Source organism: Chamaea fasciata, unplaced genomic scaffold (assembly GCF_029207755.1).
Source record: "Chamaea fasciata isolate MVZ Bird 193981 ecotype frontalis unplaced genomic scaffold, bChaFas1.0.hap1 SCAF_58, whole genome shotgun sequence".
Lineage (NCBI taxonomy): Eukaryota > Metazoa > Chordata > Aves > Passeriformes > Sylviidae > Chamaea > Chamaea fasciata.
In genome coordinates, this window is record NW_027094143.1 from 617,056 (window position 1) to 904,035 (window position 286,980).

A 286,980-nucleotide genomic window follows, 5' to 3' on the forward strand; every position below is an offset into this window, starting at 1 on the left:
CAGCCTGCCTCAGAAAGGACCCACCCGGATTGGGTTGAGGTTCTGGTAAAAGAGATAGGCCAAATGCTGAAAGAGTACATTTCCCCAGCTCATGAAAAACCCTCCCCCTGCCCCGAGAAGGCAGAGACTGATGGTGCAGCAGTGGAACCCACAGATGTTACAACTGTCCAAGTTCCAGCTGAACCACAAGGGCAGCCACAGCCAGCAGCAGTTGCCCCTGTGGAAACAAGGAAGTGTAAAGTGAAATAGTCAGATCCTGATATTAAGGGTAAGAAAGGAGAGTCCTCACAGTCCACAGAAGAGCCACAGGTTGAGATCATCACTGAGTCCCTGACATATGAAAGTCTACGTAATCTGCAAAAAGATACTGTACGACGAGGACGTGAGGCTTATACAGCCTGGCTACTTCGAGTCTGAGACCTTATGGGTACAGGTGTGCAACTGAATAGTGCTGAAGCAAGAAATTTGAGACCCTTGACCCAGGACTCAGGTATAAATCAGGTATTTGTAAGAGAGCAAAGGCCCCTTCCCCTTTGGGAACGACTTCTAATGAGTGTGAGAGAGAGATTTGTCCACAGAGACAGAATGCAAGAGCACAACAATAGAATGCGATAGAAGACCCTTGAGGAAGAAATCCAACAGTTGAGAGAAGTGGCAGTATTGGAAGTACTTTTTGGGAAGACCGGACAGCATGATAATGACCCCGACAAAGTTAAATGCACAGGGCACATGTTGTGGAATCTGGCAACTCATGGACCATCCCAATACGCCACATTCATCGCAACAATTAATGCCGAGGATAACCGAGAGACAGTGAGTTCTGTTGCCAACAAGCTCAGAAATTATGAAAGTATGATCAATAGTCCAATGCAAGCTCATGTCTCTGCGGTAGTGAAAGAACTCAAAGAGGAGATGAGGGAAATGAGAGAAGAGATGAGAAGGAACAGTTCCCATGTAGCACCGGTGCAAGTCACAAGCCCCAGAATCAGAGCCCAACATTCCCCAGCGAGAGAGAGAGGGTACACCCCTCGAGCTGACCTGTGGTTTTATCTGCGAGACCATGAGAAAGACATGAGAGCGTGGCATGGGAAACCTACTTCTGTCCTGGCAGCACGGGTACGTGAGCTCAAGGAGAGAAACGCTAACAGAGGGAGTTCCACTAGAATGAAGGTAGCCTCAGCCTCCCATGAGCAAGCTGCCAGGTATTACGGAGGTGGGAATGCTGTGTCAGATTCCCTCGAAAGAACCTCTACCATGTACGTCCAAGAAGAGAATAATAACCAGTGCTAGAGGGGCCCTGCCTCTAGCCAGGAAGAGGCACAAGAAAATCGAGTTTTTTAAACTGTGTGAATTCGATGGCCTGGCACATCAGAGCCACAAAAATATGAAGCTTTAGTAGATACTAAGTCGCAGTGTACTCTAATGCCATCAAGACATGTGAGGGCAGAACCGATTTCCATTGCCGGGGTGACGGGGGAATCACAGGAACTGACTCTGGTTAAAGCCGAAGTGAGCCTAACCGAGAAAGAGTGGCAGAAACTTCCGATTGTGACCGGCCCAAAGGCTCCATGTATTCTGGGCATAGACTTCCTCAAGAATGGATATTATAAAGACCCTAAAAGACTCAGATGGGCTTTTGAAATAGCTGCTGTGAAGACAGAGAACATTAAGCAGTTGAACACCTTGCCGGGACTATCAGAGAACCCATCTGCAGTGAGACTCCTGAAGGTAGAAGAACAACAAGTACCTGTTGCCACCTCGACAGTGCACCGTAGGCAGTATCAAACAAATCGGGACGCCGTGATCCCCATCCACAAGATGATCCGTGAGCTGGAGAGCCAAGAAGTGGTCAACAAAACCCACTCACCCTTCAACAGCCCCATCTGGCCTGTGCGCAAGTCTGATGGAGAATGGAGACTGACTGTGGACTATCGTGCATTGAATGAAGTGACTCCACCGCTGAGCGCTGCTGTGCCGGACATGCTGGAACTTCAGTACGAGCTAGAGTCCAAGGCAGCGAGGTGGTATGCCACTATTGACATTGCCAATGCATTTTTCTCCATTCCTCTGGCTGCAGAATGCAGGCCTCAGTTTGCTTTCACCTGGAGAGGCGTGCAGTACACCTGGAACCGGCTGCCCCAGGGGTGAAAACACAGCCCCACCATCTGCCATAGGCTGATCCAGGCTGCACTGGAAAAAAGTGAAGCTCCGGAACATCTACAGTACATCGATGACATCATTGTGTGGAGAAAGACTGCAGCTGAAGTGTTCGAGAAAAGAGAGAGGATCATCCAGATTTTGCTGAAAGCCGGGTTTGCCATCAAGAAGAGCAAAGTCAAGAGACCTGCCAGAGAGATCCAGTTCCTGGGAGTAAAGTGGCAAGATGGACGGCAGCAGATCCCCACTGAGGTCATTGATAAGATCACAGCAATGTCTCCACCGACCAGCAAAAAAGAAACACAAGCTTTCCTAGGAGCCATAGGTTTTTGGAGGATGCACATTCCTGAGTACAGTCAGATCGTGAGCCCTCTCTACCTGGTTACCCGCAAAAAAAAAAATTTCCACTGGGGCCCTGAACAGCAACAAGCCTTTGCCCAAATCAAGCAAAAGATTGCTCATGCAGTAGCCCTTGGCCCAGTCAGGATGGGACCAAATGTGAAGAATGTGCTTTATTCTGCAGTCAGGAACAACGGTTTGTCCTGGAGCCTTTGGCAGAAGGTGCCAGGGGAGACCCGAGGCCGACCACTGAGATTCTGGAGTCGAAGTTACAGAGGATCTGAAGCCAACTACACTCCCACAGAGAAGGAGATCTTGGCCGCCTATAAAAGAGTTCAAGCCGCCTCAGAAGTGATTGGCACAGAAGCACAACTCCTCTTGGCACCCCGACTACCAGTGCTGGGGTAGATGTTTAAAGGAAAGGCTCCCTCCACGCACCATGCCACCGATGCCACATGGAGCAAATAGACTGCCCTCATCACACAGCGTGCCCGTATTGGAAACCCAAATCGCCCTGAGATTTTGGAGATAATTACAAACTGGCCAAAAGGAGAAAACTTCGGTTTCACGGACGAAGAGGAGCAGGTACAAGTAACACGAGCTGAAGAAGCTCCTCCATACAACCAACTGCCAGCAAAAGAAACACACTACGCTCTTCACTGACGGTTCCTGTCGCATCGTGGGAATGAACCGTAAGTGGAAAGCAGCTGTATGGAGCCCCACACGACAGGTTGCAGAAGCCACTGAAAGAGAAGGGGGATCAAGTCAGCTTGCTGAACTCAAAGCTGTTCAATTAGCCCTTGACATTGCTGAAAGAAAGAAGTGGCCAAAGCTCTACCTCTACACTGATTCGTGGATGGTAGCCAATGCTCTGTAGGGCTGGCTGGAAAAGTGAAAAAAGGCCAACTGGCAGCGTAGAGGAAAACCAATCTAGGCTGCTGATGAATAGAAAGACGTTGCCACTCATGTAGAAAAGCTGCCTGTGAAAGTCCGCCATGTAGATGCCCATGTTCCCAAGAGTCGGGCTAATGAGGAACACCAAAACAACAAGCAGGTAGATCAGGCTGCCAAGATAGAAGTGTCAAAGATAGATTTAGATTGGCAACACAAAGGAGAGTTGTTCCTAGCCCGATGGGCCCATGATGCCTCGGGTCATCAGGGCAGAGATGCCACCTATAAGTGGGCCCGAGACCGAGGAGTGGATTTAACCATAGACAATATTTCTCAGGTTATCCATAACTGTGAGACATGTGCTGCAATCAAGCAAGCCAAGCGGGTGAAGCCCTTATAGTATGGTGGGCGGTGGTCCAAATATAAATATGGAGAAGCCTGGCAGATTGACTACATCACCCTTCCCCAAACCCGCCAGGGCAAGCATTATGTGCTAACCATAGTAGAAGCCACCACTGGATGGTTGGAGACCTACCCTGTGCCTCATGCTACTGCCCGGAACACCATCCTGGGCCTAGAAAAACAAGTCCTGTAGAGACATGGCACCCCTGAGAGAATCGAGTCAGACAATGAAACTCATTTCAAGAATAGTCTTATAAGCACCTGGGCTAGAGAACATGGCATTGAGTGGGTGTACCATATTCCTTATCATGCACCAGTGGCCGGAAAAGTTGAACGGTGCAATGGCCTGCTTAAAACTACCTTGAAAGCACTAAGTGGAAGAACCTTTAAGAACTGAGATACTAATTTAGCAAAGGCCACCTGGTTGGTGAACACTCGAGGTTCCACCAACCGAGCAAGTCCTGCCCAATCTGAGCCCTTGCAAAAGACAAACAGAGATAAGGTTCCAGTAGTACACATGAGAGGTATGCTGAGAAAAACTGTTTGGATTAATCCTGCCTCCAGCAAAGACAATCCCATCCGTGGGGTTGTCTTCGCTCAGAGACTAGGTTGCACCTGGTAGGTGATGCAAAAGGATAGAGAAACCCGATGCATACCTCAAGAGAACCTTGTTTTGGAGTGAACTATCCATGACAATGTAGCTGCATCCATATTTGCATATATATATATATGTATTTTTAATAGTTAAAACTCAATGTAATATGTTTGTATGGGAAAAAAATTCGGGGTGGATAATGTTGAGGGTTGAGTTTGTTCCTTCTTTCTCTAGGGAATTTTTTCCCCACGGGTTGCCAAAGGCACCAGGTGTTAGATACTTGAGAGTGCTTAGCTGAAACAAAGAGATAGACAAAAGGTGGAAAGAAGAGATAACGCAAGTAAAAGACACAGCTTGAGGCAGCTGCGTGCTTTTCTGCTTCCGGCGTTCGGGAGACGCGTGTCGGCCGCTCCTCGAAGATCTCAGCCGCCGCAAAGCACGCCGAGGAGAAGCTGGGCGCTTTCTGCCTCGCCTTCGAGCTTCTTCGGCGCTGCTCCTCTTGCTGCAGCGTGACCCTGCACCCCCTGCGCTGCCGGGACATCCTGCCCCTGCCTGCCGGGACACCCTGCCATCCCAGCGACCAGCCCGGGACTTTTCCACTGTTCCAGCTTGGTGCTCTGAAGATCCTGCAAGGACACCGAAACCAAACTGCCCTGGGTTTTGTGAAACAAAGCCCTCAAAGTTCTTAGTACTGTTGTCGTTTGTCATTAATGCTGTAGTTGTTTGGTGGGGAGAGAGTTTTTTTGTGTTTGTTTGCTTTGTATTACATACTAGTAAAGAACTGCTATTCCTATTTCCCAAATCTTTGCCAAAAAGCCTCTGATTATAATTTTACCTAGCAGATACCTGTCTTCCTAAACCGAGACACATAGGATTGTCCAAAAGTGTCCCCATTGCACATTGCGAGGAATCCTGGTCTTCATTCTGCTGGTTTAGTTTGATGTTTCCATATTCTTCTAAAAAAGAATCATTGCTTTCTGTCCAGTGCCTGCATTCACAGCTGTCTGGCTTTTACCTTTTCTTCAGCTGCCTCTTCTCCACACAAGTGCCCTTGTCTACTTAACTCTTTCTTTTATGGCACCTGTTCAATAGCTGGAGTTAAACTTCTTGCCCTACTCTGAATTTCTAATTTCCCATTTGAGGATGAGGCAATCACCGCTGACTTCCCAGAGGGCACTCCTTCGCTTAGTTATCCAGCTCTTAGCAGTTTGAAAGGGACAGAGAAATGGAAGGAAATAGCTTTGGTTCATAAATATTTTTGCATTAATAATAATTAAAGTTAAGATCAATGACTGTAGTACAGATGACTACCAATAGTGCTTTATAGCCCCTTTGGGAACTGAAATTATGTGAAATAATTCCAAATAGCCTCCCTCGAATGGTTATTCTGTGAGCAGCAGTAGCTCTGTTTTAAGGCTGACGTGGTGTCAGGAGGTCTCTGGGCATGCCAGGAGTTTCAGGTTGCTCACTTTTCTGTTATTTTTGCCCATCTCCAAGTGTTTCCATTCTACATTTGGTCTTCCTGAAAATATCTGTGTGTCTTCCTTCATTTGGACATTGCAAAGCATGACTGCTTTTGTGGAGGACTTTTCACCCTTTCCCAGTCTTGTGCCTTTTGTTTCTTTTGGATGTAAATCCAAGCAAGCTGCAAATCTTTTATTTCTTCTTGGGATTTAGCAGTGGTGTCAGCGAGTACAAAAAAGAGTTCAACATGTTTTATTGTTACCAAAAGCATTTCCAGGAGTGGGAATGAGGGATAGGAATCCATGGCACAGGGATGGTGGATCCCTGCTTATCTCTGCAGTATTTTAGAGTGTGTTTCAGTGTATCCCTGAACCTCTTTTGCAAATATTGTTAAAAAGGCAGTGCTTCCCAAAGCAAGAAATGAACCCAGGAAAAAAAAATCTCACAGTCTTATCACAGCATGCTTTTTCTTTCTTATAAAACCAACATAATCAAAACAAAAACCAATTAACCAAAACCAAACCAAACAAAAAACCTCAGAAACTAACCAAGCAAAAAAAAAAAAACCTCAAAGCCCCCAAAAAACTAAAACAAAACCAAAAATGTGTTGTATGAACTTTCTGATGACTCCATGTCAATTCATACCCAAATAGCTAAGTTGCAAGAACTCACTAGTCATTTGCAGCAAGACACAGGCTTGGCTTTAACAGATTGGCTAAGATCTTTCAGGTGAGGGCCTTGGATAACCTCCCTACTGCAACATGTAATCAATATTGTGATTGTTATTTTACTGCTTGTCCTTTTTGTACCTTGCTTTTTTTGCTGCTTGCAACAGATGATGTATCGCGTAGCAGAAACAGTAACTACTCGACACACTGCGTTTGTTGCACAAAATAAAAAAGAGGGAATTGTTGAAGAATGGTTAGCAGTGCAAGGCCACGGATCATTAGAGGCCTTATGGCCCGATACCAAGTGCTAGCAGCCTACGTGCTGCTGAGACAAGCTGTCCTTGGGACAGCAGTAAGCACGGACACAGGCCAAAGATAAAAGAACTTGTGGTTAATAGAGCATAGCAGTAAGCACGTATACAAAGTTTTCAGCATGCCAAGAAGAGGAACATTCTCACGCTTGATATAGCCAATCAAGTATAGATGAGTAGTGTATGCTAACCAACTATAATTTGACAAGTATGCTGAACGCTTCGGGCAAAAGTATAAGAACGGATGTTATGAGCAATAAAGTTGAACAATGCTTTACCAATCATATTGGTTGATTGCATTCTTCCCTCACCGAAATGCTCCGCAGTGCAGCACATCCTGCGTAGGAGACGGTCCTGGTGTCCCAGAGGGAATTGTGCGTGGCTTTGCGGACAGTGGTGCAGATGGAGCCCAGGTCGCTGAGGGCCAGGTTGAGCAGGAGGAAGAACATGGGGCTGTGCAGGTGGTGGCCGCAGGCTACGGCGCTGGTGACCAGGCCGTGGCCCAGGAGGGCAGCCAGGGAGATGCCCAGGAAGAGGCAGAAGTGCAGGAGCTGCAGCTGCCGCGTGTCTGCCAGCGCCAGCGGGAGGAAGTGGCTGATGGAGCTGCTGTTGGACATTTGCTGTGGCTGCATATGGGGACGTGTTCATGGATAAAGGACAGTGACAAGTCAGGACTGGCTGCTTTGAGCCAAACCCGTGCCATTCCCTGTAGCCTGTCCTGCTGGTGTTGGTGTCTTTGGGGCGGACCCTGACTGCCGACACAACAGCAACACATTCGCTTAAGAGCTGGACTAGGTCAGTGCAAAAGATGGCGGCCAGGGCTGAGGGAGCCACACACAAGATGGCGGCCAGGGCTGGAGAACCACACACAAGATGGCGGCTGGGGCCGGGCTGCCAGGGCGGCTGATCTCACTAGGAGGCGCAGCCTCAGCCCTCTGGCTGCCATCCTGCGTGGGGCAGGCTGAGCCCCCCTGCAGTGTCTGTTGGAATGGACATTAACGGACACCCGGGAAAAGGACACGGTCTGGCACCTTTGCTCTGTGCACACAAACACAGACCAGCCAGTTTGGAACGCCAACTGGCAGTACTTTGATGTCAAGGCAATTCAAATAGGGGAAAATAGAACAAAACTCCAGGCATTGAACGTTTTAAAATAAAAACTTCTTTTTTTTTTTTTTTTTTTTTTTGAAAGAGGGCTAAAAGCACTTCTTGTGCACATGGACTCCAATTAGCATCAAGCAGCATCACAAGTGGTTTCGTCCAGGCAGGAGTCACAGTGAATGTGAGGTGATGAAAACGGAGATGGGATCTGCTTGAGGCGGATGGTGCAGCGGCTGCTCACCTGCGACGTGTATCCCTCAGGGTACCCATTTCTTTAGAACACTATGAAGACTAGAGGGAATTGAAAGTCCACTGCAGTTTAGGTTGTTCTTCACGAGATTGTTCAAGTCGAGCACAGCCATTCTGTTCAGCAGACACACGGGCAGGGGCTTCTTGGAGCGCTGCTCTGGCACCCATTCTTTGGAGGAGGGGATTGCAGGAAAGAAGAAAAGAAGCTCATCAACTACTGAAGAGGAAGAGTCACTGACAGGAAGCAGTGGGTTAAGAAATGTGAGGGGAAAAAAGGCAGAAAACATGAGGTGACAAGTGTGAGAAATGGGAGTGGAAAAAGGAGGGAAGTGTGAGGGAGGAAAAGGGAAGGAAACCTGAGTGGGAAAGGCTGAGAAAACTGAGGGGAAAATGGTGAAGACGTGAGTGAAAATAGGAGAGGAAGGTGAGAGGAGGAAAAGGCAGGACATATGACGGGAAAATTCTAAGAAACATAATCAGGGAAGGCTGAAAAACATAGAGGAAAAAATGGAGGGAAATGTGAGGGGAAGAGAGTGAGAAAATTACTGGCAGAGAAAGAGAAACAGGCAGCAAATGTGAGGGGAACATTGTGAGAATCCTGAGGGGAAAAGAGGGAGAAACCAGAGGGCAGAAAAAGGCAGAAAACATTAGGGGGGAAAAAAGGGTGGGAAGTTGGATGGGAAAAGTGACAGAAAACAGGAGTGAAAAAAGAGCACAAAATGCTAGAGGAAAAGTATAAGCAACATGAGGGGGAAAGAATGATGAACGTGAGGGGAAAAGTGGGAGAAATGGGAGAGGGAAAGCCTGGGAAACACGAGGGCAAAAGTGAGAAACATGAGGAGACAACTTGGAGAAAAATGACTGAGGAAAGGAGAAAAGCATGAGGAGAGAAAAGGGCAGGGTAAGTGAGGGGAAAATTGTGAGAATCGTGCGAGAACAAAAAAGCAGGAAAAAGCGGGAAGCTGGGGAAGTGCGAGAGGCAAAGTGTGAGGAAAGGGAGCTGAAAAGGGTGGGGAAAAGAAGTAAAACTTGGGAGGCAAACATGACAGGAAAACTGTGAGACTCGAGAGGGGGAAGGAGTGGAAATGTGAGAGGGAAAAGAACAGGAAAGGTGAAGGGAGAAAAGGAGCGAAGGCAGGATTGGCATGACAGCTGAAATGATTCCTAACACATTCCCCCATGCATTTGCCCATTTATTGCACTAGCCCAGGGCTTCTCTGTATGTCCGTCTCCCCCTGTGCCTTGATTCCTGTTTGGAAGCAGCAGAAGTGCAGGATGTGCCCACCAGCAGGAGCTGCTCCAGGCTGGGAAGGGGCCAGGTGGTGCTGATTTCCAGAGGCTTCTGTGTCCCAGGTGAGGCCAGGGCAGGAGTGGGTTGAAAGGTGCTGCTGCTGCTCCTCTGTGCCAGAGAGCCCTGGCTGGGCAGGGCACGGCGCCCACTGCACTGCGGGCTCTTTCTCCTGCCACAGCTGGGCACACCTGGCAACAAATCATGATGACTTGTGGGGAAACCAAGGGCTTTGTGGAGGCTGCATTGCTCTGCACACACCCGGGCCACCTGCAGCACAGAGCTTTGGCCCCCGGAAATGTAAACCCGAGGGGAACAGCTGGAAAAGGTTTCGTTTTCACCTTTCAATAGAAGCAACTAAAATCAAAGTTACCAAGAAGGGCTCCGATCCCTGGTGCCAGCTCGGTGTGAGAAAGGAGGCATGACTTTATTTCAGTGCTGGGTGCGTGGGGAATCACTTTCCTAACACGTGCTCAGCCAGAAATCCCACCTACTCATTTGTAACCATGGAAATAAGACCTACTCATTACTTTGCTGAAACTCACAGGCTAAACATTCCCTCAAATTAGTTGACATATTTAAACCACTTCTCAGAAGTTACTGACAGGAGAGTAGGGCTCTCTTGAGAGTCTCGGGTGGTCATTTGGGGAACATCCCATTCCTGCAATTCTCCTCTGATGCCCAAGAGCCTCCTACAACCACTCTTTTCCCCCTGAATTCATTCCAGCTACATTCTTAGGAAGACTACTCTATTCTCAAGGCTAAGGTAGCCACTTGCACACATCAATCACTGCACTGGGGGAATAGAGGGCTCAACACTCTGTTAATGCAAAGGGAATTCACAATTTGTTACAGTTCAACATTTTCTCAAAACCTGCCTTCTCTGGGAATTGCTCACAAGCATGTCCTCAATGCACCTTGAAAATGTTTTTGCTGACTGAAGCCAGAGTGTGTCTTTCCTTCAGCAATTCAGAAGAAAAACACAAACTGCCTACTGAAACCCTTCTGCTCCCTTCCAAATCAGTTCACTGCTCAAGCACGAGCCACAGGCTCATGCCCGATTCCCTCAGTGAGATAGGAGGTAATATTTTGCTGCAGCTGCAGGGTTATTAGAAGAAGGAACGAAAGCTGTTGGTTCTTGGGGTTGTTATTTAGGGTTTGGATTGGTTCTAGTTGATTTGTTGGGTGTTGCTGTGAGCTGGGAGAGGGGCCAGCGTGAAGACCAAACCAAAAGGGAAGTAGGAGAAGAGGGGAGGGAACAGAAAAGGAGGCGGTGGGGACAGAATACATGTTTCCTATTTCCCGGCCAAAGGGAAAGGGGACACGGTTCGCCCTGGGCTGGGAAAGGCCATAAATAGCAGCATTTTCTGTGTGTGTGTTGTGTGTGTGTTTGGCTCTTGGGAGAGGGAGATACACACCCAGCTCAGGTGAATCCTTCCTAAGAAACAGTTCTCTTTGGCTTTGATGACTTTGTCTCCCCATTTAATTTCATCTAAGAGTTGGCTCCTTTCTAACACCCCTCTCCCAGCAGCTCAGGGCTGCATTGCACAGTGCTTGCTGTGTGCCAGAGAGCTCAAAGCAGGCTGGCCTGGTGCCCCGGAATATTTCTGCAGAACACTCTGCATTTCACCCCTTTGCTCTGGCTCAGTGCACAACTCCAGCACTGCAGGCGCTTCCTCCCAGAGCCGTGTGAGGCCCCGGCTCCTGCAGATGTGACCTGACAAGCTGTCCCTGCCTGCCGCTGGCCTCGCTTCCCCCGGCAGAAACGCCGTGCCTGAAGGAGGCTGCCCTGTGCAGGAGCCTGCGGAGCAGCCCGGCTCCCTCCCCTGTGCCCAGAGCGCTGCACACACTGCTCGCCTTGGCCAGGAGTTAGAGGGCAGCCGGCACAAGGGTGGCAATCCTCAGCCAGGCCTGCAGCCCTCGGCTGTGGTTTGCCTTTCTCTGCTCCTGTGCACGCTCCGGACGGCCGATGCCACCGGTCTGTGCTGTGCCCAGCACGGCCACGCTTCCCCTCGGGAGAGCCTTCCCCACTTTCCAACTGTACCAAAGAAGCCATCAATGTCACTCTCCACCTCTAAGAAAAAACTGACACTTCAGAAGAAAATGTTGAGCTTTCTCAGAGGCTCAGAAGGAGGACAATCTTTGAAACGAGTTGAGGTTTCACAAACTTTATTTCCAATCCTATGCTACAATCCTACTCCACTGTCCTAGCTGCAATCCTACTCTGCAGTCCTATTCTACAATCCTTCTCTATAGTGGTGTTGGAGAAAACAGTTGTCTGATTCCTGTCTCCTCCTTCCACTCTTTCACTGAAGTGATCAGTGGCACCAGGCTGGACACAGGCTTGGCTGATGTTATAAATGAATGCTGCACAAAGAAAAAAAGAAACCAAGAATGAACCATTACTTTGCAAGCTAAGAGCCTCAAAGGCAGGGCAATATTTTTCAAAGGAAAAGGAGATTGAATCAGAGTAGGTCGAAGGAGCAACAGTGGGGCCACATTGGCACAGCTTGCTGCAAGAGCTGCTAAGTGCCCCAGGCCTGGAAATATCTCAGGTCTGAGCATCCTGATCTCTTGAAAGAGGTCCCTGGTCATATTGCAGGGCACGCGGAGCAGATGAGCTTTACAGGCCCCTGCCAGCCCAGCCCAGTCTAGGATTCCTGACTGTTCTCATTTGAACAGCACCAAGAGTGGAGGTGAAGAGGAGGAGGCTCCCCTGATGCCTGGCCGTTCAGTGCAGGAGGAGCCCGTCCCTGGGACACTGTTTCCCCTGCAGCCCCTTGGCATTTTACCTGCAGCAGCTCCTTGGCAGACCAGCGCCGCTCCTCGTCTCTCTGCAGGCAGCAGCTCAGGAAGTCACGCAGCAAAGGTGAGCAGAGCTTGGGCTGCTGCAGCTTTGGGATCCCTTTGGTGGCTTTCAGGAGTCGAGCCTGGAGAAAAAGGAAAGATGAGTTTCTCACCTGCTTCTTTCACGTCTGGAACTGCTCTCCCAGATGCCATGGTTGAAGCTGCACTCTGCAGTGGCACTTTCTGCCGTGGCACAGAGGCAGAGATGACTTTCCTGGACCAACAAAACACCTATAGCCCAATGCAGCCACAGCTTTTCCAGCATCCAGCAGATCTTGCCTTGGCAGCTGATTTCATTGACTGACCTTGTTAGTGAAAACAATAGCAGCAAAAGCAGGTTTCCTTCTCTGAGGATTCACCTGAGCAGCTTGACAGGCTAGTTGGAAGAGGGACTTTGCTCTACTAACTCACTCTACTATTTCCAAAGATAATTACATGAAAAGCATCTCTGCAGCACTTGTTGGTCCCTTAAGCACAGCTGCCATCAAACCAAAGGCATCAAGCTTTTTCCTGGGTTCTTGAAAACAATGGGAATTGCAAGCAAAGAAAGGAAATCCCTCAGTTATTCCTCAGGTAAGGAAACAAGCATTTGGAATCCCATCTTCCACACAGACACATGAAGATGCATGCACAAATGTCTTGGGACGAAAATGCCTCTTTGGGCACACAGGAAACACGTGCACCTCCGTCTCTCATCAGACTGCAAATTTCAGCTTCCCTTAGGCAGCAAAAGGAAAATTTTGGTGGTCAAAGCAGAAGAGGGAGAAACACCATCCATGTGGTAGCCCTCTGCTCATTTGGATCCTCAAGTCAATGCATTAATGGTATGGCCATCCTAGAAAGTGCCAGGAAACAAAGGGGTGGGTTTGGCAGGCTCTCCACATGGCCAGGCTTCATCTTGGTGACATGGAGGTGGCGGCTTGGGTTAGGAAAGAAAGACGGTCACTAAGTGTTTCAGCACCACCGCACAAGAAGCACAACAGACTCTGTGGCCTTCACAGCCTCTTGTCAAGGTTTCAGGCAAATTTCCTTGTGAGAAGAACGGGGGTGCACTTCTTCTCTCCAAACCACTGTTTTATAAACTTTCTTGGGTTTGGGTTACTTTCCTTCATTTCAGGAAAGATAACACCACTTCTAAGATGCTTGTTTGCTGCTATTAGGGACGTCTACAAAGCCAAAAGAGCTGGAACGACTTCTAAGCCAAAGCCAAATGTTGCCTGAGAAGGGAGATTGTTTGCCTGGGCTAAGGCTTGAGTTCCCCCACGGATGCAACCAAAACCCCAGCAGATGCTGATGTGCTGCCGGGACATTTTCAGAAAGGGACTGTGGTGGAAGTAGTTCCAGCGGATGGCAATGGCATTTTGTCCAATGGCACACAGAACGTGGGATGGGGGAGAAAGACAGCGGGATCAGAGAGTATTTACACCTTACCATGGCAGAATTTTCCTCCCAGTCAGGAGCTTCTCCTTCCACCATTTCAATGACCACGATTCCCAAAGACCATATGTCCACTTTGGGGCCATAGGGTTCACCGTTCACTTCAGGTGCCATCCACTGAAGAGTCCCGACCACCGATCTCCGTCTACTCTGCTCAGGGGTGAGTTGAGCAGAGAGGCCAAAATCAGCTGGGGAGAAAGCAAACGACCGTTTTTATTTGAATCCTGTGCAATTAGGAAAGCACGCAAAAGAATTTCCCAGTAGAAGTTTGAGAATGTGCTCTTGAATCTCCTGGACAACTGTCCCTGCTCTGTTTCCTCAGGACTTTAGCCAAGGAAATATGGTGCTGGCTGCTTCAAAAATCCCCACATTTTTTACACGGCCTCCAGCAGTGTCTTTTCTTCCCCTGAAGCTTTAGACTTGTAGTCCCCTCCCTCTGGAAGGGACACACACAGAGCAATGCCACTGTGCACTGCTCGATCCTTGCCATAGGTCTGTGCACGTTGCCACCATGTGGTCAGCTCACAACAGGCTCCCTGCACTGCCACCAGCACCATTTTGGGGGGGCTGGCACTCACTCAAAAGCAGCCCCACAGCCCACATATCCCTGGAACGCTGCATCTGCCCAAGAATATACTGACCCAGCTTGACAGAGCCATCCGTTTTGAGGAGAATGTTGAGGCTCTTCAAATCTCTGTGCATCACGTGGTTGGAATGGAGAAAATGCAGTCCTTGCAGGCACTGAGAGAGAAACCAGAAACAGGAGGGCAAAAATCAGTGATGTGATTTCATCACACAAGAAAGGAAACAGCTCTCCAAGATTCCCTCTGCAGGGGAATGAGGAGTAATGGCAGAACACAGTGCCATTGAGGGCAAGAGCTCGCTGCTCCAACACAGGCAGAGCAGCACCTTTCTAAAGAAAGGCATGTCAGCTTGCCAAAGAGCAACAGCAACTGCTGGTGTAGACTCTGCCCTGCAAACCAGCCAGGATGACTGCTGCTGCAGTGGATGTGCTCAGAAGTACAGAGCATTCTGGCTGCACTGCTAACCTTTCCAGCTGAGGACTCAGAGAAATGAGTCTCTCTTTCTTCTTTGCTGTTCCTTTCAAATGCTACCACCACCACCACCTTTGCTTTTACAGGCAAGGAATGCAGTGCCAACAGGCCAAAGTTTAGAGAGGCAAGATGGAGAAGAGCAAATACAAGAGCCAGAGTGAGAATGCAACAGCAGGAGAGAAGAGGACAGGAACAGAGTCCAGTGAGTGCAGGGGCACTGGCAGGCAGTTCACTTGAGAGGCTCTTGCTTGCCCAGAGCATATCAGCAACACAGAAACAAAGCCTGGCTCACGGAATCACTCCTGTTCTGAGCCCCTTTCCCAGACAATCCTGCCCAAGCTCTGGGAAGCACAGCTGGGATCCCCGACTGACCTCCCGACTGATGATGGCAATCTCATCTTCTCTCAGGCGAGTCTTTTGGATTGTGTCATAAAGACTGCCTCCATCCATGTACTCCATCACCAGCCACAGTTCTTCATGCACAAGGTAGCTGAAAGAAGGAAACAAGGCCATGCAGATGAACATGCATTCGCTGGTTCCTTTGCTTGATTCTTGTTTTTGGGTCCCTTTGTGACAAGGACAGAATTAAAAGAATTAAAGACATTCCCTCCAGGCTGTGGGTTGTTTGCAGTCTGTGCAGTCTCAAGGAGAACAGCACATCTGTGAAAAAGGAGATGTCTCTGATGGCCAGCAAACAAAAAGTGCAGTTTAGTAACAACCAAGATGAAAAACCTGTCACCGTGATATTTCTGGAAATAAGCACCTAGTGTTCCTGGTATGGAGAGCCATGGAAAAGAGGGGCAACAATCCAAGGGAAATCCTCTCTAGCATGCTTCATCAGCATTGAAGAAACCTTAAAAAATCCATCCTGAGACAACATGGAGGCAGTGAGCTTACAGGGTACTGACTTCTTGTGGTAGAGTTGATGCAGGTTTTTGAACAATTTTTCAACTATGTGTTGGAAAGGCAGGGATGACTCATGGAGACAAACTGCACTCTCTTCCCATCCATTGGAGATGAGTAGAGAAATAATAATGAAGCAATAATTACCAGCTTTCTTTTCTGCCAGTGTCCAAAGTGGGGTTTTAACTTTGCATGCTTTTACTATGTAAACAAACCTTCATGGGATGAGACCACGACCACTCACCCGTCTAAATAATGGACGAGATGGGGACTCATATTCCTCTTCATGACCGTGATTTCAGTAACAATATCCTCCATCTCGCTCGGTCCCCGAAGATAGATTTTCTTGATGGCCACCTAGAATGAGATTGAAAATCAGTAACTTTAGAAGCTGGTGGAATGAGACCAAAACACACATGGGGAGAGAGATTTTGCAATGACACCACCAAGCCGTGCCAAAGTGCCTTGTAATTAGACAAAGGAGTAATTAGGAACTGACATTCCTACAGCTCATTTCTCTGCTCCTTTGGGGGCCAGTTCCAGGACACGTGGCCACTGACCACATTTTGCCTTGTCCACTTGTTAAAAATGGTGTGTCAATTATCATCCCCAAAGCTCTGAGCACACTCTCTGTCTGTCTGTACTTCAGAGGAAGAAATGCGTGCCTTGGTACTCTGTGGATACATCTCGGGCTATAGGCAGAGCTTGGGGCTTTTAGGGACGCCTTGCAGATCTCTCCCTACGTGCAGTTCCCAAGTGCAGCACTGCAGGTGGCTAAGGAACTGCCAGGAACATTCAGATGTATTTGTTGGCAGCCAGAAATGGGAATTCAGGACTCTGAAGCCGTAGCCCCAGAGAGCAGTGAGATGCTCCAAGGCACCACCTTTGTTGGAGCAATTGAGAGCCAGGGAGAGCGTCCTTCTCTGAAAGGAACCGCTGCCCTCCTTGCCTTCCTTCTGGCAGCTGAGCAGGACAAAGACTGTCCCAAATGCAGCTGGCTGGCTGGCACCCGTCTGTGCTTCTTGTGCCTTTGCAGCACAGCTCTAGCCACAGCTGCAGCCACAGCTGACACGAGAGAGGAAAGCCCTGGAGAGCAGCAGAATCTGCAGGGGCTCTTGACATTTACCTGTCTTCCTGTGGCAGTGTCGATGGCTCTGCAAACCTCTCCAAAAGCCCTAGAAACAAAACAGCAGCAAAGAAAGGAGAAGCCATTTAGACGTTGGAGTGAAAGGCAGTCCAGACAGGAGATGTCTGCTGGAAATGCCTCCAACCTGCAGCATGCAGGAGGGCTCTGCCAGAAGGCAGATGATGCATTTTCCTCTCCAGTGCATGGGCACTGGGCCTGTTTCTGAAGCATTGGGGTTTAGTGCCTCAGCTCAAAAGGCCAGGTGATTCTTTCATCTTGGATTTCAGTTTCTAAACTGGGCGGTTTTTGTCCTCAGCACAGACTATTTCCTTCAGCAAACTCTTGGGAAGAAATGCTCCTGAGAAGTGTTATCTGACTGCTATGATAGGGGGTAGGTTGCTGTTTCTGGTAATGAAATCCAAGTACCTTTGATAATGCCTTCTTACCACACAAATTCTGGCTGGTACTGAGAGATGGGGCAGACTAACCCCAGTGTCTGAATGTGTTTGCAGTTTGCCTGACTTCACACTTGATAGATATTCCAGCAGCAAATCGCCTGCCCCATGGTTGTGTAGAAGCAACTGTGGTTGGACTCACCCTCTGCCAACAATTTCCTTTTCGGTGTATTTCCTCCGGGGATTTTCTGTGCTCACCATTTGCCCTGAGGGAAACAAAATGCAAGATGCTCACTTGAAAGCCGACATCCCACCATCCAAGAGATACAAAAGGCAGCCCCACTGGGGCTCTAGAGTCTGGGCTTCTGAGTCCTTTGTGGCCAGCTGGGTAACAACAACAACAACAACAATTGCAACAAGACAGGCAGCTCTGCAGTACAAGCAGGCCAGCACAGAGAATGATTTTCTACAGTCCTTTGAAGAGATCTCTTGAAAGGAAACAAAGCACAGGGAGATGCATTCCCAGGAGAGGAGGGCATCTTCCCCACCTTGCAGCACTTTACCAAAAGAATGCCTTTCCCTTTGTAAACCCAAGCAGCTCATGCTCTAACCAATCCCAAGGGGCCTTCAGCAGCAGGACCCTCACCCTTGATGAGCAGGCTGAGCTGGAAGACGCCCTTGCCCGTGGCCCACGTGAAGAACCACACTGCTTCTCCTCCCCCTGACAGCAGGGATCAGTCCCTGCCATTGCACTCGCCCTCTCAGCCCCGCACACGTGCCCACCTTCCCGCAGCGGGCAAGGGCAGCAGGGACAGCAGTGCTCCTCAGGTGCCGGCGGGACACGGACAGCTGCCCAGAGGAGATGCTGACCCTCTGTGAGCCCAGCCCAGGCCATGCAGGAGCCGGCCCAGAGCAGGGGCTGCTGCCTCGGGGCAGCTCCGCGCTGCAGCGGCCGGCCGGCAGCGGGACTCTCCCAGCTAAGGAAGGCTCCAGCCTCGGCACTCACACCAGCCCTCAGGGCCAGGGCAGCCACCGCCACAAAGCTGCCAAAGCCCAGGCACCAGCACTGACAAGCAATGGCAAGAAGGCACGGCCACACCCAGCCCCTTCCAAGCTGGTGCCCCCACTGAGGACACGGCAGGATTGGCTTGGAGAGCAGACACACCCAGGTGCACATCAGTGCCCTTTTGTGCCAACAGGTGACGGGAGACAGAGAGTCAGCTGGGCTCTCTTCTCAGCCCCACTAGGTCTCATCTGAGGGCACAGGACCGGCAGCTGCTCTGGGCAAGAAGCAGCTTCAATGACTTGTGCTGTAGAATCACAAAGGGCACCCAAGTGAGGAGGATCATTGGGTCCAGCTATGCTGACGCGTGCTCACAATACACTGTCCCTCAGAGAAGAAAGACACAAGACGTACTCATGAACCCCAGGAAGTCATCCTCATCATACTCCATCTCCTGTTGCTGAGCAGCAGCTTTGTCAGTGCTGGAGATGAAGGAACTGCCCAGGCTCCAGTGCTCAGCTGGGGCAGGCCAGGCCCCTTCAGGTGACACTGCTGCTGCAGCAGCTTCAATAGAAGAGCCTGTGGAGATCTGAGACAACAAAAGAGTTTGTGTCAGAAAAGTGGCTGGCAGAGATTAGCCCCAGATCCCATTTTAAATGCAAGCCCTTAGGAAGGTGCTGTCAGCCAGTGACTGGGAGCTGCTGTCAGGCTCAGCTTTTTCACCTTTCTGCCCACAATTCACATTAATTCAGCCATTTCTTTCTGCTTCCCTGCCCACCTCTGCTTCCATTTTACCAAAAGAACAACCTGGCAACCAAGGCACCAAAATCCCTGTCTTCAAACAGCAACTCCACGTCCCCAGTGTGTCTCTGAAATGCTCCCGGGTAAGCACAGCCAAGAAGCTCCCGGGGACAAACTGCCCCAAAGAGCTTGTGTTGTCACATCAAGACTTTTGGTGCCTGTGGGTACTTGGCACGTCTGTGGAGAGGGACAGGTGTCCCCAGACCACAGCGTCCCCTACGTATCCACCAAGGCTGAGCACAGTGCCTTTGGCATGCTCCCTCCTCTGCAGACAGGGAACCTTCCTGCTCCAGGCTGGCCCCTATCAGAATCCCAGCAAGCTGGGGCCTAAACACGGCAGCTCAAAGCCCATTTTCCAGCTGTCACTGGCTGAGGGGAATGGCTAGGTCTGGCAGGACTGCAGCACTCAGCATCCTCAGCCACCAACAGCAAGAGCTGGCTGCTCAGAAACTTGCAGCTCTGCCTCGCACTAAAGACAGCACCCTCCAGAAGAGGCACTTACTGGCTGGGAAAGTTCCGGCTGTGGTGTGACCACAGCTGGAGCCTTGTGGTCATTTGGCTCCTCTTCGGCTTCTTGTCCAGGAGCAGAGGAAACCGGAGGGGAGTCTGTTCTTCCTTCAGTGATCTGTGGACAGACAGGAGCGTGAGACACAGGCTCATTTAGAACCTTCTTTCTCTTCAGCTCTAGAACCAGCTCTACTAAGCACAAATCATCAACTTGGAGAGCAAGGGGATTCTAAGTCCCTCAGACTAAATTCTAATGGGTTGATTCAACTGGGCACTGCAAATTGCTCTGAATTAGACAATCCCCCCTGGCTACTATCAGGAAGCAACGTTCTCTCAGCAAAACTGGGCTTTTAGTTCTTTTAAAGCTCTGGAATGGAAAATTAGGAAATAGGCAGTGATGCCTTTGCTCTTGCTGCTGCAGACATGGAAATGGATTTTCTTGCAGCCTACTCAGCTGGCCCTCTACACTCTACTGCCACAGGCCAAGCTCACAGCTTGCTGCACAATTCTTAAACGCCAGGAACATCAAATGTGCCTTTCTTACTCACCTCAGGATCAGCACCTCTGAATACCCGGCTCAGGTGACCTGCAGTGGGCAAGGGAAAATGAAGCAGATGCTTTGAGAAAACTGGAGACAACCACAGCATTTTTAGAAGATTTTCCAAGAAGGCCTCCCAGTCTACATTTTCAAAGTTGTCCTGCTTGACCCAGCAAATAGAGGAAATGACAGACTCTGCTGACACAGACTCTCCCACGGAGGGAATGCAACCCCTGCAGGTTCCCTTGCAAATGCTGCCCGCACAGCCCTGGCTACACACACCCCCTTTTGAGCTGAACATGTTGACAGGAGCTTTACCCAAGCGGCATCCCAATGGCCTTTCTGTTTCCAAATCAATTCAGTCACTAAGAAAGAGCAGGAAGACCAAAAACCAGGTTAGGTGACACTCAGGGAAAACCTCTACTTACCTGCCAGGTGAGTCAGGAAATAGCAGGAATAAGTAACTCCATAAACAGTGAAAACTGCAGCGGCGAGTTGCCCAATCATTGTGGCAACTGCTGTGCAAGTTTGCAGAGTGCGCTCTAACGCTAGCTAAAAGGAGTCTCCTGTCAGTCAGCAGCTGCCCACTGACAAAAGCCTCAAGCACAGGACCAAGTTCCTGCACTGAGCAAGCCCAAGAGCTGCTCTGACACCCCTGAGGCCTTCCGTGCACCAAGGCAACCTTGCGATGTCACCATGACCACGTGGCAACCGTGCCCTGACATCACAAAGCAAACGCTCTGCCTTGATCTGGATGGATGGAGGAGGGCACGTGGACGCGACTACTGAGGACACATTGCAGACGCTAGAATTAAGGGCTGTCCTTTGGATCATTATGAATTGGCCTGGTCAGGGTGTAAATGTTGTCACAGACTCATTATACGTAGTAGGGGTAGTGCTGCGGATTGAGGATGCATTGATAAAGGATATAAAGAATGACAGGTTATGGGAACTTTTGAGACAGCTGAGGCAAGCTGTTTGGCTGCGCTCAGCTCCTTTTGCAATTTTGCATATTTGAAGCCACAAATGGTCAGAAGGTTTGGGTCAGGGTAATGCCATAACTGATCAGTTGGTTTCTGTTGCAGTACCACAAGACAGATTTCAGCAGGCACGTATTGCTCATGAGACTTTTCAGCAGAATGCGCGAGGCCTAAAGAAACAGTTTCGCATATCTCTGAATGATGCCCGTGGTATTGTCAGATCCTGTCCTCTCTGTAGTCAGCATGGGCCTGGACTAGGGATGGGAGTAAACCCACGGGGCCTTGGAGCCAATCAGATCTGGCAAATGGATGTAACTCACGTATCCTCCTTTGGTAGATTGAAATATGTGCATGTTACAATTGATCCTTTCAGTAAATTTATTTGGGCTTCAGCGCAGCCGGGAAAGAAAGCTCTCCACGTGGTACGACACCTAACTACTTGCTTTGCGGTGATGGGGGTGCCAGAACAGATTAAGACAGACAATGGCCCTGCATATGTGAGCAGCAGGATCCAAAGGTTCTTACAGAAGTGGGGTGTGACACACATCACAGGTATCCCACATTCACCAACAGGTCAGGCGATTGTGGAGCGAGCCCACCAAACACTCAAGGATTATCTGTTAAAATAGAAGGAGGAGGTGGATGTGCAGACCATGCTATCAAAAACACTATTTGTATTAAACTATCTGTGTGTAATGGGGGACCACTCGGAGCCCCCTGCGGTCATCCACTCAGGGGGAGTAAAGGAGGAAGCAACTAAGCCATTGTTTAAAGTCATGTACCGAGATCCCACAACTGGAGTATGGGAAGGTCCCGCAGAGGTTCAGTACATGGGTAGAGGTTATGTTTGTGTTCTTACCCCCACAGGGCCCCAATGGATACCTAGTAAATGGATCCGTCCTGCTAATGACCCTGCAAGAGTGACATCGATACTGGACAGCCAGGGTTAGAGGCGGTACACTTAATTGAAGACTTAAGGGCAAGAGAAAACCTACAACTGCTCTGGCAGTTTGACAAGGCAGTACAGAGATATCACTCCATGTCAATTCATACCCAAATAGCTAAGTTGCAAGAACTCACTAGTCATTTGCAGCAAGACACAGGCTTGGCTTTAACAGATTGGCTACGATCTTTCGGGCTAGGGCCTTGGATAACCTCCCTACTGCAACATGTAATCAATATTGTGATTGTTATTTTACTGCTTGTCCTTTTTGTACCTTGCTTTTTTCGCTGCTTGCAACAGATGATGTATCGCATAGCAGAAACAGTAACTACTCGACACACTGCGTTTGTTGCACAAAATAAAAAAGAGGGAATTGTTGAAGAATGGTTAGCAGTGCAAGGCCACGGATCATTAGAGGCCTTATGGCCCGATACCAAGTGCTAGCAGCCTACGTGCTGCTGAGACAAGCTGTCCTTGGGACAGCAGTAAGCACGGACACAGGCCAAAGATAAAAGAACTTGTGGTGAATAGAGCATAGCAGTAAGCACGTATACAAAGTTTTCAGCATGCCAAGAGGAGGAACCTTCTCACGCTTGATATAGCCAATCAAGTATAGATGAGTAGTGTATGCTAACCAACTATAATTTGACAAGTATGCTGAACGCTTCGGGCAAAAGTATAAGAACGGATAGTATGAGCAATAAAGTTGAACAATGCTTTACCAATCATATTGGTTGATTGCATTCTTCCCTCACCGAAATGCTCCGCAGTGCAGCACATCCTGCGTAGGAGATGGTCCTGGTGTTCCAGAGGGAATTGTGCGTGGCTTTGCGGACAGTGGTGCAGATGGAGCCCAGGTCGCTGAGGGCCAGGTTGAGCAGGAGGAAGAACATGGGGCTGTGCAGGTGGTGGCCGCAGGCTACGGCGCTGGTGACCAGGCCGTGGCCCAGGAGCGCAGCCAGGGAGATGCCCAGGAAGAGGCAGAAGTGCAGGAGCTGCAGCTGCCGCGTGTCTGCCAACGCCAGCGGGAGGAAGTGGCTGATGGAGCTGCTGTTGGACATTTGCTGTGGCTGCATATGGGGACATGTTCATGGATAAAGGACAGTGACAAGTCAGGACTGGCTGCTTTGAGCCAAACCCGTGCCATTCCCTGTAGCCTGTCCTGCTGGTGTTGGTGTCTTTGGGGCGGACCCTGACTGCCGACACAACAGCAACACATTCGCTTAAGAGCTGGACTAGGTCAGGGCAAAAGATGGCGGCCAGGGCTGAGGGAGCCACACACAAGATGGCGGCCAGGGCTGGAGAACCACACACAAGATGGCGGCTGGGGCCGGGCTGCCAGGGCGGCTGATCTCACTAGGAGGCGCAGCCTCAGCCCTCTGGCTGCCATCCTGCATGGGGCAGGCTGAGCCCCCCTGCAGTGTCTGTTGGAATGGACATTAACGGACACCCGGGAAAAGGACACGGTCTGGCACCTTTGCTCTGTGCACACAAACACAGACCAGCCAGTTTGGAACGCCAACTGGCAGTACTTTGATGTCAAGGCAATTCAAATAGGGGAAAATAGAACGAAACTCCAGGCATTGAACATTTTAAAATAAAAACATCTTCTTTTTTTTTTTTTTTTTTTTTTTTTGAAAGAGGGCTAAAAGCACTTCTTGTGCACATGGACGCCAGTTAGCATCAAGCAGCATCACAAGTGGTTTCGTCCAGGCAGGAGTCACAGTGAGTGTGAGGTGATGAAAATGGAGATGGGATCTGCTTGAGGCGGATGGTGCAGCGGCTGCTCACCTGCGACGTGTATCCCTCAGGGTACTCATTTCTTTAGAACACTATGAAGAATAGAGGGAATTGAAAGTCCACTGCAGTTTAGGTTGTTCTTCACGAGATTGTTCAAGTTGAGCACAGCCATTCTGTTCAGCAGACACACGGGCAGGGGCTTCTTGGAGCGCTGCTCTGGCACCCATTCTTTGGAGGAGGGGATTGCAGGAAAGAAGAAAAGAAGCTCATCAACTACTGAAGAGGAAGAGTCACTGACAGGAAGCAGTGGGTTAAGAAATGTGAGGGGAAAAAAGGCAGAAAACATGAGGTGACAAGTGTGAGAAATGGGAGTGGAAAAAGGAGGGAAGTGTGAGGGAGGAAAAGGGAAGGAAACCTGAGTGGGAAAGGCTGAGAAAACTGAGGGGAAAATGGTGAAGACGTGAGTGAAAATAGGAGAGGAAGGTGAGAGGAGGAAAAGGCAGGACATATGACGGGAAAATTCTAAGAAACATAATCAGGGAAGGCTGAAAAACATAGAGGAAAAAATGGAGGGAAATGTGAGGGGAAGAGAGTGAGAAAATTACTGGCAGAGAAAGAGAAACAGGCAGCAAATGTGAGGGGAACATTGTGAGAATCCTGAGGGGAAAAGAGGGAGAAACCAGAGGGCAGAAAAAGGCAGAAAACATTAGGGGGGAAAAAAGGGTGGGAAGTTGGATGGGAAAAGTGACAGAAAACAGGAGTGAAAAAAGAGCACAAAATGCTAGAGGAAAAGTATAAGCAACATGAGGGGGAAAGAATGATGAACGTGAGGGGAAAAGTGGGAGAAATGGGAGAGGGAAAGCCTGGGAAACACGAGGGCAAAAGTGAGAAACATGAGGAGACAACTTGGAGAAAAATGACTGAGGAAAGGAGAAAAGCATGAGGAGAGAAAAGGGCAGGGTAAGTGAGGGGAAAATTGTGAGAATCATGCGAGAACAAAAAAGCAGGAAAAAGCGGGAAGCTGGGGAAGTGCGAGAGGCAAAGTGTGAGGAAAGGGAGCTGAAAAGGGTGGGGAAAAGAAGTAAAACTTGGGAGGCAAACATGACAGGAAAACTGTGAGACTCGAGAGGGGGAAGGAGTGGAAATGTGAGAGGGAAAAGAACAGGAAAGGTGAAGGGAGAAAAGGAGCGAAGGCAGGATTGGCATGACAGCTGAAATGATTCCTAACACATTCCCCCATGCATTTGCCCATTTATTGCACTAGCCCAGGGCTTCTCTGTATGTCCGTCTCCCCCTGTGCCTTGATTCCTGTTTGGAAGCAGCAGAAGTGCAGGATGTGCCCACCAGCAGGAGCTGCTCCAGGCTGGGAAGGGGCCAGGTGGTGCTGATTTCCAGAGGCTTCTGTGTCCCAGGTGAGGCCAGGGCAGGAGTGGGTTGAAAGGTGCTGCTGCTGCTCCTCTGTGCCAGAGAGCCCTGGCTGGGCAGGGCCCGGCGCCCACTGCACTGCGGGCTCTTTCTCCTGCCACAGCTGGGCACACCTGGCAACAAATCATGACGACTTGTGGGGAAACCAAGGGCTTTGTGGAGGCTGCATTGCTCTGCACACACCCGGGCCACCTGCAGCACAGAGCTTTGGCCCCCGGAAATGTAAACCCGAGGGGAACAGCTGGAAAAGGTTTCATTTTCACCTTTCAATAGAAGCAACTAAAATCAAAGTTACCAAGAAGGGCTCTGATCCCTGGTGCCAGCTCGGTGTGAGAAAGGAGGCATGACTTTATTTCAGTGCTGGGTGCGTGGGGAATCACTTTCCTAACACGTGCTCAGCCAGAAATCCCACCTACTCATTTGTAACCATGGAAATAAGACCTACTCATTACTTTGCTGAAACTCACAGGCTAAACATTCCCTCAAATTAGTTGACATATTTAAACCACTTCTCAGAAGTTACTGACAGGAGAGTAGGGCTCTCTTGAGAGTCTCGGGTGGTCATTTGGGGAACATCCCATTCCTGCAATTCTCCTCTGATGCCCAAGAGCCTCCTACAACCACTCTTTTCCCCCTGAATTCATTCCAGCTACATTCTTAGGAAGACTACTCTATTCTCAAGGCTAAGGTAGCCACTTGCACACATCAATCACTGCACTGGGGGAATAGAGGGCTCAACACTCTGTTAATGCAAAGGGAATTCACAATTTGTTACAGTTCAACATTTTCTCAAAACCTGCCTTCTCTGGGAATTGCTCACAAGCATGTCCTCAATGCACCTTGAAAATGTTTTTGCTGACTGAAGCCAGAGTGTGTCTTTCCTTCAGCAATTCAGAAGAAAAACACAAACTGCCTACTGAAACCCTTCTGCTCCCTTCCAAATCAGTTCACTGCTCAAGCACGAGCCACAGGCTCATGCCCGATTCCCTCAGTGAGATAGGAGGTAATATTTTGCTGCAGCTGCAGGGTTATTAGAAGAAGGAACGAAAGCTGTTGGTTCTTGGGGTTGTTATTTAGGGTTTGGATTGGTTCTAGTTGATTTGTTGGGTGTTGCTGTGAGCTGGGAGAGGGGCCAGCGTGAAGACCAAACCAAAAGGGAAGTAGGAGAAGAGGGGAGGGAACAGAAAAGGAGGCGGTGGGGACAGAATACAAGTTTCCTATTTCCCGGCCAAAGGGAAAGGGGACACGGTTCGCCCTGGGCTGGGAAAGGCCATAAATAGCAGCATTTTCTGTGTGTGTGTTGTGTGTGTGTTTGGCTCTTGGGAGAGGGAGATACACACCCAGCTCCGGTGAATCCTTCCTAAGAAACAGTTCTCTTTGGCTTTGATGACTTTGTCTCCCCATTTAATTTCATCTAAGAGTTGGCTCCTTTCTAACACCCCTCTCCCAGCAGCTCAGGGCTGCATTGCACAGTGCTTGCTGTGTGCCAGAGAGCTCAAAGCAGGCTGGCCTGGTGCCCCGGAATATTTCTGCAGAACACTCTGCATTTCACCCCTTTGCTCTGGCTCAGTGCACAACTCCAGCACTGCAGGCGCTTCCTCCCAGAGCCGTGTGAGGCCCCGGCTCCTGCAGATGTGACCTGACAAGCTGTCCCTGCCTGCCGCTGGCCTCGCTTCCCCCGGCAGAAACGCCGTGCCTGAAGGAGGCTGCCCTGTGCAGGAGCCTGCGGAGCAGCCCGGCTCCCTCCCCTGTGCCCAGAGCGCTGCACACACTGCTCGCCTTGGCCAGGAGTTAGAGGGCAGCCGGCACAAGGGTGGCAATCCTCAGCCAGGCCTGCAGCCCTCGGCTGTGGTTTGCCTTTCTCTGCTCCTGTGCACGCTCCGGACGGCCGATGCCACCGGTCTGTGCTGTGCCCAGCACGGCCACGCTTCCCCTCGGGAGAGCCTTCCCCACTTTCCAACTGTACCAAAGAAGCCATCAATGTCACTCTCCACCTCTAAGAAAAAACTGACACTTCAGAAGAAAATGTTGAGCTTTCTCAGAGGCTCAGAAGGAGGACAATCTTTGAAACGAGTTGAGGTTTCACAAACTTTATTTCCAATCCTATGCTACAATCCTACTCCACTGTCCTAGCTGCAATCCTACTCTGCAGTCCTATTCTACAATCCTTCTCTATAGTGGTGTTGGAGAAAACAGTTGTCTGATTCCTGTCTCCTCCTTCCACTCTTTCACTGAAGTGATCAGTGGCACCAGGCTGGACACAGGCTTGGCTGATGTTATAAATGGATGCTGCACAAAGAAAAAAAGAAACCAAGAATGAACCATTACTTTGCAAGCTAAGAGCCTCAAAGGCAGGGCAATATTTTTCAAAGGAAAAGGAGATTGAATCAGAGTAGGTCGAAGGAGCAACAGTGGGGCCACATTGGCACAGCTTGCTGCAAGAGCTGCTAAGTGCCCCAGGCCTGGAAATATCTCAGGTCTGAGCATCCTGATCTCTTGAAAGAGGTCCCTGGTCATATTGCAGGGCACGCGGAGCAGATGAGCTTTACAGGCCCCTGCCAGCCCAGCCCAGTCTAGGATTCCTGACTGTTCTCATTTGAACAGCACCAAGAGTGGAGGTGAAGAGGAGGAGGCTCCCCTGATGCCTGGCCGTTCAGTGCAGGAGGAGCCCGTCCCTGGGACACTGTTTCCCCTGCAGCCCCTTGGCATTTTACCTGCAGCAGCTCCTTGGCAGACCAGCGCCGCTCCTCGTCTCTCTGCAGGCAGCAGCTCAGGAAGTCACGCAGCAAAGGTGAGCAGAGCTTGGGCTGCTGCAGCTTTGGGATCCCTTTGGTGGCTTTCAGGAGTCGAGCCTGGAGAAAAAGGAAAGATGAGTTTCTCACCTGCTTCTTTCACGTCTGGAACTGCTCTCCCAGATGCCACGGTTGAAGCTGCACTCTGCAGTGGCACTTTCTGCCGTGGCACAGAGGCAGAGATGACTTTCCTGGACCAACAAAACACCTATAGCCCAATGCAGCCACAGCTTTTCCAGCATCCAGCAGATCTTGCCTTGGCAGCTGATTTCATTGACTGACCTTGTTAGTGAAAACAATAGCAGCAAAAGCAGGTTTCCTTCTCTGAGGATTCACCTGAGCAGCTTGACAGGCTAGTTGGAAGAGGGACTTTGCTCTACTAACTCACTCTACTATTTCCAAAGATAATTACATGAAAAGCATCTCTGCAGCACTTGTTGGTCCCTTAAGCACAGCTGCCATCAAACCAAAGGCATCAAGCTTTTTCCTGGGTTCTTGAAAACAATGGGAATTGCAAGCAAAGAAAGGAAATCCCTCAGTTATTCCTCAGGTAAGGAAACAAGCATTTGGAATCCCATCTTCCACACAGACACATGAAGATGCATGCACAAATGTCTTGGGACGAAAATGCCTCTTTGGGCACACAGGAAACACGTGCACCTCCGTCTCTCATCAGACTGCAAATTTCAGCTTCCCTTAGGCAGCAAAAGGAAAATTTTGGTGGTCAAAGCAGAAGAGGGAGAAACACCATCCATGTGGTAGCCCTCTGCTCATTTGGATCCTCAAGTCAATGCATTAATGGTATGGCCATCCTAGAAAGTGCCAGGAAACAAAGGGGTGGGTTTGGCAGGCTCTCCACATGGCCAGGCTTCATCTTGGTGACATGGAGGTGGCGGCTTGGGTTAGGAAAGAAAGACGGTCACTAAGTGTTTCAGCACCACCGCACAAGAAGCACAACAGACTCTGTGGCCTTCACAGCCTCTTGTCAAGGTTTCAGGCAAATTTCCTTGTGAGAAGAACGGGGGTGCACTTCTTCTCTCCAAACCACTGTTTTATAAACTTTCTTGGGTTTGGGTTACTTTCCTTCATTTCAGGAAAGATAACACCACTTCTAAGATGCTTGTTTGCTGCTATTAGGGACGTCTACAAAGCCAAAAGAGCTGGAACGACTTCTAAGCCAAAGCCAAATGTTGCCTGAGAAGGGAGATTGTTTGCCTGGGCTAAGGCTTGAGTTCCCCCACGGATGCAACCAAAACCCCAGCAGATGCTGATGTGCTGCCGGGACATTTTCAGAAAGGGACTGTGGTGGAAGTAGTTCCAGCGGATGGCAATGGCATTTTGTCCAATGGCACACAGAACGTGGGATGGGGGAGAAAGACAGCGGGATCAGAGAGTATTTACACCTTACCATGGCAGAATTTTCCTCCCAGTCAGGAGCTTCTCCTTCCACCATTTCAATGACCACGATTCCCAAAGACCATATGTCCACTTTGGGGCCATAGGGTTCACCGTTCACTTCAGGTGCCATCCACTGAAGAGTCCCGACCACCGATCTCCGTCTACTCTGCTCAGGGGTGAGTTGAGCAGAGAGGCCAAAATCAGCTGGGGAGAAAGCAAACGACCGTTTTTATTTGAATCCTGTGCAATTAGGAAAGCACGCAAAAGAATTTCCCAGTAGAAGTTTGAGAATGTGCTCTTGAATCTCCTGGACAACTGTCCCTGCTCTGTTTCCTCAGGACTTTAGCCAAGGAAATATGGCATTGGCTGCTTCAAAAATCCCCACATTTTTTACACGGCCTCCAGCAGTGTCTTTTCTTCCCCTGAAGCTTTAGACTTGTAGTCCCCTCCCTCTGGAAGGGACACACACAGAGCAATGCCACTGTGCACTGCTCGATCCTTGCCATAGGTCTGTGCACGTTGCCACCGCGTGGTCAGCTCACAACAGGCTCCCTGCACTGCCACCAGCACCATTTTGGGGGGGCTGGCACTCACTCAAAAGCAGCCCCACAGCCCACATATCCCTGGAACGCTGCATCTGCCCAAGAATATACTGACCCAGCTTGACAGAGCCATCCGTTTTGAGGAGAATGTTGAGGCTCTTCAAATCTCTGTGCATCACGTGGTTGGAATGGAGAAAATGCAGTCCTTGCAGGCACTGAGAGAGAAACCAGAAACAGGAGGGCAAAAATCAGTGATGTGATTTCATCACACAAGAAAGGAAACAGCTCTCCAAGATTCCCTCTGCAGGGGAATGAGGAGTAATGGCAGAACACAGTGCCATTGAGGGCAAGAGCTCGCTGCTCCAACACAGGCAGAGCAGCACCTTTCTAAAGAAAGGCATGTCAGCTTGCCAAAGAGCAACAGCAACTGCTGGTGTAGACTCTGCCCTGCAAACCAGCCAGGATGACTGCTGCTGCAGTGGATGTGCTCAGAAGTACAGAGCATTCTGGCTGCACTGCTAACCTTTCCAGCTGAGGACTCAGAGAAATGAGTCTCTCTTTCTTCTTTGCTGTTCCTTTCAAATGCTACCACCACCACCACCTTTGCTTTTACAGGCAAGGAATGCAGTGCCAACAGGCCAAAGTTTAGAGAGGCAAGATGGAGAAGAGCAAATACAAGAGCCAGAGTGAGAATGCAACAGCAGGAGAGAAGAGGACAGGAACAGAGTCCAGTGAGTGCAGGGGCACTGGCAGGCAGTTCACTTGAGAGGCTCTTGCTTGCCCAGAGCATATCAGCAACACAGAAACAAAGCCTGGCTCACGGAATCACTCCTGTTCTGAGCCCCTTTCCCAGACAATCCTGCCCAAGCTCTGGGAAGCACAGCTGGGATCCCCGACTGACCTCCCGACTGATGATGGCAATCTCATCTTCTCTCAGGCGAGTCTTTTGGATTGTGTCATAAAGACTGCCTCCATCCATGTACTCCATCACCAGCCACAGTTCTTCATGCACAAGGTAGCTGAAAGAAGGAAACAAGGCCATGCAGATGAACATGCATTCGTTGGTTCCTTTGCTTGATTCTTGTTTTTGGGTCCCTTTGTGACAAGGACAGAATTAAAAGAATTAAAGACATTCCCTCCAGGCTGTGGGTTGTTTGCAGTCTGTGCAGTCTCAAGGAGAACAGCACATCTGTGAAAAAGGAGATGTCTCTGATGGCCAGCAAACAAAAAGTGCAGTTTAGTAACAACCAAGATGAAAAACCTGTCACCGTGATATTTCTGGAAATAAGCACCTAGTGTTCCTGGTATGGAGAGCCATGGAAAAGAGGGGCAACAATCCAAGGGAAATCCTCTCTAGCATGCTTCATCAGCATTGAAGAAACCTTAAAAAATCCATCCTGAGACAACATGGAGGCAGTGAGCTTACAGGGTACTGACTTCTTGTGGTAGAGTTGATGCAGGTTTTTGAACAATTTTTCAACTATGTGTTGGAAAGGCAGGGATGACTCATGGAGACAAACTGCACTCTCTTCCCATCCATTGGAGATGAGTAGAGAAATAATAATGAAGCAATAATTACCAGCTTTCTTTTCTGCCAGTGTCCAAAGTGGGGTTTTAACTTTGCATGCTTTTACTATGTAAACAAACCTTCATGGGATGAGACCACGACCACTCACCCGTCTAAATAATGGACGAGATGGGGACTCATATTCCTCTTCATGACCGTGATTTCAGTAACAATATCCTCCATCTCGCTCGGTCCCCGAAGATAGATTTTCTTGATGGCCACCTAGAATGAGATTGAAAATCAGTAACTTTAGAAGCTGGTGGAATGAGACCAAAACACACATGGGGAGAGAGATTTTGCAATGACACCACCAAGCCGTGCCAAAGTGCCTTGTAATTAGACAAAGGAGTAATTAGGAACTGACATTCCTACAGCTCATTTCTCTGCTCCTTTGGGGGCCAGTTCCAGGACACGTGGCCACTGACCACATTTTGCCTTGTCCACTTGTTAAAAATGGTGTGTCAATTATCATCCCCAAAGCTCTGAGCACACTCTCTGTCTGTCTGTACTTCAGAGGAAGAAATGCGTGCCTTGGTACTCTGTGGATACATCTCGGGCTATAGGCAGAGCTTGGGGCTTTTAGGGACGCCTTGCAGATCTCTCCCTACGTGCAGTTCCCAAGTGCAGCACTGCAGGTGGCTAAGGAACTGCCAGGAACATTCAGATGTATTTGTTGGCAGCCAGAAATGGGAATTCAGGACTCTGAAGCCGTAGCCCCAGAGAGCAGTGAGATGCTCCAAGGCACCACCTTTGTTGGAGCAATTGAGAGCCAGGGAGAGCGTCCTTCTCTGAAAGGAACCGCTGCCCTCCTTGCCTTCCTTCTGGCAGCTGAGCAGGACAAAGACTGTCCCAAATGCAGCTGGCTGGCTGGCACCCGTCTGTGCTTCTTGTGCCTTTGCAGCACAGCTCTAGCCACAGCTGCAGCCACAGCTGACACGAGAGAGGAAAGCCCTGGAGAGCAGCAGAATCTGCAGGGGCTCTTGACATTTACCTGTCTTCCTGTGGCAGTGTCGATGGCTCTGCAAACCTCTCCAAAAGCCCTAGAAACAAAACAGCAGCAAAGAAAGGAGAAGCCATTTAGACGTTGGAGTGAAAGGCAGTCCAGACAGGAGATGTCTGCTGGAAATGCCTCCAACCTGCAGCATGCAGGAGGGCTCTGCCAGAAGGCAGATGATGCATTTTCCTCTCCAGTGCATGGGCACTGGGCCTGTTTCTGAAGCATTGGGGTTTAGTGCCTCAGCTCAAAAGGCCAGGTGATTCTTTCATCTTGGATTTCAGTTTCTAAACTGGGCGGTTTTTGTCCTCAGCACAGACTATTTCCTTCAGCAAACTCTTGGGAAGAAATGCTCCTGAGAAGTGTTATCTGACTGCTATGATAGGGGGTAGGTTGCTGTTTCTGGTAATGAAATCCAAGTACCTTTGATAATGCCTTCTTACCACACAAATTCTGGCTGGTACTGAGAGATGGGGCAGACTAACCCCAGTGTCTGAATGTGTTTGCAGTTTGCCTGACTTCACACTTGATAGATATTCCAGCAGCAAATCGCCTGCCCCATGGTTGTGTAGAAGCAACTGTGGTTGGACTCACCCTCTGCCAACAATTTCCTTTTCGGTGTATTTCCTCCGGGGATTTTCTGTGCTCACCATTTGCCCTGAGGGAAACAAAATGCAAGATGCTCACTTGAAAGCCGACATCCCACCATCCAAGAGATACAAAAGGCAGCCCCACTGGGGCTCTAGAGTCTGGGCTTCTGAGTCCTTTGTGGCCAGCTGGGTAACAACAACAACAACAACAATTGCAACAAGACAGGCAGCTCTGCAGTACAAGCAGGCCAGCACAGAGAATGATTTTCTACAGTCCTTTGAAGAGATCTCTTGAAAGGAAACAAAGCACAGGGAGATGCATTCCCAGGAGAGGAGGGCATCTTCCCCACCTTGCAGCACTTTACCAAAAGAATGCCTTTCCCTTTGTAAACCCAAGCAGCTCATGCTCTAACCAATCCCAAGGGGCCTTCAGCAGCAGGACCCTCACCCTTGATGAGCAGGCTGAGCTGGAAGACGCCCTTGCCCGTGGCCCACGTGAAGAACCACACTGCTTCTCCTCCCCCTGACAGCAGGGATCAGTCCCTGCCATTGCACTCGCCCTCTCAGCCCCGCACACGTGCCCAGCTTCCCGCAGCGGGCAAGGGCAGCAGGGACAGCAGTGCTCCTCAGGTGCCGGCGGGACACGGACAGCTGCCCAGAGGAGATGCTGACCCTCTGTGAGCCCAGCCCAGGCCATGCAGGAGCCGGCCCAGAGCAGGGGCTGCTGCCTCGGGGCAGCTCCGCGCTGCAGCGGCCGGCCGGCAGCGGGACTCTCCCAGCTAAGGAAGGCTCCAGCCTCGGCGCTCACACCAGCCCTCAGGGCCAGGGCAGCCACCGCCACAAAGCTGCCAAAGCCCAGGCACCAGCACTGACAAGCAATGGCAAGAAGGCACGGCCACACCCAGCCCCTTCCAAGCTGGTGCCCCCACTGAGGACACGGCAGGATTGGCTTGGAGAGCAGACACACCCAGGTGCACATCAGTGCCCTTTTGTGCCAACAGGTGACGGGAGACAGAGAGTCAGCTGGGCTCTCTTCTCAGCCCCACTAGGTCTTATCTGAGGGCACAGGACCGGCAGCTGCTCTGGGCAAGAAGCAGCTTCAATGACTTGTGCTGTAGAATCACAAAGGGCACCCAAGTGAGGAGGATCATTGGGTCCAGCTATGCTGACGCGTGCTCACAATACACTGTCCCTCAGAGAAGAAAGACACAAGACGTACTCATGAACCCCAGGAAGTCATCCTCATCATACTCCATCTCCTGTTGCTGAGCAGCAGCTTTGTCAGTGCTGGAGATGAAGGAACTGCCCAGGCTCCAGTGCTCAGCTGGGGCAGGCCAGGCCCCTTCAGGTGACACTGCTGCTGCAGCAGCTTCAATAGAAGAGCCTGTGGAGATCTGAGACAACAAAAGAGTTTGTGTCAGAAAAGTGGCTGGCAGAGATTAGCCCCAGATCCCATTTTAAATGCAAGCCCTTAGGAAGGTGCTGTCAGCCAGTGACTGGGAGCTGCTGTCAGGCTCAGCTTTTTCACCTTTCTGCCCACAATTCACATTAATTCAGCCATTTCTTTCTGCTTCCCTGCCCACCTCTGCTTCCATTTTACCAAAAGAACAACCTGGCAACCAAGGCACCAAAATCCCTGTCTTCAAACAGCAACTCCACGTCCCCAGTGTGTCTCTGAAATGCTCCCGGGTAAGCACAGCCAAGAAGCTCCCGGGGACAAACTGCCCCAAAGAGCTTGTGTTGTCACATCAAGACTTTTGGTGCCTGTGGGTACTTGGCACGTCTGTGGAGAGGGACAGGTGTCCCCAGACCACAGCGTCCCCTACGTATCCACCAAGGCTGAGCACAGTGCCTTTGGCATGCTCCCTCCTCTGCAGACAGGGAACCTTCCTGCTCCAGGCTGGCCCCTATCAGAATCCCAGCAAGCTGGGGCCTAAACACGGCAGCTCAAAGCCCATTTTCCAGCTGTCACTGGCTGAGGGGAATGGCTAGGTCTGGCAGGACTGCAGCACTCAGCATCCTCAGCCACCAACAGCAAGAGCTGGCTGCTCAGAAACTTGCAGCTCTGCCTCGCACTAAAGACAGCACCCTCCAGAAGAGGCACTTACTGGCTGGGAAAGTTCCGGCTGTGGTGTGACCACAGCTGGAGCCTTGTGGTCATTTGGCTCCTCTTCGGCTTCTTGTCCAGGAGCAGAGGAAACCGGAGGGGAGTCTGTTCTTCCTTCAGTGATCTGTGGACAGACAGGAGCGTGAGACACAGGCTCATTTAGAACCTTCTTTCTCTTCAGCTCTAGAACCAGCTCTACTAAGCACAAATCATCAACTTGGAGAGCAAGGGGATTCTAAGTCCCTCAGACTAAATTCTAATGGGTTGATTCAACTGGGCACTGCAAATTGCTCTGAATTAGACAATCCCCCCTGGCTACTATCAGGAAGCAACGTTCTCTCAGCAAAACTGGGCTTTTAGTTCTTTTAAAGCTCTGGAATGGAAAATTAGGAAATAGGCAGTGATGCCTTTGCTCTTGCTGCTGCAGACATGGAAATGGATTTTCTTGCAGCCTACTCAGCTGGCCCTCTACACTCTACTGCCACAGGCCAAGCTCACAGCTTGCTGCACAATTCTTAAACGCCAGGAACATCAAATGTGCCTTTCTTACTCACCTCAGGATCAGCACCTCTGAATACCCGGCTCAGGTGACCTGCAGTGGGCAAGGGAAAATGAAGCAGATGCTTTGAGAAAACTGGAGACAACCACAGCATTTTTAGAAGATTTTCCAAGAAGGCCTCCCAGTCTACATTTTCAAAGTTGTCCTGCTTGACCCAGCAAATAGAGGAAATGACAGACTCTGCTGACACAGACTCTCCCACGGAGGGAATGCAACCCCTGCAGGTTCCCTTGCAAATGCTGCCCGCACAGCCCTGGCTACACACACCCCCTTTTGAGCTGAACATGTTGACAGGAGCTTTACCCAAGCGGCATCCCAATGGCCTTTCTGTTTCCAAATCAATTCAGTCACTAAGAAAGAGCAGGAAGACCAAAAACCAGGTTAGGTGACACTCAGGGAAAACCTCTACTTACCTGCCAGGTGAGTCAGGAAATAGCAGGAATAAGTAACTCCATAAACAGTGAAAACTGCAGCGGCGAGTTGCCCAATCATTGTGGCAACTGCTGTGCAAGTTTGCAGAGTGCGCTCTAACGCTAGCTAAAAGGAGTCTCCTGTCAGTCAGCAGCTGCCCACTGACAAAAGCCTCAAGCACAGGACCAAGTTCCTGCACTGAGCAAGCCCAAGAGCTGCTCTGACACCCCTGAGGCCTTCCGTGCACCAAGGCAACCTTGCGATGTCACCATGACCACGTGGCAACCGTGCCCTGACATCACAAAGCAAACGCTCTGCCTTGATCTGGATGGATGGAGGAGGGCACGTGGACGCGACTACTGAGGACACATTGCAGACGCTAGAATTAAGGGCTGTCCTTTGGATCATTATGAATTGGCCTGGTCAGGGTGTAAATGTTGTCACAGACTCATTATACGTAGTAGGGGTAGTGCTGCGGATTGAGGATGCATTGATAAAGGATATAAAGAATGACAGGTTATGGGAACTTTTGAGACAGCTGAGGCAAGCTGTTCGGCTGCGCTCAGCTCCTTTTGCAATTTTGCATATTTGAAGCCACAAATGGTCAGAAGGTTTGGGTCAGGGTAATGCCATAACTGATCAGTTGGTTTCTGTTGCAGTACCACAAGACAGATTTCAGCAGGCACGTATTGCTCATGAGACTTTTCAGCAGAATGCGCGAGGCCTAAAGAAACAGTTTCGCATATCTCTGAATGATGCCCGTGGTATTGTCAGATCCTGTCCTCTCTGTAGTCAGCATGGGCCTGGACTAGGGATGGGAGTAAACCCACGGGGCCTTGGAGCCAATCAGATCTGGCAAATGGATGTAACTCACGTATCCTCCTTTGGTAGATTGAAATATGTGCATGTTACAATTGATCCTTTCAGTAAATTTATTTGGGCTTCAGCGCAGCCGGGAAAGAAAGCTCTCCACGTGGTACGACACCTAACTGCTTGCTTTGCGGTGATGGGGGTGCCAGAACAGATTAAGACAGACAATGGCCCTGCATATGTGAGCAGCAGGATCCAAAGGTTCTTACAGAAGTGGGGTGTGACACACATCACAGGTATCCCACATTCACCAACAGGTCAGGCGATTGTGGAGCGAGCCCACCAAACACTCAAGGATTATCTGTTAAAATAGAAGGAGGAGGTGGATGTGCAGACCATGCTATCAAAAACACTATTTGTATTAAACTATCTGTGTGTAATGGGGGACCACTCGGAGCCCCCTGCGGTCATCCACTCAGGGGGAGTAAAGGAGGAAGCAACTAAGCCATTGTTTAAAGTCATGTACCGAGATCCCAAAACTGGAGTATGGGAAGGTCCCGCAGAGGTTCAGTACATGGGTAGAGGTTATGTTTGTGTTCTTACCCCCACAGGGCCCCAATGGATACCTAGTAAATGGATCCGTCCTGCTAATGACCCTGCAAGAGTGACATCGATACTGGACAGCCAGGGTTAGAGGCGGTACACTTAATTGAAGACTTAAGGGCAAGAGAAAACCTACAACTGCTCTGGCAGTTTGACAAGGCAGTACAGAGATATCACTCCATGTCAATTCATACCCAAATAGCTAAGTTGCAAGAACTCACTAGTCATTTGCAGCAAGACACAGGCTTGGCTTTAACAGATTGGCTACGATCTTTCGGGCTAGGGCCTTGGATAACCTCCCTACTGCAACATGTAATCAATATTGTGATTGTTATTTTACTGCTTGTCCTTTTTGTACCTTGCTTTTTTCGCTGCTTGCAACAGATGATGTATCGCATAGCAGAAACAGTAACTACTCGACACACTGCGTTTGTTGCACAAAATAAAAAAGAGGGAATTGTTGAAGAATGGTTAGCAGTGCAAGGCCACGGATCATTAGAGGCCTTATGGCCCGATACCAAGTGCTAGCAGCCTACGCGCTGCTGAGACAAGCTGTCCTTGGGACAGCAGTAAGCACGGACACAGGCCAAAGATAAAAGAACTTGTGGTGAATAGAGCATAGCAGTAAGCACGTATACAAAGTTTTCAGCATGCCAAGAGGAGGAACCTTCTCACGCTTGATATAGCCAATCAAGTATAGATGAGTAGTGTATGCTAACCAACTATAATTTGACAAGTATGCTGAACGCTTCGGGCAAAAGTATAAGAACGGATAGTATGAGCAATAAAGTTGAACAATGCTTTACCAATCATATTGGTTGATTGCATTCTTCCCTCACCGAAATGCTCCGCAGTGCAGCACATCCTGCGTAGGAGATGGTCCTGGTGTTCCAGAGGGAATTGTGCGTGGCTTTGCGGACAGTGGTGCAGATGGAGCCCAGGTCGCTGAGGGCCAGGTTGAGCAGGAGGAAGAACATGGGGCTGTGCAGGTGGTGGCCGCAGGCTACGGCGCTGGTGACCAGGCCGTGGCCCAGGAGCGCAGCCAGGGAGATGCCCAGGAAGAGGCAGAAGTGCAGGAGCTGCAGCTGCCGCGTGTCTGCCAACGCCAGCGGGAGGAAGTGGCTGATGGAGCTGCTGTTGGACATTTGCTGTGGCTGCATATGGGGACATGTTCATGGATAAAGGACAGTGACAAGTCAGGACTGGCTGCTTTGAGCCAAACCCGTGCCATTCCCTGTAGCCTGTCCTGCTGGTGTTGGTGTCTTTGGGGCGGACCCTGACTGCCGACACAACAGCAACACATTCGCTTAAGAGCTGGACTAGGTCAGTGCAAAAGATGGCGGCCAGGGCTGAGGGAGCCACACACAAGATGGCGGCCAGGGCTGGAGAGCCACACACAAGATGGCGGCTGGGGCCGGGCTGCCAGGGCGGCTGATCTCACTAGGAGGCGCAGCCTCAGCCCTCTGGCTGCCATCCTGCATGGGGCAGGCTGAGCCCCCCTGCAGTGTCTGTTGGAATGGACATTAACGGACACCCGGGAAAAGGACACGGTCTGGCACCTTTGCTCTGTGCACACAAACACAGACCAGCCAGTTTGGAACGCCAACTGGCAGTACTTTGATGTCAAGGCAATTCAAATAGGGGAAAATAGAACGAAACTCCAGGCATTGAACATTTTAAAATAAAAACATCTTCTTTTTTTTTTTTTTTTTTTTTTTTTTGAAAGAGGGCTAAAAGCACTTCTTGTGCACATGGACGCCAGTTAGCATCAAGCAGCATCACAAGTGGTTTCGTCCAGGCAGGAGTCACAGTGAGTGTGAGGTGATGAAAACGGAGATGGGATCTGCTTGAGGCGGATGGTGCAGCGGCTGCTCACCTGCGACGTGTATCCCTCAGGGTACTCATTTCTTTAGAACACTATGAAGAATAGAGGGAATTGAAAGTCCACTGCAGTTTAGGTTGTTCTTCACGAGATTGTTCAAGTTGAGCACAGCCATTCTGTTCAGCAGACACACGGGCAGGGGCTTCTTGGAGCGCTGCTCTGGCACCCATTCTTTGGAGGAGGGGATTGCAGGAAAGAAGAAAAGAAGCTCATCAACTACTGAAGAGGAAGAGTCACTGACAGGAAGCAGTGGGTTAAGAAATGTGAGGGGAAAAAAGGCAGAAAACATGAGGTGACAAGTGTGAGAAATGGGAGTGGAAAAAGGAGGGAAGTGTGAGGGAGGAAAAGGGAAGGAAACCTGAGTGGGAAAGGCTGAGAAAACTGAGGGGAAAATGGTGAAGACGTGAGTGAAAATAGGAGAGGAAGGTGAGAGGAGGAAAAGGCAGGACATATGACGGGAAAATTCTAAGAAACATAATCAGGGAAGGCTGAAAAACATAGAGGAAAAAATGGAGGGAAATGTGAGGGGAAGAGAGCGAGAAAATTACTGGCAGAGAAAGAGAAACAGGCAGCAAATGTGAGGGGAACATTGTGAGAATCCTGAGGGGAAAAGAGGGAGAAACCAGAGGGCAGAAAAAGGCAGAAAACATTAGGGGGGAAAAAAGGGTGGGAAGTTGGATGGGAAAAGTGACAGAAAACAGGAGTGAAAAAAGAGCACAAAATGCTAGAGGAAAAGTATAAGCAACATGAGGGGGAAAGAATGATGAACGTGAGGGGAAAAGTGGGAGAAATGGGAGAGGGAAAGCCTGGGAAACACGAGGGCAAAAGTGAGAAACATGAGGAGACAACTTGGAGAAAAATGACTGAGGAAAGGAGAAAAGCATGAGGAGAGAAAAGGGCAGGGTAAGTGAGGGGAAAATTGTGAGAATCATGCGAGAACAAAAAAGCAGGAAAAAGCGGGAAGCTGGGGAAGTGCGAGAGGCAAAGTGTGAGGAAAGGGAGCTGAAAAGGGTGGGGAAAAGAAGTAAAACTTGGGAGGCAAACATGACAGGAAAACTGTGAGACTCGAGAGGGGGAAGGAGTGGAAATGTGAGAGGGAAAAGAACAGGAAAGGTGAAGGGAGAAAAGGAGCGAAGGCAGGATTGGCATGACAGCTGAAATGATTCCTAACACATTCCCCCATGCATTTGCCCATTTATTGCACTAGCCCAGGGCTTCTCTGTATGTCCGTCTCCCCCTGTGCCTTGATTCCTGTTTGGAAGCAGCAGAAGTGCAGGATGTGCCCACCAGCAGGAGCTGCTCCAGGCTGGGAAGGGGCCAGGTGGTGCTGATTTCCAGAGGCTTCTGTGTCCCAGGTGAGGCCAGGGCAGGAGTGGGTTGAAAGGTGCTGCTGCTGCTCCTCTGTGCCAGAGAGCCCTGGCTGGGCAGGGCCCGGCGCCCACTGCACTGCGGGCTCTTTCTCCTGCCACAGCTGGGCACACCTGGCAACAAATCATGACGACTTGTGGGGAAACCAAGGGCTTTGTGGAGGCTGCATTGCTCTGCACACACCCGGGCCACCTGCAGCACAGAGCTTTGGCCCCCGGAAATGTAAACCCGAGGGGAACAGCTGGAAAAGGTTTCGTTTTCACCTTTCAATAGAAGCAACTAAAATCAAAGTTACCAAGAAGGGCTCCGATCCCTGGTGCCAGCTCGGTGTGAGAAAGGAGGCATGACTTTATTTCAGTGCTGGGTGCGTGGGGAATCACTTTCCTAACACGTGCTCAGCCAGAAATCCCACCTACTCATTTGTAACCATGGAAATAAGACCTACTCATTACTTTGCTGAAACTCACAGGCTAAACATTCCCTCAAATTAGTTGACATATTTAAACCACTTCTCAGAAGTTACTGACAGGAGAGTAGGGCTCTCTTGAGAGTCTCGGGTGGTCATTTGGGGAACATCCCATTCCTGCAATTCTCCTCTGATGCCCAAGAGCCTCCTACAACCACTCTTTTCCCCCTGAATTCATTCCAGCTACATTCTTAGGAAGACTACTCTATTCTCAAGGCTAAGGTAGCCACTTGCACACATCAATCACTGCACTGGGGGAATAGAGGGCTCAACACTCTGTTAATGCAAAGGGAATTCACAATTTGTTACAGTTCAACATTTTCTCAAAACCTGCCTTCTCTGGGAATTGCTCACAAGCATGTCCTCAATGCACCTTGAAAATGTTTTTGCTGACTGAAGCCAGAGTGTGTCTTTCCTTCAGCAATTCAGAAGAAAAACACAAACTGCCTACTGAAACCCTTCTGCTCCCTTCCAAATCAGTTCACTGCTCAAGCACGAGCCACAGGCTCATGCCCGATTCCCTCAGTGAGATAGGAGGTAATATTTTGCTGCAGCTGCAGGGTTATTAGAAGAAGGAACGAAAGCTGTTGGTTCTTGGGGTTGTTATTTAGGGTTTGGATTGGTTCTAGTTGATTTGTTGGGTGTTGCTGTGAGCTGGGAGAGGGGCCAGCGTGAAGACCAAACCAAAAGGGAAGTAGGAGAAGAGGGGAGGGAACAGAAAAGGAGGCGGTGGGGACAGAATACAAGTTTCCTATTTCCCGGCCAAAGGGAAAGGGGACACGGTTCGCCCTGGGCTGGGAAAGGCCATAAATAGCAGCATTTTCTGTGTGTGTGTTGTGTGTGTGTTTGGCTCTTGGGAGAGGGAGATACACACCCAGCTCAGGTGAATCCTTCCTAAGAAACAGTTCTCTTTGGCTTTGATGACTTTGTCTCCCCATTTAATTTCATCTAAGAGTTGGCTCCTTTCTAACACCCCTCTCCCAGCAGCTCAGGGCTGCATTGCACAGTGCTTGCTGTGTGCCAGAGAGCTCAAAGCAGGCTGGCCTGGTGCCCCGGAATATTTCTGCAGAACACTCTGCATTTCACCCCTTTGCTCTGGCTCAGTGCACAACTCCAGCACTGCAGGCGCTTCCTCCCAGAGCCGTGTGAGGCCCCGGCTCCTGCAGATGTGACCTGACAAGCTGTCCCTGCCTGCCGCTGGCCTCGCTTCCCCCGGCAGAAACGCCGTGCCTGAAGGAGGCTGCCCTGTGCAGGAGCCTGCGGAGCAGCCCGGCTCCCTCCCCTGTGCCCAGAGCGCTGCACACACTGCTCGCCTTGGCCAGGAGTTAGAGGGCAGCCGGCACAAGGGTGGCAATCCTCAGCCAGGCCTGCAGCCCTCGGCTGTGGTTTGCCTTTCTCTGCTCCTGTGCACGCTCCGGACGGCCGATGCCACCGGTCTGTGCTGTGCCCAGCACGGCCACGCTTCCCCTCGGGAGAGCCTTCCCCACTTTCCAACTGTACCAAAGAAGCCATCAATGTCACTCTCCACCTCTAAGAAAAAACTGACACTTCAGAAGAAAATGTTGAGCTTTCTCAGAGGCTCAGAAGGAGGACAATCTTTGAAACGAGTTGAGGTTTCACAAACTTTATTTCCAATCCTATGCTACAATCCTACTCCACTGTCCTAGCTGCAATCCTACTCTGCAGTCCTATTCTACAATCCTTCTCTATAGTGGTGTTGGAGAAAACAGTTGTCTGATTCCTGTCTCCTCCTTCCACTCTTTCACTGAAGTGATCAGTGGCACCAGGCTGGACACAGGCTTGGCTGATGTTATAAATGGATGCTGCACAAAGAAAAAAAGAAACCAAGAATGAACCATTACTTTGCAAGCTAAGAGCCTCAAAGGCAGGGCAATATTTTTCAAAGGAAAAGGAGATTGAATCAGAGTAGGTCGAAGGAGCAACAGTGGGGCCACATTGGCACAGCTTGCTGCAAGAGCTGCTAAGTGCCCCAGGCCTGGAAATATCTCAGGTCTGAGCATCCTGATCTCTTGAAAGAGGTCCCTGGTCATATTGCAGGGCACGCGGAGCAGATGAGCTTTACAGGCCCCTGCCAGCCCAGCCCAGTCTAGGATTCCTGACTGTTCTCATTTGAACAGCACCAAGAGTGGAGGTGAAGAGGAGGAGGCTCCCCTGATGCCTGGCCGTTCAGTGCAGGAGGAGCCCGTCCCTGGGACACTGTTTCCCCTGCAGCCCCTTGGCATTTTACCTGCAGCAGCTCCTTGGCAGACCAGCGCCGCTCCTCGTCTCTCTGCAGGCAGCAGCTCAGGAAGTCACGCAGCAAAGGTGAGCAGAGCTTGGGCTGCTGCAGCTTTGGGATCCCTTTGGTGGCTTTCAGGAGTCGAGCCTGGAGAAAAAGGAAAGATGAGTTTCTCACCTGCTTCTTTCACGTCTGGAACTGCTCTCCCAGATGCCACGGTTGAAGCTGCACTCTGCAGTGGCACTTTCTGCCGTGGCACAGAGGCAGAGATGACTTTCCTGGACCAACAAAACACCTATAGCCCAATGCAGCCACAGCTTTTCCAGCATCCAGCAGATCTTGCCTTGGCAGCTGATTTCATTGACTGACCTTGTTAGTGAAAACAATAGCAGCAAAAGCAGGTTTCCTTCTCTGAGGATTCACCTGAGCAGCTTGACAGGCTAGTTGGAAGAGGGACTTTGCTCTACTAACTCACTCTACTATTTCCAAAGATAATTACATGAAAAGCATCTCTGCAGCACTTGTTGGTCCCTTAAGCACAGCTGCCATCAAACCAAAGGCATCAAGCTTTTTCCTGGGTTCTTGAAAACAATGGGAATTGCAAGCAAAGAAAGGAAATCCCTCAGTTATTCCTCAGGTAAGGAAACAAGCATTTGGAATCCCATCTTCCACACAGACACATGAAGATGCATGCACAAATGTCTTGGGACGAAAATGCCTCTTTGGGCACACAGGAAACACGTGCACCTCCGTCTCTCATCAGACTGCAAATTTCAGCTTCCCTTAGGCAGCAAAAGGAAAATTTTGGTGGTCAAAGCAGAAGAGGGAGAAACACCATCCATGTGGTAGCCCTCTGCTCATTTGGATCCTCAAGTCAATGCATTAATGGTATGGCCATCCTAGAAAGTGCCAGGAAACAAAGGGGTGGGTTTGGCAGGCTCTCCACATGGCCAGGCTTCATCTTGGTGACATGGAGGTGGCGGCTTGGGTTAGGAAAGAAAGACGGTCACTAAGTGTTTCAGCACCACCGCACAAGAAGCACAACAGACTCTGTGGCCTTCACAGCCTCTTGTCAAGGTTTCAGGCAAATTTCCTTGTGAGAAGAACGGGGGTGCACTTCTTCTCTCCAAACCACTGTTTTATAAACTTTCTTGGGTTTGGGTTACTTTCCTTCATTTCAGGAAAGATAACACCACTTCTAAGATGCTTGTTTGCTGCTATTAGGGACGTCTACAAAGCCAAAAGAGCTGGAACGACTTCTAAGCCAAAGCCAAATGTTGCCTGAGAAGGGAGATTGTTTGCCTGGGCTAAGGCTTGAGTTCCCCCACGGATGCAACCAAAACCCCAGCAGATGCTGATGTGCTGCCGGGACATTTTCAGAAAGGGACTGTGGTGGAAGTAGTTCCAGCGGATGGCAATGGCATTTTGTCCAATGGCACACAGAACGTGGGATGGGGGAGAAAGACAGCGGGATCAGAGAGTATTTACACCTTACCATGGCAGAATTTTCCTCCCAGTCAGGAGCTTCTCCTTCCACCATTTCAATGACCACGATTCCCAAAGACCATATGTCCACTTTGGGGCCATAGGGTTCACCGTTCACTTCAGGTGCCATCCACTGAAGAGTCCCGACCACCGATCTCCGTCTACTCTGCTCAGGGGTGAGTTGAGCAGAGAGGCCAAAATCAGCTGGGGAGAAAGCAAACGACCGTTTTTATTTGAATCCTGTGCAATTAGGAAAGCACGCAAAAGAATTTCCCAGTAGAAGTTTGAGAATGTGCTCTTGAATCTCCTGGACAACTGTCCCTGCTCTGTTTCCTCAGGACTTTAGCCAAGGAAATATGGCATTGGCTGCTTCAAAAATCCCCACATTTTTTACACGGCCTCCAGCAGTGTCTTTTCTTCCCCTGAAGCTTTAGACTTGTAGTCCCCTCCCTCTGGAAGGGACACACACAGAGCAATGCCACTGTGCACTGCTCGATCCTTGCCATAGGTCTGTGCACGTTGCCACCGCGTGGTCAGCTCACAACAGGCTCCCTGCACTGCCACCAGCACCATTTTGGGGGGGCTGGCACTCACTCAAAAGCAGCCCCACAGCCCACATATCCCTGGAACGCTGCATCTGCCCAAGAATATACTGACCCAGCTTGACAGAGCCATCCGTTTTGAGGAGAATGTTGAGGCTCTTCAAATCTCTGTGCATCACGTGGTTGGAATGGAGAAAATGCAGTCCTTGCAGGCACTGAGAGAGAAACCAGAAACAGGAGGGCAAAAATCAGTGATGTGATTTCATCACACAAGAAAGGAAACAGCTCTCCAAGATTCCCTCTGCAGGGGAATGAGGAGTAATGGCAGAACACAGTGCCATTGAGGGCAAGAGCTCGCTGCTCCAACACAGGCAGAGCAGCACCTTTCTAAAGAAAGGCATGTCAGCTTGCCAAAGAGCAACAGCAACTGCTGGTGTAGACTCTGCCCTGCAAACCAGCCAGGATGACTGCTGCTGCAGTGGATGTGCTCAGAAGTACAGAGCATTCTGGCTGCACTGCTAACCTTTCCAGCTGAGGACTCAGAGAAATGAGTCTCTCTTTCTTCTTTGCTGTTCCTTTCAAATGCTACCACCACCACCACCTTTGCTTTTACAGGCAAGGAATGCAGTGCCAACAGGCCAAAGTTTAGAGAGGCAAGATGGAGAAGAGCAAATACAAGAGCCAGAGTGAGAATGCAACAGCAGGAGAGAAGAGGACAGGAACAGAGTCCAGTGAGTGCAGGGGCACTGGCAGGCAGTTCACTTGAGAGGCTCTTGCTTGCCCAGAGCATATCAGCAACACAGAAACAAAGCCTGGCTCACGGAATCACTCCTGTTCTGAGCCCCTTTCCCAGACAATCCTGCCCAAGCTCTGGGAAGCACAGCTGGGATCCCCGACTGACCTCCCGACTGATGATGGCAATCTCATCTTCTCTCAGGCGAGTCTTTTGGATTGTGTCATAAAGACTGCCTCCATCCATGTACTCCATCACCAGCCACAGTTCTTCATGCACAAGGTAGCTGAAAGAAGGAAACAAGGCCATGCAGATGAACATGCATTCGTTGGTTCCTTTGCTTGATTCTTGTTTTTGGGTCCCTTTGTGACAAGGACAGAATTAAAAGAATTAAAGACATTCCCTCCAGGCTGTGGGTTGTTTGCAGTCTGTGCAGTCTCAAGGAGAACAGCACATCTGTGAAAAAGGAGATGTCTCTGATGGCCAGCAAACAAAAAGTGCAGTTTAGTAACAACCAAGATGAAAAACCTGTCACCGTGATATTTCTGGAAATAAGCACCTAGTGTTCCTGGTATGGAGAGCCATGGAAAAGAGGGGCAACAATCCAAGGGAAATCCTCTCTAGCATGCTTCATCAGCATTGAAGAAACCTTAAAAAATCCATCCTGAGACAACATGGAGGCAGTGAGCTTACAGGGTACTGACTTCTTGTGGTAGAGTTGATGCAGGTTTTTGAACAATTTTTCAACTATGTGTTGGAAAGGCAGGGATGACTCATGGAGACAAACTGCACTCTCTTCCCATCCATTGGAGATGAGTAGAGAAATAATAATGAAGCAATAATTACCAGCTTTCTTTTCTGCCAGTGTCCAAAGTGGGGTTTTAACTTTGCATGCTTTTACTATGTAAACAAACCTTCATGGGATGAGACCACGACCACTCACCCGTCTAAATAATGGACGAGATGGGGACTCATATTCCTCTTCATGACCGTGATTTCAGTAACAATATCCTCCATCTCGCTCGGTCCCCGAAGATAGATTTTCTTGATGGCCACCTAGAATGAGATTGAAAATCAGTAACTTTAGAAGCTGGTGGAATGAGACCAAAACACACATGGGGAGAGAGATTTTGCAATGACACCACCAAGCCGTGCCAAAGTGCCTTGTAATTAGACAAAGGAGTAATTAGGAACTGACATTCCTACAGCTCATTTCTCTGCTCCTTTGGGGGCCAGTTCCAGGACACGTGGCCACTGACCACATTTTGCCTTGTCCACTTGTTAAAAATGGTGTGTCAATTATCATCCCCAAAGCTCTGAGCACACTCTCTGTCTGTCTGTACTTCAGAGGAAGAAATGCGTGCCTTGGTACTCTGTGGATACATCTCGGGCTATAGGCAGAGCTTGGGGCTTTTAGGGACGCCTTGCAGATCTCTCCCTACGTGCAGTTCCCAAGTGCAGCACTGCAGGTGGCTAAGGAACTGCCAGGAACATTCAGATGTATTTGTTGGCAGCCAGAAATGGGAATTCAGGACTCTGAAGCCGTAGCCCCAGAGAGCAGTGAGATGCTCCAAGGCACCACCTTTGTTGGAGCAATTGAGAGCCAGGGAGAGCGTCCTTCTCTGAAAGGAACCGCTGCCCTCCTTGCCTTCCTTCTGGCAGCTGAGCAGGACAAAGACTGTCCCAAATGCAGCTGGCTGGCTGGCACCCGTCTGTGCTTCTTGTGCCTTTGCAGCACAGCTCTAGCCACAGCTGCAGCCACAGCTGACACGAGAGAGGAAAGCCCTGGAGAGCAGCAGAATCTGCAGGGGCTCTTGACATTTACCTGTCTTCCTGTGGCAGTGTCGATGGCTCTGCAAACCTCTCCAAAAGCCCTAGAAACAAAACAGCAGCAAAGAAAGGAGAAGCCATTTAGACGTTGGAGTGAAAGGCAGTCCAGACAGGAGATGTCTGCTGGAAATGCCTCCAACCTGCAGCATGCAGGAGGGCTCTGCCAGAAGGCAGATGATGCATTTTCCTCTCCAGTGCATGGGCACTGGGCCTGTTTCTGAAGCATTGGGGTTTAGTGCCTCAGCTCAAAAGGCCAGGTGATTCTTTCATCTTGGATTTCAGTTTCTAAACTGGGCGGTTTTTGTCCTCAGCACAGACTATTTCCTTCAGCAAACTCTTGGGAAGAAATGCTCCTGAGAAGTGTTATCTGACTGCTATGATAGGGGGTAGGTTGCTGTTTCTGGTAATGAAATCCAAGTACCTTTGATAATGCCTTCTTACCACACAAATTCTGGCTGGTACTGAGAGATGGGGCAGACTAACCCCAGTGTCTGAATGTGTTTGCAGTTTGCCTGACTTCACACTTGATAGATATTCCAGCAGCAAATCGCCTGCCCCATGGTTGTGTAGAAGCAACTGTGGTTGGACTCACCCTCTGCCAACAATTTCCTTTTCGGTGTATTTCCTCCGGGGATTTTCTGTGCTCACCATTTGCCCTGAGGGAAACAAAATGCAAGATGCTCACTTGAAAGCCGACATCCCACCATCCAAGAGATACAAAAGGCAGCCCCACTGGGGCTCTAGAGTCTGGGCTTCTGAGTCCTTTGTGGCCAGCTGGGTAACAACAACAACAACAACAATTGCAACAAGACAGGCAGCTCTGCAGTACAAGCAGGCCAGCACAGAGAATGATTTTCTACAGTCCTTTGAAGAGATCTCTTGAAAGGAAACAAAGCACAGGGAGATGCATTCCCAGGAGAGGAGGGCATCTTCCCCACCTTGCAGCACTTTACCAAAAGAATGCCTTTCCCTTTGTAAACCCAAGCAGCTCATGCTCTAACCAATCCCAAGGGGCCTTCAGCAGCAGGACCCTCACCCTTGATGAGCAGGCTGAGCTGGAAGACGCCCTTGCCCGTGGCCCACGTGAAGAACCACACTGCTTCTCCTCCCCCTGACAGCAGGGATCAGTCCCTGCCATTGCACTCGCCCTCTCAGCCCCGCACACGTGCCCAGCTTCCCGCAGCGGGCAAGGGCAGCAGGGACAGCAGTGCTCCTCAGGTGCCGGCGGGACACGGACAGCTGCCCAGAGGAGATGCTGACCCTCTGTGAGCCCAGCCCAGGCCATGCAGGAGCCGGCCCAGAGCAGGGGCTGCTGCCTCGGGGCAGCTTCGCGCTGCAGCGGCCGGCCGGCAGCGGGACTCTCCCAGCTAAGGAAGGCTCCAGCCTCGGCGCTCACACCAGCCCTCAGGGCCAGGGCAGCCACCGCCACAAAGCTGCCAAAGCCCAGGCACCAGCACTGACAAGCAATGGCAAGAAGGCACGGCCACACCCAGCCCCTTCCAAGCTGGTGCCCCCACTGAGGACACGGCAGGATTGGCTTGGAGAGCAGACACACCCAGGTGCACATCAGTGCCCTTTTGTGCCAACAGGTGACGGGAGACAGAGAGTCAGCTGGGCTCTCTTCTCAGCCCCACTAGGTCTTATCTGAGGGCACAGGACCGGCAGCTGCTCTGGGCAAGAAGCAGCTTCAATGACTTGTGCTGTAGAATCACAAAGGGCACCCAAGTGAGGAGGATCATTGGGTCCAGCTATGCTGACGCGTGCTCACAATACACTGTCCCTCAGAGAAGAAAGACACAAGACGTACTCATGAACCCCAGGAAGTCATCCTCATCATACTCCATCTCCTGTTGCTGAGCAGCAGCTTTGTCAGTGCTGGAGATGAAGGAACTGCCCAGGCTCCAGTGCTCAGCTGGGGCAGGCCAGGCCCCTTCAGGTGACACTGCTGCTGCAGCAGCTTCAATAGAAGAGCCTGTGGAGATCTGAGACAACAAAAGAGTTTGTGTCAGAAAAGTGGCTGGCAGAGATTAGCCCCAGATCCCATTTTAAATGCAAGCCCTTAGGAAGGTGCTGTCAGCCAGTGACTGGGAGCTGCTGTCAGGCTCAGCTTTTTCACCTTTCTGCCCACAATTCACATTAATTCAGCCATTTCTTTCTGCTTCCCTGCCCACCTCTGCTTCCATTTTACCAAAAGAACAACCTGGCAACCAAGGCACCAAAATCCCTGTCTTCAAACAGCAACTCCACGTCCCCAGTGTGTCTCTGAAATGCTCCCGGGTAAGCACAGCCAAGAAGCTCCCGGGGACAAACTGCCCCAAAGAGCTTGTGTTGTCACATCAAGACTTTTGGTGCCTGTGGGTACTTGGCACGTCTGTGGAGAGGGACAGGTGTCCCCAGACCACAGCGTCCCCTACGTATCCACCAAGGCTGAGCACAGTGCCTTTGGCATGCTCCCTCCTCTGCAGACAGGGAACCTTCCTGCTCCAGGCTGGCCCCTATCAGAATCCCAGCAAGCTGGGGCCTAAACACGGCAGCTCAAAGCCCATTTTCCAGCTGTCACTGGCTGAGGGGAATGGCTAGGTCTGGCAGGACTGCAGCACTCAGCATCCTCAGCCACCAACAGCAAGAGCTGGCTGCTCAGAAACTTGCAGCTCTGCCTCGCACTAAAGACAGCACCCTCCAGAAGAGGCACTTACTGGCTGGGAAAGTTCCGGCTGTGGTGTGACCACAGCTGGAGCCTTGTGGTCATTTGGCTCCTCTTCGGCTTCTTGTCCAGGAGCAGAGGAAACCGGAGGGGAGTCTGTTCTTCCTTCAGTGATCTGTGGACAGACAGGAGCGTGAGACACAGGCTCATTTAGAACCTTCTTTCTCTTCAGCTCTAGAACCAGCTCTACTAAGCACAAATCATCAACTTGGAGAGCAAGGGGATTCTAAGTCCCTCAGACTAAATTCTAATGGGTTGATTCAACTGGGCACTGCAAATTGCTCTGAATTAGACAATCCCCCCTGGCTACTATCAGGAAGCAACGTTCTCTCAGCAAAACTGGGCTTTTAGTTCTTTTAAAGCTCTGGAATGGAAAATTAGGAAATAGGCAGTGATGCCTTTGCTCTTGCTGCTGCAGACATGGAAATGGATTTTCTTGCAGCCTACTCAGCTGGCCCTCTACACTCTACTGCCACAGGCCAAGCTCACAGCTTGCTGCACAATTCTTAAACGCCAGGAACATCAAATGTGCCTTTCTTACTCACCTCAGGATCAGCACCTCTGAATACCCGGCTCAGGTGACCTGCAGTGGGCAAGGGAAAATGAAGCAGATGCTTTGAGAAAACTGGAGACAACCACAGCATTTTTAGAAGATTTTCCAAGAAGGCCTCCCAGTCTACATTTTCAAAGTTGTCCTGCTTGACCCAGCAAATAGAGGAAATGACAGACTCTGCTGACACAGACTCTCCCACGGAGGGAATGCAACCCCTGCAGGTTCCCTTGCAAATGCTGCCCGCACAGCCCTGGCTACACACACCCCCTTTTGAGCTGAACATGTTGACAGGAGCTTTACCCAAGCGGCATCCCAATGGCCTTTCTGTTTCCAAATCAATTCAGTCACTAAGAAAGAGCAGGAAGACCAAAAACCAGGTTAGGTGACACTCAGGGAAAACCTCTACTTACCTGCCAGGTGAGTCAGGAAATAGCAGGAATAAGTAACTCCATAAACAGTGAAAACTGCAGCGGCGAGTTGCCCAATCATTGTGGCAACTGCTGTGCAAGTTTGCAGAGTGCGCTCTAACGCTAGCTAAAAGGAGTCTCCTGTCAGTCAGCAGCTGCCCACTGACAAAAGCCTCAAGCACAGGACCAAGTTCCTGCACTGAGCAAGCCCAAGAGCTGCTCTGACACCCCTGAGGCCTTCCGTGCACCAAGGCAACCTTGCGATGTCACCATGACCACGTGGCAACCGTGCCCTGACATCACAAAGCAAACGCTCTGCCTTGATCTGGATGGATGGAGGAGGGCACGTGGACGCGACTACTGAGGACACATTGCAGACGCTAGAATTAAGGGCTGTCCTTTGGATCATTATGAATTGGCCTGGTCAGGGTGTAAATGTTGTCACAGACTCATTATACGTAGTAGGGGTAGTGCTGCGGATTGAGGATGCATTGATAAAGGATATAAAGAATGACAGGTTATGGGAACTTTTGAGACAGCTGAGGCAAGCTGTTTGGCTGCGCTCAGCTCCTTTTGCAATTTTGCATATTTGAAGCCACAAATGGTCAGAAGGTTTGGGTCAGGGTAATGCCATAACTGATCAGTTGGTTTCTGTTGCAGTACCACAAGACAGATTTCAGCAGGCACGTATTGCTCATGAGACTTTTCAGCAGAATGCGCGAGGCCTAAAGAAACAGTTTCGCATATCTCTGAATGATGCCCGTGGTATTGTCAGATCCTGTCCTCTCTGTAGTCAGCATGGGCCTGGACTAGGGATGGGAGTAAACCCACGGGGCCTTGGAGCCAATCAGATCTGGCAAATGGATGTAACTCACGTATCCTCCTTTGGTAGATTGAAATATGTGCATGTTACAATTGATCCTTTCAGTAAATTTATTTGGGCTTCAGCGCAGCCGGGAAAGAAAGCTCTCCACGTGGTACGACACCTAACTACTTGCTTTGCGGTGATGGGGGTGCCAGAACAGATTAAGACAGACAATGGCCCTGCATATGTGAGCAGCAGGATCCAAAGGTTCTTACAGAAGTGGGGTGTGACACACATCACAGGTATCCCACATTCACCAACAGGTCAGGCGATTGTGGAGCGAGCCCACCAAACACTCAAGGATTATCTGTTAAAATAGAAGGAGGAGGTGGATGTGCAGACCATGCTATCAAAAACACTATTTGTATTAAACTATCTGTGTGTAATGGGGGACCACTCGGAGCCCCCTGCGGTCATCCACTCAGGGGGAGTAAAGGAGGAAGCAACTAAGCCATTGTTTAAAGTCATGTACCGAGATCCCAAAACTGGAGTATGGGAAGGTCCCGCAGAGGTTCAGTACATGGGTAGAGGTTATGTTTGTGTTCTTACCCCCACAGGGCCCCAATGGATACCTAGTAAATGGATCCGTCCTGCTAATGACCCTGCAAGAGTGACATCGATACTGGACAGCCAGGGTTAGAGGCGGTACACTTAATTGAAGACTTAAGGGCAAGAGAAAACCTACAACTGCTCTGGCAGTTTGACAAGGCAGTACAGAGATATCACTCCATGTCAATTCATACCCAAATAGCTAAGTTGCAAGAACTCACTAGTCATTTGCAGCAAGACACAGGCTTGGCTTTAACAGATTGGCTACGATCTTTCGGGCTAGGGCCTTGGATAACCTCCCTACTGCAACATGTAATCAATATTGTGATTGTTATTTTACTGCTTGTCCTTTTTGTACCTTGCTTTTTTCGCTGCTTGCAACAGATGATGTATCGCATAGCAGAAACAGTAACTACTCGACACACTGCGTTTGTTGCACAAAATAAAAAAGAGGGAATTGTTGAAGAATGGTTAGCAGTGCAAGGCCACGGATCATTAGAGGCCTTATGGCCCGATACCAAGTGCTAGCAGCCTACGTGCTGCTGAGACAAGCTGTCCTTGGGACAGCAGTAAGCACGGACACAGGCCAAAGATAAAAGAACTTGTGGTGAATAGAGCATAGCAGTAAGCACGTATACAAAGTTTTCAGCATGCCAAGAGGAGGAACCTTCTCACGCTTGATATAGCCAATCAAGTATAGATGAGTAGTGTATGCTAACCAACTATAATTTGACAAGTATGCTGAACGCTTCGGGCAAAAGTATAAGAACGGATAGTATGAGCAATAAAGTTGAACAATGCTTTACCAATCATATTGGTTGATTGCATTCTTCCCTCACCGAAATGCTCCGCAGTGCAGCACATCCTGCGTAGGAGATGGTCCTGGTGTTCCAGAGGGAATTGTGCGTGGCTTTGCGGACAGTGGTGCAGATGGAGCCCAGGTCGCTGAGGGCCAGGTTGAGCAGGAGGAAGAACATGGGGCTGTGCAGGTGGTGGCCGCAGGCTACGGCGCTGGTGACCAGGCCGTGGCCCAGGAGCGCAGCCAGGGAGATGCCCAGGAAGAGGCAGAAGTGCAGGAGCTGCAGCTGCCGCGTGTCTGCCAACGCCAGCGGGAGGAAGTGGCTGATGGAGCTGCTGTTGGACATTTGCTGTGGCTGCATATGGGGACATGTTCATGGATAAAGGACAGTGACAAGTCAGGACTGGCTGCTTTGAGCCAAACCCGTGCCATTCCCTGTAGCCTGTCCTGCTGGTGTTGGTGTCTTTGGGGCGGACCCTGACTGCCGACACAACAGCAACACATTCGCTTAAGAGCTGGACTAGGTCAGTGCAAAAGATGGCGGCCAGGGCTGAGGGAGCCACACACAAGATGGCGGCCAGGGCTGGAGAACCACACACAAGATGGCGGCTGGGGCCGGGCTGCCAGGGCGGCTGATCTCACTAGGAGGCGCAGCCTCAGCCCTCTGGCTGCCATCCTGCGTGGGGCAGGCTGAGCCCCCCTGCAGTGTCTGTTGGAATGGACATTAACGGACACCCGGGAAAAGGACACGGTCTGGCACCTTTGCTCTGTGCACACAAACACAGACCAGCCAGTTTGGAACGCCAACTGGCAGTACTTTGATGTCAAGGCAATTCAAATAGGGGAAAATAGAACGAAACTCCAGGCATTGAACATTTTAAAATAAAAACATCTTCTTTTTTTTTTTTTTTTTTTTTTTTTTTGAAAGAGGGCTAAAAGCACTTCTTGTGCACATGGACGCCAGTTAGCATCAAGCAGCATCACAAGTGGTTTTGTCCAGGCAGGAGTCACAGTGAGTGTGAGGTGATGAAAACGGAGATGGGATCTGCTTGAGGCGGATGGTGCAGCGGCTGCTCACCTGCGACGTGTATCCCTCAGGGTACTCATTTCTTTAGAACACTATGAAGAATAGAGGGAATTGAAAGTCCACTGCAGTTTAGGTTGTTCTTCACGAGATTGTTCAAGTTGAGCACAGCCATTCTGTTCAGCAGACACACGGGCAGGGGCTTCTTGGAGCGCTGCTCTGGCACCCATTCTTTGGAGGAGGGGATTGCAGGAAAGAAGAAAAGAAGCTCATCAACTACTGAAGAGGAAGAGTCACTGACAGGAAGCAGTGGGTTAAGAAATGTGAGGGGAAAAAAGGCAGAAAACATGAGGTGACAAGTGTGAGAAATGGGAGTGGAAAAAGGAGGGAAGTGTGAGGGAGGAAAAGGGAAGGAAACCTGAGTGGGAAAGGCTGAGAAAACTGAGGGGAAAATGGTGAAGACGTGAGTGAAAATAGGAGAGGAAAGTGAGAGGAGGAAAAGGCAGGACATATGACGGGAAAATTCTAAGAAACATAATCAGGGAAGGCTGAAAAACATAGAGGAAAAAATGGAGGGAAATGTGAGGGGAAGAGAGTGAGAAAATTACTGGCAGAGAAAGAGAAACAGGCAGCAAATGTGAGGGGAACATTGTGAGAATCCTGAGGGGAAAAGAGGGAGAAACCAGAGGGCAGAAAAAGGCAGAAAACATTAGGGGGGAAAAAAGGGTGGGAAGTTGGATGGGAAAAGTGACAGAAAACAGGAGTGAAAAAAGAGCACAAAATGCTAGAGGAAAAGTATAAGCAACATGAGGGGGAAAGAATGATGAACGTGAGGGGAAAAGTGGGAGAAATGGGAGAGGGAAAGCCTGGGAAACACGAGGGCAAAAGTGAGAAACATGAGGAGACAACTTGGAGAAAAATGACTGAGGAAAGGAGAAAAGCATGAGGAGAGAAAAGGGCAGGGTAAGTGAGGGGGAAATTGTGAGAATCGTGAGAGAACAAAAAAGCAGGAAAAAGCGGGAAGCTGGGGAAGTGTGAGAGGCAAAGTGTGAGGAAAGGGAGCTGAAAAGGGTGGGGAAAAGAAGTAAAACTTGGGAGGCAAACATGACAGGAAAACTGTGAGACTCGAGAGGGGGAAGGAGTGGAAATGTGAGAGGGAAAAGAACAGGAAAGGTGAAGGGAGAAAAGGAGCGAAGGCAGGATTGGCATGACAGCTGAAATGATTCCTAACACATTCCCCCATGCATTTGCCCATTTATTGCACTAGCCCAGGGCTTCTCTGTATGTCCGTCTCCCCCTGTGCCTTGATTCCTGTTTGGAAGCAGCAGAAGTGCAGGATGTGCCCACCAGCAGGAGCTGCTCCAGGCTGGGAAGGGGCCAGGTGGTGCTGATTTCCAGAGGCTTCTGTGTCCCAGGTGAGGCCAGGGCAGGAGTGGGTTGAAAGGTGCTGCTGCTGCTCCTCTGTGCCAGAGAGCCCTGGCTGGGCAGGGCCCGGCGCCCACTGCACTGCGGGCTCTTTCTCCTGCCACAGCTGGGCACACCTGGCAACAAATCATGACGACTTGTGGGGAAACCAAGGGCTTTGTGGAGGCTGCATTGCTCTGCACACACCCGGGCCACCTGCAGCACAGAGCTTTGGCCCCCGGAAATGTAAACCCGAGGGGAACAGCTGGAAAAGGTTTCGTTTTCACCTTTCAATAGAAGCAACTAAAATCAAAGTTACCAAGAAGGGCTCCGATCCCTGGTGCCAGCTCGGTGTGAGAAAGGAGGCATGACTTTATTTCAGTGCTGGGTGCGTGGGGAATCACTTTCCTAACACGTGCTCAGCCAGAAATCCCACCTACTCATTTGTAACCATGGAAATAAGACCTACTCATTACTTTGCTGAAACTCACAGGCTAAACATTCCCTCAAATTAGTTGACATATTTAAACCACTTCTCAGAAGTTACTGACAGGAGAGTAGGGCTCTCTTGAGAGTCTCGGGTGGTCATTTGGGGAACATCCCATTCCTGCAATTCTCCTCTGATGCCCAAGAGCCTCCTACAACCACTCTTTTCCCCCTGAATTCATTCCAGCTACATTCTTAGGAAGACTACTCTATTCTCAAGGCTAAGGTAGCCACTTGCACACATCAATCACTGCACTGGGGGAATAGAGGGCTCAACACTCTGTTAATGCAAAGGGAATTCACAATTTGTTACAGTTCAACATTTTCTCAAAACCTGCCTTCTCTGGGAATTGCTCACAAGCATGTCCTCAATGCACCTTGAAAATGTTTTTGCTGACTGAAGCCAGAGTGTGTCTTTCCTTCAGCAATTCAGAAGAAAAACACAAACTGCCTACTGAAACCCTTCTGCTCCCTTCCAAATCAGTTCACTGCTCAAGCACGAGCCACAGGCTCATGCCCGATTCCCTCAGTGAGATAGGAGGTAATATTTTGCTGCAGCTGCAGGGTTATTAGAAGAAGGAACGAAAGCTGTTGGTTCTTGGGGTTGTTATTTAGGGTTTGGATTGGTTCTAGTTGATTTGTTGGGTGTTGCTGTGAGCTGGGAGAGGGGCCAGCGTGAAGACCAAACCAAAAGGGAAGTAGGAGAAGAGGGGAGGGAACAGAAAAGGAGGCGGTGGGGACAGAATACAAGTTTCCTATTTCCCGGCCAAAGGGAAAGGGGACACGGTTCGCCCTGGGCTGGGAAAGGCCATAAATAGCAGCATTTTCTGTGTGTGTGTTGTGTGTGTGTTTGGCTCTTGGGAGAGGGAGATACACACCCAGCTCCGGTGAATCCTTCCTAAGAAACAGTTCTCTTTGGCTTTGATGACTTTGTCTCCCCATTTAATTTCATCTAAGAGTTGGCTCCTTTCTAACACCCCTCTCCCAGCAGCTCAGGGCTGCATTGCACAGTGCTTGCTGTGTGCCAGAGAGCTCAAAGCAGGCTGGCCTGGTGCCCCGGAATATTTCTGCAGAACACTCTGCATTTCACCCCTTTGCTCTGGCTCAGTGCACAACTCCAGCACTGCAGGCGCTTCCTCCCAGAGCCGTGTGAGGCCCCGGCTCCTGCAGATGTGACCTGACAAGCTGTCCCTGCCTGCCGCTGGCCTCGCTTCCCCCGGCAGAAACGCCGTGCCTGAAGGAGGCTGCCCTGTGCAGGAGCCTGCGGAGCAGCCCGGCTCCCTCCCCTGTGCCCAGAGCGCTGCACACACTGCTCGCCTTGGCCAGGAGTTAGAGGGCAGCCGGCACAAGGGTGGCAATCCTCAGCCAGGCCTGCAGCCCTCGGCTGTGGTTTGCCTTTCTCTGCTCCTGTGCACGCTCCGGACGGCCGATGCCACCGGTCTGTGCTGTGCCCAGCACGGCCACGCTTCCCCTCGGGAGAGCCTTCCCCACTTTCCAACTGTACCAAAGAAGCCATCAATGTCACTCTCCACCTCTAAGAAAAAACTGACACTTCAGAAGAAAATGTTGAGCTTTCTCAGAGGCTCAGAAGGAGGACAATCTTTGAAACGAGTTGAGGTTTCACAAACTTTATTTCCAATCCTATGCTACAATCCTACTCCACTGTCCTAGCTGCAATCCTACTCTGCAGTCCTATTCTACAATCCTTCTCTATAGTGGTGTTGGAGAAAACAGTTGTCTGATTCCTGTCTCCTCCTTCCACTCTTTCACTGAAGTGATCAGTGGCACCAGGCTGGACACAGGCTTGGCTGATGTTATAAATGGATGCTGCACAAAGAAAAAAAGAAACCAAGAATGAACCATTACTTTGCAAGCTAAGAGCCTCAAAGGCAGGGCAATATTTTTCAAAGGAAAAGGAGATTGAATCAGAGTAGGTCGAAGGAGCAACAGTGGGGCCACATTGGCACAGCTTGCTGCAAGAGCTGCTAAGTGCCCCAGGCCTGGAAATATCTCAGGTCTGAGCATCCTGATCTCTTGAAAGAGGTCCCTGGTCATATTGCAGGGCACGCGGAGCAGATGAGCTTTACAGGCCCCTGCCAGCCCAGCCCAGTCTAGGATTCCTGACTGTTCTCATTTGAACAGCACCAAGAGTGGAGGTGAAGAGGAGGAGGCTCCCCTGATGCCTGGCCGTTCAGTGCAGGAGGAGCCCGTCCCTGGGACACTGTTTCCCCTGCAGCCCCTTGGCATTTTACCTGCAGCAGCTCCTTGGCAGACCAGCGCCGCTCCTCGTCTCTCTGCAGGCAGCAGCTCAGGAAGTCACGCAGCAAAGGTGAGCAGAGCTTGGGCTGCTGCAGCTTTGGGATCCCTTTGGTGGCTTTCAGGAGTCGAGCCTGGAGAAAAAGGAAAGATGAGTTTCTCACCTGCTTCTTTCACGTCTGGAACTGCTCTCCCAGATGCCACGGTTGAAGCTGCACTCTGCAGTGGCACTTTCTGCCGTGGCACAGAGGCAGAGATGACTTTCCTGGACCAACAAAACACCTATAGCCCAATGCAGCCACAGCTTTTCCAGCATCCAGCAGATCTTGCCTTGGCAGCTGATTTCATTGACTGACCTTGTTAGTGAAAACAATAGCAGCAAAAGCAGGTTTCCTTCTCTGAGGATTCACCTGAGCAGCTTGACAGGCTAGTTGGAAGAGGGACTTTGCTCTACTAACTCACTCTACTATTTCCAAAGATAATTACATGAAAAGCATCTCTGCAGCACTTGTTGGTCCCTTAAGCACAGCTGCCATCAAACCAAAGGCATCAAGCTTTTTCCTGGGTTCTTGAAAACAATGGGAATTGCAAGCAAAGAAAGGAAATCCCTCAGTTATTCCTCAGGTAAGGAAACAAGCATTTGGAATCCCATCTTCCACACAGACACATGAAGATGCATGCACAAATGTCTTGGGACGAAAATGCCTCTTTGGGCACACAGGAAACACGTGCACCTCCGTCTCTCATCAGACTGCAAATTTCAGCTTCCCTTAGGCAGCAAAAGGAAAATTTTGGTGGTCAAAGCAGAAGAGGGAGAAACACCATCCATGTGGTAGCCCTCTGCTCATTTGGATCCTCAAGTCAATGCATTAATGGTATGGCCATCCTAGAAAGTGCCAGGAAACAAAGGGGTGGGTTTGGCAGGCTCTCCACATGGCCAGGCTTCATCTTGGTGACATGGAGGTGGCGGCTTGGGTTAGGAAAGAAAGACGGTCACTAAGTGTTTCAGCACCACCGCACAAGAAGCACAACAGACTCTGTGGCCTTCACAGCCTCTTGTCAAGGTTTCAGGCAAATTTCCTTGTGAGAAGAACGGGGGTGCACTTCTTCTCTCCAAACCACTGTTTTATAAACTTTCTTGGGTTTGGGTTACTTTCCTTCATTTCAGGAAAGATAACACCACTTCTAAGATGCTTGTTTGCTGCTATTAGGGACGTCTACAAAGCCAAAAGAGCTGGAACGACTTCTAAGCCAAAGCCAAATGTTGCCTGAGAAGGGAGATTGTTTGCCTGGGCTAAGGCTTGAGTTCCCCCACGGATGCAACCAAAACCCCAGCAGATGCTGATGTGCTGCCGGGACATTTTCAGAAAGGGACTGTGGTGGAAGTAGTTCCAGCGGATGGCAATGGCATTTTGTCCAATGGCACACAGAACGTGGGATGGGGGAGAAAGACAGCGGGATCAGAGAGTATTTACACCTTACCATGGCAGAATTTTCCTCCCAGTCAGGAGCTTCTCCTTCCACCATTTCAATGACCACGATTCCCAAAGACCATATGTCCACTTTGGGGCCATAGGGTTCACCGTTCACTTCAGGTGCCATCCACTGAAGAGTCCCGACCACCGATCTCCGTCTACTCTGCTCAGGGGTGAGTTGAGCAGAGAGGCCAAAATCAGCTGGGGAGAAAGCAAACGACCGTTTTTATTTGAATCCTGTGCAATTAGGAAAGCACGCAAAAGAATTTCCCAGTAGAAGTTTGAGAATGTGCTCTTGAATCTCCTGGACAACTGTCCCTGCTCTGTTTCCTCAGGACTTTAGCCAAGGAAATATGGCATTGGCTGCTTCAAAAATCCCCACATTTTTTACACGGCCTCCAGCAGTGTCTTTTCTTCCCCTGAAGCTTTAGACTTGTAGTCCCCTCCCTCTGGAAGGGACACACACAGAGCAATGCCACTGTGCACTGCTCGATCCTTGCCATAGGTCTGTGCACGTTGCCACCGCGTGGTCAGCTCACAACAGGCTCCCTGCACTGCCACCAGCACCATTTTGGGGGGGCTGGCACTCACTCAAAAGCAGCCCCACAGCCCACATATCCCTGGAACGCTGCATCTGCCCAAGAATATACTGACCCAGCTTGACAGAGCCATCCGTTTTGAGGAGAATGTTGAGGCTCTTCAAATCTCTGTGCATCACGTGGTTGGAATGGAGAAAATGCAGTCCTTGCAGGCACTGAGAGAGAAACCAGAAACAGGAGGGCAAAAATCAGTGATGTGATTTCATCACACAAGAAAGGAAACAGCTCTCCAAGATTCCCTCTGCAGGGGAATGAGGAGTAATGGCAGAACACAGTGCCATTGAGGGCAAGAGCTCGCTGCTCCAACACAGGCAGAGCAGCACCTTTCTAAAGAAAGGCATGTCAGCTTGCCAAAGAGCAACAGCAACTGCTGGTGTAGACTCTGCCCTGCAAACCAGCCAGGATGACTGCTGCTGCAGTGGATGTGCTCAGAAGTACAGAGCATTCTGGCTGCACTGCTAACCTTTCCAGCTGAGGACTCAGAGAAATGAGTCTCTCTTTCTTCTTTGCTGTTCCTTTCAAATGCTACCACCACCACCACCTTTGCTTTTACAGGCAAGGAATGCAGTGCCAACAGGCCAAAGTTTAGAGAGGCAAGATGGAGAAGAGCAAATACAAGAGCCAGAGTGAGAATGCAACAGCAGGAGAGAAGAGGACAGGAACAGAGTCCAGTGAGTGCAGGGGCACTGGCAGGCAGTTCACTTGAGAGGCTCTTGCTTGCCCAGAGCATATCAGCAACACAGAAACAAAGCCTGGCTCACGGAATCACTCCTGTTCTGAGCCCCTTTCCCAGACAATCCTGCCCAAGCTCTGGGAAGCACAGCTGGGATCCCCGACTGACCTCCCGACTGATGATGGCAATCTCATCTTCTCTCAGGCGAGTCTTTTGGATTGTGTCATAAAGACTGCCTCCATCCATGTACTCCATCACCAGCCACAGTTCTTCATGCACAAGGTAGCTGAAAGAAGGAAACAAGGCCATGCAGATGAACATGCATTCGTTGGTTCCTTTGCTTGATTCTTGTTTTTGGGTCCCTTTGTGACAAGGACAGAATTAAAAGAATTAAAGACATTCCCTCCAGGCTGTGGGTTGTTTGCAGTCTGTGCAGTCTCAAGGAGAACAGCACATCTGTGAAAAAGGAGATGTCTCTGATGGCCAGCAAACAAAAAGTGCAGTTTAGTAACAACCAAGATGAAAAACCTGTCACCGTGATATTTCTGGAAATAAGCACCTAGTGTTCCTGGTATGGAGAGCCATGGAAAAGAGGGGCAACAATCCAAGGGAAATCCTCTCTAGCATGCTTCATCAGCATTGAAGAAACCTTAAAAAATCCATCCTGAGACAACATGGAGGCAGTGAGCTTACAGGGTACTGACTTCTTGTGGTAGAGTTGATGCAGGTTTTTGAACAATTTTTCAACTATGTGTTGGAAAGGCAGGGATGACTCATGGAGACAAACTGCACTCTCTTCCCATCCATTGGAGATGAGTAGAGAAATAATAATGAAGCAATAATTACCAGCTTTCTTTTCTGCCAGTGTCCAAAGTGGGGTTTTAACTTTGCATGCTTTTACTATGTAAACAAACCTTCATGGGATGAGACCACGACCACTCACCCGTCTAAATAATGGACGAGATGGGGACTCATATTCCTCTTCATGACCGTGATTTCAGTAACAATATCCTCCATCTCGCTCGGTCCCCGAAGATAGATTTTCTTGATGGCCACCTAGAATGAGATTGAAAATCAGTAACTTTAGAAGCTGGTGGAATGAGACCAAAACACACATGGGGAGAGAGATTTTGCAATGACACCACCAAGCCGTGCCAAAGTGCCTTGTAATTAGACAAAGGAGTAATTAGGAACTGACATTCCTACAGCTCATTTCTCTGCTCCTTTGGGGGCCAGTTCCAGGACACGTGGCCACTGACCACATTTTGCCTTGTCCACTTGTTAAAAATGGTGTGTCAATTATCATCCCCAAAGCTCTGAGCACACTCTCTGTCTGTCTGTACTTCAGAGGAAGAAATGCGTGCCTTGGTACTCTGTGGATACATCTCGGGCTATAGGCAGAGCTTGGGGCTTTTAGGGACGCCTTGCAGATCTCTCCCTACGTGCAGTTCCCAAGTGCAGCACTGCAGGTGGCTAAGGAACTGCCAGGAACATTCAGATGTATTTGTTGGCAGCCAGAAATGGGAATTCAGGACTCTGAAGCCGTAGCCCCAGAGAGCAGTGAGATGCTCCAAGGCACCACCTTTGTTGGAGCAATTGAGAGCCAGGGAGAGCGTCCTTCTCTGAAAGGAACCGCTGCCCTCCTTGCCTTCCTTCTGGCAGCTGAGCAGGACAAAGACTGTCCCAAATGCAGCTGGCTGGCTGGCACCCGTCTGTGCTTCTTGTGCCTTTGCAGCACAGCTCTAGCCACAGCTGCAGCCACAGCTGACACGAGAGAGGAAAGCCCTGGAGAGCAGCAGAATCTGCAGGGGCTCTTGACATTTACCTGTCTTCCTGTGGCAGTGTCGATGGCTCTGCAAACCTCTCCAAAAGCCCTAGAAACAAAACAGCAGCAAAGAAAGGAGAAGCCATTTAGACGTTGGAGTGAAAGGCAGTCCAGACAGGAGATGTCTGCTGGAAATGCCTCCAACCTGCAGCATGCAGGAGGGCTCTGCCAGAAGGCAGATGATGCATTTTCCTCTCCAGTGCATGGGCACTGGGCCTGTTTCTGAAGCATTGGGGTTTAGTGCCTCAGCTCAAAAGGCCAGGTGATTCTTTCATCTTGGATTTCAGTTTCTAAACTGGGCGGTTTTTGTCCTCAGCACAGACTATTTCCTTCAGCAAACTCTTGGGAAGAAATGCTCCTGAGAAGTGTTATCTGACTGCTATGATAGGGGGTAGGTTGCTGTTTCTGGTAATGAAATCCAAGTACCTTTGATAATGCCTTCTTACCACACAAATTCTGGCTGGTACTGAGAGATGGGGCAGACTAACCCCAGTGTCTGAATGTGTTTGCAGTTTGCCTGACTTCACACTTGATAGATATTCCAGCAGCAAATCGCCTGCCCCATGGTTGTGTAGAAGCAACTGTGGTTGGACTCACCCTCTGCCAACAATTTCCTTTTCGGTGTATTTCCTCCGGGGATTTTCTGTGCTCACCATTTGCCCTGAGGGAAACAAAATGCAAGATGCTCACTTGAAAGCCGACATCCCACCATCCAAGAGATACAAAAGGCAGCCCCACTGGGGCTCTAGAGTCTGGGCTTCTGAGTCCTTTGTGGCCAGCTGGGTAACAACAACAACAACAACAATTGCAACAAGACAGGCAGCTCTGCAGTACAAGCAGGCCAGCACAGAGAATGATTTTCTACAGTCCTTTGAAGAGATCTCTTGAAAGGAAACAAAGCACAGGGAGATGCATTCCCAGGAGAGGAGGGCATCTTCCCCACCTTGCAGCACTTTACCAAAAGAATGCCTTTCCCTTTGTAAACCCAAGCAGCTCATGCTCTAACCAATCCCAAGGGGCCTTCAGCAGCAGGACCCTCACCCTTGATGAGCAGGCTGAGCTGGAAGACGCCCTTGCCCGTGGCCCACGTGAAGAACCACACTGCTTCTCCTCCCCCTGACAGCAGGGATCAGTCCCTGCCATTGCACTCGCCCTCTCAGCCCCGCACACGTGCCCACCTTCCCGCAGCGGGCAAGGGCAGCAGGGACAGCAGTGCTCCTCAGGTGCCGGCGGGACACGGACAGCTGCCCAGAGGAGATGCTGACCCTCTGTGAGCCCAGCCCAGGCCATGCAGGAGCCGGCCCAGAGCAGGGGCTGCTGCCTCGGGGCAGCTCCGCGCTGCAGCGGCCGGCCGGCAGCGGGACTCTCCCAGCTAAGGAAGGCTCCAGCCTCGGCGCTCACACCAGCCCTCAGGGCCAGGGCAGCCACCGCCACAAAGCTACCAAAGCCCAGGCACCAGCACTGACAAGCAATGGCAAGAAGGCACGGCCACACCCAGCCCCTTCCAAGCTGGTGCCCCCACTGAGGACACGGCAGGATTGGCTTGGAGAGCAGACACACCCAGGTGCACATCAGTGCCCTTTTGTGCCAACAGGTGACGGGAGACAGAGAGTCAGCTGGGCTCTCTTCTCAGCCCCACTAGGTCTTATCTGAGGGCACAGGACCGGCAGCTGCTCTGGGCAAGAAGCAGCTTCAATGACTTGTGCTGTAGAATCACAAAGGGCACCCAAGTGAGGAGGATCATTGGGTCCAGCTATGCTGACGCGTGCTCACAATACACTGTCCCTCAGAGAAGAAAGACACAAGACGTACTCATGAACCCCAGGAAGTCATCCTCATCATACTCCATCTCCTGTTGCTGAGCAGCAGCTTTGTCAGTGCTGGAGATGAAGGAACTGCCCAGGCTCCAGTGCTCAGCTGGGGCAGGCCAGGCCCCTTCAGGTGACACTGCTGCTGCAGCAGCTTCAATAGAAGAGCCTGTGGAGATCTGAGACAACAAAAGAGTTTGTGTCAGAAAAGTGGCTGGCAGAGATTAGCCCCAGATCCCATTTTAAATGCAAGCCCTTAGGAAGGTGCTGTCAGCCAGTGACTGGGAGCTGCTGTCAGGCTCAGCTTTTTCACCTTTCTGCCCACAATTCACATTAATTCAGCCATTTCTTTCTGCTTCCCTGCCCACCTCTGCTTCCATTTTACCAAAAGAACAACCTGGCAACCAAGGCACCAAAATCCCTGTCTTCAAACAGCAACTCCACGTCCCCAGTGTGTCTCTGAAATGCTCCCGGGTAAGCACAGCCAAGAAGCTCCCGGGGACAAACTGCCCCAAAGAGCTTGTGTTGTCACATCAAGACTTTTGGTGCCTGTGGGTACTTGGCACGTCTGTGGAGAGGGACAGGTGTCCCCAGACCACAGCGTCCCCTACGTATCCACCAAGGCTGAGCACAGTGCCTTTGGCATGCTCCCTCCTCTGCAGACAGGGAACCTTCCTGCTCCAGGCTGGCCCCTATCAGAATCCCAGCAAGCTGGGGCCTAAACACGGCAGCTCAAAGCCCATTTTCCAGCTGTCACTGGCTGAGGGGAATGGCTAGGTCTGGCAGGACTGCAGCACTCAGCATCCTCAGCCACCAACAGCAAGAGCTGGCTGCTCAGAAACTTGCAGCTCTGCCTCGCACTAAAGACAGCACCCTCCAGAAGAGGCACTTACTGGCTGGGAAAGTTCCGGCTGTGGTGTGACCACAGCTGGAGCCTTGTGGTCATTTGGCTCCTCTTCGGCTTCTTGTCCAGGAGCAGAGGAAACCGGAGGGGAGTCTGTTCTTCCTTCAGTGATCTGTGGACAGACAGGAGCGTGAGACACAGGCTCATTTAGAACCTTCTTTCTCTTCAGCTCTAGAACCAGCTCTACTAAGCACAAATCATCAACTTGGAGAGCAAGGGGATTCTAAGTCCCTCAGACTAAATTCTAATGGGTTGATTCAACTGGGCACTGCAAATTGCTCTGAATTAGACAATCCCCCCTGGCTACTATCAGGAAGCAACGTTCTCTCAGCAAAACTGGGCTTTTAGTTCTTTTAAAGCTCTGGAATGGAAAATTAGGAAATAGGCAGTGATGCCTTTGCTCTTGCTGCTGCAGACATGGAAATGGATTTTCTTGCAGCCTACTCAGCTGGCCCTCTACACTCTACTGCCACAGGCCAAGCTCACAGCTTGCTGCACAATTCTTAAACGCCAGGAACATCAAATGTGCCTTTCTTACTCACCTCAGGATCAGCACCTCTGAATACCCGGCTCAGGTGACCTGCAGTGGGCAAGGGAAAATGAAGCAGATGCTTTGAGAAAACTGGAGACAACCACAGCATTTTTAGAAGATTTTCCAAGAAGGCCTCCCAGTCTACATTTTCAAAGTTGTCCTGCTTGACCCAGCAAATAGAGGAAATGACAGACTCTGCTGACACAGACTCTCCCACGGAGGGAATGCAACCCCTGCAGGTTCCCTTGCAAATGCTGCCCGCACAGCCCTGGCTACACACACCCCCTTTTGAGCTGAACATGTTGACAGGAGCTTTACCCAAGCGGCATCCCAATGGCCTTTCTGTTTCCAAATCAATTCAGTCACTAAGAAAGAGCAGGAAGACCAAAAACCAGGTTAGGTGACACTCAGGGAAAACCTCTACTTACCTGCCAGGTGAGTCAGGAAATAGCAGGAATAAGTAACTCCATAAACAGTGAAAACTGCAGCGGCGAGTTGCCCAATCATTGTGGCAACTGCTGTGCAAGTTTGCAGAGTGCGCTCTAACGCTAGCTAAAAGGAGTCTCCTGTCAGTCAGCAGCTGCCCACTGACAAAAGCCTCAAGCACAGGACCAAGTTCCTGCACTGAGCAAGCCCAAGAGCTGCTCTGACACCCCTGAGGCCTTCCGTGCACCAAGGCAACCTTGCGATGTCACCATGACCACGTGGCAACCGTGCCCTGACATCACAAAGCAAACGCTCTGCCTTGATCTGGATGGATGGAGGAGGGCACGTGGACGCGACTACTGAGGACACATTGCAGACGCTAGAATTAAGGGCTGTCCTTTGGATCATTATGAATTGGCCTGGTCAGGGTGTAAATGTTGTCACAGACTCATTATACGTAGTAGGGGTAGTGCTGCGGATTGAGGATGCATTGATAAAGGATATAAAGAATGACAGGTTATGGGAACTTTTGAGACAGCTGAGGCAAGCTGTTTGGCTGCGCTCAGCTCCTTTTGCAATTTTGCATATTTGAAGCCACAAATGGTCAGAAGGTTTGGGTCAGGGTAATGCCATAACTGATCAGTTGGTTTCTGTTGCAGTACCACAAGACAGATTTCAGCAGGCACGTATTGCTCATGAGACTTTTCAGCAGAATGCGCGAGGCCTAAAGAAACAGTTTCGCATATCTCTGAATGATGCCCGTGGTATTGTCAGATCCTGTCCTCTCTGTAGTCAGCATGGGCCTGGACTAGGGATGGGAGTAAACCCACGGGGCCTTGGAGCCAATCAGATCTGGCAAATGGATGTAACTCACGTATCCTCCTTTGGTAGATTGAAATATGTGCATGTTACAATTGATCCTTTCAGTAAATTTATTTGGGCTTCAGCGCAGCCGGGAAAGAAAGCTCTCCACGTGGTACGACACCTAACTACTTGCTTTGCGGTGATGGGGGTGCCAGAACAGATTAAGACAGACAATGGCCCTGCATATGTGAGCAGCAGGATCCAAAGGTTCTTACAGAAGTGGGGTGTGACACACATCACAGGTATCCCACATTCACCAACAGGTCAGGCGATTGTGGAGCGAGCCCACCAAACACTCAAGGATTATCTGTTAAAATAGAAGGAGGAGGTGGATGTGCAGACCATGCTATCAAAAACACTATTTGTATTAAACTATCTGTGTGTAATGGGGGACCACTCGGAGCCCCCTGCGGTCATCCACTCAGGGGGAGTAAAGGAGGAAGCAACTAAGCCATTGTTTAAAGTCATGTACCGAGATCCCAAAACTGGAGTATGGGAAGGTCCCGCAGAGGTTCAGTACATGGGTAGAGGTTATGTTTGTGTTCTTACCCCCACAGGGCCCCAATGGATACCTAGTAAATGGATCCGTCCTGCTAATGACCCTGCAAGAGTGACATCGATACTGGACAGCCAGGGTTAGAGGCGGTACACTTAATTGAAGACTTAAGGGCAAGAGAAAACCTACAACTGCTCTGGCAGTTTGACAAGGCAGTACAGAGATATCACTCCATGTCAATTCATACCCAAATAGCTAAGTTGCAAGAACTCACTAGTCATTTGCAGCAAGACACAGGCTTGGCTTTAACAGATTGGCTACGATCTTTCGGGCTAGGGCCTTGGATAACCTCCCTACTGCAACATGTAATCAATATTGTGATTGTTATTTTACTGCTTGTCCTTTTTGTACCTTGCTTTTTTCGCTGCTTGCAACAGATGATGTATCGCATAGCAGAAACAGTAACTACTCGACACACTGCGTTTGTTGCACAAAATAAAAAAGAGGGAATTGTTGAAGAATGGTTAGCAGTGCAAGGCCACGGATCATTAGAGGCCTTATGGCCCGATACCAAGTGCTAGCAGCCTACGTGCTGCTGAGACAAGCTGTCCTTGGGACAGCAGTAAGCACGGACACAGGCCAAAGATAAAAGAACTTGTGGTGAATAGAGCATAGCAGTAAGCACGTATACAAAGTTTTCAGCATGCCAAGAGGAGGAACCTTCTCACGCTTGATATAGCCAATCAAGTATAGATGAGTAGTGTATGCTAACCAACTATAATTTGACAAGTATGCTGAACGCTTCGGGCAAAAGTATAAGAACGGATAGTATGAGCAATAAAGTTGAACAATGCTTTACCAATCATATTGGTTGATTGCATTCTTCCCTCACCGAAATGCTCCGCAGTGCAGCACATCCTGCGTAGGAGATGGTCCTGGTGTTCCAGAGGGAATTGTGCGTGGCTTTGCGGACAGTGGTGCAGATGGAGCCCAGGTCGCTGAGGGCCAGGTTGAGCAGGAGGAAGAACATGGGGCTGTGCAGGTGGTGGCCGCAGGCTACGGCGCTGGTGACCAGGCCGTGGCCCAGGAGCGCAGCCAGGGAGATGCCCAGGAAGAGGCAGAAGTGCAGGAGCTGCAGCTGCCGCGTGTCTGCCAACGCCAGCGGGAGGAAGTGGCTGATGGAGCTGCTGTTGGACATTTGCTGTGGCTGCATATGGGGACATGTTCATGGATAAAGGACAGTGACAAGTCAGGACTGGCTGCTTTGAGCCAAACCCGTGCCATTCCCTGTAGCCTGTCCTGCTGGTGTTGGTGTCTTTGGGGCGGACCCTGACTGCCGACACAACAGCAACACATTCGCTTAAGAGCTGGACTAGGTCAGTGCAAAAGATGGCGGCCAGGGCTGAGGGAGCCACACACAAGATGGCGGCCAGGGCTGGAGAACCACACACAAGATGGCGGCTGGGGCCGGGCTGCCAGGGCGGCTGATCTCACTAGGAGGCGCAGCCTCAGCCCTCTGGCTGCCATCCTGTGTGGGGCAGGCTGAGCCCCCCTGCAGTGTCTGTTGGAATGGACATTAACGGACACCCGGGAAAAGGACACGGTCTGGCACCTTTGCTCTGTGCACACAAACACAGACCAGCCAGTTTGGAACGCCAACTGGCAGTACTTTGATGTCAAGGCAATTCAAATAGGGGAAAATAGAACGAAACTCCAGGCATTGAACATTTTAAAATAAAAACATCTTCTTTTTTTTTTTTTTTTTTTTTTTTTTTGAAAGAGGGCTAAAAGCACTTCTTGTGCACATGGACGCCAGTTAGCATCAAGCAGCATCACAAGTGGTTTTGTCCAGGCAGGAGTCACAGTGAGTGTGAGGTGATGAAAACGGAGATGGGATCTGCTTGAGGCGGATGGTGCAGCGGCTGCTCACCTGCGACGTGTATCCCTCAGGGTACTCATTTCTTTAGAACACTATGAAGAATAGAGGGAATTGAAAGTCCACTGCAGTTTAGGTTGTTCTTCACGAGATTGTTCAAGTTGAGCACAGCCATTCTGTTCAGCAGACACACGGGCAGGGGCTTCTTGGAGCGCTGCTCTGGCACCCATTCTTTGGAGGAGGGGATTGCAGGAAAGAAGAAAAGAAGCTCATCAACTACTGAAGAGGAAGAGTCACTGACAGGAAGCAGTGGGTTAAGAAATGTGAGGGGAAAAAAGGCAGAAAACATGAGGTGACAAGTGTGAGAAATGGGAGTGGAAAAAGGAGGGAAGTGTGAGGGAGGAAAAGGGAAGGAAACCTGAGTGGGAAAGGCTGAGAAAACTGAGGGGAAAATGGTGAAGACGTGAGTGAAAATAGGAGAGGAAGGTGAGAGGAGGAAAAGGCAGGACATATGACGGGAAAATTCTAAGAAACATAATCAGGGAAGGCTGAAAAACATAGAGGAAAAAATGGAGGGAAATGTGAGGGGAAGAGAGTGAGAAAATTACTGGCAGAGAAAGAGAAACAGGCAGCAAATGTGAGGGGAACATTGTGAGAATCCTGAGGGGAAAAGAGGGAGAAACCAGAGGGCAGAAAAAGGCAGAAAACATTAGGGGGGAAAAAAGGGTGGGAAGTTGGATGGGAAAAGTGACAGAAAACAGGAGTGAAAAAAGAGCACAAAATGCTAGAGGAAAAGTATAAGCAACATGAGGGGGAAAGAATGATGAACGTGAGGGGAAAAGTGGGAGAAATGGGAGAGGGAAAGCCTGGGAAACACGAGGGCAAAAGTGAGAAACATGAGGAGACAACTTGGAGAAAAATGACTGAGGAAAGGAGAAAAGCATGAGGAGAGAAAAGGGCAGGGTAAGTGAGGGGAAAATTGTGAGAATCATGCGAGAACAAAAAAGCAGGAAAAAGCGGGAAGCTGGGGAAGTGCGAGAGGCAAAGTGTGAGGAAAGGGAGCTGAAAAGGGTGGGGAAAAGAAGTAAAACTTGGGAGGCAAACATGACAGGAAAACTGTGAGACTCGAGAGGGGGAAGGAGTGGAAATGTGAGAGGGAAAAGAACAGGAAAGGTGAAGGGAGAAAAGGAGCGAAGGCAGGATTGGCATGACAGCTGAAATGATTCCTAACACATTCCCCCATGCATTTGCCCATTTATTGCACTAGCCCAGGGCTTCTCTGTATGTCCGTCTCCCCCTGTGCCTTGATTCCTGTTTGGAAGCAGCAGAAGTGCAGGATGTGCCCACCAGCAGGAGCTGCTCCAGGCTGGGAAGGGGCCAGGTGGTGCTGATTTCCAGAGGCTTCTGTGTCCCAGGTGAGGCCAGGGCAGGAGTGGGTTGAAAGGTGCTGCTGCTGCTCCTCTGTGCCAGAGAGCCCTGGCTGGGCAGGGCCCGGCGCCCACTGCACTGCGGGCTCTTTCTCCTGCCACAGCTGGGCACACCTGGCAACAAATCATGATGACTTGTGGGGAAACCAAGGGCTTTGTGGAGGCTGCATTGCTCTGCACACACCCGGGCCACCTGCAGCACAGAGCTTTGGCCCCCGGAAATGTAAACCCGAGGGGAACAGCTGGAAAAGGTTTCATTTTCACCTTTCAATAGAAGCAACTAAAATCAAAGTTACCAAGAAGGGCTCCGATCCCTGGTGCCAGCTCGGTGTGAGAAAGGAGGCATGACTTTATTTCAGTGCTGGGTGCGTGGGGAATCACTTTCCTAACACGTGCTCAGCCAGAAATCCCACCTACTCATTTGTAACCATGGAAATAAGACCTACTCATTACTTTGCTGAAACTCACAGGCTAAACATTCCCTCAAATTAGTTGACATATTTAAACCACTTCTCAGAAGTTACTGACAGGAGAGTAGGGCTCTCTTGAGAGTCTCGGGTGGTCATTTGGGGAACATCCCATTCCTGCAATTCTCCTCTGATGCCCAAGAGCCTCCTACAACCACTCTTTTCCCCCTGAATTCATTCCAGCTACATTCTTAGGAAGACTACTCTATTCTCAAGGCTAAGGTAGCCACTTGCACACATCAATCACTGCACTGGGGGAATAGAGGGCTCAACACTCTGTTAATGCAAAGGGAATTCACAATTTGTTACAGTTCAACATTTTCTCAAAACCTGCCTTCTCTGGGAATTGCTCACAAGCATGTCCTCAATGCACCTTGAAAATGTTTTTGCTGACTGAAGCCAGAGTGTGTCTTTCCTTCAGCAATTCAGAAGAAAAACACAAACTGCCTACTGAAACCCTTCTGCTCCCTTCCAAATCAGTTCACTGCTCAAGCACGAGCCACAGGCTCATGCCCGATTCCCTCAGTGAGATAGGAGGTAATATTTTGCTGCAGCTGCAGGGTTATTAGAAGAAGGAACGAAAGCTGTTGGTTCTTGGGGTTGTTATTTAGGGTTTGGATTGGTTCTAGTTGATTTGTTGGGTGTTGCTGTGAGCTGGGAGAGGGGCCAGCGTGAAGACCAAACCAAAAGGGAAGTAGGAGAAGAGGGGAGGGAACAGAAAAGGAGGCGGTGGGGACAGAATACAAGTTTCCTATTTCCCGGCCAAAGGGAAAGGGGACACGGTTCGCCCTGGGCTGGGAAAGGCCATAAATAGCAGCATTTTCTGTGTGTGTGTTGTGTGTGTGTTTGGCTCTTGGGAGAGGGAGATACACACCCAGCTCCGGTGAATCCTTCCTAAGAAACAGTTCTCTTTGGCTTTGATGACTTTGTCTCCCCATTTAATTTCATCTAAGAGTTGGCTCCTTTCTAACACCCCTCTCCCAGCAGCTCAGGGCTGCATTGCACAGTGCTTGCTGTGTGCCAGAGAGCTCAAAGCAGGCTGGCCTGGTGCCCCGGAATATTTCTGCAGAACACTCTGCATTTCACCCCTTTGCTCTGGCTCAGTGCACAACTCCAGCACTGCAGGCGCTTCCTCCCAGAGCCGTGTGAGGCCCCGGCTCCTGCAGATGTGACCTGACAAGCTGTCCCTGCCTGCCGCTGGCCTCGCTTCCCCCGGCAGAAACGCCGTGCCTGAAGGAGGCTGCCCTGTGCAGGAGCCTGCGGAGCAGCCCGGCTCCCTCCCCTGTGCCCAGAGCGCTGCACACACTGCTCGCCTTGGCCAGGAGTTAGAGGGCAGCCGGCACAAGGGTGGCAATCCTCAGCCAGGCCTGCAGCCCTCGGCTGTGGTTTGCCTTTCTCTGCTCCTGTGCACGCTCCGGACGGCCGATGCCACCGGTCTGTGCTGTGCCCAGCACGGCCACGCTTCCCCTCGGGAGAGCCTTCCCCACTTTCCAACTGTACCAAAGAAGCCATCAATGTCACTCTCCACCTCTAAGAAAAAACTGACACTTCAGAAGAAAATGTTGAGCTTTCTCAGAGGCTCAGAAGGAGGACAATCTTTGAAACGAGTTGAGGTTTCACAAACTTTATTTCCAATCCTATGCTACAATCCTACTCCACTGTCCTAGCTGCAATCCTACTCTGCAGTCCTATTCTACAATCCTTCTCTATAGTGGTGTTGGAGAAAACAGTTGTCTGATTCCTGTCTCCTCCTTCCACTCTTTCACTGAAGTGATCAGTGGCACCAGGCTGGACACAGGCTTGGCTGATGTTATAAATGGATGCTGCACAAAGAAAAAAAGAAACCAAGAATGAACCATTACTTTGCAAGCTAAGAGCCTCAAAGGCAGGGCAATATTTTTCAAAGGAAAAGGAGATTGAATCAGAGTAGGTCGAAGGAGCAACAGTGGGGCCACATTGGCACAGCTTGCTGCAAGAGCTGCTAAGTGCCCCAGGCCTGGAAATATCTCAGGTCTGAGCATCCTGATCTCTTGAAAGAGGTCCCTGGTCATATTGCAGGGCACGCGGAGCAGATGAGCTTTACAGGCCCCTGCCAGCCCAGCCCAGTCTAGGATTCCTGACTGTTCTCATTTGAACAGCACCAAGAGTGGAGGTGAAGAGGAGGAGGCTCCCCTGATGCCTGGCCGTTCAGTGCAGGAGGAGCCCGTCCCTGGGACACTGTTTCCCCTGCAGCCCCTTGGCATTTTACCTGCAGCAGCTCCTTGGCAGACCAGCGCCGCTCCTCGTCTCTCTGCAGGCAGCAGCTCAGGAAGTCACGCAGCAAAGGTGAGCAGAGCTTGGGCTGCTGCAGCTTTGGGATCCCTTTGGTGGCTTTCAGGAGTCGAGCCTGGAGAAAAAGGAAAGATGAGTTTCTCACCTGCTTCTTTCACGTCTGGAACTGCTCTCCCAGATGCCACGGTTGAAGCTGCACTCTGCAGTGGCACTTTCTGCCGTGGCACAGAGGCAGAGATGACTTTCCTGGACCAACAAAACACCTATAGCCCAATGCAGCCACAGCTTTTCCAGCATCCAGCAGATCTTGCCTTGGCAGCTGATTTCATTGACTGACCTTGTTAGTGAAAACAATAGCAGCAAAAGCAGGTTTCCTTCTCTGAGGATTCACCTGAGCAGCTTGACAGGCTAGTTGGAAGAGGGACTTTGCTCTACTAACTCACTCTACTATTTCCAAAGATAATTACATGAAAAGCATCTCTGCAGCACTTGTTGGTCCCTTAAGCACAGCTGCCATCAAACCAAAGGCATCAAGCTTTTTCCTGGGTTCTTGAAAACAATGGGAATTGCAAGCAAAGAAAGGAAATCCCTCAGTTATTCCTCAGGTAAGGAAACAAGCATTTGGAATCCCATCTTCCACACAGACACATGAAGATGCATGCACAAATGTCTTGGGACGAAAATGCCTCTTTGGGCACACAGGAAACACGTGCACCTCCGTCTCTCATCAGACTGCAAATTTCAGCTTCCCTTAGGCAGCAAAAGGAAAATTTTGGTGGTCAAAGCAGAAGAGGGAGAAACACCATCCATGTGGTAGCCCTCTGCTCATTTGGATCCTCAAGTCAATGCATTAATGGTATGGCCATCCTAGAAAGTGCCAGGAAACAAAGGGGTGGGTTTGGCAGGCTCTCCACATGGCCAGGCTTCATCTTGGTGACATGGAGGTGGCGGCTTGGGTTAGGAAAGAAAGACGGTCACTAAGTGTTTCAGCACCACCGCACAAGAAGCACAACAGACTCTGTGGCCTTCACAGCCTCTTGTCAAGGTTTCAGGCAAATTTCCTTGTGAGAAGAACGGGGGTGCACTTCTTCTCTCCAAACCACTGTTTTATAAACTTTCTTGGGTTTGGGTTACTTTCCTTCATTTCAGGAAAGATAACACCACTTCTAAGATGCTTGTTTGCTGCTATTAGGGACGTCTACAAAGCCAAAAGAGCTGGAACGACTTCTAAGCCAAAGCCAAATGTTGCCTGAGAAGGGAGATTGTTTGCCTGGGCTAAGGCTTGAGTTCCCCCACGGATGCAACCAAAACCCCAGCAGATGCTGATGTGCTGCCGGGACATTTTCAGAAAGGGACTGTGGTGGAAGTAGTTCCAGCGGATGGCAATGGCATTTTGTCCAATGGCACACAGAACGTGGGATGGGGGAGAAAGACAGCGGGATCAGAGAGTATTTACACCTTACCATGGCAGAATTTTCCTCCCAGTCAGGAGCTTCTCCTTCCACCATTTCAATGACCACGATTCCCAAAGACCATATGTCCACTTTGGGGCCATAGGGTTCACCGTTCACTTCAGGTGCCATCCACTGAAGAGTCCCGACCACCGATCTCCGTCTACTCTGCTCAGGGGTGAGTTGAGCAGAGAGGCCAAAATCAGCTGGGGAGAAAGCAAACGACCGTTTTTATTTGAATCCTGTGCAATTAGGAAAGCACGCAAAAGAATTTCCCAGTAGAAGTTTGAGAATGTGCTCTTGAATCTCCTGGACAACTGTCCCTGCTCTGTTTCCTCAGGACTTTAGCCAAGGAAATATGGCATTGGCTGCTTCAAAAATCCCCACATTTTTTACACGGCCTCCAGCAGTGTCTTTTCTTCCCCTGAAGCTTTAGACTTGTAGTCCCCTCCCTCTGGAAGGGACACACACAGAGCAATGCCACTGTGCACTGCTCGATCCTTGCCATAGGTCTGTGCACGTTGCCACCGCGTGGTCAGCTCACAACAGGCTCCCTGCACTGCCACCAGCACCATTTTGGGGGGGCTGGCACTCACTCAAAAGCAGCCCCACAGCCCACATATCCCTGGAACGCTGCATCTGCCCAAGAATATACTGACCCAGCTTGACAGAGCCATCCGTTTTGAGGAGAATGTTGAGGCTCTTCAAATCTCTGTGCATCACGTGGTTGGAATGGAGAAAATGCAGTCCTTGCAGGCACTGAGAGAGAAACCAGAAACAGGAGGGCAAAAATCAGTGATGTGATTTCATCACACAAGAAAGGAAACAGCTCTCCAAGATTCCCTCTCCAGGGGAATGAGGAGTAATGGCAGAACACAGTGCCATTGAGGGCAAGAGCTCGCTGCTCCAACACAGGCAGAGCAGCACCTTTCTAAAGAAAGGCATGTCAGCTTGCCAAAGAGCAACAGCAACTGCTGGTGTAGACTCTGCCCTGCAAACCAGCCAGGATGACTGCTGCTGCAGTGGATGTGCTCAGAAGTACAGAGCATTCTGGCTGCACTGCTAACCTTTCCAGCTGAGGACTCAGAGAAATGAGTCTCTCTTTCTTCTTTGCTGTTCCTTTCAAATGCTACCACCACCACCACCTTTGCTTTTACAGGCAAGGAATGCAGTGCCAACAGGCCAAAGTTTAGAGAGGCAAGATGGAGAAGAGCAAATACAAGAGCCAGAGTGAGAATGCAACAGCAGGAGAGAAGAGGACAGGAACAGAGTCCAGTGAGTGCAGGGGCACTGGCAGGCAGTTCACTTGAGAGGCTCTTGCTTGCCCAGAGCATATCAGCAACACAGAAACAAAGCCTGGCTCACGGAATCACTCCTGTTCTGAGCCCCTTTCCCAGACAATCCTGCCCAAGCTCTGGGAAGCACAGCTGGGATCCCCGACTGACCTCCCGACTGATGATGGCAATCTCATCTTCTCTCAGGCGAGTCTTTTGGATTGTGTCATAAAGACTGCCTCCATCCATGTACTCCATCACCAGCCACAGTTCTTCATGCACAAGGTAGCTGAAAGAAGGAAACAAGGCCATGCAGATGAACATGCATTCGTTGGTTCCTTTGCTTGATTCTTGTTTTTGGGTCCCTTTGTGACAAGGACAGAATTAAAAGAATTAAAGACATTCCCTCCAGGCTGTGGGTTGTTTGCAGTCTGTGCAGTCTCAAGGAGAACAGCACATCTGTGAAAAAGGAGATGTCTCTGATGGCCAGCAAACAAAAAGTGCAGTTTAGTAACAACCAAGATGAAAAACCTGTCACCGTGATATTTCTGGAAATAAGCACCTAGTGTTCCTGGTATGGAGAGCCATGGAAAAGAGGGGCAACAATCCAAGGGAAATCCTCTCTAGCATGCTTCATCAGCATTGAAGAAACCTTAAAAAATCCATCCTGAGACAACATGGAGGCAGTGAGCTTACAGGGTACTGACTTCTTGTGGTAGAGTTGATGCAGGTTTTTGAACAATTTTTCAACTATGTGTTGGAAAGGCAGGGATGACTCATGGAGACAAACTGCACTCTCTTCCCATCCATTGGAGATGAGTAGAGAAATAATAATGAAGCAATAATTACCAGCTTTCTTTTCTGCCAGTGTCCAAAGTGGGGTTTTAACTTTGCATGCTTTTACTATGTAAACAAACCTTCATGGGATGAGACCACGACCACTCACCCGTCTAAATAATGGACGAGATGGGGACTCATATTCCTCTTCATGACCGTGATTTCAGTAACAATATCCTCCATCTCGCTCGGTCCCCGAAGATAGATTTTCTTGATGGCCACCTAGAATGAGATTGAAAATCAGTAACTTTAGAAGCTGGTGGAATGAGACCAAAACACACATGGGGAGAGAGATTTTGCAATGACACCACCAAGCCGTGCCAAAGTGCCTTGTAATTAGACAAAGGAGTAATTAGGAACTGACATTCCTACAGCTCATTTCTCTGCTCCTTTGGGGGCCAGTTCCAGGACACGTGGCCACTGACCACATTTTGCCTTGTCCACTTGTTAAAAATGGTGTGTCAATTATCATCCCCAAAGCTCTGAGCACACTCTCTGTCTGTCTGTACTTCAGAGGAAGAAATGCGTGCCTTGGTACTCTGTGGATACATCTCGGGCTATAGGCAGAGCTTGGGGCTTTTAGGGACGCCTTGCAGATCTCTCCCTACGTGCAGTTCCCAAGTGCAGCACTGCAGGTGGCTAAGGAACTGCCAGGAACATTCAGATGTATTTGTTGGCAGCCAGAAATGGGAATTCAGGACTCTGAAGCCGTAGCCCCAGAGAGCAGTGAGATGCTCCAAGGCACCACCTTTGTTGGAGCAATTGAGAGCCAGGGAGAGCGTCCTTCTCTGAAAGGAACCGCTGCCCTCCTTGCCTTCCTTCTGGCAGCTGAGCAGGACAAAGACTGTCCCAAATGCAGCTGGCTGGCTGGCACCCGTCTGTGCTTCTTGTGCCTTTGCAGCACAGCTCTAGCCACAGCTGCAGCCACAGCTGACACGAGAGAGGAAAGCCCTGGAGAGCAGCAGAATCTGCAGGGGCTCTTGACATTTACCTGTCTTCCTGTGGCAGTGTCGATGGCTCTGCAAACCTCTCCAAAAGCCCTAGAAACAAAACAGCAGCAAAGAAAGGAGAAGCCATTTAGACGTTGGAGTGAAAGGCAGTCCAGACAGGAGATGTCTGCTGGAAATGCCTCCAACCTGCAGCATGCAGGAGGGCTCTGCCAGAAGGCAGATGATGCATTTTCCTCTCCAGTGCATGGGCACTGGGCCTGTTTCTGAAGCATTGGGGTTTAGTGCCTCAGCTCAAAAGGCCAGGTGATTCTTTCATCTTGGATTTCAGTTTCTAAACTGGGCGGTTTTTGTCCTCAGCACAGACTATTTCCTTCAGCAAACTCTTGGGAAGAAATGCTCCTGAGAAGTGTTATCTGACTGCTATGATAGGGGGTAGGTTGCTGTTTCTGGTAATGAAATCCAAGTACCTTTGATAATGCCTTCTTACCACACAAATTCTGGCTGGTACTGAGAGATGGGGCAGACTAACCCCAGTGTCTGAATGTGTTTGCAGTTTGCCTGACTTCACACTTGATAGATATTCCAGCAGCAAATCGCCTGCCCCATGGTTGTGTAGAAGCAACTGTGGTTGGACTCACCCTCTGCCAACAATTTCCTTTTCGGTGTATTTCCTCCGGGGATTTTCTGTGCTCACCATTTGCCCTGAGGGAAACAAAATGCAAGATGCTCACTTGAAAGCCGACATCCCACCATCCAAGAGATACAAAAGGCAGCCCCACTGGGGCTCTAGAGTCTGGGCTTCTGAGTCCTTTGTGGCCAGCTGGGTAACAACAACAACAACAACAATTGCAACAAGACAGGCAGCTCTGCAGTACAAGCAGGCCAGCACAGAGAATGATTTTCTACAGTCCTTTGAAGAGATCTCTTGAAAGGAAACAAAGCACAGGGAGATGCATTCCCAGGAGAGGAGGGCATCTTCCCCACCTTGCAGCACTTTACCAAAAGAATGCCTTTCCCTTTGTAAACCCAAGCAGCTCATGCTCTAACCAATCCCAAGGGGCCTTCAGCAGCAGGACCCTCACCCTTGATGAGCAGGCTGAGCTGGAAGACGCCCTTGCCCGTGGCCCACGTGAAGAACCACACTGCTTCTCCTCCCCCTGACAGCAGGGATCAGTCCCTGCCATTGCACTCGCCCTCTCAGCCCCGCACACGTGCCCACCTTCCCGCAGCGGGCAAGGGCAGCAGGGACAGCAGTGCTCCTCAGGTGCCGGCGGGACACGGACAGCTGCCCAGAGGAGATGCTGACCCTCTGTGAGCCCAGCCCAGGCCATGCAGGAGCCGGCCCAGAGCAGGGGCTGCTGCCTCGGGGCAGCTCCGCGCTGCAGCGGCCGGCCGGCAGCGGGACTCTCCCAGCTAAGGAAGGCTCCAGCCTCGGCACTCACACCAGCCCTCAGGGCCAGGGCAGCCACCGCCACAAAGCTGCCAAAGCCCAGGCACCAGCACTGACAAGCAATGGCAAGAAGGCACGGCCACACCCAGCCCCTTCCAAGCTGGTGCCCCCACTGAGGACACGGCAGGATTGGCTTGGAGAGCAGACACACCCAGGTGCACATCAGTGCCCTTTTGTGCCAACAGGTGACGGGAGACAGAGAGTCAGCTGGGCTCTCTTCTCAGCCCCACTAGGTCTTATCTGAGGGCACAGGACCGGCAGCTGCTCTGGGCAAGAAGCAGCTTCAATGACTTGTGCTGTAGAATCACAAAGGGCACCCAAGTGAGGAGGATCATTGGGTCCAGCTATGCTGACGCGTGCTCACAATACACTGTCCCTCAGAGAAGAAAGACACAAGACGTACTCATGAACCCCAGGAAGTCATCCTCATCATACTCCATCTCCTGTTGCTGAGCAGCAGCTTTGTCAGTGCTGGAGATGAAGGAACTGCCCAGGCTCCAGTGCTCAGCTGGGGCAGGCCAGGCCCCTTCAGGTGACACTGCTGCTGCAGCAGCTTCAATAGAAGAGCCTGTGGAGATCTGAGACAACAAAAGAGTTTGTGTCAGAAAAGTGGCTGGCAGAGATTAGCCCCAGATCCCATTTTAAATGCAAGCCCTTAGGAAGGTGCTGTCAGCCAGTGACTGGGAGCTGCTGTCAGGCTCAGCTTTTTCACCTTTCTGCCCACAATTCACATTAATTCAGCCATTTCTTTCTGCTTCCCTGCCCACCTCTGCTTCCATTTTACCAAAAGAACAACCTGGCAACCAAGGCACCAAAATCCCTGTCTTCAAACAGCAACTCCACGTCCCCAGTGTGTCTCTGAAATGCTCCCGGGTAAGCACAGCCAAGAAGCTCCCGGGGACAAACTGCCCCAAAGAGCTTGTGTTGTCACATCAAGACTTTTGGTGCCTGTGGGTACTTGGCACGTCTGTGGAGAGGGACAGGTGTCCCCAGACCACAGCGTCCCCTACGTATCCACCAAGGCTGAGCACAGTGCCTTTGGCATGCTCCCTCCTCTGCAGACAGGGAACCTTCCTGCTCCAGGCTGGCCCCTATCAGAATCCCAGCAAGCTGGGGCCTAAACACGGCAGCTCAAAGCCCATTTTCCAGCTGTCACTGGCTGAGGGGAATGGCTAGGTCTGGCAGGACTGCAGCACTCAGCATCCTCAGCCACCAACAGCAAGAGCTGGCTGCTCAGAAACTTGCAGCTCTGCCTCGCACTAAAGACAGCACCCTCCAGAAGAGGCACTTACTGGCTGGGAAAGTTCCGGCTGTGGTGTGACCACAGCTGGAGCCTTGTGGTCATTTGGCTCCTCTTCGGCTTCTTGTCCAGGAGCAGAGGAAACCGGAGGGGAGTCTGTTCTTCCTTCAGTGATCTGTGGACAGACAGGAGCGTGAGACACAGGCTCATTTAGAACCTTCTTTCTCTTCAGCTCTAGAACCAGCTCTACTAAGCACAAATCATCAACTTGGAGAGCAAGGGGATTCTAAGTCCCTCAGACTAAATTCTAATGGGTTGATTCAACTGGGCACTGCAAATTGCTCTGAATTAGACAATCCCCCCTGGCTACTATCAGGAAGCAACGTTCTCTCAGCAAAACTGGGCTTTTAGTTCTTTTAAAGCTCTGGAATGGAAAATTAGGAAATAGGCAGTGATGCCTTTGCTCTTGCTGCTGCAGACATGGAAATGGATTTTCTTGCAGCCTACTCAGCTGGCCCTCTACACTCTACTGCCACAGGCCAAGCTCACAGCTTGCTGCACAATTCTTAAACGCCAGGAACATCAAATGTGCCTTTCTTACTCACCTCAGGATCAGCACCTCTGAATACCCGGCTCAGGTGACCTGCAGTGGGCAAGGGAAAATGAAGCAGATGCTTTGAGAAAACTGGAGACAACCACAGCATTTTTAGAAGATTTTCCAAGAAGGCCTCCCAGTCTACATTTTCAAAGTTGTCCTGCTTGACCCAGCAAATAGAGGAAATGACAGACTCTGCTGACACAGACTCTCCCACGGAGGGAATGCAACCCCTGCAGGTTCCCTTGCAAATGCTGCCCGCACAGCCCTGGCTTCACACAGCCCCTTTTGAGCTGAACGTGTTGACAGCACCTTTACCCAAGTGGCATCCAAAAGGTCTTTCTGTTTCCAAATTAACTCAGTCCCCAAGAAAGAGCAGGAAGACATACAAAAGGCAGGTTAGGTGACACCCAGGGAAAACCTCTACTTACGTGCCAGGTGAGTCAGGAAATAGGTGGAATATCCAACTCCATAAACGGAGCAAACTACAGCAGCCAGTTGCCCAATCATTGTGGCAACTGCTGTGTAAGTTTGCCAACTGTTCTCCAACACTATCAAAAAGCAAGTCTCCTGTCAGTGTGCACGTGCCCACTGACAGACGCCTCAAGGTGCAGGACGCTCCTGCACTGAGCAAGCCCAAGAGCTGCTCTGACACCCCTGAGGCCTTCCGTGCACCAAGGCAACCTTGCGATGTCACCATGACCACGTGGCAACCGTGCCCTGACATCACAAAGCAAACGCTCTGCCTTGGTCTGTGAGTTGATACAGATGGAGAGACTGATGTTTGTGTAGGCCTAGGCTGCATTTTTACCTCTTTCCCTCCCTCAGCTGCCTGTTTCAGCTCTTGTTTCTCCCCCTGTGCCCCCTGTGTCCCCTGTTGCTGTGCCGGGTCCCAGCTGGCGGCCGGGCCGGGCGGAGCAGCAGTTCCAGCCCCGGCTGTCCCTGGAGCGCTGGGAGCTGCCGGTGGCCCCAGGCACTGTCCCCTGAGCCAGTGCCATCTGCTGTCCTTGTCCAGGGGTGCTGCTCTGCAGGGGAGGAAGCAAGAACAGAGTGAAAGGCTTTGAAGATGGGGCGGCGGGAATCCCTCTGCTTAGATTTCTGTTTAAAGATATATGGACTGTAGCATAGAGAGGAATAATTACATGGATATTTAGATATGCGGGTTGCTTATTGTATAGGAATATATCTGTATATATCTTGGTATATTTATAAATGTATTCTCCCTATATATGTGTCTGTATATATGCATACATCTTTGTAATAACATATGTTTATATGGATGTAAGTATATGTATATGTAAGTATGCTGTTCGATGTGTGTTTTAATTCTATTTCCTATGAATACAGTTGTGTAGGTATTTCTGTTTATGCAGTTGGAGTTATATGACTCTTTAAATAGGTATATTGGTATTCCTAGAAGTAAATATATCCAGTTTTCTATTTACATCTGTGTATTGACTTCTGTATTTTGAGGTGGGTGTATCTGGGTGTATCTTTCTATTTAAACATGTATGGAGATGTATAGTTGTGTCATTGTATCGATTGAGATCTTTGTAGACGACTGTTTAGACAGAAATACTGATATTTTTGTATCCCTAGATGGGCTTTAGGCTTGCAGTAATATCTAATAAATTAAGTTGCTAAACACCTAATTGATCTTTGTGTCTAGTGAGTTGTTGTAGATGTTGGCAATAAATTAAGGTTTTCTTAACTGAAGTGGATATTTCTATATTTTTTATATAGCATTGTTGTAAAAATTTAAAAAATCCCTTTTTTAACTTAAATTGAGATATATAGTTAAATTAAATACATAGTTGTATAGTGTCAGCGTCGGTGAAGCAATTTGTAATAAATGACATTTTTCATGTGAAATCACTTCTGGTGTATTTGTCGATCAGCAGCGCAGCTGTAGGAATCTGCAAGAAAATACAATTGTCAACTGCGATGGGTGTTTTGTGATTTGTGCTGTCCAGAGCAATGAGCAGTTGTAAATACTGGAGGATTTTGGCCATGGAAATCTCCATCCATGCCCAGCACATGCCCCACTTGCACTCAGGCTGGCCAAGGCAGGTGCAGATTTGGGATGGCAGCAGAGCCACACGTTGGCTGAGAACTCGCTGCAAAGGCAGCTGAGAAAACTCCGGGATTCCACGGAGCATCCAGCTCCAACCAGAGCCACCCAGGGAGAACAAATCCACCCACCATGCCATGGGCAGCTCTTCAGGAAGCGCTCCAAGTGTCCCTCTGAAGGTCATCCTGGAGCCCAGGAGCCAACAGGGATCCTGAGCCAGCTCCGTTGCCTTTGGCAGCACTTTGCAAGTGAGCTGCAGCAAGGGGGAGGCCGCAGGGACTGTGAGTGCTGCAGGCTGGGGATGAAGGAAGGGCCATGGACACTTGGGCTGACATGCTCAGAAATCCACAAGGATGGTGAAGAACTGGGAAGCAACAAGTTCTCACAGCCACAACAGTGATGGAAGCCCTTGGTGTGAAGTTCCCTGGGGGAACTCCCAGGGGAGTTGCTGCTAGGATCAGCAGCAGCAGAAACCAGCAGGATCTGCTCCTTTTCCTGGCTCTGTGTGCAGGGCACAGGCTGTGATGGCCCCTGCCCCACAAAGCCCTTGCCCATGGAGGCTGCAGGCTCAAAGCAATCCCATTGCAGAGAGAGGCTTTGCAGTTGAAGTCCACTGCCCTTGTGTTTCGGGCTGGAATGGCTCTCATGCCGAAGCACAGCAGGTAACCAGGGCTTTGGGAGGCAGAGACTTTAGAGGGAAAGAGAGGTCAGGCACTCACATGCCTGAAACTCCTTCAGCTCTCTTCTTTTGTAGAATGAGAAAGAAGCAAGCTGGGGAGAGGCACATGCAGTCCTTTGAAAAAACACAGTGTCTAACAAGTCCTGTGGCAGAAGAAAAATGGGTAACAACCTTGCCTTGTTTTCATAGCCTGCATCTTCTGCAGAGGAGACAATGGGATGGGCAGGAGGAAGGGGAGGGGTGGAATGACTGTGTTAACCCAGTCTGCCTTGCTGTGTCCTGCTATACTTTGTAGCAGTGAACATTAGAGGTAATGCCAAATTCCTATTTAGCACCATGACACGCTGCTGCTTCATTGCAAAACTGCCTCAGTGTTGTTATAAATACATACTAAGTGTTTGGCTTTTTACAAATATGAAAATGAATCTTAGATGTGTTATGGTAGAAAGTTATGCGATAGTAATATACCCTCTTGTAGTAGTGGGATAAACACAGTTTTTAGGCTATAGCAGATGCTTTTTGTAACTAGCTCAAAAAATAAAAATAAAAGAACCAAAACTAAAAAACAAACAAACAAACAAAACAAATGGGAGAAGCAATTAAGAAATTCCTCACAGCATCTCATGTGGATAGACATAACAGCAAGGACACCTAGGACTCCAACAAGAAGAATTTATTGCCTTGGTTATCAAGAGATTTGCGACTTTGTGGAGCCACAAAAACTTTATGTGCAGGAAAGAATGGTGGGGGAGAAAAGTTGCAATTAAGCAGAAACACCTAAAGTCAAAAGGAATGTTTAAATCGCGGATGAAATGTATGAATATGCCATACCTATGGTATTTAAAGGTCCTTTGTTGGCAAGCCGTGCCTTGAGTGGAAACACCAGGCACCCAGATGTCTGTCATTTTGCTTTTCTTATGCCTCTTCTTGTCTTATTGTTTATTATTAAACTTTTAAAATTTTAACAAAAAATGAACTGTGTTTTTCACAGAGAAAGTCAGCTGAATTTCTTGTTAGTTACATTAGATGTGGTGAGAAACAGTGACAGTGATTCAAACAGGTTTTCTAACCTCATCATCCAAAGGGAATTTAGTGTTCCCTTTTCTTCATTGTATGCACAACAGTTTGGAGTTGTTCTGGATTCTTCAAGGGGGTATCCACAACCGACCAAAAAAGAAAAGGGGGATTATTGCATTCATTCTCTTTTAACACCTATTTGCACTAAGCTGTAGCTTCAGCTTAGTAAGGAAAAGGAGAGATTGTCTTTAGTCATGCAGTGTGGAATCAATGGTGTAGAACAGCAACCATCCCAGCTGTAAGAACAGCGTGTTCTTGCTCTTAACAGGACATTGTGGATAAAAAAGCACCACAATGCTCATGATTCACGTCTTAGGTAAAACCAGAATGGTTCATGGTGTCAAACTAGCAGGTGATAGAAATAACAAATGTCCCTGGGCTGGGGCAGAAGCAGAAGTTTCCCTCTCTTCCCCCATTTCCTGAGGTACTTGAGAGCTACATACTTCCCAGAGTGCCCAATACCCAAAATTCCTCCTTAACATACAACCCCCTTTAAACTTTGAATTTTTATGGAATTTATGGGGTTTCCCCAATGTTTCTTTCATCTTTCAACATCCATTTTCATTTATCAGCAAACCCACCGTTTGTTTGTGAAGGCAAACATCTTCTTTTCCATTCATCAATCAGTGGGATCCTTCCCATTGTTTCTTTTCTCTCTCAGTGCTGGTTTCATCCAGCAGCAGACCCAGAGTTTGTTTGTAAAGACAAACCTGTCATTCCTCCCAGAAGTGTCAATGTAAAGATAAATGTCAATCTTTAGAAAGCTGATGAGTTATTTTCTGATTGGGACAGAGTGTGAATAGTAGAAAAATTCATTTTTTTCTTTGTGACATCTGAGACTGACCAAGCCAACAATTATGAGGGAGAGGTTGTCACCCTACATAAAAGCTGCTGGATTTCTAGTTTCTCTATCAAAATAAAACCAGCCAAAACCCATGCTACCAAACACAATAAAAAGGCCCACAAACAAATTGATCAAATAAGATAATTAGCAAAACTTTAAACAAGCAAACAAAAAGTTTTAATATCTATTGAATATGTAAAACAGCAATCCTTAAAAACACAGCCATTGAAAAGAGAAGGGTGTGTGCTTTCCGGTGAGGCACCCCAGCTGAAACGTTTGCTCTTATGTCTCCTAATTGTCTGTCTTTAATTTTTATTCAACTCATAAACATTTGAAAAGAGAGTGGAGCTCGTTTTTCACACAGTGGAAATGAATTCCCTCCTGTCCTGGCAGTCCCTGATGAACACTCCCACTCCGGTTTCCCTGTAGATCCTTCAAACACTGCAAGTTTTCTCTTCTCCAAAGTCATTTTGTTCTTGAGTTCTTTGCTCCAAAAGGTTCTTGCCATATTATTCAAACCCTTGAAAAAGCTATTTTTTTTGAACTGTGAAAAGCTCCAGTCTGCTATCAAATTTCATCACCTTACACCAAAAACTACCTGAATCCTGTGTGCACATCAATTGCTTTCTGATTAAAAAGATGTTCTTCTTCAATAAAATGTGCTTTTAACGAGGCAAAACCACGTTAAAAAACTTCTGGATTGAAGCCAGAGGATTTATTTACCTCTTCAAGGTGTAGAAAGCAAAGGGCTGAGTTTTACCGGAGATGTTGAACAACACGTTCACTTTCCAGCGACTCTGGCATGAATTTGAGAAGGAACCACAGAAGAAAAAAAAAAAAAGTCAAAACAACTTCTCACAACACACAGGTATCATGTTGGGAATCAGCTGCAAACTCCTCTTGGACATAAAACGCTTCATTTCCCTTGATCTGTGTCTTTTCAGAGATGTGTCAGAAGAGAACTGTGTTATTAAATGGATCACGTTCAACTGCTCTGAAGTGGTTTTGATTCCTGGAAACCCGAGCATCTCCGTTTGCTACAGCTGCTGTGAAAAACACAGGCTCGAATGACAGGGCTTGGTTAGGAAAGGAGTTGTGCAACAAATTGGGAAGTTTCAGGGACCAGCTCAAGGATTTCAGTGACAAACTCGAGGGGTTTTGTACAAAACTCGAGGGTTTCTGTGACAAAGTTGAGGATTGCAGTGACAAACTCGAGGATTTCTATTGCGAACTCCAAGATTTCTATGACAAACTCGAGGATTTTTATGACAAACTCCAGGATCTCTATGACAAACTCGAGAATTTCTAGGACAAACTCGAGGATTTTTGGTAAGAAACTCGAGGATTTCTGTGACAAACCCCAAGGTTTCAGTGCCACTTGAGGGAGCTCAAAGATAATTGACCTCGCAGAGCCACCTGGAGTTTCCTAATTCCAGGGAAACAATTTCTATCCACAGATAAAACGCATCACTTTGGAAAGCTAAAGCTAAACGGAGCCTGGGGTTGTCTTTTTCTTGTTCTGTGTAACACCAGGCTCTTTATCAGAGAGGAAGAAATCTCAGCCACGTATCCGGAATATTTACCAGGAGAAAAGGACGGTTTTCCATTTGCTGATTCCCAAGATTTGCCTTTCTCCCCTGTCACCTTCACCTTGGCTGTGACCTTGCTGTGCCCGTGATGTTCCTGTGAGTTCAGGCACATGCATTGCAGGGGAGTGTTTATGTGCCAAATAAATACAGTGGATCGCTCTTAAACTCAGCTTTAGGATGTTTATTACAGATGGAGTTGCTGCCTCTCTGTAAATCAGAGCACTTAAAGTGCCATATGATCCCACAAAGGCTGTGTTTAGCAGCAGCAAATGCAGGAAAAGCTGTGTACAGGACTTTAGAGGGGCCATAAAATCCTGCCCTCCTTGCAGTGCAGGTGCAGGCAGCACGGAGGGCAGTAAAAACTCCCAGGAGACAAGGATGAGTCTCGGGGTTCAGCTCCTCAGAGTTATTGTCCAGCCCGGCCTTGGACACTGCCAGGGATGGACACCCCAGGATGGACACCCCGTGCCAGGACCAAGGCTGGTGCACATCAGGCACCCAAACAAGCCCCAGCAGCTGCAGCCTCGGCGGGTTTAATCCCAACCATCCAACATTCCCGAGCCGGCAGCACGGCAGTGCTGACCTCTAGTGAGAGGTCCCTGGAAAAGGGAGGATTTCTTGGGATAAAGTTCCCTTCCCAAAGCCTCCAAAAGCAACACCAGAACCCACAACAACCAAAAAGCACGGATGACAGTGTCCAACGAAAGGTTTTCTTTAAAAACCACCCCAAATTCACAAGGAAAGCGTCCAATCAAAGCCTCAGGGCTGGTACCGAGGAGCCCAGAAAGGACCAGGACAGCTCAGGGGGACAGGGAGCTCCCAAACTGCTCCGTTGGGTCCCCTCATTGTCCTCCAGAATCCAGAACTTTCACCCAAAATGTCCCTCGGGAAGATGAGAATTTTCCAGGCACCTCAAAAAAATCTCCACTGCACAAAAATCTCTTTTAAAACCAAGCTTTGAGATTGGGAGTTCTGCTTAGATTGAAACAATGAAATTCAGGATATTCTACATCAAATGCAACATTTTTGATTCTAACGGACTCCTCTCCCTGCAGCCAAACAAACGTCAAAGGCTCCTGAGCTTTTTGTGGCACACCAGGATTCCCTGGAGCCATCCCAGGAACATTTCCTGGAGTATCCCAGGAATATTCCCCATTCCTGGGGCTCCACAAACCTCCTGCCCCTTTACAGCAAGCTCAGCTCGGGTCAGAGATAATTGATCCAATTACCTCCAGGAGGAATTAAAGCAAAGCAAAGCGCACTCTGCAGGAGCCCTGGGAAGTCCCTGTTCAGCAAGGAACTTCCCACCGAAATGATGGGAAAAGGATGAGTTCCAGCATGGAATTCAAGGCTTTTCCCTCCGGAAGCAAAATCCAGTCCTTGCATTAACTCTTTTTATTGGTTTTCAGTCACTAAGTCTTAAAAAATAAATCGGTTTTCACATTGTTCAGGCTTGGAGAGGTTAGTGCTGTTCCTGAGCTGGGATAAATTCCTGAGGCTGAGCACTTTTTGTACTTCTGGAACTGGAGATTCCTCTGCAATATTCCCTGGGGAGCTTCTCCTCACCTTTTCCTCCCCCAGGGTTTTTTTTTTTTTTTTGTGTTTGTTTGCTTTGTAATACACACTAGTAAAGAACTACTATTCCTATTTCCCAAATCTTTGCCTAAGAGCCTCTGATTGTAAATTTATAATTGAAAAAAGAAAAAAAAAAGGGGTTGAGGGGGGGTTTACACTCTCCATCCTAAAGGAAACTGCAGTTGTTGTTGGTTTTTTTTTTTTTATTACCTGGCAGATACCTGTCTTCCCAAACCAAGACAGATTTTGGTACCCAATGTGGGGCTTGAGGGCACTGAGAAAAAGGAAGAGAAATAGCGGTTCTTAACTAACCTAGTACTTTCTTTTCTGTGCGTTGGATATAAAAACCTCATTAAGCAGCATCATGTGGTCTAACTTACCCTAGTTTGGATCGCATGTGATTGTGGCTGTATTCCTTCCATTTGCAGGCCCTTATCTAAACATGGGCCCTATAACTAAGGCTACTGTGACTGTCATCCAGTTTATTTTATAGCTTAATAAAGTGAAGAACTCATGGATTTTTAATTTCCTCTGGAAGGCAGGCACATGGATTCAGGGCTATTTTACACTAACTGTGTGTTTTTGGAGTTACTTTAACAATAGTACCTACTGTGAGGAAATGACACCGAGAGAGTTTTTTTCCCAACCCTTTACCCATCTCTTTGGGTCTGCCTCACCAGTTTTTGAAGAGTTTAAATCCTCTTTGAATGCTAATGATATCATACAATGGCTGGTGCTGCTAATATGCGTATTCTATTTAGCATTCAGAGATAAGGGAAGATTGACCTGGATAACCACCCTGATACCTACCCCACAGAATAGGGATGATACCCCAGAGCCTGACTCTGCCCCACAGCCTGCCTCAGAAAGGACCCACCCGGATTGGGTTGAAGTTCTGGTAAAAGAGATGGGCCAGATGCTGAGGGAGTACATTTCCCCAGCTCATGAAAAACTCTCCCCCTGCCCCGAGAAGGCGGAGACTGATGGTGCAGCAGTGGAACCCACAGATGTTACAACTGTCCAAGTTCCAGCTGAACCACAAGGGCAGCCACAGCCAGCAGCAGTCGCCCCTGTGGAAACAAGGAAGTGTAAAGTGAAATCGTCAGATCCTGGTATTAAGGATAAGAAAGGAGGGTCCTCACAGTCCACAGAAGAGCCACAGGTTGAGATCATCACTGAGTCCCTGACGTATGAAAGTCTACGTAATCTGCAAAAAGATATTGTACGACGAGGACGTGAGGCTTATACAGCCTGGTTACTTCGAGTCTGGGACCTTATGGGTACAAGTGTACAACTGGATAGTGCTGAAGCAAGGAATTTGGGACCCTTGACCCAGGACTCAGGTATAAATCAGGTATTTGTTAGAGAACAAAAGCCCCTTTCCCTTTGGAAACGACTTCTAATAAGTGTGAGAGAGAGATTTGTCCACAGAGACAAAATGCAAGAGCACAACCATAAAATGCGATGGAAGACCCTAGAAGAAGAAATCCAACAGTTGAGAGAAGTGGCAGTGTTAGAAGTACTTTTTAAAAAGACCAGACAGCATGATAATAACCCCAACAAGATTAGATGCACAGGGCACATGTAGAATCTAGCAACTCATGGACCATCTCAATACGCCACATTCATCGCAACAATTAATGCCGAGGATAACCGAAAGACAGTAGGTTCTGTTGCCAACAAGCCCGGAAATTATGAAAGTATGATCAGTGGCCCAATGCAGGCTCATGTCTCTGCAGTGATGAAAGAACTCGAAGAAGAGATGAAAAAAATAAGAGAGGAGATGAGAAGAAACAGTTCCCATGTAGCACCGGTGTGAGTCACAAGCCCCAAAATTAGAGCCCAACATTCCCCAGCGAGAGAGAGAGGGCACACCCCTCGAGCTGACCTGTGGTTTTATCTGCGGGACCACGAGGAGGACATGGGAGCGTGGCATGGGAAACCTACTTCTGTCCTGGCAGCACGGGTACGTGAGCTCAAGGAGAGAAACGCTAACAGAGGGAGTTCCACTAGAATGAAAGTAGCCTCAGCCTCCCATGAGCAAGCTGCCAAGTATTACGGAAGTGAGAATGCTGTGTCAGATTCCCTCGAAGGAACCTCTACCATGTATGTCCAAGAAGAGAATAATAACCAGTGCTAAAGGAGCCTTGCCTCTAGCCAGGAAGAGGCACGAGAAAATCGAGTTTTTTGGACTGTGTAAATTCGGTTGCCTAGCACATCAGAACCACAAAAATATGAAACTTTAGTAAATACTAGGTCGCAGTGTATTCTAATGCCATCGGGACATGTGAGGGAAGAACCGATTTCCATTGCCGAGGTGACGAGAGGATCACAAAAATTGACTCTGATTGAAGCCAAAGTGAGCCTGACCAGGAAAAAGTGTCAGAAACTTCCGATTGTGACCGGCCCAGAGGCTCCGTGTATTCTGGGCATAGACTTCCTCAAGAATGGATATTATAAAGACCATAAAAGACTCAGATAAGCTTTTGGAATAGCTGCTGTGGAGACAGAGAACATTAAGCAGTTGAACACCTTGCCGAGACTATCAGAGAACCCATCTGCAGTGGGACTCCTGAAGGTAAAAGAACAACAAGTACTTGTTGCCACCTCGACGGTGCACCATCAGCAGTATCAGACAAATCAAAACGCCGTGATCCCCATCCACAAAATGATCCGTGAGCTGGAGAGCCAAGAGGTGGTCAGCAAAACCCACTCACCCTTCAACAGCTCCATCTGGCCTGTGCGCAAGTCTGATGGAGAATGGAGACTGACTGCGGACTATCGTACATTGAATGAAGTGACTCCACCGCTGAGCGCTGCTGTGCCGGACATGCTGGAACTTCAGTACGAGCTAGAGTCCAAGGCAGCGAGGTGGTATGCCACTATTGACATCGCCAATGCATTTTTCTCCATTCCTCTGGCTGCAGAATGCAGGCCTCAGTTTGCTTTCACCTGGAGGGGCGTGCAGTACACCTGGAACCGGCTGCCCCAGGGGTGGAAACACAGCCCCACCATCTGCCATGGGCTGATCCAGGCTGCACTGGAGAAGGGTGAGGCTCCGGAACATCTACAGTACATCGATGACATCATTGTGTGGGGAAAGACTGCAGCTGAAGTGTTCGAGAAAGGAGAGAGGATCATCCAGATTCTGCTAAAAGCCGGGTTTGCCATCAAAAAAAGCAAAGTCAAAGAACCTGCCAGACAGATCCAGTCCCTAGGAGTAAAGTGGCAAGATGGACGGCGGCAGATCCCCACTGAGGTCGTTGATAAGATCACAGCAATGTCCCCACCGACCAGCAAATAAGAAACACAAGCTTTCCTAAGAGCCATAAGTTTTTAGAAGATGCACATTCCTGAGTACAGTCAGATCGTGAGCCCTCTCTACCTGGTTACCCACAAAAAAAACCAATTTCCACTAAGGCCCTGAACAGCAACACGCCTTTGCCCAGATCAAGCAGAAGATTGCTCATGCAGTAGCCCTTGGCCCAGTCAGAACAAGACCAGATGTGAAAAATGTGCTTTACTCTGCAGCCGGAAACAACAGTTTGTCCTGGAGCCTTTAGCAAAAAGTGCCTAAAAGACCCGAGGCCGACCACTGAGATTCTGAAGTCGAAGTTACAGAGGATCTGAAGCTAACTACACTCCCACAAAGAAAGAGATCTTGGCCGCCTATGAAAGAGTTCAAGCTGCCTCAAAAGTGATTGACACAAAAGCACAACTTCTCTTGGCACCCCGACTACCAGTGCTGGGGTGGATGTTTAAAGGAAAGGCTCCCTCCACCCACCATGCCACCGACGCCACATAAAGCAAATGGATTGCCCTCATCACACAGCGTGCCCGTATTAGAAACCCAAATCGCCCTAGGATTATAGAGATAATTACAAACTAGCCAGAAAAAGAAAACTTTAGTCTCACGGATGAAGAAAAGCAAGAACAAGTGACACGGGCTGAAGAAGCTCCTCCGTACAACCAACTGCCGGCAAAAGAAACACACTACGCTCTTTTCACTGACGGTTCCTGTCGCATTGTAAGAATGAACCATAAGTAAAAAGCAGCCATATAGAGCCCCACACGACAAGTTGCAGAAGCCACTGAAGGAGAAAAGAAATCAAGTCAGCTTGCTGAACTCCAAGCTGTTCAATTATCCCTTAACATCGCTGAAAAAAAAAAAGTAGCCAAAGCTCTACCTCTACACTGATTCGTAAATAGTAGCCAATGCTCTGTGGGGCTGGCTGGAAAAGTAGAAAAAGGCCAACTGGCAGCGTCAGAAAAAACCAATCTGAGCTGCTGATGAATAGAAAGACGTTGCCACTCGTGTAGAGAAGCTGCCTGTGAAAGTCTGCCATGTAGATGCCCATGTTCCCAAGAGTCGGGCTAATGAGGAACACCAAAACAACAAGCAGGTAGATCAGGCTGCCAAAATAGAAGTGTCAAAGATAGATTTAGATTAGCAACACAAAAGAAAGTTGTTCCTAGCTCGACGGGCCCATGATGCCTCGAGTCATCAGGGCAGAGATGCCACCTACAAGTGGGCCCGAAACCGAGGGGTGGATTTAACCATGGACAGTATTTCTCAGGTTATCCATGACTGTGAGACATGTGCTGCAATCAAGCAAGCCAAGCCAGTGAAGCCCTTATGGTGTGGTAAACAGTAGTCCAAATATAAATATAAAGAAGCCTGGCAAATTGACTACATCACCCTTCCCCAAACCCGCCAGGGCAAGTGCTATGTGCTAACCATAGTGAAAGCCACCACTAGATAGTTAAAGACCTACCCTGTGCCTCATGCTACTGCCCGGAACACCATCCTGGGCCTGGAAAAACCAGTCCTGTAGAGACATGGCACCCCTGAGAGAATCGAGTCGGACAATGAGACCCATTTCAAGAATAGTCTTATAAGCACCTGGGCTAGAAAACATAGCATCAAGTAAGTGTACCATATTCCTTATCGTGTACCAGCGGCCAGAAAAGTTGAACAGTGCAATGGCCTGCTTAAAACTACCTTGAAGGCACTGGGTAGGAGAGCCTTCAAGAATTGAGATATTAATTTAGCAAAAGCCACCTGGTCGGTGAACACTCGAGGTTCCACCAACCGAGCAGGTCCTGCCCAATCTGAGCCCTTGCAAACGACAAAAAAAAATAAAGTTCCAGTGGTACACATGAGAAGTATGCTGAGAAAAACTGTTTGGATTAATCCTGCCTCCAGCAAAGACAATCCCATCCGTGAGGTTGTCTTCGCTCAGGGACCAGGTTGCACCTAGTGAGTGATGCAAAAAGATAGAGAGACCCAATGTATACCTCAAATGGACCTTGTTTTGAAGTGAACTACCCATGACAATGTAACTGTATCCATATTTGCATACATATTTATATATATGTATTTTAACAGTTAAAACTCAATGTAATATGTTCGTATGGAAAAAAAATTCGGGATGGATAATGTTGGGGGTTAGGTTTGTTCCTTCTTTCTCTAAAGAATTTTTTCCCCATAAGTTACCAAAGAAACCAAGCGTTGGATACTTAAGAGTACTTAACCAAAACAAAGAGGTGGACAAAGTTGGAAGAAGGAGAAAATGCAAGTAAAAGACAAAGCTTGAGACAGCTGCCAGCTCTTCTTTTTCCGGCGTTCAGGGAGGGAGAGAACGGCTGTTGCTGGCTGGAGGAGTTTCACTGTGGCCAAAGGGATCCAGTCCTGGGAAATCTACTATCACCGGTTCAGCCTGAATCCTGAGTTTTCCCTGCCACCTGCGGGAGCTGGTCCAGACACGGCCTCGCCTTCGGCTTCTTCGGCGCTGCTCCTCTTGCTGCAGCGTGACCCTGCACCCCCTGCGCTGCCGGGACATCCTGTCCCTGCCTGCCGGGACACCCTGCCATCCCAGCGACCAGCCCGGGACTTTTCCACTGTTTCAGCTTGGTGCTCTGAGGATCCTGCAGGGACACCGAAACCAAACTGCCCTGGGTTTTGTGAAACAAAGCCCTCAAGGTTCTTAGTACTGTTTTCGTTTGTCATTAATCCTGTAGTTGTTTGGTGGGGGTTTTTTTTGTGTTTGCTTGCTTTGTAATACATACTAGTAAAGAACTGCTATTCCTATTTCCCAAATCTTTGCCTAAGAGCCTCTGATTTTAAATTTATAATTGAAAAAGAAAAAAAAGGGGTGAAGGGGGGGTTTACACTCTCCATCCCAAAGGAAACTGCAGTTGTTGTTTTTTTTTATTACCTAGCAAATACCTGTCTTCCCAAACCAAGACAGACTGTGAGATTTTTTTTTCCCGGGTTCATTTCTTGCTTTGGGAAGCACTGCCTTTTTAACAATATTTGCAAAAGAGGTTCAGGGATACACTGAAACACACTCTAAAATACTACAGAGATAAGCAGGGATCCACCATCCCTGTGCCCTGGATTCCTGTCCCTCATTCCCACTCCTGGAAATGCTTTTGATAACAATAAAACATGTTGAACTTTTTTTTGTACTTGCTGACACCACTGCCAAATCCCAATAAGAAATAAAAGATTTGCAGCTTGCTTGGATTTACATCCAAAAGAAACAAAAGGCACAAGACTGGGAAAGGGTGAAAAGTCCTCCACAAAAGCAGTCATGCTTTGCAATGTCCAAATGAAGGAAGACACACAAATATTTTTGGGAAGACCGAATGTAGAATGGAAACACTTGGAGATGGGCAAAAATAACGGAAAAGTGAGCAACCTGAAACTCCTGGCATGCCCAGAGACCTCCTGACACCACGCCAGCTTTAAAACAGAGCTACTGCTGCTCACAGAATAACCATTCGAGGGAGGCTATTTTGAATTATTTCACATAATTTCAGTTCCCAAAGGGGCTATAAAGCACTATTGGTAGTCATCTGTACTACAGTCATTGACCTTAACTTTAATTATCATTAATGCAAAAATATTTATGAACCAAAGCTACTCCCTTCCATTTCTCTGTCCCTTTCAAACTGCTAAGAGCTGGATAACTAAGCGAAGGAGTGCCCTCTGGGAAGTCAGCGGTGATTGCCTCATCCTCAAATGGGAAATTGGAAATTCAGAGTAGGGCAAGAAGTTTAACTCCAGCTATTGAACAGGTGCCATAAAAGAAAGAGTTAAGTAGACAAGGGCACTTGTGTGGAGAAGAGGCAGCTGAAGAAAAGGTAAAAACCAGACAGCTGTGAATGCAGGCACTGGACAGAAAGCAATGATTCTTTTTTAGAAGAATATGGAAACATCAAACTAAACCAGCAGAATGAAGACCAGGATTCCTCGCAATGTGCAATGGGGACACTTTTGGACAATCCTATGTCCCAGGTGCACAGTTAGGGACTCTTCCAGAGCCAAAAGACTAGACTGGAAATCCCCTTAACTGGATTTAGCACACGCCTGCAGCTTCATTGTGTTCAGAGGAACACTCACCGTAAAGGTAAAATCCCCAGGAAGCCACACACAGCACACTGTGGAACAAGCAATTTCCTCTTAACCCATTTTAGTTCCTTCGCCAAGACCCAAAACCAGAAGAATGCCAGCAACGTGGATTTTTCCCCTGATATACCTAATCTTTCTATCAATTAAATGTATTCCCAAATCTTTTCATGGACGGGTTTTAATTATTACTTCTACCACTTAAAAAAATAGTCTCAAAAATTTGCTTAAAAATCGCTGAAGCAAGGCACCGTTCAAATGAAGGATACAATTAAATGGGGCTATTGATAAAAATTTTCTCCATATTCAGAATTTTCTCTGTGGTTTACATGCATTAGCAAAAGCAGTATCAACTGTTCCCTGCCAGAGTAGTTGAGCATCTTCCTGCTACTAATTCAGCACACATATTTCAGTCACTACCCAGGAAATGCAGTGATTAGGCAGCTTTCCAGTAAACAGTCCTTAAAACAGTTCATAAAAATTCCATTTAGAAAAAGGTTGGTTTCCTGCTCGAGAATTTGAAAAGATATTGCAATTACTGCTTAGGGATATATTTCAAGTCCGCCAAGTGAGTTAAATTCCATTTCCACACACGCTATCATAGCGTTTTCAGGTTAAAATGCCATAAAGTAGTTCTTACGTACTGATAAGATGCAATTAATTTGGGTGCTGCTTTTTTATAAACACACACTTAGAAAATCCTAAAAACTTGCAATGAAAAAAGTGAAAATACCCATAAAACAGGCCACAAAAGGCAGATTCTCAAGTAGAAATCTAGCGGCATTGTCTGAATCACAACTTGCCCGGATCAAAAACTGCTCCTAGTAATGGAGAGAAAACAGCATCACAATCTATATATTCTTTTGACATCCCACCTGAGGTAAGACCCCTAGTTCAAAGGTCCCAGAATACCCAGAAACAGTCAGTTTTATGGGTTACAAGGAAATCAAAGAAATACTCAAATTTTGGCACAGTAATTCCTAAACTTAGAGCATCAGTTTGTTATCCATAAATGGAAAGCATTTAGCTTGTTTTAACAACTTCCTAAAAAAAACAAGATTCAATTGCAACATTTATTATCTAAAAGTGTTCTGGTCAAAATAAAAATGAAACTCAAAATTATGAACCCTTTTGATGATAATAGCTGATACTTATTAAGCAATAAACTCTTGCTCTCTCCTGTTTTTATTTCCTCAAAAAAGCAACATAAACTAAAACAATGTAATCTCATGTGTTCAGGCTCCATATTTGTTGTTTTGAGAAAAGGCTTTATAACAGCTTCATTGAAGGCTCTTTAAGAAACTAAATCTTTCTAGTTTAATAGAGTGACAAGGTGTATATGAGGGCATCAAATGAAAAGGAAAATGAGCTGTCACAATAAAGTACTACTGAAAGCCTTAGCACAAACTGCATGACAAGCTAAAAGAAAAAGAATTATTTTCTTCCTTTTGCTTTAACCAAAGTCCTAACACTTTGGACCTGCAAACCACTGCCATTTTAGAGCCAATCTGTATTTTAAGTGGATGTAACTAGCCCTCGCAAACGTAGCAAAAATTGAAATGTTCTCAAATTGGTCTTTGCATGTGCACTAATCCATCCACACCACATCAGATCTATCTTGTAGTTGATAATATTTTACATGCTTACAATAATTACTGTAATTCAGAACCTTGACACCCATTTTCCTAAGATAAATCAACGTAACAAAAATTATTCAACCTCCCTTTTCTTCTAAGGGTAAATGCAAAGCAGTTTGAAGCTCACTGTAGGTTGAAATTTTAATCCAAGGGCTGATGGTCTGCAACATGATTACAGTCTTTCCAATGTCAAAAGTTAACAGAGAAGTGGAGTCTATTTCAAATGACTGGCTCTAAACATCTCAGAATTACATTAGATAAATTACACTTCACACATATTTACAACAAGGTTTTTGCATTATTAGGCACCGGTCTGAAATACTTGGCAGTTTCACAGTGAGACACTATTCCTGTTGATGCATTTGGATGAGGTCCTTACCCTTCTACCATCACAGTCAGGGATCTGCCACTGGCATAAAATTCCAGATGGAAAATGCCAGCAATCCTAACTACTTCACAAAACAACAGGTAAGGAGGCAAATTGATTAATATGCTGTTCTTATCCCCTTTCAACTGACAGAAGTTTTGCATGCTTAAAAAAAACAAATCGGTTTTCCCATGACATCATTCGGCTTGAATACTAACGCTTTTCCTTAATGCAGCTACATGCACATGAATGTACAACTTGTCTTTTCACAGAAGCAACGCCCAACTTTATATGTTTTTCATTACTCTGTTTCCCCTGATTCTAAGATCCTTTCTGATTTTTATGCCATTTCCCTGTCTTAATTCTTCAGTGTTGTTAAATGCAGTGCCCCTCTCCATTCTGTGAAGATAGAGTGATTTACAGCAGCTGAAAATCAGGGGATTGTCCAGTAATTACAGCTTTTTTCCGTAAAGTAGTAGTATTGGATTCATTAACAGTGTTTGGATTCATTAAGAATTAAAGTTTATTTCACTCAACAACAAGTACAAAGTTGGGTCAAGCTCCCTTGTTAGGCTTTGACACTTCCTTCAGGAAGACTACAATTCAGCCCAGGGTTTCATTTTCTGTTTGGCTGCTTGTAAAATAGAAGGCATCTTGAAAATGATACTTCTATTTAGGGCTCTTACTATGGACCTTACAGGCACTGTAAATGTGGAGTGGCTTTGTCTTAAACAGCCTAATCCTGCCCATTCCACAGAACAGACATTTGGAGTACAACGACGATGGGAGCATGAAAACGCAGCATTAACAACTTCTTCATTGCAAAGAGTAAGCACAATCCAAGTCTGGCTATTTCCTTGGTAAGACCATTAGAAATGAGGCAGGGAAAGTGAATGTTTTGGGCTTGCAAGCCATTTTCCTTGAGCTGGGACATCTGCTGACTGCAAGGGGTTTCAGTTTGGAACTGAAGGCATGCTTTTTACACCACTGCCATTAGACAGATTCTATCTGAAACCCTACTTCAAAATTAAAACAGCAGGCAAGTGGGTAAATAGGAGCAAAAATTGAAATTTTCAGTACTTGCTCACACCTTATTTTCAGATATTCTCCAAAATAGGGAGCAGCACCAGTGAAAAGCACGTTTGCATCAACAGGGCCTGGATGGACTATCCCAGGTGATACAACCACTAACCCACAGATGACGTCAGAGGTTTCACAGCACAGTGTTTAAAATTCAAGCAGCAGAAGCCCTTCCACCAGAATTTCACCCTGCTTTGGGAACAGATCTTCTGTCTGTATCATTAATTTCTTTGTTTTCCAATTGAGTTGCCGTGCAGCAAGTATTGCAGCATCACTAAAGAAACAGAGCTGGAGCACAGAGCAGCTCAACTGAGTGAACTTGCAGCTCAAACCATCAGAAACACCAAGAACAAAAAAGGCTGGGCCAGCTTTCTCAGCAGCCTGCTTGTGGCACTCAGACCTGAAATTACTCACTGCAAGTGTTCTCTCTAGGGTCTGACAGGACTGACATATATTGGAATATATATAACAAAATGATAAGGCAGCTTCAAAGAGTGACTCACAGAAAACCGGTGCTGGAGCACTCAGAATTCATAAGGGACTTTAACCACAGTCACAACCCTCAGTTGTTTGGTTTGCCTCCTTTATTCCTTTACTCTTGGGCTTTTCTTCCAGCTTTCTACCAACTGTGATATAAAACCATACTAATTAATCCAAATAAACACATGTGCTATGTATTTCTTTCAAGATGGGATAACTACATACTCATCATTCCTGAAAACAAGCCCACAGTAACCAAAAGCGGTCAAAGCAGCACTGTTGTTATAAATTATAGCCCACAGCCACGGGTGTTCCTTGATGGAAGAAGAAGAAATATCAACCCAACCTCCTGGTCTGCTATGAGAACACTTGTTATAAATCATGTTTTTCCAGTGTTCTATTTCAACTGCATAGATCAGTATCCAATAGAGAGCTCCTTAAGTCACAGACAAACCCACAAAAACTGCTTAAGACCAACATTCCACAAAAACATGACAAAAAACTTCAAAGCAACCCTACAGTAGAGAAGATGCGGATTTAATAGGAGCTTAACATTAAGAATCCCATCCTCAAAATAATGCAAATTGATTTTAAAGTGGATTCAGGTTTTTAAATATTAAGAGCATAAAATTGAAGAATTAATTGAATTTACTGTCGGTTCAACATTGCTAATGTAAATGATAGATAACTGTATCGGGTCATTCTTGACTAAATGAAGCGCTATCTACCATTATTACACGACTAAAGGCTTTTAAAAATTCTGTTGTTAAATGCAATCAACTTTAAATTAAACTATGTGCATTCAGTCAGTGTCTTAAGCAATGATGAGGCAGAGATACCTTAAGGTGGTAGTAGGGATTTAGACCTCCACAACTTCTGATGTAAAATTTAAATAAGTTAGAATTTGAAAAAGCAAATTAACCTGTACTGCATTTTGCCCACAAAGCTCTTCCTTCCATTTTGATTTACCACTGGTCTCCACTCATTAGATCAAAGTTCACAAAGTATTTTTGAGACCAACCAGCACTTTCAGCCCAATTGAAAAGTCACTGAAGGCAATGAAAATTACTTCTGTCAGCTTCAGTAAGGTCTTCTACAATCTCAGTACTCAGAAGCTACAAGGAGTAGGACTGAGAGGGTCTGACCAACTTTGCTGAGGATATCACTTGGCAATCAAACATCATTGGAAAATATCAGAGATTACTATTTATATTGCTTCAGCACAGCCACTGCTGTTCTGAGATTACCTGCTGCACAATGGAAAAAGCAAAAAAAAGGATGTGAAAATACATATACCGACACCTGACTTATACACATCAGTATTCATCAATTAAAAGAGCCTGTGATGACTTCTCCAAACTGTCACTGGGGAATGACAAGCAACAGTCATTTCAGCCAAACTGGTACTCACATATCCTCTTGGCTGTGGGAATTCTGGGTCACACCCATTTCTTTTACCATTTTTTCCTGCAATGTAACTGAAAGTGACATTGACATTTGTCCCTTGGAAAAGTTACTGTTATCCTCCTTGTTGACAGGATTATTCTACTGCCTGATGTTTTGTTTATTTTCTAAGCAATTGCCAATCATACTGTCTGTGCCTGTCATCAGTCTACACGTTGACTGGTATCTACGCATCACACTGGAAGATCAGAATCCTTAAAAGACACTTTCCTTCTCAACTCTTGAAAAGATATTCCCAACACCGCCAGTAGAATCTGAAGATGCCAGCTATTAGGAGACAGAATTGACCACAATTTAGTCAAAGTGCACCATCACACCTCCTACTAAGAAGATTTTAAGAACTGGAAAGTCTGTTCTTGTGGGAAATCCGCGGCGGAAGAAATGTTCACTCAATATGAGTGATCGGCAAATCTCGTTTATTGATAATTCATACAATGCTTTTATAATAACACTAATAAGCTCATGCATATTTCAAAAGTTAAGCTCAGGATTGGTGCTCAGACTAAAAGTCAGCTACGCCTCTTTCTACATTTCTTTGTGGTTACACAGTTTGAGTAAGTTTTTGTTTTACCGTGCTTCTCCCTCATATCTTTCAGCTACAAGGTCTTGTTATCGTATCCCAGCTGTGCTCAAGGACATGCGAAGCTTGCTGCCTTGCTGGTTCTCATGAGAGTGCCTGTGTGCTCAGCAAAGCTCCCTCATGTCTACGTGACCTTTTGCAGCTAGCCAGTTATCAATCACACTCTCCACACAGAAACTTTCTCCCTCAGAAATGCCCAAGATGAAGGAGAAAGGCATGCGTGGCATTGTGTTTGTTTCCAGCTGTCATCGCTGCGTAGCCCTAATCTTGGCATTCAGGTGGCCTGAGACGCTTTGAAGATGGTGTATTTAAACGATTATAACTCAACAACATTGTTTTCAGTCTTATTCTCATAACTGAAGTCTCCTTTATGTGTTACTGCACACTGGCTTACTTGAGACAAGCAACCAGGTTATCTGGGTGGGTTGGTTTTGGTTTTGGTTTGCTTGGTTTGGTTTTTTTTGTCAGAACCTTAAACTGTAGGTCTCTGGCAAGTCTTGTTCCGTTCTGCAAGCAAAACATGTTTTGTGCAAAAAAAAATAGGAGCAGGAGTCTGCCAGCTCCAGCTAGGAAGTAGTGAGCCTGGGTTCAGGGAAGTATTGGATCTCTTGGTTCATTTTAGGAGATAATGTCAAATCATTGTGGGGAAGGGTTAATCTAAAGAGTTACTAAACAAAGCAAGGCCTGACACACTTGCATCTATTACAAACAGGAATGACGGCACTGAGTTTGGTGGGTCTGTTTATCAGAAGGTTACTAATAAGGTTGAGACATCAGTCAATCTTGCATGGACTGCTGGCAGTAACAACACACGTTTTGGTATTGCTGGAGAGTACCAAATGGATGAGAAGACTTCCGTTGTGGTAAGAATTTTGTTACAGAAATGAGTATTTCAAGCTCCCCTAAATACTGAAAATTTGTAATGAAGCAGTTGCCTGAACTAGTTACTGAGGAAGTATGGTAGATTGTGAACTGTGGCTTCTGTTGTGGTTCAAATTTAAATTGGGACCTCACACATCGTACTTGTGAACTTATGGAGGAAAAGAAATCTTAAATATAATTTTGTCCATAGTGAAATAGTCTGACTAGTGTGCTTGGAATAGCATGCTACTGTGCTGAAAAATGTCTTTTAAAAGACAATGAAAGTGTCCTTTGAATTCTTAAATCCATAATGTAAAACCATATTATAATTACAATGGTGGGAGTTTACCTGAGCTTACAGCCTTCTCCTAACAGTAAGTTAACCGTTGAAAGTTAGCTGACGTGTGTGTTTTAAGACCAAGAACTGAAGTAGCAAGCATTTATGTTTCAAAACAACAATTAGTTCCAGGACCACTGAACCAAAATTGAAAATGAGAAATACTGTTGTTAAGAGCTCAAAACTTAGTAATGCAAAAAGGGGATTGCATATTCATGTATTTCTTGCTCATTAGAAGAAAAAAGAAAATCACTCCTGAGTGATGTGAACAAGACAGGCTCTGAGGGACTGCAGTAAGTAGCTCTTTAAAAGATATAAAGACATAATAGAGGAGGCAGTGAAAAACAGCATGGCATTCTCTGAAGGCAGAATTCGCACCATTTGCTTAAGCTGAAAACTCCTGAGAAAAGGAAAAGATTGGAACATGCTTCTAAGAGAGGTTGGTCTCCAAGTAGCTCAAGAGTGTTAATGCATAGGCCACCTTCTCAGGGGACTGGGATACTTCTGTATGAATACTTACACAGTTTATAAATACTGTGATTTTTTTTTTCCTATAGGCTAAAGTGAACAATGCCAGCCTCATTGGAATTGGTTACACTCATGCCCTTCGACCTGGTACGCAGTTCTCACTGGTAACAGCAAATGGTGTTAAGTACTACACTACGGTTTAATTCACTGTCATCTTAAGAACAGACTAGATGAACAAAGGAGCTAGAAGTCTACGCAGACTCAGAGAACTAAAGGATGTCTATGGATGCAAGTTCCTGTGGCAACTAAGCCACATTAGTGAGGTCAAGGACCTGAGGAAGAGCACTGTACTGGGATGTCAGTGCATGATGGTTCTCGTGACTTGCTTTTGTAGGTGTAAAGCTGACCCTCTCGGGCTTGATTGATGGCAAGAATTTCAGTGCTGGAGGTCACAAAATTGAGCTGGGATTTGAGCTGGAAGCCTAACACAGCTTTAAGTAAAACAACTGGTGGTGCTCTGGAAGATGAAGGAAAAGTGTACCTGGTGCATTTCAGCCTTAATATTACTCAAAAATTTGAAGAAGTGTGAACTTTCTACTCTGCCCAAGAATGACTTTAACCCACTGCTGAAGTCCAGAGTGTGCCAGCACAACAAAGGAAGACACTTGAAGGCATGCATGGAAGTTGTGATGTTTGTGCCACATTTCAGTTTCCTGTATTTTAAATCTGTTCCAAAAAAACCAAAAGAAAATCCAACCTCTCCCCATTATTGTATTGCATTTTGCATGTCCTATACTTCACAGCCTTTTATAAAAGGAGGTCTCTGTGTTGTAGTGGAAATTTGGGGTTAGAACAGAATGAAATAAATTGGTCACAGTCAGAACACAAGGTTGGTGTGTGTTGACTCTCACCAAGGTTCCATCCAGCTGGGGTTTTTGGTCTTTTTTTCATCTTTTCATGCAACTTTAAGCATGGTTAATAGATAATCTGCAAATGCTTTGTTACACGATACCTGTACACTGAAGATTTCCTTCTTTGGTTTCTAGGCTAACATTCTTACACCTCTCATGTTTTAGAGACCTGCACAGTGAAAGCAGCTTTTTCCATTATAGTGTTATTGAGCGCATCAACAAGAGCAAACCAAAAGTTTACATGTTTTAGATAATTTTGTTCCCATACAGGAAACAAGTATTAGGTAAGTACAACCATTACACTTAAAGAAAAAAAGTGCAAATCAGCAAAGTTAAGCAATTAAGTTCACAGTTCATTAGGAAGGTGACATCTACCAGTGACTGGGTATACCTTGTCCATTGTTCATTAGAAAGCCCAAAATGCAGCAAAACAGCCACAGGCGATGCCCAAGGGAAGACGTATCAGGACAGAGATCTGCTGTCTTAAGGCACAATTAAGAACATTCTCCAAGCAGTTAGAACAGGCATTCCCTAGTGTATCTTTGTGAAAAAGTGTCTGAGAAGTGGATACTAAAAGCTAAGCCATATGTATCACATAAGCAGTTGGTGACAGTAGAAGGCAGTTGATATTCCCTTCTCAGAGGCAGCAGCTTTTCACAGTTGGCTTCCCAAAGCAGCATGGCTTCAGAGGCAACCAGAGTGATTCTACATCTGGGTTTGTTCTGGATTGTTTGTTTCTTCTACCTGAAGCTGCAGCCAGCTCCAGTCTAGAGCCGAAAGAATAAATGAAATTCAACACCAGGCTACAGTTGAGCTTTTTCTAAAATAAAGGTAAAGTGTGCTAAGAGTTATAAAAAATTTACTGGGAACAAGTTGGTCAATTTCATGATGAGCCACGTGACTGCTGTCAAGGAAACAACCTATTTGCACTCTCCAGTATTTTACTCTCTCTTCAATATTCTGCATTGTTAAATTAAGGATCCCTGACACCCGCTCATCCCAAATTTGTGTGCAGTTTTGCAGTAGTTTTGTACAACAGCCAAGTGCTTTGCCCCATCCTTTACTGTTTAGCGCAGCAAGTTCCCAGCATGTGGCTCCCAGTTTTGGCAAGCAGAGTAAGTCAGGCGGCAGATTATGAGGGAACCGGTGCTTCCTATCTCTGTGCATCTCCTACTCTCCCCCTTGGCCATGAGTAAAATGCAGATTTCATTTAGCTGTGTTAGTGGTGGCAAAGTTGCACATTCAGAACTTCGAAGCCAGGCACTTCCTTAGTCCATTTACAGAAGAGTGAATACATTACCAAGAAACTCTGCTCTTGATCCTTCATTGTGTCACGCATCACATTTTCTAGTTGGCTACAAAGTTCCCGAGATTCCAGCAGCAGCTCCTCACTGAAAGGGGCAATTATTACACTATTAATTTCTGTGGCAGTTTAAAGAGATGCTGCCTCTGTCATCAAGAAATACTTCTGGCAGATACGCTGCAGAACACTGAAGTTAGTCAGGTCATAGGCTTGTAATTCATACTGCAACTTGAAAAGTTGGTGGCAGCCCCTGATTTACTAAATGGGGGAAAGGAAATGTATTCCAAGATGGAACTGGGTTCTTATTAGGTGGAACCACTGTTGCTAGAGGAAAAGCTGAGTAGCCTATAAACTTAAGGATGGGGCAACAGGCAAAGAAACAAACCAAGGTCTTTCATTCCAAGTGGTAACCCAGTTCATTTAAGCAAGCCGGAACTACGCATGCAGCAGTCTCAATGACACAGCTCAGCTACTGTGACCTTACATGACAATACTTCAACAGTTCTTGCTGGCAGTGTACTTCCAAGTGAGCCCAACCATCTCAGATTAAAGGAAGAAAACCAAAAAACCACTTTTGTTACTGAGGCTGGGGGAAGTGAAGCCATACATGATACCCAATTTTCATATGGAAGATCTGAAAGCCCCAGGAAGTCTTAACTACCAAGTAAACTAAGGCTGCTGACAACGCAAGCTGAACACAAAGTGTAAAATATGAGAAACCCTGTGGGCCATTATTTCACAAAGCAGGAAGACTAGCTTTGTAGTGGTGGCATTAGCAGCCAAAGAACTCCAGACTTTGCCTCACCTTTTTCTTACAGATTCTGATAAATTGAATGTTCCAGAAGGGACTTGCAGCAGCAGTTGACCTGAGCTACCAAGACGGGATGTGTTCACGCTCTCTGGACTGCCAGTAACAGGACCACGCACTTTACTCTGAAGAAAACACAGAATATTCAGAGTGCAATTGTTCCCACTAGTTTTCAGCAGCCGGGAATATGAGACAACCTGGAACTTGGCTTTCATACTGATTCAAAAGAAAGAAAAGAACCATAGGATACACTCAATTTACTATTGTTTCAGTAGCCTGTGCTACAAACCATATTCTCAGGTTAAAGGGGAGCTCTTAATTTACTTACACAAGCAATTTTCAGTAGGTTCCACAGTTCTTTCTGTCGTTTCTCCTGAAGCCTAACAACTGTTTCCTCATCTTCACTCATCAGATTCATCACTTTCTCCACTCTGGGGAACAATTCCAATGCCTTCTGTTTGCAAACTACAGTTTTACTATTAAAAAAATAAAAACTAATCAGATCACACATGGGCCACTGCAGTAGGAGAACAGTTCTGAAGTTAATGATTTTCTGTTAACACTGCAAGATCTCAAGAGCCATATGCAATGAGTTTTAAACCTTCTCTTGCTGGAAGAGAAAATACCTTCTCTCAACTCTGAATAAAATGTGCAAAGCTCACCTGAGCTGAGCATAAATGACTCAAACTTCTTTTTCAAAGGTCTGGATTGCCTGTAGAAGCAGTCGTACTATTTCCTGGCTGTCACCGCCTGTCCTCTGATCTGGAATGAGAGCCAATATTACACAGAAAGGTCGGTTTATAGGACAGAGTGAGAAGATTCTTAGCGGCTCATTTCCACTACTGCTTTAATCCTGAAACAGCCAAAGTTCAGGATATGCAAGTTTGAGTGGGATGAATTACACTGAATTTTAGCCACCTTCTTCAAAATTTAAAGAACTTGAAAAGGAGAGTTGGGACTGGATCAAAGGAACAGTCGTGTCTTTCATCCTTTCTACCCAGAAAGGTTGTTTGTTGCTTGTGGCAACAGCCTGCTCTGAGAAGAGCTCCAGAGGAGTTTCGAGAACAGCTCACAAAGCACCAAGAAAGGAAGGCTGGCCTAGTGTGAAACTGACTCCCTGACTTCCCTCTCGAGAAAAGGCAATCCAGGACAGCCCATGTGCTGCTAGTGTCTGGGCAGGCCTAGAAGTCAGCTAGTTTTCTCAATGATCGTTACTACACCTCCAAAGTTACACACAAAGCAAGCTGACCTCGAGCTAAAGCGTCTTTTACCTCTTGGCTTCTCTCTGAGTCTTCAGTACAGCTCTCTGGCTTGTTCTTCTCTAGAAGAAAAAAGCAGGAAAGAAAAGGATTTCCAAAGAACCAAAACATGCAACAAATAGTTTGAGAACTCAAATCTTTTCTATACCTGTCTGCCATTTCAGAACAATGACAGATGAGTCAAAAAACATCTTTAGTGTTAAAGTGCTCCCAGTCCCCCACAATTTGGGTGGAAGAAACAGCCCTTTCACTGTCCTCTAGTGAGTAAGCTTAGCCAGAAACACTCCTGCATCTGAAGCTCAAGGTAGTTCAACTCACAAATCCTCCAGTGTTCCTCCTTGTTTACGACCTAGCGGGCTTCTCTGCAGGTCCACGATGTCTGTCTGCAGGGCCATCATCCTCTTCACTACCTGCTCCACATCATCTTCCTGAAAGCAGGGTAGAACATAAGCAACACAACAGTCTCATACCTAGAGACACTACCACACACACTCACACTGGTTCTTCCTTTCTCATTCTTAATTCTAAACAAACCAACAAGATGCAAACAGCAGCCTTGGCCAAAGACAAACGAGTCGTTTCAATTCAAGGAAATTCCAAGACGTTTCTGGGGCTTCGCCAAGATCTCCCGTTTCCCCCTAACCCTTACAACAGAACGAGCTTCATGTAGTACTAATAATGCACAAAAATTGTGCCACATAAACCAAGGCAATGTGAAATCTGACATCAGGGCAGATACAAGGGGTTTCTATTTAAGGCAGGGACAATGAAGCTAAAGGGGGAGGAGGGGAGAGATAACAAAAACAAACCTCTTTATGACTAGCAGTTAGATTTAGAAACATACCCTCCCACAAAGTTCCACAGCTTGCTCCATCCCTTTCCAGACAAACAGCAGCTTCTCAGAAGCTACAGGAATCAAAGAAGAGTGACTGGCTTTCTCAGGTTCACAGAGAAAGAGGCAGGTGTTTTTGTGAGGATAAGAGTCATGAAAAGACCCGTTTTCCAGATGCTATACTCACTAATTCCAAACTCAATCTGCTCTTTATACTTTTCCAGGTCAATTTGGATGCTTGTTTTAAAGAAGTCCAGCTTTGCTTTCAGCTGCTGAGAAAGGGAGGCCATAGAATTCTTCATCTTCCAGAGGGTACTATTGTAACGCAACAGATTCATCCTGCAAGGACAAGAAGGTCCTATTAGCCTCTGAAAGTAGAAATCCACCAGGCTTTCATTTACATCCAAAACAGATACTTGAGACAGCGGTGAGGACAAATGCAGTTGTGCCAAAGGGCTAACTCTCCACATTTCATGAATTGCATACAGCTCCAATCACGGGCTTCCCCATTCCAACAGGGTCCAATTTCTGTCTTCCCTTCCACCAGCGCACAAAGACAGAGATAAGTATTGTGGAGAAACGGCCACCGTACATGGCTGCTCGCTGCCCCTGCTGAAGCCGATTACAGTCCTCTTTCAGCATCCGCATCGTGTGCCAGATCTGACCCCACACTTTCCGCAACTGGAAAAAGTGGAGATTCTTCTTTGGATCCTGAACTGAAAACAAAGGAGGTGGGAGAAAGGGAAATGGACATATCAGCGTGAAGCAGGAATACTGTGTTATCACAAAACAGACCAAAACATTGCTCCTTTGAGGGGCATGTTACTGCCTGCAAAGCCTAGAGCTGGATAACCCCTGTGCAGCTCCCCTAGCATGTCATAATCAAACACCTCCCTTTTTTAGTTATTCTGATAAACTGAATGAATGACAGTCCATTTTACCGCTTCTTCAGTCCCAATACGCAAAAGCTCCCTCTACTCTTTGTGCACGATACAGACCACAAAACACAGACGCCCCTCTCAACACTGACCCCGGCCCGCCCTTCATATTCATGCCAGAGGAGTCCTTACGGATGCAGCCAACACTTTCTGGATGAGGACGCAAGGCCACCTGAGCCTCAGGAAATTTTCTTGTTATCAAAGAGGAAGAGAAGGTCTGTGTCTGTTGCTGCAGTATCATTCACCTGCAGAAGACAAAAGACCCAACCAGGTTTTCTTGGGAAGAGAAAGCCTTGGCAACACCACAAACAGAAGAGTCCTCCTCAACCAAACACAGAGCACCAAAGGCAACAGGCTGCCTACGCTACAGTGGCTGTTAGGTCTGTGAGGTTACCATGACAAAAGCATGCCACAACAGCAGGGAGTGCTGTGATCCCAAAGCGAGTGCAGTGACTTCTGATTCACTCAAACTCAAGAAAGGAAATACCGAGACTCACCTTGCCATCAGCTGTATGTTTAGTGACCAACTTCTGAGAAAACAATTCAAGTCCTGCTTCCTGCACTAGTTCCTGGTCCTGTTCTGGAATTCCTGTATCTGACTGAATCCTGGCCTTCACACTCTGCAGAGTCTCTTCCTCTGTCACAGGGTAGGTGTGCACAGTTCCCGTAACCATGTTCAAAACGTGAAGCAACTACCAGAAGAGTAGCGTGGCATGAGAAAGGCTGAAGATACATTGGTCATCTTAGAGCAGAGATTGAGGGACCGAAAAAATGACCACCAAGAAACTGTTCAAAGCACTTGGCAGAATCAAGAAGTCACTTTACAGCTACTTCCTAACATTATGGCAAAGTTCTTGTCCTCCATCAAGTGGAAGAGAGTTAAATATGGCAGTTAAACATGGCAGTTAAATACCTGTAGAATCCTCTCTCAGAATATGGAACCAAGCATGCACAGAAGCTCTTCACTACTCCCAACAAGCTCAGGGAGTATTTGTCCTCAAAGAAGCAAGAGGAAAGCACCTGTCACTAACGGTCAGGAGACAGTTCTATGAGTTTCTGCCTCACTCTTCCTCCGAAGTCTAGGATTCAGAGGCTCAGGAAACTGCTCTCTGGAAAACTTTTTAGGCTAATAGAGACATATTGCTTACCTTCAAGTTCAAAATGCCATCCAATGCTTTGAAACACCCATTGGGTCCATAGGTAGGATCTGTACCTCTCTGACGTGGGTGCCACATTAACATGAGTTGCGGCCATTTCTCCAGCCTCCCAGACAAAACACTGAGCAACAAAAACCAGGAGATCAGAAAAGGTAAAAGTGCATTTGCAGTAACGATACGGCCTGTTCTGTGTGGGAGGACTGACAAAACTGCCCCCCTCCTTCTCCCTCCAGCACTCCACCTCTCCCCATCACAAACGCAGCGTTTAGAAGGCAGAAACCAAGACTACACAAGTCTGACAAGCGACAGTAGTACTGCCTGTGTCACGCACTCAGTGTATTCACAGATTAACACAGTAAGGCATACAACACAAACTTGGTCCTTTTGCAGAAGAATCAGTTTATCTCAGCACAGCAATTTCTAGTACTCACCTGTTTAGATTGTTGGGGCAGGGCAAACTGCTAGAAAACTTGACTTCTCCGGATAAGTCTTCTGAAACAACAATATCCAGCTCACTCTTCTGACGCACTTTTGCATGCTTAATGTGAGCGAGTACAATGGTGAAAAAATTGCCCGCCTTTCCCAGCCTGCATGCTAGTAGGCTCTTAAAAGCTACTCTTGACATATAATACAGATGCCACTTTGGTTTCTGTTACCTGCCCTGCGGGAGTCAGCCCTTATCCCATAGAGCAAGTCTCAGGAATGCTGAACTTGCTCAGGTGAGTCAAGCCCCTGTGAAAGGGGTCACTTTCCAAAAGGGCAAGAAACATAGGGATATTATCCTCAGAATCAAGGGACCACACTTCTGCTTCCTGTAAACAGGAAAGTCACATCATGCCCACTTACCACCCAGCCACGGTTCACTCACCATTGCACTGGCTGCCAGTTGGGTAGGAATGGTCGGAAGCCTGTAATGCACTCAAAGGCAAGCGTGCCAAAGCTCCAGGAATCCACTGTCACCCTATACTTCTGCTGTTCCAGCAGCTCTGGAGCCTGATACAGTTTACACGCGTGAGACAAAGCCAGATGGCTTTGGCCAGAAAGCTCTCAGCTTTCTCTGTCCCTTAACATCTCATTAACATTTGTACAAATAATTAAAGACATTATTGAACGCTGCCTCTCACGGGCTTTAAGACCCTCCTGGAGTGAGTAGCATAGGTTACTGGCACTCCTGCTTATTTATAACAGATGCAGGTAGCACAAAACCCAGTCTCAGCAAAACCCAGTGTCAGCAAAAAAGCAGTCACCTTTGCTAGCTTCAGCACCACAAATGCACCCCATACCGTGCAAGTACCTAATCCCAGCCCAAAGCTTGGTAACAGTTAATTCTATCCCACTAGAAAGCAGTAGCTGCTCTTCTAGCTGAATTCCTTTCTTACCAAGTACTGCAGAGTCCCAACAAAGGATGTGCACAGGCTCCCCTGATCCAACTCCTTAGCATAACCAAGGTCAATGATTTTGTGTATTAACTGAAACACACAACAGAGAATAAGAATGCCAGACTGAAGTCCTGTTAAAAGCACATCATACAGCAGAAAGAAAAGGTCTGGCTCTTCAAAGCTATGCAGGAAAGGTGCCAGTGAAGAGATAGAAGCAGAAATGGGAGGCTACTGTAGATTTCTAAAATCACAAAGAATTTGAAGGTGTTGGAGCACACTTAGCAGTTACGCCTCTAGCTCCTTCCGATCTTTGGTCAATCAGGACAGTCTGCTTCTTTCCTTAATAGTTGAAAGTCAAAATGTCAGGTGTTAACAGACGTCTAATACAACGTCTCACCTCAGCTGCACACAGAATACTATGTGACAGTGACCTGAGACGGGTGTTATCCTGGGCTGAGTGCTCTTGCAGAGGGACCATGTAACTACATGAAGCACATGCAGGTTCCTTGTAAGTTTACTTGTCTGTGCAGGTAGAGACGTCTGCTTCCTGCTTACCCTTTGCTCTCCTTGCTGCAGCACAATGTTCTCTGGCTTCAAGTCTCTATGGATGATCCTGTTCTCATGAAGGTATCTGAGAGCAGAAGCTGAGACAGAAAAAGCCAGTTGTTAGAGCTAAGTAACAGTACCTAGCATGAGCTCAGTAAGTTCTTTACCGAGCTTCCCAGGAAGAAATTCTAAGCAGGCAGCTCAACTCAGATCTAAGTAGTTTCACTGAACAAAGCTTTCTTTGAAAGCGTCTTAGCTACCGGAATCTTGTTTCTAACAGTTTTAAGAACTTCAAGCCTTCTCTGCAGATAACAACAAAGATCACCAGTGATACCAACAATTAGCAAGTTAAAACATTGCCACTGTGGGATTCAGAACACAAGCCTGCATAGCTGTAATAATGAGCCACAGCTGCGGGGAGTAAGGATACTATAACACAGGGTTACAGCAGAAACCAACCGACTGGACAGCGGTTCAGATCATTCACTTCGGCTTTGGGAACGCTGCTGATTTAGCTCAGATGCAATTGAAGTTAATGTCTACTTGGGAATCGCTTGTACCACTTTTTTTTTTTAAAAGGCTCACTATGCAGTGTTTCCTAAGAGGTGAAAAATGACTTGAAAGTATATAAAAAGTGTACTGTGAAATCCATGGACCAATACAAGTCACTGAGAGATGCTCCGAATTTTAAGGATTTTATCGTCAAGATGTGACCTAAAGATAAAGCATGGAGTAATTAAGGTTCTCGGAAGATGTTCTTGTGAATCTTTTCAGTCTGACTTGCAACTTAAGTCCCTTCTTTTTGCAGCCTAATGATGAGAAATCGCATCCTAAATTATCCTGCTGTACTTCTGGTTCTGCTTCAGAAACTGGACTATTTATACCTTTTGCTTTGAACAAATTTTAAAACAAACAAACAAACAAACAGACAAATAAAAAAGCCCCAATGACAAAACTACTAAAAACCCAGAGTCTTTCTCCATATTAGCCCTGAATCCAAATTTATGACTCATCTATCATACTCCAGTTTCACCAGCTGTTATTCAGCTGCCTTCTTTGGCTTTATATAAACAGAGTCTGAGCTCATGATTTCTGGAAGTAGTAGTTTTTTCAAATAATTGAGTTAGCTTTCTGCATATAACATAGATGATAAAAAGGTGATAGTGTGGGCAACGCTGCCTGAATATTATTTCAAGTATTTGGAACTTCAGGGCAATCCTAGAGACTGGAAATTAAAATCTATCTTCTTGCCTGTATCTTGTGCCTGCTACTTTATCTTGCTCCCAGCTCTTGGTTTGTATAGGAGGTATTATATTTTAAAAGGAAGAGAGAAAATGGACTTGTGGTGCAGGACTTGTTCAAAGCAGGCAGGGTCCACCACATCTACATTACACCTTACAATCTTCCACCAGGGATCAATGAAGGTTCTCTCTGAAGAGTACTGATAGACGAGTCAGACTATGTAAATCGATTTGGAGAAAGCGGAAACTCTTCTTGGTGGATTGAACAGGGCTTTGAAGTGTAAAGCTGCTGAAGAGGTTAGAGGGAATAATGTATAGTTGTGACTGCATAGAAGTGACATAGAGAAAGATGCTGCAACAAATAAATGAGACTATCAGAAAAAAGCTAGCCTGCCAGACCATTGCCACAACTCTGCCTTTTTAGCAAAAGCGTATGATACTAGTAAAAACTAAAGGCTTAGTTGGGAAGGATCGGTAGAAATATTGAAAATAAGTCCTCACCTATCATCAAGCAAAGTCATTTTGCCTACACATTCTCTACACAAGAGAGAATCTTCACTCTCACCCAAAGTAGCAGTCTACAAGAAATGCAGATCCTCTTAAACCACTGTTAACACAAACTGACCCTTCAGCAGACCCTCTGCAAGAGATCTCTTAAGTAGGTGTCAGTAATCAGAATCTCAATTAACACATTTAAATCACCATTACACTGCATCATCAGGTAAGCCCATCTCTCTAATAGTGCACATGGTACTACTGTTGGCATCCTACAATTTAGGGAAAAAGTACTTGGAATTTACTTCTGTATTATTCCCCAGGAAGCACTCTCTCAGTTTCCTCCAGATGTAAATGAGTGTGCTTTAGCTTACAAGTTTCTAAGTTTATCAAGTAAAAGCACATCTGGATCCAGCCTGGCAGTTTCCCTAGGAAGACCAGGACAGTTAGACCAGACAGCTGAGAAGTGATGGGTTGAAAAAATGTATAAAAAGAATTCTCATCATTTAAAACTTTCATTTAAAGTTACACCTTGAACTGCATTCACGCTGTAAACTTCCTTTGTTCAACATCCTATTTTTTGTCTCTACAGATAATTTGATCTTTAGAGCTGATGTGAAAAACACTCCGAATGGAAGGCAAGCTCCCATGTCTCCTTGTGCTGGTAGGAGCAATCATGACTGCCCAGTGCCAGGTAAGAGGCTAATTCATCAAATAATTCTCTTGCCATCTTCCTGTATTTTCAGCAGCATTTCTTTGCCATTGGCTGCAGCTGTCTGCATCAGACAGAATGAGAATCTGCTTAGCTCACTACAAATCAGAGGAAGAAAAATGTTACAAAGTAGTCTATCATTGTGGATGTGTTATGTGTTATCCTGGCCCGTTTTCATTTCAAGACTTGCAAGTAAACAAGTCTTCTCCGGGTATTCCTGGTGTATCTGTTCACTGTCACCTTTCACTGTTAATAAGAACTCCATTGTAGCCAGCCTTCCGTTTTCTATGGTCATCATCTTCATCACTATTCTCACTTAAAACTGCACGTCAGTGGTTCCCTTGTCCCCTCACTTTAAGCCTCACACCACACACAGCTTGAGTAAATGCTACACAATTCCAGAACGTTTACTCCCTTTCTCAAAAAATTGCTATCCCACCTTTCCTCCTTCTTATCTTCTTTCTCTTGTGGCCTAATCAAAGAAGCTTTCTAAATTGGTTTCCTCCATTAAACTGTATCCAAAATATTTCATTTAACTGGCTGCAAGAGACATATCTCTTAAAGATAATCAAGCTACAAAGTCTCATGGGGAAACTGCATGTCAGTGAGCAAAAGTAACTGCTTGTTGACTGTACCTACCTTGGAAATTATTTGCTTGAACCTCCTTCAAATAGCAGAAAGCTGGCAAGCTTCAGTTAGCATTTGCAACGCCCCAAGAACACATAATGACTTCACACACAATGTGAGTACAGCATATCCCAAATTCACCTCACTCAGATGACAAGCAATCACCTGGTAATCTGTGGAACAAAATGATTTACAATTCTTAGGAACCCATCCTGAGGTACTAGAGGCACATTTCACTGTATTGTCTGACAAGAGGGCAGACAATTCCTCAGAGCTCCTGATTTACATGCCCTTAAGAAAAGGACTGACTCTTTGAAGGTACTTGTTCTCTCATCTTTTTTAAGAGAGCAGTTACTCACAGAATTAACCTTCTTTGCTTGCAGGGCTTACACATGCGTTTCAAACGAGGAGCCAGATCTAGAGGTAAGCCAGGCTAACTAAAACCATGTTAGCTGGAGCATTATGAACATGGGAGGGGAAAGCAAATCATGCTGAGGAAACAGAGCCTGAGAGCTTTTGGTCATGGTTATGTGGATGAGAGATTCAGAAGGCAAAATACCAGCGCGTTAATACCATCCACAACAAAGTTTTCCCCTCCCTCTGCTCTTCTTGAAAGAAAGAGAGACGAGTCAATAGTGGAACAGCACATTTGGCAGCACAGCAGCGAGAGAGATGGGACCGTTGTGGTCGGAGAAGGAAAAAGGGCAACCCATTAGAAAGATGCTCCCATCACAGATGCTTTTCTCCTGGAAATAGAAGGGAGTCCTTTTGCTCAGCCAGGTCTTTTCCCTGAACTAAAAGAGGATTTCCCTTCTCCGATTACAGCCATTTGCACAGATAATTCATCTGCAGAAATTTACCAATACAGGGGGACCTGGCTGAGGCTTTCAGGGAGCAGAATCGAATACTGTGGGTGTGACAGTGGTCGGAGTCACTGCCACACTGTGCCTGTCAGAGGTAAGTATGACAAAGAAAAAGTAAATGGTGAGAGCTTGTCCATCTAATCATCCACTGTCAGGGCCAGAGTTACTGCACAGAAAATTTGTCTGGGAATAGAAGAGGATAGAAAAGAAAATACCAGTATACACAGTCATGGGCGGGACTAAGTGGGAGTGGGCATGGAGCTGAGAAAGTCTGACAGAATATGTGAAGAGAATGAAACAGAGAAAAAAATTGAAGCGCTACACAAAAAGGCTGTAAGCACATGGCAATAACAGGTGGGTAGGGAAAAACAGAACAGGCTAAAAGAGACTGACAGGAAAATGAAAGGTGTGTCTACATTTCCAGCTTCTTGCTTCTGTGAAATCTAACAGTATTTCCTGGCTTTTGCTTATTCCACAGCCTGCACCAGAAATAAATGCTACAATGGGGGCCAGTGTTCACAGGCATATTATTCCCCACAGCTCTTCATCTGCCAGTGCCACCAAGGTTTCTCAGGGAAGCAGTGTGAAATAGGTGAGTATACCGCATCAACTGCTGTGAACACAGCTATTGGGGTTAGCTGTGCAGTACACAAGGATGAGATACCCAGAAGCTCCTGCTGTAGGCTAGGCTCTCTAGTAAGTTGTCTTTTTTTATTCTAAAGCTAATACTACAAAGAACTTTTAAGCACATCTTGGTTGTTCTAGGTGCCTCTTAATAAAACTCTAAATTTTGTAACTGAAGACCTTCATACACACTTACAGACTGCCTGACAGGGCATTTTCACTGACTTACTAGACAAGACATTTGAGAGCCAAGTTTAAACAGAGCAGAGACTGGGGAAACTGTCAGGGAAAAGAATTGGTATGCTTTCCTTAGATTTTCACATCTTACCTTGTTTTCAGATACTGAAGTTAAATGCTACAAAGACACTGGAGTAACATATAGGGGTATCTGGAGCACGGCAGAGAGTGGAACTGAATGTTTAAATTGGAATAGCAATGGCCTGGTGGACTGGTTCTCTCCACAAGCAGAGAAGCTTCTGCAGCACGGAAAGTGCGTCTCCTAGCCTGGGAAGCGAGAAAGCGCCTGTTCTCTGCGCCAAGTGCAGTCAGCGGTTCAACGCTGCAGGCAGGCTGGGAACAGCGCTAGGTGCCGTTTCTGAGCTCTCCACAAGCAGAGAAGCTTCTGCGGCACGGAAAGTGCGTCTCCTAGCCTGGGAAGCGAGAAAGCGCCTGTTCGCCGCGACTAGTAACTAATAACTAGGACTAGTTCCATTGACGCATGCCACACGAGTTTCTTCACCTTACATAGCTTTCATTTCTACTTATGAATGCAATTGACTTTCCCTGCTGTTACTAGTTTTCCTCAGATTTTTAGTCCAGAGGGACTTTTATCCAAAAGGTCCAGGGACAAATAAGCACCAGAGTTTAACTTAACTGTGTTTTCATTCATTTCCACTGTGCTTAAAATTCAAGACTTAAATAAAACTGAAAACACTCCTTCTGCAGTATCCTATACGTAGAATTTGAAAGTTTAAGTAAACTTTAGCATTCCAAGTAACAAGAATTTCCTGTGATCCCCATTTTAATGATGGAGAAGTGGAGCCTCCTCACAATTTCACAGGAGAGCTGGCAAAACCAGGAATGGGTGTCATAATTTCGATCTTTAACCACAGGCATATATTATTTGCTAGATAATATTTTTCTTACGTTGTCTCTGAATTCTGCACATCGTACCGCTCAATGCTGTTCTGATTAGTAAGACGAGCTGCTTTTCAACCTACTTTGTAACTCTATTTGCCTGAGCTCCCTCCTCTTACTGCATTCTTATGGTGCAAATGGTGTAAGTCGTTAACTTTCTATTACTGTATTCTGTCTCAGTTGTGCTTTTGATGATTACTTGCATTGTGCACTGGGAACGTGTGGGCACGAGGAACTGTGTGGTCTCCGTACTATGGCTGCCTCTGCTTACTGACATCTCTTGACAGACAGTTTTTCTGGCTGGAAGCTTTGATTCTCAAATAATATGCTAATAGTTAATTATGCTGTCTTCTGATTGTGATGGAACGTGAACAACTGTATTAATAACTAAAATGGGCTTTTTCTTCTCCATGTGTAGTGGTTTGGAAGCAAAACAAATGAGAGGCTCCAAGTCAGAGATACAATTTAATAGGAAAAAAAAAAGGAAAGAAAGTAAACTAAAATAGATGCAATAATACAAAAGACCACTGACAGAGTCAGAATACAACCTGAGCGGAGTGATGGAAGCAGTCCAGATGAGGTGGTCTTCCTGAAGCAGTGATCCTGTAGAAAGGTCTGGTAGCTCGGGTCCTCTGGGAATCCAGTGGGTAAGCGCCCCTCTGGTGTTCAGAGTCTCAGCTTATATCCAGGCTGGAATGCTTGGTTCCTCCCTCTGGGCGGAGCATCTCACAATGGGATGGTGAGTCATGTGATAAGGCCTGATGGGCCCATTAACAGGAGGTAGTCCAGGAGGGGGTTATCTGTGAGCTGTGCAGCAAAGGTGCTGATGGGCCCATTAACAGAAGATAAGCCAGAGTGGAGGAGGCAGGGAGCACTGCCTCACCTGGTTTCAGCAGTTCATGAAGATGGTGATAGAATATACTTCAACCCAGGACAAAATTTTAAAGCCCCAAAATCCCCTAAATTCACCCCAAAATTTCCACCCAAAATCCCAAAAATTCACCCCAAAATTCCCACTAAAAATTGGGATTTTTAGAGCCCCAAAATCCCTAAAAATTCACCCCAAAATTTCCCCCCAAAATGCCAAAAATCACCCCAAAATTCCCACTAAAAATAGGAACTTTTAGAGCCCCAAAATCCCCCAAAATTCACCCAAAATGCCCCAAAAATGACCCCAAAGATTCCCACTAAAAATCGGGATTTCAGAGCCCCAAAATCCCAGAACATGACCCCAAAATCCCGACTGAAAACTGAGATGTTTTTAAGCCCCCAAATCCCCCAAATTCACCCCAAAATTCCCACCCAAAATCCCCCAAAATTCCCATTAAAATTGAAATTTTTAGAGCCCAAAAATCCCCAGAATTCACTCCAAAATTTCCTGCTTAAAGTGGGAATTTTTAAAGCCCCAAAATCCCAAAAATTCACCCCCCACAACTGAGATTTTTAAAGCCCCAAAATCCCCCAAATTCACCCCAAAATTCCCACCTAAAATCCCTCAAAAAACCCCAAAATTCCCACTAAAAATTGGAATTTTTAAAGCCCCCAAATCGCCTAAAGTCACCAAAAATTTGGAATTTTTAAAGCCCCAAAATCCCCTAAATTCACCCCAAAATTTCCACCCAAAATCCCAAAAATTTACTCCAAAATTCCCCCCCAAAACTGAGATTTTTAAAGCCCAAAAATCCCCTAAATTCACCCCAAAATTTCCACCCAAAATCCCTAAAAATGACCCCAAAATTTCCACTGAAAACTGAAATTTTTTAAGCCTCAAAATCCCTCAAATTTACCCCAAAATTCCCCCCAAAAATTGGGATTTTTAGAGCCCCAAAAGTCCCAAAAATTCACCCAAAAATTGGAATTTTTAAAGCCCCAAAATCCCCAAAATTCACCCCAAAATTTCCACCCAAAATTCCAAAAATTTACTCCAAAATTCCCACTAAAAATTTGGATTTTTAAAGCCCCTAAATCCCCCAAAATTTACCCCAAAATTCCCTCAAAAATTGGGATTTTCAGAGCCCCAAAATCCCTAAAAATTCACCCCAAAATTCCCACCCCAAATCCCCCCAAAAAACCCCAAAATCCCCTCTAAAAATTGGAACTTTTAGAGCCCCAAAATCCCCCAAAACTCACCCATAATGCCCCAAAAACGACCCCAAAAATTCCCATTAAAAATCGGGATTTCAGAGCCCCAAAATCCCAGAAAATGACCCGAAAATCCCGACTGAAAAATGGGATTTTTAGAAGCCTCAAAATCCCCCAAATTCACCCCAAAATTTCCACCCAAAATGCCAAAAATCACCCCAAAATTCCCCCTCCAAATTTGGAATTTTTAGAGCCCCAAAAATCCCAAAAATTCACCCCAGAATTTCCACCCAATATCCCAAAAAATGACCCCAAAATTTCCACTGAAAACTGAAATTTTTTAAGCCTCAAAATCCCTCAAATTTACCCCAAAATTCACCCCCAAAATTGGGATTTTTAGAGCCCCAAGAATCCCAAAAATTCACCCAAAAATTCGAATTTTTGAAGCCTCAAAATCCCCAAAATTCACCCCAAAATTTCCACCCAAAATCCCAAAAATTTACTCCAAAAATTCCCACTAAAAATTTGGATTTTTAAAGCACCCAAATACCCAACATTCACCCCAAAATTTCCCTCAAAAATTGGGATTTTCAGAGCCCCCAAATCCCTCCAAAAAACCCCAAAATCCCCACTAAAAATTGGAACATTTAGAGCCCCAAAATCCCCCAAAAGTCACCCAAAATGACCCCAAAATGACCCCAAAAATTCCCATTAAAAATCAGGATTTCAGAGCCCCCAAATCCCAAAAAATGACCCCAAAATTCCGACTGAAAAATGGGATTTTTAGAAGCCCCAAAATCCCCCAAGTTCACCCCAAAATTCCCACCCAAAATCCCCCCATTAAAACCCAAAATTCCCACTAAAAATTGGGATTTTCAGAGCCCCAAAATCCCCAAAAATTCACCCAAAATGCCCCAAAAATGACCCCAAAAATTCCCACTAAAAATCGAGATTTCAGAGCCCCAAAATCCCAAAAAATGACCCCAAAATCCCGACTGAAAACTAAGATTTTTTAATCCCCAAAATCCCTTAAATTCACCCCAAAAATCCCACTCAGATTTCCCACTAAAATTGAGATTTTTTAGAGCCCCAAAAATCCCCAAAATTCACCCCAAAATTTCCTGCTGAAAGTGGGAATTTTTAAAGCCCCAAAATCCCCAAAATTCCCCCCAAAATTCCCACCTACAATCCCTCAAAAAAACCCCAAAATTCCCACCAAAAATTGCAATTTTTAGAGCCCCAAAAATCCCAAAAATTCACCCAGAATTTGGAATTTTTAGAGCCCCAAAATCCCCTAAATTCACCCCAAAACTTCCACCCAAAATCCCCTAAATTCACCCCAAAATTCCCACTAAAAATTGGAACTTTTAGAGCCCCAAAATCCCCCAAAATTCACCCAAAATGCCCCAAAAATGACCCCAAAAATTCCCATTAAAAATCGGGATTTCAGAGCCCCAAAATCCCAAAAAATGACCCAAATTTTCGCCCCAAAAATCAGGATTTCAGAGCCCCAAAATCCCAAAAAATGACCCCAAAATTCTGATTGAAAAATGGGATTTTTGAAGCCCCAAAATTACCCAAATTCACCCCAAAATTCCCACCCAAAATCCCCCAAAATTCTCACTAAAATTGAGATTTTTGGAGGCCCCAAATCCCCAAAAATGACCCCAAAATTCCCACTAAAAATTGGAATTTTTAGGAGCCCCAAAATCCCCAAAATTCACCCAAAAATTGGAATTTTTGAAGTCCCAAAACCCCCCAAATTCACCCCAAAATTCCCACTAAAAATTTGTATTTTTAAAGCCCCAAAATCCCCCAAATTCACCCAAAATTCCGACTGAAAATTGGGATTCTTGATGCCCCAAAATCCCCAAAATTCTCCCCAAAAATCCCAAAAAACCCCCAAACCCCCTCCCAGTACAAACCAGTACAAACCAGTAAAGAAAAACCCCAAACCAGTATAAACCAGTACAAACCAGTCACCCCAAATCCCTTCCCAGTTCATCCCACTTCATCCCAGTGACCCCTAAACCCTGTCCCAGTACAAACCAGTAAGGAAAACCCCCAAACCAGTACAAACCAGTATAACCCATAACGGGATACACCGAGGCGCAGAGCGGCACCACGGGGCATGACGGGATACACCGAGGCGCAAAGCGGCGCCGTGGGGCATGACGGGATACACCGAGGCGCAAAGCGGCGCGGAGCATGATGGGATACACCGAGGCGCAAAGCGGCGCCGGGGGAATGACGGGATACACCGAGGCGCAGAGCGGCACCGCAGGGCATGACGGGATACACCAAGGCGCAAAGCGCCTCAGGGCATGACGGGATACACCGAGGCGCAAAGAAGCGCGGGGCCCGATGGGATACACCGAGGCGCAAAGCGGCGCCGCGGGGAATGACGGGATACACCGAGGCCCCAAATGACCCCAAAATGGTCCCGAATTTCCCCCCAAAAAAATCTGCCCCAAATTTCCCCAAAAATCCCCAAAATTCCCCTCAAATTTCCCAAAAAAATCTAAAAAAATTCCCAAAATTTCCTCAAAAGTCCCAAAAAATTACCAAATTTTACCAAAATCCCCCCCAAAATTCCCAAAATTTCTTCAAAAATCCCCCAAAATTCTTCAAAATTCCTCAAATATCTCTCCCAAAATTGTCCCCAAATCCCCCCAAAATCGACCAAAATTCTCCCAAAAACAGCCCACAAAAATTCCCAAAATTTCCTCAAAAATTCCCCAAATTTTACCAAAATCCAAAAAAAATTCCCAAAATTTTGTCAAAAATCCCCCCAAATTCCCCAAAATTTTCAAAATTTTTTCAGAAATCTTCCAAATTCTCCAAAATTTCACCAAAATCTAAAAAAATCCCAAAATTTCTACAAAAATTGCAAAAATCCCCCCAAATTTCTCAAAATTGCCCTCCCAAATTTCTCAAAATTTCCCTCCCAAATCACCCAAAATTTCCCTCTGAAATCACCCAAAATTTCTCCCGATATGACCCAAAATGGTCCAAAAATTCCCAGGATTTCACCATTCCTTCTCCAAATTCCTCCGAATCCCCCGAATTTCCCCCTGAAATTCCCAAATTTTCCCAAAATTCCCCCAAATAACCCCGAAATTTCCGGAAAAAAAAGCCAAATTTCCCCCAAAAAGTCCCAATTTTTTTCCCAAATTCCTCCCAAAATCCCCCAAAATTTCCCCCCAAATCCCCTGAATTTTCCCAAAATCCCCAAAATTCCCCCAATTTTTTCCAAATTACCCGAAATTTCCCCCAAACTCTCCCAAATTGCCCCAAAAATTCCCCCAAATTTGCCCCGAAATGACCCCAAATCCTCAAAATTCTCCCAAAATTCCTTCAAAACTCCCCAAAATGCCCCCAAATTTTCCCAAAATCTGCCAAATTCTCTCCCTGCAGAGCGCCCATTGGTGGCCCTTGAGGTCGGAAAGTTTTGGGGGAAAAACCCCGAAATTTGGGGAAATTTGGGGTGAAAATTTGAGAATTTGGGGGAAAATTGGGATTTTTGGGGTCGTTTTTAGGGGAATTCTGGGGGGGAAATGGAGGATTTGGGAAATCTGGGAGAAAATTTTGGGGAAATTTTGGGAGATTTGGGGTGAAAATTGGGAATTTGGGGATTTTGGGGGGAATTTTTAGGGGATTTTGCGGGAAAATCGGGAAAATTTTGGGATTTTTTGATGGTTTGGGGTCGTTTTTAGGGGGATTTTTGGGGAAAATTTGGGGGAAAAGCCCCAAAATTTGGGAAAAGTGGGAAAAAAATTGGGAACATTTGGGGGGATTTGAAAGATTTGGGAATTTTTGTGGAAAATTTTGGGGAATTTTGGGGGAATTTTTTGAGGATTCTGTGGGAAACTTTCGGAATATTAAAAAAAATTGGGAAAAATGGGGAAAAATGGGGAAAAACTGGGAAAAAATTGGGAAAAATGGGGAAAAATTGGGGAAAATGGGGAAAAATTGGGAAAAATTGGGAAATTTTGGGAATTCTGGGGGAAAATTTTGGGAATTTTTTCGAGGAAAAAAATTGGAATTTTTTGGGGGGGAAATTTGGAGTTTTTGGGAAATTTGGGGATTTTTGTGGGAATTTTGAGGGATCCCCCCTCTGCCCCATAGATCCCGAATCCCAAACCCCGCCCCACAGATCCCATCCCCGCCCCCCAGATGGCTCCTGCCCCACAGATTGTCCCGCCCCCGTCTCTGCCCCACAGGAGCCGCTGGAGCCGCCCCACAGGATCCGGCGCCCCCCGAGTGACCTCCTGAGCAACCCCTGCCACGGTGAGCCCCACGGCTGAGCCCTGACCCACGGATCTGTGACTCACGGCTGAGCCCTGACCCACAGAGCCCGGACCCACAGAGCCCTGACCCACAGATCTCTGACCCACGGCTGAGCCCGGACCCACAGAGACCTGACCCACGGATCTCTGACCCACGGCTGAGCCCTGACCCACAGAGCCTGGACCCATAGATCTGTGACCCACAGAGCCCTGACCCATAGAACTGTGACCCACGGCTGAGCCCTGACCCACAGAGCCCTGACCCACGGCTGCGCCCTGACCCACAGAGCCCTGACCCACCGAGCCCTGACCCACGGATCTGTGACCCACAGATCCCTGCCCCACAGACCCCTACCCCACAGATCCCTGCCCCACAGATCCCTGTCCCACAGATCCCTACCCCACAGATCCCGGACCCACAGATCCCTGTCCCACAGATCCCTGCCCCACAGAGCCCTGACCCATAGATCTGTGACCCACAGAGCCCTGACCCACAGAGCTCTGATCCACAGATCCATGACCCACGGCTGAGCCCTGCCCCACAGATCTCTGCCCCACAGATCCCTGCCTTGCTAGGGGCCGGGGCTCAGGCCTTGCCCTTTTGGATTCATGGAACACATCCAGGTTTGCTCAGCACCAGAGACACCTTTGCCTTGTCTGTCCCCACCTGTCATCAGTGCCTGCAGTGATGGAACCTGGGGACACTTTCTCCATTGGGTCTCTCTGTGTGTCCCATTAAAACTGCAAAAAACTTCAGTGTTTTAATTTACCTTTGAGTTCTTGAGAAGTTTTTGGAACACTCTTTCAGGGACAGAGTTGAATGGAAACACCAAATCCACGGGAGGGTCATTCAAGTCCTTGTGCTGTTTCTGTGCTGCTGAGCTGGGCCGGGCTCCTGGCACAGAGGCAGCTCCTGGCAACAAAGGAAACTTTTAGAAAGACATTTCCCCTGAGGAGAAATCCTCCTTCAGATGGGTCACCTGTATTATTTGAAATGTAGACTCAGAGTGAAAGTTTACAGTGGCATAACAACCTTTTCTGTTCCTTTCTCATTAATGGTTAACCCTCTCCTTTTTGTTTGCTTTGGTTCATTTTGCTTTTAACAGTAGAGAACATCATTCTTACATGGAATATTAGGTTTTGCACTTAGGCTAATTGATATCTACGCCTATAGAACCCATACCTATGGAATATTAAGTTTTAAATACAATACGTACGTTTCATGAGCAAAAAACCACGCTGAACTAAACAAGTGTCCCCCAGCCCCTCCAGGATCCCCAACTGTTCCCTCAGCGCCCATTCGCCCGCCCCCAAAGCGTCCCCGGATCCCTTGAACGCTCCGACCCCACAGATTCCCCTTAGAGCGACTTCAGGGAATTCATCTCCAATCATCCCCCCTGGCCTCGGAGCCCCTCGGAACACGGTTCTGCGCTTAAAAACTCCTGCCCCGCCCCGCGCCCTAGAGAGCTCGGTTACAGCTCCCCAAGCTCCCCGCAAGTGCTCCCGAGCCGTACACGTTCCCCCCGAGGACCTCAAATCGCGGCTCGGACACAAAAGTGTCCCCAAAGCGCCTTCCCGGAGCCCCAGACGCCGCGTTCGAGCCACTTCCGGGACTACAGCTCCCAGCATGCTCCGCGGCGCACTCGGAGCGCTACTCCAGCCGTGACTCCATCTCCCATCATGCCCCGCGCCCCGCCGACAGCCGTTGGAGCTGCGCCTCCACCTCCCGTGATGCTCCGCGGCGCCGTTCAACCCTGTTCTCCCCGCGCCTACAACTCCCATCATCCCCCGCGCCCCAGAGAGTCGCCTCAGAGCCCCCCAGGTGCCCGCCCGGACCCCGAAGGGCCCCGGATTCCCCTCCCTGACCTCCAAGTGCCCCCCTGGACCCCGAGTTGTCCGACAGAATCCCTAAGTGCCCCTCCAAGTGTCCACCCGCTTCCCAAATGTGTCCTCCAGACCCTCAAGTTCTCTCCAAATTCCCTGCCCCAAATGTGCCCCAGAAATGTCTCCATGAACCCCAAAGTTGCCCCTTTTACCCTGTCTGAGAAAATGCTAAAGAAGATGACAAAAGGACTAAAAATAGAGCAAATCAGCATGAAGAAGAAGAATTCAATAGCCAGTAGTGGTCAAGCAATTCATGAAGGGAAGTGTGTTACTTAGAACCAATGACCAATAACTTTCTTCGTTGCTAAAAATATATTGATTTTTTAATGTCAATATAAAAATTAGCTAATAAAATATAGAAAAATGTTATTATAAAACTGAAAAATAAATTTCTAATTTTATTATTTACATAAGTTTGTTTTTATAAAAAAATGCTGAATTTTCTTTGATGTTTTGGGAGCGCAGTCCAAGGTGGGTGATGTCACACGTGGTGAGGTTGGGTGAGAAGCAGGTTGTCCAAACAGGGTCAGCCTGCAAGGGGCTCATTCTTCGCTGTGCTCAGAACTCCTAAGGAGACATTCAGCACCAAGATCACCTAAAGAACGCTTCAGTCAACTCTTCAATGAAATGAAAAATAAAAAAAATACTCCTGCAATTAAAAAACCAAAAATCACGAGGTGCGCTTTGATATCTTCCTCCTTAAGAGAATTCCGAACTGATTCCAAGCAGCTGCACAAGCCATGGAGACTTGAAGACAACTGAAGGAAGACCAAGATCTCCGCAGGGATTTCGGTGGTTTTTTATCAGGTGGATTTGGGGCTGAGTCCAGGAGCCCCGAGGAACAGACCCCTGAGGAACACCACTGGTGACCGGCTGCCAGCTGGATGCAGCGCCATTCCCCACCACCCTCTGCCTTTGCCTCCCCAGCAAAGAGTGCTCCTGTCCAAGCCGTGGGCCGCCAGCTTTCCCAGGAGTGTGCTGTGGGAGACAGTGTCAAAGGCCTTGCTGAAGTCCAAACAGACAACATCCAAAGCCTGTCCCACATCCACCACGCAGGTCGCCTGTTCATAGAAGAGGCAGGTTGGTCAAACAACACCTGCCCCTCCTAAACCCGTGCTGGCTGGCTCTGATCCCCGGGCCGTCCTGTAGGTGCTGCATGATGACACTCAATATAAACTGCTCCGTGACCTTACCGGGTACTGAGGTCAGGCTAACTGGCCTCTAATTACCAGTTCCTCCTTCCCACCCTTTGTGTGAATGGCTGTCACATTGGCCAGTTTCCGGTCCTCCGGAACCTCACCAGTGAGCCAGGACTGTTGGTAAATGATGGAGAGCGGCTTCACAAGCTCATCTGCCAGCTCCCTCATCACCCTGTGGTGGATCCCACTTGGGCCCACAGATCTGTGAACATCCATTTGGCTCAGCAGTTCTCTGGCTGCCTCCTCCTGGATAACAGGGGCACCATTCTATTCCCTGACACCATCTACCAGCCCAGGAGGGCAGCTGTCCTGAGGACAAGCCATATTCCCACTAAAGACTGAGGCAAAGAAGGCGTTAAGCACTTCTGCCATCTCCTCATCTGCACTTCCTAAGTTCCCTCCCACATCCAGCAGAGAACAAAGGTCGGTTTTTAGCCTTCCTTTTGCCATTAATATATTTGTAAAACCATTTTTTATTTTCCTTCACAAACTTGCTGCCGTTGGTAGGACATTTAGTGACAGAAGCTGCAGCTCATTCTCCAGGAAGGGTTCTTGGAAAGAGCAGACAGGACTGTGGAGAAGATTCTGGGACAGCTGAAACAGCTTTTAAAAAATGAAACAAAAATGGAAAGAACCAATCCAAGATGGTTTTCTCTATTTATTTCTATGCTCCCCTTTTCCATTTTGCACTACTTCTCCATCCCATTAACTACAAATGGATCTCACCTCTAAGATCCATGACTTGGCAAGTTTTAGACGCTGTAAAACACCATGAGCTACACACAATTTGCCTACCCCCGTTTTTCTTGGAAAGCAATGCTGGAGACGCAAGTGCAGTGCTTGGGCCAGGTACGAATTCTGCATTCAAGGAATGTTCTCTGACAGTGTGTGACCCTCAGCAGGGACAATACACAGCAGCAGCCAAGGGGATTGCTCTGCCACAGTGCAGGAGTCAAGGCTCTGGGTCTTGGCTCAACGGGGCAAAGTTCCCGCGTTTGGAAGGCTCAGGGGCTGCCCCCGGGGCGCACGGGGCTCGGCGTGGGGCTGAGCGGGCGACGGACAAACGGCCCCGGGGAAAAACGGCCCCGGGGCTTCAGTTGCAGCGGCAGCAGCGGCAGCAGCGGCAGCAGCGGCAGCAGCGGCAGCAGCGGCAGCAGCGGCAGCAGTGGCAGCAGCAGCAGCAGCAGCAGCAGCAGCAGCAGCAGCAGCAGCAGCAGCAGCAGCAGCAAAAAAAAAAGCTCCTCTTGCGACTCCCTCCTGCTTCTCCTCTCCCTCTCCTGCAGTCCCACACCCGCTCCCAGTCTCCCTGTCCCGGTGTCCCCCTCCTCTCCCAGTGTCCCTCTCCCCTGCAGGGCCGGGCCATGCCCCCGGCCCGCCCCCGGCCCCGGGCGGGGCTGCCCCGTCCCCGCCCCCGCCCCCGGGCCTCCCACCGCGCTCTCGCCTCCGCCCGCCTCTGGCTGTCCTGGCGATGGCGGTGCTGGGCGGGGATCGGTGCCTGGGCCAGGGACAGTATCGCCGCGCTTTGCCTCCGCCTGTTCCGAGCCCGGCCCCGGCCCCTCCCGGGCCCCGCGGACACACGCGGCGCGGCCGCTCCCGCCGCCTGCGCTGCGCCTTCCCCGGCCCGAGCTCCGCCGCTGGCCAGCGCGGCCGCCGGCCCCGAGCCGCCAGTGTCGCCTTCCCAGGAGCGAACGCCTGGGGATGCCCGGCCTGGGGTGGTTGAGGGGCGCTCAGGGGCCGTTCCTGGCCCCAGGCCGAGCGCTGACAGCCGCGTCTCTCCGGCAGGGAAGGCGCAGCAGGGCCTCCAGGAGCAGTACCGGCTGGGTTCGCTGCTGGGGCGCGGCGGCTTCGGAACTGTCTTCGCGGCGACGCGGCTTTCGGATGGCGCCCCGGTGAGCGGCGGGTGCAGGAGGAGGAGGAGAAGGGCGGAGGAGGAGGAAGAGGATGGGGCTGGGCAGGGCGGGCGGTGAGCTCAGCCCGCTGCTCCCCTTGCCTTGCAGGTGGCCATCAAAAGGGTGCCACGGAACCGCGTCCGGCACTGGGGAGAGCTGGTGAGTGAGCGGGGGCCAGCGGGAGAAGCCGGGGCGTGCCAGGCGGGGACGAGCCGAGGCCCGGCAGGGTGGAATCCGCCAGGACGCCTCAAGGGAGAGCGGGCGTGCGGCCACTGGAGGGTGCAGAACATCCCGGGCAGGGTGAGCGCTTCCCCACCCCTGGCAGGGCCTCAGCCCCACTGACGGCATCGTGGTCCTCCCACAGCCCAACGGCACCAGCGCACCGCTGGAGATCGTGCTGCTGGACAGGGTCTCCACTGGCTTCCCTGGTGTGGTCCAGCTGCTGGAGTGGGTGGAGCTCTCCAACAACATCGTGATGGTGCTGGAGCGCCCGGAGCGGTGTCAGGACCTCCAGCATTTCATTCGGGCACGGAGGTTCCTGTCCGAGGAGGTGGCACGGGAGCTGTTCCGCCAGGTCCTGGAAGCCGTGCGGCACTGCACCAGCTGCGGGGTCCTGCACAGGGACATCAAACCCCAGAACATCTTGGTTGACCTGGCTACCGGGCAGGCCAAATTGATTGACTTTGGCTGTGGCACCTACCTGCAAAAGACAGCATACACTCAATTTGCAGGTGAGCCCACGCAGGAGTGTGCTCCCGGTCCCAGCATCTCATGGCCCAGCCTGGGTGTGGCAGCAGGGACTCTCCCTTTTGCTGCCAGACACGGCACTGAGTCTTCAGCCAGGTGGCTTTTGAGCAGGGGTGTGTGGGGGGCCAGCTTCCAGCCCTGCTGGCAGCCTTTGCCAGCCACTCTGCCCAGGACTGGCGCTGGGGTTGGGGCAGGCAGCTCGACAAAAACACCTGTGGGTGAGAGTAGCAGAGAAGCGGGGGCTAGAAGCAGTGCAGCAGCCAGTTTGGTGTGCAGGCAAGAGTGGGCTTGGGCTGCTCTGCCTGCCTTATTTGCCCTGGCTTCATAATGTTTTTTGGGGCAATGCAGGCAGGGAGGATGAGGGCATGGTTTTTCCCCGGCGCCGAGTGGGTTTTTCCTTTGGATGTCATGGCCAGGCCTTGCCACGGCTTCCGCTGCCCCCTTCCGACACTAGTGGCTTTTTTTCCAACCCTGAGTTTGTAAACAAGTCACTGGTGCTGGTGAGAGAGCAGCAGGTCACCCCACGTGCCACTGGTGCAGCCCCCGCATGCCCAGGGATGCTGGGGCCAGGCTCTGGGAGCAGCAGCATCGCCCTGATGAACTCCATCTGTATTCCATAGGAACACCATCCTACAGCCCCCCGGAATGGACCCACTGTGGCTGGTACTATGGCGAGCCAGCTACCATCTGGTCCCTGGGCATCCTGCTGCACCAGATGGTCTGTGGAAGACACCCTTTCAGGAGGGGTCAGAAGATCAGCTGGGACCATCAGCTCTCCCTGCCACAATGGCTCTCTCAAGGTGGAGGCTCATCTCTGGGCACAGGGGGAATACCAGTGCTGGGAGACAGCAGTTGGCTTGTGAGCATCCTGCTTTGGCAGCTGCTGAGGAGGTGGCACATGTCCTGCTCTCCTGATCTCCTCCAAAACAGGGAATTGGTGGGAAAGTTTAGGCCCAGCTCTGAGCACATGCAGCATGGCCTGGGCATGGGAATAGTGGGACAGGAGCTTTCTCCAACTGACTGGCGGCTTCTGGTTTCTCTCCCCAGATTGCCAAGATCTGATCAGGTGGTGTTTATCAGTGCACTCCTTGGACAGGCCCTCATTAGAAGACCTGTTCTGTGATCCTTGGATGCAGGATACTCATCTGCCCTAGAAGAAGGGAGAGAGCCACAGGCACACTTCGATGCAGGGCCCTGGTAAGTTCCAGCTGCACACATGCCTTGGCGATCAGAAGCAGAGCAAGCCAGACTTTTTGTCCTGCCTGTGTCACTGCGCAGGGCTCATGGGATGGGCACAGGCAGCCCTCGTGCTGGAGCCGAGCTGCTCTGCCCAGCACTGGTGGCTGCCATCCAGGCTGGTTTTGCTTGTCCTGGTTCACTGACAGCTGGGGCCCTGGGCAGAGCCCTGAGAGCCTGGTCTCACCCCCAGGGAACAAGAAGGAGCCCCTGGAGAAGCTGGACAAGGTGCAGCTGCTGCTGCTGGAGACAGCGAGGACAACATCAAGGATGAAAACCTCTTCTGGGACCTGGCCACCACAAAGGTGAAGATGATTGACTTCGATTCTGGCATCTTCTTCAAAGCCAGGCTCCACAGCCAATTTGCAGATGAGTCCACACACAGGGGGATGCTCCCAGATTTGGGCATTGCCTGTCCAGGAACCACAGGTTCCTCCCTTTGCTGGGGCAGGTCCAACTGATTGTTCAGTGGGCTGCCAAGCTGCTTTTTGGCAGGGCTGGGGGCACAGGCTGGGGTGGTTACGAAATGGGAGTTGGCTCCTGGCCCTGCCAACAGCCCCCACCACCCACCGTGCCCTGGGCTGGGGCTGGGGCAGCCAGCCCGACACAAACAAACCCCCAAGGTGGGAGCAGAGGTGGGACTCCAGAGCCTGTCCATGGGCTGCTTTGCCTTGCAGGCAAGGAAGGGCTTGGGCTGCTCCACTGCCCTTGTTTGCTTTGGGATCACCATTATTTTGGGGGGCAGTGCAGGGGGGAAGAGTGAAAGCATGGGCTTCCCTCACTGGTGGGTGGGTTTTTCCCAAGCATGTCGGAATTGGCCCTTCCTCAAGTCCCTGACAGAGATCACATCTTTTACCTTTTCCCTTGTTTCCCCTTTTTGTCTGTTAATTGGTTGTTTGTTTTTCTAAAGGAAGTGTTCTAGGTGGTGTCCAGTCTGGATTGGGAAGTGCTTGGGACCAGCTGTGGCGTGGATGGGCCGCGCCCTAGGAGAAGGCTGAGGACGTGGTTTGGGAGCAGCTTTTCTTCCAGCGGCGGATGGCGTGAGGTGGGTCCCCGTCTTCTTGGCACAGGTGGGGTAAGAGCTTTTGGGAGATGGCAGCCAGCACAGGAGCATCTTGCTCTGGGCAGCTGCTGAGGGCTGGATGCGCCGTGGCTGGCTGCAGGCTGGGCACACGTCCTGCCAGCAATGATGGGCAGCTTTGGGCCCAGCCCTGAGCACGGCCAGCGTGGCCTGGGCACCGCGGGCGGCTGGGACAAGGGCACAGGAGCCTTCAGCTGACGGGCGGTTTCTGGTTTCTGTCCTTGCAGCCGGGCTCTGCGGGTGCTGAGGCTGCTCTGGGCTCTGCCAGGGCGCTGCTGGGCTCAGCACCGGGCCGGGATCAGCCAAAGAAGAAACGGTGTGCCCTGCAGCAGAGACTTGCCTTGAGCATTTTGGCAATGCGGCTCAAGTTTGCAGAGTGTACATCTCCAAGAGAAAACATGATACCGCCCAAAAAATAAACTTCTTCAATACCTTCTGAAACGAAAACAATCTGGGATGGCCCCAAATGACATTTTTAAGCTTGCTCAAGCTGTAGCTCAGCTCTTCTCTGAACAGTTCTGTCCTCCACCTGCCTTTTCCTTCACAATGCTCTCTATTTTTCCCCAGTGAGTTCCCAGCCCATGCCAGTCTCCATCACACTGTTGCCTTCCTTGGTGCCCCTCAGCATGAGGAAGACTGAGTCCCAGGCTTAGGGACTGGCTCTGGCTGAAGAGTAGCAATGTCTCAGAGGCCCAGAGACATTTTAGTGTCATTCAGAGCTGCTCTCCAGCCCTCAGCTCTCCTCACTGCTGAGTTCCCACTCCCTTTTTGTCGTCCTTCCAGCAGGATGACCAAGGGGCTCTTGGATGTCTCTGTATCCATGCACAGAAGGCTCTGTCTGCGCCAGGGTTTCCATAATGTCTTTGTACCCATGGGTATGGAATGAACACAGAGAGGGAAAGTGTCAGGCACGGTGCTTGTGCACTCCTTCCTTTCTATACAAGACACATCCATGCACACCTCACATACAGATGTATTAAAAGGATAGGGATGGATAGAGATTTTCCACAGAGCTCTAACTTTGGCTCACTTGTAAGCCGGAAGCCAGGGGATTTTTTCCCAGCTTTGTGTGAGTAGGTGTCTAAGAGCTGAGGAGAGCAGCATTTAGAAGCAGTTTCAGGATTTCTAGGCAGGAAATGGAGCTGACAACCATCAGTGTAACTCGCTGTATTCATTGGGATGGGCTGCTGGTTCTTTAGGAATATGGCACAATGGAGAGACAAGACTTGGAACAATCCCAGCTCTCTGTGGATTTGTGCAAAGGGAGAGCAGCAGGAAAACTTTGTGTCTGCTTTGGGGGACACAAGGTCCACGGAGCTGGGGTGGCAGAGGGAAACGCGGGCTGGTGGCAGGTGAAGTCCTGTTTCATGAGATCCCAGAGTGGCACAGGACAAAGCTAAAAGCACCCACCACCCCACTGATGAAATCCTTGGGCTGCTACACACAGTATAGGAAAAACTGCTGTCACACAATCCATTGGGATTTAAAACTTTCATTTGCAACACTTTTGCTCCAAGTTTCAAACTGCCAAAGTTTTACACTCAAGATGCAGTCGTGCACAATCCGTCTTTCAATTTCCTATTGCTTTAAGTTTAAATTTACTTCATATTAGGAAATAATTCCAACATCTGCAAAAGAATGCAGCTGATGAATCCTTGCCACGAGCACATTTACAAAGCAACTGAGTTCTCATTTCAAAACATCACTTACATCTTTTTAATCCACACTTATGGAAGACTTTTAACTACACAGTTTTGGGGCAGTTTTTATCTTTTGTATTTTTTCCGGTTTTCTCTTTTCTCTTTTTTTTTCATCCTTTTTTTTTTTTTTTAACAGAAAACACATCCTAAAGAATGTGTTTCCTTTGTTTCCTGTTCCTGTATGGAGCAGCTCCCTTCCCGCTGGCCCTGCAGGGCTGAGGCTTTTCCCCGTTGCTGGGCACAGACTGATGGAGCAGCACTGCTGAACACGGGGACACACAGAGGGAGCAGAAGCAGCTGCCTGTGTCCACCTGCAGCTCCAAGGCCCAAATTGGTTCCCCCCTGTCCCAGCTGTTGGGGGGTCACACTTTTATTGGGGTCCCTCATCTATTCAGTCCCCACCCTCCCCGGGCTGCTGGGAGTCCCAGGAACCCAAAAAGCTCCCCCCTCTTCTGTCTCCCCACTTACGGGTACTGGGACTGACTGGGCTCATACTGGGAGTGACCGGTGTTATAAATGCATATTATAAACTTGGCTTTTTGCAAGATGTGTTCTATATGGTTAAGAATATTGTGTAATGATATAATTTTTTTTAGTTCTGCTATTAGTAAAGAAAATTAGGCATAGAGGTACTAGATGATATAGTATGCTTAAACTGTCTGTTTGGTCGGGATAACATCTAGTGAACATGTAAAGGAGACTCTGCTATTGAGATACCAACTATCAGCATCTACCATCTGAAGAAAGTATGGACCAAGGCCCAAGCTGGAGGTGATAATGAAGACACAGCCAAGAAACACGCATGCCCTAAAACGGCGGACCCAAGGAGGGACCATGCAAAACAGTTCCCGGAATATGGAAACTAGTTTATGGAAAAATATGAACATTCAACAGGTTGATACAATGGAAATGGTATTTAAAGAATGACTCTGATACAGCAGTGTGGACTTGGCTAAATGCCAAGTCAAGCGGCCAAACGTACTTAGCTTTTTTTTTAATCTCCTAACTGACTCATTTTCTATTAAACCTGTTTCTGAAAATTTACATAGAAAGTGAACATTGTTTTTCACAGACTGGGCTCATACTGGGACTGACCGGGCTCATACTGGGAGCAGCCACTGCCGGCACCGGGACCCCCCAAAAACACCTCCCGGGGAGCGCCCGATGTCCCCCCGAGGGGCATCTGCTGCTCGGCTTTGGAGCCCCGCGAGCTCCAAACATCCCCCCAACAAACCCCAAACCCAGGGACCCCCCGGGATATTTGGGGCGAGCTCCCCCTCCCCGCCCCCTGCGGGATGGGGGCGATGATCCCGGCGGTGCCGCCAGTTCAGGGAGCGCTGGAGCCGCCGCTCCCTCCGCTCGTCTTCTCCTCCCGCTCCTGCCGCCGCCGCGCCTCTTCCTCCCTCCCTCCTCCTCCTCCCCCGGGCCCGGGCCCGGCCTGGGAGGGCGGGGCCAAGGAAAGGGCGGGAACTGGGACGGGAAAGGGGCGGGGTCAAGGGAACGCGCGGTCCTAAAACCGCCCGGTTTCGCCTAAAATCGCCAATTGTGCCGAAAATCCACCGTAAATCCACCGGGTTTAGCTTCAAATCATCCAAATGGGCCAAAAATCTCCGGGAATGGGACCAAGACCGAGACAAGATCAGCACCGGAACCCGCAGCAACACCAAAGCTGAGACCGTCACCGCAACTGAGACCGGCCCCGCACAGACACCGGCACTGGGACCAACATCGAGACCGAGACCAAAACCGGCACCAGAACTGGTACCGGGACCAACCAAGACTGAGACCACGACCGACACTGCGACTGGCACCGGGAGCGCTTCGGAACCGGCACCGGGAAGGCTCCAGGACCGCGGCCAGAACCGAGACCGGCAGCGCTCCGGGACAGACCGAGACCGGCACCGGAACCAGCACCGACACTGGCGCTGATCCGAGACCGAGACCGAGCCCGAAACCGGGACGGGGATCGGACCCGGAATCACTCCGGGATCGCTCCGGGACCGCCGCGCTCGCTCCGGGGAGTTTTGGCCGCGCCTCCGGGCGGGACTGGGCGGGACCCAGCTGGGAGACTCGGAGCTTCCCAAGGCTGAAAATGACTCCTTTAGTTTTTCGAATTTGTCTCCCTTAGTATTTTACACAGACCAATCTGATTGGTGACAAAAAGACAAACCTCATCAATCACACTGGTCAGACCAGAGGGACATCAAGAAGAAGTCTCTCCTAGGAAAAGGAATGAAAAACAATGCTACAGTTTTTAGAAAAACACTCCTCTTGTTTACAGAAAATTCCCTGAGAAAAGAATTTCACAAAACCAAAAGATCTCAGGCACGAAAGCAGGGCTACAATCTCTCTTGGCTTTTGCAGTACAAAGAGAGGGAGAAGAAAAAATAATTAAGGTCTAATCAAAAGGATAATCGGCAAGGTGACTTCCCAACACGGAACACACGGAATGTGGGTCACCGGGGCTCTGCCCAGTGTGGCTCCTCCAGTGGGGGCTGGAGCTGGAGCAGAGCTCGAAGCTCTTTCTGCACCGGGGGCACTGGCAGGGCTTTCCTGATGCTGCCTTGGTTGGTGTTGGGTCAAGGCTGAGCTCTGTGAGAAGCTCTTCCCACACTGGGGACACTCTTGGGGCCTCTCCCCAGTGTGGATGCGCCGGTGGATGATGAGGTTGGGGTTGTGCCTGAAGCCCTTCCCGCAGTCAGGGCAGCGGAAGGGCCTCTCCTCTGTGTGTGTCTGCTGGTGTTCAAGGAGCTTGCTGCTGACCCGAAACCCCTTTCCACACTGGCAACACTTGTAGGGCCTCTCCCCAGTGTGGATTTTTAGGTGCAAGCTCAGGCTGGCTCTGTGGCTGAAGCCCTTCCCACATTCCCCACACTTGTACGGCCTTTCCCCAGTGTGGATGTTCTGGTGCTGGATCAGGTTGATTTTCTGGCTGAAGCTCTTCCCACATTCCCCACACTTGTAGGGCCGTTCCCCGGTGTGGGTCCTTTGGTGGAGGATCAGGTGGGAGCTCCGCCTGAAGCTCATCCCACATTCCCCACACTTGTAGGGCCTTTTCCCAGTGTGGATTCTATGGTGAAAGATCAGCCTGGACCTCAGACTGAAGCTCTTCCCACATTCCCCACACTCATAGGGTCTCTCTCCGGTGTGGATGCTTTGGTGGCTGATCAGACTTGAACTCTGGATGAAACTCTTCCCACATTCCCTACACTCATAGGGCCTCTCCCCAGTGTAGATCTTTTGGTGTAGCCTCAGGTTAGCTCTCTGCCTGAAGCCCTTCCCACATTCCCCACACGTGTACGGCCTTTCCCCAGTGTGGATGTTCTGATGTTCAGTCAGGGTGGCTCTCTCTGTGAAGCTCTTCCCACATTCCCCACACTCGTAGGGTCGTTCCCCTGTGTGGAACATCTGGTGGCAGAGTAGGCTGGACCTCTGGCTGAAGCTCATCCCACATTCCCCACACTCGTAGGGCTTCTCCCCAGTGTGGATCCTTTGGTGGAAGTTCAGGTTGGCTCTGTACCTGAAGCCCTTCCCACACTCCCCACACTTGTACGGCCTTTCCCCAGTGTGGATGTTCTGGTGCTGGATCAGGTTGATTCTCTGGCTGAAGCTCTTCCCACATTCCCCACGCTCGTAGGGCCGTTCACCTGTGTGAATGCTTTGGTGGCAGATCAGGCTGTTGGCCTGGCTGAAGCTCTTCCCACACTCGGAGCACTTGTGGGGCTTCTCCCCATCACGAAGCTGCTCATGGACCACCAGCTCTGAGCTCTGGCTCCATCTCCGGCCGCCTTCCCGGCCCGGCCTGGCTCTTTCCTCCTCACATCCTCGCCAGCTGCGTTTGCAGCCCCTCCTCCTCAGGGACCTTCGGCCCTTTTCCTCTCCGTTGCATTCCTGCGCCGTGGAGCCGCTCAAAACGGCCTCTGCCACGAGCTTCTGCCGCGGGGATTTGTTCTCCCTGCTCTCCATGCTCGGCTCCTTGTCTGGGGGAGGAAGGACAAGGACAGGATGGGATTTGCCTCCGTGTCACAGGGAAGGGGAAGGAGATCCCCCGTCTGTTCGGTGCCTGCCCTCCCCGGGCTGCGGCGAGTCCCAGGAACCCTTAAAGCTCCCCCCTCTTCTGTCTCCCCACCTACGGATACTGGGAGTGACTGGGCTTACACCGGGAGCAGCCACTTCCAGCACCGCGACTCCCGAACCCTCTTCCCGGCCATCCCGCCCCTCCAGCCCCTAACGGGGTCCCGGCAATCCCAGAGGTCCCCCCCCCCTCTCAGGGTCCCCGCTTTGCGGTTCTGGGCTCTCCTCTCTCTGGGCTCCCGCTCAGGGAAGCGGCGGCTCTCCCGGGCTCCCCAAACCCGGTGTTCCCCCGCCACCGCCGGGGCTCTGCCGACACCGGGACACCCCAAAAACACCTCCCGGGGAGCCCCCGATGATCCCCCCGAGGGGCATCTGCTGCTCGGCTTTGGAGCCCTGCGAGCTCCAAACATCCCCCCAACAAACCCCAAACCCAGGGACCCCCCGGGATATTTGGGGCGAGCTCCCCCTCCCCGGCCACCTGCGGGATGGGGGCGATGATCCCGGCGGTGCCGCCAGTTCAGGGAGCGCTGGAGCCGCCGCTCCCTCCGCTCGTCTTCTCCTCCCGCTCCTGCCGCCGCTGCGCCTCTTCCTCCCTCCCTCCTCCTCCTCCCCCGGGCCCGGGCCCGGCCTGGGAGGGCGGGGCCAAGGAAAGGGCGGGAACTGGGACGGGAAAGGGGCGGGGTCAGGGACAGGGCGGGAATCGTGAGGGGAAAGAGTCGGGGCGAAGGCGACGCGCGGTCCTAAAACCACCCGGGTTCGCTTAAAATCACCAAAATGCGCCTAAATTTCTCCAAAAGGGCCTAAAATCCACCCTAACACGGATCAGGTTTGGCCTCAAATCACCCTAAGAGGCCTGCAATCCCCACAAAGTGGCCTAAAATCACCCAAAGGGCACTAAAAGCCACCCTATAGCCACAGGGTTCGGTCTAAAATCAGCCCGTTGGGGATAAAATCATCTAAAGGGGTCTAAAACCAACCAATGTCGTCTAAAATTGCCCAGACTGGTTTAAATCCACACAAAATGGCAAAAAATCCCCTTAAAACTCCTAAAAAGGGCGTCAAATCAACCCTGAAAAGACCTGGTTTGGCTTAAAATCAATGAAATGTACCTAAAGCCCACCCTAAAACCCACCAGATTTGGCCTAAAATCATCCAAAGGGGCCGAAAATCCACCCTAAACCTGCCCAGTTTGGCCTAAAATTACCCAAACCCGCCTAAAATCTCCGGGACTGGGACCGAGAGCGGGACCGAGAGCGGCAGCGGAACCAGCCCCGAGACTGGCACCGCCCAGGGACGGGGACTGAGAACGAGATTGGCGCCGGGAGCGCTCCGGGACCAAGACCGGCACCGGGACCGGCACCGGGACCGGCACCGCCCGGAGACCGGGACTGAGACCGGCAAAAAATGGCTCGAACCGCACCAAAAACGCCCCTGAAGAGACCAAAAATGCCCGAAAAGTGACAGAACATGGCCACAAAATGGCCCCCAAATGACCCAAAACTGACTAGAAATGCCACTGAAATTACAAAATACGGCTGAAAATGACCCAAAGCGTGACCAAAAATGACCCAAGAGTGACAGAAAATTGCCCAAAATGCCGCAGGATGGGGGAGAGCCCGGAGACACAGAATTCCCAAAAAATTAAAAAAAAAAATCCCCCCAAAATTGCATACAAAAGGAAAACTATAGAAAAAAAACAAACTGAAAAAAGCCTCAAAATAGCTCAAAAAAGAAAAAAACCCAGAAAATGCCTGCAAAAATTCCAGTAATATTCCCAAAATTTCCCAGACTACCCAGAATTTACCAAATTCCAAAAAATGTCCAAAAATTTCCCTAAACACCAACAAAAATCACCCAGAAAATAAAAGAAAAAAAAAACACAAAAAACCCAAACCCTTAAAATGTCCAGAAATATTTTAACCCCCCCCAAACTCCCCAAAGATTCTCCAAAATTATCTAAAAATCCCCCAACTCCTCAGATTTCTCAAAATTCCCAACATATTCCCCAAAGCCCGCAAACAGCAACAGAAAACACTCTAAAAATGCAAAAACACCACCCCAAAAGTCCTAAAACTACCTCAAAAATCCCCTCAAAATACACAAGACGTCCCCCAAAATGAAAAAAAATCCCTCCGAAATTCCCAAAAATCCCACGACCCCCTAGAACTGCCAAAATCCTTGAAAATTCACAGAAATTCCTACACTTGCTCTCAATGAAGTTGTGCAGCAGGCAGGACTTGCCCGTGCCGTGCTGCCACTCACCGAGAACTTGAAGAGGATATCTAGGAAAAAGAATTCCCCAAATTCCCAAGTTAGGACCCAAAATTACCCAAAATTCCCACGCTTGGACAGGAAATTCCACAAGTTCCTACGTTTGGACCCAAAATTCCCCAAAATTCCCCAAAATTCCTAACAGAGGCCCCAAAATTCAAAAAAAAAAAAATCCCAATAGAGCACCCAAAATTGCCCAATTTGGACCCCAAATTTCCACGAATTAGCTGTACAGAGCCAAAAATTCACAAAAATTTCCTTTATGGGCCCCAAAACTCCACTATGGAGATGCCAAGACTCCCCCAGACCCCCTCACATCCCATGCAGAGAACCCCAGATCCCCTATAGGGTCCCCCAGGCGCCCCCGGACCCTCTATCGAGCCCCTACATATCCCCTCAGACCCCCCTGGGGACCTCCAGACCCCCCCAGACCCCCCAAATCCCCCACAGGGACCCACAGACACCCCCAGACCTCTCCGGACCCGCTACAGGCTCCCGCTGACCCCTAGAGATCCCCTACAGACCCCCCAACCCTCCAAAACGCCACAGAGACCCCCCAAATCCCCCACAGACACCCAGACCCCATTTAGGGACGCCCGGACCCCCTTTACGGACCCCGCTGGACCCTCTACAGAGCCCCAGACCCCGACAGAGCCCCGAGACCCGCCCAGCCCCCTTTAGGGATCCCCAGACCGCCCCAAAGCCCCTACAGACCGCCCCAAATCTCCTGCAGATCCCCCACCAAATCCTCTAAGGAGACTTCCAGGTCCTCTCAGACCCCTATAGATCCCCTATGGATCCCCTATAGATCCCCTATAGACCCCCATTCCCCCACCGCAGGTCTCGGACACGCCGGAGCCGGCTCGGGGGACCGGGAACAACCATGGCGGCGCCCGGGAGAGCCACCTCTGGGTCGTCTCGCATGCGCCGGACGGAACGCGCCAGCAGATGGGCGGGGCCCAAGGGAAAAGAGGCGTGGCCAATGAAGGGCGGGGAACGAATGGAACGAGGCGGAGTCAGAGACAGGGCGGGAACTGGGAGGGGAAAGGGGCGGGGTCCAGGAAACGGCGGGAATTCTGAGGGGGAATGGGCGGGGTCAAGGGAACGCGCGGTCCTAAAAGGGCCCGGTTTGGCTTAAAATCACCCAAAAGACCCTAAAATCTCCGGCACCGAGACCGAGACCAGCACCAGAAACGACACCAGCACCAAGACCGAGACTGAATCCGGAACCGAGACCGGCACCGCTCCGGGACCCGCACTGTGGGACCGACACCGAAACCGGCACCAGAACTGGTACCGGAACCAAGACTGACACCGACACCGACACTGGGACCGGCGCCGGGAGCGCTTCGGAACCGGCACCGGCACCAGGACTGCTCCAGGACTGCGGCCAGAACCCAGACCGGGAGCGCTCCGGGATCGAGACCGAGACCGGCACCGGAACCAGCACCGAGACTGGCACCGCTCCGGGACCAAGACTGGGATTGGCACTGGGAGCACTCCGGGACCAAAAACGGCACCGGCACCGCTCCGACACCGAGACTGAGACCAGGACTGAAACTGGAACCGGCACTGGCACCGAGACTGGCACCGCTCCGGGATCGAGATCGGCACCGCGACCGGAATCAGCACCGGGAGCGCTCCGGGACCGAGACTGAGACCGAGGCCGAAACAGGGACCGGGATCGGACCCGGAATCGCTCCGGGATCGGCTCCAGGGTCGCTCCGGGACCGCCGCGTTCGCTCCGGGGAGTTTTGGCCGCGCCCCCGGGCGGGACTGGGAGGGACGGGGAGGTTGCCCTGGGCTGGGCGGGACCGCCTCGGTTCGCATCGTTCCGAGGCGGCCACCCCGGTCCAGATGATCCCAGTCTCTATGGTTCTGATCCAGATGGTCCAGCCTGTGAAATCCCAGTCCATGTGATCCCAGTCTATAAAATCCCAGTCCATGTGATCAAGAACTCTCCAAATGTGATTTACTATCAAACCACATCCCACCCACCCAGCCCCACACAATCCCGATCCCAACATCCGCCCACAAAAATATCCCCAAACCAACTGTACCATTTAGAGTTGTAACCCGTTCATTCTTATCCCATCCCCACTCACGTGGACCACCATGATACCCTGAGGTTGCCAGGTTCAGGTGACGACTTCTGGGATGTGATTCTTGAGTACTGGTATATCTAACAGTGGCTTCAGACCACGGCCACTCAGCTGCCTCATGGCCATGGGAGTGTGGCAGGATACAGAGAAGTATTAATAATGTTAACATGGTTATTTTGTTTTCATGTCACTTGAAGTGTCCCCTCGGAGTTCTCCTGCAATAGCAAAACCAGAAAAATCTGCCACCTAAGGGCAGAACATTAAAACGATGGAATTATCCAGCGGGTATTTATCCAATGTTCTTTTCCTAAGGCATCAGATGCTATCCACGCAACTTTATTCAGAGAAGTTTTCAACACAAGTGGTACTTCTCCCACCGTAGGGAGGTCTACCAAAACAGGGTGTCCCGGGTCATGAACTGGATTTTCGGGATCATTTGGTCCTCTTTGTGAGGAGATTAAGCTCAGAGGATTTGGGCAAAAAGCAGTAATTTTGGGGCACCCATTTACCCCCCATCTTTCATTTTCACTTTGCACAGCTTTATGCAACCGGCCATCCCAGCCTCCCTCTTGTGGTTTCAGAAGTTGTTTTAAAAGACCGTTAGTCCTTTCTACAATTCCGTTAGCTTGAGGGTAATAGGGAGTGTGAAAAGTCCATTTTATCCCTTCACCTTTTGCCCATTCCTGTACTACTTTAGCAGTAAAGTGTGACCCATTATCAGATTGAATTTCCTGTGGTTTTGGGAAAGTCCCGAACCATATCTGCAATGCTTTAACAGTGTTTTCCCCTGTAGCCCTTTTAAATGCCTCGGCTTGAACTGATCCAGATGTAATCTCAACCCCCACTAACACAAAATGTTTACCTCCTGATTGCTTAAAGGGACCTATGTAATCTACCTGCCATGCATCCCATAAGCCTTTACCTGTCCTCAAGTGTAGTGGGTCATCCTCTAAAGGATGTCTTTCTAGCCGTTTGCGACACTGCTCACAGGCTGAAATGCAGGTGTTACACATTTCTCTGGTAACGGGACATGCCCGGGCATGAGCTTCCTTGTATAAATCTTTTGTACCTGTGTGTTGTCGTTTTACATGCAGCCATTCTAATAAGTGCTCCCAATCTTCAGTGATTTCATCCTTTTTCAGAGGACTTAATTTTGCTAATTCATCAACTCTGTTATTCCATTCTCCTGCTGGATTATCATCTGTCTGGCGAGAGGCTACCCACCCTACAGCAAAATTCCCTTGACTTGCAATTTGTAAAATTTCTTGCCACTTTTCTTTCTGCCACACTGGAATTCTGTTAACTTCCCAATCATTCTGTTGCCAGAAAGGCAGCCATTCAGTGCAGCCCTTATATACAGCATAGGAGTCAGTGTAAATACAGACAAGAGAGGTGTTTTGTGCCTCCCTCTGGAAAACACTCCAAACAGCTCTAAGTTCCCCAATTTGGGCACTGCCTTCCCCTTCTGTAATGATCCGCTCTCCAGAAGAAGTGTGCAAAGCTACAGCTCTGTATTTCCACACTTTTCCTTCACGCTTAGCTGAGGCCTCAGTAAACCATGAATGTGCTGTTTGCTCAGGGGAGAAGGGAGGGGCTATTTTAAGAACTGAGGCAGGTTTGTCTTGGCTGCTGTTCAGATTCTCTGTGTCTTGTATTGGTAAATTTTTCACAGCGCCTTCAGTAATTGAAAAGATGTTATTATAATGCTCTATTTGTGCATACCATTTCCTTACTGAGGCTCGTTGTGCTACCCCTTCAGGAGGTGGAGTCCCTGTGATCACTATTTTAATGACTTTAAAGGGACCTCTCAACACAATTGGTTGTTTTCTTGTGATTTTTTCTACTTCTATGAGAGTTTGGGTAACAACAAATAAGCCTTTCTCCCAAGTTGTATATCTTTTTTCAGCATCTTTCAAGCCACGGGAGTAGAAGCTAACAGGTCTGATTGGGCCTTCAGGACCCCTTTGCCATATATGTACTGACAATCCTGAGGTAGCAAATCCCCATTCTACCTGAAAAGGATCTGCTGGGTGGATAGGGCCTAGGGCCTGATGAGCTGTGGCTTCAAAAATCAACAATTGTAATGCTTCTTCCTGAGAAGGGCTCCAGTCCCATTTTACTCCCTTTCTCAACAAATCATCAAGAGGTCTGGCAATAATTGAAAAATCTGGAATGTGTTTTCTCCAAAATACCAATAGTCCTAGAGCTTGTTGGAGTTCTTTTCTAGATTCAGGCATCTTGATTTGATCTAAAGAAGTTAGGGTGTCTGGTGGGATGCATGTCATACCTCCTTTCCACCAGATGCCTCAAAATTTCACTTCTTGAGAAGGTTTTTGTATTTTTTCTGAGGGGATCTGCAAACCAAGGCTTTCTAAGTGGGAAATTATTTTCTGTTGAACATCCTCCACTACTTCTTTTTCTTCCCCTCCCACTAAAATATCATCTATGGATTGGTAAACAGCTACAGTGTCAGGTTTAGATAGTTCTTCTAATTCTTGGGCTAAAGCAGGGTGGGCTAAAGTGGGGGAGTGTCTCTACCCTTGGGGCAGATGTGTGAAGGTATATTGCTGTCCCTCCCATGTAAAGGCAAAACGGTCCCTATCTTCTCGTTGTATGGGTATCATGAAAAAGATGTCTTTAACATCTATTGTTGCCATAATAGAGTGAGCTTTTTCCTGAATTGATATTATTAATTCAGCTATATTTGGGACCGCTGCTGTAAGAGGGTCTGTGTTGGCATTAAGCCGTCTGTAATCAACTGTCAGTCTCCACTTTCCATTGGGTTTTTTAACTGGCCAGATTGGTGAGTTAAAAGCGCTGTGAGTGTTAACAATTACTCCTTGATCTTTCAATTCCTGAATGACTGGCTTGATGCCATCTTTAGCACCAGAGGGTAAAGGATATTGTTTCACAGAAGTGATTTTGCTGAACGGTAGGGAAGGAGCTGTTTGTAGCAGCCTGATGTTAAGGCTGGGAGCTCCGAAAGACCAGAGAAAGCCTTCTGAGTCTTCCCATTGTCTCCCAGCAAGTATATCCATCCCTAACAAACTGTCAGGAATGTTTCCAATGACCATTTGGACAGCTATTGGGTTGTCTTCTCCGGGCAGTGGGCGTTTTACTAGAGCCATACTCATAGACTCTGTAGTTCCTAGGACATTTAAAACACAACATCGTTTTTTGCTGGGAACAAGCCCACACTTTTGGGCGTGTGTGATTTTCAATGCACTGATTTGGGCCCCTGTGTCCACAACAAAAGTTATTAATATTTGTTTGGGGCCAACTATTGCTGTAATCAATATGTCCCCTGTTCTCGGGTCCTTTCTGAGCTTCCTCAAAAACATCCAGTCTCCGTTTCTTCGCTCACTATCAAGAAACGGAGTTTCTAGTTTAAAGGAGGTTGGTGTGTTTCACTTCCCTGAAGCGGGGAGAGAGCATGCTGTGTCTCATTGCTTAAAACCTGTGTTGGGGAATGTTGTGGCTGGTTGCTCAAGGCTTGTGGAAGAGGAGGTGCACTGGGTTGTTGGTTGGATGATTCCAACACAATAGGTTTGGGACAGGGCCAATTGGAAATTATTTTAGCCAATTTATCATACGGCAATTTATCCATTACTTCTCGTGGAACTCCCCTTTCCAGCCCTAGCAACCACAGCTGCTGCTGGTTAGAAATTTGTTTTCCCTTTTCTGGTTTTTCATTAGGAGAAGCAATGTGCCTGACTCCTCTGGGTTTTTCTGGTTTGTCCTCTGAGTACTTCACTGGTCCATATTTTCTACTGTAACTTATTAACTCCTCTGCTACCTCACTCCATGTCCAAAGTTTATGACTGCTGTTAGATTGTGTGCTAGGAGTTGTAAAAGGTGAGGAGTCAGTGGAACCAGTTTGATCTCTTGTATGGCCAAGAAATCTTTCAAGTCTATCTACCGGAGCGATAGATGCTATTGTTTTTTGAAGAAGAATTGCTGTTGGTTTAAGAGACTCTGGCAGACCTCGAATTAAAGGGGTCATAATCTCAGGTTTGACAGGCTGTTGCATTGGCGACTCACAGCCAGAGATTAATTTTCTTTCCTGTATCATTTGCAAGCATGCAGCTTTGTGTATGTTTTCTAGGAGTTGGTCTGAGGTGCCGACTATTGCCAGAGGGTCGCCCGTCTCTAGGGGGTTTAACCCCCCTGCCCAGTGAGCTGCACGCTGTGTCAGGGACCATGGAGCACGCATATTTCCTGTTGTTAAGAAAACTCCATGTCCCCAGTAGCCACTTGCTTCTTGTTCACTTCATTTAATTTGGTCGCCCCCTGTGAGGGAAACTCTGAAAACATACTCCGTCTCTGATTCACTAGGGAGGCGGGAGTATTCTTTCTTTAATTTAGCTAATTCAGTGGCTGTGTATGGTATTTCTTTGGTGGTTATGTGGGGATCATGATCCTCTTCATTTATATAATTATATTCTGTTTTGATGAGAGGTCTCAAGTTGGAGCAACAGTGTTCCCCACAATTTTGCATGTGTACTAATTCTTTCTGAGGGTATATTTGTTTCATGTTGTATGTCGCCTTTCCTTCTATTTCTGTGGGTAAATCTGCAGATTTTAAATTTTTGCTTCGCTCTTCTGCAAGAGAAATCTGCAGCAAATAAATCTGATTTCTTTCCTGTTCTAATTGCTTTTGCAAAGCTTCTACCAAATTCTGCAGGGATTCTATGACTGCTTTTTCTTCACTCACCCGCTCAAAATGGGTTTCTATGGCTGCCGAAAGACAGGCCCCCAAAACTGAGCAAAGAATGGTTTTATTTCTGCCCAGTTTGTATCTAGCATCATGTTGCAAAGAATATATTCTATCTACAATGTTTTCAAAGTTAAACCAATTATTCTGTGCCCACCTTTCTCCGTCTGGAGAAGGTCTAGCACTATGTTTTGCTAGCAAAGCATAAAATGCATTCTTATCTTTTTCACTAATTTTGTGCAGGGACCAAAACCACTCTCAGGGAGGTATGCTTCAAGTTACACCAAAGGCACAGCTAAAACTGTGTTTCCCTTCGCTTCCCTGGAATGGGCGAGGAGACCAAAACTGCCTGGGAGGTTCACTTTAGTTACAAATGGTTGTCTCCTCAACTAAACCAAGCAGCCCAAAACACACACAAAAAAAAAAAAAAAAAAAAAAAAAAAAAAAAAAAAAAACCAACCCAAAAAAAACTAACTACAGTCCCATCTTTTGCACAATGAGATCCTTTTGTGAAATCCTGATGACAGGGAGTGCTATTCGCCTGGGTGTATACAGTTGGCGGGAATTTTCCCTGACCCCCCTTGCTTTCTAACAGCGCTCACCGAAGTGGCGTGCTAGGTGCGGCTGAGATGAGGGTCCTTCCCCTGTTACAAACTATATAAAACCCGCAACCCCTCTGTCCATCAAGATCCTGTCCGTGACGCCCATTTCATGTCAGGGTCCACAAATATATGCAGGGAACCTGATGGTTTGTTTTAGGGATCTCAGAGCGCAAAAGACACAGCGGGGGACAACTCAGTTTACTCCATCAAAAATGCACCTTTATTTAGTGCCAACAAATGCCATAGTGGGGAGAGAAATAAAAAATAGTAGGAAAGAGAGAGAAAGAGGGGAAGGGGATTATAGCTGTGAACGTGGAGGGTCGAGTCTTCGACGCCTAACGATGCCTATAGACGCGATCTTCTCCAGTGGGGTGATCACAAAAGTGAGCGGGGGTCTCCAGAGGTTCTATAGGTTGGTCAAGGCGGGAAGCAAAGCAAGGGGCACAGAGCCAAAGCAGGAACCAGCTGTGTAAAGGCTGAGTGCTCAGGAACAAGCTGCAAACCGTACCTCCAGTACGGACAGCCCAGTTTGGACAGGCAGCCTTGGCTCAGTCCACTGTGACCAGTTCCATTGTTCTTGCACTCCGCTCTCATGGAGATGCATACCAGTCCTCCGAGACTTGGCAAGCGTTCCACCTCAGCCAGGCCAGGGGCTGCTTTCAGAGCCTGGGGTCTCAGTCCTCAATCATTGGAGACAGTCGTGAGGCATATCACATCCTTGGACAGACTCTGACAGCTTCCTGTCATGGGCAGAGTGGGAGCTCCAGGCAAAAGCTTCATTTCTTCACTGGAGAAACTCCTGCTGAGTCATGAGGTGGAGAAATGACACCCAACAGACACCATGGATCCTCAAACCCGTCCAGGATGCCTGACTTTTCAAATTCCATCTAAGAGAGGAGACTGGGAGTGGCTGGATCCAATCCTAGTCCCAGACTTTGTCAAAGGTTTACGTGTAAAAGACTGGACAGGTGGAATTGAACTGCAATGCAATTTGTCCCCCAGGATTACCGATTCAATACCAGATATATTTCCATAAATACAGCTATGACTGATTCTGATCAGGATTAGACAGAAAGATTTATTTACACAACAGAGCAAATAGAAAAAAGAGAGTTATTTACTCCACAGTATAGGAGCTGTAACAATTATATAGAATATAGTGCTCTAGGAAGCAATTTTGAAGTAAACAGGGCCTTGTTGGACTTGTTTGAGCCCATTCCAGGCAGAGCCTCCTGCTCCATGAGGAACTGCCTTTCCTGTGCCATGACCAGGGCAGGTCCCACTGCAGGAAAAGCCCCAGGCCAGCCCCAACACAGTGAAGGGCTCGGGCACAAGTGCAGAGTGCCGTGCTGGGAGCTGTGCCAGGGAGAGCCTGAGGCACCAAAGGCACCTTGGCAGCAGCAGCTGCTTTCAGGCCATGGCCAGAAGCCTCCCTTGGCAGCCCGGCCTGCTGGCCCCCACTGCACAGCTGCTGCTTCAGGGCTCATTTCTGCCTGGGCTCTGCCCCAGCCCGCAGAGTGACACCTCAGCCCTGACTCTGGCACAGCCGCTGTGCCTGAGCCCTGCAAAGCCTCAAGGTCACCTGCGCCTCCCTGGCTCTGGCAGCCCCTGGGGCAGGGGGGGAAAGGCCAGAGAAGGGGCTGGCTTTGGCTGCTGGATGTGGGCTCCAGCAGAGACAAGGAGGAGTCAAGGGAGTGGATGGAGTCCAGCCAGCAGCCCCTTCTCCCCATGCAATCCTGGAATGGTTGGGATGGGAAGAGCTCTGCAGTGCTCATCTCATCCAAACGCCTGCGATGAGCAGGGACATCTTTCACCAGATCAGGTTGTTCAGAGCCCTGTCCCAGCTGGACTTGAATGTTTCCAGGAAGGGGGCATTGACCAGCTCTCTGGGAAAGCCTGTCCTGGTGGATCACCAGCCCCATGCTCAGAAATTTCTTCCTTATCTCTCCGCATCTGAACCTCCCTTCCTTCAGTTTAAAACCAGCACCCTTTGTCCTGTTGGGACAGGCCCTCCTAAAACCTTTGTCCACCCTTGCATTCCCAATGAGCCAGGTTTCCGTGGCAATTGCCGGGACAGGTGACCCAGGTGTGCTGTCCCAGTGAGGGTTGCCATGGAACCAGTGCCCAGCACTGCCCCTTTTTGCCTGGCTGAGCTGCCTTTGGCCCTGGCAGCGGCGTTTGCTGCTGGTTCCGCGGCGCCTGAGCAGCCGGCGCGGCACAGGGCAGGTGGCCGTGGCACAGCCCCCAGCAAGGGATCCCCTCTGGCTCTGGCCACTGACACCAGCCCTGGGCAAGGGGCCCAGGCACTGGGCTCAGGCCAGTGTCCATGGCCACAGCCCCTTGCCATGGCCCCGGGCAGCTTGGGATGATGATCCAGCCTCCCTCCTGGCCCAGGCCTGGGCTGCAGCGCCCTTCCCCACAGCCTGTGTGCACAGAAGCACTTCCAGGGCTCTCTGCATTTCCCTTGCCCTCACTCTTGCCTCACTCACACCCCTCCCAACAACCCACCTGGAGCTTTGACTTGCAAGGAGTTCAAAGCTTGTCTGTCCTTGAGGAGTTGGTCTAATTCTGCCTCCAGCCGACTCTAAATTTTTGTTTATTGTACATCTTCGTTGATTTCTAAAACATTCCTTGCATGGTTCTGCCTTGGGGAAGGGGAACCTCCTTGGTGACACCTTGGGCTTGCCACAAATTGAGGAGATTGTTTGGAACTTAGGAGTTTTTGATTGCTAAGAAAGGAAGAAAACCTCTCTTTGTCTGAGTGAACCCAGTTCTCTGAGCAAAGCAGGTCCCAGGTGAGTGAGGAGAGGCAGGATGGGGTTAGGGAATGTGGAGCATGGTTGTCCAAAGTGGATCAGAGCTCAAGGCACAGCTCCTCTGACCAGGCCAGACTTCCTTAGGAGAGACCCTGGATCAGTATCAGTCACTTGAATGCTGCAATGACCTCTGCTCTCAAGAGAAAAATACCCCCTTTGAAAAGAAGAGTGTTGATTCCTTCGACGCTCTTTGAAATATTTCTCCATAACTCTAGGAAAAAAGACTTCCTAAGGAACTGCACCAGGCCAGAAGGAAATCAAGGCACAGCCGTGGTTTGTCAGGACTTGCTTTCTCCTAATGAGCCCAGTGATACATTTGGTGCTGAGCCCTGGAACCTCAGGGCCTGAGAAGAGATTGCACAAACCTTTCCAGGAGTCAGAGTCAGCGGAAAAACCCAAAGTGTCTGGAAGCATTAAAGGGTCACCCTGAGGTCCATCCCCGACACAGGTTCCTCATGGAGTCCTTGGAGGAGAGAATTGGAGGCCAGGATTGCACCAAAACCTCTCAGAGACTCAGTGTGGGAAGGAAAAACCCAAAGTACCTTAAACACCCTGAGTATCTCAAAGCATGAATGAGCCCCACTGAGTGTCAGTGCACAGCTCTCAAGGGACTCCTTAAAGCAGATAATTGGGGCCATGATTGCACAAACCTCTCAGAGACTCAGTGTCAAAAAGAAGTGCTTAAATGATCCCGATTACCTTGAAGCATGAATGAGCTCCACCGAGTGTTGTTACTGAGTAAAAATCTCAAGGGACTGATTAGAGCAAATAATTGGAGGCCACGAGTGCACAAACCTCTCAGACTCAGTGTCAAAAAAAAGTCCTTGAATAAACCTTGAGTAGCCGGAATTACTGATGAGCCCCACTGAGTGCTTTTACTGATTGAGAATCTCAAAGGACTTGTTACAGTAGATAATTTGGGCAACAATGGCACAAACCTTTCACAAAGTCAGTTTTAAAAGGGAAGCATCAAGTACCTTTAAAAACCTGAAGTGCTTTGAAGCATTAATGAGTGCACTGAGTGTCATTACTGACAAAGCCTCTCAAGGGACTAATTAAAGCAGATAACTGGAGGCCGTGATTGCACAAACCTCTCTGAGACTCCAAGGCAAAAGCAAAGCCCTAAGTCCTTTGAAAAGTCTGCAGTCCCTGGGAGCATTAAGGAGCCCCCAGGGCCATTCCTGACCAAGGCTCCCCAGGGACTCCTTCCAGCACATCCTTGAGGCCACTGGGATGGGAGGGGGATGCTGAGGGCAGGACAAGGGGCTGACAGTGCCCAGCCTTGCCGGGGCTGTGCCAGGAGGCCCCAGGGCCTCAGGACAAGGTGACTCCTCACGGCCCTTGGTGGCACAGAGGCTGCTGTGGCCCAGGGCACCAAGACTTGGCTTCTCTTTGTCCCCACGTGTCATCACTGCCTGCACTTCTCTGCTCTGCCTGGGGCCTGGGGACACTTTCTCTGTCGTGTCCCTCAGCGGGACCCAGTAAAACTTCAAGAAACTTTGGAGCTGGATTCTGACTTTGAATTCTTGAGAGGTTTCTCCAGCTCCCTCTCAGGGACTGATGTTCAGGGCCCCAGCACAAGTCTGGAGAGGGTCACTCAAGCCCTTGTGCCGTGTCTGTGCTGCTGAGCTGGGCCGGGCTCCTGGCACAGAGGCAGCTCCTGGCAAGGGCAGCGCTGCAGAGAGACAGCTCTGCCCAGGAGCAGCTCCTGTGCCCAGCCCAGCAGGGCTGGGGCACTGCCTGCAGCCACCCCGGGCACAGCACACAGGCACAGAGGGCTTCAACTCAGCCTGGGCTGGCAGCACAGAGCAGAGCTCACTGAGGGCTCACTGGGGGAGGAATCCTCGCAGCGTTAGGAAGAGTCACTCCCAGGCTGGGGGAAGAGAAGCTGCAGCTCCTGCAGGGATCTCCTGAAGCTGGCACATCCCACAGCTTTAAGGCCCTTCCAGGAGGACTCTCAGCGTGGCTGCAGAGCAGGCATGTGGCCCTAGGGCAGGGCTGGGTGTCCCTGCTGCAGCACCCGAGGCACAGCACAGGGCAGCTACCTGTTGCCGGGCTCTGCTGCAGGGCTGAGCAGCCGGGGCTGCAGCCAGGGGTGCCCAGGGCTGTCGTGCAGAGCAGGGTCCTGCAGCCCAGGGCGCTGCGCTGGGCCAGGGACTCTGCTGCCTGCCAGGGACAGCTCTCAGCTGGCCCGGGGAGCTGCTGCCAGCGCTGGGGAGAAGCTGTGGGGGGAAGGAGCCGCCCTGAGCAGGGCAGGTGCTGCTGCTGAGAGGGGCTGTGTGGGGCAGGGCTGCTCCCAGCTCCAGACCAGCCTGGGCAGAGCTCCGGAGGACACTTGCCAAAGGAAGCTAAGCCTGGTATTGCTGCAAAGACCAGGAGCTTTCCTGAGAGTGTTTTCAATTTCCTGCTTGGAGAAGGATGGGAAAGTTGGGGTGATGACAAAAACATTTTTGCTTTTTATGCATTTTTCATTTATTCGTACCTCTGTTAACTACTATTATGTAGTTATAAAACTATCATCTTTAATCAACTCTATTCAACTACTATGACTCTATGCAACTACTTTTATATACTTGTATTACTATAATCTTTAATTAACTCTACAACATTTCCTACCCTTTATCTTAGATTTTAGAACAATAAGCTTCAAAATATATTCCTGAAATACTGCCCAGTCTTATTGTCAGGAAGTGGACCTACAAGATGAACATTTTGTTTTTAAACCAGAGTGTGAGCAGTCAGAAAAAAAAGTGGCACAAAGAAGCCCTTGGACCTACTCCAATGGGTTGACCCAGAGGTTTGTAGCTGTGGATACTGAATTTCCTATTCGATGTTTCTGTTAAATATCCCAATTAATCAACCTCTAATCAATTGTTGAAATCAGGGGCTGGGTGTTCCTCATTCCCACTGAGACACCTGGAAGTTTCCACTAAAGGTCTGGTTTTTACTTCACTGTTGTAACGCTGTTGCAAGGGGTTTTTTTCTCTTCTGATTATAGGCAAAAGAGGATGAGTGAAGCAGAACAGGAATTGTAATCACAGAACCACAGAACATTCTGAGTTGAAAGGGACACCTAGGAGCATCAGAGTCATGTTTAATCATGTACAGAGACTCCTGATTTGTAACTTTGGGTGGTCAGTCTCTCTGCTGGGAGCCTCCTAAAGGGCCTTCAGCCACTCCTCAGCCCTCAGCAGCAGCAGCAGCATCCCCTTTGCAGGGCCCAGCAGGGCTCTCCTGAGCTGCCCTTGCCCAGCTGCAGACAGACCCTGCCCCAGGCCGGGCCCTGCAGACAGGCAGGTTTCTGTAGGGCTGGGCCCAGGGCGCAGAGGGTGGGATGGGCTCTGTGAGCACTGGCAGGGACAAGGCTCCTCTCAGGAGGGAAATGTCCAGGCCCAGGGAGAGGCTCAGGGAAGGAGAGGGGGCTGAACAGAGCAGTGCTGGGGGCAGGAGGGCACTGTGGGTGTGTGGGAGGTGCTGTGCACAGCTGGGCACGGGAACACTGTCCTGAGTGCCTGGCTGTGTCTGCCCTGCCCTCCCAGGCACAGCCCCACAACATCTTCTCTTGGTTCTGCCCTCCCCTGATACTGTCACTGTCATCTGGTGCTCTCAGGGAGGCTCTGGCATTTGCAGCAGCTGAGCCAGGCACTGCCCTTGGGATTCTTGCCAGGCAGCTGTGTCCATGGGAATGGGGTGTCCGAGCTTCCCTGTGAGCTGTGTGGCTGTGGGCAAAGCAGTCCATGGGAAAGGGGAATGAGCTGAGCCCCCTCCCTGAGACCCCATCATGGGCACACCCGGGGATCTCCTTGCTGCGTCCTTCCAAGCTCTGAGCTGCCCTCCTGCCTGCAGATCTGTGCCAGAGCCTCTGGCAGTTCCCTGAATGTGCCACGGGGAAGTGCAGAGATGCCGCAGCTGAGAAAATGCTGTTGGGTGTGCCAAGGGAGCTGTGAGTGTCCTTGGCAGAAGGGGGTGCTGAGGACCTTGCCCAGAGACCTTTGGAGAGGGTGAGACATTCAGGGATCCCTCTGCTCTGGGCAAGGTCAGGTGCAGCAGAAATGCTGGGGATTTCTGACCTCAGTATACCAGGAATGATGTGTGGGCAGGAAAATAATGCCTATAATTCCTTCCTGTTCTCCATGCCCTTTAGAAGTGGGAGTGAAGATGGCAACAAGCCTTTCTGCATTAGGAGTGATTCCACTGACAAATCCTGAATATCCAGGCTTGTCCCTCTGCCACATGGCCAAAAACCCAGGGCAGCGGGGCAGGGACGGCTCCTGGAGAGCCCCCATGCACAGGCCTGGCTGCTCCTGGCACACTCAGACAGCACAACTGGAGCTCAGGCAGGGACCTGGGTGAAGGTTTTCCCAGAGCAGGAACAAGGGTGGGTGAATCACAGTGGGACAGTCCACAGGTAATGACCCATGTTTGGCTCAAAGCAGCCTGTCCTGACTTGTCACTGTCCTTTATCCGTGAACATGTCCCCATGTGCGGCCACAGCAAATGTCCAACAGCAGCTCCATCAGCCACTTCCTCCCGCTGGCGTTGGCAGACACGCGGCACCTGCAGCTCCTGCACTTCTGCCTCTTCCGGGGCATCTCCCTGGCTGCCCTCCTGGGCAACGGCCTCATCATCAGCGCCATAGCTTGCGACCACCACCTGCACAGCCCCATGTTCTTCTTCCTGCTCAACCTGGCCCTCAGCGACCTGCACCACTGTCCCCAAAGCCATGCACAATTCCCTCTGGGACACCAGGACCATCTCCTACACGGGAGGTGCTGCACGGCTCTTTTTCTTTCTGTTCTTCATGTCAGCAGAGTATTTGCTCCTGACCATCATGTGCTATGACCGCTCTGTGTCCATCTGCAGACCCCTGCACTACGGGACCCTCCTGGGCAGCAGAGCTTGTGCCCACATGGCAGCAGCTGCCGGGGCCAGTGCCTTTCTCAATGCTCTCATGCACACGGCCAATACATTTTCCCTGCCCCTGTGCCATGGCAATGCGCTGGGCCAGTTCTTCCATGAGGTTCACCAGATCCTCAAGCTCTCCTAGTCCAACTACTGCTTCAGGGAGTTTGGGTTCATTGGTTTTTCCATCTCTTTAGGATTACGTTGTTTTGTTTTCATTGTTTTCTCCTCTGTGCAGATCATCAGGGCCGTGCTGAGGATCCCCTCTGAGCAGGGACGGCACAAAGCCTTCTCCACCTGCCGCCATCACCTGGCCGTGGTCTCCCTGTTCCTCAGCACTGTCATGTTTGCTCACCTGAAGCCCCCCTCCATCTCCTCCCCATGCCCGGATCTGGCCCTGTCAGTTCTGTTCTTGCTGGTGCCTCCAGCCGTGAACCGCCTCCTCTGCAGCCTGAGGAAGCAGGAGCTCGAGGCTGCAGTGTGGAAGACTGATGCCTGGATGGTTTCACAAACATTAAACTGATGGCCAGTTTCTCAAAATCACTTGTCATAAAAGTCATTTTTGATACCTCTTGTTGCTTTACTTTGGAGGTTCTTTTCCTTTGTTTTACTTTTGTAATATTGTCCACAAAGCAGTGTCACTGTTTGTGCCATTTCTCATTTTGTTTGTCTCCACCTTCCCTGTGGCCACAGACTGTGTCAATGAGGGGCTGCACTCCTGGTGGCTTTAAAGGAACCCAAGGATCTGGCAGGCAAGTTTTCTGCAGAGATCCCCCTTTGGTTCTCTTCTCTGGATGAGAGCTGGGGGCAGATCAGTGCTGGCACAGCAGCTGTGCCCAGGAGCAGCAGCCCTTGGTGTTGGCAGCGCTGCTCCCGTGGCCCTGCCCCGCTGCCCTCCTGGCCCTGGTGTTGCTGTAGGGCCGGAGTGCTCTCGGCGCCGGGCACAGGGCTGGGGCTGGCAGTGCCGGGGCTGCAGCAGGGACAGGCCATGGGCTCCGCTGGGGCAGCGCTGACGCCTCAGGGCAGGGCCTCGCTGCTCCAGGCTCCTTGCCCAGGCTCTCTCCAGAACACGCCCAGGCCCAATGCTGTGCACGGAAAAGCCCCGTGAGCAGCCCCAGGGTGGCCGTGGGCAGGCTGGGGGCAAACAGCGCGGCTGGGGCTCTGCAGGGTCCCTGGGGGAGATGGGAAGGAGCAGCAGAGCAGGGGCTGATCCATCCCCACTGTGCTGGACACCCCCGGGCAGCGTCCCAGAGCGTCCTCATGCACCTGCCAACAACATCCCCCCTCTGCAGCCCTGGCCTCTCTCCCAGCTCACACGGGGGCCGCATCCTTGCAGGCACAGACACGGCAGCTCTGGCTCAGGAGCCCCTGTTTGCAGTGCCCAGAGCAGGCCTGAGCACCCCCATGGTGTTGGTGTGGGGAGATGAACCTGAGGGAGCACAAATGCCATCAGCCCCTGGGGCCAGGAAGGGCTGGGGGACAGGAGGGAAACCACTCAACTTTGTTGAGGCCCCTGTAGTCAGCCAGAAAGTTTGTTCCCATCAGCTGGGAGTTTCCTGTGCCACTGCTGACTTACTAAAATATGGATATTGATCTACTATCGATACCCAACTGTGACAGACAGAAGACTCTCTAACAGTTTAGAGTTAGAAAGGGTATGCTCAATGCAACGCCAGGCAGTTGTGTGCGATCACTCCCTAAAATGCACTGCCAAGTTACAAATTCAAATACTAATACATATTTACAGCACTAATACTAATACATATTATACTAATACTAATATATATTTATTTAGTATCCAAAATACTAATACATATTTATAGCACTAAAACCTCCCATTCTCTGCTTCATATTATAATTAGCTAAAAAGCTATTAAGCGTGTGTAGTTTGTTCTTTGAATTGGGTCAGTGGTCCTTTATATGGGGAGGGGGCGTAAAAAAAGGAAGTAAGTGGAGTCTTCCACATTGTAAACTTTCAACCTTTACAATGGATATCAAGATAAATGATAACTGGTCAAACTCCTGTTTCCTTTCTCGGTGACTGTTGAATGGGTTTTAGGATGCTCGAGGATTTACAATTGTCTCTGTTCCTAAATCTATTTATCAGTTTCTTCTGTTTCTCATTATAAACACAGCTAAACAAACACAAAAATGACAAGCAATTAGTTATTTAGATCCAGGATCGTTATCCTTGATCGGAATCCTTTCATCTAACCATTAACTTCTAATTCTTTCCAGCACGGCTTATCTAGCTACCTACTTTAACTAATTCTGGCAAAGCTTATCTTTAGCTAAAACATTAACTTTTCTCAAATCCTTACCTCCTTTGAAATCCATCTCTCAGCTCTCCCTTGATTTCCCCGTGGTCTGTTGCAATTCATTGGGAGATCTTTTTTCCTAGAGTTACGGAGAAATATTTCAAAGGGCTTCTAATAAACGCACATTCCTGTTTTCAAGGGTGTATTTTTCTCTTGAGAGCAGAGGTGATTGCAGCATTCAGTGACTCATATTGACCCAGGGACTCTCCTAAGCAGGCAGGTCTGGCCTGCTCAGAGAAGCTGTGCCTTGAGCTCTGACCCAGTGGACAACCTTGCTCCACATTCCCCAACTCCATCCTGCCTCTCCTCACTCACGTGGGACCTGCTTTGCTCGGAGAACTGGGTGCACTCAGGCAACGAGGGGTTTCCTTTCTTTTATTTTAGCAATCTAAAACCCCTGAGCTTCCCCATGGAAAACAGACAATCTCCTTGTAATGGATACATAGTATTAAATTCGTGGATTAAAATTGTATGTATTAAAACTTTGCAGTGGAATGTAAAAAACCCCTGAATTCCTGGAAAGAGTTCCAGGGCATCTCTTCGCATACCACAGTCTTTTCACAGTCCAAAGGTGTTACCTCGACATCTGCCAGAGAGGTAACCGGGAAACGGCCCATTAAGCATGGGCTGGCCACATCTTCACAGCTCATCAGGAGATCCGATACCAATCTGGGCAGAAACCTTCTGACAGAAGATTCGGAGACTTTTCATTCAGACGTCTTCTCAATTTCTCAGGAAACTCTTTCAGATATCCCTTGCGGACACCAGACATTTCAATGATTATGTTATGTACATGATGTCATGTTCTTCGGGTTCTTTGTTACCGTCTTGTTTTCGCCTCAGGGTAGAAAAATGGTATAAAACACCTCCCCTGAGACCCCGAATTTGTGGGCAGTACTCCAGAGAAGCACCCTTTGCTGCTCCCGGGTTGTCCACCCAACATTCGATCGATGTTGTCCTGATTTATCGTGGCGTTTCCCGAAATTGCTTTTCAAATTTGTTAAATAAATCTTTGATTTTGAAAATTGGCTCTGATCATTTATAACATCCTCAGGTGTGTGCCAAGCCCAGGGTGCCACCAAGGAAGTTCCCCTTTCCCAAGGCAGAACCACGCAAGGAATGTTTTAGACGCACAGGAAGTTCTAAAATAAACACAAATCCAGAGCCTGGGCTCTCTCACTGTTCCCGGCTCCTGCACAGTCCCTCTCTCAGTCCCTTGGCCCCCCGGAATCCCCTCTGGGGCTCAGAGAACAGCCGGCAATGGAAGCTTGCCCTGAAAAGGCACCATTGTGGTGCTCCCCAGCCAGGCCAGAAATGGAATTTTGTTCCTTTAGCCTGGGTGCAGAGACCCCCCGGGGCCTTTTCTGCACAGAGTTCCAGCCCCCAGCGTTTGCTGAAGGCGCTCTCTGCACATGTCACACTGCCAGGGCCCTGTCCTTGCTGTCACCTGCTGTGGCTGGGCCCAAAGAGAGCTCCTGCGCTTGCATTTCCAGCTGCCGTGCAATCAAAGCTGAGGGATCTGGAGCTGCCTGAATGCAAAAACTGAAATACGAGCTTCTCTCGAAGGGGAAATCTCCCCCTCCTGTGCTAACCCATGGCAATGCTGGCAAATGCACCAGCCACGGCCAGAATTCAGATTTCACTGCTAAACTTCCTTATATCCAGGGATAGTTCCCATGGGAATATTGTCAGGACAAGTCTGGCTGGCAGTGGTTTCACAAGGGTCACTTCCCATCTGTCCCCAAAACTCTAGGGAAGGCTTTGTGCTTTCCTTCCAATGGGAAAAAACCCCTGTCCTGCTTCTCCAGGTGCCCATGGCTGAGATTGGGATTCCACCTCCAAAAATTCCCTCTATCCAAAGCCTGCTCCCAGACAAAATCTGCCATTAATGACAAGTCTGGGTGACCTTGGCCTGGTGAGTCTCTCACCTGCCTTCCAAACCCTGGGGCTCTGTACTTTCCTTCCTACGGAAAAGAACTGTCCTTCTTGTCCAGGTGCCCATGGCCAGAATTGGGATTCCACCTCCAACATTGCCTCTTGTGAGAGACTGGAGGAGATTGTTGGCTGGAAACATTTCGTGTGAGGGGGAGGAAGGGGCAGAGCCAGCCTTACCCTGCCCTGAACCCCAGCACTTCTCAAAGCATTGACTTGACCCTGTAACCCAAGTCCCCCAGAGCCTCTATCCCAGCCCAGCAGTGTCTGCCAATCCCTGGCACACCAAAGGCAATGCTCCACACCCACCTCTGCAGCCCCCAGCCCAGCTCCTGAGTGACCAGATGACCCAAAGTCCCATCTGGGGGAGGGGCCCAGGAAGACCAAGGGGTATTTTAGGCTGACCACAAGGCAAGCACACACGTTGACCCTAGCTCCTCTTGGAATTTCTGTCTGAACACTGCTGGAATCCAGGAGCTGGTAGCAGTGTGTGTTCTTCTCTCTATCTCTCTATATTTTATTTGTCTTTCTCTCTTTCTGTGTCTTCCTCTTCTAATTCCCTCTTCTTGCAAATTTTGCTTAACTTAAAATTGAGCAGGCTTCCAGTTTGTGAAGCTGAATGGGCCAAGTTAACGCTTTGAGCAGTGTTTTTTTGTTGACTGAATGTCATAGTAAAGCTTTTGCTCAAGTTTCTCTGATTTTCTAAAGTTGCCAGTAAAGGCTGTTTTGTTGTTTTAAACTTCTGAGAATCTCTTGTTGGTACTTCTCCATTGTTTCCAACTCAGAGTACACAAGCAATTGTAATTCCTTTGCAATGTCTCTCGGAGAGAGTTGTTTGGGGGTTGGGGCTCAGGGCTTCTCTGTCCTGCTTGGCACAGCCCAGGCAGGGCTTTCACAGCCACATCCCACGCTCCGTTTCCCACCTGGACCCGCTGGTGCCTCTGAGTTCTGCTTGCCCAGCCCCAGGGACGCTCTCCTTGTCTGCCCATTCCCCCACGGTCTCTGGGCAGGGGTGGCCTCAGTGGGAGCTGTGACACCCTCCCTCAGACACTTGGAGGCTGCTGCTGGGTTGGACTTCTCCAGAGGCTTGTTCAGCCTTCAGCTCTTCAGTTCAGGAATTCAGTGGCCCAGGGCTCCATCAACATTCAGAACACGTTAACAGGCCAAGCCTCTGGGAATAATTTGATTTAAGTTTTCAAATTTTTCTGGTTAATTGGCCAGATTTTAGAACTGTCCTCCAAGTGAATGTATAATATTTTAAAGGACACTGAGAAAAGATTTTTATGGTCCTGTTTAGAGGTTTTATTCCCTATTAATACACTGATATGTGCAATCTCCAATTGGCATTGAATCCAAGTGAGACACAGACTTTAAAGAATTAAGGATTTTAGAGAGGTTAAGATTTTAGTTAGAGATAAGCTTTGTAGGAATTAATTAAAGTTTGCTAAAAATTAAAAGTTTGTGGTTAGTTAAGGGAAACCAGATTTGAATTAACTTTCCCAGGCCTCAATAACTGATTGCTTGTCAACTTTATGTTTTGCTTAGCTGGGTTTGTAATGAAGAACAGAGAACCTGATAAATAGATTTAGGAGCACAAGACGATTACAGAAACTCCCTATTCAGAAACCCATTGAAAGTCATGCACCTGGAGAAATGGGAGTCCTACCAGAGCTCATTTGTCACATTTGCATTGAAAAGGTAGAAAGTTCAGAGCAAGGACGACTCATCTTACTTTCTTATTTTAAGCCCCCCTCCCCCTGAAAAGGAGCACCGACCCATTTCAAAGGCCAAACTAGCATGCTTAATTGTTTTTTGGCTAGTTACCATACTAAGCGGAGACTGGGATTGGGGGGGGGGGGGGGGGCTCTGAGTACGCATTTGTGTTTTGGTTATTCAACATCTTTGTAAATAAAAGGACTCTGTGATTGTCTGTAAATTGCGGTGTGTATTTGGGAGCCACCCCGCATGCCGCCCGGTGCTGCAACAGACATACACTTTCTAACTTTAAACTGTTAGAAAGTTTTTGTCCCCCTCAGTTGGATATCAGTATTAGCTCGATATTCATATTTTTTTAATAAATCACAAGTACCTTCTAATTCACTTTGAATAGCTATGAAAATCAAGGCCCTTCCTGACTGACAATCAATCAGACTGTCCCTACCCCCACCCCACCATTTCCCCCATCCAAGCCCTGGGACTCAGAGCAGCCTTGTGCAAATCTGAGTTCCTTCCACCCCAGGCTGCACCTGCAGCTTTCAGCTCCTTGGCTCCAATTCCCACCTGCTTTCCTTGGAGGAGCTGCCTGAGACACAGAGGGATGTTCATTTCTTGTCAGCACACAAACCCAGGGGAAGGCACAGCTGCGTAAAATGCAAAAGTCATTTCTCTGCTGGGTATTAACATCCACTTTCCACAGCAGACACTCTCAGACCAATGGAAAAGACCTCCTGTGCCCAGCACAGATCCCAAGGTCTCCCCAAAGCCTCCCTGCCCCGATTCTGGCCAGATTTGTTTTTTGCACACGCTGAAGACAGGAGCTCCCTCCATGCCTAGAGGAAGGAAAAGAGAACAAGTGGATGAAGAGCTCTCCTGTGCAGAGCCAAGGTGCAAGTGCCACCGGAGTGGGAACCACAACTCACCAGGTTTGTGTCCTTTGGGGCTCCAGGACTGGTGAGACTCAGAGGCACAGAAAGGTTTCTTGCCAACAAACAGAAGTTGAACACCATACAGTTTAATAAGCATCCCAGCTCTTCCCTCAGCTCTCTGTGATGTCCCAGCAGCATCTGACATGTCCACCATCCCCAAGGGCTTTCCATGCAGGAAGAGTTTTTGACAAAGACATACGAAAAGGAAATTCTGTGATAGATTTAAACACACTTAAGATGTTGACTGATACGATACTTCTGTGAACTTCAGAGAGATTGGGTAACTCCCTGAAGATCAAAGCATGAAACCAGTCAGTTGAGAGGCACTTGAATGACCAGAGAGTGTCTGGAGGAGGAAATCAGGGAGACTCGGGAAGGACATAGATCCAGCTGGTCTAGTAAAGAAATGTCCTTAGTCATGGCAATTTAAACAGGAGAGCTAGAAACACCAGAAGGAATAGGTGAAGAAAATAATAAACGGAATCTTTTGGACACAACTAGAGAAGAGCAGTATTTCTTGTTATGCCATCAGTAGAAGAATATAGTAGATCCAGGAAATTTCTGGTGGGAAAACTTTGCCATTTCCTCAACTACTCAAACGACCCAGATAATAAAAATATGCTTGTATATTATGAAATGCACAAGTACGAAAACCTGTGCCCCTTTCCAGGCAGACATCAGCTGTGTGTGCATGAACAGGCGGTGCCACTTGTGCCCTGAGGTGCCGAGCTGGGATTGGCATCTCTCAGACAACAGCTGTAGCGGGAGCAGCGCACCTTGCAAGGTGCATGTCCCGGAGAGCCCCAGAGGGCTCCTGTCCCATAAACATCTGCTCTGCTCCAGGCTGAAACAGGGACCAGCATGGTGCCAGGATCATCAGAGAACAGGATGAGTGCTGGAATTCAATCCCCTGCCCATCCCGCAGCAGCCCTGCCTTTCCCTTCCCAAGCCCTGGTCTCCAGCACAGCCATGGAGGCTCTTTGGGCTCTGGACTTTTCCTGCAGCCACCAAGGGCAGCTGAGCTGTGCCTTTGGCACAGTCAGCCCTGCCCAGCGCAGGCGATGCCCAGCAATTCCTCGCGTGTGCCTGGCCTTGCTGTCAGCCCCGGCAGCAGCCGCGTGGCCCCTTTGTGCCGCCCTGGGCCAGCCACGGTGCCACAGCCCCCGCGCGGGACAGGAGCACTGCGGGGGGGAACGGCCCCTGTGCCGTGGTGCCCACAGCAGCCTTGGGGCTCTGTGCCCCATGGCCTCCCTGCTGGGCAGCCTCTGCCAGCTCCTGCACAGCCCGTGGCCCCTGTGGGCCCGCACAGACAGCCCTGCCCCAGGCTCTGCCGGGCTCTGGGCCAGCAGAGAGGCCGGGCAGGGCTGGCCATGGCCAGGAACAGGCCCTGAGCCCCACGGGAGGATGGAGCTGGGCCAGTGCCAAACTGCCCCGCAAACCTGGGCTGAGCAGCCGGGGCTGGCAATGCCTGGGGACAGAGGCTGGCATGGGTGACAAATGTCCTGGCCCCCTCCCTGCTCTGTCCGTGCCACCAAGGGCACAGAGCAGCCTCCTCTGTGGGGCACTTGCCTGTTTTCAATGCCTTCCACAGGCGCTGGCCCTGCCCCACAAGGGCTGGCCTGAGTCCTGCCCCTGCACGCTCACACAGGCTGAGATGGACACTGATGGTTTCTGGGTCAGGCTCTCTCAGCCCAGCCCAGCTCCCTGCAAGCTCTGCCAGCTGCCCTGAGCTCTCTGCAGCACCAGGGGTCTCTCCCCAGCACAGCCCAGCCACCTCTGGCCCCACAGCTCTGCTCAGGGCAGGCGGCTCTGGGCAGGGGCCCCACGGCCTCAGCCCCTCGCAAGGGCACAGCAGCAGCTGCAGCTCAGAGAGGACTCAGCCCCAGCCATGGGGAAGGTGCTGGGCCAAGGCAGAAGAGGCTTCCTGTGTGCCCTGCTCCCCTGTCCCTGAGGTCCTGAGAGCTCTGCAGCCCCTGCTGCCATCCCATCTGCCCAGGCCAGCACAACAGCGCCAGCCTTGGGGCCCTGCAGAGCTGCTCCTGCTCCAGGCCCAGGGCCCATCCCCAAGCTGGGGCAGCCAGAAAGCTGTGCCCATTTCTGTTCATTCCTGCTCTGATGAGGATGGATCTTCAGCCCCTTGCAGGCTGATGATGAATTTTCCTACTGCAGGGGCCTCTTCTTTCGTGAGCTCTTCAGTTCAGGAATTCAGTGAGAAAGGCTCATCAATATTTGTTCAAAACGCTCAAACAAGAAAAGCCCCTGGAAAAATTTTAAGCTTTCAATTCTTCTGTGGTCAATTATAGAGATTTCAGAAGTGTATTCAAAGTGAATATAATGTATAGAAAACAAGGCAGAGAGAACTGTTTTGACCTGTTTCATGATCCTGTTTGTAGACTGATATCAGCAATGGCCAAATGATATTGACCCCCAACACATTCTAATGCAGTCTGAATAGATATGAAAAATCAAGACCCTTCATGGCTCACAATCAATCCGACTTTGTCCCACCCCCTCCCCACCATTTCCCTCATCCAGCCCCTGGCACTCCTACGGATCAGGAATGGTGTGGCCAGCAGGACCAGGGCAGTGGTTCTTCCCCTGTGCTCGGCACTGGTTGGGCAGCACCTCGAGTGCTGCGCCCAGTTCTGGGCCCCCCAATTTAGGAAGGACATGGAGGGGCTGGAGCGTGTCCAGAGAAGGGCAACAAGGGTGCTGAGGGTTCTGGAGCACAAGTCCTGTGAGGAGTAGCTGAGGGATCTGGGGCTGTTCATCCTGGAGAAGACGAGGCTCAGGGGAGACAAGGTGGTGTCAGGGCACAGGTTGGACTTGATGATGTCCAAGGTCTTTTCCAACCTTGCTGATTCCGTGATTCTCTGAAACCAGCCTTGCAGCAGTTGCAGGATGAGGCCTGGGCCTCCTCTCCAGAAGGTGCAGCAGCCCAGGTCCCTCAGCTTCTCCTCACAGCCCCAAAGCCCATCCTGTCAGTCCTGCAGAGCCTCTGCAGCTCCTCCTCATGGCCCAGAACAGGGAGCCCCACAGCCAGACACACCAGCCCACACGTGCCCCCCTGGCCTGTGGTGCCTCTGGCAAGGGAGCAGCACAAGGCACTGCAGGAGCCTGCAGACAATTCCTGAAGCACTTGGAGGATGATCCTGCACCCCAAGGGATGTTCCCATGATGCCAACTCAGGAAGTGAAATGGGGAGTGGGCCCAGAGAGGAAAGGGCAACCAGGGATGGGCTGTTTGCTGGGGAGAGAGCAGGGATGGGCAATAGGGAGAAATTTGTACCAGGAAAAGAAAGCCAGGGTGAACCAAAGGAAATGCTCAGGGCAATTTGGGGATGGCTGCCAGGCAGCGCTTGGCTCTGAGCAACAACATCTGCAGTGGCACAGGAAACTCCCAGCTGATGGGAACAAACTTTCTGGCTGACTTCAGAGGCCACGACAGAACTGAGTGGTTTCCCTCCTGTCCCCCAGCCCTTCCTGGCCCCAGGGGCTGATGGCATTTGTGCTCCCTCAGGTTCATCTCCCCACACCAACACCATGGGGGTGCTCAGGCCTGCTCTGGGCACTGCAAACAGGGGCTCCTGAGCCAGAGCTGCCGTGTCTGTGCCTGCAAGGATGCGGCCCCCGTGTGAGCTGGGAGAGAGGCCAGGGCTGCAGAGGGGGGATGTTGTTGGCAGGTGCATGAGGACGCTCTGGGACGCTGCCCGGGGGTGTCCAGCACAGTGGGGATGGATCAGCCCCGGCTCTGCTGCTCCTTCCCGTCTCCCCCAGGGACCCTGCAGAGCCCCAGCCGGGCTGTTTGCCCCCAGCCTGCCCACGGCCACCCTGGGGCTGCTCACGGGGCTTTTCCGTGCACAGCATTGGGCCTGGGCGTGTTCTGGAGAGAGCCTGGGCAAGGAGCCTGGAGCAGCGAGGCCCTGCCCTGAGGCGTCAGCGCTGCCCCAGCGGAGCCCATGGCCTGTCCCTGCTGCAGCCCCGGCACTGCCAGCCCCAGCCCTGTGCCCGGCGCCGAGAGCACTCCGGCCCTACAGCAACACCAGGGCCAGGAGGGCAGCGGGGCAGGGCCACGGGAGCAGCGCTGCCAACACCAAGGGCTGCTGCTCCTGGGCACAGCTGCTGTTCCAGCACTGATCTGCCCCCAGCTCTCATCCAGAGAAGAGAACCAAAGGGGGATCTCTGCAGAAAACTTGCCTGCCAGATCCTTGGGTTCCTTTAAAGCCACCAGGAGTGCAGCCCCTCATTGACACAGTCTGTGGCCACAGGGAAGGTGGAGACAAACAAAATGAGAAATGGCACAAACAGTGACACTGCTTTGTGGACAATATTACAAAAGTAAAACAAAGGAAAAGAACCTCCAAAGTAAAGCAACAAGAGCTATCAAAAATGACTTTTATGACAAGTGATTTTGAGAAACTGGCCAGCAGTTTAATGTTTGTGAAACCATCCAGCCATCAGTCTTCCACACTGCAGCCTCGAGCTCCTGCTTCCTCAGGCTGCAGATGAGGGGGTTCACGGCTGGAGGCACCAGCGAGAACAGAACTGACAGGGCCAGATCCGGGGATGGGGAGGAGATGGAGGGGGGCTTCAGGTGAGCAAACATGGCAGTGCTGAGGAACAGGGAGACCACGGCCAGGTGATGGCGGCAGGTGGAGAAGGCTTTGTGCCGTCCCTGCTCAGAGGGGATCCTCAGCACAGCCCTGATGATCTGCACATAGGAGAAAGGACACAAACCTGGTGAGTTGTGGTTCCCACTCCGGTGGCACTTGCACCTTGGCTCTGCACAGGAGAGCTCTTCATCCACTTGTTCTCTTTTCCTTCCTCTAGGCATGGAGGGAGCTCCTGTCTTCAGCGTGTGCAAAAAACAAATCTGGCCAGAATCGGGGCAGGGAGGCTTTGGGGAGACCTTGGGATCTGTGCTGGGCACAGGAGGTCTTTTCCATTGGTCTGAGAGTGTCTGCTGTGGAAAGTGGATGTTAATACCCAGCAGAGAAATGACTTTTGCATTTTACGCAGCTGTGCCTTCCCCTGGGTTTGTGTGCTGACAAGAAATGAACATCCCTCTGTGTCTCAGGCAGCTCCTCCAAGGAAAGCAGGTGGGAATTGGAGCCAAGGAGCTGAAAGCTGCAGGTGCAGCCTGGGGTGGAAGGAGCTCAGATTTGCACAAGGCTGCTCTGAGTCCCAGGGCTTGGATGGGGGAAATGGTGGGGTGGGGGTAGGGACAGAGTCTGATTGATTGTCAGTCAGGAAGGGCCTTGATTTTCATAGCTATTCAAAGTGAATTAGAAGGTACTTGTGATTTATTAAAAAAATATGAATATCGAGCTAATACTGATATCCAACTGAGGGGGACAAAAACTTTCTAACAGTTTAAAGTTAGAAAGTGTATGTCTGTTGCAGCACCGGGCGGCATGCGGGGTGGCTCCCAAATACACACCGCAATTTACAGACAATCACAGAGTCCTTTTATTTACAAAGATGTTGAATACCCAAAACACAAATGCGTACTCAGAGCCCCCCCCCCCCATCCCATCCCATTCTCCGCTTAGTATGGTAACTAGCCAAAAAACAATTAAGCATGCTAGTTTGGCCTTTGAAATGGGTCGGTGCTCCTTTTCAAGGGATGGGGGGCTCAAAATAAGAAAGTAAGATGAGTCGTCCTTGCTCTGAACTTTCTACCTTTTCAATGCAAATGTGACAAATGAGCTCTGGTAGGACTCCCATTTCTCCAGGTGCATGACTTTCAATGGGTTTCTGAATAGGGAGTTTCTGTAATCATCTTGTGCTCCTAAATCAGGTTCTCTGTTCTTCATTACAAACCCAGCTAAGCAAAACATAAAGTTGACAAGCAATCAGTTATTGAGGCCTGGGAAAGTTAATTCAAATCTGGTTTCCCTTAACTAACCACAAACTTTTAATTTTTAGCAAACTTTAATTAATTCCTACAAAGCTTATCTCTAACTAAAATCTTAACCTCTCTAAAATCCTTAATTCTTTAAAGTCAATGTCTCACTTGGATTCAATGCCAATTGGAGATTGCACATATCAGTGTATTAATAGGGAATAAAACCTCTAAACAGGACCATAAAAATCTTTTCTCAGTGTCCTTTAAAATATTATACATTCACTTGGAGGACAGTTCTAAAATCTGTCCAATTAACCAGAAAAATTTGAAAACTTAAATCAAATGATTCCCAGAGGCTTGGCCTGTTAACGTGTTCTGAATGTTGATGGAGCCCTGGGCCACTGAATTCCTGAACTGAAGAGCTGAAGGCTGAACAAGCCTCTGGAGAAGTCCAACCCAGCAGCAGCCTCCAAGTGTCTGAGGGAGGGTGTCACAGCTCCCACTGAGGCCACCCCTGCCCAGAGACCCTGGGGGAATGGGCAGACAAGGAGAGCGTCCCTGGGGCTGGGCAAGCAGAACTCAGAGGCACCAGCGGGTCCAGGTGGGAAACGGAGTGTGGGATGTGGCTGTGAAAGCCCTGCCTGGGCTGTGCCAAGCAGGACAGAGAAGCCCTGAGCCCCAACCCCCAAACAACTCTCTCCGTGAGACATTGCAAAGGAATTACAATTGTTTGTGTACTCTGAGTTGGAAACAATGGAGAAGTACCGACAAGAGATTCTCAGAAGCTTAAAACAACAAAACAGCCTTTACTGGCAACTTTAGAAAATCAGAGAAACTTGAGCAAAAGCTTTACTATGACATTCAGTCAACAAAAAAACACTGCTCAAAGCGTTAACTTGGCCCATTCAACTTCACAAACTGGAAGCCTGCTCAATTTTAAGTTAAGCAAAATTTGCAAGAAGAGGGAATTAGAAGAGGAAGACACAGAAAGAGAGAAAGACAAATAAAATATAGAGAGATAGAGAGAAGAACACACCCTGCTACCAGCTCCTGGATTCCAGCAGTGTTCAGACAGAAATTCCAAGAGGAGCTAGGGTCAACGTGTGTGCTTGCCTTGTGGTCAGCCTAAAATACCCCTTGGTCTTCCTGGGCCCCTCCCCCAGATGGGACTTTGGGTCATCTGGTCACTCAGGAGCTGGGCTGGGGGCTGCAGAGGTGGGTGTGGAGCATTGCCTTTGGTGTGCCAGGGATTGGCAGACACTGCTGGGCTGGGATAGAGGCTCTGGGGGATTTGGGTTACAGGGTCAATGCTTTGAGAAGTGCTGGGGTTCAGGGCAGGGTAAGGCTGGCTCTGCCCCTTCCTCCCCCTCACACAAAATGTTTACAGCCAACAATCTCCTCCAGTCTCTCACAAGAGGCAATGTTGGAGGTGGAATCCCAATTCTGGCCGTGGGCACCTGGACAAGGACAGTTCTTTTCCGTAGGAAGGAAAATACAGAGCCCCAGGGTTTGGAAGGCAGGTGAGAGACTCACCAGGCCAAGGTCACCCAGACTTGTCATTAATGGCAGATTTTGTCTGGGAGCAGGCTTTGGATAGAGGGAATTTTTGGAGGTGGAATCCCAATCTCAGCCATGGGCACCTGGAGAAGCAGGACAGGGTTTTTTTTTCCCATTGGAAGGAAAGCACAAAGCCTTCCCTAGAGTTTTGGGGACAGATGGGAAGTGACCTTTGTGAAACCACTGCCAGCCAGACTTGTCCTGACAATATTCCCATGGGAACTATCCCTGGATATAAGGAAGTTTAGCAGTGAAATCTGAATTCTGGCCGTGGCTGGTGCATTTGCCAGCATTGCCATGGGTTAGCACAGGAGGGGGAGATTTCCCCTTCGAGAGAAGCTCGTATTTCAGTTTTTGCATTCAGGCAGCTCCAGATCCCTCAGCTTTGGTTGCACGGCAGCTGGAAATGCAAGCGCAGGAGCTCTCTTTGGGCCCAGCCACAGCAGGTGACAGCAAGGACAGGGCCCTGGCAGTGTGACATGTGCAGAGAGCGCCTTCAGCAAACGCTGGGGGCTGGAACTCTGTGCAGAAAAGGCCCCGGGGGTCTCTGCACCCAGGCTAAAGGAACAAAGTTCCATTTCTGGCCTGGCTGGGGAGCACCACAATGGTGCCTTTTCAGGGCAAGCTTCCATTGCCGGCTGTTCTCTGAGCCCCAGAGGGGATTCCGGGGGGCCAAGGGGCTGAGGGAGGGACTGTGCAGGAGCCGGGAACAGTGAGAGAGCCCAGGCTCTGGATTTGTGTTTATTTTAGAACTTCCTGTGTGTCTAAAACATTCCTTGCATGGTTCTGCCTTGGGAAAGGGGAACTTCCTTGGTGGCACCCTGGGCTTGGCACACACCTGAGGATGTTATAAATGATCAGAGCCAATTTTCAAAATCAAAGATTTATTTAACAAATTTGAAAAGCAATTTCGGGAAACGCCACGATAAATCAGGACAACATCGATCGAATGTTGGGTGGACAACCCGGGAGCAGCAAAGGGTGCTTCTCCGGAGTACTGCCCACAAATTCGGGGTCTCAGGGGAGGTGTTTTAGACCATTTTTCTACCCTGAGGCGAAAACAAGACGGTAACAAAGAACCCGAAGAACATGACATCATGTACATAACATAATCATTGAAATGTCTGGTGTCCGCAAGGGATATCTGAAAGAGTTTCCTGAGAAATTGAGAAGACGTCTGAATGAAAAGTCTCCGAATCTTCTGTCAGAAGGTTTCTGCCCAGATTGGTATCGGATCTCCTGATGAGCTGTGAAGATGTGGTCAGCCCATGCTTAATGGGCCGTTTCCCGGTTACCTCTCTGGCAGATGTCGAGGTAACACCTTTGGACTGTGAAAAGACTGTGGTATGCGAAGAGATGCCCTGGAACTCTTTCCAGGAATTCAGGGGTTTTTTACATTCCACTGCAAAGTTTTAATACACACAGTTTTAATCCACGAATTTAATACTATGTATCCATTACAAGGAGATTGTCTGTTTTCCATGGGGAAGCTCAGGGGTTTTAGATTGCTAAAATAAAAGAAAGGAAACCCCTCGTTGCCTGAGTGCACCCAGTTCTCCGAGCAAAGCAGGTCCCACGTGAGCGAGGAGAGGCAGGATGGAGTTGGGGAATGTGGAGCAAGGTTGTCCACTGGGTCAGAGCTCAAGGCACAGCTTCTCTGAGCAGGCCAGACCTGCCTGCTTAGGAGAGTCCCTGGGTCAATATGAGTCACTGAATGCTGCAATCACCTCTGCTCTCAAGAGAAAAATACACCCTTGAAAACAGGAATGTGCGTTTATTAGAAGCCCTTTGAAATATTTCTCCGTAACTCTAGGAAAAAAGATCTCCCAATGAATTGCAACAGACCACGGGGAAATCAAGGGAGAGCTGAGAGATGGATTTCAAAGGAGGTAAGGATTTGAGAAAAGTTAATGTTTTAGCTAAAGATAAGCTTTGCCAGAATTAGTTAAAGTAGGTAGATACATAAGCTGTGCTGGAAAGAATTAGAAGTTAATGGTTAGATGAAAGGATTCCGATCAAGGATAACGGTCCTGGATCTAAATAACTAATTGCTTGTCATTTTTGTGTTTGTTTAGCTGTGTTTATAATGAGAAACAGAAGAAACTGATAAATAGATTTAGGAACCCAGACGATTGTAAATCCTCGAGCATCCTAAAACCCATTCAACAGTCATGGTGAAAGGAAACAGGAGTTTGACCAGTTATCATTTATCTTGATATCCATTGTGAAGGTTGAAAGTTTACAATGAGGAAGACTCCACTTGCTTCCTTTTTTTATGCCCCCTCCCCATATAAAGGACCACTGACCCAATTCAAAGAACAAACTACACATGCTTAATAGCTTTTTAGCTAATTATAATATGAAGCAGAGAATGGGAGGTTTTAGTGCTATAAATATGTATTAGTATTTTGGATATTAAATAAATATATATTAGTATTAGTATGATATGTATTAGCATTAGTGCTATAAATATGTATTAGTATTTGAATTTGTAACTTGGCAGTGCATTTTAGGGAGTGATCGCACACAACTGCCTGGCGTTGCATTGAGCATACACTTTCTAACTCTAAACTGTTAGAGAGTCTTCTGTCTGTCACAGTTGGGTATCGATAGTAGATCAATATCCATATTTTAGTAAGTCAGCAGTGGCACAGGAAACTCCCAGCTGATGGGAACAAACTTTCTGGCTGACTTCAGAGGCCACGACAGAACTGAGTGGTTTCCCTCCTGCCCCCAGCCCTTCCTGGCCCCAGGGGCTGATGGCATTTGTGCTCCCTCAGGTTCATCTCCCCACACCAACACCATGGGGGTGCTCAGGCCTGCTCTGGGCACTGCAAACAGGGGCTCCTGAGCCAGAGCTGCCGTGTCTGTGCCTGCAAGGATGCGGCCCCCGTGTGAGCTGGGAGAGAGGCCAGGGCTGCAGAGGGGGGATGTTGTTGGCAGGGGCATGAGGACGCTCTGGGACGCTGCCCGGGGGTGTCCAGCACAGTGGGGATGGATCAGCCCCGGCTCTGCTGCTCCTTCCCGTCTCCCCCAGGGACCCTGCAGAGCCCCAGCCGTGCTGTTTGCCCCCAGCCTGCCCACGGCCACCCTGGGGCTGCTCACGGGGCTTTTCCGTGCACAGCATTGGGCCTGGGCGTGTTCTGGAGAGAGCCTGGGCAAGGAGCCTGGAGCAGCGAGGCCCTGCCCTGAGGCGTCAGCGCTGCCCCAGCGGAGCCCATGGCCTGTCCCTGCTGCAGCCCCGGCACTGCCAGCCCCAGCCCTGTGCCCGGCGCCGAGAGCACTCCGGCCCTACAGCAACACCAGGGCCAGGAGGGCAGCGGGGCAGGGCCACGGGAGCAGCGCTGCCAACACCAAGGGCTGCTGCTCCTGGGCACAGCTGCTGTGCCAGCACTGATCTGCCCCCAGCTCTCATCCAGAGAAGAGACCAAAGGGGGATCTCTGCAGAAAACTTGCCTGCCAGATCCTTGGGTTCCTTTAAAGCCACCAGGAGTGCAGCCCCTCATTGACACAGTCTGTGGCCACAGGGAAGGTGGAGAGAAACAAAATGAGAAATGGCACAAACAGTGACACTGCTTTGTGGACAATATTATAAAAGTAAAACAAAGGAAAAGAACCTCCAAAGTAAAGCAACAAGAGGTATCAAAAATGACTTTTATGACAAGTGATTTTGAGAAACTGGCCAGCAGTTTAATGTTTGTGAAACCATCCAGCCATCAGTCTTCCACACTGCAGCCTCGAGCTCCTGCTTCCTCAGGCTGTAGATGAGGGGGTGCACGGCTGGAGGCACCAGCGAGAACAGAACTGACAGGGCCAGATCCGGGGATGGGGAGGAGATTGGGGGGGGCTTCAGGTGAGCAAACATGACAGTGCTGAGGAACAGGGAGACCACAGCCAGGTGATGGCGGCAGGTGGAAAAGACTTTGTGACGTCATCCCTGCTCAGACGGGATCCTCAGCACGGCCCTGAAGATCTGCACAGAGGAGAAAACCATGAAAACAAAACAACCAAATACCAAAGAGGCACTAACAGCCAAAAGTTCTTTTCTTACCTGGCGGGTTGGAGGCTGGGGGCTGCTGCTCCCTGGGGAGCTGCTGGAAGCTGCAGGGCTGGATCCTGAGCACCTCCCGGTCGAGCGGGGGCAGCTGCCCCCCGTAGAGCTCCAGGAAGCGGCTGGGGGCCCCCTCCTGTCCGTGCAGCCACAGCCGCTCCCCGTGGAAGCCGAGGAAGTGGCAGGGCGGGATCCGCAGCACCTCCCGCGGGGCGGGCAGTGGCCGCTGCCCATAGAGCTCCTGGAAGCGGCTCGGCCCCTCCCGCCGGGCCGGTCCCGGCCGCTCCCTGTGCAGCAGGTGGAAGCCGCAGGGCGGGCGCCAGGCGAGCGGCGGCCGTTCCCTGGGCGGCTGCTGGAAGCGGCCGGGCCGGGGACAGCGCAGCTCCCGGCCATCCGGCAGCACCCGCTCCCTGTGCAGCAGAAGGAAGCCGCGGGGCGGGCGCCCGGGCGGCAGCGGCGGCCGCTCCCTGGGCAGCGGCTTGAAGCCGCAGGGCGGGCGCCTGCGCCCCTCCCGCCCCGCCGCCGGCCGCTGCCTGTTGGCCGCGCTCCGGCGCCTGATGCGGAGCAGGAGGTCGGGGCGGTCGCGGCGAAACCAGGGGTTCCTGTAGTGGAGCCAGGCGCCGGCATCGCCCGGCGCGGCTGCGCCAACCCAGCCCGGCCCCTTGCGGAAGCCGTAGCGGTTCAGCTGGCGCAGGAAGCTGCGAAACTGCGTGGCCCGGAAGGTGTGCGGGGCCGGCCCCTGGGAGCCGCCCGGGCCGAGCAGCTCCCGCTCCAAGAGGGAGCGGTCGATGAGCAGCCCCCGCGCCTGGCTGTCCCAGCGCACGGAGCGGACGCGGGGGCTGTTTGCCAGGCGCCACAGCTTGGCGGGGAAGGTGCCGGCGCTGAGCCCGGCGGGCAGCGGCAGCTCCGCCATGGCGTCCATCGCCGACTGTGGCCACAACGACCGGAGACCAACGGCCGCGGCTCGGTTCGGCTCGGCTCGGTTCGGCTCGGCTCGGCTCGGCTCGGCTCGGCTCGGCTCGGCTCGGTTCGGCTCGGTTCGGCTCGGTTCGGGTCGGCACGGGAAGCCCCTGGGCAGGGTGGGCTCTGGGAGCTGTGGTGGACTCTGTCCCCATGCTGCATCCTGTGCCTGGGTCACCGTCGGTGACGGAGGAAAAGGCCATTGCTTTGTCTTGGCTGGGGAAAGGATGAAAAGGGGACATTAGAAAGCATTCTTTTGGTCACCTTTTCAGCAGACTAACTGTTTTTTTCTCGCCATCTCTGCCTGTTTTTTGCCGAGTTGGAACATTTCTCATGATTCGCTGTCAGCAACAGCAGCAGGAAGGGGCAGTGATTTTGTCAGCATTGTCATCAAAACGCTAGTGCTGCCCCATGGATGGATGTTGCTTTATGCAAGGGATGAAAGGCCTTCACTTGTAGGGAGCTCACGCCGGTGTCTTCCCAAATGGCGTTGCCATTTTCTTTCCTCAGGAATCGCTTCTTCTGTTTTTCCCCCCATCTGGGGAGATTTCCAATGCAAATGCCTCCTGCAGCCAGCTCTTGCCAATGCAGACTGACCAAGGAGATCTTGCAGTGGACAGAGACTCCCTAGAGCTGGTGTGGAGAGGTGAAGGGGGAAGGTTTGTCCTTTAGTCTTGAAGTCTTGTTGGGGAGCTGATTGTGCTTGGGGGGACTGACAAAAATGATGTGTCCTGAAAAACCACAGAGACTTTGGGGTTGTCATGTTGGGGCAGAAATTTCTGTCTGAGAACTTTTTGAAAAGTTTCAATTAACCTTTTTTTTTTTTTTTTTTTTTCTTTTTTTCTTTTTCCCTGCAGAGATCCTTTTCCATACCTTTTGGGGAACTTCCCTCTGCTGGTCACCCAGGTCAGGCCATTTCCCAAGGTTCCTTCCCAAAGTGAGGAGTAGCCCGTGGCCTCCACTCTCCACTGGAACCAAAGGAAGCACAGAGCTTGCTGTTGTGGGAGAAGAGCTTCTCTTTCCTTTCCCTTTGGAGCAGGTTGGTATGTGCTCATTTGATAAAGGGAGGTTTAAACTCTGGAGGTGTTGCATTTCAAACTGCTCCAGCCTCGAGCTCTAGTGTGGGTATCCTTGGACAAAAGACCTCCCTGCGTGAGCTCCCAGTGGGCTGGTTCAGTAAGGAAGTTGATATTTCAGGCTTGTGACTGCTGAAAGCAGTTGGTGTCTGGAGGTGTCCGGAGCTGAGAGCGACTACTTTTCTCGCCTGGCTGCAGAAAAGGTAGTTGGAAAGTGGGGATTGCACTTGCAGAGATGGCAATCAGGGGTGTTTTCCAAGAAATGGGCTGGCAGAGAGGCAGGTCTTGTGCTCAACTGGCTGTGTGTTTGTTTTGGTGGTGGGGAGATGTTGTAATGAATCAGCCGAGACTCCATATCCTTCATGCAGATAAAGCCAATTCTTTATTCACATCGCTTCTTTTGTCCAGTTTTCAGGGACCTCATGCACCACACCCGTTGGCGGGTAGTTTCCTTACTGCCTCATTTATTGGTCAGAAGGTCATTTGTGTGTATATGCTAAGTTTCAGGTTGTTTCCATTTTTCCTTGGTGGGTTCTGATGGAACAGAGCTAATATTTATGCAGATGCACTTGTTTTTCTCCCTAAGAATAGGCTGTTGTGTGAACAAACTTCTCTTTCTCTAAACAGTTTTCAACTGGGAGCTTGCAGGCTATTGCTAGCTGCTTAGCTAAAATAGCATGGCCTCATCCATATTCCATAAGACCTTTCTTTAATAACATTTTTTACCTGTCTGCAACAGGGAGAGTCACAGACAGACACAGACACCAGCTGAAGCAACAGTGTCATTTACTATCATGCAGGAGTGCAAAGACAAATCAGAAAAGAAGAAGGTAAGCAATGCACCTTATCACTGGTACAAAATGTTGCGTCTAGTGGTTAAGAAAGATACATCAGCAGACACCCTTTTTACTTTATCCTTCATCCAGATCCACTCATCAGGTGGGGAAAGCTGTCCCAGCAAAGCTCGGGAAAGTCACTGCGAGGAACTAGGAAATCCTACACTGCCTCCCCCTTTCTTGGCCACCAGGCTTCTGACTGCACTGTGAGAGTAGCCCAGCTTTGACAGTGCTGAACGAGCAATCTGACAGACCTTCTGGGGCAGGAGATCTGATTTCCTTCTCCTCTTGGTTTTCTCCCTGAGCCTGTCCAGGGCTCAAGGAGGAAGCAAGGCCAGATGTGGCCTTGTCTGGTTTCTTCATGCTGAAAGGTAAAGACGTGTTTCACCAATGAATGAATGCATAGATCCTAATGATAGTAACGCTTGGTTAAGGAGCAGATCCATTGAAAGTTTGGTTGGAAGGGTCATCCAGAGGGCAGATTTAGCTCAGGGCCTGTTGTTCAGGCCTTAGTCCTTCAGTATTTTGTGGTGCAAATCAATGCCCTGGAAAGCTGGAAACAAATGAGTCCCTCTTGAGCACGTTTCAGAGCGGGAGCAGGATTAGCCCTGCAAGGCCGGGCTAGGGCCAAGAGCAGAGGGCCAGCAGGCTGCATTTGCCCAGAGGCAGCCGTCCAGACCAAGAAGGCCACTGGTGCCCAGGGCCGGAGGTGCCCGAGGCTGCCTCCCCGCTGTGCAGCTCTGCAGAGCCCGTGGAGCGCAGGGTCCCGGGCAGCCAGGGCGGCCTGGCTGCCTTGGAGCACGAGGGGTGTCCCAGAATGCTGCGGTCCTTGGCTTTTTAACTGTTGCTCAGAGTCTTGTCATTAGTCCACACTGTCTGACATGTTTTCCTTTCCTCTGGCATATTGAAGAGAGCTTTTTGAGAAAAGTGGCTGATGTATCTTCTGCTGGTGCTGGTGCTTTTGTCTGCAGGTCAGGGCAGGTGGTTTGAACCAAGGACGGAGTCCGCAGTTAACACTGCAGTTTTGCCAAGCCAAGAAAACCATTCACAACTGGGTGACCGATGCTGAGCAGCTTTGCTAGGTTTTGGAAAGTTATCACCTTAAAAAACCCAACAAATGTTCCTCCATGAGGGTACCAGCAGTGTACCAAAGATCCCAACATTTTCCACCTCTTTTCTGTGTCTTTGGTGTTTCCAAGTTCCCCATTCCCCAGCAGGAATGAAAGCATGTATGATAATGTGAGTGATTTGAGAGCTCTGTGTTGTGCCCTGCCACATCAGCGTTGATGACAGGCTGGACATGGACAGGTGTGTCGAGATCAATTCATCCCAGTTCTGTGCCAACAGCAGCCCCAAGATGCCGAGAAGAACAAGGACGGTGGGTGGGTGTGCACGCACAGCCCTGTGGGCTGACTGCTGTGTGGGCAGAAGGTTCTCAACAGCAGTACATCTTCACTCCCCCAAGTGGGAAGAATATATCAAATCTATATGAAATGAAAATATTTATGAAATTGCACTCAATGGTACGTATTTATATGTATCATACATGTAATTTATAACATATAATGCTGCATATTATATATTTTTGTATGCTATAATCAACAGAATATACCAAATATAGAGTTGATCTTTTCCTAAGCTATTGCCTGTGGGTCCTAGAGGCCATCTCCTAGTGTTCCTACATTTGTGCCTTCTGGTACTCGTTCTTATAGCAGCAACTCCCCTGGGAGTTCCTCCAGGGAACTTCACAGCAAGGGCTTCCATCACTGTCGTGGCTGTGGGAACTTGTTGCTTGCCAGTTCTCCCCCAGAATCCTTGTGGATTCTGGAGCATGTCAGCACAGGTGTCCATGGCCCTTCCTTCATCCCCAGCCTGCAGCACTCACAGCCCCTGCGGCCTCCCCCTTGCTGCAGCTCATTTGCAAAGTGCTGCCAAAGGCAGCGGAGCTGGCTCAGGATCCCTGTTGGCTCCTGGGCTCCAGGACGACCTTCAGAGGGACACTTGGAGCGCTTCCTGAAGAGCTGCCCGTGGCATGGCGAGTGGATTTGTCCTCCCAGGGTTCCTCTGGTTGGAGCTGGATGCTCCATGGAATCCCGGAGTTTTCTCAGCAGCCTTTGCAGCCAGTTCTCAGCCAAGGTGTGGCTCTGCTGCCATCCCAAATCTGCACCTGCCTTGGCCCGCCTGAGTGCAAGTGGGGCATGTGCTGGGCATGGATGGAGATTTCCATGGCCAAAATCCTCCAGTATATAAAACTGCTCATTGCTCTGGACAGCACAAATCACAAAACACCCATCGCAGTTGACAATTGTAATTTCTTGCAGATTCCTACAGCTGCGCTGCTGATCAACAAATACACTAGAACTGATTTCACATGGAAAATGTCATTTATTACAAATTGCTACACCTGCGCTGACAATACAGAACTATGTTGATGTCAATTTGAGTCTTAAAAAAGGAATTAATTAGATTTTTACAACAATGCTATGTAAAAATATACATATATCCACTTCAGTTAAGAAAACTTAATTTATTGTCAACATCTACAACCACTCACTAGACATAAAGATCAATTAGGTGTTTAGCAACTTAATTTATTACATATTACTGCAAGCCTAAAGCCCATCTAGGAATACAAAAATATCAGTATTTCTATCTAAACAGTCGTCTACAAAGATCTCAATCGATACAATGACACAACTATACATCTCCAAACATGTTTAAATAGAAAGATACACCCAGATACAGCCACCTCAAAAAACAGAAATCAATACACAGATGTAAATAGAAAACTAGATATATTTACATCTAGGAATACCAATATACCTATTTAAAGAGCCATATAACTCCAACTGCATAAACAGAAATACCTACACAACTGTATTCATAGGAAATAGAATTAAAACACACATAGAACAGCATACTTACATATACATATACTTACATCCATATATACATATGTTATTACAAAGATGTATGCATATATACAGACACATATATAGGTAGAATACATTTATAAATATACCAAGATATATACAGATATATTCCTATACAATAAGCAACCCGCATATCTAAATATCCATGTAATTATTCCTCTCTATGCTACAGTCCATATATCTTTAAACAGAAATCTAAGCAGAGGGATTCCCGCCGCCCCATCTTCAAAGCCTTTCACTCTGTTCTTGCTTCCTCCCCTGCAGAGCAGCACCCCTGGACAAGGACAGCAGATGGCACTGGCTCAGGGGACAGTGCCTGGGGCCACCGGCAGCTCCCAGCGCTCCAGGGACAGCCGGGGCTGGAACTGCTGCTCCGCCCGGCCCGGCCGCCAGCTGGGACCCAGCACAGCAACAGGGGACACAGGGGGCACAGGGGGAGAAACAAGAGCTGAAACAGGCAGCTGAGGGAGGGAAAGAGGTAAAAATGCAGCCTAGGCCTACACAAACATCAGTCTCTCCATCTGTATCAACTCACAGATCAAGGCAGAGCGTTTGCTTTGTGATGTCAGGGCACGGTTGCCACGTGGTCATGGTGACATCGCAAGGTTGCCTTGGTGCACGGAAGGCCTCAGGGGTGTCAGAGCAGCTCTTGAGCTTGCTCAGTGCAGGAGCGTCCTGCACCTTGAGGCGTCTGTCAGTGGGCACGTGCACACTGACAGGAGACTTGCTTTTTGATAGTGTTGGAGAACAGTTGGCAAACTTGCACAGTAGTCGCCACAATGATTGGGCAACTGGCTGCTGTAGTTTGCTCCGTTTATGGAGTTGGATATTCCACCTATTTCCTGACTCACCTGGCACGTAAGTAGAGGTTTTCCCTGGGTGTCACCTAACCTGCCTTTTGTATGTCTTCCTGCTCTTTCTTGGGGACTGAGTTAATTTGGAAACAGAAAGACCTTTTGGATGCCACTTGGGTAAAGGTGCTGTCAACACGTTCAGCTCAAAAGGGGCTGTGTGTAGCCAGGGCTGTGCGGGCAGCATTTGCAAGGGAACCTGCAGGGGTTGCGTTCCCTCCGTGGGAGAGTCTGTGTCAGCAGAGTCTGTCATTTCCTCTATTTGCTGGGTCAAGCAGGACAACTTTGAAAATGTAGACTGGGAGGCCTTCTTGGAAAATCTTCTAAAAATGCTGTGGTTGTCTCCAGTTTTCTCAAAGCATCTGCTTCATTTTCCCTTGCCCACTGCAGGTCACCTGAGCCGGGTATTCAGAGGTGCTGATCCTGAGGTGAGTAAGAAAGGCACATTTGATTTTCCTGGCGTTTAAGAATTGTGCAGCAAGCTGTGAGCTTGGCCTGTGGCAGTAGAGTGTAGAGGGCCAGCTGAGTAGGCTGCAAGAAAATCCATTTCCATGTCTACAGCAGCAAGAGCAAAGGCATCACTGCCTATTTCCTAATTTTCCATTCCAGAGCTTTAAAAGAACTAAAAGCCCAGTTTTGCTGAGAGAACGTTGCTTCCTGATAGTAGCCAGGGGGGATTGTCTAATTCAGAGCAATTTGCAGTGCCCAGTTGAATCAGCCCATTAGAATTTAGTCTGAGGGACTTAGAATCCCCTTGCTCTCCAAGTTGATGATTTGTGCTTAGTAGAGCTGGTTCTAGAGCTGAAGAGAAAGAAGGTTCTAAATGAGCCTGTGTCTCACGCTCCTGTCTGTCCACAGATCACTGAAGGAAGAACAGACTCCCCTCCGGTTTCCTCTGCTCCTGGACAAGAAGCCGAAGAGGAGCCAAATGACCACAAGGCTCCAGCTGTGGTCACACCACAGCCGGAACTTTCTCAGCCAGTAAGTGCCACTTCTGGAGGGTGCTGTCTTTAGTGCGAGGCAGAGCTGCAAGTTTCTGAGCAGCCAGCTCTTGCTGTTGGTGGCTGAGGATGATAAGTGCTGCAGTCCTGCCAGACCTAGCCATTCCCCTCAGCCAGTGACAGCTGGAAAATGGGCTTTGAGCTGCCGTGTTTAGGCCCCAGCTTGCTGGGATTCTGATAGGGGCCAGCCTGGAGCAGGAAGGTTCCCTGTCTGCAGAGGAGGGAGCATGTCAAAGGCACTGTGCTCAGCCTTGGTGGATACGTAGGGGACGCTGTGGCCTGGGGACACCTGTCCCTCTCCACAGACGTGCCAAGTACCCACAGGCACCAAAAGTCTTGATGTGACAACACAAGCTCTTTGGGGCAGTTTGTCCCCGGGAGCTTCTTGGCTGTGCTTACCCGGGAGCATTTCAGAGACACACTGGGGACGTGGAGTTTCTGCTTCAAGTCAGGGATTTTGGTGCCTTGGTTGCCAGGTTGTTCTTTTGGTAAAATGGAAGCAGAGGTGGGCAGGGAAGCAGAAAGAAGTGGCTGAATTAATGTGAATTGTGGGCAGAAAGGTGAAAAAGCTGAGCCTGACAGCAGCTCCCAGACACTGGCTGACAGCACCGTCCTAAGGGCTTGCATTTGAAATGGGATCTGGGGCTAATCTCTGCCAGCCACTTTTCTGACACAAACTCTTTTGTTGTCTCAGATCTCCACAGGCTCTTCTATTGAAGCTGTTGCAGCAGCAGTGTCACCTGAAGGGGCCTGGCCTGGCCCAGCTGAGCACTGGAGCCTGGGCAGTTCCTTCATCTCCAGCACTGACAAAGCTGCTGCTCAGCAACAGGAGATGGAGTATGATGAGGATGACTTCCTGGGGTTCATGAGTACGTCTTGTGTCTTTCTTCTCTGAGGGACAGTGTATTGTGAGCACGCGTCAGCATAGCTGGACCCAATGATCCTCCTCACTTGGGTGCCCTTTGTGATTCTACAGCACAAGTCATTGAAGCTGCTTCTTGCCCAGAGCAGCTGCCGGTCCTGTGCCCTCAGATGAGACCTGGTGGGGCTGAGAAGAGAGCCCAGCTGACTCTCTGTCTCCCGTCACCTGTTGGCACAAAAGGGCACTGATGTGCACCTGGGTGTGTCTGCTCTCCAAGCCAATCCTGCCGTGTCCTCAGTGGGGGCACCAGCTTGGAAGGGGCTGGGTGTGGCCGTGCCTTCTTGCCATTGCTTGTCAGTGCTGGTGCCTGGGCTTTGGCAGCTTTGTGGCGGTGGCTGCCCTGGCCCTGAGGGCTGGTGTGAGTGCCGAGGCTGGAGCCTTCCTTAGCTGGGAGAGTCCCGCTGCCGGCCGGCCGCTGCAGCGCGGAGCTGCCCCGAGGCAGCAGCCCCTGCTCTGGGCCGGCTCCTGCACGGCCTGGGCTGGGCTCACAGAGGGTCAGCATCTCCTCTGGGCAGCTGTCCGTGTCCCGCCGGCACCTGAGGAGCACTGCTGTCCCTGCTGCCCTTGCCCGCTGCGGGAAGGTGGGCACGTGTGCGGGGCTGAGAGGGCGAGTGCAATGGCAGGGACTGATCCCTGCTGTCAGGGGGAGGAGAAGCAGTGTGGTTCTTCACGTGGGCCACGGGCAAGGGCGTCTTCCAGCTCAGCCTGCTCATCAAGGGTGAGGGTCCTGCTGCTGAAGGCCCCTTGGGATTGGTTAGAGCATGAGCTGCTTGGGTTTACAAAGGGAAAGGCATTCTTTTGGCAAACTGCTGCAAGGTGGAGAAGATGCCCTCCTCTCCTGGGAATGCATCTCCCTGTGCTTTGTTTCCTTTCAAGAGATCTCTTCAAAGGACTGTAGAAAATCATTCTCTGTGCTGGCCTGCTTGTACTGCAGAGCTGCCTGTCTTCTTGCAATTGTTGTTGTTGTTGTTGTTACCCAGCTGGCCACAAAGGACTCAGAAGGCCAGACTGTACAGCCCCAGCAGGGCTGCCTTTTGTATCTCTTGGATAGTGGGATGTCTGCTTTCAAGTGAGCATTTTGCATTTTGTTTCCCTCAGGGCAAATGGTGAGCACAGAAAATCCCCGGAGGAAATACACCGAAAAGGAAATTGTTGGCAGAGGGTGAGTCCAACCACAGTTGCTTCTACACAATCATGGGGCAGGCGATTTGCTGCTGGAATATCTATCAAGTGTGAAGTCAGGCAAACTGCAAACATATTCAGACACTGGGGTTAGTCTGCCCCATCTCTCAGTACCAGCCAGAATTTGTGTGGTAAGAAGGCATTATCAAAGGCACTTGGATTTCATTACCAGAAACAGCAACCTACCCCCTATCATAGCAGTCAGATAACACTTCTCAGGAGCATTTCTTCCCAAGAGTTTGCTGAAGGAAATAGTTTGTGCTGAGGACAAAAACCGCCCAGTTTAGAAACTGAAATCCAAGATGAAAGAATCACCTGGCCTTTGGAGCTGAGCCACTAAACCCCAATGCTTCAGAAACAGGCCCAGTGCCCATGCACTGGAGAGGAAAATGCATCATCTGCCTTCTGGCAGAGCCCTCCTGCATGCTGCAGGTTGGAGGCATTTCCAGCAGACATCTCCTGTCTGAGCTGGCTTTCACTCCAACGTCTAAATGGCTTCTCCTTTCTTTGCTGCTGTTTTGTTTCTAGGGCTTTTGGAGAGGTTTGCAGAGCCATCGACACTGCCACAGGAAGACAGGTAAATGTCAAGAGCCCCTGCAGATTCTGCTGCTCTCCAGGGCTTTCCTCTCTCGTGTCAGCTGTGGCTGCAGCTGTGGCTAGAGCTGTGCTGCAAAGGCATAAGAAGCACAGACGGGTGCCAGCCAGCCAGCTGCATTTGGGACAGTCTTTGTCCTGCTCAGCTGCCAGAAGGAAGGCAAGGAGGGCAGCGGTTCCTTTCAGAGAAGGATGCTCTCCCTGGCTCTCAATTGCTCCAACAAAGGGGCATCTCACTGCTCTCTGGGGCTACGGCTTCAGAGCCCTGAATTCCCATTTCTGGCTGCCAACAAATACATCTGAATGTTCCTGGCAGTTCCTTAGCCACCTGCAGTGCTGCACTTGGGAACTGCACGTAGGGAGAGATCTGCAAGGCGTCCCTAAAAGCCCCAAGCTCTGCCTATAGCCCGAGATGTATCCACAGAGTACCAAGGCACGCATTTCTTCCTCTGAAGTACAGACAGACAGAGAGTGTGCTCAGAGCTTTGGGGATGATAATTGACACACCATTTTTAACAAGTGGACAAGGCAAAATGTGGTCAGTGGCCACGTGTCCTGGAACTGGCCCCCAAAGGAGCAGAGAAATGAGCTGTAGGAATGTCAGTTCCTAATTACTCCTTTGTCTAATTACAAGGCACTTTGGCACGGCTTGGTGGTGTCATTGCAAAATCTCTCTCCCCATGTGTGTTTTGGTCTCATTCCACCAGCTTCTAAAGTTACTGATTTTCAATCTCATTCTAGGTGGCCATCAAGAAAATCTATCTTCGGGGACCGAGCGAGATGGAGGATATTGTTACTGAAATCACGGTCATGAAGAGGAATATGAGTCCCCATCTTGTCCATTATTTAGACGGGTGAGTGGTCGTGGTCTCATCCCATGAAGGTTTGTTTACATAGTAAAAGCATGCAAGGTTAAAACCCCACTTTGGACACTGGCAGAAAAGAAAGCTGGTAATTATTGCTTCATTATTATTTCTCTACTCATCTCCAATGGATGGGAAGAGAGTGCAGTTTGTCTCCATGAGTCATCCCTGCCTTTCCAACACATAGTTGAAAAATTGTTCAAAAACCTGCATCAACTCTACCACAAGAAGTCAGTACCCTGTAAGCTCACTGCCTCCATGTTGTCTCAGGATGGATTTTTTAAGGTTTCTTCAATGCTGATGAAGCATGCTAGAGAGGATTTCCCTTGGATTGTTGCCCCTCTTTTCCATGGCTGTCCATACCAGGAACACTAGGTGCTTATTTCCAGAAATATCACGGTGACAGGTTTTTCATCTTGGTTGTTACTAAACTGCACTTTTTGTTTGCTGGCCATCAGAGACATCTCCTTTTTCACAGATGTGCTGTTCTCCTTGAGACTGCACAGACTGCAAACAACCCACAGCCTGGAGGGAATGTCTTTAATTCTTTTAATTCTGTCCTTGTCACAAAGGGACCCAAAAACAAGAATCAAGCAAAGGAACCAACGAATGCATGTTCATCTGCATGGCCTTGTTTCCTTCTTTCAGCTACCTTGTGCATGAAGAACTGTGGCTGGTGATGGAGTACATGGATGGAGGCAGTCTTTATGACACAATCCAAAAGACTCGCCTGAGAGAAGATGAGATTGCCATCATCAGTCGGGAGGTCAGTCGGGGATCCCAGCTGTGCTTCCCAGAGCTTGGGCAGGATTGTCTGGGAAAGGGGCTCAGAACAGGAGTGATTCCGTGAGCCAGGCTTTGTTTCTGTGTTGCTGATATGCTCTGGGCAAGCAAGAGCCTCTCAAGTGAACTGCCTGCCAGTGCCCCTGCACTCACTGGACTCTGTTCCTGTCCTCTTCTCTCCTGCTGTTGCATTCTCACTCTGGCTCTTGTATTTGCTCTTCTCCATCTTGCCTCTCTAAACTTTGGCCTGTTGGCACTGCATTCCTTGCCTGTAAAAGCAAAGGTGGTGGTGGTGGTAGCATTTGAAAGGAACAGCAAAGAAGAAAGACAGACTCATTTCTCTGAGTCTTCAGCTGGAAAGGTTAGCAGTGCAGTCAGAATGCTCTGTACTTCTGAGCACATGCACTGCAGCAGCAGTCATCCTGGCTGGTTTGCAGGGCAGAGTCTACACCAGCAGTTCCTGTTGCTCTTTGGCAAGCTGACATGCCTTTCTTTAGAAAGGTGCTGCTCTGCCTGTGTTGGAGCAGCGAGCTCTTCCCCTCAGTGGCACTGTGTTCTGCCATTACTCCTCATTCCCCTGGAGAGGGAATCTTGGAGAGCTCTTTCCTTTCTTGTGTGATGAAATCACATCACTGATTTTTGCCCTCCTGTTTCTGGTTTCTCTCTCAGTGCCTGCAAGGACTGCATTTTCTCCATTCCAACCACGTGATACACCGAGATGTGAAGAGCCTCAACATCCTCCTCAAAACGGATGGCTCTGTCAAGCTGGGTCAGTATTTTCTTGGTCAGGTGCAGCATTCCAGGGATATGTGGGCTGTGGGGCTGCTTTTGAGTGAGTGCCAGCCCCCCCAAAACGGTGCTGGTGGCAGTGCAGGGAGCCTGTTGTGAGCTGACCACATGGTGGCAACGTGCACAGACCTATGGCAAGGATCGAGCAGTGCACAGTGGCATTGCTCTGTGCGTGTCCCTTCCAGAGGGAGGGAGCTACATGTCTAAAGTTTGAAAAGACACTGCTGGAGGCCGTGTAAAAAATGTGGGGATTTTTGAAGCAGCCAGCACCATATTTCCTTGGCTAAAGTCCTGAGGAAACAGAGCAGGGACAGTTGTCCAGGAGATTCAAGAGCACATTCTCAAACTTCTACCGGGAAATTCTTTTGCGTGCTTTCCTAATTGCACAGGATTCAAATAAAAACGGTCGTTTGCTTTCTCCCCAGCTGATTTTGGCCTCTCTGCTCAACTCACCCCTGAGCAGAGTAGACGGAGATCGGTGGTCGGGACTCTTCAGTGGATGGCACCTGAAGTGAACGGTGAACCCTATGGCCCCAAAGTGGACATATGGTCTTTGGGAATCGTGGTCATTGAAATGGTGGAAGGAGAAGCTCCTGACTGGGAGGAAAATTCTGCCATGGTAAGGTGTAAATACTCTCTGATCCCGCTGTCTTTCTCCCCCATCCCACGTTCTGTGTGCCATTGGACAAAATGCCATTGCCATCCGCTGGAACTACTTCCACCACAGTCCCTTTCTGAAAATGTCCCGGCAGCATATCAGCATCTGCTGGGGTTTTGGTTGCATCCGTGGGGGAACTCAAGCCTTAGCCCAGGCAAACAATCTCCCTTCTCAGGCAACATTTGGCTTTGGCTTAGAAGTCGTTCCAGCTCTTTTGGCTTTGTAGACGTCCCTAATAGCAGCAAACAAGCATCTTAGAAGTGGTGTTATCTTTCCTGAAATGAAGGAAAGTAACCCAAACCCAAGAAAGTTTAGAAAACAGTGGTTTGGAGAGAAGAAGTGCACCCCCGTTCTTCTCACAAGGAAATTTGCCTGAAACCTTGACAAGAGGCTGTGAAGGCCACAGAGTCTGTTGTGCTTCTTGTGCAGTGGTGCTGAAACACTTAGTGACCGTCTTTCTTTCCTAACCCAAGCCGCCACCTCCATGTCACCAAGATGAAGCCTGGCCATGTGGAGAGCCTGCCAAACCCACCCCTTTGTTTCCTGGCACTTTCTAGGATGGTCGTGCCACTAATGCATTGACTTGAGGATCCAAATGAGCAGAGGGCTACCACATGGATGGTGTTTCTCCCTCTTCTGCTTTGACCACCAAAATTTTCCTTTTGCTGCCTAAGGGAAGCTGAAATTTGCAGTCTGATGAGAGACGGAGGTGCAGGTGTTTCCTGTGTGCCCAAAGAGGCATTTTCGTCCCAAGACATTTGTGCATGCATCTTCATGTGTCTGTGTGGAAGATGGGATTCCAAATGCTTGTTTCCTTACCTGAGGAATAACTGAGGGATTTCCTTTCTTTGCTTGCAATTCCCATTGTTTTCAAGAACCAAGGAAAAAGCTTGATGCCTTTGGTTTGATGGCAGCTGTGCTTAAGGGACCAACAAGTGCTGCAGAGATGCTTTTCATGTAATTATCTTTGGAAATAGTAGAGTGAGTTAGTAGAGCAAAGTCCCTCTTCCAAATAGCCTGTCAAGCTGCTCAGGTGAATCCTCAGAGAAGGAAACCTGCTTTTGCTGCTATTGTTTTCACTAACAAGGTCAGTCAATGAAATCAGCTGCCAAGGCAAGATCTGCTGGATACTGGAAAAGCAGTGGCTGCATTGGGCTATAGGTGTTTTGTTGGTCCAGGAAAGTCATCTCTGCCTCTGTGCCACGGCAGAAAGTGCCACTGCAGAGTGCAGCTTCAACCGTGGCATCTGGGAGAGCAGTTCCAGACGTGAAAGAAGCAGGTGAGAAACCAATCTTTCCTTTTTCTCCAGGCTCGACTCCTGAAAGCCACCAAAGGGATCCCAAAGCTGCAGCAGCCCAAGCTCTGCTCACCTTTTCTGCGTGACTTCCTGAGCTGCTGCCTGCAGAAAGACGAGGAGCGGCGCTGGTCTGCCAAGGAGCTGCTGCAGGTAAAATGCCAAGGGGCTGCAGGGGAAACAGTGTCCCAGGGACGGGCTCCTCCTGCACTGAAGTGCCAGGCATCAGATGAGCCTCGTCCTCTTCACCTCCACTCTTGGTGCTGTTCAAATGAGAACAGTCAGGAATCCTAGACTGGGCTGGGCTGGCAGGGGCCTGTAAAGCTCAGCTGCTCCAAGTGCCCTGCAATGAGCAGGGGCGTCTTTCAAGAGATCAGGATGCTCAGACCTGAGATATTTCCAGGCCTGGGGCACTTAGCAGCTCTTGCAGCAAGCTGTGCCAATGTGGCCCCACTGTTGCTCCTTCGACCTACTCTGATTCAATCTCCTTTTCCTTTGAAAAATATTGCCCTGCCTTTGAGGCTCTTAGCTTGCAAAGTAATGGTTCATTCTTGGTTTCTTTTTTTCTTTGTGCAGCATCCATTTATAACATCAGCCAAGCCTGTGTCCAGCCTGGTGCCACTGATCACTTCAGTGAAAGAGTGGAAGGAGGAGACAGGAATCAGACAACTGTTTTCTCCAACACCACTATAGAGAAGGATTGTAGAATAGGACTGCAGAGTAGGATTGCAGCTAGGACAGTGGAGTAGGATTGTAGCATAGGATTGGAAATAAAGTTTGTGAAACCTCAACTCGTTTCAAAGATTCTCCTCCTTCTCAGCCTCTGAGAAAACTCAACATTTTCTTCTGAAGTGTCAGTTTTTTCTTAGAGGTGGAGAGTGACATTGGTGGCTTCTTTGGTACAGTTGGAAAGTGGGGAAGGCTCTCCCGAGGGGAAGCGTGGCCGTGCTGGGCACAGCACAGACCGGTGGCATCGGCCGTCCGGAGCGTGCACAGGAGCAGAGAAAGGCAAACCACAGCCGAGGGCTGCAGGCCTGGCTGAGGATTGCCACCCTTGTGCCGGCTGCCCTCTAACTCCTGGCCAAGGCGAGCAGTGTGTGCAGCGCTCTGGGCACAGGGGAGGGAGCCGGGCTGCTCCGCAGGCTCCGGCACAGGGCAGCCTCCTTCAGGCACGGCGCTTCTGCCGGGGAAACCGAGGCCAGCGGCAGGCAGGGACAGCTTGTCAGGTCACATCTGCAGGAGCCGGGGCCTCACACGGCTCTGGGAGGAAGCGCCTGCAGTGCTGGAGTTGTGCACTGAGCCAGAGCAAAGGGGTGAAATGCAGAGTGTTCTGCAGAAATATTCCGGGGCACCAGGCCAGCCTGCTTTGAGCTCTCTGGCACACAGCAAGCACTGTGCAATGCAGCCCTGAGCTGCTGGGAGAGGGGTGTTAGAAAGGAGCCAACTCTTAGATGAAATTAAATGGGGAAAAAGTCATCAAAGTCAAAGAGAACTGTTTCTGAGGAAGGATTCACCTGAGCTGGGTGTGTATCTCCCTCTCCCAAGAGCCAAACACACACACAACACACACACAGAAAATGCTGCTTTTTATTGCCTTTCCCAGTCCAGGGCGAACCGTGTCCCCTTTCCCTTTGGCCGGGAAATAGGAAACTTGTATTCTGTCCCCACCGCCTCCTTTTCTGTTCCCTCCCCTCTTCTCCTACTTCCCTTTTGGTTTGGTCTTCACGCTGGCCCCTCTCCCAGCTCACAGCAACACCCAACAAATCAACTAGAACCAATCCAAACCCTAAATAACAACCCCAAGAACCAACAGCTTTCGTTCTTTCTTCTAATAACCCTGCAGCTGCAGCAAAATATTACCCCCTATCTAACTGAGGGAATCGGGCATGAGCCTGAGGCTTGTGCTTGAGCAGTGAACAGATTTAGGAGTAGAAAGGTTTCAGTCAGCAATTTGTTTTTTTCTTTCTGAATTGCTGAAGGAAAGATACAATGTGGCTTCAGTCAGCAAAAACTTTTTTAAGGTGCATTGAGGACATGCTTGTGAGCAATTCCCAGAGAAAGAAAGTGTTGAGAAAATGTTGAACTGCAACAAATCATGGATTCCCTTCCCATTAACAGTGTTGAACCCTCTATTCCCCCAGTGCAGTGATTGATGTGTGCAAGTGGCTACCTTAGCCTTGAGAGTAGTCTTCCTAAGAAGACTTCCTAAGAGTCGTCTTCCTAAGAAGGTAGCTGGAATGCATTCAGGGGGAAAAGAGTGGTTGTAGGAGGCTCTTGAGCACCAGAGGAGAATTGCAGGAATGGGATGTTCCCCAAATGACCACCCGAGACTCTCAAGAGAGCCCTACTCTCCTGTCAGTAACTTCTGAGAAGTGATTTAAATATGTCAACTAATTTGAGGGAATGTTTAACCTGTAAGTTTCAGCACAGTAATGAGTAGGTCTTATTTCCATGGTTACAAATGAGTATGAGATTTCTGGCTGAGCACGTGTTAGGAAAGTGATTCCCCACGCACCCAGCACTGAAATAAAGTCATGCCTCCTTTCTCACACCGAGCTGGCACCAGGGATCGGAGCCCTTCTTGGTAACTTTGATTTTAGTTGCTTCTATTGAAAGGTGAAAATGAAACCTTTTCCAGCTGTTCCCCTTGGGTTTACATTTCTGGGGGCCAAAGCTCTGTGCTGCAGGTGGCCCGGGTGTGTGCAGAGCAATGCAGCCTCCACAAAGCCCTTGGTTTCCCCACAAGTCATCATGATTTGTTGCCAGGTGTGCCCAGCTGTGGCAGGAGAAAGAGCCCGCAGTGCAGTGGGCGCCGTGCCCTGCCCAGCCAGGGCTCTCTGGCACAGAGGAGCAGCAGCAGCACCTTTCAACCCACTCCTGCCCTGGCCTCACCTGGGACACAGAAGCCTCTGGAAATCAGCACCACCTGGCCCCTTCCAAGCCTGGAGCAGCTCCTGCTGGTGGGCACATCCTGCACTTCTGCTGCTTCCGAACAGGAATCAAGGCACAGGGGGAGACGGACATACAGAGAAGCCCTGGGCTAGTGCAATAAATGGGCAAATGCATGGGGGAATGTGTTAGGAATCATTTCAGCTGTCATGCCAATACTGCCTTCGCTCCTTTTCTCCCTTCACCTTTCCTGTTCTTTTCCCTCTCACATTTCCACTCCTTCCCCCTCTTGAGTCTCACAGTTTTCCTGTCATGTTTGCCTCCCAAGTTTTACTTCTTTTCCCCACCCTTTTCAGCTCCCTTTCCTCACACTTTGCCTCTCACATTTCCCCAACTCCTGCTTTTTCCTGCTTTTTTGTTCTCTCATGATTCTCACAATTTCCCCCTCACTTACCCTGCCCTTTTCTCCCCTCATGCTTTTCTCCTTTCCTCAGTCATTTTTCTCCAAGTTGTCTCCTCATGTTTCTCACTTTTGCCCTCATGTTTCCCAGGCTTTCCCTCTTACATTTCTCCCACTTTTCCCCTCACGTTCATCATTCTTTCCCCCTCATGTTGCTTATACTTTTCCTCTAGCATTTTGTGCCCTTTTTTCACTCCTGTTTTCTGTCACTTTTCCCATCCAACTTCCCACCCTTTTTTTCCCCCTAATGTTTTCTGCCTTTTTCTGCCCTTCAGTTTCTCCCTCTTTTCCCCTCAGGATTCTCACAATGTTCCCCTCACATTTGCTGCCTGTTTCTCTCTCTCTGCCAGTAATTTTCTCACTCTCTTCCCCTCACATTTCCCTCCACTTTTTCCTCTATGTTTTTCAGCCTTCCCTGATTATGTTTCTTAGAATTTTCCCGTCATATGTCCTGCCTTTTCCTCCTCTCACCTTCCTCTCCTATTTTCACTCACGTCTTCACCATTTTCCCCTCAGTTTTCTCAGCCTTTCCCACTCAGGTTTCCTTCCCTTTTCCTCCCTCACACTTCCCTCCTTTTTCCACTCCCATTTCTCACACTTGTCACCTCATGTTTTCTGCCTTTTTTCCCCTCACATTTCTTAACCCACTGCTTCCTGTCAGTGACTCTTTCTCTTCAGTAGTTGATGAGCTTCTTTTCTTCTTTCCTGCAATCCCCTCCTCCAAAGAATGGGTGCCAGAGCAGCGCTCCAAGAAGCCCCTGCCCGTGTGTCTGCTGAACAGAATGGCTGTGCTCAACTTGAACAATCTCGTGAAGAACAACCTAAACTGCAGTGGACTTTCAATTCCCTCTAGTCTTCATAGTGTTCTAAAGAAATGGGTACCCTGAGGGATACACGTCGCAGGTGCGCAGCCACTGCACCATCCGCCTCAAGCAGATCCCATCTCCGTTTTCATCACCTCACACTCACTGTGACTCCTGCCTGGACGAAACCACTTGTGATGCTGCTTGATGCTAATTGGAGTCCATGTGCACAAGAAGTGCTTTTAGCCCTCCTTCAAAAAAAAAAAAAAAAAAAAAAAAAAAGAAGAAGTTTTTATTTTAAAACGTTCAATGCCTGGAGTTTCGTTCTATTTTCCCCTATTTGAATTGCCTTGACATCAAAGTACTGCCAGTTGGCGTTCCAAACTGGCTGGTCTGTGTTTGTGTGCACAGAGCAAAGGTGCCAGACCGTGTCCTTTTCCCGGGTGTCCGTTAATGTCCATTCCAACAGACACTGCAGGGGGGCTCAGCCTGCCCCACGCAGGATGGCAGCCAGAGGGCTGAGGCTGCGCCTCCTAGTGAGATCAGCCGCCCTGGCAGCCCGGCCCCAGCCGCCATCTTGTGTGTGGTTCTCCAGCCCTGGCCGCCATCTTGTGTGTGGCTCCCTCAGCCCTGGCCGCCATCTTTTGCACTGACCTAGTCCAGCTCTTAAGCGAATGTGTTGCTGTTGTGTCGGCAGTCAGGGTCCGCCCCAAAGACACCAACACCAGCAGGACAGGCTACAGGGAATGGCACGGGTTTGGCTCAAAGCAGCCAGTCCTGACTTGTCACTGTCCTTTATCCATGAACACGTCCCCATATGCAGCCACAGCAAATGTCCAACAGCAGCTCCATCAGCCACTTCCTCCCGCTGGCGCTGGCAGACACGCGGCAGCTGCAGCTCCTGCACTTCTGCCTCTTCCTGGGCATCTCCCTGGCTGCCCTCCTGGGCCACGGCCTGGTCACCAGCGCCGTAGCCTGCGGCCACCACCTGCACAGCCCCATGTTCTTCCTCCTGCTCAACCTGGCCCTCAGCGACCTGGGCTCCATCTGCACCACTGTCCCCAAAGCCATGCACAATTCCCTCTGGGACACCAGGACCATCTCCTACGCAGGATGTGCTGCACTGCGGAGGATTTCGGTGAGGGAAGAATGCAATCAATCAATATGATTGGTAAAGCATTGTTCAACTTTATTGCTCATAACATCCGTTCTTATACTTTTGCCCGAAGCATTTAGCATACTTGTCAAATTATAGTTGGTTAGCATACACTACTCATCTATACTTGATTGTCTATATCAAGTGTGAGAAGGTTCCTCCTCTTGGCATGCTGAAAACTTTGTATACGTGCTTACTGCTATGCTCTATTAACCACAAGTTCTTTTATCTTTGGCCTGTGTCCGTGCTTACTGCTGTCCCAAGGACAGCTTGTCTCAGCAGCACGTAGGCTGCTAGCACTTGGTATCGGGCCATAAGGCCTCTAATGATCCGTGGCCTTGCACTGCTAACCATTCTTCAACAATTCCCTCTTTTTTATTTTGTGCCACAAACGCAGCGGGTTGAGTAGTTACTGTTTCTGCTACGCGATACATCATCTGTTGCAAGCCGCGAAAAAAGCAAGGTACAAAAAGGACAAGCAGTAAAATAACAATCACAATATTGATTACATGTTGCAGTAGGGAGGTTATCCAAGGCCCTCGCCCGAAAGATCTTAGCCAATCTGTTAAAGCCAAGCCTGTGTCTTGCTGCAAATGACTAGTGAGTTCTTGCAACTTAGCTATTTGGGTATGAATTGACATGGAGTGATATCTCTGTACTGCCTTGTCAAACTGCCAGAGCAGTTGTAGGTTTTCTCTTGCCCTTAAGTCTTCAATTAAGTGTACCGCCTCTAACCCTGGCTGTCCAGTATCGATGTCACTCTTGCAGGGTCATTAGCAGGACGGATCCATTTACTAGGTATCCATTGGGGCCCTGTGGGGGTAAGAACACAAACATAACCTCTACCCATGTACTGAACCTCTGCGGGACCTTCCCATACTCCAGTTGTGGGATCTCGGTACATGACTTTAAACAATGGCTTAGTTGCTTCCTCCTTTACTCCCCCTGAGTGGATGACCGCAGGGGGCTCCGAGTGGTCCCCCATTACACACAGATAGTTTAATACAAATAGTGTTTTGGATAGCATGGTCTGCACATCCACCTCCTCCTTCTATTTTAACAGATAATCCTTGAGTGTTTGGTGGGCTCGCTCCACAATCGCCTGACCTGTTGGTGAATGTGGGATACCTGTGATGTGTGTCACACCCCACTTCTGTAAGAACCTTTGGATCCTGCTGCTCACATATGCAGGGCCATTGTCTGTCTTAATCTGTTCTGGCACCCCCATCACCGCAAAGCAAGTAGTTAGGTGTCATACCACGTGGAGAGCTTTCTCTCCCGGCTGCGCTGAAGCCCAAATAAATTTACTGAAAGGATCAATTGTAACATGCACATATTTCAATCTACCAAAGGAGGATACGTGAGTTACATCCATTTGCCAGATGTGATTGGGTCCAAGGCCCCGTGGGTTTACTCCCATCCCTAGTCCAGGCCCATGCTGACTACAGAGAGGACAGGATCTGACAATACCACGGGCATCATTCAGAGATATGCGAAACTGTTTCTTTAGGCCTCGCGCATTCTGGTGAAAAGTCTCATGAGCAATACGTGCCTGCTGAAATCTGTCTTGTGGTACTGCAACAGAAACCAACTGATCAGTTATGGCATTACCCTGACCCAAACCTTCTGACCATTTGTGGCTTCAAATATGCAAAATTGCAAAAGGAGCTGAGCGCAGCCGAACAGCTTGCCTCAGCTGTCTCAAAAGTTCCCATAACCTGTCATTCTTTATATCCTTTATCAATGCATCCTCAATCCGCAGCACCACCCCTACTACGTATAATGAGTCTGTGACAACATTTACACCCTGACCAGGCCAATTCATAATGATCCAAAGGACAGCCCTTAATTCTAGCGTCTGCAATGTGTCCTCAGTAGTCGCGTCCACGTGCCCTCCTCCATCCATCCAGATCAAGGCAGAGCGTTTGCTTTGTGATGTCAGGGCACGGTTGCCACGTGGTCATGGTGACATCGCAAGGTTGCCTTGGTGCCTGGAAGGCCTCAGGGGTGTCAGAGCAGCTCTTGGGCTTGCTCGGTGCAGGAACTTGGTCCTGTGCTTGAGGCTTTTGTCAGTGGGCAGCTGCTGACTGACAGGAGACTCCTTTTAGCTAGCGTTAGAGCGCACTCTGCAAACTTGCACAGCAGTTGCCACAATGATTGGGCAACTCGCCGCTGCAGCTTTCACTGTTTATGGAGTTGCCTATTCTTGCTATTTCCTGACTCACCTGGCAGGTAAGTAGAGGTTTTCCCTGAGTGTCACCTAACCTGGTTTTTGGTCTTCCTGCTCTTTCTTAGTGACTGAGTTGATTGGGAAACAGAAAGGCCATTGGGATGCCGCTTGGGGAAAGCTCCTGTCAACATGTTCAGCTCAAAAGGGGGCGTGTGTAGCCACGGCCGTGCGGGCAGCATTTGCAAGGGAACCTGCAGGGGTTGCGTTCCCTCCGTGGGAGAGTCTGTGGCAGCAGAGTTTGCCAATTCCTCCATTGCTGGGTCAAGCAGGACAACTTTGAAAATGTAGACTGGGAGGCCTTCTTGGAAGGTCTTCTGAAAATGCTGTGGTTGTCTCCAGTTTTCTCAAAGCATCTGCTTCATTTTCCCTTGCCTACTGCAGGTCACCTGAGCCGGGTATTCAGAGGTGCTGATCCCAAGGTGAGTAAGGAAAGAACATTTGATGTTCCTGGTGTTTAAGAATTGTGCAGCAAGCTGTGAGCTTGGCCTGTGGCAGTAGAGTGTAGAGGGCCAGCTGAGTAGGCTGCAAGAAAATCCATTTCCATGTCTGCAGCAGCAAGAGCAAAGGCATCACTGCCTATTTCCTAATTTTCCATTCCAGAGCTTTAAAAGAACTAAAAGAGAAGTTTTGCAGAGAGAATGGTGCTTCCTGATAGTAGTCAGGGGGAATATGTAATTTGGAGCAATTTGCAGTGTCCAGTTGAATCAGCCCATTAGAATTTAGGCAGAGTGACTTAGAATCCCCTTGCTCTCCAAGTGGATGATTTGTGCTTAGTAGAGCTGGTTCTAGAGCTGAAGAGAAAGAAGGTTCTAAATGAGCCTGTGTCTCACGCTCCTGTCTGTCCACAGATCACTGAAGGAAGAACAGACTCCCCTCCGGCTTCCTCTGCTCCTGGACAAGAAGCCAACGCGGAGCCAAATGACCCCAAGGCTCCAGCTGTGGTCACACCACAGCCGGAACTTTCCCAGCCAGTAAGTGCCACTTCTGGAGGGTGCTGTCTTTAGTGCGAGGCAGAGCTGCAAGTTTCTGAGCAGCCGGCTCTTGCTGTTGGTGGCTGAGGATGCTGAGTGCTGCAGTCCTGCCAGACCTAGCCATTCCCCTCAGCCAGTGACAGCTGGAAAATGGGCTTTGAGCTGCCGTGTTTAGGCCCCAGCTTGCTGGGATTCTGATAGGGGCCAGCCTGGAGCAGGAAGGTTCCCTGTCTGCAGAGGAGGGAGCATGTCAAAGGCACTGTGCTCAGCCTTGGTGGATACGTAGGGGACGCTGTGGCCTGGGGACACCTGTCCCTCTCCACAGACGTGCCAAGTACCCACAGGCACCAAAAGTCTTGATCTGAGAACACAAGCTCTTTGGGGTGGTTTGTCCCCGGGAGCTTCTTGGCTGTGCTTACCCGGGAGCATTTCAGAGACACACTGGGGACGTGGAGTTGCTGTTTGAAGACAGGGATTTTGGTGCCTTTGTTGCCAGGTTGTTCTTTTGCCTCTTCAGGCAGAGCAGTCAGTAGCAGAGCTGGCAGGCACTCGGAGTCCACCTGTCTTTTGGCTTTTAATAAGCTGCTAAGAGATGAGGTGTTGTCCGTGAATCTTTGGGGGGCCACTCTTCTCCTGTGTGGCAAAAGACACGTTCCCTGTCAGCTTCCGAAGAGGCTGTTGGAGCTTCAGCCCCAGATGGAGGCTGATTGTACTGCTAGTGTCACAGTGGGACAGAGTGAAGGGCAGGGAGAGGGGAATTCAATGGAGCTCTTGGGACTGAGGAGGCCAGGAGTCCCCCAGGCACTGAAAGCACAGAGCCTTGTCATCTGCAGAGATCAGCACTGGGACAGGAGGGTTACAATGGAAGCAGAGGTGGGCAGGGAAGCAGAAAGAAGTGGCTGAATGAATATGATTTGTACGCTGAAAAAGGAAAAAGCTGAGCCTGATGGCATCTCCCAGTCACTTGCTCTGCATTTGTGTGTACAGAACGTGGAGGCAAAGGCACAAGCAGAGCCGCCCAAACCTCTGAGTGACACGATGGCAGCGAGGAGGAAGAGCAGGGAAGACATCAGAAGAACTGAGGATCAATGGAAACTCCATCAGGAGAGGGGCAATCAACAAAACCATGTAAGCGGAGGAGTAGTAGCCACTCCCCTGATGGAAGGTTCTGTCTCCTGTTCTTTACGGAACTTTGGAGACAAGCTGCAGGCAGAGCTGCAGAAAACTCGGGCTAGGATCAAGGCACGGGAGAAGAGGCTGGAGGAAGAAATGGAGATTCAAACAGAATGCCGAGCGAAAATTTGTCTCCTCCTTGAGAAGCGAGAGGCTCTACAGAAACAAGTGAGTGAATGAGCAATAGCCACTGCAGTCACCAACCTGGTGCTTTCTGCCCTTCGTGCCTTTCCCCTGCAGAGCAGCAGGGGGGTGGGGTGATGCCTCTGAGTGCCGTCCTGCTCCAGTGTGTGTCACAGGCACTCTGAAGGACACTCCCTGCTCTGCTGAATCTCAGCTGCTGCCTTGCACAGTGGCACTAGTGCTTTGGCCTTTTGGCCAGCAGTCATCTGAATGCATTCCTGCTGGCCTCTTCCTGCTCTCCTTGTTTCTTGAGGTGTTCTTGCAGGTGAACACGGTGACCCAGATGGATCTGGGAAGAAGCTGTCTGTATCCCTTGTGAATCTGGTCCTCTCCCTTTCCTCACAGTCGATGACTCTTGGCTTACAAGGACAAGCTGGACTCTCTGACTGCTTTGTTCTCTTTGACTTGAGGTGGAAGTGTTGACATCTCGCCTGGCAGCCTGCAAAGATTTCCATCAAGTGACTGGCAGCAAGGAGCCCCAAGATTCCTGTGAGGCACAGAAACTGTCCCAAGCAGCAGCGCTGCCGGTTGGGCATGTTCAGAAGATGCCGGAAGAAAAGAGGACTCCATGGGAGAAGGTAGAACATTTGAACAAAGAGCTGCAAGTGTGTCTGCAGCCCTTGGAGGGGGAAAAGCGTCCTTGGGAGAAAGTGGAATGGTCATTTTGGCAGTCACCCTTCAGAAAACCCACGCAAATGCATTTTGGAGAAAATGGACAGTGAATCTGGCCTTGCACTCCAGTCAAACCAGCCTTTGGCTTTGAGCCATCCAGTTTGAGGAGTGGACATCAGAACAAACACATGGCAGAGCCCTGCATGTGGCTGACAGCATCTTGCTAAGGGCTTGCATTTGAAATGGGATCTGGGGCTAATCTCTGCCAGCCACTTTTCTTTCTGACACAAACTCCTTTGTTGTCTCAGATCTCCACAGGCTCTTCTATTGAACCTGCAGGAGCAGCAGTGTCACCTGAAGGTACTAGTGCTGGCCAAGTTGTGCAGTGGAAGCCGGGCAGTTCGTTCATCTCCAGCACTGACACGGCTTCTGCTCAGCAACAGGAGATGGAGGATGATGAGGATGAGTCCCTGGAGCTCCTGAGTATGTCTTGTGTCTTTCTTCTCTGAGGGACAGTGTATTGTGTGCACGTGTCAGCACAGCTGGACCCAATGATCCTCCTCACTTTGGTGTCCCAGGAGCATTCAGGGCTCCCCACAGGAGAGGCTGTGCTCCAAGGCAGCAAGAGAGTGCTCTGGGTGTTCCCGCTGCCTCTGAGGGCAGCTTGGACGTGCCTGGGGTTTGCCTGAGCTTCCCCAGCTGCTAAAGGCAGAAGCAGGGGTTGTCCTTGCATCAGCAGAAGGCTGTGAGCTAGCAAATGATCTGGGCAAGTCCTGTGTGCTAGTAGCCAAACTGGATAGAATAGTCAGCTTCCTAAATTCTCCTTAGACTCCTGACTTCTCATCTGCCATCCGAGCAAAAAAACCTTCACGGAAATTGATTGGTTTTGGCATTTTGTCTTTTGGTTGTGGTTTTAGTTTGGGGTTTTTTCCGGATTTTTTTTGGGTAGAGGTTTTTTCTCCATCTTGAAGGAGCTCTTCTGCCCCATGTGTCTTAGTGGCGTCATTTTGATGACTGTTCTTATTTACCACTACTACATCTGCAGGGTTTTTAATGAGAATATTATATATTTGTCAGTGAGGACTCTTTGGAAAGAACATCAGGTGACAGCAGAAACAGAGAGCAAGAGCTGGTTTTTTTGTGCCCCCAATGAAAAAAACCAGATCCTTTTATTACAATCTGTATTTCATATCCTAGTTTTGTTCCTAGAAAGATACATCCAAGAGACATAGGTCTGGGACATGATCAGATAAAAGTGCGCTGTGGGCATTTCTCAGGAGTGAGCCTTCAGCCCCTCTGCTGTATATTCCTCAGATCCATGACACTTTTTCCTACCTGATTCCCAGTCATTCCCATGACTGTTAGAATGCTACCCATTGGCCCAAGCCCTGCTCAGATCAGTCTCTAGGAAAACACATCAAGTCCTTTGTGATTCTACAGCACAAGTCATTGAAGCTGCTTCTTGCCCAGAGCAGCTGCCGGTCCTGTGCCCTCAGATAAGATCTGGTGGGGCTGAGAAGAGAGCCCAGCTGACTCTCTGTCTCCCGTCACCTGTTGGCACAAAAGGGCACTGACGTGCACCTGGGTGTGTCTGCTCTCCAAGCCAATCCTGCCGTGTCCTCAGTGGGGGCAGCAGCTTGGAAGGGGCTGGGTGTGGCCGTGCCTTCTTGCCATTGCTTGTCAGTGCTGGTGCCTGGGCTTTGGCAGCTTTGTGGCGGTGGCTGCCCTGGCCCTGAGGGCTGGTGTGAGTGCCGAGGCTGGAGCCTTCCTTAGCTGGGAGAGTGCCGCTGCCGGCCGGCCGCTGCAGCGCGGAGCTGCCCCGAGGCAGCAGCCCCTGCTCTGGGCCGGCTCCTGCACGGCCTGGGCTGGGCTCACAGAGGGTCAGCATCTCCTCTGGGCAGCTGTCCGTGTCCCGCCGGCACCTGAGGAGCACTGCTGTCCCTGCTGCCCTTGCCCGCTGCGGGAAGGTGGGCACGTGTGCGGGGCTGAGAGGGCGAGTGCAATGGCAGGGACTGATCCCTGCTGTCAGGGGGAGGAGAAGCAGTGTGGCTCTTCACGTGGGCCACGGGCAAGGGCGTCTTCCAGCTCAGCCTGCTCATCAAGGGTGAGGGTCCTGCTGCTGAAGGCCCCTTGGGATTGGTTAGAGCATGAGCTGCTTGGGTTTACAAAGGGAAAGGCATTCTTTTGGTAAAGTGCTGCAAGGTGGAGAAGATGCCCTCCTCTCCTGGGAATGCATCTCCCTGTGCTTTGTTTTCTGCCAAGGCATCTCTTCAAAGGGCTGTAGAAATCAGTGCTGGCCTGCTTGTACTGCAGAGCTGCCTGTCTTCTTGCAATTGTTGTTGTTGTTGTTGTTACCCAGCTGGCCACAAAGGACTCAGAAGGCCAGACTGTACAGCCCCAGCAGGGCTGCCTTTTGTATCTCTTGGATAGTGGGATCTCTGCTTTCAAGTGAGCATCTTGCATTTTGTTTCCCTCAGGGCAAATGGCGAGCATGGAAAATCCCCGAAGGAAATACATTGAAGAGGAAATTGTTGGCAGAGGGTGAGTCCAACCACAGTTGCTTCTACACAATCATGGGGCAACGATTTGCTGCTGGAATATCTGTCAAGGGTGAAGTCAGGCAAGATGCAAACATATTCAGACACTGGGGTTAGTCTGCCCCATCTCTCAGTACCAGCCAGAATTTGGAAGTGTGGTCAGAAGGAATTGTCAAAGACACTTGGATTTCATTGCCAGAAACAGCAAGCACCCCTTTTTGTAGCAGGGAGATAACTGTTGCAAGGAACATTTCTTCCCAAGAGTTTGCTGAAGGAAATAGTGTGATCAGGATAAAAACTGCCAAGTTTAGAAACTGAAATCCAAGATGAAAGAATCACCTGGCATTTTGAGCTGAGGCACTAAACCCCAATGCTTCAGAAACAGGCCCAGTGCCCATGCACTGAAGAGGAACATGCATCATCTGCCTTCTGGCAGAGCCCTCCTGCATGCTGCAGGTTGGAGGCATTTCCAGCAGACATCTCCTGTCTGAGCTGGCTTTCACTCCAAGGTCTAAATGGCTTCTCCTTGCTTTGCTGCTGTTTTGTTTCTAGGGCTTTTGGAGAGGTTTGCAGAGCCATCAACACTGCCACAGGAGGACAGGTAAATGTCAAGAGCCCCTGCAGATTCTGCTGCTCTCCAGGGCTTTCCTCTCTTGTGTCAGCTGTGGCTGCAGCTGTGGCTAGAGCTGTGCTGCAAAGGCACAAGAAGCACAGACTGGTGCCAGCCAGCCAGCTGCATTTGGGACAGTCTTTGTCCTGCTCAGCTGCCAGAAGGAAGGCAAGGAGGGCAGCGGTTCCTTTCAGAGAAGGACGCTCTCCCTGGCTCTCAATTGCTCCAACAAAGGTGGTGCCTTGGAGCATCTCACTGCTCTCTGGGGCTACGGCTTCAGAGTCCTGAATTCCCATTTCTGGCCGCCAGCAAATACATCTGAATGTTCCTGGCAGTTCCTTAGCCACCTGCAGTGCTGCACTTGGGAACTGCACGTAGGGAGAGATCTGCAAGGCGTCCCTAAAAGCCCTAAGCCTTGCCTTTAGCCCGAGATGTATCCACAGAGTACCAAGGCACGCATTTCTTCCTCTGAAGTACGGACAGAGAAACAGAGAGTGTGCTCAGAGCTTTGGGGGGTGAGAGTTGACACACCATTTTTAACAAGTGGACAAGGCAAATTGTGGTCAGTGGCAACGTGTCCTGGAACTGGCCCCCAAAGGAGCAGAGAAATGAGCTGTAGGAATGTCAGTTCCTAATTACTCCTTTGTCTAATCGCAAGGCACTTTGGCAGAGCTCACCTGTGTCATTGCAAAATCACTCGCTCCATGTGTGTTTTGGTCTCATTCCACCAGCTTCTAAAGTTACTGATTTTCTGTGTCATTCTAGGTGGCCATTAAGAAAATCAATCTTCAAGGAATGAATAGGAATCAACAAGCGCTTAATGAAATCATGGTCATGAAGAAGAATAAGAGTCCCCACGTTGTGGATTATTTAGACAGGTGAGTGGTCATGGTCTCTTCCCATGAAGGTTTGTTTACATAGTAAAAGCATGTGAGGTTAAAACCCCACTTTGGACACTGGGAGAAAATAGAGCTGTTAATAATCAGTTAATTATTATTTCTCTACTCATCTCCAATGGATGGGAAGAGAGTGTATTTTGCCTGCATGTGTCTTCCTTGGCTTTCAAACACTGAGTTGGAACATTGGCCAAAAACCTGAATCAACCCTCCCATACTAAGTCAATACCCTGTAAGCTCACTGCCTCCATATTGTCTCAGGATTGATTTTTTCAAGTTTCTTCAATGCTGATGAAGCATGCTAGAGAGGATTTCCCTTGGATTGTTGCCCCTCTTTTCCAGGGCTGGCCATGCCAGGAACACTAGGTGTTCCTTTCCAGAAATACCATGCGGGACAGGCTTTTCATCTTGGCTGATACTAAACTGTACTTTTTGCTTACTGGCCATTTAAAATATCACCTTTTTCACAGATGTGCTGTTCTCCTTGAGACTGCACAGACTGCAAACAATGCACAGCCTGGAGGGCATGTCTATTCCTTGAATTCTGTCCTTGTCACAAAGGGACCCGGAAACAAGAATCAAGCAAAGAAACCAATGTATGCATGTTCATCTGCATGGCCTTGTTCCCTTCTTTCAGCTACCTTGTGCTCGACGAACTCTGGCTGGTGATGGAGTACATGGATGGAGGCTCTCTGGATGATGTCATCGCTGAGGTTCGCATATGTGAACACCACGTTGCAACCATCAGTCGAGAGGTGAGGGATCCCATCTGTGCGTCCCAGGGCTTGGGCAGGATTGTCTGGGAAAGGGGCTCAGGACAGGAGCGATTCCGTGAGCCAGGCTTTGTTTCTGTGTTGCTGATATGCTCTGGGCAAGCAAGAGCATCTCAAGTGAACTGCCTGCCAGTGCCCCTGCACTCACTGGACTCTGTTCTTGTCCTCTTCTCTCCCGCTGTTGCATTCTCACTCTGGCTCTTGTATTTGCTCTTCTCCATCTTGCCTCTCTAAACTTTGGCCTGTCTGCACTGCATTCCTTGCCTGCAAAAGCAAAGGTGGGGGTGGCACTGTTTGAAAGGAGCAGCAAAGAAGAAAGACTCATTTCTCTGAGTCCTCAGCTGGAAAGGTTAGCAGTGCAGCCAGAATGCTCTGTACTTCTGAGCACATCCAGTGCAGCAGCAGTCATCCTGGCTGGTTTGCAGGGCAGAGTCTACACCAGCAGTTGCTGTTGCTCTTTGGCAAGCTGACATGCCTTTCTTTAGAAAGATGCTGCCCTGCCTGTGTTGGAGCAGCGAGCTCTTGCCCTCAATGGCACTGTCTTCTGCCATTACTCCCCATTCCCCTGCAGAGGGAATCTTGGAGAGCTCTTTCCTTTGTTGTGTGATGAAATCACATCACTGATTTTTGCCCTCCCGTTTCTGGTTTCTCTCTCAGTGCCTGCAAGGACTGCATTTTCTCCATTCCAACCACGTGATACACCGAGATGTGAAGAGCCTCAACATTCTCCTCAAAACGGATGGCTCTGTCAAGCTGGGTCAGTATATTCTTGGGCAGGTGCAGCATTCCAGGGATATGTGGGCTGTGGGGCTGCTTTTGAGTGAGTGCCAGCCCCCCCAAAATGGTGCTGGTGGCAGTGCAGGGAGCCTGTTGTGAGCTGAGCACGTGGGTGCAACGTGCACAGACCTATGGCAAGGATCGAGCCGTCCACAGTGGCATTGCTCTGTGTGTGTCCCTTCTAGAGGGAGGGGGCTACAAGTCTAAAGCTTCAGGGGAAGAAAAGACACTGCTGGAGGCCGTGTAAAAAATGTGGGGATTTTTGAAGCAGCCAATGCCATATTTTCTTGGCTAAAGTCCTGAGGAAACAGAGCAGGGACAGTTGTCCAGGAGATTCAGCAGCACATTCTCCAACTTCAACTGGGCAATTCTTTTCCTTGCTTTCCTAATTGCACAGGATTCAAATAAAAACGGTCTTTTGCTCTCTCCCCAGCTGATTTTGGCCTCTCTGCTCAACTCACCCCTGAGCAGAATAGACGGAGAACGGTGACCGGGACTGCTTGGTGGATGGCGCCTGAAATTGCAAAAGCTGAGATCTATGGCCCCAAAGCAGACATATGGTCTTTTGGAATTGTGGGCATTGAAATGGTGGAAGGAGAACCACCTTATGGGAATAAAGGTCCTCTCATGGTAAGGTGTAAATACTCTCTGATCCCGCTGTCTTTCTCCCCCATCCCACGTTCTGTGTGCCATTGGACAAAATGCCATTGCCATCTGCTGGAACTACTTCCACCACGGTCCCTTTCTGAAAATGTCCCTGCAGCACATCAGCATCTGCTGGGGTTTTGGTTGCATCCGTGGGGGAACTCAAGCCTTAGCCCAGGCAGACAATCTCCCTTCTCAGGCAACATTTGGCTTTGGCTTAGAAGTCCTTCCAGCTCTTTTGGCCGTGTAGATGGCCCTACTAACAGGAAACAAGCATCTTAGAGCTGCTGTTATCTTTCCTGAAATGAAGGAAAGAAACCCAAACCCAACAAAGTTTCTAAAACAGTGGTTTGGAGAGAAGTGTACCCCCATTCTTCTCACAGGGAAACTTGCCTTAACTGAGAGATTTCCTGTCTTTGCTTGCAATTCCCATTTTTTTCAAGAACCAAGGAAAAAGCTTGATGACTTTTATAGCAGCTGTGCTTAAGGGACGAACAAGTGCTGCAGAGATGCTTTTCATGTAATACTCCTTGGAAATACTAGAGTGAGTTAGTAGAGCAAAGTCCCTCTTCCAAATAGCCTGTCAAGCCGGTCAGGTGAATCCTCCGAGAAGCAAAGGTGCTTTTGCTGATGTAGTTTCCACTAAGGAGGTCAGTCAATGAAACCAGCTGCCAGGGCAAGATCTGCTGGATGCTGGAAAAGCTGTGACTGCATCAGGCTTTGGGTTTTTTGTTGGTCCAGGAAAGTCATCTCTTCCTCTGTGCCACAGCAGAAACAGCCCCTGCAGAGTGCAGCTGAAACAATGGGATCTGGGAGAGCAGTTCCAGATGTGAAAGAAGCAGCTGAGAGACTCGTCTTTCCTTTTTCTCCAGGCTCGATTCCTGATAGCCACCAAAGGGATCCCAGAGCTGCGGCAGCCCAAGCTCCTCTCCCCTTTGCTGCGTGACTTCCTGAGCTGCTGCCTGCAGAGAGACGAGGAGCGGCGCTGGTCTGCCAAGGAGCTGCTGCAGGTAAAATGCCAAGGGGCTGCAGGGGAAACAGTGTCCCAGGGACAGGCTCCTCCTGCACTGAACTGCCAGGCATCAGATGAGCCTCATCCTCCTCGCCTCCACTCTTGGTGCTGTTCAAATGAGAACAGCCAGGAATCCTAGACTGGGCTGGGCTGGCAGGGACCTGTAAGGGTCATCTGGTCCAAGTGCCCTGCAATGAGCAGGGGCGTCTTTCAAGAGATCAGGATGCTCAGACCTGAAATATTTCCAGGCCTGGGACATTTAGCAGCTCTTGCAGTAAGCTGTGCCACTGTTGTCCCACTGTTGCTCCTTAGACCTACTCTGACTCAATCCCCTTTTCATTGAAAAAAAGATTACCCTGCCTTTGGGGCTCTTAGCTTGGAAAGTAATGGTTCATTCTTGGCTTTTTTGTTTTCCTTTGTGCAGCATCCATTTGTAACATCGGCCAAGCCTACATCCAGCCTGGTGCCACTCATCCTTACCTTTAAGAGGTGGAAGGAGTTGACAGGAATGGACCAGTCACTTAAAAACTTTTTCTTCCATCACCAGCATCGTAGTGGTTTGTAGAGTAGGATTGTAGCTAGGATTGTAGAGTAGGATTTTAGCCTAGGATTGTAGGGTAGTATTTTGGCCTAGGATTGTAAATAAAGTTTCTGAAACCTCAAGTCATTTTGAAGATTGTCCTCCTTCTGAGCCTGTGAGAATGCTCAACATTTCCTTCTGAACTGTCCATTTTTGCTTAGAGGTGGAAAGTGACATTGATGCCTTCTTTGGTACGGTTTGAAGGGGGAGTAGGCTCTTCTTTCGTCATGCTCTCCGGACCGCAGTGCCTTTGGAATATGGCCCAGGGGCTGGGTTTTACCCAGCTGTGGCACTTGTGTTTGAGGCAGAAAGGGCAGTGGCATTTGCAGGCAGAACCAAAGGACGAGTGGGGCAGCCCAAATACCCTGTGCAGATGCAGGCCTTGAGCTCTGACTCGAGAGCATTTGGGTTGCTGCCACTTGCATTTGTATCCCTAAGTGCAATCTCTTTGTCTGGGGGAGAGTTTTGCCCAAGTGAGACAGCAGAAAGATCAGGGAGGCTCCTGGGAAAGGCGCAGAGCTGGTGCAGAGCTGTCAGCGGCTGCAGGGTGAGCCCAGGCCCCGCCTTGCCCAGGCTGGAGCCCCAGCAGAGCCCTGGCAGAGCCCGGAGCAGCCTGAGCCGGGGCAGAGGCAGCTGCAAGGAGGCCCTTGGAGCTGCAAGAGGCAGCAGCCCGGCCCTGGGTGCCTCTTGGTGGCCCCGGGCGAATCCTGCGCTCTCAGAGCCCAGCTGGCAGCCGGCTGCTCCCGAGGGGAAGCGTGGCCGTGCTGGGCACAGCACAGACCAGTGGCATCGGCCGTCCGGAGCGTGCACAGGAGCAGAGAAAGGCAAACCACAGCCGAGGGCTGCAGGCCTGGCTGAGGATTGCCACCCTTGTGCCGGCTGCCCTCTAACTCCTGGCCAAGGCGAGCAGTGTGTGCAGCGCTCTGGGCACAGGGGAGGGAGCCGGGCTGCTCCGCAGGCTCCGGCACAGGGCAGCCTCCTTCAGGCACGGCGCTTCTGCCGGGGAAACCGAGGCCAGCGGCAGGCAGGGACAGCTTGTCAGGTCACATCTGCAGGAGCCGGGGCCTCACACGGCTCTGGGAGGAAGCGCCTGCAGTGCTGGAGTTGTGCACTGAGCCAGAGCAAAGGGGTGAAATGCAGAGTGTTCTGCAGAAATATTCCGGGGCGCCAGGCCAGCCTGCTTTGAGCTCTCTGGCACACAGCAAGCACTGTGCAATGCAGCCCTGAGCTGCTGGGAGAGGGGTGTTAGAAAGGAGCCAACTCTTAGATGAAATTAAATGGGGAGACAAAGTCATCAAAGCCAAAGAGAACTGTTTCTTAGGAAGGATTCACCTGAGTTGGGTGTGTATCTCCCTCTCCCAAGAGCAAACACACACAGAACACACACACAGAAAATGCTGCTTTTTACTGCCTTTCCCAGCCCAGGGCGAACCGTGTCCCCTTTCCCTTTGGCCGGGAAATAGGAAACTTGTATTCTGTCCCCACCGCCTCCTTTTCTGTCCCCTCCCCTCTTCTCCTACTTCCCTTTTGGTTTGGTCTTCATGCTGGCCCCTCTCCCAGCTCACAGCAACACCCAACAAATCAACTAGAACCAATCCAAACCCTAAATAACAACCCCAAGAACCAACAGCTTTCGTTCTTTCTTCTAATAACTCCGCAGCTGCAGCAAAATATTACCTCCTATCTCACTGAGGGAATCGGGCATGAGCCTGTGGCTCGTGCTTGAGCAGTGAACTGATTTGGAAGGGAGCAGAAGGGTTTCAGTAGGCAGTTTGTGTTTTTCTTCTGAATTGCTGAAGGAAAGACACACTCTGGCTTCAGTCAGCAAAAACATTTTCAAGGTGCATTGAGGACATGCTTGTGAGCAATTCCCAGAGAAGGCAGGTTTTGAGAAAATGTTGAACTGTAACAAATTGTGAATTCCCTTTGCATTAACAGAGTGTTGAGCCCTCTATTCCCCCAGTGCAGTGATTGATATGTGCAAGTGGCTACCTTAGCCTTGAGAATAGAGTAGTCTTCCTAAGAATGTAGCTGGAATGAATTCAAGGGGAAAAGAGTGGTTGTAGGAGGCTCTTGGGCATCAGAGGAGAATTGCAGGAATGGGATGTTCCCCAAATGACCACCCGAGACTCTCAAGAGAGCCCTACTCTCCTGTCAGTAACTTCTGAGAAGCGATTTAAATATGTCAACTAATTTGAGGGAATGTTTAGCCTGTGAGTTTCAGCACAGTAATGAGTAGGTCTTATTTCCATGGTTACAAATGAGTAGGTGGGATTTCTGGCTGAGCACGTGTTAGGAAAGTGATTCCCCACGCACCCAGCACTGAAATAAAGTCATGCCTCCTTTCTCACACCGAGCTGGCACCAGGGATCGGAGCCCTTCTTGGTAACTTTGATTTTAGTTGCTTCTATTGAAAGGTGAAAATGAAACCTTTTCCAGCTGTTCCCCTCGGGTTTACATTTCTGGGGGCCAAAGCTCTGTGCTGCAGGTGGCCCGGGTGTGTGCAGAGCAATGCAGCCTCCACAAAGCCCTTGGTTTCCCCACAAGTCATCAGGATTTGTTGCCAGGTGTGCCCAGCTGTGGCAGGAGAAAGAGCCCGCAGTGCAGTGGGCGCCGTGCCCTGCCCAGCCAGGGCTCTCTGGCACAGAGGAGCAGCAGCAGCACCTTTCAACCCACTCCTGCCCTGGCCTCACCTGGGACACAGAAGCCTCTGGAAATCAGCACCACCTGGCCCCTTCCCAGCCTGGAGCAGCTCCTGCTGGTGGGCACATCCTGCACTTCTGCTGCTTCCGAACAGGAATCAAGGCACAGGGGGAGACGGACATACAGAGAAGCCCTGGGCTAGTGCAATAAATGGGCAAATGCATGGGGGAATGTGTTAGGAATCATTTCAGCTGTCATGCCAATCCTGCCTTCGCTCCTTTTCTCCCTTCACCTTTCCTGTTCTTTTCCCTCTCACATTTCCACTCCTTCCCCCTCTCGAGTCTCACAGTTTTCCTGTCATGTTTGCCTCCCAAGTTTTACTTCTTTTCCCCACCCTTTTCAGCTCCCTTTCCTCACACTTTGCCTCTCACACTTCCCCAGCTTCCCGCTTTTTCCTGCTTTTTTGTTCTCTCACGATTCTCACAATTTCCCCCTCACTTATCCTGCCCTTTTCTCCCCTCATGCTTTTCTCCTTTCCTCAGTCATTTTTCTCCAAGTTGTCTCCTCATGTTTCTCACTTTTGCCCTCGTGTTTCCCAGGCTTTCCCTCTGCCATTTCTCCCACTTTTCCCCTCACGTTTATCATTCTTTCCCCCTCATGTTCCTAATACTTTTCCTCTAGCATTTTGTGCCCTTTTTTCACTCCTGTTTTCTGTCACTTTTCCCATCCAACTTCCCACACTTTTTTTCCCCCTAATGTTTTCTGCCTTTTTCTGCCCTCTGGTTTCTCCCTCTTTTCCCCTCAGGATTCTCACAATGTTCCCCTCACATTTGCTGCCTGTTTCTCTCTCTCTGCCAGTAATTTTCTCACTCTCTTCCCCTCACATTTCCCTCCACTTTTTCCTCTATGTTTTTCAGCCTTCCCTGATTATGTTTCTTAGAATTTTCCCGTCATATGTCCTGCCTTTTCCTCCTCTCACCTTCCTCTCCTATTTTCACTCACGTCTTCACCATTTTCCCCTCAGTTTTCTCAGCCTTTCCCACTCAGGTTTCCTTCCCTTTTCCTCCCTCACACTTCCCTCCTTTTTCCACTCCCATTTCTCACACTTGTCACCTCATGTTTTCTGCCTTTTTTCCCCTCACATTTCTTAACCCACTGCTTCCTGTCAGTGACTCTTTCTCTTCAGTAGTTGATGAGCTTCTTTTCTTCTTTCCTGCAATCCCCTCCTCCAAAGAATGGGTGCCAGAGCAGCGCTCCAAGAAGCCCCTGCCCGTGTGTCTGCTGAACAGAATGGCTGTGCTCGACTTGAACAATCTCGTGAAGAACAACCTAAACTGCAGTGGACTTTCAATTCCCTCTAGTCTTCATAGTGTTCTAAAGAAATGAGTACCCTGAGGGATACACGTCGCAGGTGAGCAGCCGCTGCACCATCCGCCTCAAGCAGATCCCATCTCCGTTTTCATCACCTCACACTCACTGTGACTCCTGCCTGGACGAAACCACTTGTGATGCTGCTTGATGCTAATTGGAGTCCATGTGCACAAGAAGTGCTTTTAGCCCTCCTTCAAAAAAAAAAAAAAAAAAAAAAAAAAAGAAGAAGTTTTTATTTTAAAACGTTCAATGCCTGGAGTTTCGTTCTATTTTCCCCTATTTGAATTGCCTTGACATCAAAGTACTGCCAGTTGGCGTTCCAAACTGGCTGGTCTGTGTTTGTGTGCACAGAGCAAAGGTGCCAGACCGTGTCCTTTTCCCGGGTGTCCGTTAATGTCCATTCCAACAGACACTGCAGGGGGGCTCAGCCTGCCCCACGCAGGATGGCAGCCAGAGGGCTGAGGCTGCGCCTCCTAGTGAGATCAGCCGCCCTGGCAGCCCGGCCCCAGCCGCCATCTTGTGTGTGGTTCTCCAGCCCTGGCCGCCATCTTGTGTGTGGCTCCCTCAGCCCTGGCCGCCATCTTTTGCCCTGACCTAGTCCAGCTCTTAAGCGAATGTGTTGCTGTTGTGTCGGCAGTCAGGGTCCGCCCCAAAGACACCAACACCAGCAGGACAGGCTACAGGGAATGGCACGAGTTTGGCTCAAAGCAGCCAGTCCTGACTTGTCACTGTCCTTTATCCATGAACATGTCCCCATATGCAGCCACAGCAAATGTCCAACAGCAGCTCCATCAGCCACTTCCTCCCGCTGGCGCTGGCAGACACGCGGCAGCTGCAGCTCCTGCACTTCTGCCTCTTCCTGGGCATCTCCCTGGCTGCCCTCCTGGGCCACGGCCTGGTCACCAGCGCCGTAGCCTGCGGCCACCACCTGCACAGCCCCATGTTCTTCTTCCTGCTCAACCTGGCCCTCAGCGACCTGGGCTCCATCTGCACCACTGTCCGCAAAGCCATGCACAATTCCCTCTGGGACACCAGGACCGTCTCCTACGCAGGATGTGCTGCACTGCGGAGGATTTCGGCGAGGGAAGAATGCAATCAATCAATATGATTGGTAAAGCATTGTTCAACTTTATTGCTCATAACATCCGTTCTTATACTTTTGCCCGAAGCGTTCAGCATACTTGTCAAATTATAGTTGGTTAGCATACACTACTCATCTATACTTGATTGTCTATATCAAGCGTGAGAAGGTTCCTCCTCTTGGCATGCTGAAAACTTTGTATACGTGCTTACTGCTATGCTCTATTAACCACAAGTTCTTTTATCTTTGGCCTGTGTCCGTGCTTACTGCTGTTCCAAGGACAGCTTGTCTCAGCAGCGCGTAGGCTGCTAGCACTTGGTATCGGGCCATAAGGCCTCCAATGATCCGTGGCTTTGCTCTGCTAACCATTCTTCAACAATTCCCTCTTTTTTAATTTGTGTAACAAACGCAGGGTGTTGAGTAGTTACTGTTTCTGCTACACGATACATCATCTGTTGCAAGCAGCGAAAAAAGCAAGGTACAAAAAGGACAAGCAGTAAAATAACAATCACAATATTGATTACATGTTGCAGTAGGGAGGTTATGCAAGGCCCTAGCCTGAAAGATCGTAGCCAATCTGTTAAAGCCAAGCCTTTGTCTTGCTGCAAATGACTAGTGAGTTCTTGCAACTTAGCTATTTGGGTATGAATTGACATGGAGTGATCAGAAAAGTTCATACAACACATTCCGTCAAATTCCTCACATCCATGTCCTTGAGCAAGCAATAAAAAAATCGATAGCGGCTCTGTTTTGCAAGGTCGCATGGCGAACTGAATCAACATCAAGCAACAAATTAGAAAGCGCTAAAGAAGTAGCATTAGTTTGCTTTGCCAGCCAGCAACCTAGTTTATTCAAAGTGGATAGAGCCTGTGCTGATGCCACTCCATATCATATCATATCACCTGAGCCTCAGGAAACTTTCTTGTTATCAAAGAGGAAGAGAAGGTCTGTGTCTGCTGCTGCAGTATCATTCACCTGCAGAAGACAAAAGACCCAACCAGGTTTTCTTGGGAAGAGAAAGCCTTGGCAACACCACAAACAGAAGAGTCCTCCTCAACCAAACACAGAGCACCAAAGGCAACAGGCTGCCTACGCTACAGTGGCTGTTAGGTCTGTGAGGTTACCATGACAAAAGCATGCCACAACAGCAGGGAGTGCTCTGATCCCAAAGCGAGTGCAGTGACTTCTGATTCACTCAAACTTAAGAAAGGGAATACCGAGACTCACCTTGCCATCAGCTGTATGTTTAGTGACCAACTTCTGAGAAAACAATTCAAGTCCTGCTTCCTGCACTAGTTCCTGGTCCTGTTCTGGAATTCCTGTATCTGACTGAATCCTGGCCTTCACACTCTGCAGAGTCTCTTCCTCTGTCACAGGGTAGGTGTGCACAGTTCCCGTAACCATGTTCAAAACGTGAAGCAACTACCAGAAGAGTAGCATGGCATGAGAAAGGCTGAAGATACATTGGTCATCTTAGAGCAGAGATTGAGGGACCGAAAAAATGACCACCAAGAAACTGTTCAAAGCACTTGGCAGAATCAAGAAGTCACTTTACAGCTACTTCCTAACATTATGGCAAAGTTCTTGTCCTCCATCCAGTGGAAGAGAGGCCACATGGCAGTGAAATACCTGTAGAATCCTCTCTCAGAATATGGAACCAAGCATGCACAGAAGCTCTTCACTACTCCCAACAAGCTCAGGGAGTATTTGTCCTCAAAGAAGCAAGAGGAAAGCACCTGTCACTAACGGTCAGGAGACAGTTCTATGAGTTTCTGCCTCACTCTTCCTCCGAAGTCTATGATTCAGAGGCTCAGGAAACTGCTCTCTGGAAAACTTTTTAGGCTAATACAGACATATTGCTTACCTTCAAGTTCAAAATGTCATCCAATGCTTTGAAACACCCATTGGGTCCATAGGTAGGATCTGTACCTCTCTGACGTGGGTGCCACATTAACATGAGTTGCGGCCATTTCTCCAGCCTCCCAGACAAAACACTGAGCAACAAAAACCAGATCAGAAAAGGTAAAAGTGCAGTGGCAGTAACGATACGGCTTGTTCTGTGTGGGAGGACTGACAAAACTGCCCCCCTCCTTCTCCCTCCAGCACTCCACCTCTCCCCATCACAAACGCAGCATTTAGAAGGCAGAAACCAAGACTACACAAGTCTGACAAGCGACAGTAGTACTGCCTGTGTCACGCACTCAATGTATTCACAGATTAACACAGTAAGGCATACAACACAAACTTGGTCCTTTTGCAGAAGAATCAGTTTATCTCAGCACAGCAATTTCTAGTACTCACCTGTTTAGATTGTTGGGGCAGGGCAAACTGCTAGAAAACTTGACTTCTCCGGATAAGTCTTCTGAAACAACAATATCCAGCTCACTCTTCTGACGCACTTTTGCATGCCTAATGTGAGCGAGTACAATGGTGAAAAAATTGCCCGCCTTTCCCAGCCTGCATGCTAGTAGGCTCTTAAAAGCTACTCTTGACATATAATACAGATGCCACTTTGGTTTCTGTTACCTGCCCTGTGGGAGTCAGCCCTTATCCCATAGAGCAAGGATCAGGAATGCTGAACTTGCTCAGGTGAGTCAAGCCCCTGTGAAAGGGGTCACTTTCCAAAAGGGCAAGAAACATAGGGATATTATCCTCAGAATCAAGGGACCACACTTCTGCTTCCTGTAAACAGGAAAGTCACATCATGCCCACTTACCACCCAGCCACGGTTCACTCACCATTGCACTGGCTGCCAGTTGGGTAGGAATGGTCGGAAGCCTGTAATGCACTCAAAGGCAAGCGTGCCAAAGCTCCAGGAATCCACTGTCACCCTATACTTCTGCTGTTCCAGCAGCTCTGCAGCCTGATACAGTTTACACGCGTGAGACAAAGCCAGATGGCTTTGGCCAGAAAGCTCTCAGCTTTCTCTGTGCCTTAACATCTCATGAACATTTGTACAAATAATTAAAGACATTACTGAACGCTGCCTCTCACGGGCTTTAAGAACCTCCTGGAGTGAGTAGCATAGGTTACTGGCACTCCTGCTTATTTATAACAGATGCAGGTAGCACAAAACCCAGTCTCAGCAAAACCCAGTGTCAGCAAAAAAGCAGTCACCTTTGCTAGCTTCAGCACCACAAATGCACCCCATACCGTGCAAGTACCTAATCCCAGCCCAAAGCTCGGTAACAGTTAATTCTATCCCACTAGAAAGCAGTAGCTGCTCTTCTAGCTGAATTCCTTTCTTACCAAGTACTGCAGAGTCCCAACAAAGGATGTGCACAGGCTCCCCTGATCCAACTCCTTAGCATAACCAAGGTCAATGATTTTGTGTATTAACTGAAACACACAACAGAGAATAAGAATGCCAGACTGAAGTCCTGTTAAAAGCACATCATACAGCAGAAAGAAAAGGTCTGGCTCTTCAAAGCTATGCAGGAAAGGTGCCAGTGAAGAGATAGAAGCAGAAATGGGAGGCTACTGTAGATTTCTAAAACCACAATGAATTTGAAGGTGTTGGAGCACACTTAGCAGTTACGCCTCTAGCTCCTTCCGATCTTTGGTCAATCAGGACAGTCTGCTTCTTTCCTTAATAGTTGAAAGTCAAAATGTCAGGTGTTAACAGACGTCTAATACAACGTCTCACCTCAGCTGCACACAGAATACTATGTGACAGTGACCTGAGACAGGTGTTATCCTGGGCTGAGTGCTCTTGCAGAGGGACCATGTAACTGCATGAAGCACATGCAGGTTCCTTGTAAGTTTACTTGTCTGTGCAGGTAGAGACGACTGCTTCCTGCTTACCCTTTGCTCTCCTTGCTGCAGCACAATGTTCTCTGGCTTCAAGTCTCTATGGATGATCCTGTACTCATGAAGGTATCTGAGAGCAGAAGCTGAGACAGAAAAAGCCAGTTGTTAGAGCTAAGTAACAGTACCTAGCATGAGCTCAGTAAGGATTCATCTATTCTATCTAGTAATAAACATGGCTTTCACATCAGACCTTGTACAATCAAACATACAACGAAACACTGAGTGTAAGGGGTAAAGTCAGCACCATAGAACTCTGGACACAAATTGAGTTCTCTCTCTGGATGTTCCCTCACATCCTTCCTGTAAACTGTAGTAATGCTGGCTAGCTTCCAGTAGGCAAGAACCTCCCCAGACTCCCAACACTTTTGGGAGATGATCAAGATCATAAAAGGTCAGTCTGAAATGGAGTCACTAAGGTCACTACTGTATATTTGGAGAGTGGACTCAGGACTAAAAGGGTTTCCATAGTTCAGACAACTGAAGGTACTGCCACCACTTACCAATGTCAGATAACAAGATAAGAATAGCTTCTTCCCGCAAGCCACAGCAATTCTCCAGCTGGTTCAGGTACTGCAAGTAAGGAACACAGAATGTAGTCTTTCCCTTCTCTATCCCGAGTGAACTCCAGAGTTCCACAAATTCTCAGGGATGCAAGAAGTTTCAGCAACAGCAATTAAATTCTCCAGAAGCACAAAACTCTATGGACTGTGACCTGCGGTAGCAGCAATTACAGCTTTGTGCCTTGGTTTAATTGCATGGGAAAGAAGATGAAAGAAGTCACTGTCATCCCGTTTTCATCCTCCTATTTGTTCCATCCCTCTTTGCCTGACAGTATCAACTCCCATCTGAGGCCTAAGGTCTGTGTTTCAGCTATGGGCAGATTATAGACAAGGTCAGAAAAGCCTTAGGATTAGAACTACCATGTGTTATCTCTTCCTATGACAGACAAGAGTTCATCACTTTCAGGAAGGGTACAGCCTACAGATGCACCTACCCCACAATGGTCTTGGCCATACTCAAATACTGTCGCACGTCCCCTACACTTGCCCTCATTCTCTGTGTGCAAACTCCTCACAGTGTCACTTGCACCTAAAAAAATACAAAGCACTTAAGTCTTCAAAAGCTGAACGTAATACCAAGGACCAAGCCACCAACACTTGTTGATGCCATGACTAGAAATAGGAAACATCAGGGTATGAAAGCAAAGGTTTGAAGGGAAAACTTCAGTAGAAAACCTAGGATCAGATCAGAAGGTGATCCATTCCTAGGTTACCATCCTAGGGACCCCACCTTGCGGAGGTCTCCACCTTGGCAGTACTCCATGGCCAACAATGGCAAGTCATTTGGTGCGAGCTTCTGCATCTCTTCAGGGACATCGCGGGCAGCCACCACATTGGGATGGTTCAGTCTGTAGAACAAAAATTAGGCAAGTATACATGATGTTCTGAAACTGCTATACACTTTCATGTGCTCGTGGTCACCACGCAAAGCCCAACATGGTCACAAATGCTTTGAGAAATTGAGTTAGTGAATTCTAAAGGTTTCCATCTCTCACGGACTCATTTTAACTCCTGGCACTTCATACGGAAGACAGTGTGTTTCTTCAACATGTATGCATTACAGATCTGTCTAGAAGGTACAGCAACGAGCCCTGCACAGGAGTGCAAGGGAGTCTGTTGCTACCGTCCAGAAAAGACCCAAACTGCAATGAGACTGCTGCAGCCGAAAATGTTAATCCAACACCCCAAGGGACTGCCGCAGCACAGACGTTAAGTCAGGCAAAGCGGCGGCTCTAGGTAGCAGCGCTGTTGTAGCGCTGAGGGCACGGCAGACGAGCCGAAGACGGCAGTGTGAGACCCAAGAGTCTCACACAGCACAAGGCGAAGCTTTCTTAGGCGTGAACTGCCACGCACTTGCCGCCGCAGCCGACTGGGCACCTCCCGGAAGAGAAATCCTCGGCGGCCGGCGGCCGAAAGCCTCTCCCCCCCATTTCCCTCAGCGCACCCGTCAGATCCGCGCTCCAGGGCCGTCTTGGCCAAGCGTCCCGGGGCACTGCCGCCACACCGCGCAGCGAGCCCTCCGCCCGGCCCGGCCGCAAGCGGGCACCGGGCTCGGCCCGGCGCCGCCGCCTCCCCGCCTCACCTCTTCATGATCTGTATTTCCAGCGCCCAGCGCTCGCGGCTGCGCGGGCTCAGCTCCTGCCGGCACTGCTCGATGGCCGCCTGCTCGCCGGTTTCCTGCGGACGCGGCAAGGGCTGGGCTAAGCGCGGGTCCCGAGTCGGGGCGCCGCGGGCCCGGCCGCCTCCTGCCTTGTTGTGCCAACGGATGACGTTGCCGAAGCCGCCGGTGCCGAGGCGCTCCCGCATCTCCCAGGGCCCGCAGGTCAGCGCCCGCAGCGCGGGCGGGCGACTCACGGCGGGCCCGGCTCCGCTCCGCGGGACCTGCGCTTCCGGCTCCGGCGCGACTGCCCGCCCGCCCGCCCTTAAACGGGCCGCGCGGGGCCGGTGCTGGGCCCGGTCACGGCCGCCCCGGCGAGGAGTGCAGGAGCCGCCATCTTCGTGGCCGCCATACCGCGTGAAGCCATGGGCTCGGAATGACAGGAGAGTACAGCTCGTGGGCTGCGTAAGTAAAATTGCAGAGTTGCCGTCTTCTTCCCACAGCATCTCCCAGACTTGCCAATCCGGGATGCGCCATTTGCGTTTCCCGCCGCACCGCCCGAACCAAAGCGCTCTTCTGGGCATTACATCGGGTTCGGATAGTTCCTCCTCCTGGCCTGGCTTGGCGTGAGGTGCTTTAAGGCCACTGCAAAGACGCGTAACGGTACGGGGATGGAAAATACACTCCAAGACCTACCGCAACTCCAGTCGCCTGCACTGGACCTGCCAAAGCCACCGAGCACAGAGGGTCCCGTCTGGGTGACATGGGGCGGCTGTGGCATGTCATGATGTCACACTTCGTCACTGACATTAAACAGTCTTGCTGAAATTATCCCGAGGATCAGCTTAGAGAAAAGCCAGTAGGTGGTGCTTGAGAGAGCAGACACTTTTATTGCCGGTTTTCCTAAAATATGTTAGGCCCTACAAATGGCACCGCACTCTGTAGACAATTATGGTTGTCCTTAAGCTGTGAAAAGTCAGAAAAATAATTTTTGAAATCCTCCCCCAAGGCCATTAGTTTGTTAGCATCTTTAATCTAAGCTGTTATCTTTAAAAATAAAATAAATTAGCCCCTGTTCACTCAGCAGTGTTTAATCTCAGCAACTGGAAGTCCTTTCTGGAAATGGTTAAATGCAGCTACACTTAAATCAGATTTATGGCAGTAATGTTATCACCAGCACCATGACTCTTGGGGAAATACATTTGATAATCTTGACATAGATCTCCGTGCAGAGAAGAGCTAAACATATAGAGTACGCAGTGTTTCATCTTTACCATTATGCAAAATAACCAGTGCCGTGCTTTCCAAAGGAGGACTCCATACAGCTGCTTCCTGAAAATGAAGTCACTCACATACTAGTTCTTATGCCTTACACTAAATTCTGTCAGGAGCCTGACTGCTAGTGACTCAGTCCCAAGTAGGTAGGACACATTCATCGCTGTAACAATTGCACCACTGACTGTTTTCATAACAGTGCCCTAAGATCAGCTCTAAAACTAATCATCGCATTTGTCTGCCACACTTTGATAACTGAATACCTCGTGACCACACCCCAGTGAGAAGATCTCAGTTTTCTAGGATGAGTAGCATCAGTGAACATTTAGCTCTGGTCCTCAACATGCTGTTCCTTATTTATATCTAAAGTTCATTAGAAGTTTTGTTCATTTAACTTGCAAGCTCCCCTGACTGTTTCTTCTCCCATGGCTCTGTGCAGGGCATGCTTTGCTCTACATGCGGGTCAGGGCCTCTCTGCCAAACATCTTAATTAGGAGTACAGCACACTACACTCGTGCATGAAACAGGAGTTTCTCGTTATTACTACTAAGTCTACATACTGCAGACTTCTGATTATATTAGAAAATAATACAGCTGTGCATTCATTCACTCACACACCCAGAAGCATAATGGGACAGGACAGTTCACTGTAAGAGATAAGTACTATTCTGTCATTGAACAGTAAGGTATTCAGTGGGGAAAAAAAGTTGTTACGAAGGCTGAATCTGCTCTCTGACTGGAAAAGAGAGAAAACAAAACAAACTGGTCGTAAAATCCAGCAGCATGCCAGCAAGGAGCTTTCCTCCCATCCCTCACAGGCTCCCCCCCAGCCAGCCGCCTGCCTGGACCATCCCCTAGATGCTCGGGAAGGGGTGGGATGTGGACAGCACGCCCCACGGCCCAGGGAGTCTCCACCCCCTCGAGTGGCGCTACAAGTAGGACAGAGATCAGAGCAGAGACGCAGGAAACACAAACCCAGCCTGGTCTGGAAAGCAAATCATCAAGAGAATACAGAAGAGAAGAAGCAAAAAGGTAGGCACGACTCTGCACCTGTTTCAAAACTGGCATTTCCTGTTTTCAACATGAACGGCATTGTCATTAAGTACTATTAAATATTATTATTTAATAAATCCCACTGAAGCACCATGATAGTTAACTAACTGAGCTATTGCCTTCCAGTTTTTGAAGAGATTCATAGTGTGGGTAAAGCTGCTAACTTTCAGTAGTTTCAGGAAAGCTGAAGCTTTCCAGGGAGAGGGCTGACAGCCTTGGGCTCTGATCAGTTAAGCAAGGAGGAGTCCCCCGCACAAAGGACATTAGCAGAAGAACTTAAAGGGAGAGTTGTGGATGAATATCTTGATGGTAAGGTAAGGAGACACAGAGAACTAGCTGCAAAAGGAGAATTTATCTGATCTTCCCAGGAGATCAGACTATGCCTTTCACTCCAGGTTCCAAAGCATGATAGTGGAGGGACACGGAGGAGGAGGAGGATGGGTCATCTTCAGTTCTCCCTAAATATGCTTCTCCTTAAATGTGGCCAAACCCACAGGAAATACCGAGAATGACTCCAAAAACAAAGACTTTGAAATACTCATTTCATCCAATGTCCTAAAAGACTACAGCATCTTGCTTTTGTTTCCTTTTGGGTTTTTAGCTCTTTCCCCCCAAAACAGAGGTCTGTTTGTTATATTTTTAAGGAGAAGTAGTTCAATTGTGCTATTCATCTGCTCAGTTCAGAAAGGGGATGCAGAAACACTTTATCCAGAAAGCAGTCAGTTGCTTCAACTAAGTCAAGATAGCTGATCATCATCAAGAAAGCTATTAGTGCTATAGATTCAGAAACAATGTATGTTGGAATGGATGCATTGTGTCATTGGGAGGAAGGAGAGCTACTTTTAATTTCTGCATCTATAGATGTCACACTTAGGGACATGGTCTGGTGGATTTGGCAATGTTAGTTTTAAGTTGGACTCAATGATCATAAAGGTCTTTTCCAACCTAAATGATTCTATGATTGAGAACTTTTTGTTCACACTTGATAAGTTACAGCTCTTGTTTTAGGTCTTACTCCACATTAGTAAGATAATGCACACATCATTACTGCTTAGAAAGGCTGTTAGTAATAATAAGGTTAATATGTGGGATTTTAAGCGTTCCTGTTGATGATGCTTCAGCCAAAAGAGACAAATGTAGGGAATCGCACATTGTTATGTCCTAATGTACTTGAAAGTGTAGAATCAAAATGGCAGAACATCGCATCTAGGTCTTTGACTTATTGTCTAGTATTTTTGACGTAAAGGAAGTACAGGCTGAGATCAGAAGGCGCACATGTTTATGAGAGCCCTGCCAGATGCGCATTGCTTGCAGGTTTCTACTTGGAGCTTTGTAAATACACTTTTCAAACAGATATAAAATTCCAATTTGACGAGGCTTATCATTCAAGACATTCCAATTGACTGGCTTAAGTTGTACCTTCCCAAAACTGAAAATAAACATAGGGTAACATCTGTTACCAGTTTTCCATGCATAGTGGGACAGCAGCCATCAGTGGATGGACAGGTATCCCACAGGGAGCTGGGGAGAGATGGGGGAAAGGCTGCAGCATTATAAGCTAAGATAGCCTGAAGAGGGGCAACAGAAATCCATGGAAGACAGGGTGTGGCATCTGATGCAAAACAACTTTAGAGAGACTATCTACAGCATTTGCAGTATAAACACATGCTGTGTAAGGCTAGAATCTACTTGTACAGATGAATATATGAGATAAACTTGATTAAGCCATGCAGGCACTTTTAAAATAGAGACTCCTCATGTCAGTCTTCCAGGCAAAGAAAAAATAAAAAGACATTCAACTACCCCCTGAAAATGGTCTGCAGTTTCCTGCTGGTTTCAGGTAGCTAAGATTTCTTCCAAGATATCAGTTAGGCCAGGGGAAAAAAAAAAAAAAATCACTGGTGTTGCCTTGTTTTGGGGGCATCTTAGCAGATACCTCAGAAATAAGATCTCAACAGTTCTTTACCGAGCTTCCCAGGAAGAAATTCTAACCAGGCAGCTCAACTCAGATCTAAGTAGTTTCACTGAACAAAGCTTTCTTTGAAAGCATCTTAGCTACCGGAATCTTGTTTCTAACAGTTTTAAGAACTTCAAGCCTTCTCTGCAGATAACAACAAAGATCACCAGTGATACCAACAATTAGCAAGTTAAAACATTGCCACTGTGGGATTCAGAACACAAGCCTGCATAGCTGTAATAATGAGCCACAGCTGCGGGGAGTAAGGATACTACAACACAGGGTTACAGCAGAAACCAACCGACTGGACAGCGGTTCAGATCATTCACTTCGGCTTTGGGAACGCTGCTGATTTAGTTCAGATGCAATTGAAGTTAATGTCTACTTGGGAATCGCTTGTACCACTTTTTTTTAAAAAGGCTCACTATGCAGTGTTTCCTAAGAGGTGAAAAATGACTTGAAAGTATATAAAAAGTGTACTGTGAAATCTATGGACCAATACAAGTCACTGAGAGATGCTCCGAATTTTAAGGATTTTATCGTCAAGATGTGACCTAAAGATAAAGCATGGAGTAATTAAGGTCCTCGGAAGATGTTCTTGTGAATCTTTTCAGTCTGACTTGCAACTTAAGTCCCTTCTTTTTGCAGCCTAATGATGAGAAATCACATCCTTAATTATCCTGCTGTACTTCTGGTTCTGCTTCAGAAACTGGACTATTTATACCTTTTGCTTTGAACAAATTTTAAAACAAACAAACAAACAAACAGACAAATAAAAAAGCCCCAATGACAAAACTACTAAAAACCCAGAGTCTCTCTCCATATTAGCCCTGAATCCAAATTTATGACTCATCTATCATACTCCAGTTTCACCAGCTGTTATCCAGCTGCCTTCTTTGGCTTTATATAAACAGAGTCTGAGCTCATGATTTCTGGAAGTAGTAGTTTTTTCAAATAATTGAGTTAGCTTTCTGCATATAACATAGATGATAAAAAGGTGACAGTGTGGGCAACGGTGCCTGAATATTACTTCAAGTATTTGGAACTTCAGGGCAATCCTAGAGACTAGAAATTAAAATCTATCTTCTTGCCTGTATCTTGTGCCTGCTACTTTATCTTGCTTCCAGCTCTTGGTTTGTATAGGAGGTATTATATTTTAAAAGGAAGAGAGAAAATGGACTTGTGGTGCAGGACTTGTTCAAAGCAGGCAGGGTCCACCACATCTACATTACACCTTACAATCTTCCACCAGGGATCAATGAAGGTTCTCTCTGAAGAGTACTGATAGACGAGTCAGACTATGTAAAACGATTTGGAGAAAGCAGAAACTCTTCTTGGTGGATTGAAGAGGGCTTTGAAGTGTAAAGCTGCAGAAGAGATTAGAGGGAATAATGTATACTTGTGACTGCATAGAAGTGACAGAGAAATATGCTGCAACAAATAAATGAGACTATCAGAAAAAAAGCTAGCCTGCCAGACCATTGCCATAACTCTGCCTATTTAGCAAAGGCGTATGATACTAGTAAAAATTAAAGGCTTAGTTGGGAAGAATCGGTAGAAATATTGAAAATAAGTCCTCACCTATCATCAAGCAAAGTCATTTTGCCTACACATTCTCTACACAAGAGAGAATCTTCACTCTCACCCAAAGTAGCAGTCTACAAGAAATGCAGATCCTCTTAAACCACTGTTAACACAAACTGACCCTTCAGCAGACCCTCTGCAAGAGATCTCTTAAGTAGGTGTCAGTAATCAGAATCTCAATTAACACATTTAAATCACCATTACACTGCATCATCAGATAAGCCCATCTCTCTAATAGTGCACATGGTACTACTCTTGGCATCCTACAATTTAGGGAAAAAGTACTTGGAATTTACTTCTGTATTATTCCCCAGGAAGCACTCTCTCAGTTTCCTCCAGATGTAAATGAGTGCGCTTTAGCTTATCTAGTTTCTAAGTTTATCAAGTAAAAGCACATCTGGATCCAGCCTGGCAGTTTCCCTAGGAAGACCAGGACAGTTAGACCAGACAGCTGAGAAGTGATGGGTTGAAAAAATGTATAAAAAGAATTCTCATCATTTAAAACTTTCATTTAAAGTTACACCTTGAACTGCATTCACATTGTAAACTTCCTTTGTTCAGCATCCTATTTTTTGTCTCTACAGATAATTTGATATTTAGAGCTGATGTGAAAAACACTCAGAATGGAAGGCAAGCTCCCATGTCTCCTTGTGCAATCATGACTAGGAGCAATCATGACTGCCCAGTGCCAGGTAAGAGGCTAAGGCATCAAATAATTCTCTTGCCATCTTCCTGTATTTTCAGCAGCATTTCTTTGCCATTGGCTGCAGCTGTCTGTATCAGACAGAATGAGAATCTGCTTAGCTCACTACAAATCAGAGGAAGAAAAATGTTACAAAGTGGTCTATCATTGTGGATGTGTTATGTGTTATCCTGGCTCGTTTTCATTTCAAGACTTGCAAGTAAACAAGTCTTCTCCGAGTATTCTTGGTGTATCTGTTCACTGTCACCTTTCACTGTTAATAAGAACTCCATTGTAACCAGCCTTCCGTTTTCTATGGTCATCATCTTCATCACTATTCTCACTTAAAACTGCACGTCAGTGGTTCCCTTGTCCCCTCACTTTAAGCCTCACACCACACACAGCTTGAGTAAATGCTACACAATTCCAGAATGTTTACTCCCTTTCTCAAAAAATTACTATCCCACCTTTCCTCCTTCTTATCTTCTTTCTCTTGTGGCCTAATCAAAGAAGCTTTCTAAATTGGTTTCCTCCATTAAACTTTATCCAAAATATTTCATTTAACTGGCTGCAAGAGACATATCTCTTAAAGATAATCAAGCTACAAAGTCTCATGGGGAAACTGCATGTCAGTGAGCAAAAGTAACTGCTTGTTGACTGTACCTACCTTGGAAATTATTTGCTTGAACCTCCTTCAAATAGCAGAAAGCTGGCAAGCTTTAGTTAGCATTTGCAACGCCCCAAGAACACATAATGACTTCACACACAATGTGAGTACAGCATATCCCAAATTCACTTCACTCAGATGACAAGCAATCACCTGGTAATCTGTGGAACAAAATGATTTACAATTCTTAGGAACCCATCCTGAGGTACTAGAGTCACTTTTCACTGTACTGTCTGACAAGAGGGCAGACAATTCCTCAGATCTTCCTGATTTATATGCCCTTAAGAAAAGGACTGACTCTTTGAAGGTACTTGTTCTCTCATCTTTTTTAAGAGAGCAGTTACCCACAGAATTAACCTTCTTTGCTTGCAGGGCTTACACATGCGTTTCAAACGAGGAGCCAGATCTAGAGGTAAGCCAGGCTAACTAAAACCATGTTAGCTGGAGCATTATGAACATGGGAGGGGAAAGCAAATCATGCTGAAGAAACAGAGCCTGAGAGCTTTTGGTCATGGTTATGTGGATGAGAGATTCAGAAGGCAAAATATCAGAGCGTTAATACCATCCACAACAAAGTTTTCCCCTCCCTCTGCTCTTCTTGAAAGAAAGAGAGACGAGTCAATAGTGGAACAGTACATTTGGCAGCACAGCAGCGAGAGAGATGGGACCGTTGTGGTCGGAGAAGGAAAAAGGGCAACCCATTAGACAGATGCTCCCATCACAGATGCTTTTCTCCTGGAAATAGAAGGGAGTCCTTTTGCTCAGCCAGGTCTTTTCCCTGAACTAAAAGAGGATTTCCTTTCTCCGATTACAGCCATTTGCACAGATAATTCATCTGCAGAAATTTACCAATACAGGGGGACCTGGCTGAGGCTTTCAGGGAGCAGAATCGAATACTGTAGGTGTGACAGTGGTCGGAGTCACTGCCACACTGTGCCTGTCAGAGGTAAGTATGACAAAGAAAAAGGAAACGGTGAGAGCTTGTCCATCTAATCATCCACTGTCAGGGCCAGAGTTACTGCACAGAAAATTTGTCTGGGAATAGAAGAGGATAGAAAAGAAAATACCAGTATACACTGTCATGGGCGGGACTAAGTGGGAGTGGGCATGGAGCTGAGAAAGTCTGACAGAATATGTGGAGAGAATGAAACAGAGAAAAAATTGAAGCGCTACACAAAAAGGCTGTAAGCACATGGCAATAACAGGTGGGTAGGGAAAAACAGAACAGGCTAAAAGAGACTGACAGGAAAATGAAAGGTGTGTATACATTTCCAGCTTCTTGCTTCTGTGAAATCTAACAGTATTTCCTGGCTTTTGCTTATTCCATAGCCTGCACCAGAAATAAAGGCTACAATGGGGGCCAGTGTTCACAGGCATATTATTCCCCACAGCTCTTCATCTGCCAGTGCCACCAAGGTTTCTCAGGGAAGCAGTGTGAAATAGGTGAGTATACCACATCAACTGCTGTGAACAATGCTATTGGGGTTAGCTGTGCAGTACACAAGGATGAGATACCCAGAAGCTCCTGCTGTAGGCTAGGCTCTCTAGTAAGTTGTCTTTTTTAATTCTAAAGCTAATACTACAAAGAACTTTTAAGCACATCTTGGTTGTTCTAGGTGTCTCTTAATAAAACTCTAAATTTTTTAACTGAAGACGTTCATATACACTTACAGACTGCCTGACAGGGCATTTTCACTGACTTACTAGACAAGACATTTGAGAGCCAAGTTTAAACAGAACAGAGACTGGGGAAACTGTCAGGGAAAAGAATTGGTATGCTTTCCTTAGATTTTCAGATCTTACCTTGTTTTCAGATACTGAAGTTAAATGCTACAAAGACACTGGAGTAACATATAGGGGTATCTGGAGCACGGCAGAGAGTGGAACTGAATGTTTAAATTGGAATAGCAATGGCCTGGTGGACTGGTTCTCTCCACAAACAGAGAAGCTTCTGCAGCACGGAAAGTGCTTCTCTTAGCCTGGGAAGCGAGAAAGCGCCTGTTCTCTGCGCCAAGTGCAGTCAGCGGTTCAACGCTGCAGGCAGGCTGGGAACAGCGGCTGGGCGCCGTTTCTGAGCTCTCCACAAACAGAGAAGCTTCTGCGGCACGGAAAGTGCGTCTCCTAGCCTGGGAAGCGAGAAAGCGCCTGTTCGCCGCGACTAGTAACTAATAACTAGGACTAGTTCCATTGACGCATGCCACACGAGTTTCTTCACCTTACATAGCTTTCATTTCTACTTATGAATGCAATTGACTTTCCCTGCTGTTACTAGTTTTCCTCAGATTTTTAGTCCAGAGGGACTTTTATCCAAAAGGTCCAGGGACAAATAAGCACCAGAGTTTAACTTAACTGTGTTTTCATTCATTTCCACTGTGCTTAAAATTCAAGACTTAAATAAAACTGAAAACACTCCTTCTGCAGTATCCTATACGTAGAATTTGAAAGTTTAAGTAAACTTTAGCATTACAAGTAACAAGAATTTCCTGTGATCCCCATTTTAATGATGGAGAAGTGGAGCCTCCTCACAATTCCACAGGAGAGCTGGCAAAACCAGGAATGGGTGTCATAATTTCGATCTATAACCACAGGCATACATTATTTGCTAGATAATATTTTTCTTACGTTGTCTCTGAGTTCTGCACATCGTACCGCTCAATGCTGTTCTGATTAGTAAGACGAGCTGCTTTTCAACCTACTTTGTAACTCTATTTGCCTGAGCTCCCTCCTCTTACTGCATTCTTATGGTGCAAATGGTGTAAGTCGTTAACTTTCTATTACTGTATTCTGTCTCAGTTGTGCTTTTGATGATTACTTGCATCGTGCACTGGGAACGTGTGGGCACGAGGAACTGTGTGGTCTCCGTACTATGGCTGCCTCTGCTTACTGACATCTCTTGACAGGCAGTTTTTCTGGCTGGAAGCTTTGATTCTCAAATAATATGCTAATAGTTAATTATGCTGTCTTCTGATTGTGATGGAACGTGAGCAACTGTATTAATAACTAAAATGGGCTTTTTCTTCTCCATGTGTAGTGGTTTGGAAGCAAAACAAATGAGAGGCTCCAAGTCAGAGATACAATTTAATAGGAAAAAAAAAAGGAAAGAAAGTAAACTAAAATAGATGCAATAATACAAAAGACCACTGACAGAATCAGACTACAACCTGAGCGGAGTGATGGAAGCAGTCCAGATGAGGTGGTCTTCCTGAAGCAGTGATCCTGTAGAAAGGTCTGGTAGCTCGGGTCCTCTGGGAATCCAGTGGGTAAGCGCCCCTCTGGTGTTCAGAGTCTCAGCTTATATCCAGGCTGGAATGCTTGGTTCCTCCCTCTGGGCGGAGCATCCCACAATGGGATGGTGAGTCATGTGATAAGGCCTGATGGGCCCATTAACAGGAGGTAGTCCAGGAGGGGGTTATCTGTGAGCTGTGTAGCAAAGGTGCTGATGGGCCCATTAACAGAAGATAAGCCAGAGTGGAGGAGGCAGGGAGCACTGCCTCACCTGGTTTCAGCAGTTCATGAAGATGATGATAGAATATACTTCAACCCAGGACAAATTTTTAAAGCCCCCAAATCCCCTAAATTCACCCCAAAATTTCCACCCAAAATCTCCTAAATTCACCCCAAAATTCCCACTAAAAATTGGGATTTTTAGAGCCCCAAAATCCCTAAAAATTCACCCCTAAAATTTCCCCCCAAAATGCCAAAAATCACCCCAAAATTCCCACTAAAAATAGGAACTTTTAGAGCCCCAAAATCCCCCAAAATTCACCCAAAATGCCCCAAAAATGACCCCAAAGATTCCCACTAAAAATCGGGATTTCAGAGCCCCAAAATCCCAGAACATGACCCCAAAATCCCGACTGAAAACTGAGATGTTTTTAAGCCCCAAAATCCCCCAAATTCACCCCAAAATTCCCACCCAAAATCCCCCAAAATTCCCATTAAAATTGAAATTTTTAGAGCCCAAAAATCCCCAGAATTCACTCCAAAATTTCCTGCTTAAAGTGGGAATTTTTAAAGCCCCAAAATCCCAAAAATTCCCCCCAAAAATTGAGATTTTTAAAGCCCCAAAATCCCCCAAATTCACCCCAAAATTCCCACCTAAAATCCCTCAAAAAACCCCAAAATTCCCGCTAAAAATTGGAATTTTTAAAGCCCCCAAATCGCCTAAAGTCACCAAAAATTTGGAATTTTTAAAGCCCCAAAATCCCCTAAATTCACCCCAAAATTTCCACCCAAAATCCCAAAAATTTACTCCAAAATTCCCCCCCAAAATTGAGATTTTTAAAGCCAAAAAATCCCCTAAATTCACCCCCAAATTTCCACCCAAAATCCCTAAAAATGATACCAAAATTTCCACTGAAAACTGAAATTTTTTAAGCCTCAAAATCCCTCAAATTTACCCCAAAATTCCCCCCAAAAATTGGGATTTTTAGAGCCCCAAAAATCCCAAAAATTCACCCAAAAATTGGACTTTTAAAAGCCCCAAAATCCCCAGAATTCACCCCAAAATTTCCACCCAAAATCCCTAAAAATGACCCCAAAATTTCCATTGAAAACTGAAATTTTTTAAGCCTCAAAATCCCTCAAATTTAGCCCAAAATTCCCCCCAAAAATTGGGATTTTTAGAGCCCCAAAAGTCCCAAAAATTCACCTAAAAATTGGACATTTAAAAGCCCCAAAATCCCCAAAATTCACCCCAAAATTTCCACCCAAAATTCGAAAAAATTTACTCCAAAATTCCCACTAAAAATTTGGATTTTTAAAGCCCCTAAATCCCCCAAAATTTACCCCAAAATTCCCACTAAAAATTGGAACTTTTAGAGCCCCAAAATTCACCCAAAATGCCCCAAAAATGACCCCAAAAATTCCCATTAAAAATCGGGATTTCAGAGCCCCAAAATCCCAGAAAATGACCCCAAAATCCCGACTGAAAAATGGGATTTTTAGAAGCCTCGAAATCCCCCAAATTCACCGCAAAATTTCCACCCCAAATCCCCCCAAAAATTCCAAAATTTCCACTAAAAATTGGCATTTTTAGAGCCCCAAAAATCCCAAAAATTCACCCAAAAATTTGAATTTTTGAAGTCCCAAAACCCCCAAAATTCACCCCAAAATTTCCACCCAAAATGCCAAAAATCACTCCAAAATTCCCCCCCCCCAAATTGGAATTTTTAGAGCCCCAAAAATCCCAAAAATTCACCCCAGAATTTCCACCCAATATCCCAAAAAATGACCCCAAAATTTCCACTGAAAACTGAAATTTTTTAAGCCTCAAAATCCCTCAAATTTACCCAAAATTCCCCCCCAAAATTGGGATTTTTAGACCCCCCAGAATCCCAAAAATTCACCGAAATATTCGAATTTTTGAAGCCCTAAAATCCCCAAAATTCACCCCAAAATTCCAAAAATTTACTCCAAAAATACCCACTAAAAATTTGGATTTTTTAAAGCACCCAAGTCCCCAAAATTCACCCCAAAATTCCAACTAAAAATTGGGATTTTCAGAGCCCCAAAATCCCCCCAAAAATCCCCAAAATTCCCACTAAAAATTGGAACTTTTAGAGCCCCAAAATCCCCCAAAATGCCCCCAAAATGACCCCAAAAATTCCCATTAAAAATCAGGATTTCAGAGCCCCCATATCCCAGAAAATGACCCCAAAATTCCGACTGAAAAATGGGATTTTTAGAAGCCCCAAAATCCCCCAAGTTCACCCCAAAATTCCCACCCAAAATTCCCACTAAAATTGAGATTTTTTAGAGCCCAAAAATCTCCAAAATTCACCCCAAAATTTCCTGCTGAAAGTGCAAATTTTTAAAGCCCAAAAATCCCCAAAATTCTCCCCAAAATTCCCACCTAAAATCCCTCAAATTTACCCCAAAATTCCCACTAAAAACTGGGATTTTTAGAGCCCCAAAAATCCCAAAAATTCACCCAAAAATTGGAATTTTTAGAGCCCCAAAATCCCCTAAATTCACCCCAAAATTTCCACCCAAAATCCCCTAAATTCACCCCAAAATTCCCAATAAAAATTGGAACTTTTAGAGCCCCAAAATTCACCCAAAATGCCCCAAAAATGACTCCAAAAGATCCCATTAAAAATCAGGATTTCAGAGCCCCCAAATCCCAGAAAATGACCCCAAAATTCCGACTGAAAAATGGGATTTTTAGAAGCCCCAAAATTACCCAAATTCACCCCAAAATTCCCACCCCAAATCCCCCATTAAAACCCAAAATTCCCACTAAAAATTGGGATTTTCAGAGCCCCAAAATCCCCAAAAATTCACCCAAAATTCCCCCAAAATGACCCCAAAAATTCCCACTAAAAATCGAGATTTCAGAGCCCCCATATCCCAGAAAATGACCCCAAAATCCCGACTGAAAACTGAGATATTTTTAAGCCCCAAAATCCCGCAAATTCACCCCAAAATTCCCACACAAAATTCCCACTAAAATTGAGATTTTTTAAAGCCCAAAAATCTCCAAAATTCACCCCAAAATTTCCTGCTGAAAGTGAAAATTTTTAAAGCCCCAAAATCCCCTAAATTCACCCCAAAATTCCCACTAAAAATTGGAACTTTTAGAGCCCCAAAATTCACCCAAAATGCCCCAAAAATGACCCCAAAAATTCCCATTAAAAATCGGGATTTCAGAGACCCAAAATCCCAAAAAATGACCCAAAAATTCGCCCCAAAAATCAGGATTTCAGAGCCCCAAAATCCCAAAAAATGACCCCAAAATTCTGATTGAAAAATGGGATTTTTGAAGCCCCAAAATTACCCAAATTCACCCCAAAATTCCCACCCAAAATCCCCCAAAATTCTCACTAAAATTGAGATTTTTGGAGGCCCCAAATCCCCAAAAATGACCCCAAAATTCCCACTAAAAATTGGAATTTTTAGGAGCCCCAAAATCCCCAAAATTCACCCAAAAATTGGAATATTTGAAGTCCCAAAACCCCCCAAATTCACCCCAAAATTCCCACTAAAAATTTGGATTTTTAAAGCCCTCAAGTCCCCCAAATTCACCCAAAATTCCGACTGAAAATTGGGATTTTTGATGCCCCAAAATCCCCAAAATTCTCCCCAAAAATCCCAAAAAACCCCCAAACCCCCTCCCAGTACAAACCAGTACAAACCAGTACAGAAAAACCCCAAACCAGTATAAACCAGTACAAACCAGTCACCCCAAATCCCTTCCCAGTTCATCCCTCTTCATCCCAGTGACCCCTAAACCCTGTCCCAGTACAAACCAGTAAGGAAAACCCCCAAACCAGTACAAACCAGTACAAACCAGTATAAACCAGTAACTCCCAGTATCCCCCAGCGCCGGGCCCTGGCCCTGAGCCGCTCCCTGAAGGCCGCCGAGCGTCGAGAGATCCCAGTTCAAACCAGTACGGACAGGTGAGGGCACTGGGACGGGGACTGGGGGGCACTGGTTTATACTGGGATGGACTGGGAGTGGGTTTGGGGTCACTGGTTTATACTGGGATGAACTGGGAGTGGGTTTGGGGGTTACTGGTTTATACTGGGATGAACTGGGAGTGGGTTTGGGGTCACTGGTTTATACTGGGATGAACTGGGAGTGGGTTTGGGGGTCACTGGTTTATACTGGGATGAACTGGGAGTGGGTTTGGGGTCACCGGTTTATACTGGAATGGACTGGGAGTGGGTTTGGGGTCACTGGTTTATACTGGTTTATACTGGTTTCGGGGTTTCTGGGCGTGGTGTAACCATTGCCCCTCCCCCCACAGGTGAACCGACTACGCCCCTCGTCAGGCCACGCCCCCTTCCCTTATATGGAGCGACAAGGGCGGGACAAACTGGGCGGGGCCTGGGGTTACTGGGTTGTACTGGGAAGGAGTGGGAGGGGCCAATGCGGCTCTGACCCCGCCCACCTCACTGACGCGCCAGCCTTATGTAAATTTATGCAAATGACAAGCGAAATAAACGCGGGTGACGTCATTTGTACGCCGAGGAGCAAAGCGGGGCCGGGGGAACGATGGGATAAACCGAGGCACAGAGTGCCGCAGGGCATGACGGGATACACCAAGGCGCAAAGCGCCGCCGGGCATGACGGGATACACCGAGGCGCAAAGTGGCGCTCCGGGGCATGACGGGATACACCGAGGCGCAAAGCAGCGCGGGGCATGACGGGATACACCGAGGCCCCAAATGACCCCAAAATGGTCCCGAATTTCCCCCCCAAAAAATCCGCCCCAAATTTCCCCAAAACTCCCCAAAATTCCCCTCAAATTTCCCAAAAAATCTAAAAAAATTCCCAGAATTTCCTCAAAAGTCCCAAAAAATTACGAAATTTTACCAAAATCCCCCCAAAATTCCCAAAATTTCTTCAAAAATCCCCCAAAATTCTTCAAAATTCCCCAAATATCTCCCCCAAAATTGTCCCCAAATCCCCCCAAAATCGACCAAAATTCTCCCGAATTTCCCCCCAAAAACAGCCCACAAAAATTCCCAAAATTTCCTCAAAAATTCCCCAAATTTTACCAAAATCCAAAAAAAATTCCCAAAATTTTGTCAAAAATCCCCCTAAATTCCCCAAAATTTTCAAAATTTTTTTCAAAAATTATCCAAATTCTCCGAAATTGCACCAAAATCTAAAAAAAATCCCAAAATTTCTACAAAAATTGCAAAAATTCCCCCAAATTTCTCAAAATTTCCTTCCCAAATTTCTCAAAATTTCCCTTCCAAATCACCCAAAATTTCCCTCCCAAATCACCCAGAATTTCTCACGACATGACCCAAAATGGTCCAAAAATTCCCAGGATTTCACCATTCCTTCTTTGAATTCCTCCGAATCCCCCGGATTTCCCCCTAAAATTCCCAAATTTTCCCAAAATTCCCCCAAATAACCCCGAAATTTCCGGAAAAAAAACGCCAAATTTCCCCCAAAAAGTCCCAATTTTTTTCCCTAATTCCTCCCAAAATCCCCCAAAATTTCCCCCCAAATCCCCTGAATTTTCCCAAAATCCCCAAAATTCCCCCAATTTTTTCCAAATTACCTGAAATTTCCCCCAAATTCTCCCAAATTGCCCAAAAAATTCCCCCAAATTTGCCCCAAAATGACCCCAAATCCTCAAAATTCTCCCAAAATTCCTTCAAAACTCCCCAAAATTACCCCAAATTTTCCCAAAATCCGCCAAATTCTCTCCTCGCAGAGCGCCCACTGGTGGCCCTCGAGGTCAGAAAGTTTTGGGGGAAAAACCCCGAAATTTGGGGAAATTTGGGGTGAAAATTTGAGAATTTGGGGGAAATTTGGGATTTTCGGGGTCGTTTTTAGGGGAAATCTGGGGGGGAAAATGGAGGATTTGGGAAATCTGGGAGAAAATTTTGGGGAAATTTTGGGAGATTTGGGGTGAAAATTGGGAATTTGGGGATTTTGGGGGGAATTTTTAGGGGATTTTGCGGGAAAATCGGGAAAATTTTGGGATTTTTTGATGGTTTGGGGTCGTTTTTAGGGGGATTTTTGGGGAAAATTTGGGGGAAAAGCCCCAAAATTTGGGAAAATTGGGAAAAAAATTGGGAACATTTGGGGGGATTTGAAAGATTTGTGAATTTTTGTGGAAAATTTTGGGGAATTTTGGGGGAATTTTTTGAGGATTCTGTGGGAAACTTTCGGAATATTAAAAAAAATTGGGAAAAATTGGGAAAAATGGGGAAAAACTGGGGAAAATGGGGAAAAATTGGGAAAAATTGGGGAAAATGGGGAAAAATTGGGAAAAATTGGGAAATTTTGGGAATTCTGGGGGAAAATTTCTGGGGGAAAATTTTGGGAATTTTTTCGAGGAAAAAAACTTGAATTTTTTGGGGGGGGAAATTTGGAGTTTTTGGGAAATTTGGGGATTTTTGTGGGAATTTTGAGGGATCCCCCCTCTGCCCCATAGATCCCGAATCCCAAACCCCGCCCCACAGATCCCATCCCCGCCCCACAGATGGCTCCTGCCCCACAGATTGTCCCGCCGCCGTCTCTGCCCCACAGGAGCCGCTGGAGCCGCCCCATAGGATCCAGCGCCCCCCGAGTGACCTCCTGAGCAACCCCTGCCACAGTGAGCCCCACGGCTGAGCCCTGACCCACGGATCTGTGACCCACGGCTGAGCCCTGACCCACAGAGCCCTGACCCACAGAGCCCTGACCCACGGATCTGTGACCCACGGCTGAGCCCTGACCCACGGATCTGTGACCCACGGCTGAGCCCTGACCCACAGAGCCCTGACCCACAGAGCCCTGACCCACGGATCTGTGACCCACGGCTGAGCCCTGACCCACGGATCTGTGACCCACGGCTGAGCCCTGACCCACGGATCTGTGACCCACGGCTGAGCCCTGACCCACAGAGCCCTGACCCACAGAGCCCTGACCCACGGATCTGTGACCCACGGCTGAGCCCTGACCCACAGAGCCCTGACCCACGGCTGAGCCCTGACCCACAGAGCCCTGACCCACAGATCTCTGACCCACGGCTGAGCCCTGACCCACAGAGCCCTGACCCACAGATCCCGGACCCACAGAGCCCTGACCCACGGATCTGTGACCCACGGCTGAGCCTGGACCCAAAGAGCCCTGACCCAGAGAGCTCTGATCCACAGATCCGTGACCCACGGCTGAGCCCTGACCCACAGATCCCTGCCCCACAGATCCCTGCCCCACAGATCCCTGCCCTGCCAGGGGCCGGGGCTCAGGCCTTGCCCTTTTGGATTCATGGAACACATCCAGGTTTGCTCAGCACCAGAGACACCTTTGCCTTGTCTGTCCCCACCTGTCATCAGTGCCTGCAGTGATGGAACCTGGGGACACTTTCTCCATTGGGTCTCTCTGTGTTTCTCATTAAAACTGCAAAAAACTTCAGTGTTTTAATTTACCTTTGAGTTCTTGAGAAGTTTTTGGAACACTCTTTCAGGGACAGAGTTGAATGGAAACACCAAATCCACGGGAGGGTCATTCAAGTCCTTGTGCTGTTTCTGTGCTGCTGAGCTGGGCCGGGCTCCTGGCACAGAGGAAGCTCCTGGAAACAAAGGAAACTTTTAGAAAGACATTTCCCCTGAGGAGAAATCCTCCTTCAGATGGGTCACCTGTATTATTTGAAATGTAGACTCAGAGTGAAAGTTTACAGTGGCATAACAACCTTTTCTGTTCCTTTCTCATTAATTGTTAACCCTCTCCTTTTTGTTTGCTTTGGTTAATTTTGCTTTTAACAGTAGAGAACATCATTCTTACATGGAATAGTAGGTTTTGCACTTAGGCTAATTGATATCTACGCCTATAGAACCCATACCTATGGAATATTAAATTTTAAATACAATACGTATGTTTCATGAGTAAATAAACACGTTGAAGTGAACAAGTGTCCCCCAGCCCCTCCAGGATCCCCAACTGTTCCCTCAACGCCCATTCGCCCGCCCCCAAAGCGTCCCCGGATCCCTTGAACGCTCCGACCCCACAGATTCCCCTTAGAGCGACTTCAGGGAATTCATCTCCAATCATCCCCCCTGGCCTCGGAGCCCCTCGTAAAACGGTTCTGCGCCTAAAAACTCCTGCCCCGCCCCGCGCCCTAGAGAGCTCGGTGACAGCTCCCCAAGCTCCCCGCAAGTGCTCCCGAGCCGTACACGTTCCCCCCGAGGACCTCAAATCGCGGCTCGGACACAAAAGTGTCCCCAAAGCGCCTTCCCGGAGCCCCAGACGCCGCGTTCGAGCCACTTTCGGGACTACAGCTCCCAGCATGCTCCGCGGCGCACTCGGAGCGCTCCTCCAGCCGTGACTCCATCTCCCATCATGCCCCGCGCCCCGCCGACAGCCACTGGAGCTGCGCCTCGACCTCCCGTGATGCTCCGCGGCGCCGTTCAACCCTGTTCTACCCGCGCCTACAACTCCCATCATCCCCCGCGCCCCAGAGAGTCCCCTCAGAGCCCCCCAGGTGCCCGCCCGGACCCCGAAGGGCCCCGGATTCCCCTCCCTGACCTCCAAGTGCCCCCCTGGACCCCGAATTGTCCGACAGAATCCCTAAGTGCCCCTCCAAGTGTCCACCCGCTTCCCAAATGTGTCCTCCAGACCCTCAAGTTCTCTCCAAATTCCCTGCCCCAAATGTGCCCCAGAAATGTCTCCATGAACCCCAAAGTTGCCCCTTTTACCCTGTCTGAGAAAATGCTAAAGAAGATGACAAAAGGACTAAAAATAGAGCAAATCAGCATGAAGAAGAAGAAATCAATCGCCAGTAGTGGTCAAGCAATTCATGAAGGGAAGTGTGTTACTTAGAACCAATGACCAATGACTTTTTTCGTTGCTAAAAATATATTGATTTTTTAATGTCAATATAAAAATTAGGTAATAAAATATAGAAAAATGTTATTATAAAACTGAAAAATAAATTTCTAATTTTATTATTTACATAAGTTTGTTTTTATAAAAAAATGCTGAATTTTCTTTTATGTTTTGGGAGCGCAGTCCAAGGTGGGTGATGTCACACGTGGTGAGGTTGGGTGAGAAGCGGGTTGTCCAAACAGGGTCAGCCTGCAAGGGGCTCATTCTTCACTGTGCTCAGAACTCCTAAGGAGACATTCAGCACCAAGATCACCTAAAGAACGCTTCAGTCAACTCTTCAATGAAATGAAAAATAAAAAAAATACTCCTGCAATTAAAAAACCAAAAATCACGAGGTGCGCTTTGATATCTTCCTCCTTAAGAGAATTCCGAACTGATTCCAAGCAGCTGCACAAGCCATGGAGACTTGAAGACAACTGAAGGAAGACAAAGAGCTCCACAGGGATTTCGGTGGATTTTTATCAGGTGGATTTGGGGCTGAGTCCAGGAGCCCCGAGGAACAGACCCCTGAGGAACACCACTGGTGACCAGCTGCCAGCTGGATGCAGCGCCATTCCCCACCACCCTCTGCCTTTGCCTCCCCAGCAAAGAGTGCTCCTGCCCAAGCCGTGGGCCGCCAGCTTTTCCAGGAGTGTGCTGTGGGAGACAGTGTCAAAGGCCTTGCTGAAGTCCAAACAGACAACATCCAAAGCCTCTCCCACATCCACCACGCAGGTCACCTGTTCATAGAAGAGGCAGGTTGGTCAAACAACACCTGCCCCTCCTAAACCCGTGCTGGCTGGCTCTGATCCCCGGGCCGTCCTGTAGGTGCTGCATGATGACACTCAATATAAACTGCTCCGTGACCTTACCGGGTACTGAGGTCAGGCTAACTGGCCTCTAATTACCAGTTCCTCCTTCCCACCCTTTGTGTGAATGGCTGTCACATTGGCCAGTTTCCGGTCCTCCGGATCCTCACCAGTGAGCCAGGACTGTTGGTAAATGATGGAGAGCGGCTTCACAAGCTCATCTGCCAGCTCCCTCATCACCCTGTGGTGGATCCCACTTGGGCCCACAGATCTGTGAACATCTATTTGGCTCAGCAGTTCTCTGGCTGCCTCCTCCTGGATAACAGGGGCACCATTCTATTCCCTGACACCATCTACCAGCCCAGGAGGGCAGCTGTCCTGAGGACAAGCCATATTCCCACTAAAGACTGAGGCAAAGAAGGCGTTAAGCACTTCTGCCATCTCCTCATCTGCACTTCCTAAGTTCCCTCCCACATCCAGCAGAGAACAAAGGTCGGTTTTTAGCCTTCCTTTTGTCGTTAATATATTTGTAAAACCATTTTTTATTTTCCTTCACAAACTTGCTGCCGTTGGTAGGACATTTAGTGACAGAAGCTGCAGCTCATTCTCCAGGAAGGGTTCTTGGAAAGAGCAGACAGGACTGTGGAGAAGATTCTGGGACAGCTGAAACAGCTTTTAAAAAATGAAACAAAAATGGAAAGAACCAATCCAAGATGGTTTTCTCTATTTATTTCTATGCTCCCTTTTTCCATTTTGCACTACTTCTCCATCCCATTAACTACAAATGGATCTCACCTCTAAGATCCATGACTTGGCAAGTTTTAGACGCTGTAAAATACCATGAGCTACACACAATTTGCCTACCCCCGTTTTTCTTGGAAAGCAATGCTGGAGACGCAAGTGCAGTGCTTGGGCCAGGTACGAATTCTGCATTCAAGGAATGTTCTCTGACAGTGTGTGACCCTCAGCAGGGACAATGCATAGCAGCAGCCAAGGGGATTGCTCTGCCACAGTGCAGGAGTCAAGGCTCTGGGTCTTGGCTCAACGGGGCAAAGTTCCCGTGTTTGGAAGGCTCAGGGGCTGCCCCCGGGGCGCGCGGGGCTCGGCGTGGGCCTGAGCGGGCAACGGACAAACGGCCCCGGGGAAAAACGGCCCCGGGGCTTCAGTTGCAGCGGCAGCAGCGGCAGCAGCGGCAGCAGCGGCAGCAGCGGCAGCAGCGGCAGCAGCAGCAGCAGTAGCAGCAGCAGCAAAAAAAGCTATTCTTGCTTCTCCTCTCCCTCTCCTGCAGTCCCACACCCGCTCCCAGTCTCCCTGTCCCGGTGTCCCCCTCCTCTCCCAGTGTCCCTCTCCCCTGCAGGGCCGGGCCATGCCCCCGGCCCGCCCCCGGCCCCGGGCGGGGCTGCCCCGTCCCCGCCCCCGGGCCTCCCACCGCGCTCTCGCCTCCGCCCGCCTCTGGCTGTCCTGGCGATGGCGGTGCTGGGCGGGGATCGGTGCCTGGGCCAGGGACAGTATCGCCGCGCTTTGCCTCCGCCTGTTCCGAGCCCGGCCCCGGCCCCTCCCGGGCCCCGCGGACACACGCGGCGCGGCCGCTCCCGCCGCCTGCGCTGCGCCTTCCCCGGCCCGAGCTCCGCCGCTGGCCAGCGCGGCCGCCGGCCCCGAGCCGCCAGTGTCGCCTTCCCAGGAGCGAACGCCTGGGGATGCCCGGCCTGGGGTGGTTGAGGGGCGCTCAGGGGCCGTTCCTGGCCCCAGGCCGAGCGCTGACAGCCGCGTCTCTCCGGCAGGGAAGGCGCAGCAGGGCCTCCAGGAGCACTACCGGCTGGGTTCGCTGCTGGGGCGCGGCGGCTTCGGAACTGTCTTCGCGGCGACGCGGCTTTCGGATGGCGCCCCGGTGAGCGGCGGGCGCAGGAGGAGGAGGAGAAGGGCGGAGGAGGAGGAAGAGGATGGGGCTGGGCAGGGCGGGCGGTGAGCTCAGCCCGCTGCTCCCCTTGCCTTGCAGGTGGCCATCAAAAGGGTGCCACGGAACCGCGTCCAGCACTGGGGAGAGCTGGTGAGTGAGCGGGGGCCAGCGGGAGAAGCCGGGGCGTGCCGGGCGGGGACGAGCCGAGGCCCGGCAGGGTGGAATCCGCCAGGACGCCTCAAGGGAGAGCGGGCGTGCGGCCACTGGAGGGTGCAGAACATCCCGGGCAGGGTGAGCGCTTCCCCACCCCTGGCAGGGCCTCAGCCCCACTGACGGCATCGTGGTCCTCCCACAGCCCAACGGCACCAGCGCACCGCTGGAGATCGTGCTGCTGGACAGGGTCTCCACTGGCTTCCCTGGTGTGGTCCAGCTGCTGGAGTGGGTGGAGCTCTCCAACAACATCGTGATGGTGCTGGAGCGCCCGGAGCGGTGTCAGGACCTCCAGCATTTCATTCGGGCACGGAGGTTCCTGTCCGAGGAGGTGGCGCGGGAGCTGTTCCGCCAGGTCCTGGAAGCTGTGCGGCACTGCACCAGCTGCGGGGTCCTGCACAGGGACATCAAACCCCAGAACATCTTGGTTGACCTGGCTACCGGGCAGGCCAAATTGATTGACTTTGGCTGTGGCACCTACCTGCAAAAGACAGCATACACTCAATTTGCAGGTGAGCCCACGCAGGACTGTGCTCCCGGTCCCAGCATCTCATGGCCCAGCCTGGGTGTGGCAGCAGGGACTCTCCCTTTTGCTGCCAGACACGGCACTGAGTCTTCAGCCAAGTGGCTTTTGAGCAAGGGTGCATGGGGGGCCAGCTTCCAGCCCTGCTGGCAGCCTTTGCCAGCCACTCTGCCCAGGACTGGCGCTGGGGTTGGGGCAGGCAGCTCGACAAAAACACCTGTGGGTGAGAGTAGCAGAGAAGCGGGGGCTAGAAGCAGTGCAGCAGCCAGTTTGGTGTGCAGGCAAGAATGGGCTTGGGCTGCTCTGCCTGCCTTATTTGCCCTGGCTTCATAATGTTTTTTGGGGCAATGCAGGCAGGGAGGATGAGGGCATGGTTTTTCCCTGGCGCCGAGTGGGTTTTTCCTTTGGATGTCATGGCCAGGCCTTGCCACGGCTTCCGCTGCCCCCTTCTGACACTAGTAGCTTTTTTTCCAACCCTGAGTTTGTAAACAAGTCACTGGTGCTGGTGAGAGAGCAGCAGGTCACCCCACGTGCCACTGGTGCAGCCCCCGCATGCCCAGGGATGCTGGGGCCAGGCTCTGGGAGCAGCAGCATCGCCCTGATGAACTCCATCTGTATTCCATAGGAACACCATCCTACAGCCCCCCGGAATGGACCCACTGTGGCTGGTACTATGGCGAGCCAGCTACCATCTGGTCCCTAGGCATCCTGCTGCACCAGATGGTCTGTGGAGGACACCCTTTCAGGAGGGGTCAGAAGATCAGCTGGGACCATCAGCTCTCCCTGCCACAACGGCTCTCTCAAGGTGGATGCTCATCTCTGGGCACAGGGGGAATACCAGTGCTGGGAAACAGCAGTTGGCTTGTGAGCATCCTGCTTTGGCAGCTGCTGAGGAGGTGGCACATGTCCTGCTCTCCTGATCTCCTCCAAAACAGGGAATTGGTGGGAAAGTTTAGGCCCAGCTCTGAGCACATGCAGCATGGCCTGGGCATGGGAATAGTGGGACAGGAGCTTTCTCCAACTGACTGGCGGCTTCTGGTTTCTCTCCCCAGATTGCCAAGATCTCATCAGGTGGTGTTTATCAGTGCACTCCTTGGACAGGCCCTCATTAGAAGACCTGTTCTGTGATCCTTGGATGCAGGATACTCATCTGCCATAGAAGAAGGGAGAGAGCCACAGGCACACTTTGATGCAGGGCCCTGGTAAGTTCCAGCTGCACACATGCCTTGGTGATCAGAAGCAGAGCAAGCCAGACTTTTTGTCCTGCCTGTGTCACTGCGCAGGGCTCATGGGATGGGCACAGGCAGCCCTCGTGCTGGAGCCGAGCTGCTCTGCCCAGACTGGTGGCTGCCATCCAGGCTGGTTTTGCTTGTCCTGGTTCACTGACAGCTGGGGCCCTGGGCAGAGCCCTGAGAGCCTGGTCTCACTCCCAGGGAACGAGAAGGAGCCCCTGGAGAAGCTGGACAAGGTGCGGCTGCTGCTGCTGGAGACAGCGAGGACAACATCAAGGATGAAAACCTCTTCTGGGACCTTGCCACCACAAAGGTGAAGATGATTGACTTCAATTCTGGCACCTTCTTCAAAGCCAGGCTCCACAGCCAATTTGCAGATGAGTCCACGAACAGGGGGATGCTCCCAGATTTGGGCATTGCACGGCCTGTCCAGGAACCACAGGTTCCTCCCTTTGCTGGGGCAGGTCCAACTGATTGTTCAGTGGGCTGCCAAGCTGCTTTTTGGCAGGGCTGGGGGCACAGGCTGGGGTGGTTACAAAATGGGAGTTGGCTCCTGGCCCTGCCAACAGCCCCCACCACCCACCGTGCCCTGGGCTGGGGCTGGGGCAGCCAGCCCGACACAAACAAACCCCCCAGGTGGGAGCAGAGGTGGGACTCCAGAGCCTGTCCATGGGCTGCTTTGCTTGGCAGGCAAGGAAGGGCGTGGGCTGCTCCACTGCCCGTGTTTGCTTTGGGATCACCATTATTTTGGGGGGCAGTGCAGGGGGGAAGAGTGAAAGCATGGGCTTCCCTCACTGGTGGGTGGGTTTTTCCCAAGCATGTCAGAATTGGCCCTTCCTCAAGCCCCTGACAGAGATCACATCTTTTACCTTTTCCCTTGTTTCCCCTTATTGTCTGTTAATTGGTTGTTTGTTTTTCTAAAGGAAGTGTTCTAGGTGGTGTCCAGTTTGGATTGGGAAGTGCTTGGGACCAGCTGTGGCGTGGATGGGCCGCGCCCTTGGAGAAGGCTGAGGACGTGGTTTGGGAGCAGCTTTTCTTCCCGCGGCGGATGGCGTGAGGTGGGTCCCCGTCTTCTTGGCACGGGTGGGGTAAGAGCTTTTGGGAGATGGCAGCCAGCACAGGAGCATCTTGCTCTGGGCAGCTGCTGAGGGCTGGATGCGCCGTGGCTGGCTGCAGGCTGGGCACACGTCCTGCCAGCAATGATGGGCAGCTTTGGGCCCAGCCCTGAGCACGGCCAGCGTGGCCTGGGCACCGCGGGCGGCTGGGACAAGGGCACAGGAGCCTTCAGCTGACGGGCGGTTTCTGGTTTCTGTCCTTGCAGCCGGGCTCTGCGGGTGCTGAGGCTGCTCTGGGCTCTGCCAGGGCTCTGCTGGGCTCAGCACCGGGCCGGGATCAGCCAAAGAAGAAACGGTGTGCCCTGCAGCAGAGACTTGCCTTGAGCATTTTGGCAATGCGGCTCAAGTTTGCAGAGTGTACATCTCCAAGAGAAAACATGATACCGCCCAAAACATAAACTTCTTCAATACCTTCTGAAATGAAATCAATCTGGGATGGCCCCAAATGACATTTTTAAGCTTGCTCAAGCTGTAGCTCAGCTCTTCTCTGAACAGTTCTGTCCTCCACCTGCCTTTTCCTTCACAATGCTCTCTATTTTTCCCCAGTGAGTTCCCAGCCCATGCCAGTCTCCATCACACTGTTGCCTTCCTTGGTGCTCCTCAGCATGAGGAAGACTGAGTCCCAGGCTTAGGGACTGTCACTGGCTGAAGAGTAGCAATGTCTCAGAGGCCCAGAGACATTTTAGTGTCATTCAGAGCTGCTCTCCAGCCCTCAGCTCTCCTCACTGCTGAGTTCCCACTCCCTTTTTGTCGTCCTTCCAGCAGGATGACCAAGGGGCTCTTGGATGTCTCTGTATCCATGCACAGAAGGCTCTGTCTGCGCCAGGGTTTCCATAATGTCTTTGTACCCATGGGTATGGAATGAACACAGAGAGGGAAAGTGTCAGGCACGGTGCTTGTGCACTCCTTCCTTTCTATACAAGACACATCCATGCACACCTCACATACAGATGTATTAAAAGGATAGGGATGGATAGAGATTTTCCACAGAGCTCTAACTTTGGCTCACCTGTAAGCCGGAAGCCAGGGGATTTTTTCCCAGCTTTGTGTGAGTAGGTGTCTAAGAGCTGAGGAGAGCAGCATTTAGAAGCAGTTTCAGGATTTCTAGGCAGGAAATGGAGCTGACAACCATCAGTGTAACTCGCTGTATTCATCGGGATGGGCTGCTGGTTCTTTAGGAATATGGCACAATGGAGAGACAAGACTTGGAACAATCCCAGCTCTCTGTGGATTTGTGCAAAGGGAGAGCAGCAGGAAAACTTTGTGTCTGCTTTGGGGGACACAAGGTCCACGGAGCTGGGGTGGCAGAGGGAAACGCGGGCTGGTGGCAGGTGAAGTCCTGTTTCATGACATCCCAGAGTGGCACAGGACAAAGCTAAAAGCACCCACCACCCCACTGATGAAATCCTTGGGCTGCTACACACAGTATAGGAAAAACTGCTGTCACACAATCCAATGGGATTTAAAACTTTCATTTGCAACACTTTTGCTCCAAGTTTCAAACTGCCAAATTTTTACACTCAAGATGCAGTCGTACACAATCCATCTTTCAATTTCCTATTGCTTTAAGTTTAAATTTACTTCATATTAGAAAATAATTCCAAAATCTGCAAAAGAATGCAGCTGATGAATCCTTGCCACGAGCACATTTACAAAGCAACTGAGTTCTCATTTCAAAACATCACTTACACCTTTTTAATCCACACTTATGGAAGACTTTTAACTACACGGTTTTGGGGCAGTTTTTATCTTTTGTAATTTTTCCGGTTTTCTCTTTTCTTTTTTTTTTTCTTTCTTTTTTTTTTTTTTTTTTTTTTTAACAGAAAACACATCCTAAAGAATGTGTTTCCTTTGTTTCCTGTTCCTGTATGGAGCAGCTCCCTTCCCGCTGGCCCTGCAGGGCTGAGGCTTTTCCCCGTTGCTGGGCACAGACTGATGGAGCAGCACTGCTGAACACGGGGACACAGAGGGAGCAGAAGCAGCTGCCTGTGTCCACCTGCAGCTCCAAGGCCCAAATTGGTTCCCCCCTGTCCCAGCTGTTGGGGGGGTCACACTTTTATTGGGGTCCCTCATCTATTCAGTCCCCACCCTCCCCGGGCTGCTGGGAGTCCCAAGAACCCAAAAAGCTCCCCCCTCTTCTGTCTCCCCACTTACGGGTACTGGGAGTCACTGGGCTCATACTGGGACTGACCGGTGTTATAAATGCATATTATAAACTTGGCTTTTTGCAAGATGTGTTCTATATGGTTAAGAATACTGTGTAATGATATAAGTTTTTTTTAGTTCTGCTATTAGTAAAGAAAATTAGGCATAGAGGTACTAGATGATATAGTATGCTTAAACTGTCTGTTTGGTCGGGATAACATCTAGTGAACATGTAAAGGAGACTCTGCTATTGAGATACCAACTATCAGCATCTACCATCTGAAGAAAGTATGGACCAAGGCCCAAGCTGGAGGTGATAATGAAGACACAGCCAAGAAACACGCATGCCCTAAAATAGCGGACCCAAGGAGGGACCATGCAAAACAGTTCCCGGAATATGGAAACTAGTTTATGGAAAAATATGAACATTCAACAGGTTGATACAATGGAAATGGTATTTAAAGAATGACTCTGATACAGCAGTGTGGACTAGGCTAAATGCCAAGTCAACCGGCCAAACGTAGTTAGCTTTTTTTTTTATCTCCTAACTGACTCATTTTCTATTAAACCTGTTTCTGAAAATTTACATAGAAAGTGAACCTTGTTTTTCACAGACTGGGCTCATACTGGGACTGACCGGGCTCATACTGGGAGCAGCCACTGCCGGCACCGGGACACCCCAAAAACACCTCCCGGGGAGCCCCCGATGTCCCCCCGAGGGGCATCTGCTGCTCGGCTTTGGAGCCCCGCGAGCTCCAAACATCCCCCCAACAAACCCCAAACCCAGGGACCCCCCGGGATATTTGGGGCGAGCTCCCCCTCCCCGCCGCCTGCGGGATGGGGGCGATGATCCCGGCGGTGCCGCCAGTTCAGGGAGCGCTGGAGCCGCCGCTCCCTCCGCTCGTCTTCTCCTCCCGCTCCTGCCGCCGCTGCGCCTCTTCCTCCCTCCCTCCTCCTCCTCCCCCGGGCCCGGGTCCGGCCTGGGAGGGCGGGGCCAAGGAAAGGGCGGGAACTGGGACGGGAAAGGGGCGGGGTCAAGGAAACGCGCGGTCCTAAAATCGCCCGGTTTCGCCTAAAATCGCCAATTGTGCCGAAAATCCACCAGGTTTAGCTTCAAATCATCCAAATGGGCCAAAAATCTCCGGGAACGGGACCAGGACCGAGACAAGATCAGCACCGGAACCCGCAGCAACACCAAGGCTGAGACCGTCACCGCAACTGAGACCGGCCCCGCACAGGCACCGGCACTGGGACCGACATCGAGACCGAGACCAAAACCAACACCAGAACTGGTACCGGGACCAAGACTGAGACCACGACCGACACTGCGACCGGCACCGGGAGCGCTTCGGAACCGGCCCCGGGAAGGCTCCAGGACCGCGGCCAGAACCGAGACCGGCAGCGCTCCGGGACAGACCGAGACCGGCACCGGAACCAGCACCGACACTGGCGCTGATCCGAGACCGAGAGTGAGACCGAGCCCGAAACCGGGACGGGGATCGGACCCGGAATCGCTCCGGGACCGCAGCACTCGCTCCGGGGAGTTTTGGCCGCGCCTCCGGGCGGGACTGGGCGGGACCGAGCTGGGAGATTCGGAGCTTCCCAAGGCTGAAAATGACTCCTTTAGTTTTTCGAATGTGTCTCCCTTAGTATTTTACACAGACCAATCTGATTGGTGACAAAAAGACAAACCTCATCAATCACACTAGTCAGACCAGAGGGACATCAAGAAGAAGTCTCTCCTAGGAAAAGGAATGAAAAACAATGCTACAGTTTTTAGAAAAACACTCCTCTTGTTTACAGAAAATTCCCCGAGAAAAGAATTTCACAAAACCAAAAGATCTCAGGCACGAAAGCAGGGCTACAATCTCTCTTGGCTTTTGCAGTACAAAGAGAGGGAGAAGAGAAAATAATTAAGGTCTAATCAAAAGGATAATCGGCAAGGTGACTTCCCAACATGGAACACAGGGAATGTGGGTCACCGGGGCTCTGCCCAATGTGGCTCCTCCAGTGGGGGCTGGAGCTGGAGCAGAGCTCGAAGCTCTTTCTGCACCGGGGGCACTGGCAGGGCTTTCCTGATGGTGCCTTGGTTGGTATTGGGTCAAGGCTGAGCTTTGTGAGAAGCTCTTCCCACACTGGGGACACTCTTGGGGCCTCTCCCCAGTGTGGATGCGCCGGTGGATGATGAGGTTGGGGTTGTGCCTGAAGCCCTTCCCGCAGTCAGGGCAGCGGAAGGGCCTCTCCTCTGTGTGTGTCTGCTGGTGTTCAAGGAGCTTGCTGCTGACCCGAAACCCCTTTCCACACTGGCAACACTTGTAGGGCCTCTCCCCAGTGTGGATTTTTAGGTGCAAGCTCAGGCTGGCTCTGTGGCTGAAGCCCTTCCCACATTCCCCACACTTGTACGGCCTTTCCCCAGTGTGGATGTTCTGGTGCTGGATCAGGTTGATTTTCTGGCTGAAGCTCTTCCCACATTCCCCACACTCATAGGGCCGTTCCCCGGTGTGGGTCCTTTGGTGGAGGATCAGGTGGGAGCTCCGCCTGAAGCTCATCCCACATTCCCCACACTTGTAGGGCCTTTTCCCAGTGTGGATTCTATGGTGAAAGATCAGCCTGGACCTCAGACTGAAGCTCTTCCCACATTCCCCACACTCATAGGGTCTCTCTCCGGTGTGGATGCTTTGGTGGCTGATCAGACTTGAACTCTGGATGAAACTCTTCCCACATTCCCTACACTCATAGGGCCTCTCCCCAGTGTGGATCTTTTGGTGTAGCCTCAGGTTGGCTCTCTGCCTGAAGCCCTTCCCACATTCCCCACACGTGTACGGCCTTTCCCCAGTGTGGATGTTCTGATGCTCAATCAGGGTGGCTCTCTCTGTGAAGCTCTTCCCACATTCCCCACACTGGTAGGGTCGTTCCCCTGTGTGGAACATCTGGTGGCGGAGTAGGCTGGACCTCTGGCTGAAGCTCATCCCACATTCCCCACACTCGTAGGGCTTCTCCCCAGTGTGGATCCTTTGGTGGAAGTTCAGGTTGGCTCTGCCCCTGAAGCCCTTCCCACACTCCCCACACTTGTACGGCCTTTCCCCTGTGTGGATGTTCTGGTGCTGGATCAGGTTGATTCTCTGGCTGAAGCTCTTCCCACATTCCCCACGCTCGTAGGGCCGTTCACCTGTGTGAATGCTTTGGTGGCAGATCAGGCTGTTGGCCTGGCTGAAGCTCTTCCCACACTCGGAGCACTTGTGGGGCTTCTCCCCATCACGAAGCTGCTCATGGACCACCAGCTCTGAGCTCTGGCTCCATCTCCAGCCGCCTTCCCAGCCCGGCCTGGCTCTTTCCTCCTCACATCCTCGCCAGCTGCGTTTGCAGCCCCTCCTCCTCAGGGACCTCCGGCCCTTTTCCTCTCCGTTGCATTCCTGCCCCGTGGAGCCGCTCAAAACGGCCTCTGCCACGAGCTTCTGCCGCGGGGATTTGTTCTCCCTGCTCTCCATGCTCGGCTCCTTGTCTGGGGGAGGAAGGACAAGGACAGGATGGGATTTGCCTCCGTGTCACAGGGAAGGGGAAGGAGATCCCCCGTCTGCTCGGTGCCTGCCCTCCCTGGGCTGCGGCGAGTCCCAGGAACCCTTAAAGCTCCCCCCTCTCCTGTCTCCCCACCTACGGATACTGGGAGTGACTGGGCTTACACCGGGAGCAGCCACTTCCAGCACCGCGACTCCCGAACCCCCTTCCCAGCCATCCCGCCCCTCCAGTCCCTAACGGGGTCCCGGCAATCCCAGGGGTCCCCCCCCTCTCAGGGTCCCCGCTTTGCGGTTCTGGGCTCTCCTCTCTCTGGGCTCCCGCTCAGGGAAGCGGCGGCTCTCCCGGGCTCCCCAAACCCGGTGTTCCCCCGCCACCGCCGGGGCTCTGCCGACACCGGGACACCCCAAAAACACCTCCCGGGGAGCGCCCGATGTCCCCCCGAGGGGCATCTGCTGCTCGGCTTTGGAGCCCCGCGAGCTCCAAACATCCCCCCAACAAACCCCAAACCCAGGGACCCCCCGGGATATTTGGGGCGAGCTCCCCCTCCCCGGCCCCCTGCGGGATGGGGGCGATGATCCCGGCGGTGCCGCCAGTTCAGGGAGCGCTGGAGCCGCCGCTCCCTCCGCTCGTCTTCTCCTCCCGCTCCTGCCGCCGCTGCGCCTCTTCCTCCCTCCCTCCTCCTCCTCCCCCGGGCCCGGGCCCGGCCTGGGAGGGCGGGGCCAAGGAAAGGGCGGGAACTGGGACGGGAAAGGGGCGGGGTCAGGGACAGGGCGGGAATCGTGAGGGGAAAGAGTCGGGGCGAAGGCGACGCGCGGTCCTAAAACCGCCCGGGTTCGCTTAAAATCACCAAAATGCGCCTAAATTTCTCCAAAAGGGCCTAAAATCCACCCTCACACGGATCAGGTTTGGCCTCAAATCACCCTAAGAGGCCTGCAATCCCCACAAAGTGGCCTAAAATCACCCAAAGGGCACTAAAAGCCACCCTATAGCCACAGGGTTCGGTCTAAAATCAGCCCGTTGGGGATAAAATCATCTAAAGGGGTCTAAAACCAACCAATGTCGTCTAAAATTGCCCAGACTGGTTTAAATCCACACAAAATGGCAAAAAATCCCCTTAAAACTCCTAAAAAGGGCGTAAAATCAACCCTGAAAAGACCTGGTTTGGCTTAAAATCAATGAAATGTACCTAAAGCCCACCCTAAAACCCACCAGATTTGGCCTAAAATCATCCAAAGGGGCCGAAAATCCACCCTAAACCTGCCCAGTTTGGCCTAACATTACCCAAACCCGCCTAAAATCTCCGGGACTGGGACCGAGAGCGGGACCGAGAGCGGCAGCGGAACCAGCCCCGAGACTGGCACCGCCCAGGGACGGGGACTGAGAACGAGATTGGCGCCGGGAGCGCTCCGGGACCAAGACCGGCACCGGGACCGGCACCGGGACCGGCACCGCCCGGAGACCGGGACTGAGACCGGCAAAAAATGGCTCGAACCGCACCAAAAACGCCCCTGAAGAGACCAAAAATGCCCGAAAAGTGACAGAACATGGCCACAAAATGGCCCCCAAATGACCCACAACTGACTAGAAATGCCACTGAAATTACAAAATACGGCTGAAAATGACCCAAAGCGTGACCAAAAATGACCCAAGAGTGACAGAAAATTGCCCAAAATGCCGCAGGATGGGGGAGAGCCCGGAGACACAGAATTCCCAAAAAATTAAAAAAAAAAAATCCCCCCAAAATTGCATACAAAAGGAAAACTATAGAAAAAAACAAACTGAAAAAAGCCTCAAAATAGCTCAAAAAAGAAAAAAACCCAGAAAATGCCTGCAAAAATTCCAGTAATATTCCCAAAATTTCCCAGACTACCCAGAATTTCCCAAATCCCCAAAAAAGTCCAAAAATTTCCCTAAACACCAACAAAAATCACCCAGAAAATAAAAGAAAAAAACCAAAAAATCCAAATCCTAAAAATGTCCAGAAATATTTTAAAAACCCCCCCAAACTCCCCAAAAATTCTCCAAAATTATCTAAAAATCCCCCAACTCCTCAGATTTCTCAAAATTCCCAACATATTCCCCAAAGCCCGCAAACAGCAACAGAAAACACTCTAAAAATGCAAAAACACCACCCCAAAAGTCCTAAAAATACCTCAAAAATCCCCTCAAAATACACAAGACGTCCCCCAAAATGAAAAAAAATCCCTCCAAAATTCCCAAAAATCCCACGACCCCCTAGAACTGCCAAAATCCTTGAAAATTCACAGAAATTCCTACACTTGCTCTCAATGAAGTTGTGCAGCAGGCAGGACTTGCCCGTGCCGTGCTGCCACTCACCGAGAACTTGAAGAGGATATCTAGGAAAAAGAATTCCCCAAATTCCCAAGTTAGGACCCAAAATTACCCAAAATTCCCACCCTTTGACCCGAAATTCCACAAGTTCCTGCGTTTGGACCCAAAATTCCTCCAAAATTCCTCCAAAATTCCTAACAGAGGCCCCAAAATTAAAAAAAAAAAATCCCAATAGAGCGCCCAAAATTGCCCAATTTGGACCCCAAATTTCCAAGAATTAGCTGTACAGAGCCAAAAATTCACAAAAATTTCCTTTATGGGCCCCAAAACTCCACTATGGAGATGCCAAGACTCCCCGAGACCCCCTCACATCCCATGCAGAGAACCCCAGATCCCCTATAGGGGCCCCCAGGCGCCCCCGGACCCTCTATCGAGCCCCTACATATCCCCTCAGACCCCCCTGGGGACCTCTAGACCCCCCCAGACCCCCCAAATCCCCCACAGGGACCCACAGACACCCCCAGACCTCTCCGGACCCGCTACAGGCTCCCGCTGACCCCTAGAGATCCCCTACAGACCCCCCAACCCCCCAAAACGCCACAGAAACCCCCCAAATCCCCCACAGACCCCCAGACACCATTTAGGGACGCCCGGAGCCCCTTTACGGACCCCGCTGGACCCTCTACAGAGCCCCCAGACCCCGACAGAGCCCCGAGACCCGCCCAGCCCCCTTTAGGGATCCCCAGACCGCCCCAAAGCCCCTACAGACCGCCCCAAATCTCCTGCAGATCCCCCACCAAATCCTCTAAGGAGACTTCCAGGTCCTCTCAGACCCCTATAGATCCCCTAGAGATCCCCTAGAGATCCCTTATAGACCCCCATTCCCCCACCGCAGGTCTCGGACACGCCGGAGCCGGCTCGGGGGACCGGGAACAAAGATGGCGGCGCCCGGGAGAGCCACCTCTGGGTCGTCTGCGCATGCGCCGGACGGAACGCGCCAGCAGATGGGCGGGGCCCACGGGGAAAAGGGGCGTGGCCAATGAAAGGGTGGGGAACGAATGGAACGAGGCGGGGTCAGAGAAAGGGCGGGAACTGGGAGGGGAAAGGGGCGGGGTCCAGGAAACGGCGGGAATTTTGAGGGGGAATGGGCGGGGTCAAGGGAACGCGCGGTCCTAAAAGGGCCCGGTTTGGCTTAAAATCACCCAAAAGACCCTAAAATCTCCGGCACCGAGACCGAGACCGACACCGGAACCGAGACCGGCACCGCTCCGGGACCCGCACTGTGGGACCGACACCGAAACCGGCACCAGAACTGGTACCGGAACCAAGACTGACACCGACACTGGGACCGGCGCCGGGAGCGCTTCGGAACCGGCACCGGCACCAGGACTGCTCCAGGACTGCGGCCAGAACCCAGACCGGGAGCGCTCCGGGATGGAGACCGAGACCGGCACCGGAACCAGCACCGAGACTGGCACCGCTCCGGGACCAGGACTGCGATTGGCACTGGGAGCACTCCGGGACCAAAAACGGCACCGGCACCGCTCCGACACCGAGACTGAGACCAGGACTGAAACTGGAACCGGCACTGGCACCGAGACTGGCACCGCTCCGGGATCGAGATCGGCACCGCGACCGGAATCAGCACCGGGAGCGCTCCGGGACCGAGACTGAGACCGAGGCCGAAACAGGGACCGGGATCGGACCCGGAATCGCTCCGGGATCGGCTCCAGGATCGCTCCGGGACCGCCGCGTTCGCTGCGGGGAGTTTTGGCCGCGCCCCCGGGCGGGACTGGGAGGGACGGGGAGGTTGCCCTGGGCCGGGCGGGACCGCCTCGGTTCGCATCGTTCCGAGGCCGCCACCCCGGTCCAGATGATCCCAGTTTCTATGGTTCTGATCCAGATGGTCCAGCCTGTGAAATCCCAGTCCATGTGATCCCAGTCCATGTGATCAAGAACTCTCCAAGTTTGATTTACTATCAAACCACATCCCACCCACCCAGCCCCACACAATCCCGATCCCAACATCCGCCCACAAAAATATCCCCAAACCAACTGTACCATTTAGAGTTGTAACCCGTTCATTCTTATCCCATCCCCACTCACGTGGACCACCATGATACCCTGAGGTTGCCAGGTTCAGGTGACGACTTCTGGGATGTGATTCTTGAGTACTGGTATATCTAACAGTGTCTTCAGACCACGGCCACTCAGCTGGCTCCTGGCCATGGGAGTGTGGCAGGATACAGAGAAGTATTAATAATGTTAACATGGTTATTTTGTTTTCATGTCACTTGAAGTGTCCCCTCGGAGTTCTCCTGCAATAGCAAAACACAGAAAAATCTGCCACCTAAGGGCAGAACATTAAAATGATGGAATTATCCAGCGGGTATTTATCCGATGTTCTTTTCCTAAGGCATCAGATGCTATCCACGCAACTTTATTCAGAGAAGTTTTCAACACAAGTGGTACTTCTCCCACTGTAGGGAGGTCTACCAAAACAGGGTGTCCCGGGTCATGAACTGGAGTTTCGGGATCATTTGGTCCTCTTTGTGAGATTAAGCTCAGAGGATTTGGGCAAAAAGCAGTAATTTTGGCGCACCCATTTACCCCCCATCTTTCATTTTCACTTTGCACAGCTTTATGCAACCGGCCATCCCAGCCTCCCTCTTGTGGTTTCAGAAGTCGTTTTAAAAGACCGTTAGTCCTTTCTACAATTCCGTTAGCTTGAGGGTAATAGGGAGTGTGAAAAGTCCATTTTATCCCTTCACCTTTTGCCCATTCCTGTACTACTTTAGCAGTAAAGTGTGACCCATTATCGGATTGAATTTCCTGTGGTTTTGGGAAAGTCCCGAACCATATCTGCAATGCTTTAACAGTGTTTTCCCCTGTAGCCCTTTTAAATGCCTCGGCCTGAACTAATCCAGATGTAATCTCAACCCCCACTAACACAAAATGTTTACCTCCTGATTGCTTAAAGGGACCCATGTAATCTACCTGCCATGCATCCCATAAGCCTTTACCTGTCCTCAAGTGTAGTGGGTCATCCTCTAAAGGATGTCTTTCTAGCCGTTTGCGACACTGCTCACAGGCTGAAATGCAGGTGTTACACATTTCTCTGGTAACGGGCCAAGCCCGGGCATGAGCTTCCTTGGATAAATCTTTTGTACCCGTGTGTTGTCGTTTTACATGCAGCCATTCTAATAAGTGCTCCCAATCTTCAGTAATTTCATCCTTTTTCAGAGGACTTAATTTTGCTAATTCATCAGCTCTGTTATTCCATTCTCCTGCTGGATTATCATCTGTCTGGTGAGAGGCTACCCACCCTACAGCAAAATTCCCTTGACTTGCAATTTGTAAAATTTCTTGCCACTTTTCTTTCTGCCACACTGAAATTCTGTTAACTTCCCAATCATTCTGTTGCCAGAAAGACAGCCATTCAGTGCAGCCCTTATATACAGCATAGGAGTCAGTGTAAATACAGACAAGAGAGGTGTTTTGTGCCTCCCTCTGGAAAACACTCCAAACAGCTCTAAGTTCCCCAATTCGGGCACTGCCTTCCCCTTCTGTAATGATCCGCTCTGCAGAAGAAGTGTGCAAAGCTACAGCTCTGTATTTCCACACTTTCCCTTCACGCTTAGCTGAGGCCTCAGTAAACCATGAATGTGCTGTTTGCTCAGGGGAGAAGGGAGGGGCTATTTTAAGAACTGAGGCAGGTTTGTCTTGGCTGCTATTCAGATTCTCTGTGTCTTGTATTGGTAAATTTTTCACAGCGCCTTCAGTAATTGAAAAGATGTTATTAGAATGCTCTATTTGTGCATACCATTTCCTTACTGAGGCTCGTTGTGCTACCCCTTCAGGAGGTGGAGTCCCTGTGATCACTATTTTAATGACTTTAAAGGGACCTCTCAACACAATTGGTTGTTTTCTTGTGATTTTTTCTACTTCTATGAGAGTTTGGGTAACAACAAATAAGCCTTTCTCCCAAGTTGCATATTTTTTTTCAGCATCTTTCGAGCCACTGGAGTAGAAGCTAACAGGTCTGATTGGGCCTTCAGGACCCCTCTGCCATATATGTACTGACAATCCTGAGGTAGCAAATCCCCATTCTACCTGAAAAGGATCTGCTGGGTGGATAGGGCCTAGGGCCTGATGAGCTGTGGCTTCAAAAATCAACAATTGTAATGCTTCTTCCTGAGAAGGGCTCCAGTCCCATTTTACTCCCTTTCTCAACAAATCATCAAGAGGTCTGGCAATAATTGAAAAATCTGGAATGTGTTTTCTCCAAAATACCAATAGTCCTAGAGCTTGTTGGAGTTCTTTTCTAGATTCAGGCATCTTGATTTGATCTAAAGAAGTTAGGGTGTCTGGTGGGATGCATGTCATACCTCCTTTCCACCAGATGCCTCAAAATTTCACTTCTTGAGAAGGTTTTTGTATTTTTCTGAGGGGATCTGCAAACCAAGGCTTTCTAAGTGGGAAATTATTTTCTGTTGAACATCCTCCACTACTTCTTTTTCTTCCCCTCCCACTAAAATATCATCTATGGACTGGTAAACAGCTACAGTGTCAGGTTTAGATAGTTCTTCTAATTCTTGGGCTAAAGCATGGTGGGCTAAAGTGGGCGAGTGTCGGTACCCTTGGGGTAGACGTGTGAAGGTATATTGCTGTCCCTCCCATGTAAAGGCAAAACGGTCCATATCTTCTTGTTGTATGGGTATCATGAAAAACGTCTTTAACATCTATTGTTGCCATAATGGAGTGAGCTTTCTCCTGAATTGATATTATTAATTCAGCTATATTTGGGACCGCTGCTGTAAGAGGGTCTGTGTTGGCATTAAGCCGTCTGTAATCAACTGTCAGTCTCCACTTTCCATTGGGTTTTTTAACTGGCCAGATTGGTGAGTTAAAAGCGCTGTGAGTGTTAACAATTACTCCTTGATCTTTCAATTCCTGAATGACTGGCTTGATGCCATCTTTAGCACCAGAGGGTAAAGGATATTGTTTCACAGAAGTGATTTTGCTGAACGGTAGGGAAGGAGCTGTTTGTAGCAGCCTGATGTTAAGGCTGGGAGCTCCGAAAGACCAGAGAAAGCCTTCTGAGTCTTCCCATCGTCTCCCAGCAAGTATATCCATCCCTAACAAACTGTCAGGAATGTTTCCAATGACCATTTGGACAGCTATTGGGTTGTCTTCTGCGGGCAGTGTGAGTTTTACTAGAGCCATACTCATAGACTCTGTAGTTCCTAGGGCATTTAAAACACAACATGGTTTTTTGCTGGGAACAAGCCCACACTTTTGGGCGTGTGTGATTTTCAATGCACTGATTTGGGCCCCTGTGTCCACAACAAAAGTTATTAATATTTGTTTGGGGCCAACTATTGCTGTAATCAATATGTCCCCTGTTCTCGGGTCCTTTGTGAGCTTCCTCAAAAACATCCAGTCTCCGTTTCTTCGCTCACTATCAAGAAACGGAGTTTCTAGATTAAAGGAAGTTGGTGTGTTTCACTTCCCTGAAGCGGGGAGAGAGCATGCTGTGTCTCATTGCTTAAAACCTGTGTTGGGGAATGTTGTGGCTGGTTGCTCAAGGCTTGTGGAAGAGGAGGTGCACTGGGTTGTTGGTTGGATGATTCCCACACAATAGGTTTGGGACAGGGCCAATTGGAAATTATTTTAGCCAATTTATCATACGGCAATTTATCCATCACTTCTCGTGGAACTCCCCTTTTCAGCCCTAGCAACCACAGCGGCTGCCGGCTGGAAATTTGTTTTCCCTTTTCTGGTTTTTCATTAGGAGAGGCAATGTGCCTGACTCCTCTGGGTTTTTCTGGTTTGTCCTCTGAGTACTTCACTGGTCCATATTTTCTACTGCAACTTATTAACTCCTCTGCTACCTCACTCCATGTCCAACGTTTATAACTGCTGTTAGATTGTGTGCTAGGAGTTGTGAAAGGTGAGGAGTCAGTGGAGTCAGTGGAACCAGTTTGATCTCTTGTATGTCCAAGAAATCTTTCAAGTCTATCTACCGGAGCGATAGATGCTATTGTTTTTTGAAGAAAAATTGCTGTTGGTTTAAGAGACTCTGGCAAACCTCGAATGAGGGGGGTCATAATCTCAGGTTTGACAGGCTGTTGCATTGGCGACTCACAGCCAGAGATTAATTTTCTTTCCTGTATCATTTGCAAGCATGCAGCTTTGTGTATGTTTTCTAGGAGTTGGTCTGAGGTGCCGACTATTGCCAGAGGGTCGCCCGTCTCTAGGGGGTTTAACCCCCCTGCCCAGTGAGCTGCACGCTGTGTCAGGGACCATGGAGCACGCATATTTCCTGTTGTTAAGAAAACTCCATGTCCCCAATAGCCACTTGCTTCTTGTTCACTTAATTTAATTTGGTCGCCCCCTGTGAGGGAAACTCTAAAAACATACTCCGTCTCTGATTCACTAGGGAGGCGGGAGTATTCTGTCTTTAATTTAGCTAATTCAGTAGCTGTGTATGGTATTTCTTTGGTGGTTATGTGGGGATCATGATCCTCTTCATTTATATAATTATATTCTGTTTTAATGAGAGGTCTCAAGTTGGAGCAACAGTGTTCCCCACAATTTTGCATGTGTACTAATTCTTTCTGAGGGTATATTTGTTTCATGTTGTATGTCTCCTTTCCTTCTATTTCTGTGGGTAAATCTGCAGATTTTAAATTTTTGCTTTGCTCTTCTGCAAGAGAAATCTGCAGCAAATAAATCTGATTTCTTTCCTGTTCTAATTGTTTTTGCAAAGCTTCTACCAAATTTTGTAGGGATTCTATTACTGCTTTTTCTTCACTTACCCGCTCAAAACGGGTTTCTATGGCTGCCGAAAGACAGGCCCCCAAAACTGAGCAAAGAATGGTTTTATTTCTGCCCAGTTTGTATCTAGCATCATGTTGCAAAGAATATATTCTATCTACAATCTTTTCAAAGTTAAACCAATTATTCTGTGCCCACCTTTCTCCGTCTGGAGAAGGTCTAGCACTATGTTTTGCTAGCAAAGCATAAAATGCATTCTTATCTTTTTCACTCATTTTGTGCAGGGACCAAAACCACTCTCAGGGAGGTACGCTTCAAGTTACACCAAAGGCACAGCTAAAACTGTGTTTCCCTTCGCTTCCCTGGAATGGGCGAGGAGACTAAAACTGCCTGGGAGGTTCACCTTAGTTACAAATGGTTGTCTCCTCAACTACACCAAGCAGCCCAAAACACAAAAAACAACCCAAAAAAACCAACCCAAAAAAACTAACTACAGTCCCATCTTTTGAACAATGAGATCCTTTTGTGAAATCCTGATGACAGGGAGTGCTATACGCCTGGGTGTATACAGTTTGCGGGAATTTTCCCTGGCCCCCCCTTGCTTTCTAACAGCGCTCACCGAAGTGGCGTGCTAGGTGCGGCTGAGATGTGGGTCCTTCCCCTGTTACAAGCTATACAAAACCCGCAACCCCTCTGTCCATCAAGATCCTGTCCGTGACGCCAATTTAATGTCACGATCCGCTCACACAAGCGGGGTTCGTGATGGTTTGTTTTAGGGATCTCAGAGCACAAAAGACACAGCGGGGGACAAACTCAGTTTACTCAATCACAAATGCACCTTTATTTAGTGCCAACAAATGCCATAGTGGGGAGAGAAATAAAAAATAGTAGGAAAGAGAGAGAAAGAGGGGAAGGGGATTATAGCTATGAACGTGGAGGGTCGAGTCTTCGACGCCTAACGATGCCTATAGACGCGATCTTCTCCAGTGGGGTGATCACAAAAGTGAGCGGGCGTCTCCAGAGGTTCTATAGGTTGGTCAAGGCGGGAAGCAAAGCAAGGGGCACAGAGCCAAAGCGGGAACCAGCTGTGTAAAGGCTGAGTGCTCAGGAACAAGCTGCAAACCGTACCTCCAGTACGGACAGCCCAGTTTGGACAGGCAGCCCTGGCTCAGTCCACTGTGACCAGTTCCATTGTTCTTGCACTCCGTTCTCATGGAGATGCACACCAGTCCTCCGAGACTTGGCAAGCGTTCCACCTCAGCCAGGCCAGGGGCTGCTTTCAGAGCCTGGGGTCTCAGTCCTCAATCATTGGAGACAGTCGTGAGGCATATCACATCCTTGGACAGACTCTGACAGCTTCCTGTCATGGGCAGAGTGGGAGCTTCAGGCAAAAGCTTCATTTCTTCACTGGAGAAACTCCTGCTGAGTCATGAGGTGGAGAAATGACACCCAACAGACACCATGGATCCTCAAACCCCTCCAGGATGCCTGACTGTTCAAATTCCATCTAAGAGAGGAGACTGGGAGTGGCTGGATCCAACCTTAGTCCCAGACTTTGTCAAAGGTTTACGTGTAAAAGACTGGACAGGTGGAATTGAACTGCAATGCAATTTGTCCCCCAGGATTACCGATTCAATACCAGATATATTTCCATAAATGCAGCTATGATTGATTCTGACCAGGATTAGACAGAAAGATTTATTTACACAACAGAGCAAATAGAAAAAAGAGAGTTATTTACTCCACAGTATAGGAGCTGTAACAATTATATAGAATATAGTGCTCTAGGAAGCAATTTTGAAGTAAACAGGGCCTTGTTGGACTTGTTTGAGCCCATTCCAGGCAGAGCCTCCTGCTCCATGAGGAACTGCCTTTCCTGTGCCATGACCAGGGCAGGTCCCGCTGCAGGAAAAGCCCCAGGCCAAGCCAACACAACGAAGGGCTCGGGCACAAGTGCAGAGTGCCGTGCTGGGAGCTGTGCCAGGGAGAGCCCGAGGCACCAAAGGCACCTTGGCAGCAGCAGCTGCTTCCAGGCCATGGCCAGAAGCCTCCCTTGGCAGCCCGGCCTGCTGGCCCCCACTGCACAGCTGCTGCTTCAGGGCTCATTTCTGCCCGGGCTCTGCCCCAGCCCGCAGAGTGACACCTCAGCCCTGACTCTGGCACAGCCGCTGTGCCTGAGCCCTGCAAAGCCTCAAGGTCACCTGCGCCTCCCTGGCTCTGGCAGCCCCTGGGGCAGGGGGGGAAAGGCCAGAGAAGGGGCTGGCTTTGGCTGCTGGATGTGGGCTCCAGCAGAGACAAGGAGGAGTCAAGGGAGTGTATGGAGTCCAGCCAGCAGCCCCTTCTCCCCATGCAATCCTGGAATGGTTGGGATGGGAAGAGCTCTGCAGTGCTCATCTCATCCAAACGCCTGCGATGAGCAGGGACATCTTTCACCAGATCAGCTTGTTCAGAGCCCTGTCCCAGCTGGACTTGAATGTTTCCAGGGAGGGGGCATTGACCAGCTCTCTGGGAAAGCCTGTCCTGGTAGATCACCAGCCTCATCCTCAAAAATTTCTTCCTTATCTCTCCGCATCTGAACCTCCCTTCCTTCAGTTTAAAACCAGCACCCTTTGTCCTATTGGGACAGGCCCTCCTAAAACCTTTGTCCACCATTGCATTCCCAATGAGCCAGGTTTCCGTGGCAGTTGCCGGGACAGGTGACCCAGGTGTGCTGTCCCAGTGAGGGCTGCCATGGAACCAGTGCCCAGCACTGCCCCTTTCTGCCTGGCTGAGCTGCCTTTGGCCCTGGCAGCGGCGTTTGCTGCTGGTTCCGCGGCGCCTGAGCAGCCGGCGCGGCACAGGGCAGGTGGCCGTGGCACAGCCCCCAGCAAGGGATCCCCTCTGGCTCTGGCCACTGACACCAGCCCTGGGCAAGGGGCCCAGGCACTGGGCTCAGGGCACTGTCCATGGCCACAGCCCCTTGCCATGGCCCCGGGCAGCTTGGGATGATGATCCAGCCTCCCTCCTGGCCCAGGCCTGGGCTGCAGCGCCCTTCCCCACAGCCTGTGTGCACAGAAGCACTTCCAGGGCTCTCTGCATTTCCCTTGCCCTCACTCTTGCCTCACTCACACACCTCCCAACAACCCACCTGGAGCTTTGACTTGCAAGGAGTTCAAAGCTTGTCTGTCCTTGAGGAGTTGGTCTAATTCTGCCTCCAGCCGACTCTAAATTTTTGTTTATCGTACATCTTCGTTGGTGTCTAAAACATTCCTTGCATGGTTCTGCCTTGGGGAAGGGGAACCTCCTTGGTGACACCTTGGGCTTGCCACAAATTGAGGAGATTGTTTGGAACTTAGGAGGTTTTGATTGCTAAGAAAGGAAGAAAACCTCTCTTTGTCTGAGTGAACCCAGTTCTCTGAGCAAAGCAGGTCCCAGGTGAGTGAGGAGAGGCAGGATGGGGTTAGGGAATGTGGAGCATGGTTGTCCAAAGTGGATCAGACCTCAAGGCACAGCTCCTCTGACCACGCCAGACTTCCTTAGGAGAGACCCTGGATCAGTATCAGTCACTTGAATGCTGCAATGACCTCTGCTCTCAAGAGAAAAATACCCCCTTTGAAAAGAAGGGTGTTGATTCCTTCGACGCTCTTTGAAATATTTCTCCATAACTCTAGGAAAAAAGACTTCCTAAGGAACTGCACCAGGCCAGAAGGAAATAAAGACACAGCCGTGGTTTGTCAGGACTTGCTTTCTCCTAATGAGCCCAGTGATGCATTTGGTGCTGAGCCCTGGAACCTCAGGGCCTGAGAAGAGATTGCACAAACCTTTCCAGGAGTCAAAGTCAGAGGAAAAACCCAAACTGTCTGGAAGCATTAAAGGGTCACCCTGAGGTCCATCCCCAACACAGGTTCCTCATGGAGTCCTTGGAGGAGAGAATTGGAGGCCAGGATTGCACCAAAACCTCTCAGAGACTCAGTGTGGGAAGGAAAAACCCAAAGTACCTTAAACACCCTGAGTATCTCAAAGCATGAATGAGCCCCACTGAGTGTCAATGCACAGCTCTCAAGGGACTCCTTAAAGCAGATAATTGGGGCCATGATTGCACAAACCTCTCAGAGACTCAGTGGCAAAAAGAAGTGCTTAAATGTCCCCGATTACCTTGAAGCATGAATGAGCTCCACCGAGTGTTGTTACTGAGTAAAAATCTCAAGGGACTGATTAGAGCAAATAATTGGAGGCCACGAGTGCACAAACCTCTCAGACTCAGTGCCAAAAAAAAGTCCTTGTATAAACCTTGAGTAGCCGGAATTACTGACGGGCCCCACTGAGTGCTTTTACTGATTGAGAATCTCAAAGGACTTGTTAAAGTAGATAATTTGGGCAACAATGGCACAAACCTTTCACAAAGTCAGTTTTAAAAGGGAAGCATCAAGTACCTTTAAAAACCTGAAGTGCTTTGAAGCATTAATGAGTGCACTGAGTGTCATTACTGACAAAGCCTCTCAAGGGACTAATTAAAGCAGATAACTGGAGGCCGTGATTGCACAAACCTCTCTGAGACTCCAAGGCAAAAGCAAAGCCCTAAGTCCTTTGAAAAGCCTGCAGTCCCTGGGAGCATTAAGGAGCCCCCAGGGCCATTCCTGACCAAGGCTCCCCAGGGACTCCTTCCAGCACATCCTTGAGGCCACTGGGATGGGAGGGGGATGCTGAGGGCAGGACAAGGGGCTGACAGTGCCCAGCCTTGCCGGGGCTGTGCCAGAAGGCCCCAGGGCCTCAGGACAAGGTGACTCCTCACGGCCCTTGGTGGCACAGAGGCTGCTGTGGCCCAGGGCACCAAGACTTGGCTTCTCTTTGTCCCCACGTGTCATCACTGCCTGCAGTTCTCTGCTCTGGCTGGGGCCTGGGGACACTTTCTCTGTCGTGTCCCTCAGCGGGACCCAGTAAAACTTCAAGAAACTTTGGAGTTGGATTCTGACTTTGAATTCTTGAGAGGTTTCTCCAGCTCCCTCTCAGGGACTGATGTTCAGGGCCTCAGCACAAGCCTGGAGAGGGTCACTCAAGCCCTTGTGCCGTGTCTGTGCGGCTGAGCTGGGCCGGGCTCCTGGCACAGAGGCAGCTCCTGGCAAGGGCAGCGCTGCAGAGAGACAGCTCTGCCCAGGAGCAGCTCCTGTGCCCAGCCCAGCAGGGCTGGGGCACTGCCTGCAGCCACCCCGGGCACAGCACACAGGCACAGAGGGCTTCAACTCAGCCTGGGCTGGCAGCACAGAGCAGAGCTCACTGAGGGCTCACTGGGGGAGAAATCCTCGCAGCGTTAGGAAGAGTCACTCCCAGGCTGGGGGAAGAGAAGCTGCAGCTCCTGCAGGGATCTCCTGAAGCTGGCACATCCCACAGCTTTAAGGCCCTTCCAGGAGGACTCTCAGCGTGGCTGCAGAGCAGGCATGTGGCCCCAGGGCAGGGCTGGGTGTCCCTGCTGCAGCACCCGAGGCACAGCACAGGGCAGCTCCCTGTTGCCGGGCTCTGCTGCAGGGCTGAGCAGCCGGGGCTGCAGCCAGGGGTGCCCAGGGCTGTCGTGCAGAGCAGGGTCCTGCAGCCCAGGGCGCTGCGCTGGGCCAGGGACTCTGCTGCCTGCCAGGGACAGCTCTCAGCTGGCCCGGGGAGCTGCTGCCAGCGCTGGGGAGAAGCTGTGGGGGGAAGGAGCCACCCTGAGCAGGGCAGGTGCTGCTGCTGAGAGGGGCTGTGTGGGGCAGGGCTGCTCCCAGCTCCAGACCAGCCTGGGCACAGCTCCGGAGGACACTTGCCAAAGGAAGCTAAGCCTGGTATTGCTGCAAAGACCAGGAGCTTTCCTGAGAGTGTTTTCAATTTCCTGCTTGGAGAAGGATGGGAAAGTTGGGGTGATGACAAAAACATTTTTGCTTTTGATGCATTTTTCATTTATTCGTACCTCTGTCAACTACTGTTAACTACTATTATGTAGTTATAAAACTATTATCTTTAATCAACTCTATTCAACTACTATGACTCTATTCAACTACTTTTATATACTTGTATTACTATAATCTTTATTTAACTCTACAACATTTCCTACCCTTTATCTTAGATTTTAGAACAATAAGCTTCAAAATATATTCCTGAAATACTGCGCAGTCTTATTGTCAGGAAGTGGACCTACAAGATGAACATTTTGTTTTTAAACCAGAGTGTGAGCAGTCAGAAAAAAAAGTGGCACAAAGAAGCCCTTGGACCTACTCCAATGGGTTGACCCAGAGGTTTGTAGCTGTGGATACTGAATTTCCTATTCGATGTTTCTGTTAAATATCCTAATTAATCAACCTCTAATCAATTGTTGAAATCAGGGGCTGGGTGTTCCTCATTCCCACTGAGACACCTGGAAGTTTCCAAGAAAGGTCTGGTTTTTACTTCACTGTTGTAACGCTGTTGCAAGGGGTTTTTTTCTCTTCTGATTATAGGCAAAAGAGGATGAGTGAAGCAGAACAGGAATTGTAATCACAGAACCACAGAACATTCTGAGTTGAAAGGGACACCTAGGATCATCAGAGTCATGTTTAATCATTTACAGAGACTCCTGATTTGTAACTTTGGGTGGTCAGTCTCTCTGCTGGGAGCCTCCTAAAGGGCCTTCAGCCACTCCTCAGCCCTCAGCAGCAGCAGCAGCATCCCCTTTGCAGGGCCCAGCAGGGCTCTCCTGAGCTGCCCTTGCCCAGCTGCAGACAGACCCTGCCCCAGGCCGGGCCCTGCAGACAGGCAGGTTTCTGTAGGGCTGGGCCCAGGGCGCAGAGGGTGGGATGGGCTCTGTGAGCACTGGCAGGGACAAGGCTCCTCTCAGGAGGGAAATGTCCAGGCCCAGGGAGAGGCTTAGGGAAGGAGAGGGGGCTGAACAGAGCAGTGCTGGCGGCAGGAGGGCACTGTGGGTGTGTGGGAGGTGCTGTGCACAGCTGGGCACGGGAACACTGTCCTGAGTGCCTGGCTGTGTCTGCCCTGCCCTCCCAGGCACAGCCCCACAACATCTTCTCTTGGTTCTGCCCTCCCCTGATACTGTCACTGTCATCTGGTGCTCTCAGGGAGGCTCTGGCATTTGCAGCAGCTGAGCCAGGCACTGCCCTTGGGATTCTTGCCAGGCAGCTGTGTCCATGGGAATGGGGTGTCCGAGCTTCCCTGTGAGCTGTGTGGCTGTGGGCAAAGCAGTCCATGGGAAAGGGGAATGAGCTGAGCCCCCTCCCTGAGACCCCATCATGGGCACACCCGGGGATCTCCTTGCTGCGTCCTTCCAAGCTCTGAGCTGCCCTCCTGCCTGCAGATCTGTGCCAGAGCCTCTGGCAGTTCCCTGAATGTGCCACGGGGAAGTGCAGGGATGCCACAGCTGAGGAAATGCTGTTGGGTTTGCCAAGGGAGCTGTGAGTGTCCTTGGCAGAAGGGGGTGCTGAGGACCTTGCCCAGAGACCTTTGGAGAGGGTGAGACATTCAGGGATCCCTCTGCTCTGGGCAAGGTCTGGTGCAGCAGAAATGCTGGGGATTTCTGACCTCAGAGAACCAGGAATGATGTGTGGGCAGGAAAATAATGCCTATAATTCCTTCCTGTTCTCCATGCCCTTTAGAAGTGGGAGTGAAGATGGCAACAAGCCTTTCTGCATTAGGAGTGATTCCACTGACAAATCCTGAATATCCAGGCTTGTCCCTCTGCCACATGGCCAAAAACCCAGGGCAGCGGGGCAGGGACGGCTCCTGGAGAGCCCCCATGCACAGGCCTGGCTGCTCCTGGCACACTCAGACAGCACAACTGGAGCTCAGGCAGGGACCTGGGTGAAGGTTTTCCCAGAGCAGGAACAAGGGTGGGTGAATCACAGTGGGACAGTCTACAGGGAATGACCCATGTTTGGCTCAAAGCAGCCTGTCCTGACTTGTCACTGTCCTTTATCCATGAACATGTCCCCATGTAAAGCCACAGCAAATGTCCAACAGCAGCTCCATCAGCCGCTTCCCTCCTGCTGGCATTGGCAGACACGCAGCAGCTGCAGCTCCTGCACTTCTGCCTCTTCCTGGGCATCTCCCTGGCTGCCCTCCTGGGCCACGGCCTCGTCATCAGTGCCATTGCTTGCGGCCACCACCTGCACAGCCCCATGTTCTTCTTCCTGCTCAACCTGGCCCTCAGCGGCCTGCACCACTGTCCGCAAAGCCATGCACAATTCCCTCTGGGACACCAGGACCATCTCCTACACGGGAGGTGCTGCACGGCTCTTTTTCTTTCTGTTCTTCATGTCAGCAGAGTATTTGCTCCTGACCATCATGTGCTATGACCGCTCTGTGTCCATCTGCAGACCCCTGCACTACGGGACCCTCCTGGGCAGCAGAGCTTGTGCCCACATGGCAGCAGCTGCCAGGGCCAGTGCCTTTCTCAATGCTCTCCTGCACACGGCCAATACATTTTTCCTGCCCCTGTGCCATGGCAATGCGCTGGGCCAGTTCTTCCACGAGGTTCACCAGATCCTCAAGCTCTCCTAGTCCAACTACTGCTTCAGGGAGTTTGGGTTCATTGGTTTTTCCATCTCTTTAGGATTGCGTTGTTTTGTGTTCATTGTTTTCTCCTATGTGCAGATCATCAGGGCTGTGCTGAGGATCCCGTCTGAGCAGGGACGGCACAAAGCCTTCTCCACCTGCCTCCCTCACCTGGCCGTGGTCTCCCTGTTCCTCAGCACTGCCATGTTTGCCTATCTGAAGCCCCCCCCAATCTCCTCCCCATCCCTGGATCTGGCCCTGTCAGTTCTGTTCTCGCTGGTGCCTCCAGCCGTGAACCCCCTCATCTGCAGCCTGAGGAAGCAGGAGCTCGGGGCTGCAGTGTGGAAGACTGATGGCTGGATGGTTTCACAAACATTAAACTGCTGGCCAGTGTCTCAAAATCACTTGTCATAAAAGTCATTTTTGATACCTCTTGTTGCTTTACTTTGGAGGTTCTTTTCCTTTGTTTTACTTTTGTAATATTGTCCACAAAGCAGTGTCACTGTTTGTGCCATTTCTCATTTTGTTTGTCTCCACCTTCCCTGTGGCCACAGACTGTGTCCATGAGGGGCTGCACTCCTGGTGGCTTTAAAGGAACCCAAGGATCTGGCAGGCAAGTTTTCTGCAGAGATCCCCCTTTGGTTCTCTTCTCTGGATGAGAGCTGGGGGCAGATCAGTGCTGGCACAGCAGCTGTGCCCAGGAGCAGCAGCCCTTGGTGTTGGCAGCGCTGCTCCCGTGGCCCTGCCCCGCTGCCCTCCTGGCCCTGGTGTTGCTGTAGGGCCGGAGTGCTCTCGGCGCCGGGCACAGGGCTGGGGCTGGCAGTGCCGGGGCTGCAGCAGGGACAGGCCATGGGCTCCGCTGGGGCAGCGCTGACGCCTCAGGGCAGGGCCTCGCTGCTCCAGGCTCCTTGCCCAGGCTCTCTCCAGAACACGCCCAGGCCCAATGCTGTGCACGGAAAAGCCCCGTGAGCAGCCCCAGGGTGGCCGTGGGCAGGCTGGGGGCAAACAGCCCGGCTGGGGCTCTGCAGGGTCCCTGGGGGAGACGGGAAGGAGCAGCAGAGCGGGGGCTGATCCATCCCCACTGTGCCGGACACCCCCGGGCAGCGTCCCAGAGCGTCCTCATGCACCTGCCAACAACATCCCCCCTCTGCAGCCCTGGCCTCTCTCCCAGCTCACACGGGGGCCGCATCCTTGCAGGCACAGACACGGCAGCTCTGGCTCAGGAGCCCCTGTTTGCAGTGCCCAGAGCAGGCCTGAGCACCCCCATGGTGTTGGTGTGGGGAGATGAACCTGAGGGAGCACAAATGCCATCAGCCCCTGGGGCCAGGAAGGGCTGGGCGACAGGAGAGAAAACCACTCAGTTCTGTCGTGGCCTCTGAAGTCAGCCAGAAAGTTTGTTCCCATCAGCTGGGAGTTTCCTGTGCCACTGCAGATGTTGTTGCTCAGAGCCAAGCGCTGCCTGGCAGCCATCCCCAAATTGCCCTGAGCATTTCCTTTGCTTCACCCTGGCTTTCTTTTCCTGGTACAAATTTCTCCCTATTGCCCATCCCTGCTCTCTCCCCAGCAAACAGCCCATCTCTGGTTGCCCTTTCCTCTCTGGGCCCACTCCCCATTTCACTTCCTGAGTTGGCATCATGGGAACATCCCTTGGGGTGCAGGATCATCCTCCAAGTGCTTCAGGAATTGTCTGCAGGCTCCTGCAGTGCCTTGTGCTGCTCCCTTGCCAGAGGCACCACAGGCCAGGGGGGCACCTGTGGGCTGGTGTGTCTGGCTGTGGGGCTCCCTGTTCTGGGCCATGAGGAGGAGCTGCAGAGGCTCTGCAGGACTGACAGGATGGGCTCTGGGGCTGTGAGGAGAAGCTGAGGGACCTGGGCTGCTGCACCTTCTGGAGAGGAGGCCCAGGCCTCATCCTGCAACTGCTGCAAGGCTGGTTTCAGAGAATCACGGAATCAGCAAGGTTGGAAAAGACCTTGGACATCATCAAGTCCAACCTGTGCCCTGACACCACCTTGTCTCCCCTGAGCCTCGTCTTCTCCAGGATGAACAGCCCCAGACCCCTCAGCTGCTCCTCACAGGACTTGTGCTCCAGACCCCTCAGCACCCTTGTTGCCCTTCTCTGGACACGCTCCAGCCCCTCCATGTCCTTCCTAAACTGGGGGGCCCAGAACTGGGCGCAGCACTCGAGGTGCTGCCCAACCAGTGCCGAGCACAGGGGAAGAATCACTGCCCTGCTCCTGCTGGCCACACCATTCCTGATCCGTAGGAGTGCCAGGGGCTGGGTGAGGGAAATGGTGGGGAGGGGGTGGGACAAAGTCGGATTGATTGTGAGCCATGAAGGGTCTTGATTTTTCATATCTATTCAGACTGCATTAGAATGTGTTGGGGGTCAATATCATTTGGCCATTGCTGATATCAGTCTACAAACAGGATCATGAAACAGGTCAAAACAGTTCTCTCTGCCTTGTTTTCTATACATTATATTCACTCTGAATACACTTCTGAAATCTCTATAATTGACCACAGAAGAATTGAAAGCTTAAAATATTTCCAGGGGCTTTTCTTGTTTGAGCGTTTTGAACAAATATTGATGAGCCTTTCTCACTGAATTCCTGAACTGAAGAGCTCAAGAAAGAAGAGGCCCCTGCAGTAGTAAAATTCATCATCAACCTGCAAGGGGCTGAAGATCCATCCTCATCAGAGCAGGAATGAACAGAAATGGGCACAGCTTTCTGGCTGCCCCAGCTTGGGGATGGGCCCTGGGCCTGGAGCAGGAGCAGCTCTGCAGGGCCCCAAGGCTGGCGCTGTTGTGCTGGCCTGGGCAGATGGGATGGCAGCAGGGGCTGCAGAGCTCTCAGGACCTCAGGGACAGGGGAGCAGGGCACACAGGAAGCCTCTTCTGCCTTGGCCCAGCACCTTCCCCATGGCTGGGGCTGAGTCCTCTCTGAGCTGCAGCTGCTGCTGTGCCCTTGCGAGGGGCTGAGGCCGTGGGGCCCCTGCCCAGAGCCGCCTGCCCTGAGCAGAGCTGTGGGGCCAGAGGTGGCTGGGCTGTGCTGGGGAGAGACCCCTGGTGCTGCAGAGAGCTCAGGGCAGCTGGCAGAGCTTGCAGGGAGCTGGGCTGGGCTGAGAGAGCCTGACCCAGAAACCATCAGTGTCCATCTCAGCCTGTGTGAGCGTGCAGGGGCAGGACTCAGGCCAGCCCTTGTGGGGCAGGGCCAGCGCCTGTGGAAGGCATTGAAAACAGGCAAGTGCCCCACAGAGGAGGCTGCTCTGTGCCCTTGGTGGCATGGACAGAGCAGGGAGGGGGCCAGGACATTTGTCACCCATGCCAGCCTCTGTCCCCAGGCATTGCCAGCCCCGGCTGCTCAGCCCAGGTTTGCGGGGCAGTTTGGCTCTGGCCCAGCTCCATCCTCCCGTGGGGCTCAGGGCCTGTTCCTGGCCATGGCCAGCCCTGCCCGGCCTCTCTGCTGGCCCAGAGCCCGGCAGAGCCTGGGGCAGGGCTGTCTGTGCGGGCCCACAGGGGCCACGGGCTGTGCAGGAGCTGGCAGAGGCTGCCCAGCAGGGAGGCCATGGGGCACAGAGCCCCAAGGCTGCTGTGGGCACCACGGCACAGGGGCCGTTCCCCCCCGCAGTGCTCCTGTCCCGCGCGGGGGCTGTGGCACCGTGGCTGGCCCAGGGCGGCACAAAGGGGCCACGCGGCCGCTGCCGGGGCTGACAGCAAGGCCAGGCACACGCGAGGAATTGCTGGGCATCGCCTGCGCTGGGCAGGGCTGACTGTGCCAAAGGCACAGCTCAGCTGCCCTTGGTGGCTGCAGGAAAAGTCCAGAGCCCAAAGAGCCTCCATGGCTGTGCTGGAGACCAGGGCTTGGGGAGGGAAAGGCAGGGCTGCTGCGGGATGGGCAGGGGATTGAATTCCAGCACTCATCCTGTTCTCTGATGATCCTGGCACCATGCTGGTCCCTGTTGCAGCCTGGAGCAGAGCAGATGTTTATGGGACAGGAGCCCTCTGGGGCTCTCCGGGACATGCACCTTGCAAGGTGCGCTGCTCCCCCTACAGCTGTTCTCTGAGAGATGCCAATCCCAGCTCGGCACCTCAGGGCACAAGTGGCACCGCCTGTTCATGCACACACAGCTGATGTCTGCCTGGAAAGGGGCACAGGTTTTCGTACTTGTGCATTTCATAATATACAAGCATATTTTTATTATCTGGGTCGTTTGAGTAGTTGAGGAAATGGCAAAGTTTTCCCACCAGAAATTTCCTGGATCTACTATATTCTTCTACTGATGGCATAACAAGAAATACTGCTCTTCTCTAGTTGTGTCCAAAAGATTCCGTTTATTATTTTCTTCACCTATTCCTTCTGGTGTTTCTAGCTGTCCTGTTTAAATTGCCATGACTAAGGACATTTCTTTACTAGACCAGCTGGATCTATGTCCTTCCCGAGTCTCCCTGATTTCCTCCTCCAGTCACTCTCTGGTCATTCAAGTGCCTCTCAACTGACTGGTTTCATGCTTTGATCTTCAGGGAGTTGCCCAATCTCTCTGAAGTTCACAGAAGTATCGTATCAGTCAACATCTTAAGTGTGTTTGTATCTATCACAGAATTTCCTTTTCGTATGTCTTTGTCGAAAACTCTTCCTGCATGGAAAGCCCTTGGGGATGGTGGACATGTCAGATGCTGCTGGGACATCACAGAGAGCTGAGGGAAGAGCTGGGATGCTTATTAAACTGTATGGTGTTCAACTTCTGTTTGTTGGCAAGAAACCTTTCTGTGCCTCCGAGTCTCACCAGGCCCGGAGCCCCAAAGGACACAAACCTGGTGAGTTGTGGTTCCCACTCCGGTGGCACTTGCACCTTGGCTCTGCACAGGAGAGCTCTTCATCCACTTGTTCTCTTTTCCTTCCTCTAGGCATGGAGGGAGCTCCTGTCTTCAGCGTGTGCAAAAAACAAATCTGGCCAGAATCGGGGCAGGGAGGCTTTGGGGAGACCTTGGGATCTGTGCTGGGCACAGGAGGTCTTTTCCATTGATCTGAGAGTGTCTGCTGTGGAAAGTGGATGTTAATACCCAGCAGAGAAATGACTTTTGCATTTTACGCAGCTGTGCCTTCCCCTGGGTTTGTGTGCTGACAAGAAATGAACATCCCTCTGTGTCTCAGGCAGCTCCTCCAAGGAAAGCAGGTGGGAATTGGAGCCAAGGAGCTGAAAGCTGCAGGTGCAGCCTGGGGTGGAAGGAACTCAGATTTGCACAAGGCTGCTCTGAGTCCCAGGGCTTGGATGGGGGAAATGGTGGGGTGGGGGTAGGGACAGAGTCTGATTGATTGTCAGTCAGGAAGGGCCTTGATTTTCATAGCTATTCAAAGTGAATTAGAAGGTACTTGTGATTTATTAAAAAAATATGAATATCGAGCTAATACTGATATCCAAGTGAGGGGGACAAAAACTTTCTAACAGTTTAAAGTTAGAAAGTGTATGTCTGTTGCAGCACCGGGCGGCATGCGGGGTGGCTCCCAAATACACACCGCAATTTACAGACAATCACAGAGTCCTTATATTTACAAAGATGCTGAATACCCAAAACACAAATGCGTATTCAGAGGCCCCCCCCCCCCCCCATCCCATTCTCCGCTTAGTATGGTAACTAGCAAAAAAACAATTAAGCATGCTAGTTTGGCCTTTGAAATGGGTCGGTGCTCCTTTTCAAGGGGAGGGGGGCTTAAAATAAGAAAGTAAGATGAGTCGTCCTTGCTCTGAACTTTCTACCTTTTCAATGCAAATGTGACAAATGAGCTCTGGTAGGACTCCCATTTCTCCAGGTGCATGACTTTCAATGGGTTTCTGAATAGGGAGTTTCTGTAATCGTCTTGTGCTCCTAAATCTATTTATCAGGTTCTCTGTTCTTCATTACAAACCCAGCTAAGCAAAACATAAAGTTGACAAGCAATCAGTTATTGAGGCCTGGGAAAGTTAATTCAAATCTGGTTTCCCTTAACTAACCACAAACTTTTAATTTTTAGCAAACTTTAATTAATTCCTACAAAGCTTATCTCTAACTAAAATCTTAACCTCTCTAAAATCCTTAATTCTTTAAAGTCTATGTCTCACTTGGATTCAATGCCAATTGGAGATTGCACATATCAGTGTATTAATAGGGAATAAAACCTCTAAACAGGACCATAAAAATCTTTTCTCAGTGTCCTTTAAAATATTATACATTCACTTGGAGGACAGTTCTAAAATCTGTCCAATTAACCAGAAAAATTTGAAAACTTAAATCAAATTATTCCCCGAGGCTTGGCCTGTTAACGTGTTCTGAATGTTGATGGAGCCCTGGGCCACTGAATTCCTGAACTGAAGAGCTGAAGGCTGAACAAGCCTCTGGAGAAGTCCAACCCAGCAGCAGCCTCCAAGTGTCTGAGGGAGGGTGTCACAGCTCCCACTGAGGCCACCCCTGCCCAGAGACCGTGGGGGAATGGGCAGACAAGGAGAGCGTCCCTGGGGCTGGGCAAGCAGAACTCAGAGGCACCAGCGGGTCCAGGTGGGAAACGGAGTGTGGGATGTGGCTGTGAAAGCCCTGCCTGGGCTGTGCCAAGCAGGACAGAGAAGCCCTGAGCCCCAACCCCCAAACAACTCTCTCCGTGAGACATTGCAAAGGAATTACAATTGTTTGTGTACTCTGAGTTGGAAACAATGGAGAAGTACCGACAAGAGATTCTCAGAAGCTTAAAACAACAAAACAGCCTTTACTGGCAACTTTAGAAAATCAGAGAAACTTGAGCAAAAGCTTTACTATGACATTCAGTCAACAAAAAAACACTGCTCAAAGCGTTAACTTGGCCCATTCAACTTCACAAACTGGAAGCCTGCTCAATTTTAAGTTAAGCAAAATTTGCAAGTAGAGGGAATTAGAAGAGGAAGACACAGAAAGAGAGAAAGACAAATAAAATATAGAGAGAGAGATAGAGAGAAGAACACACACTGCTACCAGCTCCTGGATTCCAGCAGTGTTCAGACAGAAATTCCAAGAGGAGCTAGGGTCAACGTGTGTGCTTGCCTTGTGGTCAGCCTAAAATACCCCTTGGTCTTCCTGGGCCCCTCCCCCAGATGGGACTTTGGGTCATCTGGTCACTCAGGAGCTGGGCTGGGGGCTGCAGAGGTGGGTGTGGAGCATTGCCTTTGGTGTGCCAGGGATTGGCAGACACTGCTGGGCTGGGATAGAGGCTCTGGGGGATTTGGGTTACAGGGTCAAGTCAATGCTTTGAGAAGTGCTGGGGTTCAGGGCAGGGTAAGGCTGCCTCTGCCCCTTCCTCCCCCTCACACGAAATGTTTCCAGCCAACAATCTCCTCCAGTCTCTCACAAGAGGCAATGTTGGAGGTGGAATCCCAGTTCTGGCCGTGGGCACCTGGACAAGAAGGACAGTTCTTTTCCGTAGGAAGGAAAATACAGAGCCCCAGGGTTTGGAAGGCAGGTGAGAGACTCACTAGGCCAAGGTCACCCAGACTTGTCATTAATGGCAGATTTTGTCTGGGAGCAGGCTTTGGATAGAGGGAATTTTTGGAGGTGGAATCCCAATCTCAGCCATGGGCACCTGGAGAAGCAGGACAGGGTTTTTTTCCCATTGGAAGGAAAGCACAAAGCCTTCCCTAGAGTTTTGGGGACAGATGGGAAGTGACCCTTGTGAAACCACTGCCAGCCAGACTTGTCCTGACAATATTCCCATGGGAACTATCCCTGGATATAAGGAAGTTTAGCAGTGAAATCTGAATTCTGGCCGTGGCTGGTGCATTTGCCAGCATTGCCATGGGTTAGCACAGGAGGGGGAGATTTCCCCTTCGAGAGAAGCTCGTATTTCAGTTTTTGCATTCAGGCAGCTCCAGATCCCTCAGCTTTGGTTGCACGGCAGCTGGAAATGCAAGCGCAGGAGCTCTCTTTGGGCCCAGCCACAGCAGGTGACAGCAAGGACAGGGCCCTGGCAGTGTGACATGTGCAGAGAGCGCCTTCAGCAAACGCTGGCGGCTGGAACTCTGTGCAGAAAAGGCCCCGGGGGGTCTCTGCACCCAGGCTAAAGGAACAAAGTTCCATTTCTGGCCTGGCTGGGGAGCACCACAATGGTGCCTTTTCAGGGCAAGCTTCCATTGCCGGCTGTTCTCTGGGCCCCAGAGGGGATTCCGGGGGGCCAAGGGACTGAGAGAGGGACTGTGCAGGAGCCGGGAACAGTGAGAGAGCCCAGGCTCTGGATTTGTGTTTATTTTAGAACTTCCTGTGCGTCTAAAACATTCCTTGCATGGTTCTGCCTTGGGAAAGGGGAACTTCCTTGGTGGCACCTTGGGCTTGGCACACACCTGAGGATGTTATAAATGATCAGAGCCAATTTCCAAAATCAAAGATTTATTTAACAAATTTGAAAAGCAATTTCGGGAAACGCCACGATAAATCAGGACAACATCGTTCGAATGTTGGGTGGACAACCGGGGAGCAGCAAAGGGTGCTTCTCCGGAGTAGTGCCCACAAATTCGGGGTCTCAGGGGAGGTGTTTTAGACCATTTTTCTACCCTGAGGCGAAAACAAGACGGTAACAAAGAACCCGAAGAACATGACATCATGTACATAACATAATCATTGAAATGTCTGGTGTCCGCAAGGGATATCTGAAAGAGTTTCCTGAGAAATTGAGAAGACGTCTGAATGAAAAGTCTCCGAATCTTCTGTCAGAAGGTTTCTGCCCAGATTGGTATCAGATCTCCTGATGAGCTGTGAAGATGTGGCCAGCCCATGCTTAATGGGCCGTTTCCCGGTTACCTCTCTGGCAGATGTCGAGGTAACACCTTTGGACTGTGAAAAGACTGTGGTATGCGAAGAGATGCCCTGGAACTCTTTCCAGGAATTCAGGGGTTTTTTACATTCCACTGCAAAGTTTTAATACACACAGTTTTAATCCACGAATTTAATACTATGTATCCATTACAAGGAGATTGTCTGTTTTCCATGGGGAAGCTCAGGGGTTTTAGATTGCTAAACTAAAAGAAAGGAAACCCCTCGTTGCCTGAGTGCACCCAGTTCTCCGAGCAAAGCAGGTCCCACGTGAGCGAGGAGAGGCAGGATGGAGTTGGGGAATGTGGAGCAAGGTTGTCCACTGGGTCAGAGCTCAAGGCACAGCTTCTCTGAGCAGGCCAGACCTGCCTGCTTAGGAGAGTCCCTGGGTCAATATGAGTCACTGAATGCTGCAATCACCTCTGCTCTCAAGAGAAAAATACACCCTTGAAAACAGGAATGTGCGTTTATTAGAAGCCCTTTGAAATATTTCTCCGTAACTCTAGGAAAAAAGATCTCCCAATGAATTGCAACAGACCACGGGGAAATCAAGGGAGAGCTGAGAGATGAATTTCAAAGGAGGTAAGGATTTGAGAAAAGTTAATGTTTTAGCTAAAGATAAGCTTTGCCAGAATTAGTTAAAGTAGGTAGATAGATAAGCTGTGCTGGAAAGAATTAGAAGTTAATGGTTAGATGAAAGGATTGCGATCAAGGATAACGGTCCTGGATCTAAATAACTAATTGCTTGTCATTTTTGTGTTTGTTTAGCTGTGTTTATAATGAGAAACAGAAGAAACTGATAAATAGATTTAGGAACACAGACAATTGTAAATCCTCGAGCATCCTAAAACCCATTCAACAGTCACGGAGAAAGGAAACAGGAGTTTGACCAGTTATCATTTATCTTGATATCCATTGAAAAGGTTGAAAGTTTACAATGAGGAAGACTCCACTTACTTCCTTTTTTTACGCCCCCTCCCCATATAAAGGACCACTGACCCAATTCAAAGAACAAACCACACATGCTTAATAGCTTTTTAGCTAATTATAATATGAAGCAGAGAATGGGAGGTTTTAGTGCTATAAATATGTATTAGTATTTTGGATATTCAACACTTTTGAAAAGAAAGAGATTTTGTAACTTGGCAGTGCATTTTAGGGAGTGATCGCACACAACTGCCTGGCGTTGCATTAAACATATACTTTCTAACTCTAAACTGTTAGAGAGTCTTCTGTCTGTCACAGTTGGGTATCGATAGTAGATCAATATCCATATTTTAATAAGTCAGCAGTGGCACAGGAAACTCCCAGCTGATGGGAACAAACTTTCTGGCTGACTTCAGAGGCCAGGACAGAACTGAGTGGTTTCCCTCCTGTCCCCCAGCCCTTCCTGGCCCCAGGGGCTGATGGCATTTGTGCTCCCTCAGGTTCATCTCCCCACACCAACACCATGGGGGTGCTCAGGCCTGCTCTGGGCACTGCAAACAGGGGCTCCTGAGCCAGAGCTGCCGTGTCTGTGCCTGCAAGGATGCGGCCCCCGTGTGAGCTGGGAGAGAGGCCAGGGCTGCAGAGGGGGGATGTTGTTGGCAGGTGCATGAGGACGCTCTGGGACGCTGCCCGGGGGTGTCCAGCACAGTGGGGATGGATCAGCCCCTGCTCTGCTGCTCCTTCCCGTCTCCCCCAGGGACCCTGCAGAGCCCCAGCCATGCTGTTGGCCCCCAGCCTGCCCACGGCCACCCTGGGGCTGCTCACGGGGCTTTTCCGTGCACAGCATTGGGCCTGGGCGTGTTCTGGAGAGAGCCTGGGCAAGGAGCCTGGAGCAGCGAGGCCCTGCCCTGAGGCGTCAGCGCTGCCCCAGCGGAGCCCATGGCCTGTCCCTGCTGCAGCCCCGGCACTGCCAGCCCCAGCCCTGTGCCCGGCGCCAAGAGCACTCCGGCCCTACAGCAACACCAGGGCCAGGAGGGCAGCGGGGCAGGGCCACGGGAGCAGCGCTGCCAACACCAAGGGCTGCTGCTCCTGGGCACAGCTGCTGTGCCAGCACTGATCTGCCCCCAGCTCTCATCCAGAGAAGAGACCAAAGGGGGATCTCTGCAGAAAACTTGCCTGCCAGATCCTTGGGTTCCTTTAAAGCCACCAGGAGTGCAGCCCCTCATTGACACAGTCTGTGGCCACAGGGAAGGTGGAGAGAAACAAAATGAGAAATGGCACAAACAGTGACACTGCTTTGTGGACAATATTACAAAAGTAAAACAAAGGAAAAGAACCTCCAAAGTAAAGCAACAAGAGGTATCAAAAATGACTTTTATGACAAGTGATTTTGAGAAACTGGCCAGCAGTTTAATGTTTGTGAAACCATCCAGCCATCAGTCTTCCACACTGCAGCCTCGAGCTCCTGCTTCCTCAGGCTGCAGATGAGGGGGTTCACGGCTGGAGGCACCAGCGAGAACAGAACTGACAGGGCCAGATCCGGGGATGGGGAGGAGATTGGGGGGGGCTTCAGATAGGCAAACATGGCAGTGCTGAGGAACAGGGAGAGCACGGCCAGGTGAGGGAGGCAGGTGGAGAAGGCTTTGTGCCGTCCCTGCTCAGAGGGGATCCTCAGCACAGCCCTGATGATCTGCACATAGGAGAAAACAATGAACACAAAACAACGCAATCCTAAAGAGATGGAAAAACCAATGAACCCAAACTCCCTGAAGCAGTAGTTGGACTAGGAGAGCTTGAGGATCTGGTGAACCTCGTGGAAGAACTGGCCCAGCGCATTGCCATGGCACAGGGGCAGGGAAAATGTATTGGCCGTGTGCATGAGAGCATTGAGAAAGGCACTGGCCCCGGCAGCTGCTGCCATGTGGGCACAAGCTCTGCTGCCCAGGAGGGTCCCGTAGTGCAGGGGTCTGCAGATGGACACAGAGCGGTCATAGCACATGATGGTCAGGAGCAAATACTCTGCTGACATGAAGAACAGAAAGAAAAAGAGCCGTGCAGCACCTCCCGTGTAGGAGATGGTCCTGGTGTCCCAGAGGGAATTGTGCATGGCTTTGGGGACAGTGGTGCAGGCCGCTGAGGGCCAGGTTGAGCAGGAAGAAGAACATGGGGCTGTGCAGGTGGTGGCCGCAAGCTATGGCGCTGATGATGAGGCCGTGGCCCAGGAGGGCAGCCAGGGAGATGCCCAGGAAGAGGCAGAAGTGCAGGAGCTGCAGCTGCCGCGTGTCTGCCAACGCCAGCAGGAGGGAAGCGGCTGATGGAGCTGCTGTTGGACATTTGCTGTGGCTGCACATGGGGACATGTTCATGGATAAAGGACAGTGACAAGTCAGGGCTGGCTGCTTTGAGCCAAACATGGGTCATTCCCTGTAGACTGTCCCACTGTGATTCACCCACCCTTGTTCCTGCTCTGGGAAAACCTTCACCCAGGTCCCTGCCTGAGCTCCAGTTGTGCTGCCTGAGTGTGCCAGGAGCAGCCAGGCCTGTGCATGGGGGCTCTCCAGGAGCCGTCCCTGCCCCGCTGCCCTGGGTTTTTGGCCATGTGGCAGAGGGACAAGCCTGGATATTCAGGATTTGTCAGTGGAATCACTCCTAATGCAGAAAGGCTTGTTGCCATCTTCACTCCCACTTCTAAAGGGCATGGAGAACAGGAAGGAATTATAGGCATTATTTTCCTACCCACACATCATTCCTGGTATACTGAGGTCAGAAATCCCCAGCATTTCTGCTGCACCAGACCTTGCCCAGAGCAGAGGGATCCCTGAATGTCTCGCCCTCTCCAAAGGTCTCTGGGCAAGGTCCTCAGCACCCCCTTCTGCCAAGGACACTCACAGCTCCCTTGGCAAACCCAACAGCATTTCCTCAGCTGTGGCATCCCTGCACTTCCCCGTGGCACATTCAGGGAACTGCCAGAGGCTCTGGCACAGATCTGCAGGCAGGAGGGCAGCTCAGAGCTTGGAAGGATGCAGCAAGGAGATCCCCGGGTGTGCCCATGATGGGGTCTCAGGGAGGGGACTCAGCTCATTCCCCTTTCCCATGGACTGCTTTGCCCACAGCCACACAGCTCACAGGGAAGCTCGGACACCCCATTCCCATGGACACAGCTGCCTGGCAAGAATCCCAAGGGCAGTGCCTGGCTCAGCTGCTGCAAATGCCAGAGCCTCCCTGAGAGCACCAGATGACAGTGACAGTATCAGGGGAGGGCAGAACCAAGAGAAGATGTTGTGGGGCTGTGCCTGGGAGGGCAGGGCAGACACAGCCAGGTGCTCAGGACAGTGTTCCCGTGCCCAGCTGTGCACAGCACCTCCCACACACCCACAGTGCCCTCCTGCCCCCAGCACTGCTCTGTTCAGCCCCCTCTCCTTCCCTGAGCCTCTCCCTGGGCCTGGACATTTCCCTCCTGAGAGGAGCCTTGTCCCTGCCAGTGCTCACAGAGCCCATCCCACCCTCTGCGCCCTGGGCCCAGCCCTACAGAAACCTGCCTGTCTGCAGGGCCCGGCCTGGGGCAGGGTCTGTCTGCAGCTGGGCAAGGGCAGCTCAGGAGAGCCCTGCTGGGCCCTGCAAAGGGGATGCTGCTGCTGCTGCTGAGGGCTGAGGAGTGGCTGAAGGCCCTTTAGGAGGCTCCCAGCAGAGAGACTGACCACCCAAAGTTACAAACCAGGAGTCTCTGTACATGATTAAACGTGACTCTGATGATCCTAGGTGTCCCTTTCAACTCAGAATGTTCTGTGGTTCTGTGATTACAATTCCTGTTCTGCTTCACTCATCCTCTTTTGCCTATAATCAGAAGAGAAAAAAACCCCTTGCAACAGCGTTACAACAGTGAAGTAAAAACCAGACCTTTCTTGGAAACTTCCAGGTGTCTCAGTGGGAATGAGGAACACCCAGCCCCTGATTTCAACAATTGATTAGAGGTTGATTAATTAGGATATTTAACAGAAACATCGAATAGGAAATTCAGTATCCACAGCTACAAACCTCTGGGTCAACCCATTGGAGTAGGTCCAAGGGCTTCTTTGTGCCACTTTTTTTTCTGACTGCTCACACTCTGGTTTAAAAACAAAATGTTCATCTTGTAGGTCCACTTCCTGACAATAAGACTGGGCAGTATTTCAGGAATATATTTTGAAGCTTATTGTTCTAAAATCTAAGATAAAGGGTAGGAAATGTTGTAGACTTAAATAAAGATTATAGTAATACAAGTATATAAAAGTAGTTGAATAGAGTCATAGTAGTTGAATAGAGTTGATTAAAGATAATAGTTTTATAACTACATAATAGTAGTTAACAGTAGTTGACAGAGGTACGAATAAATGAAAAATGCATCAAAAGCAAAAATGTTTTTGTCATCACCCCAACTTTCCCATCCTTCTCCAAGCAGGAAATTGAAAGCACTCTCAGGAAAGCTCCTGGTCTTTGCAGCAATACCAGGCTTAGCTTCCTTTGGCAAGTGTCCTCCGGAGCTGTGCCCAGGCTGGTCTGGAGCTGGGAGCAGCCCTGCCCCACACAGCCCCTCTCAGCAGCAGCACCTGCCCTGCTCAGGGTGGCTCCTTCCCCCCACAGCTTCTCCCCAGCGCTGGCAGCAGCTCCCCGGGCCAGCTGAGAGCTGTCCCTGGCAGGCAGCAGGGTCCCTGGCCCAGCGCAGCGCCCTGGGCTGCAGGACCCTGCTCTGCACGACAGCCCTGGGCACCCCTGGCTGCAGCCCCGGCTGCTCAGCCCTGCAGCAGAGCCCGGCAACAGGGAGCTGCCCTGTGCTGTGCCTCGGGGGCTGCAGCAGGGACACCCAGCCCTGCCCCAGGGCCACATGCCTGCTCTGCAGCCACGCTGAGAGTCCTCCTGGAAGGGCCTTAAAGCTGTGGGATGTGCCAGCTTCAGGAGATCCCTGCAGGAGCTGCAGCTTCTCTTCCCCCAGCCTGGGAGTGACTCTTCCTAACGCTGCGAGGATTTGTCCCCCAGTGAGCCCTCAGTGAGCTCTGCTCTGTGCTGCCAGCCCAGGCTGAGTTGAAGCCCTCTGTGCCTGTGTGCTGTGCCCGGGGTGGCTGCAGGCAGTGCCCCAGCCCTGCTGGGCTGGGCACAGGAGCTGCTCCTGGGCAGAGCTGTCTCTCTGCAGCGCTGCCCTTGCCAGGAGCTGCCTCTGTGCCAGGAGCCCGGCCCAGCTCAGCCGCACAGACACGGCACAAGGGCTTGAGTGACCCTCTCCAGGCTTGTGCTGAGGCCCTGAACATCAGTCCCTGAGAGGGAGCTGGAGAAACCTCTCAAGAATTCAAAGTCAGAATCCAGCTCCAAAGTTTCTTGAAGTTTTACTGGGTCCCGCTGAGGGACACGACAGAGAAAGTGTCCCCAGGCCCCAGCCAGAGCAGAGAACTGCAGGCAGTGATGACACGTGGGGACAAAGAGAAGCCAAGTCTTGGTGCCCTGGGCCACAGCAGCCTCTGTGCCACCAAGGGCCGTGAGGAGTCACCTTGTCCTGAGGCCCTGGGGCCTCCTGGCACAGCCCCGGCAAGGCTGGGCACTGTCAGCCCCTTGTCCTGCCCTCAGCATCCCCCTCCCATCCCAGTGGCCTCAAGGATGTGCTGGAAGGAGTCCCTGGGGAGCCTTGGTCAGGAATGGCCCTGGGGGCTCCTTAATGCTCCCAGGGACTGCAGGCTTTTCAAAGGACTTAGGGCTTTGCTTTTGTCTTGGAGTCTCAGAGAGGTTTGTGCAATCACGGCCTCCAGTTATCTGCTTTAATTAGTCCCTTGAGAGCCTTTGTCAGTAATGACACTCAGTGCACTCATTAATGCTTCAAAGCACTTCAGGTTTTTAAAGGTACTTGATGCTTCCCTTTTAAAACTGACTTTGTGAAAGGTTTGTGCCATTGTTGCCCAAATTATCTACTTTAACAAGTCCTTTGAGATTCTCAATCAGTAAAAGCACTCAGTGGGGCTCATCAGTAATTCCGGCTACTCAAGGTTTATTCAAGGACTTTTTTTTGACACTGAGTCTGAGAGGTTTGTGCACTCGTGGCCTCCAATTATTTGCTCTAATCAGTCCCTTGAGATTTTTACTCAGTAACAACACTCGGTGGAGCTCATTCATGCTTCAAGGTAATCGGGGTCATTTAAGCACTTCTTTTTGCCACTGAGTCTCTGAGAGGTTTGTGCAATCATGGCCCCAATTATCTGCTTTAAGGAGTCCCTTGAGAGCTGTGCATTGACACTCAGTGGGGCTCATCAATGCTTTGAGATACTCAGGGTGTTTAAGGTACTTTGGGTTTTTCCTTCCCACACTGAGTCTCTGAGAGGTTTTGGTGCAATCCTGGCCTCCAATTCTCTCCTCCAAGGACTCCATGAGGAACCTGTGTTGGGGATGGACCACAGGGTGACCCTTTAATGCTTCCAGACACTTTGGGTTTTTCCTCTGACTTTGACTCCTGGAAAGGTTTGTGCAATCTCTTCTCAGGCCCTGAGGTTCCAGGGCTCAGCACCAAATGCATCACTGGGCTCATTAGGAGAAAGCAAGTCCTGACAAACCACGGCTGTGCCTTGATTTCCTTCTGGCCTGGTGCAGTTCCTTAGGAAGTCTTTTTTCCTAGAGTTATGGAGAAATATTTCAAAGAGCGTCGAAGGAATCAACACTCTTCTTTTCAAAGGGGGTATTTTTCTCTTGAGAGCAGAGGTCATTGCAGCATTCAAGTGACTGATACTGATCCAGGGTCTCTCCTAAGGAAGTCTGGCCTGGTCAGAGGAGCTGTGCCTTGAGGTCTGATCCACTTTGGACAACCATGCTCCACATTCCCTAACCCCATCCTGCCTCTCCTCACTCACCTGGGACCTGCTTTGCTCAGAGAACTGGGTTCACTCAGACAAAGAGAGGTTTTCTTCCTTTCTTAGCAATCAAAACCTCCTAAGTTCCAAACAATCTCCTCAATTTGTGGCAAGCCCAAGGTGTCACCAAGGAGGTTCCCCTTCCCCAAGGCAGAACCATGCAAGGAATGTTTTAGACACCAACAAAGATGTACGATAAACAAAAATTTAGAGTCGGCTGGAGGCAGAATTAGACCAACTCCTCAAGGACAGACAAGCTTTGAACTCCTTGCAAGCCAAAGCTCCAGGTGGGTTTTTGGGAGGTGTGTGAGTGAGGCAAGAGTGAGGGCAAGGGAAATGCAGAGAGCCCTGGAAGTGCTTCTGTGCACACAGGCTGTGGGGAAGGGCGCTGCAGCCCAGGCCTGGGCCAGGAGGGAGGCTGGATCATCATCCCAAGCTGCCCGGGGCCATGGCAAGGGGCTGTGGCCACGGACACTGGCCTGAGCCCAGTGCCTGGGCCCCTTGCCCAGGGCTGGTGTCAGTGGCCAGAGCCAGAGGGGATCCCTTGCTGGGGGCTGTGCCACGGCCACCTGCCCTGTGCCGCGCCGGCTGCTCAGGCGCCGCGGAACCAGCAGCAAATGCCGCTGCCAGGGCCAAAGGCAGCTCAGCCAGGCAGAAAGGGGCAGTGCTGGGCACTGGTTCCATGGCAGCCCTCACTGGGACAGCACACCTGGGTCACCTGTCCCGGCAACTGCCACGGAAACCTGGCTCATTGGGAATGCAATGGTGGACAAAGGTTTTAGGAGGGCCTGTCCCAGTAGGACAAAGGGTGCTGGTTTTAAACTGAAGGAAGGGAGGTTCAGATGCGGAGAGATAAGGAAGAAATTTTTGAGCATGAGGCTGGTGATCCACCAGGACAGGCTTTCCCAGAGAGCTGGTCAATGCCCCCTCCCTGGAAACATTCAAGTCCAGCTGGGACAGGGCTCTGAACAAGCTGATCTGGTGAAAGATGTCCCTGCTCATCGCAGGCGTTTGGATGAGATGAGCACTGCAGAGCTCTTCCCATCCCAACCATTCCAGGATTGCATGGGGAGAAGGGGCTGCTGGCTGGACTCCATACACTCCCTTGACTCCTCCTTGTCTCTGCTGGAGCCCACATCCAGCAGCCAAAGCCAGCCCCTTCTCTGGCCTTTCCCCCCCTGCCCCAGGGGCTGCCAGAGCCAGGGAGGCACAGGTGACCTTGAGGCTTTGCAGGGCTCAGGCACAGCGGCTGTGCCAGGGTCAGGGCTGAGGTGTCACTCTGCGGGCTGGGGCAGAGCCCAGGCAGAAATGAGCCCTGAAGCAGCAGCTGTGCAGTGGGGGCCAGCAGGCCGGGCTGCCAAGGGAGGCTTCTGGCCATGGGCTGGAAGCAGCTGCTGCTGCCAAGGTGCCTTTGGTGCCTCAGGCTCTCCCTGGCACAGCTCCCAGCACGGCACTCTGCACTTGTGCCCGAGCCCTTCGTTGTGTTGGCTTGGCCTGGGGCTTTTCCTGCAGCGGGACCTGCCCTGGTCATGGCACAGGAAAGGCAGTTCCTCATGGAGCAGGAGGCTCTGCCTGGAATGGGCTCAAACAAGTCCAACAAGGCCCTGTTTACTTCAAAATTGCTTCCTAGAGCACTATATTCTATATAATTGTTACAGCTCCTATACTGTGGAGTAAATAACTCTCTTTTTTCTATTTGCTCTGTTGTGTAAATAAATCTTTCTGTCTAATCCTGATCAGAATCAGTCATAGCTGTATTTATGGAAATATATCTGGTATTGGATCGGTAATCCTTGGGGACAAATTGCATTGCAGTTCAATTCCACCTGTCCAGTCTTTTACACGTAAACCTTTGACAAAGTCTGGGACTAGGA

At 49.7% G+C, this 286,980-nt stretch overlaps 1 long non-coding RNA gene and 2 pseudogenes across 1 annotated transcript; 1 reads left to right on the top strand and 2 right to left on the bottom strand.

Moving 5' to 3' along the window:
• Positions 1–105,773: 105,773 nt before the first annotated feature.
• On the bottom strand, positions 105,774–220,186 carry LOC136304226 (inhibitor of nuclear factor kappa-B kinase subunit beta-like; annotated as a pseudogene).
• Positions 111,642–118,395, bottom strand: LOC136304218 (inhibitor of nuclear factor kappa-B kinase subunit beta-like; annotated as a pseudogene).
• A 212-nt stretch (positions 220,187–220,398) lies between the features above and the next one.
• Positions 220,399–226,490, top strand: LOC136304225 (uncharacterized). The gene is made up of 3 exons (XR_010724432.1): positions 220,399–220,439; positions 222,068–222,281; positions 226,428–226,490. It is a non-coding gene; the product is annotated as an uncharacterized lncRNA (long non-coding RNA).
• Positions 226,491–286,980: the final 60,490 nt, after the last annotated feature.